The 288,358-nt window shown below is 46.0% G+C and overlaps 1 protein-coding gene across 1 annotated transcript; it reads left to right on the forward strand.

Moving 5' to 3' along the window:
* Positions 1-4,798: 4,798 nt before the first annotated feature.
* Positions 4,799-238,262, forward strand: rspo2 (R-spondin 2). The gene is made up of 5 exons (XM_070874211.1): positions 4,799-4,892; positions 103,777-103,965; positions 158,022-158,165; positions 158,415-158,603; positions 238,144-238,262. Exons 1-5 carry the CDS (start codon positions 4,799-4,801, stop codon positions 238,260-238,262), a joined length of 735 nt encoding a protein of 244 aa, XP_070730312.1.
* Positions 238,263-288,358: the final 50,096 nt, after the last annotated feature.

Raw genomic sequence — 288,358 nt, forward strand, 5'->3', positions numbered from 1 at the left:
TTACAGATTATTACAGCCGTGATCTTTACACACAGTTCTAGATTATTCCAGCCCTGTTCTGTACACAAATTTCTAGTTTATAGTATCCCGATTAATACACACAGTTGAAGATTATTACAGTCCTGATCTGTACACACAGTTCGAGATTATTCCAGTCCAGATCTGTACATACAGTTCTAGTTAATGCTATCCTTATCTGTACACACAGTTCTAGTTTATTCCATGCCTGATTTGTACAAACAGTTCCAGTTTATTCCATTCTTGATCATTACACACAGTTCTAGTTTATTCTAGTCCTGATTAGTACACACAGCTCAATGTATTACAGTCCTGATCCATAAACTCTGTTTTAGTTTATTCTATTGTGATCTGTGCACACAATTCCAGTTTATGCTATCCTGATCTGTACACACAGTTCTAATTTATTCAAGGCCTGATCTATAAACACAGTTCCAGTTTATGATATTCCTGGTCAGTAAAAACTGTTCCTGATTATTTGAGTACTGATATACACACACAGTTCCGGTGGGTTCCAGTCCTGATCTATGCACACAGTTCTAGTTGTTTCCAGTCCTGATAAGTACACACATTTCCAGATTATGCTATCAAGATCTGTACACAAAGTGCCAGCTGATTCTAGTTCTGATCTGTTAACACAATTTTAGTTTATTCTAATCCTGATCTGTACACAGACTTATAGTTTATTCTATCCTGATTTGGGCACCCAGTTCCAGTTTATTCAAGTCCTGATCTGTACACACAGTTCTATTTTGTTCTAGCCCTGATCTAAAAACACTGTTCTAGATTATTCCAGTCCTGATACATACCCCATCATCATCATAGGCAGTCCCTCGAAATCGAGGAAGACTTGTTTCCACTCTAAAAATTAGTTCTTCTTTGACTGAACAGTCCAATACGGGAATTACAGTCTCTGTCACAGGAGAGGATGGGTGGGACTGGTTTGCCGCATACTCTTTCCACTGTATGCGCTTGGTTTCTGCATGCTCTCAGCAATGAGACTCGAGGTGCTCAGCGCCCTCTCGGATGCATTTCCTTCACTTAGGGCGGTCTTTGGCCAGGGAATCCGCGGGGATATTGCATTTTATCAAGGAGGCTTTGAGGTTGTCCTTGAAATGTTTCCTCTGCCCACCTTGGGCTCGCTTGCCATGTAGGAGTTCCGAGTAGAGTGCTTGCTTTGGGAGTCTTGTGTCAGGCATGTGAATAATGTGGTCTGCCGAGCAGAGCTGGTCGAATGTGGTCAGTGCTTTGATGCTGGGGATGTTGGCCTGGTCAAGGACGCTAATGTTGGTGCATCTGTCCTCCCAGGGGATTTGCAGGATCTTGCGGAGACATCATTGGTGGTATTTCTCCAGCGATATGGTCCACGTTTCTGAGCCATACAGGAGGGCAGGTATCACTGTAGTCCTGTAGACCATGAGATTGGTGCCAGATTTGAGGGCCTGATCTTCGAACACTCTTTTCCTCAGGCGGCCGAAGGCTATGCTGGCGCCGGTGTTGAATCTCATCATCGATGTCTGTCCTTGTTGATAATAGGCTCCCGAGGTATGGAAAGTGGTTCATGTTGTCCAGGGCCATCCTGTGGATCTTGATGACTGAGGGGTAATGCTGTGTGGCGGGGTCAGGCTGGTGCAGGACCTTTGCCTTACGGATGTTTAGTGTAAGGCCCATGCTTTCGTATGCCTCAGTGAAAATGTTGATTATGACTTTGAGTTCAGTCTCTGAATGTGCGCAAACACATGTGTGGTCTGCGTATTGTAGTTCGACGTTGGGACGGTCTTGGATCTGGCCTGGAGACGATGGAGGTTGAACAGGTTCCCACTGGTTCTGTAGTTTAGTTCCACTCCAGCGGGGAGCTTGTTGAGTGTGAGGTGGAGCATGGCAGCGAGGAAGATTGAGAAGAGGGTTGGCACGATGATGCAGCCCTGCTTGACCTTGGTCCAAACATGGATTGGGTCTGTGATGGATCCTTTGGTCAGGATCACGGCCTGCATGTCGTCGTGCAGCAGGCAGAGGATGGTGACGAACTTTTGGGTGCAGCCGAAACAGAGGAGGATGCTCTATAGTCCCTCGCGGTTGACAGTGTCAAAGGCCTTTGTAAGGCCAAAGAAGGCCATGTATAAGATCGATGCAGTTCCCTGCATTTTTCTTGCAGCTGTCAGATTCCAGTCCTGATCTGTACACACAATTCTAGTTTATTTTTTCCTGATCTGTGCACACAGCTCCAGTTTTTTCTATCCTGAATTGAACACACAGTCCTAGATTATTCTAGTTCTGCTCTGTACATACCGTTCTAGCTTATTCTTGTCCTGATATGAATCCACAGTTCCAGTTTATTCTATCCTTATCTATACACACAGTTCTAGTTCAATCTAGTCCTGATCTGTACACACAGTTCCAGATTATTATAGTCCTGATCTTTACACACAGTTCTAGTTTATTCTAATAATGAATTGTAGAAACAGTGCCAGCTTATTCCAGTACTGATCTGTACACACAATTCTAGATGATTCTAGCCTTGTTCTGCACACAAATGTCTAGTTAATTCTAATCCTGATCTATACACACAGTTCCAGGTTATTATAGTCCTGATCTGTACGCACAGTTCAATTTATACAAATCTGATCTGTACACATAGTTCCAGTTCATTCTATCCTTATCGGTACACACAGTTCCAATTGATTCCAGTCCTGCTCGATACACACAATTCTAGTTTATTCTAGTTTATTCCCATCCTGATATGTACACACAGTTCCTGATTATTCTCTCCTGATCTGAACACACAGGTCCATTTTATTCCAGTCCAGATCTGTAAAAAAAAGTTCTAGTTTATGCTATCCTGATCAGTACACGCATTTCTAGTTTATGCTTTCCTGATCAGTACACAGAGTTCTAGTTTATCCTCGTCATGATCTCTAAACAATATTCTAGTTTATTCTATCCTGATCTGTACACACAGTTCCAGTTTATTCCTGCCCTGATCTATACACACACAGTTCCAATTTATTCCAGTCATGATCTGTACACACCGATCCAGTTTATTATAGCCCAGATCTGTACATACTGTTCCAGATTATTCCAGTCCTGATATGTACGCACATTTCCAGTGGATTCCAGTTATGATCTGTACACACAGTTTTTATTAATTCTATCCTGATCTGTACATCCAATTCTAATTTATTTTATCCTGATCTGTATACACAGTTCAAGTTTATTCCAGTCCTGATCTGTGCACATAGTTCTAATTGATTCTTGTTCTGATCTGCGCAAACAGCTCCAATTTATTCTATACTGAGCTGTGCACACAGTTCCAGTTGAATCTAGTCCTGATCTGTACAAACAGTTAGTGTTGATTCCAGTTCAGAATTGAACATACAGTTCCAGTTCATTCTGGTCCTGATCTGTACACCCAGTTCCAGTTTATTTTAGTCCTAATCTGTACAGAATTCTAATTGATTCTATTCCTGATCTGTACACAGTTCCAGATTTGCTAATTAATCTGCTGTCAGGCTGTTAAATACAAAGCAATTTATAATAGATTGTAATCCATCTGTTGGAATACATTGCATATGATCGCGGGTGGTGTTCTCTAATAACTGTGACATTTGGTTAGAGAAAAAGAACTAAAAAAGACGTGGGCTGGGTTTGCTGTGTGAAGATTATGTGGCTGTGGAAATGCTGTTCGGGGGATCGAGGTATGGTGCGGGGGCGTCGTGTGTGAGTTTTGCTATTTTCGGCGGTCGGACCCTGTGGAAGGCAGTGGGAATGTCTGATGCGAGTTGGTGGTGAACGGGGGCACAGCACCCCCTGTTAGTCCTCAATCCTGTTTGCACCTTGCAAAAAAAGCAATGCTTTTCTCTCTCCCCCCACCCACCTCCCTGAGCGCCTTATAGTACCACAGCTCTAAGCGTCATCCGTGAAACGGTTACAAGAGGGAGGGACAGAGAGCATCAGTTGTGCACCGAGGTACCAGACTGCAGTCACATCCCATAGCTACTGGAGACGGAGCTGGAGCCTGAGGCGCTGGACTGCGCTCAACACAGAGAGGAGGGGGCAACAATAAGCAAATTAAATTTCCATGGGATCGTGTTCTGGAATCTTGTGTCTGTCACACACGCCCCATGGACTGGCTGATTTGAGCAGCTTACAGGAGTGAGAAGGCGGTGTGTGTGTTGCTCAGATTACTTCCCGAGGTAATTGAGTTGAAACTGATTTATTGACGCAGTTTCAATAGATTTTCTCCTGTGCACTCCTGCATTTCTCTCATTGTTTTTTTTTAAACAAGCCCAAGTCCCTACTTCAGTGGAACAATCTCGGGGGAGTCCAAGACATCGACAGATTAACTGCTGAGGGGTCCCTGGAAATAACTGGTAAATTGACCTGTTCATTGAGTTTATTGGCGATGCAAATGAGACTTTAATTGGATTATCAATAGCTGGTTATCTTGAACATCGTGTCTGCTTCTCTCCAGAGATTGGTGATCGGCTGGGACCGGCCCGCGAGCTTGCCAGAATATGTCGAAGGAGGAAGGTCTGCGATCGTCCCATGTGTGAGGGAGTTCTGGCCCCTGACTCTCTCTCTCTCTCAGCCCAATCTCTGACGAACAGGGTAAAGAGGTGCTGGTGTGGTTTATTTTCATCATCATCATCATCATCATTATTATTGTTTTGGACACTTCTCCAATGACCAGTCGCGTTTCCGTGCGATAGAACCGAGCGCAGCGAGAGGGAGAGATACCCGATTGCACAGTCCGACCCCACTGTACATCCCAGGAGCACAGATGCATTTCCGATTCTTTTCAGTTGCGCTGGTTCTTCTAAACTGTATGGATTATGGGCACAGCCTGAATAACCGAGGGAAGCGGAACAGGAGAGGTCAGTGCTGGCGAGGTGACGGGAGCTCGTTTTAATAAATGTATTAAAATACAAATCAGACCGATTGGCAAACGGAGGGATACTTTGCAAACTTTAAAACAAAGTTACACGGTTGGAATTTATTTTAGTTTGTTCCTAATCTACAATAATCCTAATGCAATAATCTACAAGTGTTTATTAAAAGTTTTATTTTGAAGACGCTGCGCTCTCCAGCCTGCTTGGAGCTGCTGATCCCGGTGTTACACTCCCGGATCAGGATCGGCCCCTTCACTCAATGCGGCCAGACCCCGGCTGCTTCAATCACCAGCCTTCGGCAACAATCCAAACTAAACCGGCTTTGAAATCTCTGCGGATTTGATCCGATCCCGCAGTCAGTCCGGGTTCTTGTTCCCCTGAAGCTGCCTTTCTTCTCATTCACTTCGCTGAGCAAGGTTCTCTCTGTGTGTCTGTGTGTGTGTGTGTCTGTACCAGGGAGGACACTGACTCGGCTTTTAATTGGTGAGCCGGGGTTTGTATTCTGGGCTTTATCTTTAAGTACCGAATGATGCGACTCCAGTACCGTCTCTTATCTGGCACCGAGGGAAGGTACCGGGCTGTGATTATGGGAGGGGGTGGGTTCTTGCTGGGTTTAAATTTGCACTCAATGGGATGAGCATGGGCCAGGGGTGAATTTCCTGCCGTGATGCTCTCTCTTTAAAAAGTGATGTTTTACCAGTGAAATAAGCTGTTTATTAATTATGAGCCCATTTGATGTGAGGAGGTGAGTCGCACCTTGAATCCTCTGCCATATTCGTCAGTCCAGATGTGAAGGGAATTCTACCTGTGCACTCCTCGTAAAACCTAATTTAAAACTAGCTCTTTCAACGAGTAACATGGTATGAACTATTCTGAAATGTTTTGCTCACGAGAGGAATAAGATTGCTCTCCCCATTTTAAACATTAACCTGTGGTGTAGTGGTTATGTTACTGGACTAATGATCCAGGGAACGGAAGTTTGGGCAGTTTGAAGATTTGTTTTCAAAGAAAACACATCTGGAACTAAACAGCTGGGTGTCAGTAAAAGTGACTATGAAGGTGTCGGGATTGTCTAAAATCCCACCTGGTTCATTAATGTCCTTTTAGGGAAGGAAACTTGCCATCCTTACCTTAACAGTCTGGGCCTATGTGTGACTCCAGACCCACACCAACATGGTTGATTCTTAACTGCCCTCAAGTGGCCTAGCGAGACCTTTGGTAGAAACAAACCGCGCCATGGTTTAAGAAGGCAAACGATCACCACCATTTCAGGGCAATTAAAGTTGGGCAATAATAAATGTCATATTTTTAAAAAGTGGCTGAATGTGTGGCTTGCATTTTTCTAAATTTAAAATTCATAAACAAATATGTGAACTGGCTGCAGCTGACATCAGTGTAAACCTGGCTGTATAACCTGCGAGACGGGTTAATGATCTAATGCCACAACAGCAACTATTACTTGTATTTATATAGCGCCTTTTAATGTAGTAAAACATCCCAAGGCACTTCACAGGAGCGTAAGCAAACAAAATTTGACACATAGCTACATAAGGAGATATTAGGGCAGGCAACCAAAAGCTTGGTCAAAGAGGTAGGTTTTCAGAAGCATCTTAAAGGAGGGGAGAGAGGCGGAGACGTTTAGGGAGGAAATTCCAGAGCTTCAGATCTAGGCAGCCTGATGGCACAGCTGCCAATGATAGAGCGATTAAAAATCGGGATGAACAAGAGACCAGAATTGGAGGAGCGCAGAGATCTCGCAGGGTTGTAGGATTGGACGAGGTTATAGAGATTGGGAGGGGCGATGAGAAAACAAAGATGAGAATTTTAAAATCAAGGCATTGCTTAATTGGAAGCCAATGTAGATCAACGAGCACAAGGTTAATGGGTGAACGGGATTTGGTGCATGTTAGGATACGGGCAGCAGAGTTTTGGATGAGCTGAAGTTTATGGAGGATGGAAGCTGGGAGACTGGCCAGGAGTATGTTGGAATAATGGAGTCTAGAGGTAACAAAGGCATGGATGGCGGTTTCAGCAGCAGATGAGCTGGGACGGGCAGAGTCAGGCGATGCTGTGGAGGTGGGAACTAGGCGGTCTTGGTGATGGTGTGTATATGGGGTCGGAAGCTCATCTCGGTAGATAGTTCTGGCTTTGCACCACACACAGTTTTACATATTTAGCTGATTGTGAAGCCCATTGAACTGTGGCAGAAACTGTTATTGAAAGAACATTTTTATAGGAGAAAGTGTAGCAGTCCTGCCTCAACTTCTCATCGAATTAATACAACTCACAACCAATCTCCAGTGCACAGCACTTTGTTGAGCTCTGTGCGAGACACGGGCAGTAAATCTTGTGTGAGCATTGGTCTCTACCGGTACTAATGTAACTGGTAACTTTTTAATATAAGAAAAGTCTAATGTAGTGGACAGGGGTTGTGTAAAATGCCACTAATAGCATCTGACCACAGAGGTGTGTGTATGGCATTTATACAGGCGGCCTGTGTGTGTGTGGCATTGTACAGCCTGCTTGTACACCCTGAAGTGGAATCTGAGACAATGTTGCAGAAACATGGATTGAGGTTTGGTTAATGGACAGAAAACAAAGAGTAGGAATAAACGGGCCATTTTCAGGTTGGCAGGTTATAACTAGTGGAGTGCCGTGAGGATCAGTGCTTGGGCCTCAGCTATTTACAATCTATACTCATAACTTAGATGAGAGCACTGAGTGCACCAGCATAATTTGCTGACGATACAAAACTAGGTGGGAAAGTAAGCTGTAAGGAGGATGCAAAGAGGCTGCAAAGTGCTTTAGACTTATTAATGATCAGATAAGAAGGTGGCAGATGGTGTATTATGTGGGGAAATATGAAATTATCCACTTTGGTAGGAAGAATAGAAAAGCAAAATATTTTTTTAAATATGAGGGACTGGGAAATGTTGGTGTGCAGAGGGATTTGGGTGTCCTTGTATATGAATTACAGAAAGTTAGCATGCAGGTACAGCAAGCAATTAGGAAGGCAAATAGTATGTTGGCCTTTATTGCAAGGGGGTTGGAGTATAAGAGTAAGGAAGTCTTGCTGCAATTATACAAGGCTTTGGTGAGACTAGAGTGGTGAATACAGTTTTATTCTCCTTACCTAAGGAAGGATACACTTGCCTTGGAGGGGGTGTAACGAAGGTTCACTAGATTGATTCCTGGGATGATTGTCCTATGAGGAGAGATTGAGTAGAATCAGCCTTTCGTCCCTGGAGTTTGAAAGAATGAGAGGTGATCGCATTGAAACATATAAGATTTGAGGGTGTCTGACAGAGTAGATGCTGAGAGGTTGTTTCCCCTGGGGTAACTAGGGAGCATCGTCTCAGGATAAGGGGTCGATCAGTTAGGACTGAGATGAGCAGATATTTCTTCACTGAGAGGGTAGTGAACCTTTGGAATTCCCTACTCAAAGAACTGTGAATGCTCAGTCATTGAGTATATTCAAAACTGGTATTTTGGGCTCTAAGTGGATCAAGGGATATGAGGGGATATAGTAGGAAAGTTGAATTGAGTTTGGAGACCAGCCATGATTTTATTGAATGGCAGAGCAGGCTCGGGTGGCAGTATTGCCTACTCCTGCTCCTAATCTTGTGTTCTTATAAACTACAGAGGGAGTGTATTGTACATGGGAAGGGAAAATGGGTGTCACATCCTCCATGAATGGTCCCCGATGGTAGACATGGTGCTCAACACATCTGACCAATACGGAACCAATAGAATGCTGCGTTACAAAATCAACATAGTAGGGCAAAAGTCCCAGAAAGTTGTGATCATCCTGGAATGGGCTCTAGTTAGACTGTACCTTGGGTAATGCAGACAATTCTGGGAGCTGAGACACAAGGGAGACATTCAGGAATGGAGGCCTACTCCTGCTCTTATTTCTTATGTCTTATGGAGGTGTTTAGAAGATTGTAGATTTTCTGGAAAAGTTAAATTTGGGGGAAATTACTTCAAATTGTAAGAGTAGCACAAAGCCCATTAGGATCAAACTCATAAAAAGTAACTTTGGGGATGACTCTAGAACTTTCTTCACAATGAGAGGTCAACAGGGATAGACTCCCAGACAGAGTACTAGAGGTAGAATCTGCTCAATCATTGAAGAAACAATTGGAAGCTACAATGGGGTGACTTGGGGAACCTTCTGGAATGATGAATTAAGTTGGGCTGAATTGCATTGCTCATCTGTCACTATCTGGGGACCTTATTGTGAAGGGAGGGTGTGGCAGAACTCCACACTTGTGTGGAGAGTGCTTTGTAACGTTTCCTGATGGAGAGCTGGTTTACTGGGGCTGACTGATCTCTGTACAAATTTAAAGGTGTCTTGCTGCACCCTACACCTGGCTCACTGCCCCAGTGTGTGTATTAAACCACCCAACTGCCCCCCACCCTGTCCTCTGTGGCACAGTGATTAAATGCACCGCCTACATTGATATTAACTCATTCTGATCAAGGTGGTTCTAGGTTAAGCTGCCCAGTCTGTGGTAATAAGGAGACCTCAATCTTGGGTACTAGTTTGAGTAGGGGGGCAGGTGGAAGAAAACAATTGCTATTCCAATGTAAACATCAGGTGGGGGGGATCGTTACCTTATTGACAGGATCTGTGTGTTGGTGGTTTGCTCGACTTTCACACCCATTCCATCGTCTGCTCAAACGTCCTGAGGTGGCTGACTGAATGGGTTGGTGGCCATCAATCAGTGTGGTTCTTTGCAGCTAGGGGAAACTTGAACTTGGCCCCAAAATCAAGCCTGAGAAATCTGGTAAGTTCTGGCTGAGTCTGCTGGTAATTGGACGAGTCATCATCATCATAGGCAGTCCCTCGGAATCGAGGAAGACTTGCTTCCACTCCTGAAGTGAGTTCTTTGGTGGCTGAACAGTCCAATACGGGAGCCACAGACTCTGTCACAGGTGGGACAGATAGTCGTTGAGGGAAGGGGTGGGTGGGACTGGTTTGCCGCATGCTCTTTCCGCTGTCTGCGCTTGATTTCTACATGCTCTCGGCGTTGAGACTCGAGGTGCTCAGCGCCCTCTCGGATGCACTTCCTCCACTTAGGGCGGTCTTAGGCCAGGGATTCCTAGGTGTCAGTGGGGATATCAGGGAGGCTTTCAGGGTGTCCTTGTAGCGTTTCCGCTGTCCACCTTTGCCTCATTTGCCATGAATGAGCTTCGAGTGGAGCACTTGCTTTGGGAGTCTTGTGTCTGGCATGCGGACTATGTGGCCTGCCCAGCGGAGCTGATCGAGTGTGGTCAGTGCTTCAATGCTGGGGATGTTAGCCTGAATGAGGACGCTGATGTTGGTGCACCTGTCCTCCCAGGGGATTTGTAGGATCTTGCAGAGACATCGTTGGTGATATTTCTCCAGCAACTTGAGATGTGACAGGCAGTTACAGTGCATCCAGTTTGTCTTCTCCAACCCTTCACCTTAATTCACTGCTTATGTTGGTCATCGCTCTTGTGACTTGGTTCATGGAGCAGAGAAATTAACTTGGGTTCCTCCATCTGAAAGCGATTTGCAATGATTCCTGTTGGAAATGTGTGTGTAGATATTGGATGAGGACCTTGAGTGCAGTGCTCTCCACAGTTAACAATCCTGCTGATACTTATGGCCTGGCCTCACAATTGAAGAATGGCTGAGGTATTAAGCCAGTTAGTGGACTCGGCACTCCATCTCGCTGCTTGTGGGGGAGGTAAAGAAAAATGACTTGGGAAGCAAAAGCTACCATGTATGGGAAGGGAAGAGAAAGCAGCTGTTAAGAGTCGTCTTCTACTTTCCCTGAGTTTTATACTGCTATTGCCTTCTAAATTCATTCTCGCGGTATGGGCGTCGCTGGCAAGGCCCATTCCTCGTTCCCCAAAGAAGGTGGTGGGTCTTCATGAACATTTGTGGAGCAATTTTGATACAATTGAGGGGCTTGCTAGGCCACTTAAAGTGTCAACCACATTGATGTGGGATTGGAGTCACTTCTAGGCCCAGACCGGGTAGGGGTGGCATGTTTCCTTCCCTAAAGGACACTAGCGAACCAGTTGGATTTGGGTTTGGATGCTGAAGGTGTTAAAAATGGTATCCATATCGAAGATGGAATGTGCAGATAGTATAAACAGTTTTGCGTGGGCTGAGGCCAGATTGTACCTAAAATATGTAACCCTTTTGCTGCTTTTGTTTTTGTATGGGCATGTGAGCTGAGGTTATGGTGGAGTGAGAAGTGGCCAAACTCTCCACAAACCCTTACTCAGTTGCGTACACAAATGCTGCTTTGCAGCTTGTGACAGCCCCACTTGCTGTGAACAGTTTTTAATGCAGTCTTGCATCATTTGCTTAAGTGCTCTTCAAACTGCAATCTACAGAATGAATTGGTTTTTTTGGAAGCTATTTTGCAAGACTTAGTGCAGTGATTTGTTGAAGTGTTCTGAGAAGAGTACTTTCATTGCTAAAAATGTTATAAATGCATCAACAATATATTGGAAGTGTGAAGGAGATTGTGCAAGACTTTGATTCAAGGCAGTTGCACTCTGTGACTCCCTTGTGGAAGGTTTTCTAACCTATTGCTCTGGTTTATTAAATGCAGTAGTTTTAAATGTATTTCAGTGAAGATATTATACTATTGTGTATCTAGAATGAAAAAATAATGGTGATCGAACAACTAAAACAAACGCTCATTAAACCACTGCATTTCATTCAGTTCCAACTTAAACTTTCCATATTTTGATTTCAAAAGGTTGAAATTGCACTGTTACATTTTAGTTATCATTGCATCATCTGTCCCTTCATCTATTCCCTTCATGAAAGTGTGTAACCCAGACTGAAATAAAATAGCAAGAGGATTTCCTAGTAACCCATTTACCAAGGGATCTGGGGATCGGGTGGGAAAGTGAAGTTGATGTAGAAGATCAGCTATGATCATACTGAATGGCGGAACAGACTCGAGGGGCTATATGGCTTACTCCTGCTCCTATTTCTTATGTTCTTGTGTTCTTAATATCACACAGCATGATTTCCACTTGATTAAACGTAAACCATGTAGTCTGTCTGGTTTCACACAAGATTCTGACTGTACCTTGCAGAAAATATTCTGAAATCCCTAGATAGAGATTCTGTACTGATTTATTTTTTTAAATTGGACCAGCCAGTCCTTTGGGAGATTGCCTTTAGGAGGCAGTGTTTCTTGTGCAATAAGCTTCCTTGTGATTATCGCAATGCTAAACCAGAAAGTCCAATATAGTTAACTGCAACTAGATAAATAATCATATAAAAATGGATTTAAGTAGTAACACGTTTCAGTATCTCTTTGTAACAATTGTGCTTACACTTTTGCTGTTGAAATGTGAAATACCAACATTCTTGTGTGACTGGTTAAACTGAGGTGGTGTCTAAATTTTAAAACAATGTATAGATTATAGGAATTTATAATTGAACCAGTATTGGATCTTAAATACACAAAAGGCTCAAACTGATTTAACAATATCAGCTTCTGAATAATGTTTTTTTTTAAGTGGTTGATTTTTATTGTGCCTCAGTGGGCAGCACTCTCTCCTCTGAGTCAGAAGGTTGTGGGTTCAAGGCCCATTCCAGAGACTTGAGCACAAAAATCTAGGCTGACACTCCCAGTGCAGTGCTGAGGGAGTGCTGCCCTGTTGGAATTTTCCTATATTGGATGAGATGTTAAACTGAGGCCCTGACTGCTATCTCAGGTGGACTTAAAAGATCCCATGGCACTATTTCGAAGAAGAGCCGAGTTCTCCCCGGTGTCCTGCCAATATTTATCCCTCAACCAACAAACAAAAACAAATTATCCGGTCATTAGCACATTGCTGCTGTGGGAACTTGCTGTGCACTAATTAGCTGTCGCGTTTTCTCTATTACAACGGTGACTACACTTCAAAATGTACTTCATTGGCTGTAAAGCGCTTTACAAGTTTAATTTTCGCTCTCTCTCCTTCCCGCTCTCTCTCCTTCCCGCTCTCTCTCCTTCCCGCTCTCTCTCGCTCTCTCGCGCGCGCTCTCTCGCGCTCTCTCTCTCGCTCGCTCTCTTTCACTCTTGCTCTCTTTCACGCTCTCGCTCTCTTGCTTTCGCTCTCTCTCATCCTCATGCTTGTCCTCCCCTCATTCCTCTCTCCCCCTCTTTCTTTCCTCTCTCCCCCCCCTTCCTCTTTCCTCTCCCCCATTCCCCTCTTTCCTGCCCACTCTTTCCTCCCCTCCTAGGTGCTATATAAATGCAAGTTTCTCTTTCTTTCTCTTTCTTTCTCTTTCTTTCTCTTTCTTTCTCTTTCTTTCTCTTTCTTTCTCTTTCTTTCTCTTTCTTTCTCTTTCTTTCTCTTTCTTTCTCTTTCTTTCTCTCTCTTTCTCTCTCTTTCTCTCTCTTTCTCTCTCTTTCTCTCTCTTTCTCTCTCTTTCTCTCTCTTTCTCTCTCTTTCTCTCTCTTTCTCTCTCTTTCTCTCTCTTTCTCGCTTGCGCTTTCGCTCTTTCTCGCGCTCTCTTTTTAAAGTATGCAAATTGAAGGGGAGCTGATAAGTGAAAACAGAGTTTCTTCCCCTCTCTCTCTCCTCTCTCTCTCCTTTCTCTCTCCTTTCTCTCTCTCTCTTTTCTCTCCTTTTTCTCTCTTTTTCTCTTTCTCTCGCTCTCCTTTTTTCTCTTTCTCTTTTCCTATTTTTTCTCACTCTTTCTCTCTCTCTCTCTCTCTCTCTCTTTCTTTTTCTCTCTCTGCTTCTTTCTCTTTTTCTCTCTCTCCCTCTTTGTTTTCTCCTTTCTTTTAAGGTAACTGCAAAGGGAAGGGGAGCTGTTAATTGAAAGCAGAGGTCATTTTCAAGTAATACTTGATACCCCATCAGAATAATCACAGCTGCTGCAAGGATAGATCATGATGCAGCACTCTGTGGGGTCAGAAGGCTTGTTAGATGCAGCAGGATTGGTGGGTTATGTTCAGCTGCAAGAGTGTACAATTACACAAATCTTCAATCACTTTTCAATGACTAACGTTTGTCTTTAATCATGGCCGAAATGGTTGCTCAGGGCTGTTGCGAATGACTGACTAGACTACTGCATTCCCAACAACTGGTGTCTGATATAACTGGCAATAGCAACGACCCATCTGCATAGAGGGTTTAAAAGGTGCTGTAGTGATTGAAGGCCGTGAGGAAACAGTTAGATATGCGGAAATACATTCTGCATTGCATCCCCAGTTGGCTATGGGCTCGCAGATAGTGTTCATGCCAAATCCCTGTTATTAATTTAAAAATAAGTAATTAACTCTCGGGGATGTTGGCCTAGCTAGCAAGGCTGGTATTTATTGCCCATCCTTAGTTGCCTTGAGAAGGTGGTGGGCCACTTCAGAGGGCAGTTATGAGTCAACCATGTTGATGTGGGACTGGAGTCACATATAGGCCCAGACTGGGTAAGGATGGCAGGTTTCCTTCTCTAAAGGACAGTAAAAAAAAAAACAGTTGGGTTTTTATGACAATCTAACAGCTTCATGATCACTTTTATTGATACCAGCTTTTTACTTCCAGATTCAAGTTCTCAAAACATCATGGTGGGATTTGAACTCTCATTCACTGGATTATTAGGAGAGAGAGGAAGGGTGGGAGGAAGCAAGCCCGTGGTCTTGGACAAAGTTGCCAGGAACGAACTGCTGTTCTGAGGTTGTTGAATGGAATTCTGTAGTTCCATGGTGTGGTTGTAGTTTCACGTAACAGCCCAACGAACCTTAAAAAAACCCTTGCATTTATATAGCGCCTTTCATGACCTGGGGACATCCCAAAGCGCTTTATAGCCAATTAAGTACTTTTGAAGTGTAGTCACTGTTGTAATGTAGGCAAAGTGGCAGTCAATTTGTGCACAGCAAGGTCCCACAAACAGCAATGAGTTAATGACCAGATTTTCGGTTTTAGTGATGTTGGTTGAGGGATAAATATTGGCCAGACCACCGGGGAGAACTCCCTTGCTCTTTTTCAAAATACTGTCATAAGATCTTTTACGTGAGAGCAGATCGGGCCTCTGTTTAACAGTTCATTCAAAAGATGGTTGCTCCGATCGTGCAGCACTCCCTCAGTATTGCTCTGGGAGTGTCAGCCTAGAGTGGAACATACCAGTTTATGCTCCACTCAAGCCTCCTCACGTCTTTCCTCATCAAAATCTATCCATATAACCCTCTATTCCCTTCTCCCTCATATGCTTGTCTGGCCTCTCCTTAAATGCATCTATATTATTCGCTTCAACCACTCCCTGTGGTAGCGAGTTCCACATTTTTACCACTCTTTGGGTTAATAATTTTCTTCTGAATTCCTACCATCATCATCACAGGCAGTTCCTCGGAATCGAGGAAGACTTGTTTCCACTATTAAAATGAGTCCTTAGGTGGCTGAACAGTCGAATACGAGAGCCACAGTCCCTGTCACAGGTGGGACAGATAATCGGTGAGGGTAAGGAAGGGTGGGACAGATTTGCCGCAAGCTCTTTCCGCTGCTTGCGCTTGATTTCTGCATGCTCATTGTTCTATATGTGGACTTGTATTTACTCTGTACGGCCACCAGTGGGCACATCCCCTGGAGTCCCAAGGGATCCCATAATCCCTTGGGAGCACAGATATTTAAGGAGGCTTCACAGGTTGGAGAGGCACTCTGGAGACCTGCAATAAAAGACTAAGGTCACACTTTACTTTGAGCTCACAGTGTTCAGTCTGACTCTTTTCCATACACAACAACTGGCGACGAGATACAGATAGCGAACCCAAAGATGCAGAGAACAGTGGGCATCCTGGAGAAATTTTCGGATGGAGATGATTGAGAAACTTTTGTGGAGTGACTCGACCAATACTTCGTGGCCAATGAGCTAGATGGGGAAGAGAATGCTGCCAAACGAAGGGTGATCCTCCTCACCGTCTGTGGGGCACCAACGTATGGCCTCATGAAGAATCTGCTCATTCCAGCGAAACCCACGGAGAAATTGTACGACGATTTGTGCACACTGGTCCGAGAGCATTTGTACCCAAAGGTAAGCATTCTGATGGCGAGGTACTGGTTCTACACCCACAAAAGTTCTGAAGGCCAGGAGGTGGCGAGTTATGTTGCCGAGCTAAGATGCCTTGCAGGACATTGCGAATTTGAAGGACATTTGGAGCACATGCTCAGAGACTTTTCCATACTTGGCATTGGCCACAAAACCATACTTCGCAAACTTTTGACTGTAGAGACCCCAACCTTGAGTAAGGCCATGGCGATAGTCCAGGTGTTCATTGCCACCAGTGACAATATGAAGCAAATCTGTCAGCACACAAGTGCTGCTACAAGTACTGTGAACAAAGTGGTGTTGTTTTCGAATCATAACATACAGGGCAGGTCACACATACCTGCAGCTGCACATCCACCATCAAGGGTAATGAATGCAAGGCCATTAACACCTTGTTGGCATTGCGGGGTGATCATCATTTCCATTCATGCCGATTCAAAGAGTACGTTTGCAAGGGATGTGGAACAATGGAACACCTCCAACAGTTGTGCAGGCGAGCTGCTAAGCCTGTTAAACCTGCAAACCACCATGTTGTAGAGGAGGACCAATCCATGGAGGATCACTATGAACCAGAGCCTCAGATAAAGGAGGCAGAGGTACATGGGGTGCACATATTCCCCCGATAATGCTGAATGTTGAACTAAATGGACTCCCGGTGTCAATGGAGCTGGACACGGGCACGAGGCGGTCCATCATGGGCAAAAAGACTTTTGAAAGGTTGTGGTGCAACAAGGCCTCAAGGCCAGTCTTAACTCCAATTTGCACAAAACTAAGAATTTACACCAAAGAACTGATTCCTGTAATCGGCAGTGCTACCGTAATGGTCTTCTGCGATGGAGCGGTGCACAAGCTACCACTCTGGGTGTACCGTGCGATGGTCCCACGCTGCTCGGCAGGAGCTGGCTGGGAAAGATACGCTGGAACTGGGACGACGTCCGAGCGCTATCGCCCGCTGATGACACTTTGTGTGCCCAGGACTTAAACAAATTTCCTTCGCTTTGAACCAGACATTCCAAGGAGCAAAAGTGAAGATCCACCTAATTTCGGGGGCGCGACCCATCCATCACAAGACGAGAGCGGTACCGTACATGATGAGAGAAAGGGTAGAGATCAAGCTAGGCCGGCTGCAAAGAGAGGGCATAATTTCACCGATCGAGTTCAGTGAGTGGGCCAGCCCTATTGTCCCAGTCCTCAAGGGAGACGGCACCGTCAGAATCTGCGGTGATTACAAAATAACTATCAATTGTTTCTCCCTGCAGGACCAATACCCACTACCAAAGGCCAATGACCTCTTTGCAACACTGGCGGGAGGAAAGACGTTCACGAAGCTGGATCTGACTTCAGCCTACATGACGCAGGAACTGGAGGGATCATCAAAGGCCCTCACCTGCATCAACACGTACAAAGGTCTTTTTGTTTATAACAGATGCCTGTTTGGAATTCGATCAGCGGCGGCGATATTCCAGAGAAACATGGAAAGCTTACTGAAGTCGGTCCCGCACACCATGGTCTTCAAGGACGACATCTTGGTCACAGGTCGGAACACAGTCGAGCACCTGCAGAACCTGGAGGAGGTTCTTAGTCGACTCAACTGCATGGGGCTCAGATACGCTCGAAGTGCATTTTCCTGGTGCCTGAAGTGGAGTTCTTGGGAAGGAGGATTGCAGCGGACGGCATCAGGCCCACCAACACGAAGACGGAGGCAATCGAGAATGCACTGAGGCCACAGAATGTGACGGAGCTGCGGTCGTTTCTAGGGCTCTTGAACTACTTTTGTAACTTCTTACCGGGTCTCAGCACCCTGCTAGAACCATTACATGTCTTACTACGAAAAGTGGGTGAATGAGTTTGGGGCAAAAGCCAAGCAAATGCCTTTGTAAAAGCGAGAAAATTGGTATGCTCAAACAAATTGCTTGTGTTGTATGATACATGTAAGCGTTTGATACCAGCATGTGATGTGTTGTCATATGGCGTCGGGTGTGTATTGCAACAAGCTAATGATTTCAGGAAACTGCAACTGTTACTTATGCATCCAGGAGTCTGTCTAAGGCTGAGAGAGCCTACAGCATGATTGAAAAAGAAGCGTTAGCGTGTGTCTATGGGGTAAAGAAAATTCATCAATACCTGTTTGGGTTAAAATTCGAATTGGAAACTGACCACAAGCAACTTATATCCCTGTTTTCTGAGAGTTAAGAGATAAATACCAATGCATCGGCCCGCATCCAGAGATGGACGCTCACGTTGTCCGCATACAACTACGCCATCCGCCACAGCCGATGCTCTTAGTAGGCTGCCATTGCCCACCACGGGGGTGGAAATGGCGCAGCCCACAGATCTTGCCATGGTTATGGAAGCATTTGAGAGTGAGCAATCACGTGTCATTGCCCGGCAGATCAAAACCTGGACAAGCCAGGACCCCTTATTATCTCGAGTCAAAAGCTGTGTGCTTCACGCGAGCTGGTCCAGTGTCCCAGTGGAAATTCAGGAACAGCACAAAGGTGAAATGTCTATACAGGCAGACTGTCTTCTGTGGGGCAATCGAGTAGTGGTCCCCAAGAAGGGCAGAGACACCTTCATCAATGACCTCCATAGCACCCACTCAGGCATCGTAATGATGAAAACGATAGCCAGATCCCATGTGTGGTGGCCCGGTATTGATGCGGACTTAGAGTCCTGCGTTCACAGATGTAATACATGCTCGCAGTTAAGCAATATACCCAGGGAGACGCCACTAAGTTTATAGTCTTGGCCCTCCAAACTATGGTCTAGGGTACACGTCGACTATGCAGGCCCGTTCTTGGGTCAAATGTTCCTTGTCGTTGTAGACGTGTATTCCAAGTGGATTGAATGTGAGATAATATCGGCTAGCACGTCCGCTGCCACTACTGAAAGTCTGCGCGCCATGTTTGCCACACACGGCTTACCCGATGTCCTGGTGAGCGACAACGGACAATGTTTTACCAGTGCTGAGTTCAAAGAATTCATGACCCGTAACAGGATCAAACATGTCACATCTGCCCCGTTTAAACCAGCGTCCAGTGATCAGGCAGAGAGAGCAGTGCAAACCATCAAGCAAGGCTTGAAGAGGGTAACCGACAGACTCACCTATCCCGAACATGAAAAGAGCACTTCAGACAAGGCTCTCCTTGGTTCACCCTGATCTACATGAACAGGTAGAGAGCAGGCGGCTTCAACAAAGTGCATACCATGATAACGCAAATGTGTCACGCGAGATTGAAATCAATGATCCTGCATTTGTATTAAATTATGGACAAGGTCCCAAGTGGCTTCCCGGCACAGTCGTGGCCAAAGAGGGAAGCAGGGTGTTTCGGGTCAAACTTTCAAATGGACTCATTCACTTGGACCAAATCAAACTCAGATTCACGGACTATCCTGAACAAACTCACCTTGGACCCTACCTTTTTTGATCCCCCAACATACACATCAGTGGCAACCGGTACGAAGCAGAACCCATCATCCACAGCAGCCATGCAGGGCCCAACACACTAGGCAGCCCAGCAAGGCCAGCTGCACAGCAGCCCAGCGAGGGCCCAACAAATGATTCAACAACACCAGCTTTCACACTGAGACAATCAACCAGGGCAAGAAGGGCCCCAGATCGACTCACATTGTAAATAGTTACACTATTGACTTTGCGGGGGGGAGTGTTGTTGTATATGTGGACTTGTATTTACTCTGTACAACCACCAGAGGGCTCATCCCCTGGAGTCCCAAGGGATCCCATAATCGCTTGGAAGCACAGGTGTTTTAGGAGGCTTCACAGGTTGGAGAGGCACTCTGGAGACCTGCAATAAAAGACTAAGGTCACACTTTACTTTGAGCTCTCAGTGTTCAATCTGACTCTTTCTCCATACACAACACTCTCGGTGATGAGACTTGAGGTGCTCAGTGCCCTCCCTGATGCACTTCCTCCACTTGAGGTCTTTGGCCAGGGACTCCCAGGTGTCGGTGGGGATGTTGCACTTTATCAGCGAGGCTTTCAGGGTGCCCTTGTAACGTTTCCTCTGCTCACCTTTGGCTCGTTAGCCATGAAGGAGTTCCAAGTAGAGCGCTTGCTTTGGGAGTCTCGTGTCTGGCATGTGGACAATGTGGCCTGCTTTGGGGGCAAAATTCTCCTGTTGTGCGCCCCCTGTTAGCGCCGCTGGGGCGTGCTAAAGGGGCGTGAACCTATTTTCACCCGGGGGTTGGGGGGAAGCACTACCAGCGGAGGTGCGAACACGGTAGCACGTGCCCCGCTAGTAGTGCTCCGGGCTGCTGTATGGCTAGTTTCCACCATGGCGACCTCTTTCCACCCTACATTAGACTGCCAAATGATACTTAAAGGGTTGATGGTGGATAGGCAATGGCAAACCTTTAAAGATCATATGGACAAACTTCAACAAGTGTACATCCATGTCTGGAGTAAAAATAAAACGGGGAAGGTGGCTCAACCGTGGCTAACAAGGGAAATTAAGGATTCTCTTTATGATTCACAAGGCTGATTCCGGAGATGAGGGGGTTACCTTATGATGATAGATTGAGTAGACTGGGTCTTTACTTGTTGGAGTTCAGAAGGATGAGGGATGATCTTATAGAAACATTTAAAATAATGAAAGGGATAAACAAGATAGAGGCAGAGAGGTTGTTTCCACTGGTCGGGGAGACGAGAACTAGGGGCACAGACTCAAAATACGGGGGAGCCAATTTAAAACCGAGTTGAGAAGGAATTTCTTCTCCCAGAGGGTTGTGAATCTGTGGAATTCTCTGCCCAAGGAAGCAGTTGAGGCTAGCTCATTGAACGTATTCAAGTCACGGATAGATAGATTTTTAACCAATAAGGAAATTAAGGATTACTGGGAGCGGGCGGGTTAGTGGAGCTGAGTCCACGGCCAGATCAGCCATGATCTTTTTGAATGGCGGAGCAGGCTCGAGGGGCTAGATGGCCTACTCCTGTTCCTAATTCTTATGTTCTTAAGGATAGTGTTAAATCCAAGGAAGAGGCATACAAATTAGCCAGAAAAAGCAGCAAACTTGAGGACTGGGAGAAATTTAGAATTCAGCACAGGAGGACAAAGGGTTTAATTAAGAAGGGGAAAATAGAGTACGAGAGGAAGCTTGCCGGAAACATAAAAACTGACTGCAAAAGCTTCTATAGATATGTGAAGAGAAAAAGATTAGTGAAGACAAACATAGGTCCCTTGCAGTCGGATTCGGGTGAATTTATAATGGGGAACAAAGAAATGGAAGACCAATTGAACAAGTACTTTGGTTCTGTCTTCACAAAGGAAGGCACAAATTACCTTTCGAATGTACTAGGCGACCGAGGGTCTATTGAGAAGGAGGAACTGAAGGATATCCTTACGAGGCGGGAAATTGTGTTCGGGAAATTGATGCGATTGAAGGCCGATAAATCCCCAGGGCCTGATAGTCTACATCCCAGAGTACTTAAGGAAGTGGCCCTAGAAATAGTGGATGTATTGGTGATAATGTTTCAGCAGTCTATTGACTCTGGATCAGTTTCTATGGACTGGAGGGTTGCTAATTGTAACACCACTTTTTAAAAAAGGAAGGAGAGAAAAAACGGATAATTATAGACCGGTTAGCATGACATCAGTAGTGGGGAAAATGTTGGAATCAATCATTAAGGATGAAATAGCAGCGCATTTGGAAAGGTGTGACAGGATCGGTCCAGGTCAGCATGGATTTATGAAAGGGAAATCATGCTTGACAAATCTTCTGGAATTCTTTGAGGATGTAACTAGTAGAGTGGACAAGGGAGAACCAGTGAATGTGGTGTATTTGGACTTTCAAAAGGCTTTTGACAAGGTCCCACACAAGAGATTGGTGTGCAAAATCAAAGCACATGGTATTGGGGGTAATGTACTGACGTGGATAGAGAACTGGTTGGCAGACAGGAAGCAGAGAGTTGGGATAAACGGGTCCTTTTCAGAATGGCAGGCAGTGACTAGTGGAATGCCGCAGGGCTCGGTGCTGGAACCCCAGCTATTTACAATATACATTAATGATTTGGATAAAGGAATTGAGTGTAATATCTCCAAGCTTGCAGATGACACTAAACAGGGTGGCGGTGTGAGCTGTGAGAGGGACGCTAAGAGGCTGCAGGGTGACTTAGGCGAATGAGCAAATACATGGCAGATGCAGTATAATGTGGATAAATGTGAGGTTATCCACTTTGGGGGCAAAAACACGAAGGTAGAATATTATCTGAATGACGGCAGATTAGGAAAAGGGGAGGTGCAGCGAGACCTGGGTGTCATCGTTCATCAGTCACTGAAAGTTGGCATGCAGGTACAGCAGGCGGTGAAGAAGGCAAATGGTATGTTGGCCTTCGTAGCTAGGGGATTTGAGTATAGGAGCAGGCAGGTCTTTCTGCAGTTGTACTGCCCCACCTGTAATATTATGTTCAGTTTTGGTCTCCTAATCTGAGGAAGGATGTTCTTGCTATTGAGGGAGTGCAGCGAAGGTTCACCACACTGAACCCAGGGATGGCTGGACTGACATATGAGGAGAGACTGGATCAACTAGGCCTTTATACACTGGAGTTTAGAAGGATGAGAGGGGATCTCATAGAAACATATAAGATTCTGACGGGACTGGACAGGTTAGATGCGGGAAGAATGTTCTCTATGTTGGGGAAGTCCAGAACCAGGGGACACAGTCTTAGGATAAGGAGCAGGCCATTTAGGACTGAGATAAGGAGAAACTTCCTCACTCAGAGAGTTGTTAACCTGTGGAATTCTCTGCCGCAGAGAGTTGTTGATGTCAGTTCATTGGATATATTCAAGAGGGAGTTAGATATAGCCCTTATGGCTAAAGGGATCAAGGGGTATGGAGAGAAAGCAGGAAAGGGGTACTGAAGGAATGATCAGCCATGATCTTATTGAATGGTGGTGCAGGCTCGAAGGGCCGAATGGCCTGCTCCTGCACCTATTTTCTATGTTTCTATGCGGTGGAAATTGGCCAACATCGCACGAGGCTGCCACGAGTGGTGTCAGTGCCAACCTTGTGTGTCGCAAAACTGTCCGCCCTTTGCTCCAGGGCGGAAGTTAAGGGGGATGTGCGCTGCGCCGCACGCTGCCATTTTGTCATTTTGGCCGACTCACCAGTTGGCCCATCTTGGTGCTCCATTCCGTAGTCCGGACCGCCATCATGTAGCCCAGCACTCTGTCTCTGTACACGCACCATGCTGTCCGAGTGGTCCAGTGGAGGCCATCAGAGGCCCTGCAGAGTGCGCAGCAGCCCTCCCCTTCACGTAAGAAGAGGGGCATTGAAATGCATCAGTGCTATGCAAAGAAGCTGCGTTGCGCTGCCAATTCTGCCCAAGGAGTGCCCTGGATACCGCCCCAACAGGAAGTGGAGCGCGCAACCCCAATTTTGTGGCCGGAACGGGACTTCTGCGCCGGGCATAGGAAGTCCCTCCCCGACTGGGTTACTTCTCACCCCTTGTTTCTCCACCTAGGCTCAGAGGTGCTGTCGAGGTTACCAGATCTTTCCACGTTTTAACTGTACAGCCTTAGTGTTTCATTAGAAGGGGGTTGTTTATAAGAAAACTTTCCTTCTCAAATACAATAATTTATTCCTTCCTGCTCCAAAATAAAATGCACTTGGAACCTTAAATTAATGGCCCTGAAATCCCGGTTTCTTCTTCCCGCGGACATTCGACTAAAAATCGGAGAAAAGATGCGCATTTACCTTTTGGTCGAACGCTCGCCAGAGATTCCGGACTCGAGGCCTCCTCTTCTTGTGCAACAGAGTGTGTTCACGTTGGGACAGCAGTAGGAGTCACATGGGCCTGGATACCCAATCACGGTAAAGTATTTTCTCGTTCATAGTAATAGGAGTTTCGTAAGTCCAAAACTCCTATTACTATGAATGAGAAACACCCCCAAACGTTAAAAAAATTTAAAAAACACCTCAATAGAATTATGGAAATCAAATTGATAGAAATGTTTGTGAAAAAAAATTTACACTTTTTAAAAAAATGTTTCAATTATGGTTTAAAATAAAATTACCTGTGGGCAGGGTTTTTAACATAGTATTTTTAAATATTTTTATGTTTTTATGTTTTAAAACTCTTAGCCTACTTTTACCTGCGTGTGTGCCTGCTTTTACCAGGTGCAAGAGTTTTAAGGACATTCGCAGGGCAAGAGATGGGCAAATAATGCAATCTTGCCCATGTGAATGTCCTTCTCCCCAAGACGCGTTGGATCTGCCAAGCCAGAAACTTGACAGTTCGGAAAAGCCGGTTTTTGCCGCATGTGCATTGCGTGCCAAAAAATGGCTTTTGCGATGCCTCCCCGGGTCCGTACGGAATTTCAGGGCCAAAAAAAGACCAATTCTGACAGATTCTGGAAGTATATTTTGATGTACTCTTTTTTAAAAGGAAGGCCGAAACTTTCACTAAGACAGCATTAAGGAAAGAAAAACTTGGATTTCTATAGCAACTTTCACAACCACTGGATGTCTCAAAGTGCTTTACAGCCAATGAAGTACTTTTGGAGTGTAATCACTGTTGTAATGTAGGAAACCTGATGTTACCTATTGGGGGCAGTGGGGGGGGGTCATTTTAAGAAGGAAGAAAAAGGAGGTTTATCAATGTCTCGTGCGCAAAAGACTTGCTCTGTTGATTGTCTGCAAACACTTCCACCTATAAGTTACAGCCCAACGCAGATACAGAATATATCTGCTTTTCTCTAACCCTTCGAGTACCCCTAGTTCAATGTGAAGATTCTACAGTTGCATCATTTTAAGTCGTACATCTGCTAATAATCGAGTCAGCGCAGCAGGGCACCTGCTGTGACCATCACTCTGGTATTCTTTTTTTGTCGTAATACATTATTTTTTCTTCTCATAAATACATTATGGTATCGTGTTCTCAACAAAGCTCCTGGCAGAAGTTGGTAAGCTCGGAAAATAACTCCATTTTTGACTTGCCGAGAAACTCACTGCCATGCATCCTCCACTTATCGTTAATCACATCAATTTGTACGGGGCAGCACTGCTCGCTATGCTATGCTTTCCTCTTTTTTTGGGAAAATATTTTTTTGGCTGAAGTGAGTTTTATTGAGTTTAGCATTTGTGCAAAGCAATTCCTGGCTCAGCACCAATGCTAAACTTGTGGAGTGCATATGGAGTATCAGATCCTGAACTGAGACTGAAGCGGAGTATGGAAGCCTCCATGGATATTAACTCCTCTTCACTGTCCTGTAGGCTTGATTCCAGATTCAGGCTGCGTATCTGCTATAAAATACAGCTTGTGTGTGCAGCCAACACTGATGCTATGGTTTGTGTGGGCGTCGTCTTGGATAACACGCGTGATTGCGACCTGTATGTGTCTTCGGGTATAGCTGATATCTCATTCTGCCGTACTGCAGTGTTAAATGAAGTTACAGACGGATGTAGTTCCTGCTCTTGAAATGGTTCTGTGAATTGGGCCTCGCGGCTCTCTGAGCTGAGCGCTTGAATTCCAATAAGGAGGTCAGATATTTTAAGTTCCAGAGTTCTTCATCACTTATGGTTGGGTGACATTTTTTCAGGACTTCCCAGGCTGGAGAGAACACTGCACAGGAGCCAGGATCTCTCTTTGCTAAGAGGTGTCTTCGTGCAGTATTAACCGTACTTGTGGAACAGATCACAACCCACTATTTTACATTCTTGACCAAAGGAGATTGCCTAGTTAGACTGCTGTAAATATAACTTCAATCTAGCCACCTGACTTGCTGCAAATAAGTGTAAGCAAAATCTAGCATAATTCCAATATACAAACAGATGAGAGAACGCTGGAGGGAGTCCGATGAGGAAATGGAGTACGGAGCTGTTGAGGTTTGGGAAGAACCAATTCAAGAATAAAAAATATTTGGGTTGTTATTATGATCTAGCCTTTGCTGTGTGACGTGGCCAACGTGATTTGTGGATATTTATTTAGTAGGCTATTTTGCTGGAAGGTGAAGTTCCTGACGAGCTGCTTTCACTATATTTAAAGCTTTGATGAATTCGTCATTGTAGATAATTTAAACATTGTTCCTCGTTTCTGGTGTGGCACATTGCAAAGACCAGTGGTGGTGGTGCTGCTCTGCAGTCTAGACCTATTGCACACATTTTCTTTTGTATGTAGATCTAGCAGACACTCTGTGTTGACAAGGCTGCTTCTTAACCTCAACTTGCAACATCCCGAATCATCTGCATGTTTTTGTCATTAACTATGTTGGTCCGTGAGAAACATTTTCAAAGGAGTTAATCAGAAACTGATATGGAATCGAGTTTCACAGCTTTTTATTACAATGGTATGTGTTGGTTCTCATCAATGAGTCCTGCTCCAAAACCTAATTCCTAAATCCTCAAATCCTTCTTGGCTCTGGGTAATCTTTCAAATCACTGTAAGATGTTCAAATTTCCCAAGTATGTGGTAGGAGTTACAGTAAGTAACTGGGAGGAAACTGCACTTAAAATATCAACTTGTAAGTTTTTGTGCTTATTTTGTTGAGTTAGAACTTTATATGGTTGGTTAATTAACAAGCTGTTTTGCTTGTGTCTTTGGTTGAACATGCGTTGATCCTTTGCCACAGTCCAGCAAACTTGGAACGGCATTGTATGTTTAATGGATTTTGAGAGTTTGGTGGTGGGTCAAATATGTCAATGAGCTGTGGGAAGCTGAAGTGCTGAATTTTCTTGGTGCCTGTGTTTCTGAGGGCTGCCCATTACATCACATTGCGAGGATTGCTACATCCTATCTTCAAGATGTGTTATTAGGGTATTGATAGATGGATACCTTTCTTTTGTTTGCCCGCCACAAACAATCTCCTGGGAAACAATTGGTATGGGACAATGAGGTTTGGTGTGGGTGCTGCAGTCAAGGTTGCAGCTTTCCAGTATGGGCTGGTCAGCAGGTCTCTCTGGGAGACTTGAGTTGTCTTCTTTTTTTTTTAATTTGTGGTCTCTTGCCTGCCCTTAAGATCTCAATAAGTGTCTTACCAAATTCTTAACGGGAACTGCACCACAACTCTCAATGGAAATAAGCAGCATCTGAAAGAAGCGAGAGGTGTTGTATGTTCACCTTTATACATTGCAGCAGTAATATGGGCAGATTGTCTTATTCATCCAGGTTCACAAACATGCTATATTCTTTTGTATAGCGGTTGACATTTGAGTGTTACAATGACGACACTTCAAAATAGGCTGACTGTTATGTAATGATGTGTGTATCGTCCTTAAATGTAATGTAAGCACTATGCCACACCACAGAGGGCGCTGTGGTGGGAAACCTGGAAGTACCTAGAACTGGCACTATATAAGGCTGACCACCACACCTGAGAGGCACTCTGGAGCTGAACAATAAAGGACGAGGGTCACAGCAGTTAGACTTATACCAGACCGTGTGGAGTCAGTGATTTGTGTGCTACATACACCACATTGGCAACTAGGAAGCGGACGAACTCCACGCAACCATGGCTACTCTGGGCTCGCTAAAGGATTTTACCGTGGGCAATGATTGGGAGGCCTTTACGGAAAGGCTCGAGTACTACTTCACAGCAAATGACCTGACGGAGGACACATACGCAATGAGAGAGAAGCGTAAGGCGATATTGCTCTCCAGTTCTGGCGATGAGGTTTACTGTCTCGTCAGGGATTTGCTGGCACCTGGGAGCGCCAGGGACAAGTCATACGAGGAGCTGACTGAACTCATTCGTGACCAGCTGAAACCGAAGGAGAGCATCCTCACTGCCAGATACAAATGTTACCATCACTGCAGACCCGAGGGCCAGGATATCACCAAATATGCTGCAGACCTCAGGAGGCTCGCGGCGCCGTGTGATTTTGGCACACACCTTGACGAGGCTTTGCGGGACGTTTTCGTTATGGGGATTGGCCACGAGGGACTCCTTCACAAGCTGTTAGCCACGGAACCCACAGTCACTCTGACAAAGGCCATCGCCATCAGCCGGGCATATATGACCTCGACTTGCAGCACCAAGCAAATAATCCACACAGTCTCGAACCCGGCAGGCACTGTCCACAGGATAGCACCCACCACGGACAAAACTGCAGAATGTGGCTCTGCCCGGGGCAGAGAGCACGGACCTCGGGGTCCTGGAACTCAGAGTCCGCTGAGGGGGGCCAATCAAGCAGCACCATGCTGGTGTTGTGGAGGAAGCCATGGGGCTCACCGGTGCAGGTTTGCGGAGTACACGTGCAATACCTGCCACGTTAAAGGCCACCTTCAGCGTATGTGTAAAAGAAATCTGACTCACCATGTGGCTGAGGAGATGGGGGATGATCCACTGTTCAGCGAGGAGCAGGTAGAAGAAGATGAGGTGTTTGGACTGCACACGTGTACCGACGATTCGCCCCCAGTGATAAGGGAAGTAAAAATCAACGGAGTCCCTGTGAGTATGGAAGTGGACACAGGCTCGGGTCCGTCGTTGATGAGTCGGAGAACCTTTGATAAACTGTGGATTAACCCAGCTGCACGACCCAAGCTGGTCCCGGTCACGGTGAAACTGCGTACCTACACCAGGGAACTAATACCTGTTCTCGGCAGAGCGATGGTGCAGGTATCCCACCGGGACGAGACGCACGGTTTACCTCTGTGGGTCGTTGCAGGCGATGGGCCGACACTCCTCGGCCGGAGGTGGATGGGGACGGTCCGTGGGAGCTGGGAAGACTTCACCACGCCACAGGCTGCTGCTCCCCGGGGTGCTGCCGTGCCCCGGGTCCCCAGAGAGCAGTGCCGACCGAGCTGGAGCTGCAGCCTCAATCCACCCACAGGCAAGCCCTAGGCCCGGGCCTCATGCCATGGAGACCCTGCAGCCTCAGCCCCCACAGGTAAGCCCCAGGCCCGGACCTCAAGCCACAGAGATCCTGCAGCCTCAGCCCTGCAGAGAGGGGCCTAGTGGGGGGGGAGGGGTGAGCCGGCGGGGTGCAAGGGATCCAGGATGGCCGGCGGATCGGAAGAGCCCCGCCGAGGAAGTTGCCGTTGGGCGGGCCCCGCCGAGGAGCTGTTAGTGTCGGGCGGCGGCAGCAGCTGGAGGTCAGTGGCCACGGCGGCCGCATGGGATGCGGCAAGTCAGGTGGCAGCGGAGGGGAGCGGAGGCTGCGACGGCGGAGGGCATCCGGAGCGGCAGAGAGCAAGATGGCGGCGGCATCATGTTCAGAGCAGCAGAGCATCAAAGATGGCGGCGCCCAAGGAGAAGCCTCATGGAATCCTCCTGCATCAAAGATGGCGCCTTAAAAAGGAAATGCACCCGGGAGTCTTAAAAGGGCCTTACCAAGAGGTGGTCCCCACAAAGGACTTCTGTAAGGCAGAGCGAGTCTAAAATGAGCTATGTTAATGTGAGATGGCGAATTTATAAAAATAATTAATTTTTTAATGCTGAATGGCCACTGTATTTGTGTAAAATAATGGATGAAGTACAATTAATGATAAGGGCTAACAAGGAAATCAAAGATCCGTTACCAGTCAATAACTAGTTAATGTACCAGATAATATGTACCACACTAATGCGCTGTCCATGTCTACCTGCCTTCCCTTGGACAAGTGTGATGTTATGTAATGATGTGTGTATCGTTGTCCTGCGTTCTGGTGGGAGGGGGAAGGTGATGTTATGTAATGATGTATGTATCGTCCTGGTACCTTAAATGTAATGTAAGCACTATGCCACACCACAGAGGGCGCTGTGGTGGGAAACCCATAAGTACCTAGAACAGGCACTATATAAGGTTGACCACCACACCTGAGAGGCACTCTGGAGCTGAACAATAAAGGACAAAGGTTACAGCAGTTAGACTTATACCAGACCGTGTGGAGTCAGTGATTTGTGTGCTACATACACCACACTGACAATCCCCGTGCCAGTACTGAAGGAGTGCTGCACTGTCAGAGATGCTAGCTTTCGGATGAGACGTTGAACCCTCTTGGATGGTTGTAAAAGATCTCACGACTCTGTTTGAAGAAGAGTGGGTAATTTTCCCAGGTGTCCTGGCAAATATTTATCTCTCAATCAACAGATGATCTGGTCATTTGTCTTGCTGCTGCTTGTGGGAGCTTGCCATGCACAAATCGATTGCCGCGTTTCCCTACATTACAACAGTAAATACATTTCAAAAGTAGGTTAATTCGATTGATTCCCTGGATGAGAGGGTTGTCCTATGAGGAGAGATGGTGTAGATTGGGCCTATACTCTCTGGAGTACAGAAGAATGAGAGATGATCTCATTCAATGGCATTAAACGGAGTGCATGTAAATAGTGTTTTATTTGGGAACTTGGAAAGAGTGGGAATTTGGAGAAGAGGGGGAAGGAGTTGCTACTTTTTGCCTATATTACTTGTGCTTTGTGTTACAGATAATTATTTAATTTCATTACCCATAACTTAATCTAGATCAAGTAGTCAAGAAACTAAACTGTAAACTACGTTACTTAAATACAAATTTAATTAAAAAGAACAAGGTCATATAGGAATGACAGTGCCAGTGGTGTGCCGCAACTGCAGCATGTGGGATTTGTGGAGAGTACTGTGATCCCTGGCAAGCACGTTTACAGTAAGTGCCTGCATCTTGAGGAACTTCAGCTCAGAGTTGTTGAGCTGGAGTCTGAGGTGCAGACATTGCAGGGCATCAGAGATGGGAACGTTACCTGGACACTGTTATGTATGTAAACCTGTAAATACTATGTCTAACCCTGAGATCTGTAATAAAGGACTATGGTCACACCTTACTTTGAGCTTGCAGTATCTAGTCTGACTCTTTATTCAAGACATAACAGACACTTTGATCCTGGAGGCAGTCACACCCCTCAAGTTAGGTAGTGGTACAGGTCTGGTAAGTGGTCAAGGACAAGAGGGCGTGACTGCAACTCAGGCAGGTAAGAGGACCCCAGGTACAGTGCTGGAGGAGCCTCGGCATTTGTCCTTATCCAACAGGTATGAGGTTCTTGCTGCCTGTGTGGATGAGGGGAAAGCCTGCAGGAAGGATGTTAAGTATCGACTAATTCCACGAGGCTAAATACGGTGAGTTAGTTCAGGCATGACCTTATTCCAGTTTATTTATTCTCAGTGAGGATTCAACATGGCTGCCAACATTTTCTACGTGTCTGCCAGTGACCATTAGGACTCCGACTGTCGCACCCTCCGGTGGCAGGTAAAACCCAGTTAACATACATAACATAATTTCCCCCCAAAGTCCTTGGTACAGGTTGTATTTACAAGTTGAAACAGTCCGAAACATTCCACTCCCTGGTTGATCTTCTCAGTTTGTACCCAAGTTTGACTGAGTTAGTAGGATCATTGCTGCATTGCGGAGCAGTGGGTCTGACAGGACTGTCGGGGATGGTAGGTTCATCTTCGTAAGTGACACAAGGGTGTTGGATGTGTGTTGGTTGGTCAACGATGATGTCATCTTCAATTTGTTCTGGGTTGTCTGTGAATCGCAGTTTGGTTTGGTCGATGTGCCTCTTGCATGTTTGACCATTTAACAGTTTGACTACAAACACTCTGTTCCCTTCCTTGGCCAAAACCGTGCCAGCAATCCACTTTGGACCATGACCATCATTCAGGACAAACACAGGATCATGAACAGCAATGTCATGTGATACAGCAACGCGATCGTGGTACCATTGCTGCTGATGCCGTCTGGTTTCGACATGATCATTGAGATCTGGGTGTACAAGGGGGAGCCTGGTTTTGAGGCCTCTCTTCATTAATAGCTCGGCAGGAGGGACCCGGGTGAACGAGTGGGGTCTCGTTCGGTAACTGAGCAGAATGCGGGACAAGCGGGTCTGTAAGGAGCCGTGAGTCACGCGTTTTAGGCTCTGCTTAATGGTTTAGATAGCCTGCTCCACTTGACCGTTAGATGCTACTTTGAAAGGGGCAGACCTGACATGCTTGATGCCATTACGGGTCATAAACTCGTGGAACTCTGAACTGGCGAAACACGGTCTGTTGTCGCTGACAAGGACGTCTGGCAGGTCATGGGTGGTGAAGATGACCCGGAGGCTTTCAATAATGCCTGTGGACGTATTGGATGACATGATTACGCATTCAATCCATTTGGAGTAAGCGTCCACTACCACTAAAAATATTTTGCCAAGAAAGGGGCCAGCAAAGTCTATGTGGCTCCTTGACCACGGTTTGGATGGCCATGACCACAGACTCAGCAGAGTCTCCACAGGTGCATTACTCAGTTACACGCAAGTGTTGCACTGATGCACGCATGACTCCAAGTCCGAGTCAATGCCAGGCCACCAAACATGAGACCTGGCAATGGCCTTCATCATGACAAAGCCAGGTGGTTACTGTGTAAATCGTGCACAAAAGTTTCCCTGCCTTTTTTTGGCATAACAACCCCATAACAGACAATCAGATTGAACAGACAATTCATCTTTGCGGCGGCTAAAAGGCTTAATTTCATCCTGCATTTCCCTGGGAATGGCAGACTAATTTCCATTTAGGACACACCTTTTTATGCTTGGTAGTACAGGATCCTGGCTGGTCCAGATCCTAATTTGGCGAGCCATGACAGGTGACCCTTCACTCTCGAAGGCATCCATGACCAGCAACAAGTCTGCGGGTTGCGGCATTTCCACCCCAGTTGTGGGCAATGATAGCCGGCTAAGCGCATCAGCACAGTTTTCAGTGCTTGGTCTGTGGCGGCTGACATAATCATAAGCAGATAATGTCAGTGCCCATCTTTGGATGTGGGATGAGGCATTGGTGTTTATACATTTGCTCTCAGAAAACAATGAAATGAGCGACTTGTGGTCTGTTTCAAGCTCAAACCAAAGCCCAAACAGGTATTGGTGCATTTTCCTAACACCATATACGCATGCTAAAGCCTCTTTCTCTACCATACTATATGCTCTTTCAGCCTTAGACAGACTTCTGGACGTGTATGCAACTGGTTGGAGTTTGCCTGATACATTGGCTTGCTGGAGCATACAACCGACCCCATATGATGAGGCGTCGCAGGCCAGCACTAACCGCTTACATGGGTCATAGTGTACCAGTAATTTATTGGGACATAGCGGGTTCCTGGCCTCCTCAAAGGCTCTGTCTTGGGATTTGACCCAAACCCAGTCATTACCCTTTCTCAGCAACATGTGCAAGGACTCTAGCAATGTGCTCAAACTAGGTAGAAAGTTACCGAAATAGTTGAGAAGACTCAGGAACGAACGCAGCTCCGTCACACTCTGGGGTCTGGGTGCATTCTTGATGGCTTCTGTCTTCGAGTCCGTAGACCTGACGCCGTCTGCTACAATCTTTCTCCCCAGGAATTCGAGTTCTGGTGCCATTAAAACGCACTTGGAGCATTTTAGCCTGAGTCCCACTCTGTTCGGACGGCATAGAACCTCTTCCAGGTTGTGCAGGTGTTCGGTGGTGTCGCGACCGGTGATCAGGATGTCATCTTGGAACTCGACGGTTCTCGAGGTGGACTTCAGCAAACTCTCCATGTTTCTCTGAAATATGGCTGCCGCCGAGCGAATTGCGAAAGGGTATCTGTGGTATATAAACAGTCCTTTGTGTGTGTTGATGCACGTCAGTTTTTTCGACGATTCGACCAGCTCCTGTGTCATGTAAGTGGAGGTCAGGTCCAATTTGGTGAATGACTTCCTGCTAGCATTGCAAACAGGTCATCAGCCTTGGGTAATGGGTACTGATCCTGTATCGAGACCCGGTTGATCGTTACCTTGTAGTCACCGCAGATCCTGACTGTGCCATCACTTTTCAACACCGGGACAATTGGACTGGCCCATTCGCTGAACTCGACTGGTGATTCCTTCCCGTTGAAGTCTGTCCAGTTCGATCTCGACCTTCTCCCTCACCATGTATGGAACTGCTCGAGCCTTCTGATGGACGGGTCTTGCATCCAGGCCTAGGTGGATCTGCACCGTGGCTCCCGTGAAGTTGCTGATGCCTGGTTCGAACAACGAGGGAAACTTGCTCAGCACTTGAGCACACGAAACTTCATCCACTGATGATAAGGCTTTAATATCGTTCCAGTTCCATTTAATTTTCTCAAGCCAACTCCTGCCGAACAGCGTTGGCCCATTGCCTGGAATGATTCACAATGATAAATCATGCACAGCTCCATCGTACGATACCTTTACTGCCGCGCTGCCAATGACTGGTATGAGCTCTTTGGTGTAGGTACGCAGCTTTGCATTGATTGGGCTCAGTTTGGGTCTTTTTGCCTTAGTGTCCCACAGCTTTTCGAAAGCCCTCTGGCTCATTATTGACTGACTCGCACCCGTGTCCAGTTCCATGGATACTGGAACCCCATTTAATTTAACTTCCAGCATTATCGGAGGACTTTTGGTAAAAGAATGTACAGCATACACATCTTCGTCCTGTACCTCGGGTTGAGTTGCCTGTGCCACTTGATCCACGATGGATCGATCATCCTCAGCCACGTGGTGTGTCGCAGCACGCTTGCTCGGTTGCGGACACATTCGCTGAAGGTGCCCCATTGCTGCACAGCCTTTGCACACGTATTGCTTGAATCAGCATGATAGCCCCCACAATGCCAACAAGGTGAGATTTGATTCATCCCCGATGGCGGACTTTGAGCAGTTACAGGTCGTACGAAGGCGGACGAGTCGGCCCTGCCATGTGCAGCTCTGCCTGCCGCCGATATTATTTTATCTGTTTCGAGTTTTCATCCGTGGACATACATGCCTGGGCAATTATGATGGCCTTGCTCAGTTCTAGAGATTCAGCAGCCAGCAGCTTTTGAAGAATGACCTTGTGGCCAATGCCAAGCACGAAAAAGTCCCGCAGCATTTCCTCCAACGCAGCTCCGAAGTTGCACGGCCTAGCGAGATGTCTCAGGTCGGCAACAAATTCTGCCATGTCCTGGCCCTCGGAGCGATTGTGCGTATAGAAACGATACCTCGCCATGATGATGCTTTCCTTCAGTTTAAAGTGGTTCCGAACCAGCGTACACAATTCATCGTAAGTCTTATCTGTTGGTTGAGTCGGTGAGAGTAGATTCTTGATAAGGCCATAAATTTTTGACCCACAAACGGTGAGGAGAACCGCCCTGCGCTTAATTGCGTTATTGGTTCCTTCCAATCCGTTGGCTACGAAGTACTGGTCGAGGCAATCAGTGAAATTGTCCCACTCTTCCCCTTCCATGAATCTCTCCAAAATTCCAAAAGACGTGGTTGTGTGAAAGTTCGTATTTTTAACTCGTCGTCAATTGTTAAGTATCAAATAACTCCACAAGGCTTAGTACAGTGAGCTAATTCAGGCATGACCTTACTCCAGTTTATTTATTCTCCAAGTGAGGATTCAACATGGCTGCCAACATTATATACATGGCTTGCACGTGTCTGCCAGTGATCATTAGGACTCTGACAGTCGTGCCCTCCGGTGGCAGGTAAAACCCAGTTAACATACATAACAGATGAGCAAGCTGACCATGGCACCATGCAGGCTATTCAAGTGGGGGGAGTGAAAGGGGGCTTATAAAGTTGTGGTAGGGGACAGTATAGTCAGAAGGATTTCCGACTGTTGCGTTGCCTGCCCTGTGTCAGGTTTAAAGACATCTCTTCGCGACTGGAGAAGAACTTGGAGTGGGAAGGGAAGGATCCCGTTGTCGTGGTCCACATAGGAACCAACGACATAGGTAGAACTAGGAATGAGGTTCTGCTGAGAGAGTTTGAGGAGTTGGGGTCCAAATTAAAAAGCAGAATCTCAAAGGTAATAATCTCTGGATTGTTACCTGAGCCACGCGCCAGTTGGCATAGGGATAAGCAGATTATAAGATTAAGTACATGGCTCAAAGAGTGGTGTGGGAGGCAAGGGTTTTGCTTCATGGGATACTGGCATTAGTACTGGGGAAAGAGGGAGCTGTTCCATTAGGATGGGCTCCACTTAAATGGGCTGGAACCAGTGTCCTAGGGCAATAGACAGGGCTTTAAACAAATGAAGGAGGGTGGGAGGATTCAGGAAAGAATAAATTTAAAAGCAGCAAGAGCAATATCAAGACTCTAGAGCAGAGCAGAGTTTTTGGTAAAAAAATAAGCAGTGTGGGTCAGGAAGAGACAAAGAGGAACAAAGGTTATAGGGCATCAGTGCCCAAGGTGACATCAGGGATAAATAGAAAAAGGTCAAAGCGAAAGCCACTGTATCTGAATGAGCGAAGCATTCGCAACAAAATAGATTAATTAATAGCGCAAATAGAAATTTATAGGTTTGATCTAATAGCCATTATGGGGACATGGTTGCAAAGTGACCAAGGTTGGGAACTAAATATTCCAGGATACTTAACTTTTAGAAGCAATAGTCAAAATGGAAACGGATGGGATGGGATAAAGACAGGAGAGAGAAAAGATCTTAATTCCGAAAATCAAGAACTGGAATCAGTTTGGGTGGAGCTAAGAAACAACAAAGGACAGAAAAATTTGGTGGGAGTTGTTTATAGGCCCCCAAACAACAGGGCAGAGTATAAATCAGTAAATTAGAGGTGCATGTAACACAGATAATACAGTAATCATGGGGGATCTTAACCTACATATAGACTGGGCAAACCAAATTTACAGAAATAGTGTGAAGGACGAATTCATGGAATGTATACAAGATAGTTTTCTAGATTAATATGTTGAGGAACCAACTAGGAAACAGACTATTTTAGATCTAGTATTGTGCAAAGAAAAAGGGTTAATAAATAACCTTGTTATAAAGGGACCTTTAAGGAAGAGTGACCATAATATGATAGAATTTTATATTGAGTTTGAAAGCAAAATCTGAAACTGTCGCGTTTCCTACATTATAACAGTGACTACCCTCCAAAAGTACTTCATTGGCTGTAAAGCACTTTGAGACGTCTAGTGGTCGTGAAAGGCACTATATAAATCCAAGTCTTTTTCAAATATACATTCCTTTAAGGCATAAAAATCCCACCGGAAAAGTGATCCAACCGTGGCTAACAAAATAAGTTAAAGATAGCATTAGATTAAAAAGGAACAGGCTTATAATGTTGCTAAAAAGAGTAGTAAGCCTGCGGATTGGGAGGATTTTAGAACAAAGCAAAGAAGAACCAATAAATTGATAAGGAAAGAGAAAAAAGAATTTGAGGGTAAATTAGTAAGAGACATAAAAACAGATTGTAAAAGTTTCTATAGGCATGTAAATAGGAAGAGATTAGTGAAAGTAAATGCGGGCCCATTAGAGGCAGAGACAGGAGAAATTATAATGGGGAATAAGGAAATGGCATGGACATTAAACAAAAACTTTGTATCTGTCTTTGTAGAAAACACACAAACATTCTGGAAATAATGGAGTACCAGTAGAGAATGAGGAACTTAAAGAAATCAGTATAAGTAAAGACATCGGGCAGGATTTTCGGCTTTGCTCATTGTGGGGCGGTAAAGTTTGCGCCCGGGACAGTTTGCGCCTCAGTCAGCAAAATTGGACAGCTGGGCTCCGAGTGTGGGGCAGAGCGCTAAGGGAGGCATTGCACATCTCTCTTAGGGTGCTAGGCCGGCTGAGCATGTGAAAGTCTTCAGCTAAGCAGTTGACCTTGGAGCGCTTCGAGAGGCCTGGGGAGAAAAAAAAAATGAAAAAAAACCCCACCAAAAACATTTCCAATAAGTAACTCACGTCACCACAACATAAATCACAAAAGATAGAAAATAAAAAATCAATCACAATTACCTGAGGTCAACGTTACTCACCTCACTGCAACTGCTACACCTCGGACCGCCAGCTTTCACAGATGATCCCAGCACGGCGCTCTACAGAGAGGTATGGACCGGGCAGTAGCCAAAAATCGAGCTGGTGTCCCAACCAGGGTCCACTGGCATTGCCGCCTCTCCGGGGTGAAAAAACAGGTGGCAACAATCCGAAGATCCAGCCCATTGTACTGGAGAAATTAAGGGGAATAAGTGGTGACAAATCCCCTGGACCTGACGACCTACATCCTAGGGGTTTAAAAGAGATGGCTGCAGAGATAGTGGATGCACTGCTATTAATCTTGCAGAATTATAAGAACATAAGAACATAAGAATTAGGAACAGGAGTAGGCCATCTAGCCCCTCGAGCCTGCTCCGCCATTCAACAAGATCATGGCTGATCTGGCCGTGGACTCAGCCCCACTTACCCGCCCGCTCCCCGTAACCCTTAATTCCCTTATTGGTTAAAAATCTATCTATCTGTGACTTGAATACATTCAATGAGCTAGCCTCAACTGCTTCCTTGGGCAGAGAATTGCACAGATTTACAACCCTCTGGGAGAAGAAATTCCTTCTCAACTCGGTTTTAAATTGGCTCCCCTGTATTTTGAGGCTGTGCCCCCTAGTTCTAGTCTCCCCGACCAGTGGAAACAACCTCTCTGCCTCTATCTTGTCTATCCCTTTCATTATTTTAAATGTTTCTATAAGATCACCCCTCATCCTTCTGAACTCCAACGAGTAAAGACCCAATCTACTCAATCTATCATCATAAGGTAACCCCCTCATCTCCGGAATCAGCCAAGTGAATCGTCTCTGTACCCCCTCCAAAGCTAGTATATCCTTCCTTAAGTAAGGTGACCAAAACTGCACACAGTACTCCAGGTGCAGCCTCACCAATACCCTGTACAGTTGCAGGAGGACCTCCCTGCTTTTGTACTTCATCCCTCTTGCAATGAAGGCCAACATTCCATTCGCCTTCCTGATTACCTGCTGCACCTGCAAACTAACTTTTTGGGATTCATGCACAAGGACCCCCAGGTCCCTCTGCACCGCAGCATGTTGTAATTTCTCCCCATTCAAATAATATTCCCTTTTACTGTTTTTTTTCCCAAGGTAGATGACCTCACACTTTCCGACATTGTATTCCATCTGCCAAACCTTAGCCCATTCGCTTAACCTATCTAAATCTCTTTGCAGCGCCTCTGTGTCCTCTACACAACCCACTTTCGCACTAACCTTTGTGTCATCTGCAAATTTTGTTACACTACACTCTGTCCCCTCTTCCAGGTCATCTACGTATATTGTAAACAGTTGTGGTCCCAGCACCGATCCCTGTGGCACACCACTAACCACCGATTTCCAACCCGAAAAGGCCCCATTTATCCCGACTCTCTGCTTTCTGTTCGCCAGTCAATTCTCTATCCATGCTAATATATTTCCTCTGACTCCGCATACATTTATCTTCTGCAGTAACCTTTTGTGTGGCACCTGATCGAATGCCTTTTGGAAATCTAAATACACCACATCCATCGGTACACCTCTATCCACCATGCTCGTTATATCCTCAAAGAATTCCAGTAAATTAGTTAAACATGATTTTCCCTTCATGAATCCATGTTGCGTCTGCTTGATTGCACTATTCCTATTTGGATGTCCCGCTATTTCTTCCTTAATGATAGTTTCAAGCATTTTCCCCACTACAGATGTTAAACTAACCGGCCTATAGTTACCTGCCTTTTGTCTGCCCCCTTTTTTAAACAGAGGCGTTACATTAGCTGCTTTCCAATCTGCTGGTACCTCCCCAGAGTCCAGAGAATTTTGGTAGATTATAACGAATGCATCTGCTATAACTTCCGCCATCTCTTTTAATACCCTGGGATGCATTTCATCAGGACCAGGGGACTTGTCTACCTTGAGTCCCATTAGCCTGTCCAGCACTACCCCCCTAGTGATGGTGATTGTCTCAAGGTCCTCCCTTCCCACATGCCTGTGACCAGCAATTTTTGGCATGGTTTTTGTGTCTTCCACTGTGAAGACCGAAGCAAAATAATTATTTAAGGTCTCAGCCATTTCCACATTTCCCATTATTAAATCCCCCTTCTCATCTTCTAAGGGACCAACATTTATTTTAGTCACTCTTTTCCGTTTTATATATCTGTAAAAGCTTTTACTATCTGTTTTTATGTTTTGCGCAAGTTTACCTTCGTAATCTATCTTTCCTTTTTTTATTGCTTTCTTAGTCATTCTTTGCTATTGTTTAAAATTTTCCCAATCTTCTAGTTTCCCACTAACCTTGGCCACCTTATACACATTGGTTTTTAATTTGATACTCTCCTTTATTTCCTTGGTTATCCACAGCTGGTTATCCCTTCTGTTACCGCCCTTCTTTTTCACTGGAATATATTTTTGTTGAGCACTATGAAAGAGCTCCTTAAAAGTCCTCCACTGTTCCTCAATTGTTCCACTGTTTAGTCTGTGTTTCCAGTCTGCAGTCTGTGTTTCCAGTCTACTAGATTCTCTGGATTCTAGAACAGTCCCCAAGGATTGGAAGGTAGTAATCATAAACCCGCTATTTAAGAAAGGAGGGAGAGAAAAAACGGGGAATTATAGGCTAGTTAGCTGACATCAGTAGAAGGCAAAATGCTAGAATCTATTATTAGGGATGTGGTAACAGGGGTCTACATGGTTCTATGAAAGGGAAATAGGGTTAGAGTTTTTTGAAGATGTAACTAGTAGGATGGATAAGGGGGAACCAGTGGATGTAGTGTATTTGGATTTTCAAAAAACATTCGATAAGATGCTACACAAGAGGTTATTACACAAAATTAGGACTTATGGGATTGGGGGTAATATATTGGCATAGATTGAGGATTGCTTAATGGACTGAAAACAGGGCAGGAATAAACGGGACTTTTTCAGGTTGGCAGGCTGTAACGAGCGGGGTACCGCAAGGATCAGTGCTTGGACCCCCAGCTGTTTACAATCTATATTAATGACTTGGATGAAGGGACTGAGTTTAATGCATCCAAGTTTGCTGATGATACAAAGTTAGTATGTCTTACCTGAGAAAGTAAGCTGTGAGGAAGATGCAAAAAGGCTGAAGAGTGATAAAGACAGGTTGACTGGGCAAGAACATGGCAAATGGAATACAATGTGGGGAAGTGTGAAGTTATCCACTTTGGTAGGAAAAACAAAAAAGCAGAATATTTTTGAATGGCAAGAGACTGGGAAATGCTTGCATTCAGAGGGACCTGGGTGTCTTTGTACATGAATCACAGAAAGTACAGCAGGCAATTAGGAAAGCAAATGGTATGTTAGCTTTTGTTACAAAGGGATTACAGTATAAGAGCAAGAAATTCGGTGCATTTGCACCTCCTCTTAGCGCCCAGACACCATGCTGGCAACGACTCCCACCATATTGGACGGGAGTTTAGCAGTGGTGCTACAATGTTGTGCCTCAATCTCCTGCATCCGGAGATTGTGACGTCATCGCCGCATACATCACTGTTAGTGTCCCGAACCCCGAAATTCTCTTTGGTCCCTTGCAGTAGTGCCAGGCGAAAGCACTGATAGCTGCAGGGGACGTGGATCTGGCGGCCTGCTGCTACTGGGGTGAAAATTAAAGGCAAGGTGGCCGGGGGAAAAAAAGTACCATGTGTTTCCCGCTGCTGCTCCATTTTCTTCATGGATCCTGGTCACGATCGCTCAGCACAGCACACTGCTTGAGTGCTGGGCTGAATGCAGAGCACCCCTGCTCCCTGGTGGTCCAGGTAAGTCAGTTTTCCTTCTGCAGAGTCGGCGGTGTGTTGTGAGGGAAGAGTCCCTCGCACGAGGCAGTGTTGCATGGCCCAGTGTGCAGCACTGCTGAGGCGTCCGCCCCGTTAGCACCCCTGAAAGGAAGTGGAGTGATCAATTTAGCGCTCCACTTCCTTCTGGGGCCAGTAACATGAATTTCTCGAGTTGGGCGGGATTTTTTTTCTCCTGGTGCTAAGTCTTGCGCCTCCCGATAATGAATTTCATCCCCCAAGAATAGTCTTAATGCCATTATACAGGGTGTAGGTGAAGCCACACCTGGAGTACTCTGTTCAGTTCTTGCCTCCTTACCTAAGGTAAGACATACTTGCTGTAGAGGGAGTGCAACAAAAGTTCCCTTGACTGGTTTCTGGGATGAGGGGATTGTCCTCTGAGAAGAGATTGAGTAGACTAAACCTATCTTCCCTGGAGTTTAGAAGAATGAAAGGTAATCTAATTGAAACATATAAAATTCTTAAGGGGCTTGACAGGGTTAATGCTGAGAAGATGTTTCCCCTGGTTGGGGAATCTAGAACACGGGGTCACAGTCTCAAAATAAAGGGTTGGCCATTTAAGACTGAGAGGAGAAGAAATTTCTTCATTCAAAGGTTTGAAATTCTCTATCCCAGAGAGCTGCAGATGCTCAGTCGATGAGTATATTCAAGACAGAGGTCGATACATTTTGGGGAATTAAGGGACATGAGGATAGTGCGGGAAGGTGGAGTTGAGATATAGCTCCTATTTCATATGTTCTTATGAAACATATAAGATTCTGAGGGGGACTGAAAAAATATATGCTGAGTGGTTGTTTCCCCTGGCTGGAGAATCTAGAACTAGGGGCATAATCTCAGGATGAGGGGTTGAGACAGATGATGAGAAATTTTTTCACTCAGACGTTTGTGAATCTTTGGAATTCTCTACCCCAAAAGGCTATGGATGCTGAATTGTTTAGTGTATTCAATGCAGATAGATATATTTTTGGACTCCAGGGAATCAAGAGCTATGGGGATCAGGTGGGAAAGCGGAATTGAAGCCAAAGATTAGCCAAGATCTTATTGAATGGAAGAGCAGGCTCAAGGGGCCGTATGGCCTCCTTCTGCTCCTAATTCTTATGTTCTTATATACCTTTTTGGCTGTAAAGTGCTTTGGGATGTACTGAAGTTGTGAAAGGCTCAAGTCTGCTACCTCTCTGGGCCTTTGCCACTTGATCAGAAAGCAGGGATGCCTTCTCCTGAGCTGTCATCTGAACACAGGGGTAGGCTGCTTGATAGAGAGTGTTGCTGCCTCTCTCCTCTCACACGGTAAGAGGTCAGTTTTGGTCAATGACCCCCTTGTGACTTGTGGTCTGTTCAGCAGGGCTGAAGTTGGTTCCTTGAGTTATTAGTTTCTCATGTTAGAAATGAAGATGTACACACTTATCTTGGTTTGATGTCAGTGTGAGATACTGGTAGGGATATAACTTGTGCACGTTGTGCATGTGTGAATCTAAAAGTAAAATCACAACATTCTGACAGAGCTGGGCTTTTCAAGGTTCCTTTTAAACCTTGAGCAGACTTGTTTCAAGAGAGTTTATATAAATCGACCTAAATTGATGTTTTGTTCATGGTAAATAACAAAAATTGACTTTTCTCCTTTCAAAACATATAGTTTTCAAGATGGTCACAGTGCATTCGACTTCTGCTTGGTGTAATCAGAGTCTTATTTAGTGAAATAATATTAGTCTCTGCTACTTAAACATTGGGGCTTAAGGACAAATCAGAAAATATTTAAGGAGATCAACTGAATGTGTTTGAATATAAGCAGTGTCACCTGAGCAGGATTAATGCTGGCTGAGGCTTGACTGGAGCTGGAGTCTACACTTGGGAATTGTTCCTATTCGATCATCTGCTGATTGTCCTGTGCTATTTTTTTTTATGCAACTGTGAAAGGGGTCAGTGATTGAGCCTACTGTTCTGTTATTTGTAACCGTTGGTTACTGACCTTTGCATCTCCCTCCCGCCAGTACATGCCTTGTTCGCTCTTGATGTACAAGATCATCTATTTAAAAACGTTTACATGTTTTTTCATAACTGTATGATTCTAGATTACACAGTTCAATTCTCTGATCATTTTTATACCCTGTATGTGTTGAGATGCAAGCACAGCCAGACAAGATTCTGACTCTTCAGCACTTAAAGCTGAATTCCCTTCCGAACCTCAAAAAATGGGAAATGTGCTTCAGCACTAACATAAATGGCTCAGCAAGCCAGGGAAGGGATACCCAGGGTCTGGTGCACAGCACTCCAGCTTTGTGCAGGGGGTCAACACTGCAAGAGAAGTTCTCTACCCACAGCGGGCAGGACGCCATCCAGAAAGAAGGATGTAGGACCACATCACCGAGGCTGTCACTGCCAGCAGTGTAACCCCCATCCGCTAGCTGCAATGTCCAAAGAAGCTTCATGACCGAAGAGCACTGGTCAAGGTCAATGAATGCATCTTGAAAAGCCATCTCCTGCTAACTGAATCACTAGCCTCACACATTTCTCACTGCATGACTTTCACACACCCACCCCCTCCAAAATCACTCATCTAGTATTCGGCAGTCCCTCATATCGAGGATGACCCGCTTCCACACTAAAAAGGGATGAGTTCACAGGTGTTTCAATGAGGGACCTGACAATCTAGGTCCCGAACTACATACTAAAGGGTGGAAGATGCCTGTGCATGGATTCTTCTACGTGGGGTGGCCGTTGCACACCAGCCACCACATGGACTTGACAGAGCTAGGTCTTGATCCAGTGGCAAGGGTTAACCAAGACGACTGGAGACCAAGCTCTGCTGCACGGACCTAGTGCGTGCACATGCTCCTACTATCCATAGATCGTAGTGTGGGCTGGCCCATGCTGCCCCTGGGCCCTCACCGCTTCTGGGCTCCGAACCCTCGCCACTCCTGGGCCCTGATCTCTCACTGCTCCTCTGCCCCGATCAAATATGGAGCAGTCAGAAACAGGACATCAATTAGTCTCCTCTTATCTTGGAGACAGCAAATATCAACATAGTTATATTCCAGCCTGCTGAGACACCAGCGAGTTCACAAGTGACTGCAGGATTTGGATTCTGCTGTTGTTGCTGCTGTTATTCACATCCTAATGAATCGTGTTCATTCTGTTAGTTAGCGTTTGTTTCTGCTGATGTTAATAACCCTTCAGTTAGGCTGGAGTTTAATATTTTGCTATTTCAAATAACTGCCACTCATCTACCAACAATCTGTACCAATTATGAGGCACATCTCCCATCTTTAGCCTCACCTCACCCTCTTGGAGGAGATGGTGCAGGTCATTGTTGACAGGGGCATGGCTGAGCCCTTGGGCAGCGGCGGGGCAAAAAGGATGCAAGGTGCTGGTATCCCCGTACGTTATCCTCTTTCTGACATGCACCTCTTGCGGTCAACCAAACCGGCCTCCTCCAACACCTCTCGTCCAATGTCCAGCTATATATTCTATTATATGAATGCAATTAACTTTTATTCTCTCTCTTTCTTAAATGGAACATGAAGTTCTCAATGGGTTTGCTTATTGAACTCTCTAATATCCTATAGGGCTTTATATTCCCACTGTTAGCAAAACCATGCAATGAACATATTGTGTTATGGACATGTTTGATACTTTCATGTTATATGTACATATTCTGAAATCAAGTTGCTACTGTGGTTTCTAATCTCCATTTCTCCTAACTTCATGCAGATGAACACTTTCTTTTACATTAGATAGTTAATTACATGAATGTGGATTAAAATAGAAATGGGAATGCAAGGTTTTGATATTTAAAGGATATGGGTCTATCTCTGTATGGCTTTGCACATGAGCAGCCGAGACCTAAGCACAATCTTCAGGTGAAGCAGGGCTAGCTGCCTGTGGAATAACTGGACCAGGGTGTGCAGATATAATGATGGGTATTTTGTCTTTGAATAGATTTGACACTATGTATACAGTCAGTCCAGATAACAATTCTCCATGATCAACTCATGAAATTTTTAGACCAATAAGCTGGGATAGTTGGATTCTTCAAGCATTTTTCTCATTTGCAATGTTGCCTTACTTTTGGTCCAAGTGGGAGAAAATGTATTGAAACATTTCTAGTCTTTGAGACCATCCTTTCACCAAGTATTGTTTCTCTTTGATAATGATAAGTACATGAGGGAAAAAGGAATAGGATATGTTGGTAGCGTGGGAGGTGACTCGTGTGGAGCATAAACACCAGCCCATTTGGCCCAACTGGTTTATGCCGTTTTTGTGCTGTACGCCCGATGTAATTCAACACCCGCTTTATAGTTGTATATTCTGTCTTTTTATATTTCCAGTATACATTCCTATGTCAATACTTCTAATAGTAGTTGCCTATATAAATATGTCACTTTGTAATTACACCCTCCCACCAGCAGTAGCCCGATTCAATCACTTATTTGTGATGTAAGTTTGTCCTTTCCCCTTGGAAGTAAGGGTACATTTTCAATGCAAAAGAAGCTCCAGGGCTTGAATTTCTGGTGAGCACTTTTGTGTCTTAAGTTGGTTGTATCTGGAATAACGCATGTGACGAAGTACTGCCAGTGTCTGGTACCCGTCTGACTTTAAAAATGGAATATATCTAACTCTTCCTGAATTGTCCTGTGCACATCATTTATACTGTATTCTAATTACTTCAGTAACTGTTTTGGAAACTTGTGTAAAATCCACACCCATCTATTTGACTACTGGGGTGGGGGAATTAAATATTAAATTGGACATAACTGCAGAAATGTATGGAATACCAGGGTGAGCTTTTAGAAGGAGCTCCTGGGATGGTAGTAATACTATCTATCTACACAGGATGACTGGTTTGGTAGATGATGAGGAGAAAAGTGATAGCCGAGATCTATTAAGAACGCATGTGAGAAGATGTAAAATGCAGTATCTGTGGTTTGAAATGTTTTTCTCTTGTTCTGAGTGTTGAGAGTACAAAGCCTTGTTGAGTGAAACCCGCTGAGACCAGAGACCATAACTGATGCTTGGACCGCTATATAAATTTCTGAACCCACTGTTGCTGGGATTTGTTAGAACTGAAGTTAATCGGGTCATCTTCCCCACCTCCATTATTAATGATACCTCAACAGAGTATATGTATTAGTGAGCTGTAGTGAAGATAAATAACAGTGTGGGATTTCTGTGCTGACAAAATTTAGCTCTGATCCAAGCATAACAGCGTTTAAAGCTTGTACGCTTTGTAGAAGTCCCAGTATTGCACTCCTTGCCATAGGGCAGGGGATTTGGTCCGTCAAGAGAGGGCTTGATAGGTGCTATAGAAAATTTCATGAGGTCGAAATTGCCCCTTTTTGCGACGCCCGTCCGGGGGACACTAATAGGGCGCAAAACAGTTTTCTCCCAGGTGGTGGGTGCTGCGCAACCGGTGCTGGGGAATTTTTTCACCATATTCCTAGGGTTTTGGGGCAGACAAAAGCTCTACCAAGTTGGGTAGGCTTCACCTTAATAGCACCTGCATTAATATCCTCATGGAGGATGAATAAAAGGGGAAAATAAAGAAAGACTTGCACTTTATATAGCGCCTTTCACGATTACTGGACGTCCCAAAGCACTTTACAGCCAATGAATTACTTTTTGAAGTGTAGTCACTGTTGTAATGTAGGAAACACGGCGGCTACTTTGTGCACAGCAAGATCTCAAAAACAGCAATGTGATAGTGACCAAATAATCTGTTTTAGTGATGTTGATTGATAGATCAATATTGGCCGGGACACCAGGGAGAACTCTCCTGCACTTCTTTGAAATAATGCCATGGAATCTTTTAAATTCACCTGAGAGAGCAGATGGGACCTCGGTTTAACACCTCATCCAAAAAGAGAGCATTGGGGAACACCCAATCCAGCAAGGTTGGGAGGAACGGCAAATTTATATTTTAAAATAGAAACATGGGTGCAAGAGGGAGAAAACTGGAGAGGTGGCAAGTTTTATGGAAAATAAGTAAGATGGTAAATTTAAGCGTCTCAGCAGTAGAGAAGCAAAAGGTTGGAAAACAGTCAACTGGGAGTGTCAGCCTAGTCTCTGGAGTGGGATTTGAACCCACAACCTTCGTTTTGAAAATGTTATTTATGAAAGAGTATTAATGACGGAATCCATGAAATGACTTTAACGCTAATCTGTTAATAATGTGTTGTTTCTTGTCACACAGTGCTTCTAGCTAGGGAGACCTGAGTACACATCACGGCCTTGGCAGTTGAGGCTGACCTGATAGTATTTTTGTCACTGTTTTGGTGAATCTTAGCCAATTGCCACACAACACCTAGTGGTGGGGAATGCCAATTTGGCAAGTTTATTTTGCTGGCTGTATTTTGTACGAACTTGTTGGTTGATATTCCCTTGAGTTTAGAAGGTTGAGGAGTGATCTAATCAAAGTGCTTAAAATAATAAAGTATTAGAGAGCGAGAGAAAGAAAAACTTATTTCCTCTGGTGCTGGAATCCAGAATCTTAAAGTTCAAGTCAGGCTAACTCTGAGGGAAATCGGAAAGCATTTCTTCATACAAAGTCTAGTGGAAATCTGGAATTCTCTTCCCCCAAAAGGACTGTGGATGCTGAGGGTCAATTTAAATTTTTATGACCTAAGGTCACTAGATTTTTGTTGGGTAAGGGTATTGAGGGATATGGAGCAAAAGCGGGAAAATGGAGTTGAGGAATGATCTAATTGAATAGTGGAGTAGGCTCGAGTAGCTGAACAGCCTGCTTCTGTTCTTAACATGGTGAGCTGCACACCTGTTGTCTAATTTGATGGTGGCTGTGGAGACTTAGCCATGTTTCTTATCTAAGCCCAAGGTGGAAATGAGGGACAAGCACAGAGGGGGTGTGTAAATGTTTCCTTTTCCCTTTATATAAAAAAAATCCCGCTCCTAACAGCTTACACTAATTACAATCCAATTGTGCAATGCCACACGTGATGCTATTGGATTCGTGTCCAAATGTTGAGATGTTCGTGTCTAACTGAAGATATACAAAGATAGCTGATATCTCCATATCTCTCTGAAAATGCTGGTTTAATGCATAGTGAAAACATTCCAACTCCTAATGAGATGCATCTTCTGTTGATAATTTGCTGAGTTTAAGATGTTGCTGCAATCAACTCCCTACAGTAATATGTTGACGATACATAAAAGATTGATTACAACACTATGAATAAGGTGTTTTCAAATATGCAAAGGGCCCATTTAGAATGTTTGCCTCATGAATGGGGATCAGTGCAGAGAATGTGAAACATATTGTCAAAAATGAGTCTTGAAATATGAGGTTGTCTTAAGCAAGATTATTCTTGGAATTTTTTTTTAAATAAACAATTTTTTTCCCCAAAAAAATCTAGTAGCATGGAAGCAAATATTAGCTTCCAGAAAATCTGGATTGAGACGAGAAGCTAGTTCAAATAAGGATCTATTTAAAATTGTACCAAGAATAGTTGGAGTGTGATTAGAAACCAATTTGATTTTTTTTGCTGTTGATTTAAAGTTTTGAGAACATTTATTTTAAGCTTTGATTTTGCAGTGTGCTGTTAAGATTATTAGCTTCATTGATCAGCCTGTTCAACTCCAGTGTTGTGAGCAATATGTATCTCTGCTCACTTTTAGTAATAAGGCAATGGCATTAAAACTGTCATACATTACATTAAAACTGTCCAAAAGCTGACTTAATGGATTTAAACTTGACTTTCATTTGGGGAATTTCTCTCCAGTGCTCACTACAATAAAATCTTGATCAGGGCGTTTGGCAGCTATAATGGGGGTGGGGGGGGGCATAGAGGTTATAGTGGAGGGATATGGATGGTGTGTCATCATCATCATCATATTGAATGGTGGTGCAGGCTCAAAGGGCCAAATGGCCTATTCCTGCACCTATTTTCTATGTTTCTATCATCATAGGCAGTCCCTCGAAGCGAGGATGACTTGCTTCCAAACCAAAAATGGATGAGTTCACAGGTGTTTCAATGAAGGACCTAATATTCTAGATCCTGAACTACATCTTGAAGGGTGGAAAATGCCTGTGCGTGGATTTTTTTAACATGTGGTGGCCATTGCACACCGGCCACCACACGAGCTTGACACTGTAGCCTATCCAATTTCCAGTGGCAAGGATTACCCAAGACGACTGCAGACCAGCTCTGTGCACTGGCCCGTGCTGCTCCTGGGCCCCTGGCCCCGAACTCACTCCTCCCCTGGGCCCCGATCACTTAGTTAACTAATTGGCTTTGTTTAACATACTGTAGCTAGCTGATTTTTAAAAATAGCACTGACCAGACTTTTTCTCGCTCCTCATGAGTGGAATAGCATTCAATGGGGAATCTTTACTAAAAAAAAAAGTAGGAACTTGCATTTACCTCACGCCTTTCACCACCTCATGACATCCCAAAGTGCTTTACAGCCAATGAAGTTGTTTTGAAGTGCAGTCACTGTTGTAATGTAGGAAACACAGTCGTCAATTTACACACAGCACGGTCCCACAAACAGCAATGTGTTAATGACCAGATCATCTGTTTTTTTTATTAATGTTGATTGAGGGATAAATATTGGCCAGGACACCGGGGAGAACTCCCCGTGCTCTTCGTCAAAATGCCATGGGATCTTTTACATCCACCTGAGAGGGCAGACGGGGCCTCGGTTTGACATCTCATCCAAAAAACAATCGACACCACTATCATCTAAACATTTATCTCGTTGCTTGTGGGAGATTGTGCGCAAAGTGCGTGTCTTTTCCCTGCGCAACACCAGTGACTGCACTTAATAAGTACTTCATTGGCTGTGAAGCACTTTGGGATGTGGAAGGTGTTGTGCAAGTATGTTTTTTTGTTACCTGGTAAATAATGTAGGCTTATTTGACCCAAATAAATGGAGCTTTAGTCGAGGGATTCAATTCAGATTTTTGTTGCCCTGCACTGTTGTAGATACGGATTTTTAAACTACCCAGCATTCGAGATCAAATAAACACTTTCAATTGTTTTCAACAAGTTACGAACTGCCAAATCTCAAACAGAGTCCTGTTTATGGTCTTGTTCTTCATTGCCCAAGTCTGTTTTATATCTTAAATATTTGACACTTGTATTTTTCCAGCATCTTCCAGTTGGTGCTTGAGATTTTCTCTGCTGCATTGGGAATTACATAATGCAATCATCGAATGGATTGCATTGTGATTTGATACTACTTGCAGCAAGTTCTGGTTTCCATGACGACCAGCTTGTTTCCTCTGCTGATTTAATTTTTTTTAACAACATATTGCAAAGTATGCTCCAGGCAGCAACCTTTTTCAATTTGTTTAGGTATCAAAAATGTACGTTTTTAGTTAAATCCAGATGGATACAGCATTGCAGTTTTTAACGGGCAGTATAGTGTGGATGATGCAGAGTCTAGCATTTGCTTTCCGATTCATTACCTCTCACGCACAGTTTTCTGCAACGGTTTTGGTGGGTTGTCGAATGGGCAATTTGTTGAGGTATTGGTTTTGCTGTCATCTGGCACTATTAGTAGCAATGTTACTTTGGGATTGGGGAAGAGAAGGATTTAACACGAAGCCTTGTATCTGATTTGGTTTTAGTTCTCAAAGCAGATGTATGATTCATTGAACCCCCCCCCCACCCCCCTCACCCTCTCCACCCACCCACCCACCACTAGAACAAACACAAAATATGCCCGTTTACCTACCCGTTAATCATGTGACTTAATTGGGTCAAAAGTAGAGGTCCTGTTTCTTTTCAATGAAACACTTAAAGGTAGATATATTTTACATCTCACTTAGACTGAATGAAGTAATAATGATCTGGTGACTCCATTAAGTCTGGCCTAACTAGTTCTGTGTATTGCAAGATAAATTTACATTTGGGAAAGAATGTGTTACTGTAATTTCTTTTATAAACTATTTAGACATTGTTTTCCTGCTTTATTTAAAGTGCGCATGTAGAATTTATTTGATGTTTACCTGTTAAATACTATAGTTAACTAAATTGCATTTCCAAAGCCTGTACTAGATTTTCCAGCGATGCATCTTGCATTTCAAACTGTTTGTTCCCCTCTCTGAACTTGTTTTCTATAGCTGAATTCTACCCGTTGTCATTTCTTGTACTGTTTGTTTTCACACCTGTCCTATGTCGTTTTAGTATTATTTTGTCTAGGATAATGGCTTGCAGTCTTGGGATTCATTTGCACCAGGAATTCTGGGGGCGAAATTGTCCCTTGCCCCGATTGGGGGCGGTAACCTTCCGAGGCCGGGACTGTTATCGCCCGGCCTCGAAGTCCCGCCCCCAATGCGGAATTGGGCTTTCTTGGAGGGACACACCCAGGGCAGCAGAGCGCCGCTGGGTTCAGTGCAGAGGGGTCGGCAGAAAGGGGTCAGCGTGCATGCCGATGACGCTGTGGCGCTCATCGCGGGGCGCAGCAATATCGGGACAGCAGGCCCCAAACCTCCGGGGCAATTTCCTGGTCCGCATAATCCAGCCCCCTCACCCAGATGATAAATCCATTGTGCCCCGTTAATGCCCCTGCTGGAGGCATTAACGGGGCTATAAAAAGGGACAAATTCAGCCCCTCTTTCTTCTAACCATTTAGGGTCATGCAGATTTCAGCATTTGTTTATCCTGCTCATTAGACAATTTCCTGTCCACTTTCTTTTTTTGGGATGGTTGGAAGTGGTCATCTTTGTGCTCGATTCTGTTCTTGGCAACCCAGTTATCCCCCAGAACCACTGACCACTGGAGCGACATGCAGTGCGAAAGATCAAAGTTACAGAAGCTTCATGCCTGAAGTGCGTGGTGTACACAACATTCCTGTACTTGGATTGGTGTAATGGAAACATAAATACATGGAATTAATTCAAATGAGTGAATTTTTTTAAACACTTTTCTTAAAATCACAATTAAAAGAATTTTAATTTAATTTTAAAATGGTGATACATGATGTCCGACCCCATCATTCACACAAAGGTTAGCTCAACTGTTACTATCCCCCATCAAATGCATGTTCACAAAGACACCCTACCCACTCCAGTCCCAATTCACAGACGCAGTACCCTATCCAACTCACCAGCCTTTAACACACAGGCACATGGCCCCATCCAACTCCCCATGCTTTCACACTGACACAGTACCCCATCGAGCTCCGCACTCCTTCACACACAGGCACAGTACCCTAAGCAACCCCCCACTCTTACACACAGATGCAGAACTCCACCAATACACATACACACTGTAGCCCATCCAACTCAACACCCTTTCCTACACACACACAATGTGCCCTATCCAACTCCCCATCCTATCACATAGACCCTGTACCCCATCCAATTCCCCACACTTTCACACACTTACTGTAACCTATCCAATTCCCCACCCTATCACACAGACACAGTACCCCTTTCAACTCTCCACCCTTTCACACACAGATACAGTACCCCTTTCAACTCCCCATTCATTCAAACACAGACATGGTACCCTAGCCAACTCCCTACTCACAATAAGACGCAGTACCACACCCAAAACTCCACCCATACAAATACACACTGTAGTCTATCCAACTCCCCATCCTTTTATACAGAGTGTATCCCATCCAACTCCCCACCCTTTCACACATACACTGTACCCCATCCAACTCCCCACCATTTCATACAGACACTGTAAACAATCCAACTCCTGACTTTTTCACAGACACAGAACCCCATCCAACTCTCCATGCTTTCATACAGACATAGTATCCCATCAAACTCCCCACTCTTTCACACACAGACACGGAACTGTATGCAACTCCCCACACTTTCAGACACAGATGTAGTACCCCATCCAACACCCCACCTTTATATATGTATATAAATATATACACACAGACACACACACACACACACACACACATCCAACTCACCACTCTTTCACACACACAACCACAGTACACCATCCAACTCCCCACCCTTTCAGACAGATACAGTACCTGTTATGTTTAGAATAACTCCACAAGGCTGAATATTGTAAACTTAAACTGATGTGACCTTTGTCTCTTTAATAAAACTCCAGAGTGCCAAAGCAACATGGCAGACAACCTTTTATACTCGCTTACATGAGATATGCGGGTGACCTTTGGGCCTCCAACAGGTGTGCCCTCTGGTGGCAAGTCTTAAAGTTATAATGTTTACATACATAACAGTACCCATCCAAATTCTGCCACTTTCACACACACAGGCTGTAACCCATCCAACTCTCCAACATTTCACAGAGACATAGTACCCCATCCAGCTCCCCATGCTTTCACACACAAACAGTACCCCATTGAACACCCCCTCTTTCACACTGACCCTGCCCCATCCAACTCTCCACACTTTCTCACACACACACAATGTACCCCTTTCAACTCTTCCTTTCACACACAGACACTGTACATTATGCATCTCCCACCCTTCCACAGAAACACAGTACACCATCCAACTCCACACCCTTTCACACACACTGTACCCCATCCAACTCACCACACTTTCACAGATATCATCATCATAGGCAGTCCCTCAGAATTGAGGAAGACTTGCTTCCACTCATAGCATGAGTTCTTAGATGGCTGTACAGTCCAATATGAGAACCACAGTCTCTGTCACAGGAGGGACAGATAGCGGTTGAACGGAAGGGTGGGCAGGGAGCCTAGTTTGCCGCACGCTCTTTCTGCTGCCTGCCCTTGAGTTCTGCATGCTCTCAGCGACGATACTCGAGGAGCTCAGCGCCCTCCCGGATGTACTTCCTCCACTTAGGGCGGTCTTTAGCCAGAGATTCCAGGTGTCAGTGGGGATGTCGCACTTTATCAGGGAGGCTTTGAGTGTGTCCTTGTAACGTTTCCGCTGCCCACCTTTGGCTCGTTTGCCGTGGACAAGTTCTGAGTAGAGCGCTTGCTTTGGGAGTCTCGTGTCTGGCATGCGAACTATGTGGCCTGACCAGCGGAGCTGATCAAGTGTTGGGGATGTTGGCCTGGTCGAGGACGCTAATGTTGGTGCATCTGTCCTCCCAGGGGATTTGTAGGATCTTGCGGAGACATCGTTGGTGGTATTTCTCCAGCGACTTGAGGTGTCTACTGTACATAGTCCACGTCTCTGAGCCATACAGGAGGGCGGGTATTACTACGGCCCTGTAGACCATGAGCTTGGTGACAGTTTTGAGGGTCTGGTCTTCAAACACTCTTTTCCTCAGGCGGCCGAAGGCTGCATTAGTGGCGGTGTTGGATCTCGTCATCAATGCCTGCTCTTGTTGATAGGAGGCTCCTGAGATAAGGGAAGTGATTCATGTTGTCCAGGGTCGCGCTGTGGATCTTGATGTCCGGGGAGCAGTGCTGTGCAGCGAGGACAGGCTGGTGGAGGACCTTTGTCTTACTGATGTTTAGCGTAAGGCCCATGCTTTTGTACACCTCCGTAAATTCGTCGATTATGTCCTGGAGTTCAGCCCCGGCGTCTGCGTACTGTAGCTCGACGACATAGGGTGTAGTGGTCTTGGACCTGGCCTGGAGACGGCGAAGGTTGAACAGCTTCCCACCGGTTCTGTAGTTTAGCTCCACTCCAGCGGGGAGCTTGTTGACTGTGAGGTGGAGCATGGCAGCGAGGAAGATTGTGAAGAGGTTTGGGGCGATGACGCAGCCCTGCTTGACCCCAGTCCAACGTGGATTGGGTCTGTGATGGATCAGTTGGTAAGGATCACGGCTTGCATGTCGTCGTGGAGCAGGCAGAGGATGGTGACATACTTTTGGGGGCATCCGAAACAGAGGAGGACGCTCCATAGACCCTCGCGGTTGACAGTGTCAAAGGCCTTTGTAAGGTCGAAGAAGGCCGTGTATAAGGGCTGGCGCTGTTCCCTGCATTTTTCCTGCAGCTGTCGCTCTGCAAAAATCATGTCCGTTGTGCCCTGGAGGGGACGAAATTGCATTGCGACTCCGGGAGGAGCTCCTCGGCCATGGGGAGAAGACGATTGAGGAGGATTCTAGCAATGACTTTCCCAGTGGCTGATAGCAAGGAGATTCCTCTGGAGTTGCCACAGTTGTACTTGTCCCCTTTTTTAAAGATCACGTTCACTGCATCTCTAAGATCTCCCGGCATGCTCCCCTCTCTCAAGATGAGAGTGATGAGGTCATGTATTCGTGCCATCAGTGCTCCTCCGCCATACTTCAGTGCCTCAGCAGGGATTCCATCCGCCCACGTAGCCTTGTTGTTTTTTAGCTGTCTTATGGCTGTCTCCACACCCTTTCATACACACAGGACACCATCCAACTCCCCACCCTTTCACACAGAAACAGTACCCCATCGAACATCCCGCCCTTTCTCACAGACCCTGCCCCATCCAACTCTCCACACTTTCACACACAGACAGTGTACCCCTTTCAACTCTCCCTTTCACACACAGACACTGTACATCATGCATCTCCCCACCCTTCCACAGAAACACAGCACACCATCCAACTCCCCACACTTTCACATACACTGTAACCAATCCAACTCTCCAACCTATCACATACAGACACAGTACCCCATCCAACTTCCCATTCTTTCACACACAGAACCACAGTGCACCATCCAACTCTCCAAACATTCAAACAGGCACTGTACCCATCCAAATCCCCACACTTTCACACAGACACTGTACCTATCCAAATCCCCACACTTTCACACACAGACATGGTAACCCATCCAAAGCCCCACCCTTACACACAGACACACACACAGTGTACCCAATTGAACTCCCCACCCTTTCACACACAGACACTGGAGCCTATCCAACGCCCCACCCCTTCACACACAAACACAGTACCCCATCTAACTCCCCACTCTTTCATACACTGATAATCTACCACATCCAACTCCCCTTCCTTTTACACAGAGACACTGGACACCATCCAAAACTGCACCCTTTTACAAAGACGCAGTATCCCATCCAACTCCTCACCCTTTCTCACAGACACTGTACCCCATCTAGCGAGAAGGAGGAACTGAGGGAAATCCTTATTAGTCAGGCAATGGTGTTAGGAAAATTGATGGGATTGAAGGCCGATAAATTCCCAGGACTTGATAGTCTGCATCCCAAGGTACTTAAGGAAGTGGCCCGAGAAATAGTAGATGCATTGGTGGTTATTTTCCAACATTCCATGGACTCTGAATCAGTTCCTATGGATTGGAGGGTAGCTAATGTAACCCCACTTTTTAAGGAGGGAGAGTAAAAACAGGGAATTATAGACCAGTTAGCCTGACACCATTTCACACAAACACTGTATCCCATCCAATGCCACACCCTTTCACATACACTGTACCCCATCCAACTCCCCACCCTTTCACACATACACTGTACCCCATCAAACTGTGCATCCTATCCAATCCCCCACCCTTTCACAGAGACACTGTAGTCCTTCCAATTCCTCATGCTTTCACACAGACAGTATCATATCCAACTACCCACCCTTTCGCACAGAGACACAGTACCCCAAGTAATGCTCCCACCCTTTCACAGAATCACTACTCCATCCAACTCCCCATCCTTTCACATAGAAACACGGTGCCCCATCCAACTTCCCACCCCTTCACAGAGACACTGTATCCATCCAAATCTCCACACTTTCACACACAGACACAGTAACCGATCCACGCCCCGCCCTTACACCGTCACACTCACAGTGTACTCCATCCAACTCCTCACCCTTTCACATTGAGACATGGTGCCCCGTACAACTCCCCACCCTTTCACATACACCATACCCCATCCAACTTCCCACCCTGTCATGCACTCACAATGTGCTCATTTCAACTCTCCACCCTTTCATACACACATATACTGCACCCCACGCAACTCACTACCCTTTCACACACACATTGTACCCTATCCAACTCCCCACACCCCACACTTTCACAGAGACATAGTACCCCATCCAACTCCCCATGCTTTCACATAGACACTGTACTCATCGAAATCCCCACACTTTCACACACATAAAATAACCCATCCAAAGCCCCACCCATACACACAGACACACATTGTACACCATCGAACTCCCCACCCTGTCACAAACTCAGTGTACTCCTTTCGACTCTCCATCCTTTAACACACACTGCAACTTGCTATCCCTTCAAACACACACACTGTACCTCATCAAACTCCCCACCCTTTAACAGAGACACTGTACTCCATCCAACTCCCCACCCTTTCACACAGACAGTACCCCATCCAACTCCCCACTCTTTCAGAGAGAGGCACAGTACTCCATCTATCTCTTCACCCTTTCACACAGAGGCACAGTACCCCATGTAACACCCCCACCCTTTCACAAAGACACTGTATTCCATCCAACTCCCCACCCTTTCACACAGGCATACACTGTACCCCATCCAACTCCCCACCATTTCACTTGGAAACAATATATCCTATCTGTTGTGTATGGAGAAAGAGTCAGACTGAACACTGTGAGCTCAAAGTAAAGTGTGACCGTAGTCTTTTATTGCAGGTCTCCAGAGTGCCTCTCCAACCTGTGAAGCCTCCTTAAATACCTGTGCTCCCAAGGGATTATGGGATCCATTGGGACTCCACGGGATGAGCCCTCTGGTGGCTATACAGAGTAAATACAAGTATACATATATAACAACCCCCCCCCCCGCCCCCCCGAAAGTCAATAGTGTAACTATTTACAATGTGAGTCGATCTGGGGCCCTTGCCCTGGTTGATCATCTTGGTGTGAAAGCTGGTGTTGTTGAATCATTTGTTGGGCCATCGCTGGGCTGCTGTGTAGCTGGCCTTGCTGGGCTGCCTGGTGTGTTGGGTCCTGCAGGGCTGCTGTGGATGATGGGTTCTGCCTCCTGGTCAACGTAGTGCCGGTTGCCACTGGTGTCTAGGGGGATCAAAAAAGGTAGGGTCCAAGGTGGGTTGCTCAGGATAGTCCGTGAATCTGAGTTTGACTTGGTCCAAGTGTTTCCGGTGAATGAGTCCATTTGAAAGTTTGACCCGAAACACCCTGCTCCCCTCTTTGACCATGACAGTGCCGGGAAGTCAATTGGGACCTTGTCCATAATTTAACACAAATACAGGATCATTGATTTCAATCTCACGTGACACATTTGTGCTATCATGGTATGCACTTTGTTGAAGCCGCCTGCTCTCTACCTGTTCACATAGATCAGGGTGAACAAATGAGAGCCTTGTCTTAAGTGCTCTTTTCATGAGCAGTTCAGCAGGTGGGATCCCAGTGAGCGAGTGGGATCTCGTGCGGTAGCTAAGCAGGACTCGGGATAGGCGAGTCTGCAGTGAGCCTTCAGCTACCCTCTTCAAGCCTTGCTTGATGGTTTGCATTGCTCTCTCTGCCTGACCATTGGACGCTGGTTTAAACGGGGCAGATGTGACATGTCTGATCATGAGTTCTTTGAACTCAGCACTGGTAAAACATGACCTGTTCTCGCTCACCAGGACATTGGGTAAGCCGTGAGTGGCAAACATGGCCCGCAGGCTTTCAGTAGTCGCAGCGGACGTGCTAGCCGACATTATCTCACATTCAATCCACTTGGAGTACGCGTCTACAACCACAAGGAACATTTTACCCAAGAACGGGCCTGCATAGTTGACATGTACCCTAGACCACTGTTTGGAGGGCCAAGACCATAAACTTAGAAACTTAGCGGTGCCTCCCTGGGTACATTGCTTAACTGCGAGCATGTGTTACATCTGTGAACGCAGGACACAAAGTCCGCATCGATACCGGGCCACCACACGTGGGATCTGGCTATCGCTTTCATCATTACGATGCCTGGGTGAGTACTGTGGAGGTCATTGATGAAGGTGTCTCTGCCCTTCTTGGGGACCACTACTCGATTGCCCCACAGAAGGCAGTATGCCTGAATAGACATTTCATCTTTGCACCACTGGCACGGCTTTATCTGTTCCTGCATTTCCACAGGGACACTGGACCAGCTCCCATGAAGCACACAGCTTTTGACTAGAGATAATAAGGGATCCTGGCTTGTCCAGGTTTTGATCTGCCGGGCAGTGACGGGTGATTGCTCACTCTCAAATGCTTCCATAACCATGGCTAGATCTGCGGGCTGTGCCATTTCCACCCCCGTAGTGGGCAATGGCAGCCTACTGAGAGCACCGGCAAAGTTTTCTGTGCCTGGCCTGTGGCTGATGGCGTAGTTGTATGTGGACAACGTGAGTGCCCATCTCTGGATGCGGGCCGATGTGTTGGTATTTATCCCTTTACTCTCAGAGAAAAGGGATATAAGTGGCTTATGGTCAGTTTCTAATTCTAATTAAAGCCCAACCAGGTATTGATGTATTTTCTTTACCTCATAGACACACGCTAACGCTTCTTTTTCAATCATGCTGTAGGCTCTCTTGGCCTTAGACAGACTCCTAGATGCATAAACAAGTGGTTGCAGTTTCCCGAAATCATTAGCTTGTTACAATACACACCGGACGCCATATGACGACGCATCACATGCTAGTACCAAATGCTTACGTGGATCTTACAACACAAGCAATTTGTTTGAGCATAACAATTTTCTCGCTTTTACAAAGGCATTTTCTTGGCTTTTGTCCCAAACCCATTCGTCCCCTTTTCGTAGTAAGACATGTAGTGGTTCTAACAGTGTGCTGAGACCCAGTAAGAAGTTACCAAAGTAGTTCAGGAGTCCCAGAAACGACCGCAGCTCCGTCATAAACTGTGGCCTTGCTCGATTGCCTCTATCTTCACGTTGGTGGGCCTGATGCCATCCGCCGCAATCCTCCTTCCCAGGAACTCCACTTCAGGCGCCAGGAAAACGCACTTCAAGCATTTTAACCTGAGCCCCACGCGGTTGAGTCGACTAAGAACCTCCTCCAGGTGCTGCTCAACTGTGTTCCGACCTGTGATCAAGATGTCATCCTGGAAGACCACGGTGTGCGGGACCGACTTCAGTAAGCTTTCCATGCTTCTCTGGAATATCGCCGCCGCTGATCGGATTCCAAACGGGCATCTGTTAGAAACATAGAAACATAGAAAATAGGTGCAGGAGTAGGCCGTTCGGCCCTTCGAGTCTGCACCACCGTTCGATAAGATCATGGCTGATCATTCCCTCAGCACCCCTTTCCTGCTTTCTCTCCATACCCCTTGATTCCTTTAGCCCTAAGGGCCATATCTTACTCCCTCTTGAATATATCCAATGAACTGGCATCAACAACTCTCTGCGGCAGGGAATTCCACAGGTTAACAACTCTCTGAGTGAAGAAGTTTCTCCTCATCTCAGTCCTAAATGGCCTACCCCTTATCCTAAGACTGTGTTCCCTGGTTCTGGACTTCCCCAACATCGAGAACAATCTTCCCGATTCTAACCTGTCCAGTCCCGTCAGAATCTTATACGTTTCTATGAGAAGCCCTCTCATCCTTCTAAACTCCAGTGTATAAAGGTCCAGTTGATCCAGTCTCTCCTCATATGTCAGCCCAGTCAACGCAGGAATCAGTCTAGTGAACCTTCGCTGCACTCCTTCAATAGCAAGAACGTCCTTCCTCAGATTAGGAGACCAAAACTTAACACAATATTCCAGGTGAGGCCTCACCAAGGCCCTGTACAACTGCAGTAAGACCTCCCTGCTCCTATACTCAAATCCCCTAACTACGAAGGCCAACATACTATTTGCCTTCTTCACCGCCTGCTGTACCTGTATGCCAACTTTCAATGACTGATGAACCATGACACCCAGGTCTCGTTGCACCTCCACTTTTACTAGTCTGCTGCTATTCAGATAATAACCTGCCTTCGTGTTTCTGCCCCCAAAGTGGGTAACCTCACATTTATCCACATAATATTGCATCTGCCTGTCCTAACCTGTCCAAGTCACCCTGTAGCCTCCTAACATCCTCCTCACAGCTCACACCGCCACCCAGTTTAGTGTCATCTGCAAACTTTGAGATACTGCATTCAATTCCTTCATCTAAACCATTAATGTATATTGTAAAGAGCTGGGGTCCCAGCACTGAGCCCTGCGGCACTCCACTAGTCACTGCCTGCCATTCTGAAAAGGACCCGTTTATCCCGACTCTTGGCTTTCTGTCTGCAACCAGTTCTCTATCCACATCAGCACATTACCCCTAATACCATGTGCTTTGATTTTGCACACCAATCTCTTGTGTGGGACCTTATCAAAAGCCTTTTGAAAGTCCAAATACACCACATCCACTGGTTTTCCCTTGTCCACTCTACTAGTTACATCCTCAAAAAATTCCAGAAGATTTGTCAAGTATGATTTCCCTTTCATAAATCCATGTTGACTTGGACCGATCCTGTCACTGCTTTCCAAATGTGCTGTTAGTTCATCCTTAATAATTGATTCCAACATTTTCCCCACTATTGATGTCAGGCTAATCAGCCTATAATTACCTGTTTTCTCTCTCCCTCCCATTTTAAAATGTGGTGTTACATTAGCTACCCTCCAGTCCATAGAAATTGATCCAGAGTTGATAGATTGTTGGAAAATGATCACCAATGCATCCACTATTCCTAGGGCCACTTCCTTAAGTGCTCTGGGATACAGACTATCAGGCCCCGGGGATTTATCGGCCTTCAATCCCATCAATTTCCCCAACAGAATTTCCCGCCTAATAAGGATATCCTTCAGTTCCTCCTTCTCACTAGACCCTCGGTCCCCTAGTACCTCTGGAAGGTTATTTGTGTCTTCGTTCGTGAAGACAGGAGCAAAGTATTTGTTCAATTGGTCTGCCATTTCTTTGTTCCCCATTATAATTTCACCTGAGTCCGACTGCAAGGGACCTACGTTTGTCTTCACTAATCTTTTTCTCTTCACATATCTATAGCAGCTTTTGCAGTCGGTTCTTGTGTTCCCGGCAAGCTTCCTCTCGTACTCTATTTTTCCCTTCCAAATTAAACCCTTTGTCCTCCTCTGCTGAATTCTAAATTTCTCCCAGTCCTCAGGTTTGGTGCTTTTTCTGGCCAATTTATATGCCTCTTCCTTGGAAATAACACTATCCTTAATTTCCCTTTTTAGCCATGGTTGAGCCACCTTCCCCATTTTATTTTTTACTCCAGACAGAGATTACAATTATTGAAGTTCATCCATGTGATCTTTAAATATTTGCCATTGCCTATCCACCGTCAACCCTTTAAGTATCATTTGCCAGTCTATTCTAGCCAATTCACACCTCAAACCATCGAAGTTACCTTTCCTTAAGTTCAGGACCTTAGTTTCTCAATTAACTGTGTCACCCTCCATCTTAATAAAGAATTCTACCATATTATGGTCACTCTTCCCCAAGGGGCCTCACACAACAAGATTGTTAATTAGTCCTTTCTCATTACACATCACCCAGTCTAGGTTGGCCAGCTCTCTAGTTGGGTCCTCGACATATTAGTCGAGAAAACCATCCCTAATCCACTCCAGGAAATCCTCCTCCCCCGCATTGCTACCAGTTTGGTTAGCCCAATCAATATATAGATTAAAGTCACCCATGATAATTGCTGTATATTTATTGCACGCATCCCTTATTTCTTCTTTGATGCTGTTCCCAACCTCACTACTACTGTTTGGTAGTCTGTACACAACTCCCACTAGTGTTTTCTGCCCTTTGGTAGTCCCCAGTTCCAACCATACCGATTCCGCATCATCCAAGCTAATGTCCATCCTTACTATTGCATTAAGCTCCTCTTTAACCAGCAACGCCACCCCACCTCCTATTCCTTTCTGTCTATCCTTTCTAAATGTTGAATATCCCTGGATGTTGAATTCCCAGCCTTGGTCACCCTGGAGCCATGTAACCGTGATGCCAATTACATCATATCCGTTAACTGCTATCTGCGCAGTTAATTCGTCCACCTTATTCCGAATACTCCTTGCATTGAGGCACAGAACCTTCAGGCTTGTCTTTTTAACGCACTTTGCCCCTTTAGAATTTTGCTGTAATGTGGCCCTTTTTGTTTTTTGCCTTGGGTTTCTCTGCCCTCCACTTTTACTATTCTCCTTTTCTATTTTTTGCTTCTGCCTCCATTTTATTTCCCTCTGTCTCCCTGCATAGGTTCCCATCCCCCTGCCATATTAGTTTAACTGCACCCCAACAGCACTAACAAACACTCCCCCCAGGACATTGGTTCTGGTCCTGCCCAGGTGCAGAACGTCCGGTTTGTACTGGTCTCACCTCCCCCAGAACCGGTTCCAATATCCCAGGAATTTGAATCCCTCCCTTTTGCACCACTCCTCAAGCCACATATTCATCTGAGCTATCCTGCGATTCCTACTCTGACTAGCACGTGGCATTGGTAGCAATCCTGAGATTACTACTGTTATAAACAACAAGACCTTTGTGCATGTTGATGCAGGTGAGGGCCTTCGATGATTCCTCCAGTTCCTGCGTCATATTGGCTGAAGTCAGATCCAGCTTCGTGAACGTCTTTCCTCCCGCCAGCATTGCAAAGAGGTCGCCGGCCTTTGGTAGTGGGTATTGGTCCTGCAGGGAGAAACGATTGATAGTTACTTTGTAATCACTACAGATTCTGACAGTGCCATCTCCCTTGAGGATTGGGACTGGCCCAAGCATTCAACTCGATCGGTGAAATGATGCCCTCTCTTTGCAGCCGGTCTAGCTTGATCTCTACCCTTTCCCTCATGTACGGTACTGCCCTCGCCTTGTGGTGGATGGGTTGCGCCCCCGGAATTAGGTGGATCTGCACTTTTGTTCCTTGGAATTTCCCGATGCCTGGTTCGATCAGCGAAGGAAATTTGTTTAAGACCTGGGCACATGAAGTGTCGTCAGCGGGCAATAGCACTCAGACATCATCCCAGTTCCAGCATATCTTTCGTAGCCAGCTCCTGCCGAGCAGCATGGGACCATCACCCAGAGTGGTAGCTTGTGCACCGCTCCATCGTAGGAGACCTTTACGGTAGCACTGCCGGTTACAGGAATCAGTTCTTTCGTGTAAGTTCTTAGTTTCATGCAAACTAGTATTAAGACTGGCCTTGAGGCCTTGTTGCACTACAACCTTTTGAAAGTCTTTTTGCCCATGATGGACTGGCTCGCGCCCGTGTCCAACTCCATTGACACTGGGAGTCCATTTAGTTCAACATTCAGCATTATCGGGGGACAATTCGTGGTGAATATGTGCACCCCATGTACCTCTACCTCCTCGATCTGAGGCTCTGGTTTGTCGTGATCCTCCGTGGATCTGTCCTCCTCTGCAACATGGTGGTTTGCAGGTATAACAGGCTTTGCAGCTCGCCTGCACACTTGTTGAGGTGTCCCATTGTTCCACAGCCCTTGCAAACTTACTCTTTGAATTGGCATGGATGGAAACCATGATCACCCCACAGCGCCAACAAGGTGTTAATGGCCTTGCATTCATCACCCTTGACGGTGGACTCTGAGATATCTGCGGTCGTGTAGCTGCAGGTATGTGTGACCTGCCCTGTATGTTATGATTCAAAAACAACATTTCTTTGTCCACAGTACTTGTAGCAGCACTTGTGTGCTGAGAGATTTGCTTTGTATTGTCACTGATGGCAATGAACGCCTGGGCTATCACTATGGCCTTACTCAAGGTTATGGTCTCTACAGTCAAAAGTTTGTGAAGTATGGTTTCCTGGCTAATGACAAGTACGAAAAAGTCTCTGAGCATGTGCTCCAAATATCCTTCAAATTCGCAATGTCCTGCAAGGCGTCTTAGCTCGGCAACGTAACTCGCCACTTCCTGGCCTTCAGACCTTTTTTAGGTGTAGAACCGGTACCTCACCATCAGAAGGCTTTCCTTCGGGTTCACATGCTCTCGGACCAGTGTGCACAAATCGTCGTACGATTTCTCCGTTGGTTTAACTGGAGTGAACAGATTCTTCATGAGGCCATACGTTGGTGCCCCACAGAGGGTGAGGAGGATCGCCCTTTGTTTGGCAGCGTTCTCTTCCTCATCTAGCTCGTTGGCCACGAAGTATTGGTCGAGTCGCTCCACAAAAGTTTCCCAATCATTTCCCTCTGAGAATTTCTCCAGGATGCCCACTGTTCTCTGCATCTTTGGGTTCGCTATCTGTATCTCATCACCAGTTGTTATGTATGGAGAAAGAGTCAGACTGAACACTGTGAGCTCAAAGTAAAGTGTGACCTTAGTCTTTTATTGCCGGTTTCCAGAATGCCTCTCCAACCTGTGAAGCCTTCTTAAATACCTGTGCTCCCATGTGATTTTTGGACTCCAGGGGATGAGCCCTCTGGTGGTTGTACAGTGTAAATACAAGTACACATACATAACACTAACCAATTCCCTACCCTTTCATCCACACAATGCCCCATCTAATTCCCCAATCTTTCACACACTGACACTCTACCCCATCCCACTCCCCTTCCTTTCACCCAGATAGACTGTACCCCATCCAAAACCGCACCCTTTCACTGAGACACTGTACCCCATCCAACTGATCACCCTTTCACAGGGACACTGTACTCCTTCCAATTACTCACACTTTCACACAGACAGTATCTCATCCAACTCCCCTCCCTTTCACACACAGACACAGTACCCCATCCATCCTTCTACCCTTTCGCACAGAGGCACAGTACCCCATGTAACACCCCCACCCTTTCATACACAGACACAGTATGCCTTTCAACTCCCCACCCTTTCACAGAGACACTGTATTCCATCCAACTCCCCACCCTTTCATAGAGACACTGTATTCCATCCAACTCCCCATCCTTTCACAGAGACACTGTACTCCATCCAACTCCCCACCCTTTCATAGAGACACTGTATGCCATCCAACTCCCCACCCTTTCACAGACAGACACTGTATTCCATCCAACTCCCCACCCTTTCACAGAGACACTGTATACCATCCAACTCCCCACCCTTTCACAGAGACACTGTATACCATCCAACTCCCCACCCTTTCACATAGACACTGTATACCATCCAACTCCCCACCCTTTCACATAGACACTGTACACCATCCAACTCCCCACCCTTTCACATAGACACTGTACATCATCCAACTCCCCACCCTTTCACAGACAGACACTGTACTCCATCCAACTCCCCACCCTTTCACAGACAGACACTGTACTCCATCCAACTCCCCACCCTTTCACATACAGACATTGTACTCCATCCAGCTCCCCACCCTTTCACTTATCCACAAAACCCCATTAATCCTTGTGTTTACTGACCTACATCGGCTCTCAGTCTACCAATGACACAACTTTAAATTATTTTCTTTGTTCTGTTCAGAATAACTCCACAAGACTGTATTGTAAGCTCAAACTGTTGTGACCTTGGTCTCCTTATTCAGACTCCAGAATGAGGAAGCAGCATGGTAGAATATCTTTTATACCTGCTTGTCCAGAGTGCACTGGTGACCCTTGAGTCTCCCGCAGGTGTGCCCCCTGGTGGCAAGTCTTACATATTGGTTAGGTTTCCATACATACATAACATCACTTCCCCCCCCCCCAAAGTCTTATGTACAAGTTATTTGCAAGTTGAGGTGATCTGGCACTCTGCGTTCCCGGGTCGATCGCCTGAGTTGAAGTCCTGGCATGGGTGAGTTGGTCGGATCATTGCTGCATGGCAGCGTGGCTGGTCTGATCGGACTGACGGGCATGGTGGGTTCATCCTTGTGGTTGACAGCGAGGTCGATTGTATTAGTGGGTCGCTGGGGGCCAGGTCCTTTCACAATGGTTCCTGGTTATCTGTAGTTCACAGTTTGGTCTGGTCCAAATGCTCTCTGCATTTGCCCATTACATGGTATCACAACAAACACTCCATTTTCATCACAAACACTCCATTCCCCTCTTTGGCTAATACAGTGCCAGCAGCCCATCTGGGGCCCAGAACATGGTCTACATCATTTATTCTGATGTTGTGTGGAGGAGCTGTGCAATCATGGTACATTCTCTGCTGATAGCATACGGAAGGCTCGGTTCTTAGTGATTGTGTCCGGTGACTGCGTAGCACCCGTGATAGCCGGTGATATGTCTTTACTATACAGTATAAATGCACACGAGGCCCATACTTGAGAAATGATCACTCTGTGACCAGTTACCTTTATTACCAAGACCTCAAGAGACAGACGGTGGGTGGAGTTTCCCCGTTTATACCAGAAAGTCCAGGTTAGGAGTGTCTCCCACAAGTTCGCCCCCTGTGGTCAGTGTTCTCAAGGTATACAACTTAGGTCAGCTTATACATGGGTTACAATGATAGTTGAATACATGACATCACCTCCCCCGCAAAAGTCTTATTGTGATCACAGGTTAAGTCTCTCTGGTGGTTTATGCTCCCTTGTAGAGCGCCTGAGTTGGGGCTCCGGTTGTTGGGGGCTGGCTTGAGTGTCTGCTGTTTGCGGTGCCTCAGGCCTGTCTGGACTGCCCACAGTGACTGGGCTCTCCTCCACTTGGTTCCGGTGTTCGGTCACCTGAGGTGGAGTAAACTCTACGTCGTGTTCTTCCTCTGCTTCTTCTATGGGGTTGCTGAACCTCCTTTTAGTTTGATCCACGTGTTTGCGGCAGATTTGTCCATTAGTAAGTTTAACTACTGAAACCCTATTCCCCTCTTTGGCAATCACAGTGCCTGCAAGCCATTGGGGCCCTGCAGCGTAATTAAGGACAAAAACAGGGTCATTGACATCAATACATCGCACCCTCGCATTCCTGTCATGGTAGTCACATTGTGACTGACGCCTGCTCTCAACAATTTCTTTCATAGTAGGGTGTATAAGGGATAACCTGGTTTTGAGCGTCCTTTTCATTAGCAGCTCTGCGGGTGGAACCCCTGTGAGCGAGTGTGGTCGGGATCTATTGGCCAACAGAAGGCTTGATAAGCGGCTTTGTAGGGAACCCCCTTGGATTCTGAACATCCCCTGTTTGATTATCTGCACTGCTCATTTCGCCTGGCCGTTTGAGGCCGGCTTGAACGGTGCCGTTCTGACATGGTTGGTTCCATTGCCTGCCACGAAGTCCTGGAATTCAGTGCCTGTGAAGCACGGGCCATTGTCGCTGACCAAGATATCCGGTAGACCATGGGTGGCGAACATTGCCCGTAGACTTTCTACCGTGGCAGAGGATGTGCTTGAATTTAAAATGGCACACTCAATCCATTTGGAGTAGGCGTCTACTACAACCAAAAACATTTTTCCCATGAAAGGACCTGCGTAGTCCACACGGATGTGTGACCATGGCTTGGCGGGCATAAGGACCAGGGGCTAAGGGGGGCTTCCCTGGGTGCATTGCCCAGCTGAGCACACGTGTTGCACCTGCGAACACAAAGTTCCAGGTCTGCATCTATTCCTGGCCACCAAACGTGTGACCTGGCAATTGCCTTCATCATGACAATGCCCGGGTGCTCATTGTGAAGTTCTCTGATAAACACCTCTCTGCCCATCTGGGGCATGACTACTCGGTTTCCCCACAGTAGGCAATCGGCCTGAATCGAGAGTTCATCCTTGCGCCTATGAAACGGTTAAAACTCCTCAGGGCAAGCCCCGTACGTGGCTGCCTAGCCCCCATTCAGGACACATTTCTTAAGACAGTAGCGGGGCTTTATTTGTCCAGACTTTAATCTGATGGGCTGTCACAGGTGAGCCTTCGCTTTCGAAAGCTCCAACAGCCATGGCCATCTCAGCATCATGCTCAGTTGCCCCCTCAGTGGTGGCTAGTGGGAGCCTGCTGAGTGCATCGGTGCGGTTTTCAGTGCCCGGTCTGTGCAGAATTGTGTAGTCATAGGCGGCTAACGTAAGTGCCCACCTCTGTATGCGGGCCGATGCATTCGCATTTATGGCCTTGTTATCGGCCAAAAGGGACGTTAGGGGTTTGTGATCTTTTCCCGCATCACGTACGGCACCGCTCTGGCTTTGTGGTGTACGGGCCTGGCGTCCGGGTTTATGTGAATCACTACCTTGGCCCCCATGAAAGTGCCGATGCCGGGTTGAAATAATGAGTCAAAATTTGTCCAGGACCTGTGAGAATGATACTCGCTCCACAGAAGAAATTGCATTGACATCGCCCCATTTCCAGTTCATGACAGCAAGCCAACTCCTCCCCAGTAGTGCGGGACCGTCTCCCGGGACAATCCAGAGTGGCAACCTGTTCTCCGAATCTTTGTGGGTCACGACTACCGTGGCACTGCCTAGCACCAGAATGATCTCCTTTGTATATGTCCGTAGCAGTGCGTCAATCGGCAATAATTTTGGGCTCCTGGCCTTGGACACCCACAACCTTTCGAACTGTTTGATACTTATCAGGGACTGGCTGGCCCCCGTGTCCAGCTCCATTAGTACTGGGATGCCATTGAGGAGCACTTTCATCATTATCGGTGGCGTCCTGGTATATGAACTGTATATGTGCTCCACATGAACTCGCTGAACTTCAACTTCCAGCGATTTCCCCCAGTATTCATTTGGTCTCGTAGGGCTTAAATCGGGCCCGTCCTCCTCGTACATCAACCTGGCTGCAGGCTTCCTGCACATATGTGCCAATTGACCGCTGACGTTGCAGTTTTTTGCAGGTATATTGCTGATACCTGCAAACTCTGGCTGGGTGTTTGCCTCCACACCTCCAGCATGAGCTAGAGGCCCCATTGTTGGAAACAAAAGGTCCATTACCAGTCGATCGTCTCTGACTGTCTCTGTAACTGTCCTTAAGCGCACCATTAACAGGTGTTGATGGCCCCATTACTAGCCGCATTGTCCGTTGCGATGGCAAGAATCGCCGTTCAGCTAGCCATTGTCTCTGTTGAATTCCCCCTTTGGGTTTGACTACATGCTGGGGCATGTCTGATTGCCCTTGTCTGCCTAGAGAACTGTGTGCCGCGTTAGCAATGTTGATTCCCTGGTCGTTTGCCGCATTTTAGCCAAGATTTTTGCCATAAGTCATTCTGGTCTCTTTCTCCCCTGAGATAATTGTCTCGGCTATCCAAGCCGCCACTTCCAAGGTCAAGTCTTTGGTCTCAATCAGTTTCCTGAAAACCCCAGCATGCCCGATGCCCTCAATAAAAAAGTCTTGCAGCATCTTCGCTCTGCATGCATCTGGGAACTTACATAGGCTCGCCAGTCACCGGAGATCTGCCACAAAGTCTGGAACGCTTTGCCCTTCTCGCTGTCGGTGCATGTAAAACCGGTGTCTCGCCATATGCATGCTGCTCGCCGGTTTAAGGTGTTCCCCGATCAACTTACTGAGCTCTTCGAATGTCTTGTCCGCCGGCTTCTCTGGCGCTAGAAGATCCTTCATCAGGGAGTACGTCCTGGATCCACAAACTGTCAGGAGATGAGCCCTGCGTTTGTCGGCCGAATCCTGTCCCAACCATTCCTTAGTGACAAAACTTTGCTGTAGTCTCTCAATAAAGTTGTCCCAATCATCACCAACACAGTACCTCTCTTGTGTGCTGCTAGTGGCCATGCTCGCGTGGTTTAAATCCCAGTTTCTCGTCGCCAATGATATGTCCTTACTACACAGTATAAATGCACACGAGGCCCATACTTGAGAGAAGGTCACTCTGTGACCAGTAACCTTTATTACCAAGACCTCAAGAGACAGACGGTGGGTGGAGCTTCCCCTTTTATACCGGAAAGTCCAGGTTAGGAGTGTCTCCCACAAGTTCGTCCCTTGTGGTCAGTGTTCTCAAGGTATACAACTTAGGTCAGCTTATACATAGGTTACAATGAAAGTTGAATACATGACAGCCGGGTCTGTAGGGAGTCTACCGTGACGTGTGTAGTGCTTGGCTTTATGATTTGGGCTGCTCGCTCTAGACTATTATCGCTGACCCTACAGTCTGGCAAGCCAAGGATGGCTGATATGGCCTTGAGACTTTCAGTAGTGCTGGGAAGCCGTGTGGTCCCCCTGGATCCTGGGCCATGGTTTGGAGGTCCCGGACCACCGACTGTGTAGCCTCCCTGACTTTCTTTGCAACGTTGCAGGATTGCCCCATAGGGGGCAATCTGATGGGATGAGCATTTCGTCTTTGCTACGGATAAGCTGCAACATCCCATCTAGCGGTTCGCCGTTAGCAGGCGGTAACATGTAATCTTGGCTGGTCCAGGTCCTAAACTGGGGAGCCGTTACTGTTGACTCCTTGCTTTCTAGCACTTCCATAACAACGAGCAGGTCTGCGGGCTGCGCCGTTTCCATCCCTGTAGTGGGCAACGGTAGCCAACTGAGGACATCAGCGCCGTTCTCAGTGCCTGGCCCGTGGTGGATCATGTTACAGTGCACAGACTGTGTTAGACATATTCGAAACAAAGCATTGATAATAGTGCCTCTGCTCTCCAAAAACTGGGCGATTGGCAGCTTGTCTGACTCGAGCAAATATTGGGACACACTTTGGTACGTCTCTTTTGTCCCGTGAACCCAGGCTACTGCCTTGGTTTACTTATTGGATACATGTACAACCGGTTGGGGCTCGCCCGCTACTTTGGCTTGCTGTGCAACACGCCCAACCCTGTGTGATAATACATCATTGGCTGCGATAGAGCGCTCACATGGGTTACACAGTGCCAACAACTTATTGGAACTTAGTGGGTTCCTGGCCTTTTCAGCGGCCGCCCCTTTACCTTTGCCCCAAGCCCAGTTGTCTTCCTTACTGGGCAACACATGCCTCTGTTTCGTTGCGGCGGCATCTGTGGTCTGGACACTCTCTCGTCCCGTAGTCTAGACACTTTCTCATCTCGTGGTCTGGACGCACTTTCATCCCGTGGTCTGGATGCTCTTTCGTTCCGTAGTCTGGACACATTCTCATCCGTGTCAGTAATGCCGACTGCCGCGATCTTCCTCCCCAGGGATTTTGCCACTGGCATCAGGAAGACGCATTTGGATCGTTTCGGCCGGAGTCCCACTCTGTATGGTCAACCTGGAGCCTCTTTCATCGTTGCGAAGAGGTCGTCGGCTTTGGGTGGTGGGTACCGCGCCCGTACTGCTGATTTGATCTTTACCTCCTCGTGCTCGTGATGAGCAGCCTGTGCCTCGGGGATCTGCAAATGGATCTGCACTTCGATGCCTGGTTCAGCTGAAGGTGGGGGCTTGCTCAGCCTCTGAGCAAGAGAGACGTCGTTCGCCGGAGAAGGTACACAGAGGTCTTCCCAGTTCCATCGAATCTTCCCCATCCACCTTCTACCAAGCAGCGTTGGCCCATCACTTGAAACAATCCACAGTGGTAAATCGTGCACCGCTCCCTCATGGGATACTCTTATGTTCGCACTACCAATAACTGGTATCAGTTCCTTGGTGTAGGTGTGCAGCTTTGCCTGAATCAGGATTAGCTTGGGTCGTTGTGCTCTGTCACCCCACAGCCCCTCAAATGGCTTCTGGCTCATTATTGATTGACTCGCCCCCGTGTCTAATTCCATAGAGAGTGCCGTTGAGTTTAACTTTTAACATTATCGGAGGGCTTTTGGTGGTGAAGGTGTGTGTCCCATATACTTCCTCTTCATCCTCAGGTTGAGATGCCTCTCCTGCTTGTTCAGCGTGTTCCTCGCTGGATCAGTCGTCCTCTCCTGACTCTGCCACGTGGTGAGTCACAGGTCGTTTGCACATTCGCTAGAGGTGCCCCATTGTTCCATAGCCCTTGCACACATAGTGCCTGAATCGACATTGATGGGCTCTATGATTGCCCCTGCAGCACCAACATGGTGCTAATGGATATGCATTCACGCCCCACGGCGGATTCTGAATCATGCTAGGTCTGTATTCTGAGGTCGTGTAGGCCCTGTCGTATACAGTTCTGCCTGCTGAAAGCATTATTTTATGCACAGTGCTTGCCGGTGATCTTCGATCCTGTGAAGATATCGGTTTCATGTGGATATGAAAGCCTGGGCTATCGTGATGGCCTTGCTCAGATGTAGGGATTCGGCAGACTGCAGTTTGCAAAGAATGACCTCGTGGCCGATTCCAAGCACGAGAGAAAGTCCCGCAACATTTCCGCCAAAGAGCTGACAAATTCGCACTGTCCCGCAAGGTGCCTTAGGTCGGCAGCAAAGCTCGCCACATTCTGGCCCTCGGAGCGATGGTGCGTGTAAAAGCGATACCTGGCCATTAAGATGCTCGCCTTCGGCTTGAAGTGTTCCCAAACCAGCGTGCACAGCTCTGTGTAAGTCTTGTCCATTGGTTTGTCCGGTGCCAGCAGATTTTTGAGGAGGCCATATATCGAAGACCCACATACGGTGAGGAGAATCGTCCTGCGCTTGACCACCGTCTCAGCCGTGTCCAGTTCGTTGGCCACGAAGTACTGGTCGAGACGCTCAATGAAGGCTTCCCAATCATCACCCTCAATAAATCTCTCAAGAATACCAACGGATGCCATGAAAGTTATTGAAAGTTTGTGATCCGTTATACGTCGCCAATTGTTATGTTCAGAATAACTCCACAAGACTGTATTGTAAGCTCAAACTGTTGTTACCTTGGTCTCTTTATTCAGGCTCCAGAGTGAGCAAGCAGCATGGTAAATTACCTTTTATACCTGCTTGCACAGGTGACCCTTGGGTCTTCCGCAGGTGTGCCCCCTGGTGCCAAGTCTTACACATTGGTGAGGTTTACATACATGCATAACACTTTACTTGTCCTTTTGCCTCATTTTGCTTAGTACAATCATACCTTTTGTTGTTTAATCTTTCCTGCCCTCCACCCTATCAGTGTCATAAGAATATAAGATATAGGAGCAGGAGTAGGCCTTTTGGCCCTTCGAGCCTGCTCCGCCATTTAATAAGATCATGACTGATCTGATCATGGACTCAGCTCCACTTACCTGCCCACTTCCCATAAACCTTTATTCCCTTATCGCTCAAAAATCTGTCTATCTCTGCTTTAAATATATTCAATGACGCAGCCTCCACAGCTCTCTGGGCAGAGAATTCCACAGATTTGGGAGAATAAATTCCTCTTCATTTCATTTTTAAATTGACAGCTCCTTATTCTGAGACTATGCCCCCTAGTCTTAGTTTTCCTTCTGAGTGGAAATATCCTCTCTGCATCCACCTTGTCTAGCCCCCTCATTATCTTATATGTTTCAATAAGATCACCTCTCATTCATCTGAACTTGAATGAGTATAGGTTGAGTAGGTTGGGCCTATCTTCATAAGTCAAACCCCTCATCTCCAGAATCAACGTAGTGAACCTTCTCTGAACAGCCTCCAATACAAGTATATCCTTCCTTAATACAGAGACCAAAACTGTACACAGCACTCTAGGTGTGGCCTCAGCAATACCCTGTACAGTTGTAGCAGGACTTCTCTGCTTTTCTACTTCATCCCCCTTGCAATAAAGGCCTTCCTGATTACTTGCTGTACCTACATACCTGTACTAACTTTTTGTGTTTCATGTACAAGGACCCCCAGGTCCTTCTGTACTGCAACACTTTGCAATTTTTCTCCATTTAAATTATAATTTGCTTTTCTATTTTTTTCTGCCAAAGTGGATAACCTCACATTTTCCCACATTATACTCCATCTACCAAATTTTTGCCCATTCACTTAGCCTGTCTATATCCCTTTGCAAATTTCTTGTGTCCTCCTCACAATTTGCTCTCCACCCATCTTTGTATCATCAGCAAACTTGGCTACATTACACTTGGTCCCTTCATCCAAGTCATTAATATAGACTGTAAATAGTTGAGGCCCCAGCACCGATCCCTGCGGCACCCCACTAGTCACTGTTTGCCAACCGGAAAATTACCCATTGATCCCGACCCTGTTTTCTGTTAGTTAGCCAATCCTCTGTCCATGCTAATATATTACCTCCAACCCCGTGAACTTTTATCTTGTGCAGTAACCTTTTATGTGGCACCTTATTGAATGCCTTCTGGAAATCCAAATACACCACAACCACTAGTTCCCCCTTATCCACCCTACTCGTTACATCCTCAAAGAACTCCAGCAAATTTGTCAAATATAATTTTCTATTCTTAAAACCATGTTGACTCTGCTTGATTAAGTTATGCTTTTCCAAATGTCCTGCTACTGCTTCCTTAATAATGGACTCCAGCATTTTCCCAACCACAGATGTTAGGCTAACTGGTCTTATAGTTTCCTGCTTTCTATCTGCCTCCTTTTTTAAATAGGGGCGTTACATTTGCAGTTTTCCGATCTGCTGGGACCTAACCAGAATCCAGGGAATTTTGGTAGATTACAACTAATGCATCCACTATCCCTGCAGTCACTTCTTTTAAGACCCTAGGATGTCAGGCATCAGGTCCCGGAGACGTGTCCGCCTTTAGTCCCATTATTTTACCGAATACTACTTCATTAGTGATTGTATTAAGTTCTTCCCTCCCTCTAGTCCCTTGATAATCCACTATTGGGATGTTTTTAGGGTCTTCTATCATGAACACCAATACAAAATATTTGTTAAACGTCTCTGCCATTTTTCTTTTGTTCTTTCCTTCCCTTACACTTGCTTAAAACCTGTTATAGCTCTAACCTTTTCCAGTTCTGACAAAAGTTAATCGACTGGAAACGTTAACTCTGATGCTCTCTCTGCAGATGCTGCCTGACCTGAGTTTTCCAGCATTTTCTGTTTTTATTTCAGATTTCCAACATTTGCAGTATTTTGCTTTTGTGTTAAAATTCTCTTCCTTGTTTTCAAATCCCTCCTTGGCCTCGCCCCTCCCTACCGCTCTAACCTCCTCCAGCATTACAACCCTCCGAGAACTCTGCGTTACTCCAATTCTGGCCTTTTGCACATCTCCGATTTCCTTTGCCTCTCCATTAGTGTCCCGCCTTCAGCTGCCTAGGCACCAAACTCTGCAATTCCCTCCTAAACCTCTCCACTGCGTTCTCAATTTTTAAAGACGCTGCTTAAAACCTACCTCTGACAATGCTTTTAATCATGCCTCCTAATAGCCCCTTGTGTGCCTCCGTGCCAATTTTGTCTGATTACACTTCTGAGAGGCACCTCAGGATGTTTTCTTAATGCAAAGGTGCTATATATATCCAAGTAGTAGTGTGTGATCGCTCTACCCCACTCCCTGTGGAGGATTGCTGTTCTTCTGCCTCCCTCCGCAGGCCCCCCCACCCCACCAAAGGCAGTGAATCTTGCTGGAGCATGATTCCACAAGCACTGCTTCATTCCTTCATTCTTTGGATGTAAGCCTTGGCAGTACCTGTCTGAGCATTGCAGGTGAGCCTGATCTATCCCTTGGCTCAGCGAAGCTAAATGTGGCTCATTTAGACTCCTAGCTAAGAGGAGTTAATGTGCTACTAGGGAAGTTCTGAGCCGTGTATTTCACATTTTGGAGAGGAAACCCTTTCCTCGGACTTGTAAATGTTGTTTCTGTCCTATTCCCAATTTTAAATATGCCCAGGTTTCTTTTTTTTGTGAGGAATTTGACCCCTTTAAATTTGTCACATATCTCCCCGCAGACTATATTAAAATTAAATAGTTGCCGATGATTAAATCTTTTTTAAGACTGGGTAGGAATTTCATATAGCAAGTCTTTATTAAAATGTACAAGGGTGGGATGTTGAGAGAGTTATAGCTCGGTATAAATGAAGAATGTGGAGGGAAATTTTGGCAGCAGTAGAATCTTAACAGTGAGAATTTGGAAACTAGCGGATTCCTCCTGATGGTGTGTGGAAAGTGTGGAGTTTGTTATTTTTGTTTTAAAAAAAATGGTCTCTGGCGTTATTGCAGGTTGGCACTGGTGGTTTCATTTTCAAATACATTCATTTTGCAGCATGTGTTCATTTTATATGCACTATATATATTTTTAATGGTTTGCAGACTAGTTTGATTTTATAATATAATTTCTCTGTCGCTCTTGGTGAGTCGCTGTTGCCAAGTGATCTCATATTTTCACTTCTGTGCTTAGGAAAAATGGCTAAAAAGTTGGATTTCAGTATTAATGTGAATTTTTGCCATTTTGGACTCTGGTTTTTATGTTTGTCTTGCGCCTCTCCCACTCCCTTCGCCCCACCATTGGCAGCTGTTCCTTCAGTTGTCTAGGCCCTAAACTCTGAAATTCCCTGCCTAAACCTCTCTGCTGCTCTACCTCTCTCTCCTCCTTTAAGATGTACCTTAGGACTACCTCTTTGACCAAGCTTTTGGTTACTTGTCCTAATCTCTCCTTATGTGGCTCGGTGTCAAATTTTGTCTGATTTACGCTCCTTTTATCTCATCACTCGTGATCGGGAATGCTTAACTTTATTTTTCAGCTCTACAAATTGCAGAGATAAAGCTACCAGCTTTTGATGTGTTTCCTAAGTAGAAATGAACAATTTTTTTAATAGAAATGTTTTTAATTGCTGGTTTTGAATCGTCACTGATTAACTTGATGCTTAGATCATTCCCGTTGTTCAGTTTTGCTGAAGTGGGGTTACTTTACTTTGTGTTTTGTGGGGATGGGAGGAATGACTTGATAGTTTGTCCAAATGGCCTCTTTCATCTGTTGCAGAAAGGCTTATGATCAGGTACAAAGCAGATGTACAATTTTGGGCAGCTGAGCTGACCAGTAAACCTACTGCTTCACTAAGAAGCTTTCTGTGATTGTGATTCTATGGAGGTGAAATTGGACTCCTTTGCGCCTCCCATTAGAACCTCTAAGGGGCGATAACAGGGCGCATATCAGCGACTCCTGTCATTTTCGGCTGGTGTTTTGCGACGGCAGTATGACGTTACATCTCAATCTCCTTTGACCGGAGATCGGGGCATCACCCCGGTAGCGCCCCTGATCCGAAATTGCGTTCCGCCCCCTGCAGCATCGATGGATGAAAACACTGACAGCTGCAGGAGGCGTGTGTGGGGCGGCCGGCTGCTTCGGGGCGATACTTAAAGGCGAGGTGCCCGAGGTAAGTAAAAAAGAAACTTACCTTCTCTCATACAGGTTTTTTTGTGGGTTCTTGCCTGCTACCGATCATGCGGAATCGCGGCTGCCGTCGTGGAGAAGTTTTTTTTTTTCCTTTGCAGAGCCTGCAGCGATGGCCTTTCCCTTTAAGGGAGGGAAGGAGCCTTTCAACGCGGCAACACTGCACGGCCCAGTGTGCAGCGCTGCTCCACTCACCGCCCCGTCCGCTGCCGATTGCACTCCTAGAATGAGGTGGAGCACCTAATTTAGCGTTCCATTTCCTTCCTGGAGTGCCGCCGCTGAACTTTTAAAAAAATTGAAAACATTGGTACCTAGTGCTAATTTTTCAAACTTTTAAAAGGTTTGGAGTGCCACCAAATTTCTCCCCCTATATTTCTTTTTAAAAGGGAAAAAATATTTCTGCTTTAAATGGGTTAATTTTGTGTAATCCTGATTGGCATGGGTGCTTCAGTTACTTGTGGATGATCAAAACTTCCAAGTTTAGGTCTAAACCAAACTAGCAATACACTTGACTACTATGCAGTCCTATTTCATATACATGGACCTGAATATAAGTGAGGAGGCAACTTTCATTTTTCTTTTATACCAGTTCTGAAGGAGAAACACTGTATAGAAAAGTTAAAATACAAATGCATATTCTGCGAGGAACATTAATCAGAGAACTTTTTTTTTTACAGCTACGAGCCTCAAAACCATCACCAATCAGCAACAGCACAGGCTCCCTCTGCACTTCTTCCTCTTTCAGCCCTGCTCCCAAACAGCATGCCTTTGATTCCAACTTTTGACTAATGCTTCTGCTTCACTAATATGAACTAGTTTCTGCTTTGCCATACGGCCATTCGTTTCTGTGATCTTGAAGTGAGGCTGGTAACTTGATGCTAGACTGTGAGTAATTTTTGTGCTTGGCTCCGACCTACTAGGAGCCGAGTTAAAACTGCCTTAGTTGACTTGCTTTGAAACCTTTCCAGTCAACATAGAGGGGAGCCTTTGCCCTTGGCCAAGGCTGGAATCAAATTCAGATCCCGGAGATGCAGGGGTAACGCTTCTGTAACCAATCTGTTGTCGGAATGCTTGGTTTTCATCTAGTATCCAGTGTAGGTTAAGAAGTACAGATGTGTTTTTCATGGGTTGCATTTATTTGGTGTCTGAAATTGTACAAAGGCCATTGGCTTAGCAGGAAGAGCAGTGCAAGGAAGGTAGTGCAGGGATCCCCTGCGGTCATCCCCCTGCAAAACAGATACACCATTTTGCGTACTATTGAGGGGGATGACTCATCAGGGGAGGGCAGTAGCAGCCAAGTTCATGGCACCGTGGCTGGCTGTGTTGTACAGGAGGGCAGGAAAAAGAGTGGAAGAGCGATAGTGATAGGGGATTCAATTGTAAGGGGAATAGGTAGGCGTTTCTGCGGCCGCAACCGAGACTCCAGGATGGTATGTTGCCTCCCTGGTGCAAGGGTCAAGGATGTCTCGGAGCGGGTGCAGGACATTCTGAAAAGGGAGGGTGAACAGCCAGTTGTTGTGGTGCACATTGGTACCAACGATACAGATTAGAAAAAGGGATGAGGTCCTACGAGACGAATTTAAGGAGCTAGGAGCTAAATTAAAATGTAGGACCTCAAAAGCAGTAATCTCGGGATTGCTACCAGTGCCACGTGCTAGTTAGAGTAGGAATCGCAGGATAGCTCAGATGAATACGTAGCTTGAGCAGTTGTGCAGCATGGAGGGATTCAAATTCCTGGGGCATTGGAACCGGTTCTGGGGGAGGTGGGACCAGTACAAACCGGACGGTCTGCACCTGGGCAGGACCGGAACCAATGTCCTAGGGGGACTGTTTGCCAGTGCTGTTGGGGAGGAGTTAAACTAATATGGCAGGGGGATGGGAACCAATGCAGGGAGACAGAGGGAAACAAAAGGAGACAAAAGCAAAAGACAGAAAGGAGATGAGTAAAAGTGGAGGGCAGAGAAACCCAAGGCAAAAACCAAAAAGGGCCACTGTACATCAAAATTCTAAAGGGTCAAAGTGTAATAAAAAGGCAAGCATGAAAGCTTGGTGCCTCAATGCAAGGAGTATTCGGAACACAGGAGAGGGCTCTGAGCTAGTTAGAGTGGGTGAGAGCTCAGATGAACAGGACCCAAGAAAGAATGCAAAAGGCAGGAGGCAACAGAGTAGAGTAGCACTGGGGTAAGTGTAAACCACAAGGTGATAGGAAGGGACAATATGTATGAATATAAAGGGGCTGCAGGAGGGGTCAAAACTAAAAATCATGGTTTAAAAGCTAGTATTAAAACACTCCACCTAAACGCACGCAGCATTCAAAATAAAGTAAATGAGTTGACGGCACAAATCATTACAAATGGGTATGATTTGGTGGCCATTACAGAAACGTGGTTGCAGGGTGGCCAAGACTGGGAATTAAACATACAGGGGTAGCTGACAATTCGGAAAGATAGACAAGGGAAAGGATAGGGATCAGGGCTGGTCTGAGTGCCTTGTTGCACCACAGTCTCTCAAATATCTTTTTACTCATGATGGATTGGCTCGCGCCAGTGTCCAGTTCCATGGCTATGGGTAAGCCATTCAATTTTACGTTTAGCATTATAGGTGGACATTTCACTGCTCACGGCGATGATATCATCGTCGGTTGTGCGGCAGCCATGGCAACGCCTCCGCAAACTCCCGGGTAATTTCCCGAGGGGCAGTAACGCCCCTCTATCCACGGGCGAAAAGTGTTCCCCAGAGGCATTAACAGGGCTATAAAAAGGGAAGATTTCACCCCCCAAATGTCTGAAACTGGAGACATGGGCCTAGAAATTGAGCTGCATAGCGCACGTTTTTCACGCGCTACGTGGCCTACTAAGGACCCAAAATGTTGGGCAGGAAGTGGATAAAGGAAGATATCAGGGCAGTTGTGAGAGACAATATTGGCTCTAATGAACAAAATGTTGAATCATTGTGGGTAGAGATTAGAGATAGTAAGGGGAAAAGTCACTGGTGGGCGTAGTTTATAGGCCCCCAAATAATAAGTTTACGGTGGGGCGGACAATAATCAGGGGAATAAGGGAGGCATGTGAAAAAGGAACGGCAGTAATCATGGGGGATTTTAACCTACATATCGATTGGTCAAATCAAATTGCATGGGGTAGCCTTGAGGAGGAATTCATAGAATGCATACGTGATTGTTTCTTAGAACAGTATGTTACAGAACCTACAAGGGAGCAAGCGATCTTAGATCTGGTCCTGTGTAATGAGACAGGAATAATAAACGATCTCCTAGTAAAAGATCCTCTCGGAATGAGTGATCACAGTATGGTTGAATTTGTAATACAGATTGAGGCTGAGGAAGTAGTGTCTCAAACAAGCATACTATGCTTAAACAAAGGGGACTACAGTGGGATGAGGGCAGAGTTGGCTAAAATAGACAGGAAACACAGACTAAACTGTGGCATAATTGAGGAACAGTGGAGGACTTTTAAGGAGCTCTTTCATAGTGCTCAACAAAAATATATTCCAGTGAAAAAGAAGGGCGGTAAGAGAAGGGATAACCAGCCGTGGATAACCAAGGAAATAAAGGAGAGTATCAAATTAAAAATCAATGCGGATAAGGTGGCCAAGGTTAGTGGGAAACTAGAAGATTGGGAAAATTTTAAACGACAGCAAAGAATGACTAAGAAAGCAATAAAGAAAGTAAAGATAGATTACGAAGGTAAACTTGCGCAAAACATAAAAACAGATCATAAAAGCTTTTACAGATATATAAAACGGAAGAGAGTGACTAAAGTAAATGTTGGTCCCTTAGAAGATGAGAAGGGGGATTTAATAATGGGAAATGTGGAAATGGCTGAGACCTTAAACAATTATTTTGCTTCGGTCTTCACAGTGGAAGACACAAAAACCATGCCAAAAATTGCTGATCACAGGCATGTAGGAAGGGAGGACCTTGAGACAATCACTATCACTAGGGGGGTAGTGCTGGACAGGCTAATGGGACTCAAGGTAGACAAGTCCCCTGGTCCTGATGAAATGCATCTCAGGGTATTAAAAGAGATGGCGGAAGTTATAGCAGATGCATTCATTATAATCTACCAAAATTCTCTGGACTCTGGGGAGGTACCAGTGGATTGGAAAGCAGCTAATGTAACGCCTCTGTTTAAAAAAAAGGGGGCAGACAAAAGGCAGGTAACTATCGGCCGGTTAGTTTAACATCTGTAGTGGGGAAAATGCTTGAAGCTATCAATAAGGAAGAAATAGCGGGACATCTAGATAGGAATAGTGCAATCAAGCAGACGCAACATGGATTCATGAAGGGGAAATCATGTTTAACTAATTTACTGGAATTCTTTGAGGATATAACGAGCATGGTGAATAGAGGTGTACCGATGGATGTGGTGTATTTAGATTTCCAAAAGGCATTCGATAAGGTGCCACACAAAAGGTTACTGCAGAAGTTAAAGGTACGCGGAGTCAGAAGAAATGTATTAGAATGGATAGAGAATTGGCTGGCTGACAGAAAGCAGAGAGTCTGGATAAATGGGGCCGTTTCAGGTTGGAAATCGGTGGTTAGTGGTGTGCCACAGGGATCGGTGCTGGGACCACAACTGTTTACAATATACATAGATGACCTGGAAGAGGGGACAGAGTGTAGTGTAACAAAATTTGCAGATGACACAAAGATTAGTGGGAAAGCGGATTGTGTGGAGGACACAGAGAGGCTGCAAAGAGATTTAGATAGGTTAAGCGAATGGGCTAAGGTTTGGCAGATGGAATACAATGTCGGAAAGTGTGAGGTCATCCACCTTGGAAAAAAAACAGTAAAAGGGAATATTATTTGAATGGGGAGAAATTACAACATGCTGCGGTGCAGAGGAACCTGGGGGTCCTTGTGCATGAAACTCTTTTGGAGTTTACCTGAAAAAACATAAACATTAAACCGTGCCACCCGCCCTGGATGACACACCAGACATTTACAAGGCCTTTTTTGTGGTTTTTTTTTTGTGTTTTTCTTTTTTTTTGTGTTTTTTTTTTGGGTACTAAAATCACATTTTTTCCTCCAGTGCCCCCTATAAAAGGGGAGGGGGACACTAAAAGCACAGGCAATTAAAACAAATTAAACTTTAAAACATAAAATCAAATTAAAATTTGGTTGCCGGGCGTGACGATGCACTCCAGTCCCTCCGGTGCCCACCTCTCGCGGAAGGCCGCGAGCGTACCGGTGGACACCGCGTGCTCCATCTCCAAGGACACCCTGGTGCAGATGTACGTGCGGAAGAGAGGCAGGCAGTCTGGTTGAACGACCCCCTCGACCGCCCGCTGCCTGGACCGGCTGATGGCACCCTTGGCCGTGCCCAGGAGCAGTCCTACGAGGAGGCCCTCGGACCTACCCGCTCTCCTCCGCACAGGGTGCCCAAAGATCAGGAGAGTGGGACTGAAGTGCAGCCAGAATTTCAGGAGCAGCCCCTTTAAATAATAAAACAGGGGCTGCAACCTCGTGCATTCCATAAAAACATGGAACACGGACTCTTCCAGACCGCGGAAATTGCAGGCGGCCTGGGAGTCCGTGAACCGGCTTAAAAATTTGTTGCACGGCACTGCTCCGTGCACCACCCTCCAGGCCAAGTCCCCGATGAATAATGGGAGGACTCCCGCATAGAGTGCCCTCCATCGGGGACCCCCGCCTCCTCCGGGCGGCAAGATGGTACGCCATGGCGTGTCCGGACGGCCGGCGAGGATGGCAAAGTTGAGAGTGTGCAGGAGCAGCCCGTACAGGAAACCCCTCCGCGCGGAACTGAAAGGCACGGAGGGGATTTACTCGAGGTGGCTCAAGTTGTGAGGCACCGGCTCCCGAGGGAGGTTCCGGGGTTTGGCGCCGATGAGGAATTCCGTCCGGACGGGGGTCAGTTCGGACGGGATCTGCCCACGTGCTTGAGCCTCCTCGATGCACCTAACGGAGTCAGGGCCCAAAGCTGTTTTTAGCGACTCGATGGCTTCGGCCGTGCGGCAGACGTTGGCTGAATTTAGGCGCCGCGCCAGCGTGCCTGGCGCCATCCAGCCCGCTCCTCCGCCATCGAGCAGGTCCCTGACCCTGGTCACCTCACCAGCCACAGCCCTCTCTTCCGACCGCCACATAAAACCTCGGCCGTGGAGGTACGGATTCCCGAGCAGCGGCTCCTGCAGGACGGCCGCCACTCCAGCCGGCGGAGAGCTGCGCTTGGTGGAGACTTTGTTCCAGACCCTGATGAGTTCCCTGTAAAAGACAGGCAGCTCCTGGAGGGCGGTCTTGACACCCCCCAAGTTCACAAACAGGAGCTGCGTGTCGTAATTGAGGTCGCGCTGCTGGCGGAAGAAATACGTCGCCAGAGCACACCACCTAGGAGGGGGCTCGACGTAAAGGTATCTCTGCAGGGTCTGAAGACGGAAAGTCGCGAGCTGGGCGCTGACACACACCAACGACTGACCGCCCTCCTCAAGCGGGAGACTCAAGACCACGGCAGAGACCCAGTGCTTCCTGTTGTTCCAGAAGAAGTCCACCAGCTTCTTCTGTATCTTGGCGACAAACGCAGGGGAGGGGTCAAAGTGACCAGCCGGTACCACAACATTGCGGCCACCAGCTGGTTTATGATTAGCGCTCGACCCCTGTAGGACAGCACTCAGAGCAGTCCTCTCCAGCGCCCGAGGCGAGCGGCGACCTTGGCCTCCAGCTCCTGCCAGTTCGCCGGCCAGGCTTCCTCGTTGGGGCTAAGGTAGACTCCCAGATAGAGGAGATGGGTCGTGCTCCAGGCAAAAGGCCTGAGCTCCTCCGGCAGGGAGTCCACCCGCCACTGACCCACCAGGAATCTGGAACATTTTTTCCAGTTGCTTCTGGCGGAGGATGCGGCCAAGTAAATCTCCTGGCACTCACGCATCCTCCGCAGGTCAGCGGGATCCTCTACCGCGAGGAGCACGTCATCGGCGTAAGCCGAGAGGACGACCTCCACGCCCGGCCCTTGCAGAGCCAGTTCCGTCAACCTCGTCCGCAGGAAGCGCAGGAAAGGCTCCACGCAGATGGCATATAACTGGCCGGACATGGGGCATCCCTGGCGCACCCCTCTCCTAAAGCGAAGGGGCGCCGTCAAGGACCCGTTAACCTTAATCAGACACTCCGCGGCGGCGTACAAAAGTCGGATCCGGGCGACGAAATGCGTCCCGAACCCGAAAGCGCGCAGAGTTCCGAGCAGATAGTCGTGATCCACCCTGTCGAACACCTTCTCTTGGTCGAGTGATAGGAAGGCGACCGACAGACCAGCCTCCTGGGAATGATGGATGAGGTCCCGGACCTGATGGATGTTATCGTGGATTGTCCGGCCCGGGACCGTGTAGGACTGGTCTGGGTGGATCATGTGGTCCAGCACGGTGCCAAGGCGAGCAGACATCGCCCTGGCGAAGATTTTGTAGTCCGTGCTGAGGAGGGAGACCGGGCGCCAGTTCTTAAGGAGGCGGAGATCGCCCTTCTTAGGCAGCAGGACGATGACTGCCCTGCGCCAAGAGAGGGGCATCTCCCCGGTCGCCAGACTTTCCCCCAGGATCCGCGCGTAGTCGCTCCCCAGGACGTTCCAGAACGCCCTGTGGAACTCCACGGTCAGCCCGTCCAGCCCCGGGGATTTTCCCCTCGAGAGCCGGTCGAGGGCACCGGTCAGCTCCGCCAGGCTTAGCGGAGCTTCCAAATTTTCACCGCCCTCCGGGCTGACCTTCGGCAGGTCCTCCCACAAAACTCTACGTGCTTCCTCGCTGGACGGATCTGGAGAGAACAGAGCCCCGTAATATTCACGGGCCCTGTTGTTGACGCCCTCCGGATCCGAGACGAGAGAGCCGTCGTCGGCCAGCAGCGTCAAGAGCTGCTTACGGACACTCTGCCTTTTTTCCAGCGAGTAGAAGAAGGGGGAGCCGCGGTCCAGATCCCGCAGGAACCGGATCCGCGACCTCACGAACGCGCCTCGGGACCTGACGAGCTGCAGGTCCTTCAGCGCGGCCTTCTTAGCTTCGTACACCGTCCGCAGGGCCGGGTCCTCGACGACTTGACCGAGACGGGATTCCAGGTCGAGCACCTCTTTTTCTAGGCGCCCGACTCCGGCCGCCCACCTCTTGGTCGACCCCCTCGCGTACTCTTGACAGAAGACGCGGACATGAGCCTTGCCCACGTCCCACCATAGCCTCAAGGAGGGGAAGCCCCCCTGCTTCCTTCTCCAGTCGGACCAGAATCGACGGAACGAGTCCTGGAACCGCTCGTCCTCCAGCAGCTGGTTGTTAAAGTGCCAGTACGCGGACCCCGTCCTCGCGCGGAGCGAAGCGAGCTCCGCCCACACCAGGTGGTGATCCGAACACGGCACCGGCCGCCTGGAGGCCGCCGGGACGCAGGAAACGTACGCCCGAGACACGTAAAGGCGGTCGACTCTGGACCATCCTACTCCAGGCCTCACCCAAGTAAAGGCGCTGGAGTCGGGGTGGAGATTTCGCCAGGTCCCTCAACTTCTCCATCGCCGTCATGCTCTGCGGGGCACCGGAGCGGTCCCTCGCCTCGAGGGTGCAGTTAATATCCCCCCCGAGGACAATGCAGTCGCCGACGTCGACGGAGCCAAAAAGAGCGGACACTTCTTCGAAGAAGCGCGCCTGCTGCGGGCCAGGCTGAGGGGCGTACACGTTCACGAGATGGAGCGGCACGTCCCCCAGGCGAACCGTTACGTGCAGCAAGCGGCCTGGCACGGGCTCCTCGACCCCCAAGCTCTCCGGCTGAAAATGCGGGCCCAGCAAGATGGCCACCCCACTAGAAGTGGCGGTGAGGTGGCTCATGCGGACCTCTCCTTGCCATTCCAGGAGCCTCGTGGCTTCATCTCCCGGAACGGTGTGGGTTTCTTGCAGGAAGCACACTGCATATTTCCCCTCCCGCAGGAGCGAAAAATTGTCAAATCTACGACGTGCCCCTCTGCCGCTGTTGATGTTGAGGCTGGCTATGGTTATCTTCATGGCAAAAGCATAGTGCAACCTCTACCTTAACCTATTGCGGGGGAGGGAGCGGAGTCTTTTGTTGACCTCCACTCCTTCAGCAGCCCAGCGAGGAACTTTTTGAGCCGGCGCAGCTCAAGGCCTTGCGCCCTTGATAAGGGCCCGCCCGCGGCCATGGTTTTAGCGGCGACGCAGACGGAAGCGATGAGCAGCCCCGGCTCGGACCATCTTTCCCGGGCCAGATGGGCTCGGTTGCGGCGACCCTGGCTCTCGACCAAAAAGTCCCGGAGATCCTCTACGGGAATGAGGGGGGACTCAGCGGCGGGCACGAGGAGATCCACCGCCTCACTGGCGATGGACTCGAGATCTTCACCCGCGTCCTCCACCGAGTCCCCGTCCTCCTCCGGGAGGTCGCCGCTAGCAGCCGGCCCGTCGACCGCACGAGGTACGGCAAACGGCCCGGCCGCTCCATCTGGCCCTGGCTCTGCCCCGATCCCACCCCCAGGATCGTCGGCAGAGGAGTCCCCACTGGGCTCTTTTAGAATTGGTGCTGGGTCGGGAAGCGACAGCGGAAGGGGTTCCCCCTCCGCCCCAGGAACCGGGGAACAAGGAGAGACCCGGCCATAGAAAATCCCCAGGCCCTCCAAGCGCTCCAGCTCCAAAGTAGGGGGCGAGGGTGGGTGTTCCTCCCCCTCCCCGCTACCACCCCCTGGCCCAGCGTGTACAGATTCATTAAAAGTGTTAATACTTTGTATTTCTGCCGAGTCGAGCAAATCCTGGGGGAAGTTGGATATTGGCTGGGCGGGCTCGGGTTCGGCCTTTTCGGCCCCGCCCGCCTCAGTCCCCGGGACGCTCGACCCGGCGGCTACGCATTCTTCCGCTGGCCCCACGCCCCCCACGACAGGCAGATCTTTCAAGCCATCCCCGGGAGGCAGCGGCTGGGCAGCCTTGACTGCCTCACTCTCCCCGGGGACAGATTCCTCCCGCCTACGGCGCAGTTTGGGGGCGCCGGTGGGGGACGCGGGACACGCGGCGGGCACCGACTCCTCCGCGGAGGGATGTTGTTCCCCCCCCCGCCTCATTGGAGCGGCGCCTCCTTTTTTTCCTGGGGGGGCACGGAGACAGGGAGACACCCGTGTCTGCCGAGGCCTCCCGCTCCACTCCCCCCTTTTTCTTATCTTGCCCGCGCCCGAACCTCTCTGCGGTATTAGTCAAGGGCTCGGGCACGGGCTCAGGGCACCCCGCTCTCGCCGGTGACGGGGTTGGGCCGAGCGCGGTGAACAGCTTGTCTGGCGCACTAAGGGGACCCGCCTTTAGGTGTTTCGCCTTCTTCTGCGCCTTCTTTCCGGCCGGACGCTCTCCCTCCCCCCCCGCCGGAGGCCGTGAAAACAAAGGCCCTCGACGATGCCCGCACACCCACAGCTCCCGGCACGCGGACGCTACTAGGGGGAGGGGTGGCGGCGGCGCCAGCCTTGTCCGCCCTCGGTGGTTTGGCGGCTTTGGAGGCGGGGCAGTTCTTGCGAACATGCCCCACCTCCCTGCAGGCATGGCACCGCACGCCGTCCGACGTCCAAAAGACGCGGTAGGCAGTCCCCTCGTGCACCACATTAAAATTGCCCTCTGTCGTCTCTTCCCGCGCCAGCCGGGCAAAGAGCTGGCGGTGGAAGGAGAACACATGGCGCAGGCTGTTCTCCCTGAGGCCAAGCGGTATGGGGTTGATCCACGACCTTGCCTCCCCCAGTTGGTGTAGGTGAGGGAGGAGGAGCTCAGCGGGAACAAAGGGCGGGACGTTTGATAGAATGACCCTCTGCGCGGTGGCCTCGAGAGGGTCCACCGGCAGGAACGCCCCGCCCACCGTGAGCCCCTTTTCAATGGCCAGGGACACCGCCCGCTCCGACCCCAGGAAGAACATGGCCTTCCCAGACATCTTGGAGGCTGCGACAATGGCCGAGGGGCCGACTACCCCAGCCATCGCCCGCAGGCACTCCTCAATGCTCATTGTGGGGTGAGTGTAGCTCTTGACCCCGTGTTTCGTAGTTATAAGTCTGAATGGTGGCAGGGCAGCAGGTGGCGCAGGAGGTGCCGTGGATGTGGATGCCGCCTGCGCATAAGTCCTAGCTGGCCCTGCCACCGGCGTAGATGGGGTCGCCATCACGGGGTCCCTTTAAGGGCTACACCCACCTCAAAGTCACAGGCCTTAATGGTCTTTAAATGGGCTCGTTTAATAGACTGAGCAGAGGAGCTCTTAACGAGGCACACCTCTCCCCTAGTTGACAATTGGGGAGGGGCCTTGCTCCCTCTGCTCAGTTGTCTAAATTGTTTTATATTTTTCCAATCAATTTGGGAGGAAAAGGGCTCTCAGAGAGAGAAGGGAGAGACAGAGAGTAACAGAGAAAGAGAGAGGGGGGTGGGAAGGGGGGAAACTGCGAGGGCAGGTCTCCCCTCGCAGCTGTGGGTGGGTGCAATCCCCAGATGGCAAACAAAAATAGTCTTTGGGGTGGTCTTCGGGTGAGGGGAGAAGATGTCTTCACCTGGTGCAGCTGGAGCCACACAGGCACACACTCCCAACGATGTTTAATTAGGGTGGATTAATTGTTTCTTCAGCCTGGTAGCTTCAGCTATCCCAGGCTAGGCAATGGGGGAGGGGTGCTTCAAAGGTGTGTGGGGCCTAGTTGTAAGCAAGGCCCCCACACACACACACCCCCCGCGATGTTCCGGCCCCTGACTGGTCTTCTTTCGTCCCCCCACCGATACAGCAAAGTCTTTTAGGGACTGCACCAATACACCCACCTGTAGAATGGTAGAGTCTCCCTCCTTCCACACTGGATGTTGTTGTTGGTCTTTCCCCCTCTCTCCAACTCTTTGTAGAAATGGTGAAGTTGTTCAAGTTTTCTGCTTTTTCCTCCTCTCCCTCTGGGTGAAAGTTGGTGGTGAAGCCCCTTCCTTCCTTCCTTCTCTTCCTGGGCTGATTCACAGGCCCAGCCAGGAGCAAAAGCAGCAGCTCCTTCTCTCACTGCTCACAGCTCCAACTGTTTAGGCCACGCCTCCACTGCTCCACAATTGGCCAGTTAGTGTGCAGGTGCAGCAGGTAATCAGGAAGGCGAATGGAATGTTGGCCTTCATTGCGAGAGGGATGGAGTACAAAAGCAGGGAGGTGTTGCTGCAACTGTACAGGGTATTGGTGAGGCCGCACCTGGAGTACTGCGTGCAGTTTTGGTCACCTTACTTAAGGAAGGATATACTGGCTTTGGAGGGGGTACAAAAACGATTCACTAGGCTGATTCCAGAGATGAGGGGGTTATCTTATGATGATAGATTGAGTAGACTGGGTCTTTACTCATTGGAGTTCAGAAGGATGAGGGGTGATCTTATAGAAACATTTAAAATAATGAAAGGGATAGACAAAATAGAGGCAGAGAAGTTGTTTCTACTGGTCAGGGAGACTAGAACTAGGGGGCACAGCCTCAAAATACAGGGGAGCCAATTTAAAACCGAGTTGAGAAGGAATTTCTTCTCCCAGAGAGTTGTGAATCTGTGGAATTCTCTGCCCAAGGAAGCAGTTGAGGCGAGCTCATTGAATGTATTCAAATCACAGATAGATAGATTTTTAACCAATAAGGGAATTAAGGTTATGGGGAGCGGGCGGGTAAGTGGAGCTGAGTCCACGGCCAGATCAGCCATGATCTTGTTGAATGGCGGAGCAGGCTCGAGGGGCTAGATGGCCTACTCCTGTTCCTAATTCTTATGTTTTTATGTTCACTTTTTAATATTTTTATAAGATTGCATAGGACATATGGCACAGAAACCGGTCATTTGGCCCAACCAGTCCATGTCGGCTTTTATGCTCCACTCGAACTTCCTCCTGTCTTTTCTCATCTAAATCTATCAGTATAACCCTCTATTCCTTTCTCCCTCATATGCTTGTCTAGCGCCCCCTTAAATGTATCTACACTATTTGCTTCAACTAGTTTCTGTGGTAGTGACCTCCACATTCTCACCACTCTCTGGATAAAGAAGTTTATTCTCAATTCCCTATTTGATTTCTTGGTGACTATCTTCTATTGATGGCCCATAGTTATGCTCTTCCCCAAAAATGGAAGCATTCTCTCTGTATCTGTTCTATCAAAACCGTTCATAATTTTAAAGACCTCAATTAGGTCACCCCTTAACCTTCTTTTTTCAAGTGAAAAGAAACTCAACCTGTTCATCCTTTCTGGATGGGTATACCCTTGCATTTCTGGTATCATCCTAGTATATTTTCTCTGCACCCTGTCCAGTGCCTCTATATCCTTTTTATAATCTGGTGACCAGAATTGTATACATTACTCCAAGTGTGGTCTGACCAAGATTCGATTCTGATTTAGCATAACTTCTCTATTTTTCAATTCTATCCCTCTAGAAATAAACCTTAGGGCTAGACTTTCCATTTCACATCGCCAATATATCACCCAAAACGGCCGACTATCGCCCATTTTATTGCATAAAGTGGAAATTCAGGTTGGAACATCGCCGGAAAATAAAGCCCCCAAGTTTCGGCTCACATCGCCGAGTTGATCACTCGCCGAGAACATCACTGGAGAATAGTTGCTTTTCCCGGACCTTCCTCACCGAACTGGGCACTACAGACGTCATTTTGAATTTCGGAGGAAGGGAGGAGGCAGCTAAATAACTCGAGCTTATATATTGTGAATTATTTAAGGGTCTTTTACAGATAGATTCACTCACATTTATACTTATATTTAATTATTCTAATATTAGCTTAGTAGATTAGGCATTTTTTAAATAAAAAGTGCATTTATAGCAAGTGAAAATAATTATTGATAGTGATGGGGCCTATGGTTTCTCTGACATTTCTCGTAAGTGCTCACACGCTGGTTTCTGAAAGGATCAATCGAAGAGGCGGCAGAGTAATGCGGAGACAGAGGAGGTAAGTATACAGCCAACGAAATTACAAGGAAAAGCAATCTTACCTCAACTTATCTGAAAACACATGCCTTAGGAGGCTGCGCTTCCGGAAGGAGGTCATCGATGAGATATGCCAGCTCATCAAGGGGGATCTGCCGCCTTCCAGCACCATGAGAACCGCACTGCCCGTTGAGGTAAAGATTACTGCGGCACTATCCTTCTATGCATCTGGATCCTTTCGGGCTTCAGCTGGCGACATCTGTGATATTTCTCAGCATGCCACACACTGCTGCATTCGGCAGGTGATTGAAGCCTTTTACGCTCGCAGGATGGACTTTATAAACTTCCCTATGATAAGGGAGGCACAGACCAGGAGAGCTTTGGGTTTCTTGAGAATAGCAAACTTCCCCAAGGTGCAGGGAGCAATAGACTGCACGCACATCGCTCTGAAAGCCCCTTTACAGAACCCGGAGGTGTTTCATAACAGAAAGGGATTCCAGTCCCTGAATGTGCAGCTCGTTGTCGACCACAACCAAATTATTATGACAGTGAATGCTACATTTCCTGGCAGCATCCATGACGCGCACATCCTGCGTGAGAGTGCTATCCCTGACCTGTTTGTCAATCAGCCAGAAGGTCACGGTTGGATGCTGAGTGATAAAGGGTATGGCCTTGCCAGCTGGCTGATGATCCCACTGCGTAATCCCGTTACTGAAGCCGAGAAACGTTACAATGAAAGCCACATAGCTACACGCAACATCGTCAAAAAGACAATTGGAGTCCTAAAACAGCGTTTCAGATGCCTGGACCACTCTGGTGGTAGCCTACAGTACCACCCTGACCAGGTTGCTGAGTTTATTGTGGTGTGTTGCATGTTGCATAACCTAACTATAAGGAGAGGACAACAAACGCCAGATGGGGCTGCTGGTCCACTTCCAGAAGGGGGGGAGGCAGAAGAGCCAGACGGTGAGGAGCAAGAGGAGGAGGAGGCTGGTGAGGACCTCGGGGAGGACAATCAGCCTGGCGATGAAGCCATGGTCCCACCACCCACCCCCCCCTGTCCACCCCCACACCCCCCAGAAGACCAGCGATACCTCGTGGGAGTTACTCGGCTGCAAAGCTGTTGCGTTAGCAGCTCATAAATGAACGCTTTGCATGAACTTACATTGGGGACAGTCACATTTACAGTTACAGTTATAGTTAAACAAAAGTTGCATTTGCATTGAGTTACGTTTTAGCCTTGCCTGCACTGGCCTGGCCTGTCCATTGTTGTACAACATTTGCATTAATGCTTAACTTAACTAAACATATGTTATTATAAGACAATGCACAATTGTTAAATTCAATAAAAAATTTGATCGTAACAAAGAATTAAAAAAAAATTATCCAAAACCCCCCACCCACAACTATGAATGTACATTAACAGTAAGAATTTAACATTAACACTAAAAAATGTAACAGTAACCGAATAAGATAACATAGCAACAACACCCCCCTCCCCCCACCTGCGGCCATGTTTCCTCCGGATCCTTTTCCCCCCCGCACCTAAGCCCCACCCACCAGTTTTGGTCCCCGGAGACCGAGACAATGCTGGCGTGCAGCGGGCGACGGAAAGACTTCCTGCCGTGGTGGGGGTGTTGGAGTGGAAGACAAAGCTGGCGGTTTGTCCTCCGAGTCAGGAGGAAGTGTACCCTCCGTACTCGCTCGAGTGCTCGGGGTGGTACTCTGACCCAACACGACACCTTGGGGTGCCGCGCCATGTTCAGCCAGCAGTGCATGCCGAAGGGCAATTGTTGCGGCTGTCTATTCACGCATATCTTCCAGGGTCTGCCGTGCTACCTCCAGTAGCTCGACTTGTACAGCAGACTCCTGTGAAACGTCACGCGTGAACTGAGAGAACCCCTGGAGAAGCTCGCGACCTATCGCAACCATCTCCGAGCACAGGGACATCAGGGCCTCCAACTGATCGTCTGAGGGAGGCGATTGCTGACCTCGCTGACCCGGGCTCCGCGGGGTCAGCGTGCGCAATACAATGTGCCTTGGCGTTGCCGGCTGCACGCCGCTTGGTCCCGATGCCTCTTCAGTCTCAGTTGAGATGACCACAGGTTCATCCCCCTCCGTAATTGTCTGCTGCTGCTGGTCCTCCTCCTCCCATTCCTCTTCCTCCTCTTCAGGCTCGGTGGTGGTGATGGTGGTGTTGCGCTCCTCCTCCTCCTCCTGTTCCTCCTCACCAGGTGCAGGTGCTGGTGCCACCTCGCCCATCGTCTCAGGATGACCTTAAAAGAACATTTGAGCTTATTACAGAGCTTATTAGAATATAACAGTGCACATTAATGAGAGACGTTACATAACAATACATTTCACTACCCCAGAAAGCCGTAGCGGCTGCATCCCCTGCTTCTTATTGCTTCTTATGCACAAAGGCTGCATGCATGACATGACATCATTCGTATATTGCATTATAATTACAGGACATGACATTACTTTTTAATATTGTTTGACACATTACTCATGAGATGCATAACTGGGCTCCACCAGACCGTGGGTGGTGACTGAACGGCTTTCATGGCCCACCAGCGTGGCTGCACGCTCCTCCAGGTCTGTCAAAGGTTGAAGCTGAGCTGAGCCCCCCCCCCCCCCCCCCACCACATCAGTGCGCCTCTGCTCAGCACGGTTGTTAGATATCTGCTTCTGCAAATGAGAAAAGAGCATAGCATAAGCTAATTGACTAGGTAGTATCATGGAGGCACAACAGTTTAAAACATTACATGCAAATAGGATCATGCACGGTTGCTTAGGAGCTACAGCTTGACACACATACATCTCTCTCTACTGTAGCAGCCAGAGAGACTTCCATCCCATCAAACACTCCCAGGACAGGTACACCACGGGTTCAATACAGATTAAAGCCCCCCCTACACTGTCCCATCAAACACTCCCAGGACAGCTGCAGCATGGGGTTATTTACAGAGTAAAGCTCCCTCTACATCGTCCCAGGTTCAGAGCCCTGTCCAGAACTTAACATGGAGTTTATGTAATGCATGTATGAATAACGAGCTTAAATTCAATCCAGGTGGTTCATTATAATTATTACTATAATTACAATTTGCATCAGTACATTATAAAATGCAACTTACTCTTGCTGCAGCTACCAAACTGTTCCAGCACTTCCGGCACTGGTTGGACCCCCTCGCCTCATGGGAAGCCGAGGACACCACGTCCGCGATCTCTGTCCAAATCTTCCGATACACACGGAGTGGGGGTTTCCCATTGCACCCCACGTCAATTGGCCCCACCGGGACTGCACCTCATCAACAAGGGCGTCATTGGCTTCGTCACTGAAGGGTTTCGTCCTCTTTCTCTCCCCCTCAACATCATGATTACAATCAGACATTTTTACTAATATCTGAACTTTTAACTGTATATTATAAGTCTGTAAACTGTATCTGTATCTTATAAGTATCTTAAGTCTGTAAGCCTGATCTGTAAACCTCTTTTCTCTCTTTCTCTTCTCTCATCTAATTCACTGCCTTCTAGGTATTCCCCCTTCTTTCTGTTACACTCTCTTTCTCTCTCTCTCTCTCTCTCTCTCTCTTGTGCTCTCTCTCTCTCTGCTCCTCCCTGTGCCTTCTACGCTGTGTGGATGACCCCTGACCTCCCGAAACACGGGAAAACCAGTCACCAAGAAAAAAAAAACGCATGCGCAAAAGGCTGTTACTAGGGAATCTTTTGCATTCCACATTGCTGGCCGTTCGTTGGGTGCACGTCACATCGCTGGCCTGTTGCATTGCCCATTTTACGTCACTGGTTATCGCCGAGTGGATAATCGCGATCCAAAAAACTGGGCGACGTTCCAGCGATCGGTAAGTCTGAGACACCGCCCATTTTTTGGGCGATAGCCAGCAAAGTGGAAAGTCTAGCCCTAGTGCCTGGTTTGCTTTTTTTATGGTCTTGCTAACCTGTGTCGCTACTTTTAGTGATTTGTGGATTTGTACTCCGAGATCTCCTTGCTCCTCTGCCCCACCCAGACTCACACCCTGCAGGTAATAAGTGACCGCCCTATTCTTCCTACCAAACTGTAATAACTTGAATTTATCTGTGTTGAATTTCATTTGACAAGTATATGCTAATTCTGCAAGTTTATTAATGTCTTCCTGTCATTTGTTACAGTCCTCCTCAGTATTAACTAACCCCCCCCCCGCAATGTGGCGTCATCCACAAATTAAAAAATTGTATTTTTGATTCCAAAGTCTAAATTGTTAATATAAATTGTGAACAGTGGTCCCAGCACCGATCTTTGTGGAACACCATTACCCACCTTCAGCCCCTGTGAATAGCTACCCTTTATCCCAACTCTTTGATTTCTGTCTTGAAGCCAGCTAGGTATCCATTCTGCTACTTGTCCCCTGAGTCCACATTCTCTGACTTTATTTATTAGTCTATTATGTGGTACCTTAACGAAGGCCTCTTCATAGTTTCCCTTATCATGCTTTCCCCTGCTGTCCATGTTCTTAATGTATGCCACTTTCCTTACCCTCAATCCATGGAGTCAAATTAGTGTTTACTTTTTCTTGTTTTTTAGTGGAATATATTTTTCCTGGACTCTCTTGAACACTGTTTTAAAGGTTTCCCATTGCTGTTCTACATCATTGTTTGCCAATATTGTTGTCCATTCTATTTTCCCAAGTTCTATTCTCAGCCTCTCAATCAGCTTTTCTCCAATCTATTACCCTGGTCTTTATCATACGTATGTCCTTCTCAATTATTATTATAAGAACAGAAGAAATAGGAGCAGGAGTAGGCCATAAGGCCCCTCGAGCCTGCTCCGCCATTTAATACGATCATGGCTGATTCGATCATGGACTCAGTTCCACTTCCCTGCCCGCTCCCCATAACACCTTATACCCTTATCGGTTAAGAAACTCTCTATTTCTGTCTTAAATGTATTCAATGACCCAGCTTCCATAGCTCTGAGGCAGCGAATTCCACAAATTTAAAACCTTCAAAGAAGAAATTTCTCCTCATCTCAGTTTTAAATGGGCGGCCCCTTATTCTAAGATTATGCCCCATAGTTCTAGTCTCCCCTATCAGTGGAAACACCCTCTCTGCTCCACCTTGTTAAGCTCCCTCATAATCTTATACATTTCAATAAGATCACCTCTTATTCTTCTGAATTCCAATGAGTAGAAGCCCAATCTACTCAACCTTTCCTCATAAGTCAACCCCTTCAGCTCCGGAATCAACCTAGTGAACCTTCTCTGAACTGTCTCCACAGCAAGTATATCCTTTCTTTTATATGGAAGCCAAAACTGTACGCAATATTCTAGATGTGGCCTCATTAGTACCCTGTATAACTGTAGCAAGACTTCCCTGCTTTTATACTCCATCCCCTTTGCAATAAAGGCCAAGATTCCATTGTCCTTCCTGATCACTTGCTGTAGCTGCATACTAACCTTTTGTGTTTCATGCACAAGGATCCCCAGGTCCCACTGTACTGCAGCACGTTGCAATTTTTCTCCATTTAAATAATAACTTGCTCTTTGATTTTTTTCTGCCAAAGTGCATAGCCTCACACTTTCCAACATCATACTCCATCTGCCAAATTTATGCCTATTCACCTTGCCTGTCTATGTCCTTTTGCAGGTTTTTTGTGTCCTCCTCACACATTGCATTTCTTCCCATCTTTGTATCATCAGAAAACTTGGCTACATTACACTCGGTCCTTTCATCCAAGTCGTTAATATAGATTGTAAATAGTTGGGTTCCCAGCACTGATCCCTGCGGGGACCCCACTAGTTATTGATTGCCAACCCGACAATGAACCATTTATCTCGACTCTCTGTTTTCTGTTAGTTAGCCAATCCTCTATCCATGCTAATATATTACCCCCAACCCCGTGAACCTTTATCTTGTGCAGTAACCTTTTATGTGGCACCTTGTCAAATGCCTTCTGGAAGTCAAAATACACCACATCCACTGGTTCCCCTTTATCCACCCTGTTCGTTACAACCTCAAAGAATTCCAGCAAATTTGTCAAACATGACTTCCCTTTCATAAATCCATGCTGACTCTGCCTGACTGAATTATGCTTTTCCAAATGTCCTGCTACCGCTTCTTTAATAATGGACTCCAACATTTTCCAACCACAGATGCTGGTCTATAATTTCCTGCTTTTTGTCTGCCTCCTTTTTTAAATAGGGGCGTTACATTTGCAGTTTTCCAATCTGATGGGATCTCCCCAGAATCCAGGGAATTTTGGTAAATTACAACCAATCCATCCACTATCCCTGCCGCTACTCCTCTTTAAGACCCTAGGATGCAAGCCATCAGGTCCAGGGGATTTATCCGCCTTTAGTTCCATTATCTTCTCAATTATTATTTTAAAGCATAATCATATTATATTACATCCATGTTGAGTCTCCAGGATGAACCCAGTGCAACAAAGATATGTCTTGTGTTTCCTTTTCAAAAAAAAGCTTGAACAAAGAAGTAATGATGAGCTTTATTTTTTTTTAAATGTGAAGACCTCAGTACTGTGTGCAGTGTTGAGCTCCTCTCTGTAGGAAGACTAGGTAGATGAAGGATGAAGGGATATGGGAACAGAGTGGGCAAATATGAGTAGAACTGTCTGCCCGTATGGAGAGTAAATATCGACATGGACTGGCTTGGTCGAATGGCCTGTTTCTGTGCTGTATCATATCCAGAAATCAATCAACCAGGACCAATATGAAGTGGTGTGATGGCCAAGGCTTGGGTTTTACCTTTTGCACTTGTTGTCATGTGTTGAAATTGGTTGAGTAGTTCTACTCATGGGACCTCCTAGATAACTAGCAGTGTTTGTGTGAACACCAGTTACCATGGATCTTTACATGCCTATCGCCAGAAGAAAGGAGCTGTAAGCAGTACAAGATGTCTACTCTTGACTATAACTAATGTATCACTAACACTATTCCTAATCATTTGGTGAGGAATTTGCCAGATCTCCCCCCCCCCCCCCCCCGCAAACTGACCTAGGTTTTTATCTGGTTTTTGCCTCTCTGGGGAGATCACATGGTTTTGCGTGGGGTGGAGAGTGTATTTTGTGATACACAAGGTATCACAATTGTGTGGGACAGGCTGGATGGACCAGAGGGTCTTTACCTGTCGTCATTGATTGTATGTTCATAATGCCACTCTCTCTGTGCCAATGGGCCTCCAGAAAGTGAGTGTCTTTTTTGCTCTGACCCCTGCAGACTAATATGAACCTGATGGATGTCCTGTGGCTCAGTGTGAAACTTTGTCTGATAACGCTTCTGTGAAGTGCCTTGGGACATTTTACTACATTAAAGGCTCTATATAAATGTAGGGTGGTGGTGGTGGTGGTGGTGGTGGTGGTGGTGGTGGTGGTGGAGGAGGAGGAGGAGGAGGCTAACTGGTACAATAAAAAGCTGCAGCAGAACCAAATCCAGTTAGCCAGCAGAACCCGATCCAGTTAGCCTCTTCTGCTGTATTTCCTGTATTGGACTGTTCAGTCGCCTGAGAACTCACTTTTGGAATGGAAGCAAATCTTCCTCGATTTCGAGGGACTGCCCATGAGTTGAAATGAGCAGTCACTTCAGAGCCCTACTAATAGCAGTGCTGTAAGGCTAATCCACGTTGCTCAAACCAGCCCAACCACCTCGAGGTACCAGTTCTTGCAGCACTCTTGCCGACAGTTGGAGCAACAACATCCATACTGCAGCCACCTAATTCATATCATCTGCTTGGGCAGAACTCTCCATTTGTATAAGGCAGCATCATGCACATTCCCTATGGAGGCTGTTTGAGAAATGGGCTCCAGAGGTGACCATACCGTTGGAGGATTTTGGAGGGAGAAGGTGAAGTAAGAGTGAAGGCAATGTTGTGAAGTTGGAAACCACCAATCTTGGTGAGAGGTAGGATAATGGGATTTGATGCTTTACTTTGGGTTAAACAGGAGCACATACTAGGTTGAAACTTCAGTGCCATGCTGAGGGAAAGAAAGAAAGACTTGCATTCATATAGGGCTTTCATGACCACCGGACGTCTCAAAGCGCTTTACAGCCAATGAAGTACTTTTGGAGTGTAGTCACTGTTGTAATGTCGGAGTGCTGCACTGTTGGAGGTGCCATCTTTCAGAATGGACGTTAACTCGAAGCCCAATATGCCCTCTCGGGTAGATGTAAAAGATCCCATGGCACTGCTCAAAGAAGAGCAGGAGAGTTGTCCCAGTGTTCGAGCCAAATTTATCCCACAAACAATATCACTAAAATAGATTACCTAGGCATTCTCATTGCTATATGTTGGATCTTGCTGTGCACAAATTGGCTGCTGCATTTCTTGCATTACAACAGTGACTACACTTTAAAAAGTGCTTCACTCTAAAGCACTTTGGGATGTCCTGAGGTCGTGAAGGGTGCTATATAAATGCAAGGTCTTCCTTTTACTCTTGAGTGAGCTGGAGCTGGAGTCCGTACCAAGCGTGCAGAGCTTTTTGTTGGATTGTCCTTAGTATTTGAGATGCTCCTGGAAGAGTAGAACAGTTTGGCTATGGAAGGGGAGGTGCAGCAGTTCAGTTTGAGCCAGATCTGTACCGGACAACCAGACCAACAAGTCCACAGTCCTTGCACATGAATTGCCACCTTCACACCCTAAAGTCTAATTTGAATGGTAACCTGTGCTGATGAGAGATTCTGGGTTGTCACAGAGACAGTTTAAAGTTCATGGTGCCCCTTGTGCTTTTTACTCACGTTTTTAAGCCTTTACTGTTTATCATAATCTTCTCCTTTGCCCCTCTTCAGTTTATCTATTCCCTTCATCCTGTGGCTTCTGCAGACCAGTGCCATGCTGACCATTCCCTATGCTGCAGTTTTGTTAACCAGTGTTTGTACTTGCTAGAAGGTCAAGCTGATTTCAAGGCATCAGATCATGTGATGTTACCCAGAATTCACAGCGCAGAAACAGGCTATTCGGCCCAACCGATCTATGCTGGTGTTTATGCTATAGAAATGCAAGTCTTTCTTTAAATGAAATTGTCATGCTTTTTCTAGAACAATCTTGAATAGCTAACTTTCTTTTATATGGCTCTGAGTTTGAGTTTTTTTGAGTTTATCACTAGTGTTACAGTCAGGGCAAGTTGCAAAAGAATTGATCTCGAATGTGTTCAATGGATTCCAGTAGCTGCCTGCAGCAGAGTGGAGTCCGGGTGTCTAAATGAGGATGATTTAAGCTGCGAGCCCTCACTGAGGGACTGTTCTGGCTCTGAGTGGTGTAGATGGAGGCTTGTTATCAATCATGTGCAAAGTTAAAGCACATGGGATTGGGGGTAGTGTGTTGACATGGATTGAGAACTGGTTGTCAGACAGGAAGCAAAGAGTAGGAGTAAATGGGTACTTTTCAGAATGGCAGGCAGTGACTAGTGGGGTATCGCAAGGTTCTGTGCTGGGGCCCCAGCTGTTTACATTGTACATTAATGATTTGGACGAGGGAATTAAATGTAGTATCTCCAAATTTGCGGATGACACTAAGTTGGGTGGCAGTGTGAGCTGCGAGGAGAATGCTATGAGGCTGCAGAGTGACTTGGATAGGTTAGGTGAGTGGGCAAATGCATGGCAGATGAAGTGTAATGTGGATAAATGTGAGGTTATCCACTTTGGTGGTAAAAACAGAGAGACAGACTATTATCTGAATGGTGACAGATTAGGAAAAGGGGAGGTGCAATGCGACCTGGGTGTCATGGTACATCAGTCATTGAAGGTAGGCATGCAGGTACAGCAGGCGGTTAAGAAAGCAAATGGCATGTTGGCCTTCATAGCGAGGGGATTTGAGTACAGGGGCAGGGAGGTGTTGCTATAGTTGTACAGGGCCTTGGTGAGGCCACACCTGGAGTATTGTGTACAGTTTTGGTCTCCTAACTTGAGGAAGGACATTCTTGCTATTGCGGGAGTGCAGCGAAGGTTCACCAGACTGATTCCCGGGATGGCGGGACTGACATATCAAGAAAGACTGGATCAACTGGGCTTGTATTCACTGGAGTTCAGAAGAATGAGAGGGGATCTCATAGAAACGTTTAAAATTCTGACGGGTTTAGACAGGTTAGATGCAGGAAGAATATTCCCAATGTTGGGGAAGTCCAGAACCAGGGGTCACAGTCTAAGGATAAGGGGTAAGCCATTTAGGACCAAGATGAGAAGAAACTTCTTCACCCAGAGAGTGGTGAACCTGTGGAATTCTCTACCACAGAAAGTTGTTGAGGCCAATTTACTAAATATATTCAAAAAGGAGTTAGATGAAGTCCTCACTACTAGGGGGATCAAGGGGTATGGCGAGAAATCAGGAATGGGATACTGAAGTTGTATGTTCAGCCATGAACTCATTGAATGGCGGTGCAGGCTAGAAGGGCTGAATGGCCTGCTCCTGCACCTATTTTCTATGTTTCTATGTTATCATTTGATGCGGGGAGGCCTTTCTCTGATGTAAAAGCAATTACTCCTCCCTCAACAGAAAATACTTTGTAAAATCTATACCAGATTTCTGCAGCAGAATTAAAATTCAGAATACCAAGGCAAGTCAGTCTTTGGACTCTTCCTACCCTTCTTTCTTCCTTCTTTGATAAAGATCACAAGTCATTGAACTGACATTAATGATCGCCAGGATTTGCAAATGTGACTTTCATCCTTAGTTGGTGATCTTGTAGTGAGATACTTACTGTATTGTGGCCTCATTGCAAACTGATTTTTACTTGATGATTAGGTTAAGATTGAGAGCAAGATTTACATTGAATCTACAGCAAAGAAATAGGCCATTCGGCCCAACTGGTCTAAGTGGAACTCCTCCCAAACTCATTACCTCTTCCCACTCTCTCCCTTGTATCCCTCTATTCCCTTGTCCCTCATGTATGCATCAAACCTCCGCTTAAACACATCAATGCTCCCTGCTTCAACCACTCCACGTGGCAGCAAGTTCCACATTCTCGCCACTCTCTGGGTAAAGAAATACCTCAAATTCTTCATTTGATCTGTCAGTGGCTGTCTTTTATTTATGCCTCCTGGTTCTGGACTCACCCACGAGTGGAAAAAGTTTCTCCACATGCACCAACTATCAAATCCCTTCATAAATTTTAAAGTCCTGTATCAGCTCTTCTCTTTTCCAGAGAAAAGAGCTCCAGCCTGATAAAGCTATATCCTCTCAATCCTGGCAACGTCCTTATAAATCTCTTCTACACTTTCTCCAGTGCTTCAGTATCCTTTTTTTTTGGTAGTATGGAAACCAGAACTAGGGCTGCGCAGTGGCCATTCATGAATCTGGAACTTTGATACCTGTACTATTTTACTACTGACCTGATGTACTCCTTTTTCTCCCATCACCTCTCCCTTTCCTTCTCACTCCAAGCATCAAGTCTGCCAGACCATATCTGCACATTTACCACGAGGGATTGCACAAGCTAATTCTGACTGCTGAATATTAAAAAATGTATAGTGTGACCTTAGTGAATCCAGTAAATGGATGTGGAAGATGCTGCTCTGCAGTGACTGAAGCAATAAAGAGGTCATCTTGTCTTCTATTGTGTTGTTTAGTTCTGCATTTAAGACTATCTTTTGGAGATATTTGACACTCTTGTCTAGATGCAATTTAAGAGGGAACTTTTGTTCAAACTCTGAATTCTATTGTTGGGCTTATCTCTCTTGTTCTTGTTTCACAGCAAACACTGGACCATACCCAATCTGTAAGGGCTGCTTACTTTGTTCGAAGGATAATGGATGTCTTAGCTGCCAGCAGAAATTGTTCTTTTTTCTTCGGCGACAAGGAATGCGACAATATGGAGAGTGTCTGCATTCTTGCCCATCAGGATATTATGGTCTGCGTGCACCTGAAATGAACAGATGTGCAAGTAAGTCTTTGCTATATTTGACACAAAAAAGCTTTGCTCTTAAGTTTTGACCAAATTTGGTACAGTTTTCACCAACCTGTCTTTTTTTGCATTAAACTTGTACAAAGAAAATGGAATTTTATTTTTAAGAAGCGAAATCTGAAATAAAAGTAGAAAATGCTGGAAACGCTCAGCAGGTCAGGCAGCATCTGTGGCGCAAGAAACCGTGTTAACATTTTCGTTCGATAATCTTTCATTGGAACTCATTTCTATTCAATTTTGAGACGTTTTTCGTAAGGCATGAAAAAGCTTGAGTGATCACTATGTGAGCAAGTAGAGTTTGAAAATTCAGAATTATTTTCTCCCCTGAACTGCTGTAATATTTTGATCTGAAACATTTTGGGAGCCTTGAGCTGGTGAGTCGATCAATATGACGTGCTGCCATTCAAAAGAGCACTGTTCTTGTGAATATTTGCCAATATTTTTTTTGCTGACTTAAGGAATGAATTATCTTGTCCCGATGTGCAGCAGTTGCTGTGTGTGTTTATTTTTACAATGTGATTTATGTTGGTGTTTGATATGTTTTGAAGCTTTCCCTTTTACTTGGCGTAGTTTCATAAAGGTCGCGGTCCTCTTCAAAATTCACCTCGAGCATATTTGCATATTTCGCTGTCAATGTGATCTGTTGGCTTGATTTCAATCACCTGAGGGAATAGAGAGGAATTTTCCAGATTTTTTTTCCAAGGTTTCTTTTTCTGTTTTTTTTTTCTCTCTGTCTCAGGAGGTTACCTGGCTGGTGGGAGGGGGAAGGAAAAAAGTGTTTAGTCATGATGCTCCATGCAGCTGAGAGTGGGGGTAGGCTTGATGGACGAGCTGCTCTATTCCTACATTGTCATTTTTCGTATGTCTTGCTGTTGCATGGACCCATGATCTGTTGGAATGTTGCTGAGGGCAGTGAATACCCAGTGCTTGCAGCCAAGCTCTGCTCGACCTGGATCTTTGTTTGCCCATATCATTGGTGGGTCCAAATGAATAAAGAACGTCTGGGATCCTGGTAATCGTGGGCTGGTTTCGTTCTGCTGGAGGTCAGAGGTCAAAACAATAATAATGGGGGTCTTGGTGCTCCTCGGTTTGCAGTAGGTTTGACAACGCTGGATGTATTCCTGGAGGTTTCATTACATAACCACCTGCCTCCAACCACCCCTCATCGCCCCCCCCCCAAACTCCTGCCATTGGTCACTTGACATGTCCATTCTCGCAGTGACCCGCCTTCCCAACCAATCGGAAAGCGAGCAGACTCTTTATTACCGATTGGATAAAACTTGACTGTCGATCAAATACCGTTTTTTCCCGCATGTCCGATATTCATATACTATATCTTTTTTTTTAAAGTGTGAAAAAAAGTGTTCTTTCAACACTATTTTTAATGCCCCTCTGATTTTTCTCCCTGGGTGTTGTTCGCAGCAGTGTCCAGGAGATCAATCTTTAATTCCTGGACATGCCAGGGCAATCCTGGAGAGTTGCCAGGCATGTTGGCAATTTTGGCTGTGTGACCTACCAATGGTTAACTTAATGGGAGGAGAAATCGTGCAAGGTGCAGACCCTAATTTCCGATGGATGCCCCCCATGGGAGAGCAATCTCGGAGAATTACCTTATAATGTATATTTGTAGACATGGGTGATAGAAACATAGAAAATAGATGAAGGAGTAGGCCATTCGGCCCATCGAGCCTGCACCACCATTCAATATCATGGCTGATCATGCAACTTCTGCTTTCTCTCCATACCCCTTGATCTCTTCAGCCGTAAGGACAACATCTAGCTCCCTTTTGAATATATCTAATGAACTGGCCTGAACAACTTTCTGTGGAAGAGAATTCCACAGGTTCACAATTCTCTGAGTAAAGAAGTTTCTATTCATCTCGGTCCTAAATGGCTTACCCCTTATCCTTAGACTGTGATCCCTGGTTCTGAACTTCCCCAACATTGGGAACATTCTTCCTGCATCTAATCTGTCCAATCCCATCAGAATTTTATATATTTCTATGAGATCCCCTCTCATTCTTCAAAATTCCAGTGAATATAAGCTAGTCGATTCAGTCTTTCTTCATATGTCAGTCCTGCCATCCCGGGAATCAGTCTGGTGAACCTTCACTGCACTCCCTCAATAGCAAGGATGTCCTTCCTCAGATTAGGAGACCAAAACTGTATATCAAGGCCCTGTACAACTGCAGTAAGACCTCCCTGCTCCTATACTCAAATCCTCTCGCTATGAAGACCAACATACCATTTGCTTTCTTCACCGCCTGCTGTACCTGCATGCCAACTTTCAATGGCTGATGTACCATGACGCTCAGATCTCGTTGCACCTCCCCTTTTCCTAATCTGTCACCATTCAGATAATATTCAGCCTTCTTGTTTTTGTCACTAAAGTGAGTAACCTCACTTTATCTATATTATACTGCATCTGCCATGCATTTGCCCACTCACCTAACCTGTCCAAGCCACCCTGCAGCCTCTTAGCATCCTTCTCACAGCTCACACTGCTACCCAGCTTAGTGTCACCTGAAAACTCGGAGATATTACATTCAATTCCTTCGTCGAAATCATTAATGTATATTGTAAATAGCTGGGGTCCCAGCACTGAACCTTGCGGTACTCCACTAGTCACTGCCTGCCATTCTGAAAAGGACCCGTTTATTCCTACTCTTTGCTTCCTGTCTGCCAACCAGTTCTCTATCCATGTCAATACATTACCCCCAATACCATATGCTTTAATTTTGCACACTAATCTCTTGTGTGGGACCTGGTCAAAAATCTTTTGAAAGTCCAAATACACCACATCCACTGGTTCTCCCTTGTACGCTCGATGAGTTACATCCTCAAAAAATTCTATAAGATTTGTCAAGCATGATTTCCTTTTCATAAATCCATGCTGACTTGGACCGATCCTGTCACTGCTTTCCAAATGCATCTTTAATAATTGATTCCAACATTTTCCCCACTACCGATGTCAGGCTAACCGGTCTATAATTCCCTGTTTTCTCTCTCCCTCCTTTTTTAAAAAGTGAGGTTACATTAGCTACCCTCCAATCCATAAGAACTGATTGAGAGTCTGTAGAATGTTGGAAAATGACCACCGATGCATCCACTATTTCTAGGGCCACTTCCTTAAGTACTCTGGGATGCAGACTATCAGGCCCTGGGGATTTATCGGCCTTCAATCCCATCAATTTCCATAACACAATTTCCTGACTAATAAGGATTTCCTTCAGTTCCTCCTTCTCGCTAGACCCTCGGTCCCCTAGTATTTCCGGAAGGCTATTTTTGTCTTCCTCAGTGAAGGCAGATTCAAAGTATTTGTTCAATTGCTCTGCCATTTCTTTGTTCCCCATTATAAATTCACCTGATTCTGACTGCAAGCGACCTACATTTGTATTCATTAATCTTTTTCTCTTCACATATCTATAGAAGCTTTTGCAATCAGTTTTTATGTCCCCTGCAAGCTTACTCTCATACTCTATTTTTCCCCTCCTAATTAAACCCTTTGTCCTCCTCTGCTGAATTCTAAATTTCTCCCAGTCCTCAAGTTTGCTGCTTTTTCTGGCCAATTTATATGCCTCTTCCTTGGATTTAACATTATGCTTAATTTTCCTTGTTAGCCACGGTTGAGCCACCTTCACCATTTTATTTTTACGCCAGATAGGGATGTACAATTATTGAAGTTCATCCATGTGATCTTTAAATGTCTGCCATTGCCTATCCACCGTCAACCCTTTAAGCATCATTCGCCAGTCTATCCTAGCCAATTCACATCTCATACCATCGAAGTTACCTTTCTTTAAGTTCAGGACCCGAGTCTCTGAATTAACTGTGTACTCTCCATGTTAATGACGAATTCTACCATATTATGGTCACTCTTCCCCAAGGGGCCTTGCACAACAAGATTGCTAATTAATCCTCTCTTATTACACAACACCCAGTCAAGGATGGCCAGGTCTCTAGTTGATTCCTCGATATATTGGTCTAGAAAACCATTACTTATACACTCCAGGAATTCCTCATCCACTGTATTGCTCCCAGTTTGGTTAGCCCAATCTATATGTAGATTAAAGTCACCCATGATAACTGCTGTACCATTATTGCACGTCTCCCTAATTTCCTGTTTGATGCCATCCCGAACCTCACTATGAATGTTTGGTGGTCTGTACACAACTCCCACTCGTGTTTTCTGCCCTTTGGTGTTGTGCAGCTCTACCCATATAGATTCCACATCATCCAAACTAATATCCTTCCTTACTATTGCGTTAATCTCCTCTTTAACCAGCAATGCTACCCCACCTCCTTTTCCTTTCTGTCCATCCTTCCTGAATATTGAATATTCCTGGATGTTGAGTTCCCAGCCTTGGCCACCCTGCACCCATATCTCCGTAATCCCAAATACATCATATCCATTAACAGCTATCTGCGCAGTTAATTCATCCACCTTATTATGAATGCTCCTCGCATTGAGACACAGAGCCTTCAGACTTGTTTTTTTGACACTCTTTGCCCTTTTAGAATTATGTTGTAATGTGGCCCTTTTTGATTTTTGCCTTCTCTGCTCTCCACTTTTCCTTATCTCCTTTCTACCTTTTGCTTCTGCTCCTATTTTACTTCTCTCTGTCTCTCTGCATAGATTCCCATCCCCCTGCCATATTAGTTTAAACCCTCCCCATCAGCACGAGTGAACACTCCCCCTAGGACATCAGTACCAGTCCTGCCCAGGTGCAGACCGTCCAGTTTGTACTGGTCCCACCTCCCCCAGAACCAGTTCCAATGTCCCAGGAATTTGAATCCCTCCCTCTTGCACCATTCCTCAAGCCACGTATTCATCTTTACTATCTTGCTATTTCTACTCTGACTAGCACGTGACACTGGTAGCAATCCTGAGATTACTTCCTTTGAGGTCCTACTTTTTACTTTAACTCCTAGCTCCCTAAATTAAGCTTGTAGGACCTCATCCTTTTTTACCTGAATCGTTGGTACCTATATGCACCACGACAACTGGTTGTTCACCCTCCCCCTCCAGAATGCCCTGCAGCTGCTCTGAGACAACCTTGACCCTTGCACCAGGGAGGCAACATACCATCCTGGAGTCTCGATTGCGGCTGCAGAAACGCCTATCTATTCCCCTTATAGTAGAATCCCCTACCACTATAGCTCTCCCACTCTTTTCCTGCCCTCCTATGCAGCAGAACCACCCATGGTGCCATGAACTTGGCTGCTGCTGCCTTCTCCTGATGGGCCATCTCCCCCAACAGTTCCCAAAACAGTATATCTGTTTTGGAGGGAGATGACCACAAGGGACCCCTGCACTACCTTCGTACTCCTGCTCTGCCTGATGGTCACCCATTCCCTATCTGCCTTTGTAACATTTACCTGCGGTGTGACCAACTCACTAAATGTGCTATTCACAACATCCTCAGCATCGCGGATGCTCCAGAGTGAATCCATGCACAGTTCCAGTGCCGTAATGCGGTCTGTCAGGAGCTGCAGCTGGATACACTTCCAGCACACAATAGTCAGTGACACTGGAAGCGTCCTGGATTTCGCACATAGCACAGGAGGAGCATGACATGGGTCTGGGCTCTCTTGCCATGACTGAACCCTTAAATTAACTTAATTTGGCAACAATACCAAAGGTTTCTTACTGATTAGAAAAAAGATCAAGAAAAAAGAAAAACTACTCGCCAATCACTTACCTGCTTGGCTGTGACGTCACACTTCGATTTTTTTTTACTTCTTTGTTTTACCTTCGGTCTCGATCTTCCGCTTCTGAACTGCGCTCCTCCACCCGAGCTCCGTGCCCTTTTATCAGGGTCTCGATCTCCCGAACTGCTGCCAAATGTTTCCAAAATATAGAGCATTTGCAGCACAGAAGCAGACCATTCGGCCCAACTGGTCTATGCTGTTGTTTATGCTCCACATGAGGTGCCTCCCACCCTAATTGTCTCTTATTACCCTACCCCTCGTATCCCTCTGACCCTTCTCCCCCTCATGTATGTATCACACCTCCCCTTAAACACATCAATGTTGTCTGCTTCAACCACTCCATGCGGCAGCGAGTTCAACAGCAAAGCAACTTACTTGCTTGGCTAATAAATGCTTCATTGAAATAATTTTTACCAATTATGCTGACATAAGCTATTAGCAAAATTTTTTTTTAATACCATGTCGATGGCGACATCTGGTCTCGCTTGACTTTTAACACTTGTCTTTTTGCCGCCCTCTCCCCTCCAGCCTTCTGTACCCACATTCCAAGCTGTTTACTGAAATGGTGTTGAGAAGGTTCAATGAAATTCTGATGGGAAATATTAAAATTATTCCCTCCTGAATTTGAGAAGAAAATCTTGAAATTTCTGTTTCTTCACATGCATCAGAACTATGGATGCGTGCATGTGACCTCCCACATGATGCTTCTTGAGCATGTTATAGTGAGCTGAAGTTACAGATCTGAGGTGTGCATATTCCTGCAGCTGTTTTCTAGAAACCAAACAAAGCCTGTGCATAAAGAAAGACTTGCATTTCTATAGCACCTTTCACAGCCTCAAGACTTCCCAAGCACTTTACAGCCAATGAAGTAATTTTGAAGTGTTGTTATGTAGGAATCACAGCAGCCAATTTGCGCAAAGCAAGATCCCGCAAGCATCAATGTGCCAATAACCAAACAATCTGTTTTAGTGATGTTGGTTGAGGGATAAATATTGGCCAGGGAGAATTCCCTTGCTCTTCTTCGAATAGTGCCATGGGATCTTTTACGTCCACCTGAGAGGGCACACAGGTCCTCAGTTTAATGTCTCATCGAAAGATGACACCTCCCACAGTGCTACACTTCTCAGTACTGCATTGAATTGTCAGCCTGGATTATATGCTCAAGTCTCTGGAGTGGGGCTTGAACCCACATCTTTTTTGACTCGGAGGCAAGAGGGCTATCCACTGAGCCACGGCTGACACCCTGCAACAACTATTTTTATTATTGCACCATCATGGTGGCTCGAGCCACAATAATAAACATAGGGCTGGATTTTCGGCTTTGCTGATTTCGGGGCTGTAATGGCAACAGGGCGGTAAGTTTGTGCCCGGGAAAGGTTTGCACCTCAGTCATCAAAATTGGGCAGCTGGGCCCTGAGTGTAGGGTGCAGCTCTAAGGGAGTCATTGTACATGTCTCTTAGGGTGCTAGGCCGGCTGAGCATGGGAAAATCCCAAGCTAAAGAGCCGGCCAGGAAGCGCTCTAACAGAGGTCTGGGGAGAAAAAAAAAATTGAAAAAAACCCACCGAAAACATTCCCAATCCATAGCCCACGCCACCACAACATAAATCGCAAAAAGAACTGAAAGAAGAAACAAACACACCTGAGATGAAAATGACTTGCGTCACTGCAGCCGGTATAGGATAGACCGTTCGTTTTTTCGGGCAGTCCCAGCAGGGTGCACTGCGGGACATACGGGTCGGGCGAGAATACAAACGCGAGCAGGTGTTGCAACCAGGGGCGTGACACACTGGCTCAACTCTTCCGGCCACTACTGCTCCACGCCCCCGCAAACCCGGCCCCGAAAACCCCCGTGGTGTGCTGGAAGCTGACCGCCCACCCAGAACAGCTCACCGCCGCCATTGTGGTGGACAGCACTGGAAAATCCAGCCCTATATAAGTGCTTCATTTTTCTATTATGTTTTTTTAAAGAATAAAGTCCGTATGTGATTGACCATTAGACTCTCCCATGACAGTGGTGTCATTGAGCGGTTGTGTACTTAAGTCCTTTGTTTATATTGAATTACAGCAATGTTCAAAATTTTATTGTTATTTCCCCTCTGTGAATTCACCCAGATTTTTGAATGTAATCTCCCCCTGCTCCCCCCGCCACCCCCATTGATTTGATTTTCTTATGTTTTTACTCTTTAAAATATCCTGAAAAAAATGTAGGTTTTTAAATTGGCAATTAAAAAAACTCCAGGATTAGTGACCCTGGGGGACGAGTTGGTTGGTATTCAACCACCATGCCGAGAGTTGGCACAGATTGCGGTAGAGTTAGTCACTCATGGTCCCATATCACTGACCCTTGCCTCATAATCATAAACCATTTTGACTTTATTTTGTTATATTTTATACAAAGTATTTCCAGCTTGTATCCACACTTAAAAAATCATGCTTCATGTGATTTTACTAGTTTCAGCTGTCGCTAAATCAGATCAAATGTACTGATTTGGTACGACCAAGACTCTTACTACCCTACCCCTTGTATCTCTCTGTCCCTTCTCCCTCTTGTGTATGTATCACACCTCCCCTTAAACACATCAATGTTGTCTGCTTCAACCACTGCATGCGGCAGCGAGTTCCACAGCAAGACAACTTACTTGCTTGGCTAATAAATGCTTCATTGAAATTCTCTTAAAATGTATTTTTCTTTTTACCAATTATGCTGACTTAAGCTATTAGCAAGATTTCTTTTTAATACTATATAGATGGCGACATCTGGTTTCGTTTGGCGCTTGTCTTTTTGCCACACCCTCCCTTCCAGCCTTCTGTAGCCACACTCCAAGCTGTTTACTGAAATAGTGTTGAGAAGATCCAGTGGAATTCTGATGGGAAATATGAAAATTATTCCCTCCTGAATTTGAGAAGAAAACCTTGAAATTTCTGTTTCTTCACATGCATCAGGTTTGTGGATGCGTGCATGTGACCTCCCACAATATGCTTCTTAAGCCTGTTAGAGTGAGCTGAAGTTACAGATCTGAGGTGTGCATATTCCTGCAGGTGTTTTCTAGAAACCAAACAAAGCCTGTGCATAAAGAAAGACTTGCATTTCTATAGCGCCTTTCACAGCCTCACGACTTCCCAAAGCGCTTTACAGCCAATGAAGTAATTTTGAAGTGTTGTCACTGTTGTAATGTAGGAAACACAGCAGCCAATTTGCGCACAGTTAGGTCCCATAAATAACAATGAGATAATAACCAGATAATCTGTTTAATATGTCCTTACTATACAGTATAAATGCACACGAGGCCTATACTTGAGAGAAGGTCACTCTGTGACCAGTAACTTTTATTAGCCAGCACTGAAGTGATGAAGGTGGGTGGAGCTTCCCCTTTTATACCTGAAAGTCCAGGTTAGGAGTGTCTCCCACAAGTTCACCACCTAGTGGTCAATGTTCTTACGGTGTACAACTTAGGTCAGTTTTTACATGGGTTACAATGACAGTTGAATACATGACACTGTTTTAGTGATGTTGGTTGAGGGATAAATATTGGCCAGCACACCAGGGCGAAGCTCTTGCTCTTCTTCGAATAGTATAATGGGATATTTTACGTACACCTGAGAGGGCACACAGGCCCTCAGTTTAACATCTCATCGAAAGACGACACCTCCCACTGTGCTACAATCCAGGCACAGTCAGCCTGGAATACATGCTCAAGTCTCTGGAGTGGAGCTTGAACCCACATCTTTCTGACTCGGAGATAAGAGAGCTATCCAGTGAGCCACAGCTGACACCCTGCAACAACTATCTTTATTATCGCACCATCATGGTGGCTTGAGCCACAATAATAAACATAGGGCTGGATTTTTGGCTTTGCTGATTTCGGGGCGGTAATGGCGATGGGGCGGTAAAGTTTGTGCCCTGGAGTAGCTTGCGCCTCAGTCATCAAAATTGGGCAGCTGGGACCTGAGTGTGGGATGGAGCGCTAAGGGAGGCATTGTACACTTCTCTTAGGGCGCTAGGCCAGCTGAGCATGGGAAAATTCCAAGCTAACGTGCCGGCAATTTAGCCCTCTAACAGAGGCCTGGGGAGAAAGAAAACTTGAAAAGAACCCACCGAAAACATTCCCGATCCATAGCCCACACCACCACTGTTATGTATAGAGCTATTCCTGAGGACTGTGAGATAAACTTAGTGTGACCTTAGTCTTTATTACAACTCCAGAGAGCCTAAACCACATGGCAGCCAACCTTTTATACCGGCCCTGCACGTGTGTGCACGTGACCATTAGGGCTCCAACAGTCACACCGTCTGGTGGCAAGTATTACATAGTTACATACATAACATCACTGCCCCCCCGCACCCGTCCCCCCCACCCCCCCACCCACCTGTTCCCTTTCCCCCGCCAAAGTCTTCAATACAAGTTATTTACAAGTTGAGGCAATCCGGAGCCCTTCGCTCCCTGCTTGATCAGGTCTAAGTTCAAACCCTGGCGTGTGTGAGTTGGTCGGACCATTGCTGCACTGCACTGCGGCTGTTCTGACTAGACTGTCAGGAATGGTGGGATCATCCTCGTGATTGACAGCAAGGTCGATTGCTGGTTGGGTGTGTGTTGTTGGATCATCGATGGTGATATCCTCTTCAAGTCATTCCTGGTTGTCAGTAAATCGCAATTTGGTCTGATCTAAATGCTATCTGCATGTTTGGCCATTTAACAGTTTGATTATAAACACCCTATTCTCTTCCTTGGCCAAAACAGTGCCAGCAACCCACTTGGGACCATGACCGTAATTCAGGGCAAACACAGGGTTGTTAACATCAATGTCACGTGAAACAGCCGCACGACCGTGGTACATGTTCTACCGGTGTCACCGGGTTTCCACATGATCATTGAGATCCAGGTAGACTAGGGAGAACCTGGTTTTGAGGTCTCTCTTCATTAACAATTCTGCAGGGGAACCCTGGTGAGCGAGTGGGGTCGCGTCCAATAACTGAGCAGAATGCGAGACAAGCGGGTCTGCAGGGAGCTCTGCTCTGCTTGATTGTTTGGACTGCCCACTCAACTTGACCGTTAGACACGGGCTTAAACATAGAAACATAGAAACATAGAAAATAGGTGCAGGAGTGGGCCATTCGGCCCTTCGAGCCTGCACCGCCATTCAGTGAGTTCATGGCTGAAGGTTCACCAGACTGATTCCCGGGATGGCGCGACTGACATATCAAGAAAGACTGGATCAACTGAGCTTGTATTCACTGGAGTTCAGAAGAATGAGAGGGGATCTCATAGAAACATTTAAAATTCTGACGGGTTTAGACAGGTTAGATGCCAGCTTTCTCGCCATAACCCTTGATCCCCCGAGTAGTAAGGACTACATCGAATTCCTCTTTGAATATATTTAGTGAATTGGCCTCAACAACTTTCTGTGGTAGAGAATTCCACAGGTTCACCACTCTCTGGGTGAAGATGTTTCTCCTCATCTCAGTCCTAAATGGCTTACCCCTTATCCTTAGACTGTGACCCCTGGTTCTGGACTTCCCCAACATTGGGAACATTCTTCCTGCATCTAACCTGTCTAAACCCGTCAGAATTTAAAATGTTTCTATGAGATCCCCTCTCATTCTTCTGAACTCCAGTGAATACAAGCTCAGTTGATCCAGTCTTTCTTGATATGTCAGTCGCGCCATCCCGGGAATCAGTCTGGTGAACCTTCGCTGCACTCCCTCAATAGCAAGAATGACCTTCCTCAAGTTAGGAGACCAAAACTGTACACAATGCTCCAGATGTGACCTCACCAAGGCCCTGTACAACTGTAGTAAGACCTGCCTGCCCCTGTACTCAAATCCCCTTGCTATGAAGGCCAACATGCAATTTGCTTTCTTAACCGCCTGCTGTACCTGCATGCCAACCTTCAATTACTGACGTACCATGACACCCAGGTCTCATTGCACTTCCCCTTTTCCTAATCTGTCACCATTCAGATAATAGTCTGCCTCTCTGTTTTTACCACCAAAGTGGATAACCTCACATTTATCCACATTATACTTCATCTGCCATGCATTTGCCCACTCACCTAACCTATCCAAGTCACTCTGCAGCCTCATAGCATCCTCCTCGCAGCTCACATCGCCACCCAACTTTGTGTCATCCGCAAATTTGGAGATACTACATTTAATCCCCTCGTCTAAATCATTAATGTATAATGTAAACAGCTGAGGCTCCAGCACAGAACCTTGGGGTACCCCACTAGTCACGACCTGCCATTCTGAAAAGTACCCATTTACTCCTACTCTTTGCTTCCTGTCTGCCAACCAGTTCTCAATCCACGTCAGCACACTACCCCCAATCCCATGTGCTTTAACTTTGCACATTAATCTCTAGTGTGGGACCTTGTCGAAAGCCTTCTGAAAGTCCAAATACACCATATCAACTGGTTCTCCCTTGTCCACTCTACTGGAAACATCCTCAAAAAATTCCAGAAGATTTGTCAAGCATGATTTCCCTTTCGCAAATCCATGCTGACTTGGACCTATCATGTCACCTCTTTCCAAATGCGCTGCTATGACATCCTTAATAATTGATTCCATCATTTTACCCACTACCGATGTCAGGCTGACCGGTCTATAATTCCCTGTTTTCTCTCTCCCTCCTTTTTTTAAAAAGTGGGGTTACATTGGCTACCCTCCACTCGATAGGAACTGATCCAGAGTCAATGGAATGTTGGAAAATGACTGTCAATGCATCCGCTATTTCCAAGGCCACCTCCTGAAGTACTCTGGGATGCAGACCATCAGGCCCTGGGGATTTATCGGCCTTCCATCCCATCAATTTCCCCAACACAATTTCCCGACTAATAAGGATTTCCCTCAGTTTCTCCTTCTTACTAGATCCTCCGACCACTTTTATATCCGGAAGGTTGTTTGTGTCTTCCTTAGTGATTACCGAACCAAAGTACTTGTTCAATTGGTCTGCCATTTCTTCGTTCCCCGTTATGACGTCCCCTGATTCTGACTGCAGGGGACCTACGTTTGTCTTTACTGACCTTTTTCTCTTTACATATCTATAGAAGCTTTTGCAGTCCGTCTCAATGTTCCCTGCAAGCTTCCTCTCGTACTCTATTTTCCCTGCCCTAATCAAACCCTTTGTCCTCCTCTGCTGAGTTCTAAATTTCTCCCAGTCCCCGCGTTCACTGCTATTTCTGGCCAATTTGTATGCCACTTCCTTGGCTTTAATACTATCTCTGATTTCCCTTGATAGCCATGGTTGAGCCACCTTCCCTTTTTTATTTTTACGCCAAACAGGATGTACAATTGTTGTAGTTCATCCATACGGTCTCTAAATGTCTGCCATTGCCCATCCACTGTCAACCCTTAAGTATCATTCGCCGATCTATCCTCGCCAATTCACGCCTCATACCTTCAAAGTTACCCTTCTTTAAGTTCTGGACCATGGTCTCTGAATTAACTGTCTTCCCCAAGTGGCCTCGCACAACGAGATTGCTAATTAATCCTCTCTCATTACACAACACCCAGTGTAAGATGGCCTCCCCCCTAATTGCGCAGACCAGATGTGCTTGATGCCATTGCGGGTCATAAACTCGTTGAATTCCGAGCTGGTGAAGCATGGTCCATTGTCGCTGACAAAGACGAGGGGCAAGCCATGGGTGGCAATCGTGGCCCGCAGGCTTTCAATAGTGGCTGTGGGCGTGCTGGATGACATGATTACACATTCAATCCATTTGGAGTAAGCGTCCACTACCACTAAAAACATCTTTCCTAGAGCGGGGCCGGCAAAATCTATGTGGATCCTGGAACACGGTTTGGAGGGCCATGACCACAGACTCAGTGGAGCCTCCCTTGGTGCATTGCTCAGTTGCGCGCAAGTGTTGCACTGATGCACGCATGAATCCAAGTCCGAGTCACCAAACATGCGACCTGGTAATTGCGTTCATCATGACAATGCCTGGGTGGGTACTGTGTAGGTCGCGTGTCAATGTTTCCCTGCCTCTTTTTGGCAAAACAACGCGATTACCCCATAAGATACAATCCAACTGGATCGGCGTTTCATCTTTGCGTCGGTGAAACGGCTTATTTTTATCTTGCATTTTCCTGGGAATGGCCGACCAGTTCCCATTTAAGATGCAACTCTTTACTAATGATAGCACAGGATCCTGGCTTGTCCAGGTCCTGATCTGGCGAGCCGTGACGGGTGACCCCTCGCTCTCAAAAGCATCCATGACCTGAAGCAAGTCTGCGGGCTGCGCCATTTCAACTCCGGTGGTGGGTAATGGTAGCCGGCTGAGAGCATCGGCACAGTTTTCAGTGCCTGGGCTGAGGCGGATAACATAGTCATAAGCGGATAATGTTAGTGCCCAGCTTTGGATGCGGGACGAAGCAATGGTGTTTATACCTTTGCTCTCTGACAACAGCAAAATGAGCGGCTTGTGGTCAGTTTCAAGTTCAAACCGAAGTCCAAATAGGTTTTGGTGCATTTTCTTAACCCCATATACACATGCTAACACCTCTTTCTCGACCATACTGTAAACTCTCTCAGCCTTAGACAGACTTCTAGAAGTTTATGCAACCGGTTGCAGGTTGCCCGATACATTGGCTTGCTGTAACACACAGCCGACCCCATACGATGAGGCATCACAAGCTAGCACTAAACGTTTACATGGGTCATAATGTAAAAACACAGAAACATAGAAAATAGGTGCAGGAGTAGGCCATTCGGACCTTCGAGCCTGCACCACCATTCAATAAGATCATGGCTGATCATTCACCTCAGTACCCCTTTCCTGCTTTCTCTGCATACCACTTGATCCCTTTAGCTGTAAGGGCCATATCTAACTCCCTCTTGAATATATCCAATCAACTGGCATCAACAACTCTCTGCGGCAGGGAATTCCACAGGTTAACAACTCTCTGCGTGAAGAAGTTTCTCCTCATCTCAGTCCTAAATGGCCTACCCCTTATCCTAAGACTGTGTCCCCTGGTTCTGGACTTCCCCAACTTTGGGATCATTCTTCCCGCATCTAACCTGTCCCGTCCCGTCAGAATCTTATACGTTTCTATGAGATCTCCTCTCATCCTTCTAAACTCCAGTGTATAAAGGCCCAGTTGATCCAATCTCTCCTCATATGTCAGTCCAGACATCCCTGGAATCAGTCTGGTGAACCTTCGCTGCACTCCCTCTATAGCAAGAATGTCCTTCCTCAGATTAGGAGACCAAAACTGAACACAATATTCCAGGTGAGGCCTCATCAAGGCCCTATACAACTGCAATAAGACCTCCCTGCTCCTATACTCAAATCCCCTAGCTGTGCAGACCAACATGCCTTTTTCCGCCTTCACCGCCTGCTGTACTTGCATGCCAACTTTCAATGACTGATGAACCATGACACCCAGGTCTCGTTGCACCTCCCCTTTTCCTAATCTGCCGCCATTCAGAAAATATTCTGCCTTTGTGTTTTTGCCCCCAAAGTGGATAACCTCACATTTATCCACATTATACTGCATCTGGCATGCATTTGCCCACTCACCTAACCTGTCCAAATCACCCGGCAGCCTCTTAGCATCCTCCTCGCAGCTCACACCGCCACCCAGTTTAGTGTCATCTGCAAACTTGGAGATATTACACTCAATTCCTTCATCCAAATCATTAATATATATTGTAAAGAGCTGGGGTCCCAGCACTGATCCCTGCGGCACTCCACTGGTCACTGCCTCCCATTCCGAAAAGGATCCGTTTATCCCGACTCTGCTTCCTGTCTGCCAACCAATTCTCTATCCACGCCAGTACATTACCCCCAATACTGTGTGTTTTGATTTTGCACACCAATCTCTTAAGAGGGGCCTTGTCAAAGGCCTTTTGAAAGTCCAAATACACCACATCCACTGGTTCTCCCTTGTACACTCTACTCGTTACATCCTCAAAAAATTCCAGAAGATTTGTGAAGCATGATTTCCCTTTCATAAATCCTTGCTGAATTGGACGATCCTGTCACTGCTCTGCAAATGCGCTGCTGTTTCATCCTTACTAATTGACTCCAGCATTTTCCCCACTACTGATGTCAGGCTAACCGGTCTATAATTACCTGTTTTCTCTCTACCTCCCATTTTAAAAAGTGGTGTTACATTAGCTACCCTCCAGTCCATAGGAACTGATCCAGATTCGATAGACTGTTGGAAAATGAACATCAATGCATCCACTATTTCTAGGGCCACTTCCCCAAGTATTCTGGGATGCAGATAATCAGACCCCAGGGATTTATCAGCCTTCAATCCCATCAATTTCTCCAACACAATTTCCCGCCTAATAAGGATTTCCTTCAGTTCCTCCTTCTCACTAGACCCTCGGTCCCCTAGTACCTCTGGAAGGTTATTTGTGTCTTCCTTCGTGAAGACAGAACCAAAGTATTTGTTCAATTGGTCTGCCATTTCTTGTTCCCCATTATAATTTCACCTGAGTCCGACTGCAAGGGACCTATGTTTGTCTTCACTAACCTTTTTGTCTTCAGATATCTATAGCAGCTTTTGCAGTCGGTTCTTGTGTTCCTGGCAAGCTTCCTCTCATACTCTATTTTTCCCTTCCTAATTAAACCTGTTGTCCACCTCTGCTGAATTCTAAATTTCTCCCAGTCCTCAGGTTTGCTGCTTTTTCTGGCCAATTTATATGCCTCTTCCTTGGATCTAACACTATCCTTAATTGTCCTTGTTAGCCACGGTTGAGCCACCTTCCCTGTTTTGCTTTTACTCCAGACAGGGATGTCCACTTGTTGAAGTTCATCCATGATCTATAAATGTTTGCCATTGCCTATCCACCATCAGCCCTTTAAGTATCCTTTGCCAGTCTATTTTAGCCAATTCACGCCTCATGCCGTCGAAGTTAGCTTTCCTTAAGATCAGGACCCTAGTCTCTGAATTAACTGTGTCACTCTCCATCCTAATAAAGAATTCTACCATATTATGGTCACTCTTCCCCAAGGAGCCTCGCGCAACAAGATTGCTAATTAGTCCCTTCTCATTACACATCACTAGTCTAGGATGGCCAGCTCTCTGGTTGGTTCCTCGACATGTTGGTCAAGAAAACCATCCCTAATACACTCCAGGAAATCCTCCTTCACTGCATTGCTACCAGTTTGGTTAGCCCAATCTATATGTAAATTAAAGTCGCCCATGATAACTGCTGTACCTTTATTGCACACATCCCTTATTTCTTGTTTGATGCTGTCCCCAACCTCACTACTACTGTTTGGTGGTCTGTACACAACTCCTACCAGCGTTTTCTGCCCTTTGGTATTCCGTAGCTCCACCCATACCGATTCCACATCATCCAAGCCAATGTCCTTCCTTACTAATGCATTAATTTTCTCTTTAACCAGCAACACCACCCCAAGTAACTTACTTGAACGTAGCAGGTTCCTGGCTTTAAAGGCTGTGTCTTGAGATTTGCCCCAAACCCAGTTGTCACCCTTAGGTAGCAACATGTGCAAAGGCTCTAACAATGTGCTCAACCCGGGTAGAAAGTTACCGAAATAGTTGAGAAGTCCCAGGAATGAACGCAGCTCTGTCACATTCTGTGGTCTGGGTGCATTCTTGATGGCCTCTGTCTTTGAGTCCATGGGCCTGATGCCATCTGCTGCAATCTTTCTCCCCAGAAATTCGACTTCTAGCGCCAGGAAAACACACTTGGAGCATTTCAGCCTGATCCCACTCTGTCTAGGTGACTTAGAACCTCTTCAAGATTGTGTAGGTGTTCGATGGTGTCACAACCGTTGATCAGGATGTCGCCTTGAAACACAACGGTGCGCGGAACAGATTTCAGCAAACTCTCCATGTTCCTCTGGAAAATGGCTGTAGCCGAGCGAATCACGAAAGGGCAGCTGTGGTAGAAAACAGTCCTTTGTGTGTATTGATGCATGTCAGTCTTTTCGAAGATTCAGCCAGCTCCTGTGTCATGTAGGTGGAGGTTAGGTCCATCTTGGTGAACGACTCCACCCCCCCCCGCTAACGTTGCGAATAGGTCATCTGCCTTGGGCAGCGGGTACTGGTCCTGTAGTAAGACTCGGTTAATCACTACCTTGTAGTCTCCGCAGATTCTGACCGTGCCATCGCTTTTCAACGCCGGAACAATTGGACTGGCCCACTCATTGAACTCAACTGGCGATATGATTCCTTTGCATTGGAGTCTCTCCAGTTCGATTTCGACTTTCTCCCTCATCATGTACAGAACCGCCCGAGCCTTGTGATGGATGGGCCGTGCATCGAGGCCTAGATGGATCTGTACCTTGGTGCCTGTGAAGTTGCCGATGCCTGGTTCGAATAGCGAGAGAAACCCGCTCAGCACTTGAGCACACAAGGCGTCATCCACTGAAGATAGTGCTTTGATGTCATTCCAATTCCATCTAATCTTTTCTAGCCAGCTTCTGCCAAACAGCGTTGGGCAATTGCCTGCAACAATCCACAATGATAGGTCATGCACAGCTCCATCATACAATACCTTCACTGCCACACTTCCAGTGACTGGTATGAGCTCTTTGGTGTAAGTACGCAGCTTTGCATTAATCGGGCTCAGTTTGGGCCTTTGTGCCTTATTGCCCCACAGTTTCTCGAAAGCCTTCTGGCTCATTATTGACTGACTCGCACCCATGTCCAACTCCATGGATACTGGAACTCCATTTAATTTGACTTTCAGCATTATATGAGGGCTCTTGGTGGTGAAGGTATGTACCCCATACACTTCTCCCTTGAGTTGAGTTGCCTGTGCTGCGTGTTCCGCGCCGGATCGATCATCCTCTGCCATGTGGTGAGTCACAGCACGTTTGCACATTCGCTGGAGGTGCCCCATTGTTGCGCAGCCTCTGCACATGTGCTTGAACGGACATTGATGGGCCCGATGATTATCCCGGAGCTAATGGATTCACATTCTTCCCTGATGGCGGACTCTGAGTCATTACAGGTATTGCAGCCGCAGACGTATAGGCTCTGCCATATGCAGTTCGGCCTGTTAGCAATGTCATTTTATGCACAGTACTTGCCGGTGAGCTTCGATGTTGAGAAAATATTTGTTTGGTGTTATCGTCCGTGGCCACGCAGCCTGGCCGATCGCGATGGCCCTGCTCAGGTCGAGGGTTTCGGCAGCCAGCAGCTTTCGAAGAATGACCTCGTGGCTGATGCCCAGCACGAAAAAGTCCCGCAGTATTTGCCCCAATGCAGCTCCAAAATTGCAAGGTCCCGCGAGGTGCCTCAGGTCGGTGACATAATCCGTCACGTCCTGGCCCCCGGAGCAATGGTGCGAGTAAAAACGATACCTGGCTATGAGGATACTCTCCTTCGGCTTGAGTTGGTTCCGAACCAGCGTGCACAACTCTGTATATTCCTTCTCCATTGGTTTTGTCGGTGCGAGCAGATTCTTGATGAGGCCGTATATTTTAGGCCCGCAGACGGTGAGTAGAACCGCCCTGCGCTTGACTATGTTAGTGACTCCTTCCAGCTCGTTGGCCACGAAGTACTGGTCGAGACGCTCGATGAAGGCTTCCCAATCATCACCCTCTATGAATCTCTCTCATATTCCAGTGGCAGACATGGTTGCGTGAAGGTTCGTATTCTGTTACTTGTCGCCAATTGTTATGTGTAGAAGAACTCCACGAGGCTGAGTACTGTGAGCTAAACTTAGTGTGATCTTAGTCTTCTTTATTACAACTCCAGAGTGCCTAAGCAACATGGCAGCCAACCTTTTATACTGGCCCTGCACGTGTGTGCAGGTAACCATTAGGACTCCAACAGTTGCGCCCTCAGCTGGCAAGTATTACATAGTTACATACATAACAACCACAATATAAATCGCAAAAAGAAATTAAAGAAAAAAACAAACAAACTTACCTGAGATGAAAATGACTTGCGTTACTGCAGCCGGTATAGGATAGACTGCCTGTTTTTTCGGGCGGTCCCAGCAAGGTGCACTGTGGGACATACGGTTCGGGCAGGAGTCCAAAAGCGAGCTGGTGTCGCAACCAGGGGCGTTACACACTGGCTCAACTCTTCCGGCCGCTACTGCTCCACGCCCCCGCAAAACCGGCCCCGAAAACCCCCGTGGTGTGCTGGAAGCTGACCGCCCACCCAGAACAGCTCACCACCGCCATTGTGGTGGAGAGCACTGGAAAATCCAGCCCTATATAAGTGCTTCATTTTTTTTTTAAAGAATAAAGTCCGTATGTGATTGACCATTAGACTCTCCCATGACAGTGGTGTCATTGAGCGGTTGTGTACTTAAGTCCTTTGTTTATATTGAATTACAGCAATGTTCAAAATGTTATTATTTCCCCTCCTGTGAATTCACCCAGATTTTTGAGTGTAATCTCCCCCTGCTCCCCCCGCCACCCCCATTGATTTGATTTTCTTATGTTTTTACTCTTTAAAATACCCTGAAAAAAATGTCGGTTTTTAAATTGGCAATTAAAAAAACTCCAGGATTAGTGACCCTGGGGGACGAGTTGGTTGGTATTCAACCACCATGCCGAGAGTTGGCACAGGTTGCGGTAGAGTTAGTCACTCATGGTCCCATATCACTGACCCTTGCCTCATAATCATAAACCATTTTGACTTTATTTTGTTATATTTTATACAAAGTATTTCCAGCTTGTATCCACACTTAAAAAATCATGCTTCGTGTGATTTTACTAGTTTCAGCTGTCGCTAAATCAGATCAAATGTACTGATTTGCTACGACCAAGACTCTTCCTACCCTACCCCTTGTATCTCACTGTCCCTTCTTCCTCTCGTGTATGTATCACACCTCCCCTTAAACACATCAATGTTGTCTGCTTCAACCACTGCATGCGGCAGCGAGATCCACAGCAAGACAACTTACTTGCTTGGCTAATAAATGCTTCATTGAAATTCTCTTAAAATGTATTTTTCTTTTTACCAATTATGCTGACTTAAGCTATTAGCAAGATTTCTTTTTAATACTATATAGATGGCGACATCTGGTTTCGTTTGGCGCTTGTCTTTTTGCCACACCCTCCCTTCCAGCCTTCTGTAGCCACACTCCAAGCTGTTTACTGAAATGGTGTTGAGAAGGTCCAGTGGAATTCTGATGGGAAATATGAAAATTATTCCCTCCTGAATTTGAGAAGAAAACCTTGAAATTTCTGTTTCTTCACATGCATCAGGTTTGTGGATGCGTGCATGTGACCTCCCACAATATGCTTCTTAAGCCTGTTAGAGTGAGCTGAAGTTACAGATCTGAGGTGTGCATATTCCTGCAGGTGTTTTCTAGAAACCAAACAAAGCCTGTGCATAAAGAAAGACTTGCATTTCTATAGCGCCTTTCACAGCCTCACGACTTCCCAAAGCGCTTTACAGCCAATGAAGTAATTTTGAAGTGTTGTCACTGTTGTAATGTAGGAAACACAGCAGCCAATTTGCGCACAGTTAGGTCCCATAAATAACAATGAGATAATAACCAGATAATCTGTTTAATATGTCCTTACTATACAGTATAAATGCACACGAGGCCTATACTTGAGAGAAGGTCACTCTGTGACCAGTAACCTTTATTTGTCAGCACTGAAATGATGAAGGTGGGTGGAGCTTCCCCTTTTATACCTGAAAGTCCAGGTTAGGAGTGTCTCCCACAAGTTCACCACCTAGTGGTCAATGTTCTTACGGTGTACAACTTAGGTCAGTTTTTACATGGGTTACAATGAGAGTTGAATACATGACACTGTTTTAGTGATGTTGGTTGAGGGATAAATATTGGCCAGCACACCAGGGCGAAGCTCTTGCTCTTCTTCGAATAGTATAATGGGATATTTTACGTACACCTGAGAGGGCACACAGGCCCTCAGTTTAACATCGAAAGACGACACCTCCCACTGTGCTACAATCCAGGCACAGTCAGCCTGGATTACATGCTCAAGTCTCTGGAGTGGAGCTTGAACCCACATCTTTCTGACTCGGAGATAAGAGAGCTATCCAGTGAGCCACAGCTGACACCCTGCAACAACTATCTTTATTATCGCACCATCATGGTGGCTTGAGCCACAATAATAAACATAGGGCTGGATTTTTGGCTTTGCTGATTTCGGGGCGGTAATGGCGATGGGGCGGTAAAGTTTGTGCCCTGGAGCAGCTTCCGCCTCAGTCATCAAAATTGGGCAGCTGGGACCTGAGTGTGGGATGGAGCGCGAAGGGAGGCATTGTACACTTCTCTTAGGGCGCTAGGCCAGCTGAGCATGGGAAAATTCCAAGTTAACGTGCCGGCAATTTAGCCCTCTAACAGAGGCCTGGGGAGAAAGAAAACTTGAAAAGAACCCACCGAAAACATTCCCGATCCATAGCCCACACCACCACTGTTATGTATAGAACTACTCCTGAGGACTGTGAGATAAACTTAGTGTGACCTTAGTCTTTATTACAACTCCAGAGAGCCTAAACCACATGGCAGCCAACCTTTTATACCGGCCCTGCACGTGTGTGCACGTGACCATTAGGGCTCCAACAGTCACACCGTCTGGTGGCAAGTATTACATAGTTTACATACATAACATCACTGCCCCCCCGCACCCGTCCCCCCCACCCCCCCACCCATCTGTTCTCTTTCCCCCGCCAAAGTCTTCAATACAAGTTATTTACAAGTTGAGGCAATCCGGAGCCCTTCGCTCCCTGCTTGATCAGGTCTAAGTTCAAACCCTGGCGTGAGTGAGCTGGTCGGACCATTGCTGCACTGCACCGCGGCTGTTCTGACTAGACTGTCAGGAATGGTGGGATCATCCTCGTGATTGACAGCAAGGTCGATTGCTGGTTGGGTGTGTGTTGTTGGATCATCGATGGTGATATCCTCTTCAAGTCATTCCTGGTTGTCAGTAAATCGCAATTTGGTCTGATCTAAATGCTATCTGCATGTTTGGCCATTTAACAGTTTGATTATAAACACCCTATTCTCTTCCTTGGCCAAAACAGTGCCAGCAACCCACTTGGGACCATGACCGTAATTCAGGGCAAACACAGGGTTGTTAACATCAATGTCACGTGAAACAGCCGCACGATCGTGGTGCATGTTCTACCGGTGTCACCGGGTTTCCACATGATCATTGAGATCCAGGTAGACTAGGGAGAACCTGGTTTTGAGGTCTCTCTTCATTAACAATTCTGCAGGGGAACCCTGGTGAGCGAGTGGGGTCGCGTCCAATAACTGAGCAGAATGCGAGACAAGCGGGTCTGCAGGGAGCTCTGCTCTGCTTGATTGTTTGGACTGCCCACTCAACTTGACCGTTAGACACGGGCTTAAACATAGAAACATAGAAACATAGAAAATAGGTGCAGGAGTGGGCCATTCGGCCCTTCGAGCCTGCACCGCCATTCAGTGAGTTCATGGCTGAAGGTTCACCAGACTGATTCCCGGGATGGCGCGACTGACATATCAAGAAAGACTGGATCAACTGAGCTTGTATTCACTGGAGTTCAGAAGAATGAGAGGGGATCTCATAGAAACATTTAAAATTCTGACGGGTTTAGACAGGTTAGATGCCAGCTTTCTCGCCATAACCCTTGATCCCCCGAGTAGTAAGGACTACATCGAACTCCTCTTTGAATATATTTAGTGAATTGGCCTCAACAACTTTCTGTGGTAGAGAATTCCACAGGTTCACCACTCTCTGGGTGAAGAAGTTCCTCCTCATCTCAGTCCTAAATGGCTTACCCCTTATCCTTAGACTGTGACCCCTGGTTCTGGACTTCCCCAACATTGGGAACATTCTTCCTGCATCTAACCTGTCTAAACCCGTCAGAATTTTAAACGTTTCTATGAGATCCCCTCTCATTCTTCTGAACTCCAGTGAATACAAGCTCAGTTGATCCAGTCTTTCTTGATATGTCAGTCGCGCCATCCCGGGAATCAGTCTGGTGAATCTTCGCTGCGCTCCCTCAGTAGCAAGAATGTCCTTCCTCAAGTTAGGAGACCAAAACTGTACACAATACTCCAGGTGTGACCTCACCAAGGCCCTGTACAACTGTAGTAAGACCTGCCTGCCCCTGTACTCAAATCCCTTTGCTATGAAGGCCAACATGCCATTTGCTTTCTTAACCGCCTGCTGTACCTGCATGCCAACCTTCAATGACTGACGCACCATGACACCCAGGTCTCATTGCACCTCCCCTTTTCCTAATCTGTCACCATTCAGATAATAGTCTGCCTCTCTGTTTTTACCACCAAAGTGGATAACCTCACATTTATCCACATTATACTTCATCTGCCATGCATTTGCCCACTCACCTAACCTATCCAAGTCACTCTGCAGCCTCATAGCATCCTCCTCGCAGCTCACACCGCCACCCAACTTTGTGTCATCCGCAAATTTGGAGATACTACATTTAATCCCCTCGTCTAAATCATTAATGTATAATGTAAACAGCTGGGGCTCCAGCACAGAACCTTGCGGTACCCCACTAGTCACGAGCTGCCATTCTGAAAAGTACCCATTTACTCCTACTCTTTGCTTCCTGTCTGCCAACCAGTTCTCAATCCACGTCAGCACACTACCCCCAATCCCATGTGCTTTAACTTTGCACATTAATCTCTAGTGTGGGACCTTGTCGAAAGCCTTCTGAAAGTCCAAATACACCACATCAACTGGTTTTCCCTTGTCCACTCTACTGGAAACATCCTCAAAAAATTCCAGAAGATTTGTCAAGCATGATTTCCCTTTCGCAAATCCATGCTGACTTGGACCTATCATGTCACCTCTTTCCAAATGCGCTGCTATGACATCCTTAATAATTGATTCCATCATTTTACCCACTACCGATGTCAGGCTGACCGGTCTATAATTCCCTGTTTTCTCTCTCCCTCCTTTTTTAAAAAGTGGGGTTACATTGGCTACCCTCCACTCGATAGGAACTGATGCAGAGTCTATGGAATGTTGGAAAATGACTGTCAATGCATCCGCTATTTCCAAGGCCACCTCCTGAAGTACTCTGGGATGCAGACCATCAGGCCCTGGGGATTTATCGGCCTTCCATCCCATCAATTTCCCCAACACAATTTCCCGACTAATAAGGATTTCCCTCAGTTTCTCCTTCTTACTAGATCCTCTGACCCCTTTTATATCCGGAAGGTTGTTTGTGTCCTCCTTAGTGAATACCAAACCAAAGTACCTGTTCAATTGGTCTGCCATTTCTTTGTTCCCCGTTATAACTTCCCCTGATTCTGACTGCAGGGGACCTACGTTTGTCTTTACTGACCTTTTTCTCTTTACATATCTATAGAAGCTTTTGCAGTCCGTCTCAATGTTCCCTGCAAGCTTCCTCTCGTACTCTATTTTCCCTGCCCTAATCAAACCCTTTGTCCTCCTCTGCTGAGTTCTAAATTTCTCCCAGTCCCCGCGTTCACTGCTATTTCTGGCTAATTTGTATGCCACTTCCTTGGCTTTAATACTATCCCTGATTTCCTTTGATAGCCATGGTTGAGCCACCTTCCCTTTTTTATTTTTACGCCAGACAGGATGTACAATTGTTGTAGTTCATCCATGCGGTCTCTAAATGTCTGCCATTGCCCATCCACTGTCAACCCTTAAGTATCATTCGCCAATCTATCCTCGCCAATTCACGCCTCATACCTTCAAAGTTACCCTTCTTTAAGTTCTGGACCATGGTCTCTGAAGTAACTGTTTCATTCTCCATCCTAATGTAGAATTCCACCATATTATGGTCACTCTTCCTCAAGGGGCCTCGCACAGCTAGATTGCTAATTAATCCTCTCTCATTACACAACACCCAGTCTAAGATGGCCTCCCCCCTAATTGCGCAGACCAGATGTGCTTGATGCCATTGCGGGTCATAAACTCGTTGAATTCCGAGCTGGTGAAGCATGGTCCATTGTCGCTGACAAAGACGAGGGGCAAGCCATGGGTGGCAATCGTGGCCCGCAGGCTTTCAATAGTGGCTGTGGGCGTGCTGGATGACATGATTACACATTCAATCCATTTGGAGTAAGCGTCCACTACCACTAAAAACATCTTTCCTAGAGCGGGGCCGGCAAAATCTATGTGGATCCTGGAACACGGTTTGGAGGGCCATGACCACAGACTCAGTGGAGCCTCCCTTGGTGCATTGCTCAGTTGCGCGCAAGTGTTGCACTGATGCACGCATGAATCCAAGTCCGAGTCACCAAACATGCGACCTGGTAATTGCGTTCATCATGACAATGCCTGGGTGGGTACTGTGTAGGTCGCGTGTCAATGTTTCCCTGCCTCTTTTTGGCAAAACAACGCGATTACCCCATAAGATACAATCCAACTGGATCGGCGTTTCATCTTTGCGTCGGTGAAATGGCTTATTTTTATCTTGTATTTTCCTGGGAATGGCCGACCAGTTCCCATTTAAGATGCAACTCTTTACTAATGATAGCACAGGATCCTGGCTTGTCCAGGTCCTGATCTGGCGAGCCGTGACGAGTGACCCCTCGCTCTCAAAAGCATCCATGACCTGAAGCAAGTCTGCGGGCTGCGCCATTTCAACTCCGGTGGTGGGTAATGGTAGCCGGCTGAGAGCATCGGCACAGTTTTCAGTGCCTGGGCTGAGGCGGATAACATAGTCATAAGCGGATAATGTTAGTGCCCAGCTTTGGATGCGGGACGAAGCAATGGTGTTTATACCTTTGTTCTCTGACAACAGCAAAATGAGCGGCTTGTGGTCAGTTTCAAGTTCAAACCGAAGTCCAAATAGGTTTTGGTGCATTTTCTTAACCCCATATACACATGCTAACACCTCTTTCTCGACCATACTGTAAGCTCTCTCAGCCTTAGACAGACTTCTAGAAGTTTATGCAACCGGTTGCAGGTTGCCCGATACATTGGCTTGCTGTAACACACAGCCGACCCCATACGATGAGGCATCACAAGCTAGCACTAAACGTTTACATGGGTCATAATGTAGAAACACAGAAACATAGAAAATAGGTGCAGGAGTAGGCCATTCGGACCTTCGAGCCTGCACCACCATTCAATAAGATCATGGCTGATCATTCACCTCAGTACCCCTTTCCTGCTTTCTCTCCATACCCCTTGATCCCTTCAGCTGTAAGGGCCATATCTAACTCCCTCTTGAATATATCCAATCAACTGGCATCAACAACTCACTGCGGCAGGGAATTCCACAGGTTAACAACTCTATGCGTGAAGAAGTTTCTCCTCATCTCAGTCCTAAATGGCCTACCCCTTATCCTAAGACTGTGTCCCCTGGTTCTGGACTTCCCCAACTTTGGGATCATTCTTCCCGCATCTAACCTGTCCAGTCCCGTCAGAATCTTATACATTTCTATGAGATCTCCTCTCATCCTTCTAAACTCCAGTGTATAAAGGCCCAGTTGATCCAATCTCTCCTCATATGTCAGTCCAGCCATCCCTGGAATCAGTCTGGTGAACCTTCGCTGCACTCCCTCTATAGCAAGAACGTCCTTCCTCAGATTAGGAGACCAAAACTGAACACAATATTCCAGGTGAGGCCTCACCAAGGCCCTGTACAACTGCAGTAAGACCTCCCTGCTCCTATACTCAAATCCCCTAGCTGTGCAGGCCAACATGCCTTTTGCCGCCTTCACCGCCTGCTGTACTTGCATGCCAACTTTCAATGACTGATGAACCATGACACCCAGGTCTCGTTGCACCTCCCCTTTTCCTAATCTGCCGCCATTCAGAAAATATTCTGCCTTCGTGTTTTTACCACCAAAGTGGATAACTTCACATTTATCCACATTATACTGCATCTGGCATGCATTTGCCCACTCACCTAACCTGTCCAAATCACCCGGCAGCCTCTTAGCATCCTCCTCGCAGCTCACACCGCCACCCAGTTTAGTGTCATCTGCAAACTTGGAGATATTACACTCAATTCCTTCATCCAAATCATTAATATATATTGTAAAGAGCTGGGGTCCCAGCACTGATCCCTGCGGCACTCCACTGGTCACTGCCTCCCATTCCGAAAAGGATCCGTTTATCCCGACTCTGCTTCCTGTCTGCCAACCAATTCTCTATCCACGCCAGTACATTACCCCCAATACTATGTGTTTTGATTTTGCACACCAATCTCTTCAGAGGGGCCTTGTCAAAGGCCTTTTGAAAGTCCAAATACACCACATCCACTGGTTTTCCCTTGTACACTCTACTAGTTACATCCTCAAAAAATTCCAGAAGATTTGTGAAGCATGATTTCCCTTTCATAAATCCTTGCTGACTTGGACGATCCTGTCACTGCTTTCCAAATGCGCTGCTATTTCATCTTTAATAATTGATTCCAGCATTTTCCCGATTACTGATGTCAGGCTAACCGGTCTATAATTACCTATTTTCTCTCTCCCTCCTTTTTTAAACAGTGGTGTTACATTAGCTACCCTCCAGTCCATAGGAACTGATCCAGAGTCGATAGACTGTTGGAAAATGATCACCAATGCATCCACTATTTCTAGGGCCACATCCCTAAGTACTCTGGGATGCAGACAATCAGGGCCCAGGGATTTATCAGCCTTCAATCCCATCAATTTCCCCAACACAATTTCCCGCCTAATAAGGATATCCTTCAGTTCCTCCTTCTCACTAGACCCTCGGTCTCCTAGTACCTCTGGAAGGTTATTTGTGTCTTCCTTCATGAAGACAGAACCAAAGTATTTGTTCAATTGGTCTGCCATTTCTTTGTTCCCCATTATAATTTCACCTGAGTCCGACTGCAAGGGACCTATGTTTGTCTTCACTAACCTTTTTGTCTTCAGATATCTATAGCAGCTTTTGCAGTCGGTTCTTGTGTTCCCGGCAAGCTTCCGCTCGTACTCTATTTTTCCCTTCCTAATTAAACCCGTTGTCCTCCTCTGCTGAATTCTAAATTTCTCCCAGTCCTCAGGTTTGCTGCTTTTTCTGGCCAATTTATATGCCTCTTCCTTGGATCTAACACTATCCTTAATTTCCCTTGTTAGCCACGGTTGAGCCACCTTCCCTGTTTTGTTTTTACTCCAGACAGGGATGTCCACTTGTTGAAGTTCATCCATGATCTATAAATGTTTGCCATTGCCTATCCACCATCAACCCTTTAAGTATCCTTTGCCAATCTATTTTAGCCAATTCACGCCTCATGCCGTCGAAGTTAGCTTTCCTTAAGTTCCGGACCCTAGTCTCTGAATTAACTGTGTCACTCTCCATCCTAATAAAGAATTCTACCATATTATGGTCACTCTTCCCCAAGTGGTCTTGCACAACAAGATTGCTAATTAGTCCCTTCTCATTACACATCACCCAGTTCAGGACGGCCAGCTCTCTGGTTGGTTCCTCGACATGTTGGTCAAGAAAACCATCCCTAATACACTCCAGGAAATCCTCCTTCACTGCATTGCTACCAGTTTGGTTAGCCCAATCTATATGTAAATTAAAGTCGCCCATGATAACTGCTGTACCTTTATTGCACACATCCCTTATTTCTTGTTTGATGCTGTTCCCAAACTCACTACTACTGTTTGGTGATCTGTACACCACTCCCACCAGCGTTTTCTGCCCTTTGATATTCCGTAGCTCCACCCATACCGGTTCCACATCATCCAGGCTAATGTCCTTCCTTACTAATGCGTTAATTTCCTCTTTAACCAGCAACACCACCCCAAGTAACTTATTTGAACGTAGCAGGCTCCTGGCCTTAAAGGCTGTGTCTTGAGATTTGCCCCAAACCCAGTTGTCACCCTTACGTAGCAACATGTGCAAAGGCTCTAACAATGTGCTCAACCCGGGGAGAAAGTTACCGAAATAGTTGAGAAGTACCAGGAATGACCGCAGCTCCGTCACATTCTGTGGTCAGGAAAACACACTTGGAGCATTTCAGCCTGGGTCCCACTCTGTCTCGGTGACTTAGAACCTCTTCCAGATTGTGTAGGTGTTCGATGGTGTCACAACCGGTGATCAGGATGTCGACTTGAAACACAACGGTGCGCGGAACAGATTTCAGCAAACTCTCCATGTTCCTCTGGAAAATGGCTGTAGCCGAGCGAATCCCGAAAGGGCACCCGTGTTATATAAACAGTCCTTTGTGTGTGTTGATGCATGTCAGTCTTTTCGAAGATTCAGCCAGCTCCTATGTCATGTAGGTGGAGGTTAGGTCCAACTTGGTGAACGACTTTCCCCCCCCGCTAACGTTGCGAATAGGTCATCTGCCTTGGGCAGCGGGTACTGGTCCTGTAGTGAGACTCGGTTAATCACTATCTTGTAGTCTCTGCAGATTCTGACCGTGCCATTGCTTTTCAACATCGGAACAATTGGACTGGCCCACTCATTGAACTCAACTGGCGATATGATTCCTTTGCATTGGAGTCTCTCCAGTTCGATTTCGACTTTCTCCCTCATCATGTACGGAACCGCCCGAGCCTTGCGATGGATTGGCCGTGCATCGAGGCCGAGATGGATCTGTACCTTGGCGCCTGTGAAGTTGCCGATGCCTGGTTCGAATAGCGAGAGAAACCCGCTCAGCACTTGAGCACACAAGGCGTCATCCACTGAAGATAGTGCTTTGATATCATTCCAATTCCATCTAATCTTTTCTAGCCAGCTTCTGCCGAACAGCGTTGGGCAATTGCCTGCAACAATCCACAATGATAGTTCATGCACAGCTCCATCATACAATACCTTCACTGCCACACTTCCAGTGACTGGTATGTGCTCTTTGGTGTAGGTATGCAGCTTTGCATTAATCGGGCTCAGTTTGGGCCTTTGTGCCTTATTGCCCCACAGTTTCTCGAAAGCCTTCTGGCTCATTATTGACTGACTCGCATCCATGTCCAACTCCATGGATACTGGAACTCCATTTAATTTGACTTTCAGCAATGTAGGAGGGCTCTTGGTGGTGAAGGTATGTACCCCATACAATTCTCCTTTGAGTTGAGTTGCCTGTGCTGCGTGTTCCGCGCCGGATCGATCATCCTCTGCCATGTGGTGAGTCACAGCACGTTTGCACATTCACTGGAGGTGCTCCATCGTTGCGCAGCCTCTGCACATGTGCTTGAATCGACATTGATGGGCCCGATGATTATCCCCGCAGCGCTAACACGGAGCTAATGGATTCACATTCTCTCCCGATGGCGGACTCTGAGTCATTACAAGTCTTGCAGCCGCAGGCATAAAGGCCCTGCCATATGCAGTTCGGCCTGTTAGCAACGTCATTTTATGCACAGTACTTGCCGGTGAGCTTCGATGTTGAGAAGATATTTGTTTGGTGTTATCATCCGTGGCCATGCAGCCTGGCCGATCGCGATGGCACTGCTCAGGTCTAGGATTTCGGCAGCCAGCAGCTTTCGAAGAATGACCTCGTGGCTGATGCCCAGCACGAGAAAGTCCTGCAGCATTTCCCCCAACGCAGCTCCAAAATTGCAAGGTCCCGCGAGGTGCCTCAGGTCGGCGACATAATCCGTCACGTCCTGGCCCCCGGAGCAATGGTGCGTGTAAAAACGATACCTGGCTATGAAGATACTCTCCTTCGGCTTGAGTTGGTCCCGAACCAGCGTGCACAACTCTGCATATTCCTTCTCCGTTGGTTTTGTCGGTGCGAGCAGATTCTTGATGAGGCCGTATATTTTAGGCCCGCAGACGGTGAGTAGAACCGCCCTGCGCTTGACTATGTTAGTGATTCCTTCCAGCTCGTTGGCCACGAAGTACTGGTCGAGACGCTCGATGAAGGCTTCCCAATCATCACCCTCTATGAATCTCTCTCATATTCCAGTGGCAGACATGGTTGCGTGAAGGTTCGTATTCTGTTACTTGTCGCCAATTGTTATGTGTAGAAGAACTCCACGAGGCTGAGTACTGTGAGCTAAACTTAGTGTGACCTTAGTCTTCTTTATTACAACTCCAGAGTGCCTAAACAACATGGCAGCCAACCTTTTATACTGGCCCTGCACGTGTGTGCAGGTGACCATTAGGACTCCAACAGTTGCGCCCTCTGCTGGCAAGTATTACATAGTTACATACATAACAACCACAATATAAATCGCAAAAAGAAATTAAAGAAAAAAACAAACAAACTTACCTGAGATGAAAATGACTTGCGTCACTGCAGCCGGTATAGGATAGACTGCCTGTTTTCTCGGGCGGTCCCAGCAGGGTGCACTGTGGGACATATGGGTCGGGCAGGAGTCCAAACGCGAGCAGGTGTTGCAACCAGGGGCGTTACACACTGGCTCAACTCTTCCGGCCGTTACTGCTCCACGCCCCCGCAAAACCGGCCCCGAAAACCCCCGCGGTGTGCTGGAAGCTGACCGCCCACCCAGAACAGCTCACCGCCGCCATTGTGGTGGACAGCACTGGAAAATCCAGCCCTATATAAGCTCCTCATTTTTTTATTATGTTTTTTTAATGAATAAAGTCCGTATGTGATTGACCATTAGACTCTCCCATGACAGTGGTGTCAGTGAGCGGTTGTGTACTTAAGTCCTTTGTTTATCTTGAATTACAGCAATGTTCAAAATTTTATTGTTATTTCCCCTCCTGTGAATTCACCCAGATTTTTGAGTGTAATCTCCCCCTGTTTCGCCCCCCCCCCCCCCCCCCCGCACCACCCCCTGCCACCCCCATTGATTTGATTTTCTTGTGTTGTTACACTTTCAAAGACCCTGGAAAAAATGTAGGTTTTTAAATTGGCAATTAAAAAACACCAGGATTAATGCCCCTGCAGTACGTGTTGGTATTCAACCACCATGCCGAGAGTTGGCACAGGTTGCTGTCGGGTTAGTCACTCATGGTCCCAAATCACTGACCCTTGCCTCATAATCATAAACCATTTTTGTCATGTATCTTACATTATTATATATAACTGTATCCTAACATGCTACACATGACTGTAATAAGATATGACCTGTAACCACCAGCATATCTTACCACCAGGGATGCACTTGCAAGAGACAGGTATTTAAGGACAGGTCTCAGGCAAGTGCAGCATTCCAGAGCTGTGAAATAAAGATGCAGGTGCAGAGTGACCTTGACTTCACTGCATGCCTCGTGTGAATCTGTACTGAGGGGACAGGACTTTACAGTGGCGACGAGTTACGGGATTACAGAATCCACAGAATGGCGATCAACGGATCAGATGAAAAGTACAATGCTGGAGACAATTGGGAGGACTTTATAGAAAGGCTCTAGCAAAGCTTTGTAACCAAAGATTGGTTAGGAGATGACAAAGCAGACAAGAGAAGAGCCATCTCTTGACCAGCTGTGGCTCGAAAACATACGCTTTAATGAAGGATCTGCTGGCACCCGAGAAACCAGCAAGCAAGTCGTTTGAAGAATTGAGCACACTGGTAAGAGACCACCTGAAGCCAGCGAGCAGCCTACACATGGCCAGACACAGGTTCTACAACTACAGACGCTGTGTGGGCCAGAGCATACCCGACTTCATGGCGGAACTTCGGAGGTTGGCTAGTTTATGTGAGTTCTCCAATGAACTGAGGAGAGAAATGCTGAGAGACTTTTTCATTGAAGGAATAGGCCACGCAGGCATATTCCGAAAGCTCATAGAGACTAAGAACCTGACCTTGGAGGCAGCAGCACTGGTTGCACAGACATTCTTGGCAGGGGAAGAAGAAACGAGGTTGATTTACAATGCTGGTACGACAACTAACGAAATATCGGAACAAGGAGTTCACAGCATGAAACAAGCTGCTACCCCTACACACAGACAAAACCGGGAGAGCAGGCCCTCGACAGCAGGCAGTGGCGCCAGAAGCCATCAAGGGCCACAGGAATGGCCGTTCACACCTCATCAACCCACAATGCGAGCAATCAACTACAAGCTGAGGGAAGCTTAAGAGAGATCTGTCAGACGCAGCTCCTTCTTTGGAAACAATGGAAGCGGTCTGTGCTGGAGGTGTGGGGGTGGGCACTCGTCAAGGGGATATCGATTTCAGCAGGCTGTTTGCAGGAACTGTAAATATACAGGGCATTTGGCCCACATGTGCAAAAAAACGGCAGCTCGGCTGGTATACGAATCGGATGGGTCGGAAAGCGGACCAGAAGACGGTGGGGACAGTACCCGGGACACCGATGTACAGCGGGTCAACACGATCAATGGCCGCTGCTCCTACAACAGGACGCCTCCTATAATGATGAGGGTCCTACTCAATGGGATACCTGTCAACATGGAGCTGGATACGGGAGCGAGTCAATCTCTCATGGGCGCTCAACAATTTGAACAACTGTGGCCGCATAAAAGAGACAGACCAAAACTCACAAGGGTCGACACCAAACTAAGGACCTATACCAAAGAAATCGTACCAGTCCTCGGCAGCGCCATGCTCTCTGTCACACACAAAGGGACAGTGAATCGACTTCCCCTGTGGATTGTCCCTGGAGACCCTCCAGCACCACTGGGGAGAAGCTGGCTGGCAAAACTAAACTAGAAATGGGATGATGTCCATGCTATGTCGTTAGAGGAACAGACCTCCTGCTCAACAGTTATAAAGCGATTTGAACATCTCTTTCAGCCAGGTGTGGGCACTTTCAAAGGGGCCAAAGCCAAAATCTACATCACACAGGATGGTAGACCGGTCCATCACCAGGCCAGAGCTGTACCCTATATGATGAGGGAAAAGATTGAACATGAACTAGACAGGCTTCTGCGGGAAGGCATTATATCACCTGTGTAATTTAGCGACTGGGCTAGTCCCATCGTCCCAGACATGAAGACTGATGGATCAGTACGAATCTGTGGGAACTATAAATCTACCATAAACAGAGTCTTCCTACAGGACCAGTACCCGCTGCCCAGAGTGGAGGACTTATTTGCCACATTGGCTGGAGGTAAACTTTTCTCAAAACTAGACCTCACATCTGCGTATATGACTCAAGAATTGACCGAGGAATCCAAGCTACTCACCACCATCAACACACATCGAGGCCTTTTCATGTACAATCGATGCCCATTCGGCATCAGGTCAGCAGCTGCCATATTCCAGCGCAACATGGAGAGTCTGCTCAAGTCCATCCCGGGGACGGTTGTATTTCAAGACGACATACTTATCATGTCTTCCACCTCCGTAATTTGGAGGAAGTACTAAAGCGGTTGGATCGGGTAGGCCTACGAGTTAAGAAATCCAAGTGCCTGTTTCTCGCATCCGAGGTTGAATTTTTGGGCAGAAGGATTGCCGCTGATGGAATCCGCCCAACAGGGTCCAAAACAGAAGCAATTCGCCTGGCACCCAGGTCCCGGAATGTCTCAGAACTGCTCACCTTTCTCGGGCTACTCAATTACTTTGGGAACTTTATGCAGAACTTAAGCATGCTGCTGGAGCCTCTCCATGTGCTACTCAGGAAAGGGTGCGATTGGTTTTGGGGGGACGCCCAGGAACGCGCCTTCAATAAGGCATGCAACCTTCTGTGTTCCAACAGTGTTTTGACTTTCTTTGATCCAGGTAAAAAGCTAGTTCTCACATGCGATGCGTCAGCTTATGGGGTCGGGTGCGTTTTACAACATGTCAATAGTACGGGCAAATTACAAGCCATAGCTTATGCCTCCAGGTCACTTTCGTGGGCGGAGCGCGGGTACGGAATGGTAGAGAACGAGACGCTCGTGTGCGTGTACGGTGTCAAAAAGATGTACCAATATCTTTTCAGGGCCAAGTTCGCATTAGAAACCGACCACAAGCCCCTCACGTCCCTCCTATCTGAGAGCAAGGCAATAAACGCCAACGCCTCGGTGCGAATTCAACGGTGGGCACTCATGCTGGCGTCCCACAACTATACCATAAGGCACAGACCAGGCACAGACAACTGTGCCGACACGCTCAGCAGACTACCCCTGGCGGCCACGGAAGGGTCTGACGAACAGGACTGTGAGATAATCATGGCAATCACTGCCTTTGATTCCACAGGTTCGCCCATGACGGCTCGCCAAATCAGAGCCTGGATGGCCAGCGACCCCACGTTGTCCTTAGTAAAAAGATGTGTCCTAACCGGTGACTGGGCAGAGGCTCGCGATGCCTGCCCCGAGGAATTCAAACCTTTTCACAGGCACATGCATGAGCTATCACTACAAGCGGTCTGCCTGATGTGGGGCAGCCGAGTAGTCATGCCTCTGCGAGGCAGAGAGGCATTTGTCCGGGAGCTCCACCGCGAGCACCCGGGGATCGTTCTCATGAAGGCCATACCCAGATCCCACGTCTGGTGGCCTGGTATTGATGCGGACGTGGAACTCTGCGTCCGACAGTGCACCATTTGTGCCCAACTCAGCAATGCCCCCAGGGAGGCTCCCCTGAGCCCCTGGCCCTGGCCTACCAAACCGTGGTCGCGGGTGCACGTAGACTATGCGGGCCCATTCATGGGAAAAATTTTCCTCATAGTTGTAGATGCATTTTCAAAGTGGATCGAATGCACCATTTTAAACTCGAGCACATCCTCCACCACTGTTTGCAACGCACGGAATCCCTGACATATTGGTCAGTGACAATGGTCCGTGGTTCATCAGCGCAGAATTCCAAGATTTTATAATTGACCACGGCATAAATCACGTCAAGACGGCACCGTTCAAGCCGGCCTCCAACGGCCAGGCGGAGAGAGCAGTGCAAATCATTAAACAAGGCATGCTTAAAATCCAAGGTCCCATGCTGCAGAGCTGCCTGTCGCAATGGCTGCTGGCATACAGATCTCGTCCGCACTCATTGACTTGGATTCCCCCCGTGCAACTGTTGATGAAAAGGACTTTAAAAACAAGGCTCTCATTAATCCTCCCAGACATGCACGAAATCGTTGAGGCAAAGCGCCGTAAGCTGACTGAGTACCATGACAGAAATTCGACGGGGAGATGGAATGAGATAGGGGACAAAGTGTTTGTACTAAACTATGGCAGCGGTCCCAAATGGCTTGCAGGGACAGTAACGGGCAAGAAAGGAAACAGGCTACTGGTAGTACAAATGGACAATGGCAAAACCTGCCGGAGGCATGTAGACCAAGTCAAAAGCAGATTTACCAACAACACTGTGGAACCAGAGGCAGACTACAATGTGGAACTCGCACCACACCTGCTGGACAGACAGAGGGAACAACCTGAGGAAAGGGCAATCCCAACAGACAGCCCAGGCGAGTCAACAACAATCACACCAATCGAAACAGACAGCCCAGGCGAGATACCAGTAACCACACCCAAAGAAAAACAGACACCAAGGCAAACAACTGAACTACAACTCACACGCTCCACGCGAGAGCGTAGACCACCTGAGAGACTGAACCTATAAAGACAAGACGTTGGGGGAGGGTGATGTCATGTATCTTACATTATTATATATAACTGTATCCTAACATGTTATACATGACTGTAATAAGGTATGACCTGTAACCACCAGCATACCTTACCATCAGGGGTGCACTTGCAAGAGACAGGTATATAAGGACAGGTCTCAGGCAAGTGCAGCATTCCAGAGCTGTGAAATAAAGGTGCAAGTCCAGAGTGACCTTGACTTCACTACATGCCTCGTGTGAATCTGTACTGAGGGGACAGGACTTTACAATTTTGACTTTATTTTGTTATATTTTATACAAAGTATTTCCAGCTTGTATCCACACTTAAAAAATCATGTTTCGTATGATTTTACTAGTTTCAGCTGTCGCTAAATCAGATCAAAATGTACTGATTTGCTACGACCAAGACTTTTTTTTACTGCTGATTGCTGTACAGCAACTTTTTATTGTTGCTCTTGGTGACCTAGAGAGCAATATAAATTTTGAAATGCATGAATTGCTGGATTCATGCCATATTTGGTAATTAAATATGTTCCTGTGCAGTTAGAGCAAAATGCTGCTGCAGTAGAATGATCAGGCAGGATCCCACAGAATCCAACAATAGAGCACCCGAGGGAGGTGGGGTGGGGGGTCATGTATCGGGGCCAACTTTATGTCCTGTGTAAAACTGAGGGGGGTGGAGGGGGGGTCGCGAAAGGAACAAAGCAGTGGCTGGGGTTGGCAGTGGTGGAACCAGGTTGGAGTAGGGAAAGAGTCATCCTCGACTCCGAGGGGCTGCCTATGATGAGGGAGGAGGGGTATGGGTGAGCGTTGGGGACGTGGGAGGGTGGATGAGGAGAAAGGGACAAGGTAGTGGGAATTGGGGGATGGAATGGTTGGAACCAGGCTGGAGTAGGGGAGAGGAGCTGGGTGAAGGTGGCGGTGGGGGGCGGCGGTGTTGATGGTGGCAGTGTGATGTGGGGAGGGATGAGGACCAGGGTTGTGAGCTGGGGGAGGGGGTGCACGGGAGGGTGGGTGGTGATTTGGGGTCATGGAGGTTGTGGAGAGATAAAATGTGGTGGCTGGTGAAGGGGGAAGTGGAACCAGGTTGGGGTAGGGAGGAGAGGATGGATGAGCAGTTGGTGGGGGGTGGTTAATTGGAGGGATAAGGGTTGCGAGCAGCGATTAAATGTGCTGAAGAGGATATGAGGAGAGGGAGCTATCTGGAGACTGGCTTCTTGTAGAAAAGGTTCAGATTTGGCGTTTCAGCTGGTGCGTTTTGGAGAGGATCTTTATAACTACAACATAAGAAATAAGAACATAAGAAATAGGAGCAGGAGTAGGCCATACGGCCCCTCGAGCCTGCTCCGCCATTTAATAAGATCATGGCTGATCTGATCATGGACTCAGCTCCACTTCCTTGCCCACTCCCCATAACCCCTTATCCCCTTATCGTTTAAGAAACTGTCTATTTCGGTCTTAAATGTATTCAATGTCCCATCTTCCACAGCTCTCTGAGGCAGCGAATTCCATAGATTTACAACCCTCAGAGAAGAAATTTCTCCTCATCTCAGTTTTAAATGGGCAGCCCCTTAATCTAAGATCATGCCCTCTAGCTCTAGTCTCCGCTATCAGTGGAAACATCCTCTCTGCATCCACCTTGTCAAGCCCCCTCATAATCTTATACGTTTCGATAAGATCAGCTCTCAACGGCGGAGGTTGTTATATTCCAACCAAACATATTGATTCTCTCTAAAACTGCATAAGCAGCTGCTTCAAATGCCAGGAGGGGATGAGGGGGGGGGGGGGAGGGCGGGGTGGGAGTGGTGCGGTGTGGAATCATCCATAAATTGAAAGAGCAGCGCGTTAGAAATGTTGCAGCAATTTGCATTTTTGTATTTAGGGGAGCAGGGGAGTGAAAGAAAAAAGAGGAAGCATTGAGCAGATACTGCGAGCTCTACTTCATGTGGCTTTGGATATTGTCCACCTTCCCCACGCTGTACATGTGTTGCAGGCTTCCTAGTGGCCAATTTGTGCAAGGTTGCCAGAGGCCTAGGATCAGGTGACCTACTACAGAATAGCACAAGGCTTGAGGAGGTGGATGGGAACTCGAATAGAGAAACTCTGCTATTTAGCTGACTTTGCACAAAGCTTACAATATTGGAATTGTCTCGCACATGGAAGAATATACTGCTAACCTTAAAGCTAAAATGACAACTCTTTATTGGGATATGGTAGTGTAACGGTTACATTACTGCACGAGCAATCCAGAGGCCAGGACTGATAATCCACAAAATGTGAGTTCAAATCTCATCGTGGAAGTTTGAGAATTTAGAATTCAGTTTAAAACCAATCTGGAAATATAAAGCTTTCAGATTTCAGGTGTCCTCACCGGTCTGGCCTACAAGTGACTCCAGTCTGAAGTAGCCGAGCTAGCCACTCCGTGCAACAAAGAATTACAAGACCTTCACCACAAGGACTGCAATAGTTCAAGAAGGCAGCCCTCCGCCACTTTCTCAAGGGGATGGGCAATAAATGCAAGCTTTGCCAGTGACACCCACATCCCGAGAATGAATAATATCATGACTTTTCCCTGCCTTCCTTAAAACTCATAACTTATAGGATCGATGATGGTACTGCGTACGATGTAGTATATATGGACTTTACCAAAGCTTTTGGTAAGGTCCCACATGGTAGACTGATCATGAAGGTTAAAGCCCATGGGCTCCAGGGCAAAGTGTCAAGTTGGATCCAAAATTGGCTTAGAGGTAGGAAGCAAAGGGTAATGATTGATGGATGTTTTTGTGACTGGAAGGATGTTTCCAGTGGGGTCCCTTGCTTTTTGTGGTATATATCAATGATTTAGATTTGAATATAGGGAGTATGATTAAGAAGTTTGCAGGTGACACTAAAATTGACTGTGTGGTTGATAATGAAGAGGAAAGTCATGGGCTGCAGGAGGATATCAATCTACTGATCAGGTGGGCAGAGCATTGGCAAATGGAATTTAATTAGAGAAGTGTGAGATGATGCACTTTGGGAGGGCTAATAAGGGAAGGATATACACATTAAGCGATAGGCTACTTAATAGTGTAGATGAACAAAGGGACCTTGGAGTGCTTGTCCACAGATCCCTGAAAGTAGCAGGCCAGGTGGATAAGGTGGTTAAGAATGCATACAGAATTTTGCCTTTATTGGCCGAGGCATAGAATATAAGAGCAGGGAGGTTATGCTTAAATTGTATAATACTTTTGTTAGGCCACAGCTGGAGTATTACGTGCAGTTCTGGTCACCATATTATAGGAAGGACATGATTGCACTAGAGAGGGTGCAGAGGAGATTTACTAGGATGCTGCCTAGAATGGAGAATCTTAGTTATGAGGACAGATTGGATAGGCTGGGTTTGTTCTCATTGGAATGGAGGAGGTTGAGAGGAGACCTCATTGAGGTGTACAAAATATTGAGGGGCCTGGACATAATGGATAGTAGGTGTCTATTTCCATTGGTGGAGGGGTCTATTATGAGGGGGCATAGTTTTAAGGTGGTTGATGGAAGGTTTAGAGGGGATTTGAGGGGGGGCTTCTTTACGCAGAGGGTTGTGGGGATCTGGAACTCGCTGCCTGGAAGAATGGTGGATGCAGAACCCCTCACCACTTTTAAGAGCTGGTTGGATGGGCACTTAAAAATGCAGCAACCTGCAGGGTTACGGACCTAGAGCTGGTAATCGGGATTAGACTGGATGACATTTTGTTGGATGGAGCAGATATAATGGTAAGTACTGCAGGGAATAGAATATGGCCAGGGTGATCTCCTGGACTAGTTTCGATCGCGTGGATGGGTCAGAGAGGAATTTTCCCAGAATTTTTTTTCCCTAAATTGACTTGGCTTTTTATCTGGTTTTGCCTCTCCCAGGAGATCACATGGCTCCGGTTGGGGTGGAGTGTAGAATGTTTTAGTATAAGGGGTGTCGCAGTTGTGGTGAGGTGGGCTGGGTACTCTTTGCCTTTCCGTCATTGTTCATAGGTTTATATGTAACCTTTAGGGCTGCTGACCAAGGGCCGTGTGGCTCTTTGTCGGCCGGCGTGGACACGATGGGCCGGAATGGCCTCCTTCTGCGCTGTAAATTTCTATGTTTCTTCTACTATCCATTTTGGGGCAAAGAATTGGCCATTGCTCTTTTTGACAATATCACTAAGCTGCTTGACCAGTGAAAATTGATATATGGTGACACCCAGTTAATAATTGAATGTGGCAGAACAGCCCCGGTCTGATCCAATTTAGCAAGTAAGCTACCGTGTGACCTGCCTGATGTTTAATTAAACAGAAATTGTTTTGGATTAAGTGAATAATTGTAGAAGGACTTAAAGCAAGGTTGATATCAGAACTGAAAGGATATCAGGAAAGACTGAACAGGAAAGGATATCAGGAAAGACTGAACAGGCTTGGAGCTCTTTTCGCTAGAAAAGAGAAGGCTGAGCTGTGACCTGATGGAGGTCTTTAAGATTATGAAGGTTTTTTTTAATTCATTCACAGGATGTGGGTGTTGCTGGTAAGGCCAGCATTTATTGCCCATCCCTAATTGCCCTTGAGAAGGTGGTGGTGAGCCGCCGCCTTGAACCGATGCATATGGTGAAGGTACTCCTACAGTGATATTAGAGAGGGAGTTCCAGGATTTTGATCCAGCGACGATGAAGGAATGGCAATATATTTCCAAGTCAGGATGGTGTGTGACTTGGAGGGGAACTTGGAGGTAGAGGTGTTCCCATGCGCCTGCTGCCCTTGTCTTTCTAGGTAGTAGAGACCGATGGTTTGATAGGATAGGCACAGAAGATGTTTCCACTTGTGGGGGAGACCAGAACTAGGGCCATAAATATAAGATAGTCATGAATAAATTAAATCGGGAATTCAGGAGAAACTTCTTTAGCCAGAGAATGGTGAGAAAGTGGAACTCGCTCCTGTTATATATGTACACTATAGATATACTCTCTGTGTAGTCACGGTATAGTTGCATAAGATGAAGACTTGTTTACCGGAGGTACCATCAACAAGGTTCACACTGTATACACTATGCTGGCACCACCAGAGAGTGCAACTGGTGGAGGCCCAGGGGTCACCTGTACACCACAGGTACCCAGGTATAAAAGGGAGTCCACCATGTGGTATCCTCACTCTGGAGTTATATTAAATGGACTAAGGTCACTACAGTTCAAGTGCAATACTTTGCCTCGTGGAGTCATTATCAGAGCATCTAAAGCCATAACAGTTGGCGACGAGATTATGGACTTTCACGCGAAAATGGTTAACTTTGGTACGTTGCAGCAGTTCGCCGATGGGGATGATTGGGACGCCTTTGGAGAGGCTCAACCATTTCTTCACAGCAAACGACCTGGCAGGAGATGATCCAGCCACACTGGCTGATAAGTACAGAGCTATCCTACTCATCAGTTGTGGGCCCACCATCTATGGCCTCGTCAAGGACTTGCTGGCACCAGCGAAGACAACGACCAAGATGTACTAGGAGCTTGTAATGCTGATCCAAGAACAACTCGAGCCTAAAGAGAGCATCCTCACAGCCAGACACCAGTTTTACACCCAACGACGGCCCGAAGGCCAGGAAATCGCGAAATATGCTGCAGACCTCAGGAGGCTGGCGGCACCGCTTGATTTTGGTGAACACCTCACCGAAGCACTGTGGGATATCTTTGTCATCGGAATCGGTCATGAGGGCCTTCTTCACAGGCTACTATCTGCGGATACCACAGTCACACTGCAGAAGGCAATCACCATGAGCCAGGCATTCATGACCTTGACCTGTAGCTCTAGGCAGATGACTCATCCTCAGGACTCAAACCCGGCAAGTACTGTACAGAGTGGCGCTTTTTAGAGGCTGGACTGTAGACCATGAATCTCCTTAGGGGAGAGAGAACAGGTCCCCGGGTCCCTTAACTCTGAGTCCGCCGAGGGGGTCTAATATGCGTTGCAGAGGAAATCACCGGGCTCACCAGTGCCGTTTTAAGGACTATATGTGCAAAGGGTGCAGCACAAAGGGCCACCTCCAGCGAATGTGTAAAAGAAATAGGACTCACTGTGTTGATGAAGAGACTGCAGAGGGCCATGAATCCAGCACGGATTATGAAGAGGTGGTCAGAGAGGAAGCTCAGCCCCATGATGAGGTGTACGGTATGTTTACCTGCACCACAGAATGTTCCCCGTTGAGACTGGAAGTCGAGATAAACGGTGTTCCAGTCTTCTTGGAGATGGACATGCGGGCGAGCCAGTCAGTAATGAATCAAAAAGCCTTTGAGAGGCTATGGGACAATCAAACTGAATGACCCAAGTTGGTCCCAGTTCAAGCAAAGCTGCTCACCTACACCGATGAACTTATCCCAGGCTTTGGTAGTGCGGATGTTAAGGTACTCCATGATGGCGCGGTGCACAAGTTACCACTGTGGATTGTTGCAGGTGATGGACCAGTGCTACTCGGAAGAAGGTGGATGGAGAAGATCTATTGGAGCTGGGAAGACTTCACCCCTCCAGCGATCGACATCCCCCGTGCTTAGAGGCAAAGCAAGCCCCCACCTGAGGTTGGATGCGGCACTAGAGACCAGACCAGCACAGCACCCGAGGCACAGGTCGCTCAGCACGACTCCGCGGAGATGATCCAGCTGAGACGACCCAAACGCATTTTCCAGGTTCCAGTGGCAGAACTCCGGAGGAATAAAATCGGATCCAAAGGCGACTTCCCAGCTTCGGTGGCAGAATCTGGAGAGAAGAGGATCACAGCAGCCGACATCATGGATGGAAGAAAGATGGCGCCCAAACCACGAGGTGAAGCGCTGAAGGAAAAGATGGCGGCGGCCAGGCCACGAGGTGCAGCGCTGATGGAGCAACACATGGTACCAAGCGAAGAAAAGGATTGGGATTCCCTGTGCACTGCTAGACGACTGCTCCTCTGGGAACAGCAGCGACCTGGGGCGCAAGGAGAGGACAGGGAGATCACAGGCATCTATGAACCTGTCCGACGCTAGGAGCAACGGCAAAGGCCCCAAGAGCGGACAACTCGAGCCAACCAGGTTCCCACAGCCAGCACCGGGCAACGTGCCGCGACCAGGCTGCCTGGACACCATCCTGCAGCTCTGGAACTAGCTTGTCCTCACGCACCAGTGCTCACCCCAGCACTGATCCCAAAGATGTACCATCAATGTATCTCACCAGTCAAATGTACTTGCCTCACAACTGTACCACAAATGCAATGATGCAAATGTAAATTTCCTTTTCTGGACTTGAATGTATATGAATGTGATGAGCCACCGGCATGATCTACATGTGGGGGGGAAATGGATGTATGTAGCCATGGACACACACATGGATCACACCCAGAACCCACTGAAGTCCCGTTGCATCATTGAACCATCCCAACTGGTAACCACTACCCAATGTTGTGGCAACAAGGACTTGGGGGTTAACAGGGAGAGAGCCAAGCCAAAGCACAGCCAAGGTGCAAGGGCTATTGGTACTCAAGTCTGGGGAGAGCCAAGCCAGAGCACATAGTGCAAAGGTATTGGCACAAAAGACTTCGCGGAGAGTGATGTTATATATGTACACTATATATATACTCTCTGTGTAGTCACGGTATAGTTGCATAAGATGGAGACTTGTTTTCCGGAGGTACCATCAACAAGGTTCATACTGTCTACACTATGCTGGCACCACCAGAGGGTGCAACTGGTGGAGGCCCAGAGGTCACCTGTACACCACAGGTACCCAGGTATAAATGAGAGTCCACCATGTGGTACCCTCACTCTGGAGTTATATTAAATGGACTAAGGTCACTACAGTTTAAGTGCAATACGTTGCCTCGTGGAGTCATTATCAAAGCATCTAAAGACATAACAGCTCCCGCATGGAATAGTTGAGGTGAATAGCATAGATGCATTTAAAGGGAAGCTAGATAAACACATGAAGCAGAAAAGAATAGGAGGATATGCTGATTGAGCGAGATGAAGATGGGTTAGAGGAGGCTCAAGTGGAGTATAAACACCGGCATGGAACAGTTGGGCCAAATGGCCTGTTTCTGTGCTGTAAATTCTATGATGAAACCAAGCTGAAGAGTTGTGTGAACCAACATGTAATGGGAGAGCTGGTTGCTGAGTGTAATCAGGCAGGAAGCCACTGTAGAGTTGGATGCGGAGCCATGGTAATAGTGCACTGACAGGTCTTCACAATAATAAGTCTAGAAGGTCCACTCCCCCTGTAATCTTGCTGAAAACTACGTTTGTGCCATCAACAAGGCTTCCATTGCACTTCCGGTGGAGCAGGAGTGGCTCCGAGGAAACTTGTGTCCATAATTGTGTGTAAAATCCTAGGAGAAAGTGAGGAAACTTGTATTTTGCAAATCCATTTATATTATTTTTTGCCTTCGGATAAAGCCACTGAAACTTATCCTGTTTTTTCTCCTTAGAGCAGAGAAGGCCAAGAGGAGATTTGATCGAGGTGTTGAAAATCATTAAGAGTTTAGATTGAGTAAATAAGGAGAAACTGTTTCTAATGGCTGATGGGTCAATAACATATGGGCACAGATTTAAGGTGGTTGCCGAAAGAACCAGAGGCGACATGAGGAAAAACGTTTTTACGCAGTGGTTACGATTTAGAATGCACTGCGTGATAGGGTGATGGATACACATTGAATAGTAGCCTTCAGAAGGGAATTGGATAAATACTTGAAGGAGAAAAATTACAGGGATATGGGGAAAGAGCAGGGAATGGGACTAACTGGATTGCTCTTCGAAAGAATCGGCGTGGACTTGATGGGCCGAATGGCCTCCTTCAGTGCTATACTATTCTACGATTCTATAAAAGAACACTTATTCTGTGAAAGTACTGTAAAATGAGCAATGCTTTTAGACATTCTGTATTTAGCAGTCTAGTGTCAATTAATAAAAACACTACTCTGCATGAGGAACTCGACTAAATGATTTGTATTTGCAACAATTACAAATCCAATTATATCCAGTAAATATTAATTTAACACTCTTGAGTTGCTCTCATTGTGACTGTAGGGGCCATTAACACAGAACAGTCATTGTTTGGCATGCATCTCAAATTATTACTTCTTATTAAAAACTACATTGAAGAAAATGAGTGTAGCTACAAATGGTAGAACAGTTCTCACTCCAAGATGCACAGACCAGGTCTGAGTTAGCTGGGATGGCTTAAGGGTGCAACAGTTGGATTCATGAGGATAGGATTGAGCCCTGTTGTGTTGCATCCTCCATGTTCATAGTCTGTTGCCAATGTTTAGTACCGCCTCTCACTCTCTCTCTCTCTCTCTCTCTCTCCCTCCTCTCTTTTTCTCTCTCTTTTTTGTTTTTCTTCTCTTTCTTTTCCCCTCCTTCTCCCACCCCCTGCCCTCCTCCTAGGAGTTAAGGCGAAAAGGGAGCAAGAAGGAATAGAAGAATTTCTTCAGGATAAGCAAGTTATTGTAAAAGAAAAGGCTTTATTCTAGTTCTTTCTTGTACATATGATTCCTCTCGCATTATCGGATATCTAGCCTTCTCATTGGAGCTGCTGGCTTTTGTAATCCTAAATGATGTGGCTCAATGGATAACACTCTCCTCTGAGTCCGAAGGTCATGGATTCAAGTCAGACTGACAATTCAGTGCAGTACTGGTCAAACAGATAGGTTTTAAGGAGAATCTTAAATGAGGAGAGGTTTAGGGTGGGACTTCCAGAGCTTGGGACCTAGACAGTGTTGATCTTTGAACCATGTAGTGGCTGAGAGGTCAGAGTGTGAATGGGAGGGAAGGAAGTATGAATCATCATCATCATCGGCAGATCCTCAAACGAGGATGACTTGCTTCTGTCATATATGTAGACCATGTATACTAACTGTATAGCCACATAAGGTGTGCCACCAGAGGGCACTGCGGTGGGAGACCTGAAGGTCATCTGCATAGGTGTGTTGGGCCCAGTATAAAAGGCTGCCCACCATGCTTATGCCTCACTCTGGAGTTACAATAAATGGGACTAAGGTCACAACAGCTCAATTACAATACTAGACCTCGTGGAGTCATTCATAAGAGTATTAAAGACATAACAACTGGCGACGAGATTACGAACTTTCACACAAAAATGACTAACGTTGGTGTATTAGAAAAGTTCTCAGAGGGTGAAGATTGGGAAGCCTTTATGGAGCGGCTCGACCAATATTTTGTAGCAAACAACCTGGTAGGCAATGATCCGGTCACGCTGGCAGATAAGCGCAGAGCTATCCTGTTGACCAGTTGTGGGCCCGCGGTCTATGGCCTCGTCAGGGACTTGCTTGCACCAGAGAAAACAAAGACCAAGTCATACGAAGAGCTGAAAGTGCTAATTCGGGACCAACTCAAACCGAAGGAGAGCATCCTCACGGCCAGGCATCGATTCTATACACACCGCAGCCCCGAGGGCCAGGAAATCGCGAAGTACGCTGCCGACCTCAGGAGGCTGGCAGGACTGTGTGAATCCGGCGCATCTCTCGCCGATGCGTTGCGGGACGTCTTTGTAATTGGCATCAGTCAAGAGGCCCTTCTTCACAGGCTACTGTCTGCCGAAACCACCGTCACTCTGCAGAAGGCCATCAGCATCAGCCAGGTGTTCATGATCTCAAGCTGCAGCTCCAAGCAAATGATGACTCACTCTCAGGACTCAAACCCGGCAAGTACTGTAAATAGAATGGCACATTTCACAGGCAGATCTGTTGAATATGAATCTGCCCAGGGCAGAACGTACAGGCCCCCGAGTCCTTCAACTCAGAATCCACCGAGGGGTGCAAACGTAAGTCGAGTAGCACCATGCTGGGGTTGCGGAGGTAATCACAGGACGCATCAGTGTTGGTTTAGAGACTATGTGTGCAAAGGCTGCAGCACAAACCTCCAGCGAATGTACAAAAGAGCTGTGACTCACCACGTGGAAGAGGAGTCAGCTGTGAATCCAGCGCGGATTACGAGGAGATGGCTAGAGAGGCAGCTCAGTCCCAGGACAAAGTGTATGGAGTATATACCTGCACCACAGATTGTCCTCCAGTGATAATGGAAGTCGAGATAAATGGTATTCCAGTCTTCATGGAAGTGGACATGGGGGCGAGTCAGTCAGTAATGAGCCAGGAAGCCTTTGAGAGGCTATGGAAGGATCAAACTGAATGACCCAAGCTGGTCCTGGTTTAGGCAAAGCTGCGCACCTACACCAAGGAACTGATATCAGTTGTTGGTAGTGTGGATGTAAGTGTATCCCATGATGGCACGTTGCACAATTTACCATTGTGGATTGTTTCAGGTGATAGACCAACGCTACTTGGAAGAAGATGGATGGGGAAGATTCATTGGAACCAGGAAGATTTCATCCCTCCAGCGATCGATGTCCCCCGTGCTCGGAGGCAGAGCAAGCCCCCACCTTCGGTTGGACCAGTCACTGGAGAGCAGTTCTGCGCAGCCCCCGAGGCACAGACCGCTCATCACGACTGCATGGCGATGATCCAGCCGAGATGACCCGAACGCACCTTCCAGGTTTCAGTGGCAGGACTCTTGGGGAGGAAGATTGGATCCGAGGGTGCCTTCCCAGCTTCAGTGGCAGAATCCCTGGGAAAGAAGATCGCGGCAGTCGACATCGTGGACAGGGAAAAGATGGCGTCCAAATCATGAGGTGCAGCGCTAATGGAGCAACGACACGTGGTTCCACGCAAGGAAGACAATTAGGGTAAAAGTAGTAAGGCCATTTTAAAGGAGGCCAGCAACCCGCCATTTTTGAATGAACTGCTTGAAATTGATAACCAATGTAAAAGTCCAGCTGTAACGAACAAAATGTTGTTGAGCGATGTTGGGTGCAAATTGCAATCAGCCAATGTAGCAGGCGAACACCAAATGGTCGTATACAGGTCCAGCGGGCTACCCAATGCTGTAGCCTGCGTCCCCGGAACCAGAACGATGTATCATAAAGTGTCCCCACAGCTGACAGAATTAGACAAGCCCCGGAGAGCAGAGGCACCGATAGCGATACCCTGCCTGAGATTGGTTTAACATTGCAGGCACCCGATGGCATGAACCGCCACGGGCCAGAAACAGTAAACTGTGCCTATGCTCACAGTCGGCTACCGTCGCCCACCATCCGGGTGGAAAAGGCGCAGCCCACAAACCCACTCACCACCACGGCAATGCCCAAGAGCGAAGGGTCACCCACAGCGGCTCCTCCGAACGGGACCTGGACCAGCCAGGATCCCAGACGAGAGAGTGCTCACAATGGTGCCCTCAAGGAAAGTGAGTCAGCAGTCCCCTGCGAACTGCTAGACAAGATGACGCAGCCCCACCGTCGCTTAGATGAAACGCTCACTCGCTCAGACCGCTTCCCAGGGAGCAGCAGTGACACTGTGCAAAGGAAAAGACAGGGAGATCACAGACACATCAGCTGTCTTTGGGCCTACCCAACACTAGGAGTAATGGCAAGAGCCCTGAGCTCCGGCAACTCGAGCAAAATGAGCTCACCTCGCCCACAGACCCACTAGCATCGGGCGCTGCACTGCCACCAGACGACCCGGATCTCATCCGGCCGTGCTGGAACTAGACTGTCCTTGTGTACCTGTACTGATATACCTATACTGATCATGTAAATGTACCACACAAAAAGAAACACAACTGTTATCCACCCAACAAATGCGCCAAGATGTAAATGCAAAACCCATGTGATGAACTTGAATGCAACTTGCATGTAACAGGTCATTCGCATGATCTCTGTGTGGGGGGGAGAATGGAGCAGTCATGGACTCACAACGAGAAACCACGAGGACCTCCACTGGCAACAAATCTCACTACCAACCCACCCAAGCTAGAAGCGACCCTCCATTGGTCAACCAGGAAGAGCAAAGATCAGGTCACCATCAATGCACGAGTCAATTTACATTAAAGACTTGGGGGGGGAAGTGATGTCATGTATGTAGACCGTGTATACTAACTGTATAGTCACATAAGGTGTGCCACCAGAGGGCACTGCGGTGGGAGACCTGAGGGTCACCTGCATAGGTGTGCAGGGCCCAGTATAAAAGGCTGTCCACCCTGCTGGTGCCTCACTCGAGTTACAATGGGACTACGGTCACAACAGCTCAAGTACAATACTAGACCTCGTGGATCATTCATAAGAGTATTAAAGACATAACAACTTCCACGAATTCACAGGTGTTTCGATGAAGGACCTGATGTTCCAGTCCTGAACTCCAATTGAGGGGGTGGAAGATGCCTGTGCGTGAATTTTTTTAACATGTGGTGATCGTTGCACACCAGCCACCGCACGGGCTTGACAGAGCTAGATCTTGGTCCAGTGGCGAGGGTTAACCAGGTCAACTGGAGACCTGCTCTGCTGCACGGACCAAGCGCACACACACATCGCAGTGTGCGCTGGCCCATGCTGCCCCTGGGCCCTCGGCTCTTCTGGGCCCCGTACCCTCATTTGCCACACCTCCACCATAATCTCTCGCCGCTCCTCCGCCACAAACATTCATTGCATCTTGCCACAAACTCTCGCTGCTCATCCGCCCTACTCCTCTGTACCTGGGCCCTGCCGATATTCCTGCCCACGCTCCAAAATGGAGACCAGGGTCTTGATGACGTCACCCAGTCGCCCATCTAAAAATCATCGCATACTTGCAGCAGCTCGCGCTGGAGGTTGAAGTGGCCCCCCGACCTGCAAGAGAACAGCTCCGCAGGTCAGGCTATAAAAGAGCTGGAGCGGTGGGCCTGGAACATCGTGGATAGAGTCCCAGTTGATAGGCAGACACAGTTAGTAGACCTCAGAACTGGTCATGGTAGATGCTGCCACCTTCTCCATCGATGGAAGATTAAAGCATCCTCATCATGCGACTGTGGAGTTCCTAATCAGACCCTGGAGCGCATCATTGAGCAGTGCACCCAGAGGAAATTTGCAGGCAGTCTACAAGATATTCACACAGTTACACCCAAAGCTTTGGCCTGGATATCTGACTTAGATATTGACATTTGATTTGCTTTGCTGCTGCCATACGAAAGAAGAAGAAGATAGTCCTAGTGACAGCTGGAGGGAGGGGAAACCTTGGCTGAAAAGAAAGGAGGACATTTCGGAAGCATGATGTGGAAAGTGGAGGTGTGAGAGCAAATGTGTTGGCTCCATTATAGGAAGTATGGTAGGAAGAAGTTCTTGGTAGTTTTGGAGTTCAGTGGATTTGTACTCTATGTCCATTGAAATCCTATTGTCAGGGAGGAGGGAAGAATTGGAAATGTGAGGGATGGATGTAAATAGGAAGCACAGTTGATGAAATTCTCCAGAATGAAAAGTTGAAGCAGAGGAAGATGTCAGGAAGGGAGCTGCAATACGACTGAACATAATGATCCACGTATCCTACAAAAAAGACATGTCATCACTGGGACCCATGCAGGTTCCCAGAATGACCCCTTTTATTTGGGGGACCTTAATGGAATCAAGAGTTGTTGAAGATGACTAATTCAGCCAGGTGGAGGAGAGAGAGAGAGACTGATTGGGCTATTGTTTGAAGGATGAAGTAGAGGGTTCAAAGAATGGCCTGATCAGTTGTGTTGGGGCTGTAAGGGGGGGCCAGGACCAGTACGTGGAGGGGGATGGGGCGGATTGAGGAGCAGGGAGAGGGGGGTTCGGTGAGGGCCAGGGGCCGGAGGAGCAGGGACATGATTAGAGAATGATCGGCAGCTGGAGGAGCAAAGCCGGGGGTTGAGGATCGGGAGCCAGAGTAGCTGGGGGTGGGGGGGTGGGGGGGGGGGGGTGGTGGGCTGGCGGCAGGGGGTGGTTAGAGAATGATCAGCAACTGGAGGAGCAGGGGAGGGTTGTCGCCAGAGGGGGGTGGGAGGTGGGGTGGGGTGGAAGGGGACATTGGTGTGGACCGGGAGCAGGAGGAGTGGGGTCGGTGTTGGCGAAGACCGGAGGAGTAAGAGCAGGCCGGAAGAGCAAAGGTTGGGGTGAGGATCCGGGGACAGAGGAGCGATTTGGGGGAAACTGGAGACCTCATGGGGTGACTCTGATCCTGGGGGCTGGGTCACGTAGATATGCTGCATTCATGAGGTAAGTATAAAGGCACTTACCTCCTGGATCCAGCAGTCCTCGTCTTGCATTAGCTGGCAGGTTTCACGAGGCCTGCAAAACCCGACCAGCTAAAGTTAAAATCAAAATAGAGTTTAAAGCAGAGGCTTCCAGCCTCATTATAATATTTAAATAGGCGACTCACCTCCTGGGAACGGGTTGGCTGCCCGCCCCCTGTCCCGCCTTCATTAAAACTGGAAGTGGGCGGGTTCTGGTTGGGATTCAGACTTTTAACCCACCCGTTTTTTAGATTAAAGTTCCGCCATTGTGTCCAAGTTGGCTCTCCTAACTGTAGTTCAGAAAGTCCTAACTCGCACCAACTCCCATTCACATGTCACCTCTACTCGCTGACCTATATTAGCTCCTTGTCCAGCAGCTCCTCAGTTTAAAAAAAAATTCTCATCCATGTTTTCAAATCCCTCCATGTCCTCACCCCTTCCTATCTTTGTAATCTCCTTCAGCCCTACAACCATCCAAGATCTCTGGCCTCTTGCGCATCCCTGATAGAGAATTCAAACAGGCTGCATTTAGACAGGCTGTGAAAATTCACAGACAACAAGTCAGAGATGCTACGTGAGTGGTAGCATGTTGCATTAAGGCATCAATCAACTTGACATTTTAGGACCCTTGGGTAGCGAGCCAATTAAAAGGTTAAAAGACTATTAATTGAGCCAATAAGTTCAAAGAAGGCGAGTTCTTTTCTGTAAATTGATCCAGGTATAAGTACAGCCATTTTGACCATGTGGTGCCAGAAGGACAAAGCCCTGGCTTAAAGCCAAGAACTTGTTATTGCTCTCTGCCAAGATTAAAAAGTTAAAACTATAATCGGAGTTCGTATTTCATTGGAAATTAAGAGATCTAACAATCCCCAATTTTTATTGCTCTACTATTGGCGGCTGTGCCTTCAGCTGCCGAGACCTTAAGCTCTGGAATTCCCTCCCTAACCCTCTCTTCACCTCTCTTCCTTAAGACCCTCTTTAAAATACACCATTATGACCAAGCTTTTGGTCACCTGTCCCAATATCTCCTTTGTTAACATTACTGTGAAGCAACTTTGGATGTTTTATTACATTAATGGTGTTTATATAAATGCAAGTTGTTGAGTAGGGAAACTGTGTATTGTAGTAATTGATCTTTTACTTGAGTTGCCTTTTTTTGGTTTTAAATTGCCATTGTAATAAAAGTTCCAGGGGCCGAAATTGCCCCTCGCCCTGAGTGGGGACGGTAACCTTCCGGGGCTGAGACTTCCTGCGCCCGTACGGAACTCCCCTCATCCGACGCGGAATTGAGCCGTGCGCCCCTCAAAGCAAGCAGAGTGCCGAGGGCTGCAATTGTTCGGCCGACGCAAGAGTCGGCTGACAAATAGAAATGGCGGCCCGGGGCACTAAAGGCCTCCCTTTTAAGGGGCACTCCAGTGGCGGATGTCTGCCAGCTTCACTGGAAATTGGCCCATGGGTGCAAAGGGGCCGGTGTGGGATGATGAGTGGTCGGCGTACACGGCATTGATGTCATTGCCGGTTGTGCGCTGGCCCGAGCACTAATCACGGGGCGTGGCACTGCTGGAACAGCGTCCCCCCCCAAACCTCCAGGGCAATTTCCCCGGGGGCACTAGCGCGGCCCCACCCCCCGCACCCCCGCTCCCCTGGGTGCAAATGCCTAATGAGACACTAACGGAGCTATAAAAAGAGGCAATTTCCCGCCCCCCCCCCCGCACTCCCCACTCGCAGTCTTGCCTTTGGAGTATGTTTAATATGATATAGCAGCAAGCACACAACTCCTTTATAGAATGAATCACTTTTAATTAAAGATGTGTAGGAGATGACAGCTGACTGCAGCTGCTTTCCATTTCAGTACCTGGTGACACTTTGACTTTTTGTTTCTTTGCAAGAAAACCTATATGTTTGAAAAGGCTTGCAATGTTCCAGTGAAATGTATACTATTGTACTAATATGCTTTCTAACAAATGTTTTTATTTTTGTTTGTTTTTAATTTCCTTTTTAGGATGTAAAATAGATAATTGTGACACGTGTTTCAGCAAAGACTTTTGCACAAAATGCAAAGCTGGTTTTTACTTACACAAAGGTCGATGCTTTGAAGAATGCCCTGAAGGGTTTGTACCATTGCAAGAGCACATGGAATGTGTGGGTAAGTGATTTTATGGAACACCCCTTACAGAGGGGATGGCGTATGTTTCGAGCAGTTGGTTCTGTTTAAGATTTATTGGTACCTTGTGTTCAGTTTAATAAATTGAGTGCATTAACATTTGTGTTCGGAGGGTTATCAGTTAGCGAGCCAAGCTAAGTTGCTGTTCAATTGATTGTTTGAAATTTGTGCACGGGTATGTTTTCTTCCACAACTGCATTCAAATCTTAATAGTCTGTTGTGTGTGTTCAGAGGGTTGTGAGGTAGGACCATGGAGCAACTGGGGAACGTGCATAAAGAACAACAAAACGTGCGGCTACAAATGGGGACTCGAAACCAGGACACGACAAATCGTGAAAAAGCCAGCAAAGGACACGATACCTTGTCCAACTATTGCAGAATCCAGAAGATGTAAAATGGCAAAAAGGCACTGTCCAGGAGGTAAGATACCATCTGAAAATCTAGAAAATGTGAAATCTTCTTTACATTGTGGCATTTGAAAATTTGGCAGGAAATAATTGTGAAGAGTGATGAGCACCATGCATCGGACAGGACTGCAGCGGTTCAAGAAGGCGGCTCACCACCATCACCTTTGCAAGGGGCAACTGGGGGATGGGCAATAAATGCCAGTGTTGCCAGTGCCGTCCACATCCCATGAATGAATTAATCCGCGATGTGTCCTTATTTATCTATCCCACAACTTCACCGTGGCTCAGTGCAAAGGTGCACAACCTTAGTGTGCCGTATTAATTTTTTGTAATTGGCAGCAATGTTCCCGTGCAGCTGCTCAGTGGTCTGAAGGTCCGGCGCAGATGCAAAAATTTGAATGGGCTGCGCACCCAAAAGAAATGAGAGGAACCTTGATTGGCAGTGTGATTTCTTAATATACAATCATCCTTGCGTGTTTAGAATATGGTGAATGGGAGCCAGGTAAGGTGCATGGCTGGTGAGAATTGTTGGTTACTTCAATACTGGACTTCCTTCACCTGGAATCTCTGTTGATTTTGTCCTTGCCCATACCATTGAACCATGCCTGGCCAGATTGGGGCCAGTGTGGGGATGAATTAACGGGAACTTCAGCCTGCTCAAGTATGTGAAATTCGTATTTTGCATTCTTGCTCCAAGAACAATTGTGGTGGGGAAGGCAGTCTACCACTGGTCAGTAGATATAAACCGTGTAGATCCCGTGACATGTGGAGGTGCTCTCTGCTGCCAGCTATTAACTCCCGAGAGAGAGGGTTCCCAACCAATCTGCAAATCTACCAACTTTGTGGAACTAAATGGAAGCTGACTGGTGCACTGCGACTACCTGCCACCAGCTTCTAAGTGAATGTTTAATTTAATGTTGGCTTGTAGGGCTTTCATAGAGTAGCTTCCAAACATCTGATTATCCTGCACAGGTATGGGGAGTAGGTGGAGAACAATATCGACTATAAAAGCAGAGTATACGTACTCTGCATGCTTGTCGAAGTGTTTTGCAAATGCAGAGTGGGGTGTAAATTACATAAAGATGCACATGTTGAAAGTCATCATTGCTTCTCATTCCCAGTTTGGCAAACAGACTTCACAAAGCATCTTGGACTGTTTTCCTATGTTAAATTGGCTGTATCAATGCAAGTTATTGCAAGTAATAGGACTCCTGCCCCCTCCCCGCCCCCACCTCCCCCCATTGGCTGACTCCGAGGCAAGAATGCTACCATTGAACCACGGATGATGCAAAGATAAGTCAATAAGGGGTTAAAAAAAATCATTCTCCTCTAATCTAACAAAGCACCTTCGATGAATTAACTTTATTGTCTGAGATAGACGGTAACAAATTTGCAAAGAGCATGTGGAATTTGTTTCATATCCCAAAACTTTATGTAGTTGGGCTATTGGGTCAAGTTCGCCATGCAGTAGGTTTCTGTTGTAAACTTTGGGGTAGCGAAATTGCCCCGCCCCTCGTTTTCGCCCAGCCTGGAAGTTCCGCCCCCACTGCGGAATTCGGCCCTACTGCTCCTCAACAGAGGCGGAGCGCTATTGGAGGCGCTCCGCGTCCATGCAGGACTGCTGCCGGAGCGGTAGGGCAAGGTTGAGTCCAGCACCGTGCTCCGGAGCCCAGCACCCGCCGGCAAAGTCAGCACTACGTGGATCTCCGGGGCGCAAATCGCGGGGCGCGCCGCTAACGAGACACCGCCCTCCAAACCTCCGGAGCACTTTCCGCAGAGGCACTATCGACCCCTTCCCCCAGGCGGTAACCTCATTGCGCCACGTAAGGGGGGTTTTAAAAAGGGGCAATTTCGTCTTCTGGGTGTCCTTAATGCTGCCTCATTCTTGGGCAAAGGATTTCAGCAGTTGTATTGTAAGTCTTAAAATAAACATTTCTAAAACCATGACCTTACCAAATGAGGATTGGAGTAGTGATCAGTAAGCCTGGGGAAGCAAGTTGGACTAGTAAGCTAGCTTGTATAGGTACATCTGCTTGGAGACCATGTTGGGTTAAATGGGGAAAGAAGAAAGATGAGATCTATCACTTCCTCAAATCTATAGCCCGCAACCGCCTCAGGAAAGTAGACGATTGAAACAAAACGCTTGCCTATTTATGTATAATTTGGTGTTCTGTTGACATCGAAATGGGACAGTTTAAACCACTTCAGGTACTTTCACACACAACTTCCAAAATCATCAGCAACAACTTGCATTTAGATAGCACCTTTTTAAATGTAGTAAAATATCCCAAGGTACTTCACAGGAGCGTTGTCAGTTGAAACTCGACAGCGAGCCAGATAAGGAGATATTAGGACAGGAAGTAGCGTCTTCTACGATTAGGGAGGGAATTCCAGAGCTTGGGGCCCAGGCAGCTGAAGGCATAACTACCAATGGTGGAGCAAAGACTATCAGAAATGTGCAAGAGGCCAGAAGTGGAAGAGTGCAGATATCTTGGAGGGTTGTAGGGCTGGAGGAGGTTACAAAGATAGGGAGAGGGTGAGGTCATGGAGGGATTTCAACATAAGGATGAGAATTGAAAAACAAATCCATGTAGTATAAACTGGGTAACTTGTTATCTGGAAATGGTCATTGTTTAACTAAAACTACTTGGTAGAATTTAAAGATTTGTACGAATAAAAGTTAATTTAACGTGCGAACATTGTCCAAGATCGACATTAAAGTCTTAATTAACATCACAAAATCCTCTCCGGTGCCATCTCTCCACAGATACAGGATGAATAAGATTTACATTTTTAATTAGAAACTGTATCAAATGGTATTTATTTATGTAGAAAATATGTCTGTATAATAGCGCAGCTCCTTTTGAGCATGAAGCAGATTAACACGCCAGTGTATGTTTTGAATTACATGACTCACTGGCCACTTGGAGGTGTGATCCGTTTGAAAAGGAAACTTGTTTGTGTGTTCGTGTTTTGGTGCAGGACTGAACAATAATTTTTGTTTTGAAAAATATTGACCGGCCAAAGTTTCATTGAAGCACATTGAACTTTTTTCCTGTGTTTTATAGCTGTGTGTGTCAAGAGGAGGAGGGATGGGTGGGTGGGGGTTGAAATATAATGACTTAAGGATACTGTCAGCAGGCAAATTTTTATTTTTGATTTTTAGATTCTGCCTAATCAACAATGTTGCAGAAATGAGGCTGGAATGCTCGGCGGACAATCATGCTGCAGTATTTCCTTAATCTGATGACCCAACTTAATTTGATAATTCTCCATAGGAATGATTACATGTGGCCTAGACAATGGCTCGATGTGACCAGATTGCAGCATAGTTCAGCTACATTGAATTAAGAGTGCCGTAAGTTTGACGTAATGGCTTCGGTAACTACGTTGTAACCAAAAATCTAGCCAGCTGTGTATCTTGATTGTCATGCCAGGCACATTTATAAAACTTATTTTTGTCTGTTTTACGCAGTGTTTGAGAGTAACTGTTGAACTAAAATTGGATTATATAAGCACATCTCAGAAGGCTATAACTGTGGGATGAGTTTGTTAATAATATGTATTGTGGGGGACAGCCTAACCTCATAACCATCACTGTACTTGTAAGATCTTCACCTTCTCTTTAGTAACACTGATTCCAATGCCTGTAAATAGGGTATTATCTGTTGAGAATGTCTTCAGTGTGCTGAGTGTACAAATATATCACATCATTGATAAAAGTAAACATCTGCATATATTTATCAAATAAAAAACTGGCTCAATTTAATCATAGTGGATGCTAGCGAAACTCAGTAAATATCTAGTTCTTTGAGACTAACATCTGTACGATTTCTTGTGTCAGGCATGGCTCAGTGGGTAGCACTCTCTCACCTCCCCTGAGTCAGAAGGTTTGTGGGCTCAAGTCCCACTTTAGAGACTTTGAGCACAAAATCTAGGCTGACAGCCTGGTGTAGTACGTACTGAGGGAGTGCTGCACTGACAGTGGTGCTGTCAAGATGTTAAACCAAAGTTCCCTCTGCGCTTTCAAGTGGACATAAAAGATCCTATGGCTGTGATATATTCACAGAGCACAGCACACACAGCTTTCTAATATGGCAGGCAGCTCTGTCGGAAGTCTCCGGAACAGCCTGGTCTGTTTAATTATTAACTCTGTAGTTGCAGTACACAATACGTCCACATCCACAGTGTGGAGCTACAAACATTACAAGCTCACAGACAATACACTTCTCCCTCCTTAATGAAGAAGTCATTATAACAAACATCATACATTTCTTGCATGTTTATACATAACACAGGATATAGACTTATTTTCTTTTCATATTTACAAATTTAACTTAACCACTTGTTTTCTGTTTCGAAGAGGATACCTTCGCTCTCGAACAGAACCTTCCAGTAGTTGCAATACACAATACGTCCACATCCACAGCATGGAGCTACAAACATTACAAGCTCATAGACATTACAATGGAACTTTTGAAGGAGAGTTCTACCCGGTGTCCTGTGCAATATATATCCCTCAATCAACATGTAAAACTGACTAGCTGGTCATTGTCTCATTGCTGTTTGTGGGAGCTTGCTGTGCACAAATTGGCTGAAACATTTCCTACATGATAACAGTGACTTCACTTCAAAAAGTACTTAATTGGTTGCAAATTACTTTGGGACGACCTGAGTTTGTGAAAAATGCTATGGAAATTAAATTTATTTCCTTTCTATTATTTTTTTCTCTTTCTAGAATATACTTGTGAAATGTTTGTCATTCTTCAAGGGAAAAGTCTTTGAATTTAATTTACTGACAGTGACCTTTAATCCTTTCAGTAAAAGCATCAGTTGCTGCTTCAAACTGTGTTGTGATACTGGATGTACCGCTTTGAATCTGATATAAAATCTCCTGCATGACGATGGGAAACATAGGACTAAAATCTTTCTGCCAGGACTCCACCTTTCCTGCTCGCCAATTAGCAAGTTAGATCTGCTCCCAACAAATAGTAACTTTTTAACTAATATTCTTTAATGCAAATCTTGTACTTGTTTCCTCATATTTTTGCTTAAGTCAGATTCTCCCCTTAACCAGGAGTTAAGGAAAATGGAACAATCCTTTGTTTCTGTATTTTTTGCAATTTGAGTCTTTGTTGTGACAGGATTTTCTTCAGTTGCAGTTACAGTAACTGCTTTGTTATATGACATAACCCCTCCTTGCCTACTGAGAAACCTGCATGAGTATTGAACCCAAATTACATTTACCATTTTTTTTCCTGCACAACTAAATTGACTTTGTAACAGTTATGTGTACAGTAACATGGAAATTGGATATGTTTTGCTTGCACAATGAAATAACTTGCATTTCTATAGCGCCTTTCATGACCTCAGGATGACCCAAAGCACTTCACAGCCAATGAAGTACATTTTGAAGTGCAATCACTGTTGTAATGTAGGAAAAGTGGCAGCCAATTTATGTGCTGGAAGCTCCCACAAACAGCAATGTGATAAATGACCAGATCATCATTTTTTTTATTGATGTTGGTTGAGGGATAAGTATTGGCCAGGACACTGGGAGAACTCCCTTGCTCTTCTTCAAAATAGTGTCATGGGATCTTTTACATCCACCTGAGAGGATAGACAGGGCCTCGGTTTAACGTCTCATCTGAAAGGCGGCAGCTCCGACAGTGCAGCACTCCCTCCAGTACGGCACTGGAGTGTCAGCCTGGAATCATAGGAGTGGGACTTTGAACTCATGACCTTCTGACTCGAAAGGCGAGAATGCTACCCACTGAGCCACGTCTGACGTTAAACTCACTGTCCTACTGTTGTGACTAGATCCTGGAACAAATGTCTTGGAGCCAGGTTGGATTGTGACAGGCGGCTCCATTGCTTTGTAAATGTTGCAGCTAATTGACTTTCTACAGATTGCTGCGTTACTTCAACCATTGCCACTGATCACATGCTAACTGTTCAGAGAAAGGACTCAAACTTTCTTTGATACAGGGCACAGAATAAAATGCATATCTTTGGAGAATGAAACTGGTTGTCAAATAGATTCCTGTTCGATAGCTTCTGAGTTGGTTATTGTGCTGGACAATGAACGTGTGTTAAAGGATTTGTTGTTTTTAGTAATGTTGAGCAATTGCAAGATTATTTAAGTACTCTGTTAAAGCCTCATTATTTTTATTTTTGCAGAAGGTGCAATTGTCTCTTAGATCTTTGGCTCTGATCTGGTCAGATTGGTTCATGTCCCAGATTTATAATGCTTAGCCTTAGCTCAAATAATGATCTTTTTTGTCTTGTTTTATAGTTCAAACTAACATGCATATATCTAAAAGTTTTGTTTTAAATCCTAGACTTGGGACAGAGAGGGATTAGTGCAATATCTCGCCTGCAACACATATCTTGTGCCACAGAGAGGGGCAAATGAAACTTGAAAAATGTAAGAAATCTAAAAACGAAAATGTTAGAACAAGCAAGAAGAAGAACTCTTTCTTAACTGCTTTGATAACACGGCCCGTATGCTATGGCTTTACAAAGATTTGGTTGTGAGTCTTCCATATGTTGACTACTTAAAATGAAGAGATCAAGGAGAAGGCTGGCATAATGAAAGCCTAACGAGGGTAAAACACGAGCCATTTACATTCCTAACTTGCAGTTAAACCTTTTCCTCAATTGCTACATTCCTTCAACTTGCCTTTTAAGCAGGAGACTTACCATGTACTTTATTTGCATATGCATGTAATTTAGACTGTACTTAAGTTCTATCGCTCTGTAACTGTTATTCCACACGTCTGTGGTCTCCCTGCAGCCAGTAACGATAATTAATGCTGTCGGAGTATAGGGTGGGCTGCTTTGTGCAGACCCACTGATTTCACACAGTTGATTCTGGCCAAAGCCCTCCAGCCCTTGGACAGCCTACTGTTTGTTAAAACTTTTCAGCTTTCTGCGTTCCAGGCAGCCATTTTATGAACGGAGACGGCTTCAAAATAACATCGTGCAATGCTTGCGGTTCAAAAGTATTTTGTACCTTTTCCTAATTATTGGTGGGGGAATTCCAGCCTATTGAGGTCACACAACCAGTTCTGTCATAAAACTGGTGGTGGAATTACTTTTAAAATATCGTGGAGTTGTCGTGCGGTGTTCTGAGTTTTGATCTCTGGGATCAAAGATTTACTTTTAACTCTACTAACACTGACCTATTTTTGGTTACCAGAGTGTTTTGTGAGCTGAATTTGGGCCATTTTGACCCAGTTTCCACTTTCCCAGCAACAGCATTGAAGAGTAGATATATGCGGGGAAATGGAGATTGTCCCTCCTGTGAGCTTTGGTTGGGGATGGTTTGGGACACTGATGGGCCATTTCAGGCCCCTTTCTCTTCACTTAATTAAATCTAAATGCATAACTATTCAATCTTGCTATGAACATTTTATTAAAGCTGAGATCTACTAAAGGTGCTGGTTTTACAGGTTTGATGTAACTTCAGGTCCCTATATTTGTAACACCAGTAAGTGAGAGTGCAAGCAGGGAGATCGCGCATACTGCAGATGTGCACAATGTGCCAAGACATCCAATTAATGGTAGCATGTCAAGAGAAAATATCTGTATGTAACACAGGTCTTATTACATGCTTATGAACGAGTGGAAAATGACAGCATAATTCTATAACTGCAAGAATGTTCAGGCATGACTTAAGCTGAAATTCAATTTGAATTTTTAAATGTGGATACGGTTTCCACAGAACACCAGCATGCAAGGCCACTGTTTTATAGTGATTGAATTGTGTTTTTATTGCAGGGGATTAAGATTTTTGCCAGAGTTTTGCAGACCTTATTTCAACTTTTCTAAAGTAGCAAGTCATTGGGATAGGAAAAAATATTGAGTTGATATAAGCAGTAATGTAAGTGTGAATGGTATTGAAGAACCTTTTATATTGTAATATATAATCAGGCAATGCATCGCCCCAATAACTTTAAAAAAACAAAATATCTGGACAAAAACTTTTTGCCTCTGTTCAGTTTCCACTAATTTACTCCTATCACTTCTGTGATGTGTCACAATTATATCATATTCTTCGACTCGAACATTTTTTTTGTTTTATCCCTAAGATCCTACGTAGTCTGCTTTATCCCGTACATTCATCGAGATGACATTTCCCATGACAGTACATCTTTTCACCTTTCACTACTTGCATGCAGCTTTTTTTGAGGGAGGGGGAAACTGCAGTACGATTCTGCCATCCAAAATCTGATTATGATTCACTTTTAAATTATCTATAAAGCGCGCTCTCTGTTGATCTGAGAATTGTGCTTTTTCTTTAAGAGCTGTAAACATGGTAATGGCGGGAGGGTGAGAATGGGATAGCAATTTTTACAGGAAGTTCATGGAAAGTAACTTCTAAAGTACAGTCTCAAGGCAAGTAAAATGGCTTCCAAAGATCTGAGCTGGTCTGCGTACAATGGCCGACAATTCCAACAGGAGGAACTTTTGTGAGGATTGCAAGCTCGGCCAATTCATCTCCTCTGAAGCCAGCATTTGAGCACGGCCCAGACTTTCTGCATGAGAGGCCATCTCCGACTACATGGAATTCATTGTCGGTCACAGACCAGGTCCTTGCAGGTATTGACTCTTTCACCATAAAATTGCCCTTAAATTGTCACTATGTCATAGAATCGTAGAATGTTTAGTGCCAAAACGGGCCAGTCAGCTGTGTTTTTCTGATCCCACTCTCCTGCTTACTCCCCATACTCTTGAATTTATGGACTCTGCTTTAACAATGGTTTGTGGTGGAACATCCCAAATTCCAAGCACCTTCTGCAAAGATTTAGTTTCTTCTCTCTTACCTCCCAGTTCATGATATTGGGATCCTCTAACTGTAGCCTGGTTAAGGTCTTGTATGTGTGAAACATTACCCCCTTAACTTTTTTTTAATATAAGATCAAGGATTCCATTTGCCTTATGCCAGCCCAGTTTTACTCTGCACTATGCCTGGCAATGGATTTAAATGGTCTTCTTTTTATCCACATCTTGCAATTTTGATTCACTGCCACCTCTTGACGACTGTCTCCCAATCAAGCATCACCACTCCATTTGAAATGTTGCTTTGTTGGATCTAAATTCCTTTTGCTCCAAAAATGCTTTGCTTCACATTTTTCTCCATTTTAAATTGCACCTGTCAAACACGCAACCCTACATCCTGTTTCAGTTTTTCACCCTCCTCACTAGCAATTTATTGGGGAGGGCTTATGGCAATCTTGCTCATGCTCAAGATATCAGGTATAGTACACAATGCTCTTTCAAGGCTGAGGCATTAAATCAGGGAGGACCAGAGAGAAAGTTTTACTCTGCACTAGGCCTGGCTATGGATGTAAGTGGTCTTTTTATCCACATCTTGCAATTTTGATTCATTTACTTTTTATGCCAGACAGCTATAATTAAAAATTGTATTTTTGTATGTCTGTGGGCATCGATATCTAGACAAACAATTTCAGTGCACAAACCATTCTATGTCAACTGTCATGATGTAGTTGCTGACTTTGCTCACAAGGTGACATAGTCGACGTATTTACTGAGGCCTACAAAAGCATGGGCCTTATGCCAAAGATCGGTAAGACAAAGGTCCTCCATCAGCCTGTCCTCGCCACACAGCACTGCCCCCCCAGTCATCAAGATCCACGGCGCATCCCTGGACAATGTGGACCATTTCCCATACCACAGGAGCCTCTTATCAACAAGAGCAGATATTGACGACGAGATTCAACACTGCCTCCAGTGCGCCAGTGCAGCCTTCGGCCGCCTGAGGAAAAGAGTGTTTGGTGAACCGGCCCTCAAAACTGCCACCATGGTCTACAAGTCTGTAGATACCCGCCCTTCTGTATGGCTCAGAAACATGGACCATGTACAGTAGACACCTCAAGTCGCTGGAGAAATACCATCAATGATGTCTTCGCAAGATCCTACAAATCTCCTGGGAGGACAGATGCACCAACATTACCATCCTCGACCAGGCCAACATCCCCAGCATTGAAGCACTGACCACACTCGATCAGCTCCACTGGGCAGGCCACATCGTTCGCATGCCAGACACGAGACTCCCAAAGCAAGAGTTGTACTCGGAACTGCTTCACGGCAAACGAGCCAAAGGTGGGCAGCGGAAATATTACAGGGACACCCTCAAAGCCTCCCTAAAAAAGTGCAATATCCCCACTGACACCTGGGAGTCCCTGGCCAAAGATCACCCTAAGTGGAGGAAGTGCATCCGGGAGGGCACTGAGCACCTCGAGTCTCATCGCCGAGTGCATGCAGAAAACAAGCGCAGGCAGCGGAAAGAGCGTGCGGCAAACCAGTCCCACCGTCCCTTACCCTCAACGACTATCTGTCCCACCTGTGACAGGGATTGTGGCTCTTGTATTGGACTGTTCAGCCACCTAAGGACTCATTTTAAGAGTGAAAGCAAGTCCGAGGGACTACCTATGATGATGATGATGATCGCTAGGTGACTGTGCAGTGTCAGTGTCTGAAGTTTCTCGAATAAAAATAGAAAATGCTGGTAATTCGCAGCAGTTCAGGTAGCATCTGTGGCTAGAGAAACAGTTAACGTTTCAGGTCAATGACCATTCTCTCTCCCAACTTTCAGAGAAAAATTGTTAGCTGTGATGTGGGCATTGCTGGCAAGAATGGCATTTATTGCCCTGAAAAGGCGTGGGGAGCCGCCGACTTGAACCGCCGACGGTAGTGGTTTGATGCAACTGAGTGGCTTGCTAGGTCACCTCAGAGGACAATTAAGAGTCAACGATGTTGGTGTGGGACTGGAGTCACATAGGCCCAGACCCGGTTTCATTCCCTAAAGGACTGTAGTTGTGTTTTTAAAGAAAATCTGCTGGTTTCATGATAAGTTTTATTGATACCAGCTTTTTATTTCCAGATTATATATTTGCACACATATATAATGTTCTAGATTAGGGGCTGCATTTATAATTAATCCTTTCATTGGTGCAACCAGCTTGAACCAACAATTTATGGAATTGTGGGGGTAGTCGGCAATGTTCCCTTCAATTTTTGTGGGGTGTAGGGTCCATTCAAGTTTCGGTGCAAGTGCAGTTTCTACCATGTAAAGGCTGGTGAGCAGCCTGCACGGGACCTCTAGACCGCTGCGCAGTTTAACGGGAATGTTGGTAGTGAGGTTTATTTGCTAACTTTACATCCAAGTAAAGTTTTGCTATTTCCTCCGCCCTTATCTCCCTCATTCCAATTCCCCCACCCCCCCTTCCCTTGGTCACCTCTCTCATTGCAATTCACCCCACCCCTCTTCCCTTAGTATAGAGTCCACAACCCTCAATTTTGGCATGGCTGAGATTGTGATTTCTCGACCTAGGACTTGTAGACAGGAATCTGTATCCTGTTGCTTTGGGGAATGTTGGATGAATCATAGAATCATAGAAATTTACAGCACAGAAGGAGGCCATTTGACTCATCGTTTCTGTGTCAGCTGAAAAGTAGGATATAGTTGCAATTAAGGAAACATGGTTGCAGGGTGACCAGGTTTGGGAACTGAATATCCAAGGATATTCGATATTTAGGAAGGCCAGGCAAAAAGAAAGAGGGGGTGGTGTGGCGTTGTTAGTAAAGGATGAAATCAGAGCAATAGTGAGAAAGGATATTGGTTCAGAAAATCAACATGTAGATCAGTCTGGGTGGAGCTAAGGAGCATCAAGGGGCAGAAAACATTGGTGGAAGTTGTCTATATCCCTCCAAACAGTAGTGGTAGTGTAGGGGACGTCATCAAACAGGAAATTAGAGATGCATGTAGCAAGGGTACTACAGTAATCATAGGTGACTTTAATCTAAATATAGACTGGCCAAATCAAATTCATAATAATACTGTGGAAGATGAATTCCTGGAGTGTGTACGAGATGGTTTTTTAGACCAGTATATTGAGGAGCTTACTAGGGAACAGGCTATCCTAGATTGGGTATTGTGTAATGAGAAGGGGTTAATTAACAGTCTTGTTGTGCGGGGTCCTTTAGGGAAGAGTGACCATAACATGATTGAATTCTTTATTAAGATGGAAAGTGAAGTAGTCCAATCTGAAACTAGGGTCCTAAATCTAAACAAAGGAAACTATGACGGTATGAGGAATGAATTGGCTATGATAGATTGGGAGGATTCATTAAAAGGCATGACGGTGGATAGGCAATGGCTAACATTTAAGGAACGAATGCATGAATTGCAACAGTTATGCATTCCTTTCTGGCGTAAAAACACAGAAGGAAAAGTGGCCCAACCATGGCTAACAAAAGAAATTAAGGACAGTATTAGATCCAAAGATGGGTTATACAAAGTTGCCAGTTAAAGTAGCAAGTCTGAGGATTGGGAGCAGTTTAGAATTCAGCAAAAAAGGACCAAGAGATTGATTAAGAGGGGAAAAATAGGGTATGAGAGTAAACTTGCAAGGAACATAAAAACCGACTGCAAAAGTTTCTACAAGTACGTAAAAAGAAAACAATTAGTGAAGACAAATGTAGGTCCTTTACAGACAGAAACGGGAGAATTTGTAATGGAGAATAAGGAAATGGCAGAACAATTAAATAAATACTTCGGTTCTGTCTTCATGGAAGAGGACACAAATAACATCCCAGAAATGCTAGGGAACCAAGGGTCTAGTGAGCAAGAGTAATTAAAGGAAATTATTATTCGTAAGAAAATAGTGTTGGAGAAACTAATGGGACTGAAGGCAATTTAGATAGGTTGAGTGAGTGGGCAAACACATGGCAGATGCAGTATAACATGGATAAATGTGAAGTTATCCACTTTGGTAGGAAAAACATAAGGACAAAATATTATTTAAATGGTGATGGCTTGGGAAGTGTTGATGTACAGAAGGACCTGAGTGTCCTTGTACACCCGTCATTGAAAGCAAACATGCAGGTGCAGCAAGCAGTTAGGAAGGCAAATGCTATGTTGGCCTTCATTGCAAGAGGATTTGAGTACAGGAGCAAAGATGTCTTACTACAGTTATACAGGGCCTTGGTGAGACCGCACCTGGAGTATTGTGTGCAGTTTTGGTTCCCTTACCTAAGAAAGGATATACTTGCCATTGAGGGAGTGCAGCGAAGGTTCATCAGACTGATTTCTGGGATGGCAGGACTGTCGTATGAGGAGAGCTTGGGTCGACTAGGCCTGTATTCACTAGAGTTTAGAAGAATGAGAGGGGATCTCATTGAAACGTATAAAATTCTGACTGGGTTGGATAGACTGGATGCTGGGAGGATGTTTCCCCTGGCTGGGAAGTTTAGAACAAGGGGTCACAGTCTTAGGATACGAGGTAGGAAATTTAGGACCGAGATGAGGAGAAATGTTTTCACTCAGAGGGTGATGAACCTGTGGAATTCTCTACCACAGAAGGCTGTGGAGGCCAAGTCACTGAATATATTTAAGAGGGAGATAGATAGATTTCTAGAAACAAAAGGCATCAAGGGGTATGGGGAAAAAGCGGGAATATGGTGGTGAGATAGAGGATCAGCCATGGTCATATTGAATGGCGGTGCAGACTTGAAGGGATGAATGGCCTACTACTGCTCCTATTTTCTATGTTTCTATGTTTTCTAAGAGCTATCCAGCCTAATCCTACTTTCCAGCTTTTGATCCAAAGGCTACAGCACTTCAAGTGCATGTTTTAAATGCACTGAGGGTTTCTGCCTCTACCACCTTTTCAGGCAATTGATTCCAGACCCCCAACACCCTCTGGGTGACAAAAGTTCTCCTCAAATCCCCTCTAATCCTTTTACCAATACTTTAAATCTATGCCCCTTGGTTATTGACCCCTCTGCTGAGGACGATATGTCCATCCTATCCACTCTATTTAGGCCCCTCATCATTTTATGCACCACAATTAAATCTCCCCTTAGCCGCCTCTGTTCCAAAGAAAACAACCCCAGCCTATCCAATCTTTCCTCATAGCTAAAGTTGTCCTGGCAACATCCTCTTAATCTGCTCTGTAACCTCTCTCGTATATTCACATCATTTCTGTAATGCGGTGACCAGAACTGCACGCAGCACTCAAGCTGTGGCCTAACTAGTGTTTTATACAGTTCAAGCATAACCTCCCTGCTCTTGTATTCTGTGCCTCGGCTAATAAAGGCAAGTATCCCGTGTGCCTTCTTAACCACCTTATCTGCATGTCCTGCTACCTTCAGGGATCTGTGGACATACACTCCAATGACCAGCTTGCTGGAAGGTTTGCAGCAATGGCGTTAATGGAAAAAGGTTAGTCCAAGGGCTCTAGACTCTGTTTTTGTACCAATGTATTTGGACCATAAGATGGATGTATAAACAAAACTTCAGGACTAATAATAGCCAATCCAGACCAATGTAGAGTTCGACATGGTTAATACACTGATAATTAGTCATCCTCTCATTTCTAATTAAGAGTCCACTAATCAACATCTGCTTTTAAGCACATCAAGCACACATTTCTAATCTTTAATGATTCTTTGATGTTTTAATTGTCTTCACAAACCGTTTCGTTTCATGCAGCATGATTTTTTTTTTAATCCATGGCCAACTGGGCAAAGACTTCTGACTTGGAAGCTGCTTGGCAACACACTTGACTGTTTTCCAACCTTGTTGGATTAAAATGAGAGGTTCGACATGGGGGAGAAATAGCCATTTTATTCATTAGTTAAGAAAACTATAAATATAAATTTAATGGATCTCTTTAAGCAGAAACAAAAACAGCATAGTAAGCAATTACTGTTGCTTGGGTCTAATTGGGGAAGATGCAACTTCGAGAAGCCGTAAAACTATAGGTAGTTGGCTCAATTGGAAAATTGTTAAATTTCTGTTGTAATTGGAGCTGCTCCTCGTATCTGTATGGTGTTATGGTCGCAGTTAGGGCACTTCCAGTTGAGACACATCTGGTGGAGTTTCGGAGTGATATTGATGATTTGAGGGAAGGCGGGGAAGATTATGCTGTGCCCACGATTGGGGTGAGACTGTATAAACTCATTTCACACAAGGTTTTCAGCCAGACGATAAAGCCAGCATTTTGTTTGCATTCACGCCCTGAGACTCGCGTAATCTGGGCGCAGACCAATTACATGGCTTAAAAGATTGCGGATACTTGGGCGTAAATGAGTTCCGGGCGTAACCACAATATGCCCAAGTCTCATCCATCCTTTACGGCCATCCATCAAAATCTCCGCCCAAACTAATCTCCGCCCACAAAATAGGGCATGCTCCAAGTCTCAAATGCAAGTTCTCCAATTACACTTGTTTAGGGATCTCAATGTTGCTAAACCTTTTATAAATCATTGGTTAGGCCTCAGCTGGAGTATTCTGCTCAATTCTGGGCTCCACACTTTAGGAATGATATCAAGGCCTTCGAGAGGTGGAAGGGAGATTTACTAGAATGGTACCAAGGATGAGGGACTTTGTGGAGAGACTGGAGAAGCTCCCCATGCTACCATTACCCCAGCTGCAGGCTCACTACTGCCTGACAGAGCCAAGTCTTTCAATCAGGCTGGCTTCTGGTTGGGGAACCTAGACTCCTGAGTTTCCCGGCCAAAACTAGCTCCCCCCGCCGCCCCGCTCCATGCTCATAAAACCCACCCCAGTAAATATTGGTGCTTTTAATTCTGTTTATGTCATCATCATAGGCAGTCCCTCGGAATCGAGGAAGACTTGCTTCCACTCTAAAAATGAGTCCTTAGGTGGCTGAACAGTCCAATGAGAACCACAGTTCCTGTCACAGGTGTGACAGATAGTCGTTGAGAATAAGGTAGGGTGGGACAGGTTTGCCGCATGCTCTTTCCGCTGCCTGCGCTTGATTTCTGCATGCTCTCGGCAATGAGACTCGAGGTGCTCAGCGTCCTCCTGGATGCACTTCCATTTAAGGCGGTCTTTGGCCAGGGACTCCCAGGTGTCAGTGGGAATGTTGCACTTTATCAGGGTGTCCTTGTAACGTTTCCTCTGCCCACCTTTGGCTTGTTTGCCGTGAAGGAGTTCCAAGTAGAGTGCTTGTTTTGGGAGTGTCGTGTCTGGCATGCGAACAGTGTGGCCTGCCCAGCGGAGCTGATCAAGTGTGGTCAGTGCTTCAATGCTGGGGATGTTGGCCTGGTCGAGGACGCCAATGTTGGTGCGTCTGCCCTCCCAGGGGATTTGTAGGATCTTGCGGAGACATCGATGGTGCTATTTCTCCAGCGACTTGAGGTGTCTACTGTACATGGTCCACGTCTCTGAGCCATACAGGAGGGCGGGTATTACTACAGCCCTGTAGACCATGAGCTTGGTGGTAGATTTGAGGGCCCGGTCTTCAAACACTCTTTTCCTCAGGTAGCCGAAGACTGCACTGGCACACTGGAGGTGGTGTTGAATCTCGTCATCAATGTCTGCTCTTGTTGATTAGAGGCTCCCAAAGTATGGGAAATGATCCACGTTGCCGGGGCCGCACCATGGATCTTGATGACTGTACCTGATTTGACTCTAATTCACCTGATTTCCTTCTCCGTTGTTCTTCTGTTTCTTTCTCAATCCTTATCTCTCATTGGCTAAGGCGATAGACTGTTGGTCCTGTCAGTCGTTAAGGTCCCAGATGTCTCATTACCATTATCAGCTCGCTTTCCCCGCAAGTTACTGTGCAAAAGATCTACGGGCTGAAGGGTGAGGGGAAAAAGGTCTAACTAACTGAAATTGTTACACTGTAAATATTATTAAACACTGAAATTGGATAAGACTTCATTTCATTTATTGAGACTGGAGAAGCTGGAGCTGGTCTCTTTGGAGTAGAGAAGGTTAAAAAGAGATTTAGTAGAGGTGTTCAAAATCCTGAGTAAATAATGAGGAACTGTTTCCAGTTGCGGAAGGGTTGGTTACCAGAGGACACAGGTTTACGATGATTATCAAAAGAACCAGAGGCAACATGAGGAAACATTTTTTTACACAATGATTGGTTGAGATCTGGAATGCATTGCCTGAAAGGGTGGTGGAAGCAGATTCAATAATAACTTTCAAAAGAGAATTAAATAAATACTTGAAGGGGAAAAATTACCGGGTTATAGTGAAAGGGACAAATTACACAGCTCTGCCAAAGAGCCAGCACAGGCCCGATGGGCCGAATGGCGTCCTTATGTGTTATATCATTTTGTGATTGCAACCAGATTTCCAGGCGCAGCGTGAAAGAAAGTAATTTTTGTGTTTTATTGTAATTTATTCAGCGTTTTAATTTTTTAAATTCTGGCTAAGACCTGCTGGGTATTTCCTGTTTCTTGGAATGCATTTTCATGGAAAATTACAAGTCATATTAAAACGCTTCCCCGATTGCAGGTTCTTAAATAAGCTACGCCTGATGTGCAGGAACCAAGGTTCAATGAGTTGAAACTTAAATTTTCATACTTAAAGAACTACACAGTGTGGGTCGGATGCTTTCCTTGGGCCCTGATGTTTTAAGCTGATTTACGCCCATTTTAAGTCTGGGCATATTCTAATGAGATTGGGTGTATACTCTGGTGAGACGTTGGGTGTATTTTCAGGTCTAACCCCGGGTTGCGCCCAAGAAGGAATCTCCAGGCCAGGTAACGTTCACCTCTGCAACCTGATGGAATGAAAGACAACACTGAATGACCATGCCTGCTCAACTCCGCTGGTGCAGAGTACATGTGGATATTTATTTTGTAATTTGAAGTGTTCTAAAACCTCTAAGTCACAGCTGAATCTGACACTCTCTTGTTAAAACAAATTAACTGTTTGTTGGATCTGTGTAGGAATGGACTTTTGTGCACTTTGGTAATACTTGCCCTCCAAGGTGCATGAATAACAGAGTCTTAACGATGCACACTGTTATTACTGCACAAATCGGCCATCTCAAGTTCAGGGGATTAAGAGATACATCATGAGTTGCGAATCTCCAGAACTTGCTGGTCGATTTATGTTGCTTCCAGTTTGCTTCGCACAAATGCTATCTCGCCCCTTGACCCCTCTCTTTTATTTATAAGAACTTGCTGGATTTGCTAATTAATTGCCCATTAAACACACCACAGAATGTTAGGGCTGGTAATTAACAGCTTAAGTACCTTTTTAATAATGTGATCATTGTTAATACAATGCCAATCAACCTCTCTAGCCCAGAAAGGGAACAATTTAAACTGTGGAGTCTCATTCCTTCAGATAGTGAATTGTTCTTGCAGATTTTCAATAATTTAAATTTTTAATGTTTTTCCTACTTTTCCTTTCTGATTCTATCTCTCAATCCAATGTATCTTTTTCTCTCTATTTGGGGGTAATTTTAACCCCCAAAAACGGGTGGGTTAGGGTTGAGTGAGATGTTAAAATGTTTTAAATCTCAAACCCGTCTCCAACCTGCCTCTTTCCAGTTTTAACAAAGGGCAGGGTGTGGGGGATGGGTAACTACTCACAGGAGCCGGATTGGCTATTTGAATATTATAATGAGGCTGCATACCTCATATTACACAAAAGCAAAATACTGAGGATACTCGAAGTCTGAAATAAAAACAGAAAATGCTGGAAATACTCAGCAGGTCGATGATACTGATCTGAAAAGTTAACTCTGTTTCTCTTCACAGAAGCTGCCTAACCTGCCAAGTATTGCCAGCATTTTCTGTTTTTATTACCTCATACTTAACCTGCTTTTCAGGTTTGACCCTGGCCGGCTGAGAAACCCGGCAACTAAAGGGAGGCAAGGACGGCTTTATGGCAAAGGGAAGTGCCTTTATAGCACTGCTTGTGAGCCAGGAGGAGCTGGAGTGCTTCCTCCCAGACCCCAAGCTAACCTTCCTTCCCACCATCGGACACCCACCCCTCTACACTACCTCTACACCAGCTGCAGGCTTCCTACTGCCCAACAGGAAGCCAAGCCTGTCAATCAGGCTGGCCTCCGGGTGGGGAACCTGGACTTCTCGGTTTCCCGGCCAAAACTCCTCCACCCACCCTCCTGCCCAATGCTCACAAAACCCACCCAGTAAATATCGGGGCTTTTATTTCTCTTTCTGTATCTGATTTGACTCTAATTCACCCGATTTCCTTCTCCGACATTCTTCTGTTTCTTTCTCAATCCTTAACTCTCATTGGTTAAAGCAATAGACTGTTGGTCCTGTCAGTTGCTGAGGTCCCAGATACCCGTTGCCCTCGCCGCACTGTAATCGGCTTGGTTTCCCAGCAAGTTACAGGGCAAAAACATGTTCGAGTTGAAGGGTGAAGAGGAAGGTCTAACTAATGGCATATATTGCGAGATTCCCCACTCCAGTCAATTGCTTTACAATTGTATTCTGGCTGTGAAATTGTTACACTGTAAATATTGAGAAACACGTAATCTTTTATTTATAAACCACTGAAATTGGATCAGACTTAATTTATTGAGTCTAAGCAGGCCAAAGTTTGCATTTTTTGTAACAGATTTGTCAGGGTTTTATCATTCATTGATTGACTTCCTTGTTGGTGTTGTGAAAAGACTCCCCCCCCCCCCCCCCCCCCCAAACTGAAAAAGAGGGTGGAGTAAAGATCTGACTGCAAAATTTTGCCTTTACGATGTAATAAATTTATGTGCATGCTCCTTAATGGAAGATAATCCAATTATTCTAGCACAAAAATCAAATCTTGATGGCGCCAGCAGTCTCCTTTATCTTAGCAGAAATAATGGTCTACCAGCCCCATGAAGTAAGAACAAAGCATTCTTTGTAATGTCCTTGTGAATGGGCACGTTGGCAGTTCTGTGCCTTGTTGACACAAGAACCATGGTTCCAGCAACTAGGCAGTTTGAGTAAATTGGTGAACTTGGTCAAAACCAAAAGGGTGGCTCAGAGTATTCACTTCTAATTGATGCATTCTATAGTCTTAGATGGGTGGCTGGTTATGATTTCCTTCCCCGCCTTTTGTGGTGCCAGCCGTGGCTTAGTGGGTAGCACTCTCTTGCCTCTGAGTCAGAAGATCGTGGGTTCAAGCCCATTCCAGAGACTTGAGCCCATACTGCAGGCTGACACTTCAATGCAGAGAGTGCTGCACTGTTGGAGGTGCTTTTTTTTGGATGAGTTGTTAAACCGAGGTCCTATCTGCCCTCTCAAATGGACATAACAAATCTCATTATTTGGAAGAAGAGCAGGGGAGTTCTCCCTTGTGCGCTGGCCAATATTTATCTTTCAACCTAAAACAATATCTCGATAATCTCATTGCTGTTTGTGGGAGCTTGCTGTGTGCAAATATCTAATGCGTTTCCCCGACATTACAACAGTGACTACACTTGCCTGTAAACCCGATCATTCTTGGATAGGGCTCTTTTGTATCCTCTTGACTTTTGAATCCCCCCAACATTGGATTGTAAGATTATATCAGTCCATTGATATTTATCTGATTAAAGTCAGCTGCTGACTATTTGGGTTGGGGAATTTTCTAGGACCAGTGACCACTCCATTCCTTTATCTGTCGTGATGGCACAAAGTTCCTTGAATGAAGGGTTGGTCTCTGAAATTGAAACATTCCAAAAGAAACTGCATTCCTGTATAAACATGGGAGTCTCGATAACTTTTCCTGTAGGCTATTTTTAGTGAGTGAGAGCGGAAAAGTTGTTTGTTTTTTTGCTGGTTCTGGCTGGGATATTGGTATTGAGCAATGTGTCTTATTTATATTGCAAACTAAGTCAATCTGTAGTTGCAATGGATCTTAGTCCTTCATCATAACAGAAGGGACCTCCCTGATGGATAACAGAAATTGGCCAGTAATTGACATTGCATTAACACTTCAATTTTAATGTTGATGAAAATCCAAAACTGCTTCACACCAACACTAAACTGACTGAAGCAGAGCGAGATTTGCTACTGCAGTCAGTCTTGTTCCATGTCCTTCCAGCATCTAGTGGGACCCCAACACTGGATTCTGGTTGCAACAAAGCTGTGTTTACACTAACTGTCGCTTGTCTTTTTAACACTCCCTCTCACTCCCATTCTGACCTCACTGTCCACGGCCTCCTACACTGTTCCAATGAAGCTCAACGGAAGCTCGTTGAACAGCAACCCATCTTGCAATTAGCCACTTTTTTTCCTTCCGGTCTTAACACTAAGTTCCAACAATTTCAGATCATAACCACTGCTCCCATTTTTTTGGCCAACGGGTGCTGGTAATGATTCTATTGTTGTCATTTACACCTCCTCTAGACCCATCTTTTTGCTACTTTACTTGTCCCATTACTACCCCCATTTGCTTTGACCCATCATCTCTTTTGTTATTGAAATCACTCCTGCCTTCCACCCTACCACGGACCTTTGTTCTTGCCTCCTCCTCTTTCCCTGCACCTGTACTTGCTTAAAACCTGTTACATCTCTAACATATTCCAGTTCTGATGGAAGGTAATCGACCTGAAACGTTAACTCTGTTTCTCTCTCCATAGATGCTGCCTGACCTGCTGAGTAATTTTAGCATTTTCTGTTTTTATTTTAGATTTCCAACATATGTAGGATTTTGCTTAGTTTTACACATAACTGCTTTGCTCTGATGTGACGGTTACACATTACATGTACAGAGCCCCCAAGCTTTAGTGCATCACAGCAATAGCCCCAAAATCAAGAAAAGTGGAATAAAAGTTTCATCATTTCTTGATCTGTGAGGACAATTTTGCATCAGATGGCAGAACATTGAAATAAGGTGAAGTCAAAGAAGGTAAAGTGTGATCACCTCTTGAACTAGCCTTTGATAGATAATTGGGTAGGTGGATAATGGCAGTTCCATTGTAGTATAAGGCGTTTTGAAGATGGTCACGTTTTTATGAGGGCTAAAACTTTGCAAGGTATTTTTTCCCTCCTCCACATCCTGCGTTCCTGAAGCTCCTGACTTGCATTTTGATTTCATAGATGCTGAAGGGTCTTTAGTACCTTTGCCCAAGTGACTGCTCATCACGCACCCAACAGTTGCTGTGGGTTGGCAGGATATTTAGGGAAGCAAGGTTAGAGATGGGAGATCGCTGTGAATCCTGACTCTCTTTAATTTTGAACTCTCACTTGTATTTTCTCTCACATATTTTTCACTTTTGTTTCTTGCTCTCGTAATTTCGCTCTCTCTTGTATTTTCTCCTCTCTCACTCACTTACACTCTCTCTCTCTCTCTCTCTCTCTCTCTCTCTCTCTCTCTCTCTCTCACTTTTGTTCTCTTTCTTTCTCTCCTTTTTCTCTCTCCCTCTCTCTATCTCTTTTTCTCACATACTCTCCACCCTCTTCTGTCTTTCTCTTGGTTTCTCTCTTCCTCCCTCACCAAGCCTGGACCATGGAAGTGAATTCAAGAGCCTTTCAAGTTGCCTGCGATCACTTACTTCCTCCGCCGGAGCCGTAGTCCTCTTCAGTTATTCTTTCCACTGCTGAATACAGAGGATGATCCATGCCCATGGGACTAAAATCCCAGCAAGACATCAATGAATTTGGGAATGGACGAAGATAATAGCGAGGAAGATGTAAAATCAGAATTCTTTAAACGTTTGGGTTAGAAAGTAGAAATCTTCTTTGATCCATGAATATACCAAACATTGAGAAGCCCAGGATTTGAGAGTTATTTAAGGGCCTTACTGACTGACCTGCTCACATTTATATTTATTGAGGACCATAAAGGGCACTTATAGCATTAGTGATGGGGTCTGTAACTTCTCTACTGTAAATGCTATTTGTAAATGCTCACATGCTGGAGACTGAAGTTGGGTTTAGTGAAGAGTCCAATCAAAGAGGTGGCAGATTGATGCGGAGAAGGAGACCTTACACCCGACGAACTTACAGGGAAAAGCAATCATACCTGAACTTGTCTGATAACACGTGCCTTAGGAGGCTGCACTTCTGAAAGGAGGTCATAATTGAGATATGCCAGCTCATCAAGGGGAATCTGCAACCTACCAGCACCATCAGGACCGCACTGCCTGTTGAGGTAAAAGTTACTGTGGCACATTCCTTCTATGCATCGGGCTCCTTTCAGGCTTCAACTGGCAACATCTGTGGTATCTTTCAACACGCCACACATTGCTCCATTCGACATGTGACTAAAGCCCTTTACGCTCGCAGGATGGACTTTATAAGCTTCCCTATGACCAGGGAGGCACAGACCGGGAGGACTTTAGGTTTCTCGAGAATAGCAAACTTCTCCAAGGTGCAGGGAGCAATAGACTGTATGCACATCACCCTGAGAGCATCTTTATAGGATGCGAAGATGTTTCGTAACCGAAAGGGATTCCACTCCCTGAATGTGCAGCTCGTTGTCGACCACAACCAAATCATCATGGCAGTAAATGCTAATTTTCCAGGCAGCATCCCTGATGTGCACATCTTGCATGAGAGCACTATCTCTGACCTGTTTAACAGTCAGCCACAAGGTCACGGTTGGATGCTGGGGGATAAAGGATATGGCCTTGCCAGCTGGCTCATGACCCCATGCGTAATCCCCAGATGGAAGCCGAGAAGCGTGACAAGGAAAGCCATATAGCTAAAAGCAATATCGTCGAAAAAATAATTGGAGTGCTGAAGTAGCGCTTCAGATGCTTGGACCACTCTGGAGGCAGCCTGCAATACCACCCTGACCAGGTTGCTGTGTTTATTGTGGTGTGCTGCATGTTGCATAACCTAGCTATAAGGAGAGGACAACAATTGCCAGATGGGGCTGCAAGTCCACCTCAGGAGAGAGCGGAGGTGGAAGAGGCAGATGAGAGGAGGGGGATGATGATCAGGGCTTCAGGGAGGACAATCAGCCTGGCGATGAACTCATGCCCCCACGCGCCCACCCCCCGCAAGGCTGGAAAAACCCCGTGGGAGTTACGCAGCTGCAAAACTCTTGTCAGCAGCTCATAAATTAACGCTTTGCATGAATTTACATTGGGGACAGTTACAGTTGCAGTTGGATAACGTTTCATCCTTGCCTGGCCTGGCCATTGTTTTCCAACAATTATATTCATGTTTTACCTTACCTTACGTTATTCTAAGTTATTATAAGACACTGCACAACAATTGTAAAACTCAATTAAAAAATTTAATAATTGAACACTTTTAACTTTTGATTTTTAAAATGTAACACCCCCCCCCCACCTCCACAAATGGTCACACAACAATAAATTAAAAAAAAAACAACAACAACAATAACAAAAACAGATTAAAACACAATAATAACATCCCCCTCCCTATCTGCAGTCACGCTTCCCTCCAGGTCCTCTACCCCCACCCCCCGTGACTTAGCCCCCCCCGTTTGAATTCCCAAGTAGCGGGACGAGGCGGATGTGCAGCGGGCGACGTCAAGACTTCCTGTTGTGGGGGGGGTGGGGGAGGTGATGGTGGCAGGATCGCTCAGGGGATGGTGGAGGGGAAGACGTTCCTGAGGAAATGACTTCCGAGCTAGAAGGAAGTTCTTCCTCCTGACTCGCATCTGTGCTGGTGGTTGTTGGGACGGCACCTTGGGGTGCAGTGCCATCTCCCACCAGTCTCGCATGATGCAAGGCATGGATGGCAGCGGTCTGCTCACGCATCTCCCGGATCATCTGCTGCATATCCTCCGACATGCGAGTGGACATCCGGGACATGTTCCCGGGACATGTTCCCATGTACACACCAAACGCCTGGAGAAGGTCGCGACTTATCGCGCCACTCTCCTTGCACAGTATGGTCAAGCCATTAATCCGATCTGCCGGTGGAGGCGTGTGCTGACCTCGCTGACTCGACCTCAGTGAGCACTAAACACCTTGATGTCGCTGGCTGCAAGCCACTTGGTCCCACTACTTCTTTGAAGATGATGACAAAGAAGTGGATGCAGGTACAACTTCCAGTTGGATGGAAGGGGCATCCTCCACCCTTTCCATAACATTTTCCTCCTCCTCTGGTTCTGCTGTCGGTCTCCTCGGCACCCATGGTGATTATTACCTGTAGGAGGGCAGGTGCAGCCTCCCTCTGCGTCATCGGAGTTGTTGGACCTGCAAAACACTATTGAGCTTATTAGGACAGAAGGGATTCATGTGTTGCGCTGGCATACGTAGGAGGAGCAGCACTACTACAATAAATGTGACCAAGAGACGTTACTGCATCATATGGTAGTACATATGATAGTACATCGATGTGGAATTCACTGCCCCAGAGAGCTGTGGAGGCTGGATCAATCGGAGATAGACAGAATGATAAGTGAGTGAAGGGTTATGGGGAGCAGGCAGGGAAGTGGAGCTGAGCCCTACATCAGATCAGCAATGATCTTATCAAATGGCGGAGCAGACTTGAGGGGCCAGTTGGCCTGCTCCTGCTCCTGTTAATGTTCTTATGTTGTTAACCTGAGAGTAGCACAGAAGCTGCATGCATAACATGACATAGTTCGTATATGAATTGCCGTTACATTACTTTGAATTAACACAGCTTTACACAGTATTCACGTGACGCAAGAGAGGGCTCTTACCTCATGATGGGTGGTGGGCGAGCAACTGTGGCTGCCGACCAGGCCCGCAGCGCATTCCTCCACGTCGGTGAGCATTACCAGCTGTGCGGGCTGTCCTCCCGTGCACCTACGCTCCACACGATTCTTATATATCTTCCTCTGCAAATGTAACAAGAGCATGGCATAAGCTAATTGACTAGGTACTATCATGGAAAGACAACAGTTTCCAATATTCTAATAGGGTTTGTATCCACAATTGATGCATGATTATAACAAAGATCTTGTTTAGGATCTAATGCTTAACACAAACATCTCGACTACAATCTCCATCGAAGGGTCCCCAGGTGTGGTGGAAATCAGGATAGTTGGTGAACTCGGCAATGTTGGTCCCTTAGAGGACGAGGCCGGGGAATTCGTAATGGGGAACATGGAGATGGTAGAAACTCCGAACAAATATTTTGTATCGGTCTTTACGGTAGAGGACACTAACAATATTTCAACAGTGGATAGTCAGGGGGCTATAGGGGGGGAGAAACTTAACACAATCACTGTGGTGTCCCTGTACCTTGCTACTGAATCACACGAGGCATGTACTGCAGACACGGTCACTGCGTGACCTTCCTTTATTCCCAGGACCAAGAAATGATCTCCCTGCGTGGGACCTCCCTTTAAATACCTGAGTGCCCAGCTGAGGAGTGTCGCCCACAAGTTCATCCCCTGTGGTCAAGGAGTGCATTTCCAGGACATATATACAGTGTACAGTGTGGTTGCATGAAGGTTACAGTTACATGAAGGTTACAGTTGTATGAAGGTTGCATACATGACATCACCTCCCCCTCACGTCTTTTTGTGTCAAAGGTTAAGTCTTTCAGGTGATTGACGCTTTCTCGTGGAGCGCCGTAGTTGGGGCACTGGTGGCTGAGCCTTGGCATGCGTCTCTGTCACCTGAGGTGATTCCGGCCTGTCTGGGCTGGCTACAGGGACTGTGCATGTTGGTGAATGTCCTTGTTGCTCGTCTACTGGCAGTGGTGTAGATAACATCTCACGCTCTTCCTCAGGTTCCTCAGTGTCTATGCTGAACCTTTTCTTTACTTGGTCCCAGTGTTTTCGGCATATCTGCCCATTGGTGAGTCTGACCACATGACCCTATTCCCCTCTTTGCCAATTACAGTGCCCTCAAGCCACTTGGGTCCCAAAGCATGGTTTAGAACAAATACCGGGTCATCAATTTCTATACACCTCCCCCTTGCATTTCGATCATGGAACTCGGTTTGGGACTGGCGCTTGCCCTCAACGATATCTACCAGGGCTGGATGAATGAGGGACAGCCGCGTTTTAAGCGTGCATTTCACGAGTAGTTCCACTGGCGGGACTCCCGTGAGCGAATGCGGGCGGGACCTGTAGGCCAGCAGGAGGCGCGATAGGCGGTGCTGAAGGGAGGGTCCTTGGATACGGAGCATGCCCTGTTTTATGACTTGGACCGCACGTTCTGCCTGGCCATTGGAAGCCGGCTTGAACGGCGCTGTCCGGACATGTTTGATGCCATTACCCGACATAAACTCCTGGAATTCATGGCTCGTGAAGCACGGGCCATTGTCGCTGACCAGAATGTCTGGCAAGCCATGGGTCGCGAAAACCATGCGCAGACTCTCCACTGTGATGGATGTTGTGCATGAGTTTAATATGATGCACTCAATCCATTTCGAGTATGCATCGACAACGATCAGGAACATTTTTCCCATGAACGGGCCCGCATAGTATACATGAACGCGTGACCATGGCCTGGTGGGCCAGGGCCACGGACTGAGTGGGGCCTCCCTGGGGGCATTGCCCAGCTGGGCACACGTCGTGCACCTGCGAACCCAGTGTTCCAGGTCTGAGTCAATTCCCGGCCACCATACATGTGACCGGGCAATGGCCTTCATTAACACGATGCCAGGGTGCTCGCTGTGGAGTTCCCTGATGAATGCTTCCCTTCCTTTCTGGGGCATGACTACCCGGCTGCCCCATAGCAGGCAGTCGGCTTGGATGGAGAGCTCATCCATCCGCCTGTGAAACGGTCTGACCTCCTCAGGGCATGTCCCGTGTGCGGGCGCCCAATCCCCAGTCAGAACACATTTCTTTATCATGGACAGGAGGGGATCTCTGTTGGTCCAGAGTTTGATCTGACGGGCTGTGATGGAGGAGCTTGCAGTGTCAAAAGCCTCAACGGCCATGACCATCTCAGCGCTTTGCTCCGACGCCCCCTCAGTGGTGGCCAGTGGGAGCCTGCTGAGCGCGTCAACACAATTCTCGGTGCCTGGCCGGTGCTGTATGGTGTAGTCACACGCGGCCAGCATGAGAGCCCATCGCCGTATGTGAGCTGACGCATTGGCATTGACAGCCTTGCTGTCGGACAACAGGGATGTTAACGGGTTGTGGTCCGTTACTAGCTTGAACCGCCTACCGAAAAGGTACTGGTGCATCTTTTTCACACCGTAAACACAAGCGAGTGCTTCCTTTTCGACCATGCCGTATCCACGCTCTGCCTGGGAGAGTGACCTGGAGGCATAAGCCACCGATTGGAGTAGGCCATCATCATTACTCTGCTGCAAAACACACCCAACCCCGTAGGATGATGCATCACACGTTAAAACCAGTTTTTTACAGGGGTCGTACAAGGTCAACAGCTTGTTCGAACAATGGAGGTTCCGCGCTCTATTGAAAGCCCGTTCTTGACCGTCCCCCCAAAACCATTCACAACCTTTAAGCAAGAGCACGTGTAACGGCTCCAACAATGTGCTTCGGCAGAAAGTTCCCAAAATAGTTCAAAAGTCCCAGGAATGATCGCAACTCCGATGTGTTGCCGGGCCTGGACGCCCGGCGGATTGCCTCCGTTTTAGCTTCGGTGGGCCGAATCCCATCTGCGGCAACTCTCCTGCCCAAATACTTGACCACAGGGGCCAAAAACATACACTTGGGCTTTTTCAACTGCAAGCCTACCTGGTCCAGTCGGCGTAGGATCTCCCCCATGTTTTGGAGGTGTTCCTCAGTGTCTCAACCCGTTATTAGGATGTCGTCTTGGAATACGATCGTTCCAGGAATGGATTTGAGCAAGCTTTCCATGTTCCTATGAAAGATAGCTGCTGCCGAACGAATGCCAAACGGACACCTGTTGTAGATAAATAGGCACTTGTGCGTCGTGATGGTGGTCAGAATCTTGAGGTTGCATACATGACAATCACTAAGGAGCTGGTACTCAGTAAGATAATGGGACTAAAGACAGATAAATCTCCTGGACCTGATGGCTTGCATCCTAGGGTCTTAAGAGAAGGAAGGCAGGGATTGTGGATGCATTGGTTGTAATTTACCAAAATTCCCTGGATTCTGGGGAGGTCCCAGCAGATTGGAAAACTGCAAATGTAACGCCCCTATTTAAAAAAGGAGGCAGACAAAAAACAGGAAACTATAGACCAGTTAGCCTAACATCTGTGATTGGGAAAGTGTTGGAGTCCATTACTAAAGAAGCAGTGGCAGGACATTTGGAAAAGTAAAATTTAGTCAGGCAGAGTCAGCATGGATTTATGAAGGGGAACTCATATTTGACAAATTTGCTGGAATTCTTTGAGGATGTAACAAACAGAGTGGATAAAAGGGAACCAGTGGATGTGTATTTGGACTTCCAGAAGGCATTTGACAAGGTGCCACATAAAAGGTCACTGCACACGATAAAAGTTCATGGGGGTTGGGGGTAATATATTAGCATGGATAGAGGATTGGCTAACTAACAGAAAACAGAGAGTCGGGATAAATGGTTCATTCTCTGGTTGGCAACCAGTAACTAGTGGGGTGTCGCAGGGACCAGGGCTGGGATCCCAACTATTTACAATCCATATTAGTGACTTGGAAGAAGGGACTGAGTGTAACGTGGCCAAGTTTACTGATGATACAAAGATGGGAGGAAAAGCAATATGTGAGGAGGACACAAAAAATCTGCAAAAGGACAGAGACAGGCTAAGTGAGTGGGCAAAAATTTGGCAGATGGAGTATAATGTTGGAAACTGCGAGGTCATGCACTTTGGCAGAAAAAATCAAAGAGCAAGTTATTATTTAAATGGAGAAAGATTTCAAAGTGCTGCAGTACAGCAGGACCTGGGAGTACTTGTGCATGAAACACAAAAAGTTAGTGTGCAGGTACAGCAAGTGATCAGGAAGGCCAATGGAATCTTGGCATTTATTGCAAAGGGGATGGAATATAAAAGCAGGGAAGTCTTGCTACAGTTATACAGGGTATTGGTGAGGCCACACCTGGAATACTGCATGCAGTTTTGGTTTTCATATTAACGAAAGGATATATTTGCTTTGAAAAATCCCTATTACCCAATCATTCAAATTAAGTCATTTTTAATGAAAGTGGTTAGAATGTAGAGTTGCTACCATATGGAGTAGTTGAGTCAAATAGAAACATAGAAACATAGAAAATAGGTGCAGGAGCAGGCCATTCAGCCCTTCTAGCCTGCACCGCCATTCAATGAGTTCATGGCTGAACATGAAACTTCAGTACCCCCTTCCTGCTTTCTCGCCATAACCCTTGATCCCCCGAGTAGTAAGGACTTCATCTAACTCCCTTTTGAATATATTTAGTGAATTGGCCTCAACTACTTTCTGTGGTAGAGAATTCCACAGGTTCACCACTCTCTGGGTGAAGAAGTTTCTCCTCATCTTGGTCCTAAATGGCTTACCCCTTATCCTCAGACTGTGACCCCTGGTTCTGGACTTCCCCAACATTGGGAACATTCTTCCTGCATCTAACCTGTCTAAACCCGTCAGAATTTTAAACGTTTCTATGAGGTCCCCTCTCATTCTTCTGAACTCCAGTGAATACAAGCCCAGTTGATCCAATCTTTCTTGATAGGTCAGTCCCGCCATCCCGGGAATCAGTCTGGTGAATCTTCGCTGCACTCCCTCAATAGTAAGAATGTCCTTCCTCAAGTTAGGAGACCAAAACTGTACACAATACTCCAGGTGTGGCCTCACCAAGGCCCTGTACAACTGTAGCAACACCTCCCTGCCCCTGTATTCAAATCCCCTCGCTATGAAGGCCAACATGCCATTTGCTTTCTTAACCGCCTGCTGTACCTGCATGCTAACCTTCAATGACTGATGTACCATGACACCCAGGTCTCGTTGCACCTTCCCTTTTCCTAATCTGTCACCATTCAGATAATAGTCTGTCTCTCTGTTTTTACCACCAAAGTGGATAACCTCACATTTATCCACATTATACTTCATCTGCCATGCATTTGCCCACTCACCTAACCTATCCAAGTCACTCTGCAGCCTAATAGCATCCTCCTCGCAGCTCACATTGCCACCCAACTTAGTGTCATCCGCAAATTTGGAGATACTGCATTTAATCCCCTCGTCTAAATCATTAATGTATAATGTAAACAGCTGGGGCCCCAGCACAGAACCTTGCGGTACCCCACTAGTCACTGCCTGCCATTCTGAAAAGTACCCGTTTACTCCTACTCTTTGCTTCCTGTCTGACAACCAGTTCTCAATCCACGTCAGCACACTACCCCTAATCGCATGTGCTTTAACTTTGCACATTAATCTCTTGTGTGGGACCTTGTCGAAAGCCTTCTGAAAGTCCAAATATACCACATCAACTGGTTCTCCTTTGTCCACTTTACTGGAAACATCCTCAAAAAATTCCAGAAGATTTGTCAAGCATGATTTCCCTTTCACAAATCCATGCTGACTTGGACCTATCATGTCACCATTTTCCAGATGCACTGCTATGACATCCTTAATAATTGATTCCATCATTTTACCCACTACTGAGGTCAGACTGACCGGTCTATAATTCCCTGTTTTCTCTCTCCCTCCTTTTTTAAAAAGTGGGGTTACATTGGCTACCCTCCACTCCATAGGAACTGATCCAGAGTCAATAGAATGTTGGAAAATGACTGTCAATGCATCCGCTATTTCCAAGCCCACCTCCTTAAGTACTCTGGGATGCAGTCCATCAGGCCCTGGGGATTTATCGGCCTTCAATCCCATCAATTTCCCCAACACAATTTCCCGACTAATAAAGATTGCCCTCAGTTCCTCCTCCTTACTAGACCTTCTGACCCCTTTTATATCCGGAAGGTTGTTTGTATCCTCCTTAGTGAATACCGAACCAAAGTACTTGTTCAATTGGTCTGCCATTTCTTTGTTCCCCGTTATGACTTCCCCTGATTCTGACTGCAGGGGACCTACGTTTGTCTTTACTAACCTTTTTCTCTTTACATACCTATAGAAACTTTTGCAATCCACCTTAATGTTCCCTGCAAGCTTCTTCTCGTACTCCATTTTCCCTGCCCTAATCAAACCCTTTGTCCTCCTCTGCTGAGTTCCAAATTTCTCCCAGTCCCCAGGTTCGCTGCTATTTCTGGCCAATTTGTATGCCACTTCCTTGGCTTTAATACTATCCCTGATTTCCCTAGATAGCCACGGTTGAGCCACCTTCCCTTTTTTATTTTTACGCCAGACAGGAATGTACAATTGTTGTAATTCATCCATGCGGTCTCTAAATGTCTGCCATTGCCCATCCACAGTCAACCCCCTAAGTATCATTCGGCAATCTATCCTAGCCAATTCACGCCTCATACCTTCAAAGTTACCCTTCTTTAAGTTCTGGACCATGGTCTCTGAATTTACTGTTTCATTCTCCATCCTAATGCAGAAATCCACCATATTATGGTCACTCTTCCCCAAGGGGCCTCGCACAATGAGATTGCTAATTAATCCTCTCTCATTACACAACACCCAGTCTAAGATGGCCTCCCCCCTAGTTGGTTCCTCGACATATTGGTCTAAAAAACCATCCCTTATGCACGCCAGGAAATCCTCCTCCACCGTATTGCTTCCAGTTTGGTTAACCCAATCTATGTGCATATTAAAGTCACCCATTATAACTGCAACACCTTTATTGCATGCACCCCTAATTTCCTGTTTGATGCCCTCCCCAACATCCCTATTACTGTTTGGAGGTCTGTACACAACTCCTACTAACGTTTTTTGCCCTTTGGTGTTCTGCAGCTCTACCCATATAGATTCCACATCATCCAAGCTAATGTCTTTCCTAACTATTGCATTAATCTCCTCTTTAACCAACAATGCTACCCCACCTCCTTTTCCTTTTATTCTATCCTTCCTGAATGTTGAATACCCCTGAATGTTGAGTTCCCAGCCCTGATCATCCTGGAGCCACGTCTCCGTAATCCCAATCACATCATATTTATTAACATCTATTTGCACAATTAATTCATCCACCTTATTGCGGATACTCCTTGCATTAAGACACAAAGCCTTCAGGCTTGTTTTTTTAACACCCTTTGTCCTTTTAGAATTTTGCTGTACAGTGGCCCTTTTTGTTCTTTGCCTTGGGTTTCTCCGCCCTCCACTTTTCCTCCTCTCCTTTCTGTCTTTTGCTTTTGCCTCCTTTTTGTTTCCCTCTGTCTCCCTGCATTGGTTCCCATCCCCCTGCCATATTAGTTTAAATCCTCCCAAACAGCACTAGCAAACACTCCCCCTAGGACATTGGTTCCGGTCCTGCCCAGGTGCAGACCGTCCGGTTTGTACTGGTCCCACCTCCCCCAGAACCGATCCCAATGCCCCAGGAATTTGAATCCCTCCCTGCTGCACCACTGCTCAAGCCACGTATTCATCTACGCTATCCTGCGATTCCTACTCTGACTATCACGTGGCACTGGTAGCAATCCCGAGATTACTACTTTTGAGGTCCTACTTTTTAATTTAGCTCCTAGCTCCTTAAATTCGTTTCGTAGGACCTCATCCCTTTTTTTACCTATGTCGTTGGTACCAATGTGCACCACGACAACTGGCTGTTCTCCCTCCCATTTCAGAATGTCCTGCACCCGCTCCGAGACATCCTTGACCTTTGCACCAGGGAGGCAACATACCATCCTGGAGTCTCGGTCGCGGCCGCAGAAACGCCTATCTATTCCCCTCACCATTGAATCCCCTATCACTATTGCTGTCCCACTCTTTTTCTTGCCCTCCTGTGCAGCAGAGACAGCCACGGTGCCATGAACTTGGCTGCTGCTGCCCTCCCCTGATGAGTCATCTCCCTGAACAGTACTCAAAACAGTGTATCTGTTTTGCAGGGGGATGACCACAGGGGACCCTTGCACTACCTTCCTTGCACTACTCTTCCTGCTGGTCTTCCATTCCCTATCTGGCTGTGGACCCTTTCCCTGCGGTAAGACCAACTCACTACACGTGCTACTCACGTCATTCTCAGCATCGTGGATGCTCCAGAGCGAATCCACCCTCAGCTCCAACTCCGCAACGCGGACAGTCAGGAGCTTGAGGTGGATACACTTCCCGCACACGTAATCGTCAGGGACACCGGAAGTGTCCCTGAGTTCCCACATGGTACAGGAGGAGCATAACACCCGACCGAGCTCTCCTGTCATGACTTAACCCTTAGATACACTTAAATTGGCAACAACACTGTTAAAAGTTACTGACTAATATAAGAAGAAAAAGAAAAACTACTCACCAATCACCAGCCAATCACTTACCCCTTAGGCTGTGACGTCACCTTTGTTTCTTTCTTTGCCTTCTCCCTGTAGCTGCACCGGTACGCCTCTCGCCGACCCCGGACTCGCGCTGCTCCGAGCTCCCGCCTCCTCGACTGACTGCTCGACTCCCGCTGGCCTTTATAGGCCTCTCTCCGACCCCGGACTCGCGCTGCTCCGAGCTCCCGCCTCCTCGACTGACTGCTCGAACTGCTCGACTCCCGCATAGATGTACTTAAGGGGAAGTTAGATATAACATGAGGGAGAAAGAAATAGAAGGATATGTTAGAGTGAGATGAAATATGGTGGGAGGAGGCTCGTGTGGAGCATAACAACAACAACTTTTATTTATATAGCGCCTTTAACGTAGTAAAACGTCCCAAAGCACTTCACAGCAGTGTTATAATACAAAACATAAATTTGCCACAAAAGAAGAAATTACGGTAGATGACCAAAAGCTTGGTTAAAGATGTAGGTTTTAAGGAGCGTCTTAAAGGAGGAAAGAGAGGTGGAGAGGTATAGGGAGGGACTTCCAGAGCTTAGGGCCCTAGCAGCTTAAGGCAATGTAGGTCATATCCTATCATAAACACCGGCATGGACCAATTGGGCTGAATGGCTTATTTTTGTGCTGAAAATACTATAATACTCCATCCCAATTTATTAATGGGAGGCATAAGAGAACATGGTTTGGGTAAATGCCATACTCACCAGAGAAACATCCTCTCTGATGTTGAAGAAAAATGTCAAGTATTAAATGGATCGGAAAGCAAAATCTGTTCAGCCTTGTTTCAAGTGGAAAATGAAAAGATTGAACAATGATCTTTTCACTCTTCCCTGACTGAAGGTAATTGTCATCTCCATCACCAAAAGGGTGCAAAGACTCTGCATTTAACATTTAAATCATGCAGACGGACTTGTCACACATTTGGCCGTCCAGATTCAGTATTCTGCCAAGTCAATGCAATACACATTTTGTTGATGAACTGTTAACCACAGATCGACATAACTTCTTGCTGAGTAATCTGCAGAGCCATGCACATGCTGGAGCTGGAATGTGACTAACTTATTTTCCTATTCTTGACGTGCCTCTGGGAAGCACCCCCTACGTAAAGTGCTGTCACCATCATAGCTTTAGTTTCACCATCTTCACAAACATTGATTGGATCGCCTGGACATAAGAATTAAGAAATAGGAGCAAGATTAGCCATTCAGCACTTCGAGCCTGCTAAACCTCTCAATAAGGTCATGGCTGATCTTCTATCTCAACTCTACCTTCCCGCACTATCTCCATATCCCTGGTTAACCTTCGTTTTCAGATCAGATGTTAAACCGAGGCCCAATTTGCGCTCTCAGGTGGACGTTAAAGATCCCATCGCACTATTTCTAAGAAGAGCAGGAGAGTTCTCCCGGTGTCCTGGTGAATATTTATCCCTCAATCAACATCACTAAAGCAGATTATCTGTTTTTTTATCACATTGCTGTTTGTGGGACTTGTGCAGAAATTGGCTGCTGCATTTCCTACATTACAACAGTGACTACACTTTAAAAATACTTTATTGGCTGTAAACTGCTTTGGGACATCCAGAGGTCGTGAAAGAAAGAAAAGAAAGACTTGGATTGATATAGCGCCTTTCATGACCACCGCATGTCTTATGTTGATTGAGGGATTAATATTGACCAGGACACCAGGGATAACTCCTCTGCTCTTCAAAATAGTGCCGTGGAATCTTCTGCATCCACTTGAGAGAGTAGATGGGACCTCGGTTTAACGTCTCATCTGAAAGACGGCACCTCCGAAAGGTGCTATATAAATGCAAATTTTTTTTCCCCCCTGTAAGGCAAGTATATCCTTCCTTGGTTAAGGAGACCAAAACTGTACACTGTATTTGCAATAGGCCCTATATAATTGTACGGAAATGTCAATGGTACATTGGTGTTAATGAGCTGAGTAGAAGAACATAGATACTTTGCGACCTCTAGACTTGACTATTCCAGTGCACTCCTGGCTGGCCTCCCATGTTCTACCCTACATAAACTTGAGGTCATCCAAAACGCTGCTGCTGGTGTTTTCAAATCCCTCCATGGCTTTACCCCTTGCTATCTCTAACCTTCTCCAGCCCCACAACCCTCTGAAATACCTGTGCTCCTCCAATTCTGGCCTCTTGAGCATCCCTGATTTTAATCGCTCCACCATTGGTGGCCATGCCTTCAGCTGCCTGGGCCCTAAGCTCTGAAATTCCCTCCCTAAATCTCTCCACCTCTACCTCTCTTTACTCCTTTTAAGATGCTCCTTAAAACCTACCCCTTCAACTGCCCTAATTTCTCCTTGTCTCGCTCTGTGTCAAATTTTGTCTGATAATGCTCTTGTGAAGCGCCTTGGCACGTTTCACTACATTAAAGGTGCTATATGATTAAAAGTTGTTTTTGCTGTTTGTTTCAGATCAGGTTCCAAGCCAAGCAAATAGGCATCTTAGGACATTTACTAGGGGAGATGTGTACAGGACTCTCGAGTGAGTTTAGTGCAGGTTATTGTGCTTGTAGCTGGTGCACCATTCATTGTCACTGGTAGTGTAAAATATTGTTAATGGAGAAGGTGACAGTAGATTGACACATTATTGGTGTTTAAGGATTCCATGGAACAGCAACTTGCATTTATATATAGCCTTTAATGTAGGAAAACATCTCAAGGCACATAACAAGAGCGTTATCAAACAAAAATTGATATTGTACCAAAGAAGACAACATTGGGAGGGGTGACTCAAAGCTTGGTCAAAGAGGTTAAGGAGGTGGAGAGGTTCAGGGAGGGAAGTCTAGAGCTTGGGGTCTAGACGGCTGAAGGCATGGCTGCCAATGCTGGAGCAATTCTTGCAGTGTGTGTGTGCAAGTTTCATGGAGACATCAATAATCTATAGAGGCTGAGGGGCCGATGTTGCCCCCCGAGTAAGAGTAGGCGCACTTACCGATATTTAAGATTTTTCTCAGCCCCAATCCAGGGTGCGAATCCTGTGCCGATATTCGCCTCTTTGCCTTGTATTTCCAGTCAGGGAGGTGCTGAGGGGCGGAAGTGCCATTCAGTTAAAGGGGAGGGCCTCTGCGAACTCTGCATGGGGTTTAGTTAGGCCCACTGAGCCACCAGTGAGGGTTTCGGCCGAGCCAGCGGCCTGGCACCCAAGAAGGGATGCCGGGCTGCCTATTGTCGGCACGGCCAAACCCAAAGCCACCATTTTCGGGCCAATCTCTGAGTCAGCCCGACAATTAAAATAAAATGGAGGTGCTGGCAGTACGCCTCTCCCCCGCCCCCCCCCCGCCCCTTTAAGGGCGGACGCACCGCCCAGGCAGACACAGCTTCCTGCAGGGGGAAGCTGTCAGTGGCACCGACCGGCGGCGCCGCAGCTCCCACGGGGCAATTTCCTACTGGGGTCGGTAAGGGGGTTGGCGCCGGTCAGTGTGGAGTTGCCTCGTGCTTGACGGGGCGGCAACATGGGCGGCGTGGAAACCTGTTCCTGCCGCTCCCGTCCCGGGGGCAATTTCAGATGGGTTGGCCCATCCGTCTGCCCCCCGGTCAGTGTGGCCTATCCACACCATTACCACCTCTTGGAGATGGTAATGGAGCTTAAGGAGCAGGACAACTTCGACCCCTGAACCTTTTAGTTCAATCTTTTCTCCCGCAGTCCCTTTGCACCTGCCTTTATCCTATTCTCTCATTGCATACTTCATAAGGAAGGTAGTGCAGGGATCCCCTGCGGTCATCCCCCTGCAAAACAGATACACCGCTTTGAGTACTGTTGAGGGGGATGACTCATCAGGGGAGGGCAGCAGCAGCCAAGTTCATGGCACCATGGCTGGCTCTGTTGCACAGGAGGGCAGGAAAAAGAGTGGGAGAGCGATAGTGATCGGGGATTCAATTGTAAGGGGAATAGATAGGCGTTTCTGTGGCCGCAACAGAGACTCCAGGATGGTATGTTGCCTCCCTGGTGCAAGGGTCAAGGATGTCTCGGAGCGGGTGCAGGACATTCTGAAAAGGGAGGGAGAACAGCCAGTTGTGGTGGTGCACATTGTTACCAACGACATAGGTAAAAAACGGGATGAGGTCCTACGAGACGAATTTAAGGAGCGAGGAACTAAATTAAAAAGTAGGACTTCAAAAGTAGTAATCTCGGGATTGCTACCAGTGCCACGTGCTAGTCAGATTAGGAATCGCAGGATAACACAGATGAATACGTGGCTTGAGCAGTGGTGCAGCAGGGAGGGATTCAAATTTCTGGGGCATTGGAACCGGTTCTGGGGGAGGTGGGACCAGTACAAACCGGACGGTCTGCACCTGGGCAGGACCGGAACCAATGTCCGAGGGGGAGTGTTTGCCAGTGCTGTTGGGGAGGAGTTAAACTAATATGGCAGGGGGATGGGAACCAATGCAGGGAGACAGAGGGAAACAAAATGGAGACAGAAGCAAAAGACAGAAAGGAGATGAGTAAAAGTGGAGGACAAAGAAACCCAAGGCAAAAAACAAAAAGGGCCAATGTACAGCAAAATTCTAAAGGGTCAAAGTGTAATAAAAAGGCAAGCCTGAAAGCTCGGTGCCTCAATGCGAGGAGTATTCGGAACCCAGGAGAGGACTCTGAGCTAGTTAGAGTGGGTGAGAGCGCAGATGAACAGGACCCCAAGGAAGAATGCAAAAGGCAACAGGCAACAGAGCAGAATAGCACTGGGGTAAGTGTAAACCACAAGGTGATAGGAAGGGACAATATGTATGAATATAAAGGGGCTGCAGGAGGGGTCAAAACTAAAAATCATGGTTTAAAAACTGGTATTAAAACACTCCATGTAAACGCACGCAGCATTCGAAATAAAGTAAATGAGTTGACGGCATAAATCATTACAAATGGGTATGATTTGGTGGCCATTACAGAAATGTGGTTGCAGGTGGCCAAGACTGGGAATTAAACATACAGGGGTATCTGACAATTCGGAAAGATAGACAAGAAGGGAAAGGAGGTGGGATAGCTCTGTTAATAAAGGATGATATCAGGGCAGTTGTGAGAGATGATATTGGCTCGAATGAACAAAATATTGAATCATTGTGGGTGGAGATTAGAGATAGTAAGGGGAAAAAGTCACTGGTGGGCGTAGTTTATAGGCCCCCAAATAATAACTTCACAGTGGGGCGGAGAATCATTCAGGGAATAATAGAGGCATGTGAAAAAGGAACGGCAGTAATCATGGGGGATTTTAACCTACATATCGATTGGTCAAATCAAATCACACGGGGTAGCCTTGAGGAGGAATTCATAGAATGCATACGGGATTGTTTCTTAGAACAGTATGTTACAGAACCTACAAGGGAGCAAGCTATCTTAGATCTGGTCCTGTGTAATGAGACAGGAATAATAAACGATCTCCGAGTAAAAGATCCTCTCGGAATGAGTGATCACAGTATGGTTGAATTTGTAATAAAGATTGAGGGAGAGGAAGTAGTGTCTCAAACGAGCGTACTATGCTTAAACATAGGGGTCTACAGTGGGATGAGGGCAGAGTTGGCTAAAGTAGACTGGGAACACAGACTAAACGGTGGCACAATTGAGGAACAGTGGCAGACTTTTAAGGAGCTCTTTCATAATGCTCAACAAAAATATATTCCAGTGAAAAAGAAGGGCGGTAAGAGAAGGGATAACCAGCCGTGGATAACCAAGGAAATAAAGGAGAGCATCAAATTGAAAACCAATGCGTATAAGGTGGCCAAGGTTAGTGGGAAACTAGAAGATTGGGAAAATTTTAAACGACAGCAAAGAATGACTAAGAAAGCAATAAAGAAAGGAAAGATAGATTACGAAAGTAAACTTGCGCAAAACATAAAAACAGATAGTAAAAGCTTTTACCGATATTTAAACGGAAGAGAGTGACTAAAGTCAATGTTGGTCCCTTAGAAGATGAGAAAGGGGATTTAATAATGGGAAATGTGGAAATGGCTGAGACCTTAAACAATTATTTTGCTTCGGTCTTCACAGTGGAAGACACAAAATCCAAGCCAAAAATTGCTGGTCACAGGAATGTGGGAAGGGAGGACCTTGAGACAATCACTTTCACTAGAGAGGTAGTGCTGGACAGGCTAATGGGACTCAAGGTAGACAAGTCCCCTGGTCCTGATGAAATGCATCCCAGGCTATTAAAAGAGATGGCGGAAGTTATAGCAGATGCATTCGTTATAATCTACCAAAATTCTCTGGACTCTGGGGAGGTACCAATGGATTGGAAAGCAGCTAATGTAATGCCACTGTTTAAAAAAAGGGGGCAGACAAAAAGCAGGTTACTATAGGCCGGTTAGTTTAACTTCTGTAGTGGGGAAAATGCTTGAAGCTATCATTAAGGAAGAAATAGCGGGACAACCAGTTGGGAATAGTGCAATCAAGCAGACGCAGCATGGATTCATGAAGGGGAAATCATGTTTCACTAATTTACTGGAATTCTTTGAGGATATAACGAGCATGGTGGATAGAGGTGTACCGATGGATGTGGTGTATTTAGATTTCCAAAAGGCATTCGATAAGGTGCCACACAAAAGGTTACTGCAGAAGATAAAGGTATGCGGAGTCAAAGGAAATGTATTAGCATGGATAGAGAATTGGCTGGCTAACAGAAAGCAGAGAGTTGGGATAAATGGGTCCTTTTCGGGTTGGAAATCGGTGGTTAGTGGTGTGCCACAGGGATCACAACTGTTTACAATATACATAGATGACCTAGAAGAGGGGACAGAGTGTAGTGTAACAAAATTTGCAGATGACACAAAAATTAGTGGGAAAGCGGGTTGTGTAGAGGACACAGAGAGGCTGCAAAGAGATTTTGATAGATTAAGCGAATGGGCTAAGGTTTGGCAGATGGAATACAATGTCGGAAAATATGAGGTCATCCACCTTGGAAAAAAAAACAGTAAAAGGGAATATTATTTGAATGGGGAGAAATTACAACATGCTGAGGTGCAGAGGGACCTGGGGGTCCTTGTGCATGAATCCCAAAAAGTTATTTTGCATGTGCAGCAGGTAATCAGGAAGGCGAATGGAATGTTGGCCTTCATTGTGAGAGGGATGGAGTACAAAAGCAGGGAGGTCCTGCTGCAACTGCATAGGGTATTGGTGAGGCCGCACCTGGAGTACTGCGTGCAGTTTTGGTCACCTTACTTAAGGAAGGATATACTAGCCTTGGAGGGGGTACAGAGACAATTCACTAGGCTGATTCTGGAAATGAGGGGATTACCTTATGATGATAGATTGAGTAGACTGGGTCTTTACTCGTTGGAGTTCAGAAGGATGAGGGGTGATCTTATAGAAACATTTAAAATAATGATAGAGGCAGAGAGGTTTTTCCACTGTCGGGGAGACTAGAACTAGGGGGCACAGCCTCAAAATACGGGGGAGCCAATTTAAAACTGAGTTAAGAAGGAATTTCTTCTCCCAGAGGATTGTGAATCTGTGGAATTCTCTGCCCAAGGAAGCAGTTGAGGTTAGTTCATTGAATGTATTCAAATCACATATAGATAGTTTTTTAACCAATAAGGGAATTAAGGGTTATGGGGAGCGGGTGGGTAATTGGAGCTGAGTCCACGGCCAGATCAGCCATGATCTTTTTGAATGGCGGAGCAGGCTCGAGGGGCTAGATGGCCTACTCCTGTTCCTAATTCTTATGTTCTTAAGTTCTTATAAAGTCTTCATGTTCCTGATGTAAGAATCCTGCAGAATTGCTAAAGCAAGATTTCCTATATGTTGATCATTACAACTATGCTGCATTGGGGGAAACCATGTAGATGGTCTTGGGATATCACAGGTAGGGTGATGGCATCAAAGCTGCCGATTTTGCCTTTGGTGTCTAGGTTCAGCCTCCCCAATTGGTATTGAAGCACTGGAGTTTGCATCAGGACAGCAATCTTGCAATCTGAGGAACTTGATGAGTGTGTCATTCTAAAGTTTTTCATAAGGGGGAATGCACCAGAGTACAAACATTGGAGCAAGCATGCCATCACTTTGCAAATAACTTGGCACTTTTTTTCTCAGTGTATTTGATTGAGGAAAAGTCCCACTGTTGATGGAGCTAAAGTGGCATTTTGTACAAATGATCTTGTGTACCTGTAGGAAGAAGTTAATTGCAGGTTTGCTTTGTTGCATTTTGTGGAGCTCGTGGTTTGGAAAGCACCATATTCTTCATTTTATGGATGAATCCTAAAGCCAGGCACCAAGATCTGTTATCAGCGTCTTGAGATAAATGCAGGTTAATGAAATGTGTAGGTAAACTTTCCATAGTGCTCATCCCTATGATCCATGAAGATAAAAAGTTCAAACACTGCTGTGCCGAGTTAATTAAAATGTGGGCTACATGTGAAGTGCAGTATATTCTCCCTAATCTCAGAAAAGAATCTTCTGATATTGCTGTAGTCCTTTATAATAGTTTGCCCTTAATGTCCTTACTCCTGCATCCCAAAAATGAAATGACACATGCCATGAAGATTTTGCTTTTTTTTAATCCTCTCTCATCACTGCATTCTGTCTTTTTGTTAAGAACTATTTCACCTCACAGCAAAACACACACTGTCCACTGCTATACATGTGTTTTTCTTGCATAAATTAGGTGCCAGCCATGGCTCAGTGGGTAACGCTCTCGCCTGAGGGGGCTTTTGTGGGTTGGAATCCGACTCCATAGACTTGAACACATTATCCAGGCTGACACTCCCAGTGCAGTACTGAGAGAGTACTGCACCGTTAGAGATGCCAACAATGACCAGATAATCTTGTTTTTAAATGATGTTGGTCAATGCATAAATATTGGTCAGGTCAGGACACCAGGAAGAACTCCACTGCTCTTCTTCCAATAATGCGATGCGATGTTTTTCATCCACCTGAAGGGGCAGACAGTTTAACGTCTCATCCGACAGTGCTGCACTCCCTTGGTACTGCACTGGAGTGGAGGTTGACATTTGCATTCAGGGAAGGGAAGCGAGAGTGGGGGGTCGGGGGGGCGGGGGGGCGGGCAGGCGGAAGGGAGGGGATGGGGAACAAAATGGAGCTCGGTGTAGCCTGATTGCAGGTGGGATCATTGAGGCAAAATCCAGCAACAATAAGTCTGTCTTGATCGTGTGAGCGAAGGAGCGATTAAATTTGTGTTGCGCCTTAAATTAGAGTTTAGTTACCTGATTATTTGAAATAGTGCAGTCTTGGGCAAAGAATACCAAATGGGCCCAATATCTGTAGGAAATTCCTTTGTGCACTAAAATATCAGACTACGCATATTGCTGATAAAAGTCTTTACACAGCGTAATTTCAAAGCCTGGGACTTTCTGAGCAAGAGGAAACATTACATTGTCAAGTAAATGAATTCATTTATTGGGCTTTGATCCACATGTGGGAGAGAAAGAGAGAGAGATGCACACTAAATTTGCTAAATTGTTTCACACTCCTAAACTCCATGGAAATGGAGCAAAGTGACTCTTCAAAGAGAATTCTGATTTTCAGGTTATTTTATGAGGAGAGGAAGAGTCTTTTTCTAGCTCTCGATGCCATGATTTAATTTGGTCGTGGAGCAGTAGATTTCCACGTGGAAAAACAAATTTGTAAGAGCTAAACTTGGGCGATGTGTAATTCCTAAATGTCATGTGGAGCCTGTTGTGTCATTCCTTTTATATTGTGCGAAGGATATTAGAAAACTGCTTTCAATTTGGGATCAGTTCCCCCACTGAGTATTTCTTGACTAGAAAGTAAGTAGACATAAGAACATAAGAAATAGGAGCAGGAGTAGGCCATTTGAGCCCTCGAGCCTGCTCCGCCATTTAATAAGATATCATGGCTGATCTGATCATGGACTCTGCTCCACTTCCCTGCCCACGCCCCCTAACCCTTTATTCCCTTATCGTTCAAAAATCTGTCTATCTCCGCCTTAAATATATTCAATGATCCAGCCTCCACAGCTCTCTGGGGCAGAGAATTCCATAGATTTACAACCATCTGAGAGAAGAAATTCCTCTTTATCTCATTTTTAAACCACTTATTCTGAAACTGTCCCCTAGTTTTAGTTTCCCCTATGAGTTGAAATATCCTCTCTGCATCCACCTTGTCTAGCCCCCTCATTATTTTATACGTTTCAATAAGATCACCTCTCATTCTTCTGAACTCCAATGTCTTTCGGCCAAACCTACTCAACCTATCCTCATAAGCCAATCTCCGGAATCAACCTAGTGAACTTTCTCTGAACAGCCTCCAATGCAAGTATATCCTTCCTTAAAAACGGAGACTAAAACTGTATGCAGTACTCGAGGTATGGTCTCACCACTATCCTATACAGTTGCAGCAGGACTTCTCTGCTTTTATACTCTAACCCCCTTGCAATAAAGGCCAACATTCCATTTGCCTTTCTGATTAATTGCTGTACCTGCATACTAACTTTTTGTGTTTCATGCACAAAGGCACCCAGGTCCTTCTGTACTGAAGCACTTTGCAGTTTTTCTCCATTTAAATTATAATTTGCTTTTCTATTTTTTCAGCCAAAATAGATAACCTCACATTTTCCCACATTATACTCCATCTGCCAAATTTTTGCCCACTCACTTAACATGTCTATATCCCTTTGCAGATTTTTTTGTGTCCTCCTCACAATTTGCTTTCCCATCCATCTATGTATCATCAGCAAACTTGGCTACATTACACTCGGTCCCTTCATCCAAGTCATTAATATAGATTGTAAATAGTTGAGGACCCAGCACCGATCCCGGCAGCACCATACAAGTTACTGTTTACCAATCAAAAAATGACCCAATTATCCAGATTCTCTCTTTTTTGTTAGTTAATCAATCCTCTATTCATGCGAATATATTACCCCTAATCCCGTGAACTTTTATCTTGTGCAGTAATCTTTTACATGGCACCTTTTCGAATGCCTTCTGGAAAACCAAATATACCACAGTGCGTGGTGTCGGAGCGGCCTATAAAGGCCCAGGTGCGTGGAGAGGCGGCGGCAGTCCAAGAGGCGGGAGTGCGTGGTGTCGGAGCGGCCTATAAAGGGCCAGATGCATGGAGAGGCGGCGGCAGTCCGAGAGGCGGGAGTGCATGGTGTCGGAGCGGCCTATAAAGGCCCAGGTGTGTGGAGAGGCGGCGGCAGTCCGAGAGGCGGGAGTGCGTGGTGTCGGAGCGGCCTATAAAGGCCCAGGTGCGTGGAGAGGCGGCGGCAGTCCAAGAGGCGGGAGTGCATGGTGTCGGAGTGGCCTATAAAGGCCCAGGTGCGTGGAGAGGCGGCGGCAGTCCAAGAGACGGCAGTGCGTGGTGTCGGAGCGGCCTATAAAGGCCCAGGTGCATGGAGAGGCGGCGGCAGTCCGAGAGATGGGAGTGCGTGGTGTCAGAGCGGCCTGTAAAGGCCCAGGTGCGTGGAGAGGCGGCGGCAGTCCAAGAGGTGGGAGTGCGTGGTGTCGGAGCGGCCTGTAAAGGCCCAGGTGCGTGGAGAGGCGGCGGCAGTCCGAGAGGCGGCAGTGCGTGGTGTCGGAGCGGCCTGTAAAGGCCCAGGTGCGTGGAGAGGCGGCGGCAGTCCAAGAGGCGGCAGTGCGTGGTGTCGGAGCGGCCTGTAAAGGCCCAGGTGCGAGGCTGGTGCAGCTGCAGCAGGGAGAGAAGGCAAAAAAGAAGTAGAAAGAAATCAAAAGGTGACGTCACAGCCAAGCGGGTAAGTGATTGGTGAGTAGCTTTTCTTTTTCTTTTTTATATCAGTAAGTAACCTGTAACAGTGTTGTCACCAATTTAAGTGTATCTAAGGGTTAAGTCATGGCAGGAGAGCTCGGTCACGTGATATGCTCCTCCTGTACCATGTGGGAACCCAGGGACACTTCCGGTGTCCCTGACGACTACATCTGCGGGGAGTGTATTCACCTCCAGCTCCTGAGGGACAGTGTTGCGGATTTGGAGCTGAGGGCTCTGGAGCATCCACGATGCTGAGAATGACGTGAGTAGCATGTGTAGCGAGCTGGTCTTACCGCAGGTGAAGGGTCCACAGCCAGCTAGGGAATGGAAGACCAGCAGGAAGAGTAGTGCAAGGAAGGTAGTGCAGGGGTCCCCTTCGGTCATCCCCCTGCAAAACAGATACACTGCTTTGAGTACTGTTGAGGGGGATGACTCATCAGGGGAGGGCAGCAGCAGCCAAGTTCATGGCACCGTGGCTGGCTCTGTTGCACAGGAGGGCAGGAAAAAGAGTGGGAGAGCGATAGTGATAGGGGATTCAATTGTAAGGGGAATAGATAGGCGTTTCTGCGGCCACAACCGAGACTCCAGGATGGTATGTTGCCTCCCTGGTGCAAGGGTCAAGGATGTCTCGGAGCGGGTGCAGGACATTCTAAAAAGAGAGGGAGAAAGCCAGTTGTCGTGGTGCACATTGGTACCAACGACATAGGTAAAAAAAGGGATGAGGTCCTACGAGACGAATTTAAGGAACTAGGAGCTAAATTAAAAAGTAGGACCTCAAAAGTAGTAATCTCGGGATTGCCACCAGTGCCACATGCTAGTCAGAGTAGGAATCGCAAGATAACACAGATGAATACATGGCTTGAGCAGTGGTGCAGCAGGGAGGGATTCAAATTCCTGGGGCATTGGAACCGGTTCTGGGGGAGGTGGGACCAGTACAAACCGGACGGTCTGCACCTGGGCAGGACCGGAACCAATGTCCTGGGGGGACTGTTTGCTAGTGCTGTTGGGGAGGTGTTAAACTAATATGGCAGGGGGATGGGAACCAATGCAGGGAGACAGAGGGAAACAAAAAGGAGACAAAATTCAAAAGACAGAAAGGAGATGAGTAAAAGTGGAGGGCAGAGAAACCCAAGGCAAAAAACAAAAAGGGTCACTGAATAAAAGGGGCTGCAGGAGGGGTCAAAACTAGAAATCATGGTTTTAAAAACTAGGATTAAAACATTCTACCTAAACGCACGCAGCATTCGAAATAAAAGTAAATGAGTTGACGGCACAAATCATGACAAAAATGGGTATGATTTGGTGGCCATTGCAGAAACATGGTTGCAGGGTGGCCAAGACTGGGAATTAAACATACAGGGGTATCTGACGATTCGGAAAGATAGACAAGAAGGGAAAGGAGGTGGGGTAGCTCTGTTAATAAAGGATGATATCAGGGCAGTTGTGAGAGACGATATTAGCTCTAATGAACAAAATGTTGAATCACTGTGGGTGGAGATTAGAGATAGTAAGGGGAAAAAGTCACTAGTGGGCGTAGTTTATAGGCCCCCAAATAATAACTTCATGGTGGGGCGGGCAATAATCAAGGGAATAATGGAGGCATGTGAAAAAGGAACGGCAGTAGTCATGGGGGATTTTAACCTACATATCGATTGATCAACTCAAATCGCACGGGGTAGCCTGGAGGAGGAATTCATAGAATGCATACGGGATTGTTTCTTAGAACAGTATGTTACAGAACCTACAAGGGAGCAAGCTATCTTAGATCTGGTCCTGTGTAATGAGACAGGAAAAATAAACGATCTCCTAGTAAAAGATCCTCTCGGAATGAGTGATCACAGTATGGTTGAATTTGTAATACAGATTGAGGGTGAGGAAGTTGTGTCAGAAACGAGCGTACTATGTTTAAACAAAGGCGACTACAGTGGGATGAGGGCAGAGTTGGCTAAAGTAGACTGGAAACACAGACTAAATGGTGGCACAATTGAGGAACAGTGGCAGACTTTTAAGAAGCTCTTTCATAGTGCTCAACAAAAATATATTCCAATGAAAAAGAAGGGCGGTAAGAGAAGGGATAACCAGTGGTGGATAACCAAGGAAATAAAGGAGAGTATCAAATAAAAGACCAATACGTATAAGGTGGCCAAGGTTAGTGGGAAACTAGAAGATTGGGAAAATTTTAAACAACAGCAAAGAACGACTAAAAAAGCAATAAAGAAAGGAAAGATAGATTACGAAGGCAAACTTGCGCAAAACATAAAAACAGATAGTAAAAGCTTTTACAGATATATAAAATGGAAAAGAGTGACTAAAGTAAATGTTGGTCCCTTAGAAGATGAGAAGGGCGATTTATTAATGGGAAATGTGGAAATGGCTGAGACCTTAAACAATTATTTTGCTTCGGTCTTCACAGTGGAAGACACAAAAACCATGCCAAAGATTGCTGGTCACAGGAATGTGGGAAGGGAGGACCTTGAGACAATCACTATCACATGGGGGGTAGTGCTGGACAGGCTAATGGGACTCAAGGTAGACAAGTCCCCTGGTCCTGATGAAATGCATCCCAGGGTATTAAAAGAGATGGCGGAAGTTATAGCAGATGCATTTGTTACAATCTACCAACATTTTCTGGACTCTGGGGAGGCACCAGCGGATTGGAAAGCAGCTAATGTAACGCCTCTGTTTAAAAAAGGGGACAGACAAAAGGCAGGTAACTATAGGCCGATTAGTTTAACATCTGTAGTGGGGAAAATGCTTGAAACTATCATTAAGGAAGAAATAGCGGGACATCTAGATAGGAATAGTGCAATCAAGCAGACGCAGCATGATTCATGAAGGGGAAATCATGTTTAACTAATTTACTGGAATTCTTTGAGGATATAACGAGCATGGTGGATAGAGGTGTACCGATGGATGTGGTGTATTTAGATTTCCAAAAGGCATTCAATAAGGTGCCACACAAAAGGTTACTGCAGAAGATAGAGGTACGCGGAGTCAGAGGAAATGTATTAGCATGGATAGAGAATTGGCTGGCGAACAGAAAGCAGAGAGTCTGGATAAATGGGTCCTTTTCGGGTTGGAAATCGGTGGTTAGTGGTGTGTCACAGGGATCGGTGCTGGGACCACAACTGTTTACAATATACATAGGTGACCTGGAAGAGGGGACAGAGTGTAGTGTAACAAAATTTGCAGATGACACAAAGATTAGTGGGAAAGCGGGTTGTGGAGAGGACACAGAGAGGTTGCAAAGAGATTTGGATAGGTTAAGCGAATGGGCTAAGGTTTGGCAGATGGAATACAATGTCGGAAAGTGTGAGGTCATCCACCTTGGGGGGAAAAAAACAGTAAACGGGAATATTATTTGAACGGGGAGAAATTACAACAGAGGGACCTGGGGGTCCTTGTGCATAATCCCAAAAAGTTATTTTGCAGGTGCAGCAGGTAATCAGGAAGGCGAATGGAATGTTGGCCTTCATTGGGAGAGGGATGGAGTACAAAAGCAGGGAGGTCCTGCTGCAACTGTATAGGGTATTGGTGAGGCCGCACCTGGAGTACTGCGTGCAGTTTTGGTCACCTTACTTAAGGAAGGATATACTGGCTTTGGAGGGGGTACAGAGACGCTTCACTGGGCTGATTCTGGAGGTGAGGGGTTTACCTTATGATGATAGATTGAGTGGACTAGGTCTTTACTCATTGGAGTTCAGAAGGATGAGGGGTGATCTTATAGAAACATTTAATATAATGAAAGGGATAGACAAGATAGAGGCGGAGTGGTTGTTTCCACTGGTCGGGGAGACTAGAACTAGGAGGCACAGCCTCAAAATACGGGGGAGCCAATTTAAAATCGAGTTGAGAAGGAATTTCTTCTCCCAGAGGGTTGTGAATCTGTGGAATTCTCTGCCCAAGGAAGCAGTTGAGGCTAAAGTCACAGATAGATAGATTTTTAACCATTAAGGGTTATGGGGAGCGGGCGGGTAAATGGAGCTGAGTCCACGGCCAGATCAGCCATGATATTGAATGGCGGAGCAGACTCGAGGAGCTAGATGGCCTACTCCTTTTCCTAATTCTTATGTTCTTATGTTCTTATACTACTTCCTTCGTATTGGATTCCAGCATTTTCCCAATGATAGATGTTAGGCTAACTGGAGTATAGTTTCCTATTTTCTGTCTGCCTCCTTTTTTAAATAGGCGCACTACATCTGCGGTTTTCCAATCCACTGGGACATCCCCAGAATCCAGGGAATTTTGATAGACTACAATCAATGCATCCACTATCTCTGCAGCCACTTCTTTTAAGACCCTAGGATGTAAGCCATCAGGTCCAGGGGACTTGCCCGCCTTTAGTCCCATTATTTTACCGAGCACTGTTTCTTTAGTGACAGTGATTGTATTAAGTTCCTCTCTCCCTATAGTCCCTTGATTATCCACGATTGGGATGTTTTTAGTGTCTTCTACCGTGAAGACCGATACAAAATATTTGTTCAACGTCTCTGCCATTTCTCTGTTCCCCATTATTAATTCCCCAGTCTCATCCTATAGGGGATCTACATTTACTTTAGCCACTCTTTTCCTTTTATGTACCTGAAGAAACTCTTACTATCTGTTTTTATATTTTGTGCTAGTTTACTTTCATAATCTGTCTTCCCTCTCTTTATCATTTTTTTAGTTGTTCTTTGCTGACTTTTAAAAGTTTCTCAATCCTCTGGCCTCCCACCAGTCTTGGCCACATTGTATGCCTTTATTTTCAATTTGATACCATCCCTTATTTCCTTAACTAGCCACGGATGGTTATTCCTTCTCTTACAGTCTTTCCTTCTCATTGGGATATATTTTTGTTGCGAGTTATGAAATATTTCCTTAAGTGTCTGCCACTGCTCATCAACCGTCCCATATTTTAATTTATTTTCTCAGTCCACTTTAGCCAACTCTGCCTTTATACCTTTGTAGTCTCCATTATTTAAGCTTAGGACACTGGTTTGAGATCCAATTTTCTCACCCTCCAACTGAATTTGAAATTCAACCATGTTATGTTCACTCATTCCTAAAGGATCCTTTACTACGAGATCATTTATTAATCCTGCCTCATTACACAGTACCAGATCTAAGATAGCCTGCTCTCTGGTTTTGCAATGTACTGTTCAAGGAAAGTATCCTGGATACACTTGATGAACTCTTCCTCAAGGCTACCCTGGCCAATTTGCTTTGTCCAATCAATATGAAGATTAAAATCGCCTATGATTATTGTTCCTTTTTTACAAGCCTGCATTATTTCTTGATTAATACTCCATCCAACAGTGTAGCTACAGTTAGGGGGCCGATAGACTATGCCCACCAGCGACTTTTTCCCCTTATTATTCCTTATCTCCACCCAAACAGATTCAATATCTTGATCTTCTGAGCCACTATTGTTTCTCACTAATGCACTGATCTCATCCTTTATTAACACTGCTATCTCACTTCCTTTTGCTTTCTGTCTGTCCTTCTGAGTTGTCAAATATTTCTGAATATTTAGTTCCCAGCCTTGGTCACCTTGCAACCACTTCTCTGTAATGACCATCAGATCGTACCCATTTGTATCTCTTTGTGCCATCAGCTCATCTATTTTGTCATGAATGCTGTGTGCATTCAGATAAAGAGTTTCATTTTTTTAACCATTTTTTCCTGCTTTGACCCCACTTTCTGATACACCTTTATGTTTATACATTCTGTCCCTTCTTGGCATGCTCTGGATTGGATTGGAGTTTTAAAGTTTCAGACACGCATTTAACAGAGGTTCTTACAATTATTCAATCCAATTGTTTTTCTATTGGTCAATTTTATTCATATTTTAATTGTAGCCCTAAATGCCCACTTTATTCTATCATTCACAGACTTACTTGTGTTCAAGTGACTTACTTGTGGCCTCGCTCCTCCCTATCTCTGTAACCTCCTCCAGCCCTATAACTCTCCAAGATATTGGCGCTCCTCCAGTTCTGGCCTCTTGCACACCCCAGATTTTATTTGCCTCACCATTGGTGGCCGTGCCTTCAGCTGCCTATGTCCTAAGCTCTGGAATTCCCTCCCTAAAACTCTCTGCCTCTCTCTCTTCCTTTAAGACACTCCTTAAAACCTACCTCTTTGACCAAGCTTCTGGTCATCTGTCCTAATATCTCCTTACATGACTTAGGCTCAAAGTTTGCTTTATAACATTCCTGTCAAGTGCCTTGGGATGTTTTATGACATTAAAATTGCTATATAAATGCAAGCTGTTACTGATCTAATGCTCAAAAATTCATTTTCCCTCACAGCCCCACCCCCAATTCAGAAGGTGTACTGAGCTACATCTTACGTGACTGTGCATATATAGGTTATAATGCTTTACTATGACTTGATACAAGTCCTGTAGCTTGTTCTATCTCTGCATTCTAATTAAAGCCATCCATTATCACACTGCTGAAGCATTGACTCCAGCTAAAGGAATAACCTCAAGACTTGCATTTCTATAGCGCCTTTCATGGCCTCAGGATGTCCCAAAACACTTTACAGCCAATTAAGTACTTTTGAGGTGTAATCACTGGTATAATGTAGGAAACGTGGCAGCCAATCTGTGCACAGTAAGATCCCACAAACAGCAATATAATAATGAGCACATAATCTGTTTTAGTGATGTTAGTTGAGAGATAAAGATTGGCTCCAGGACACTGGGGATAACTCCCCTGCTCTTCTAAGTGCTGTCCTGGGATCATAGTTTAAGTCCATGTGAGAGGGCAAATGGGGCCTCTGTTTAACATCTGAAAAACGGCACCTCCAACTTGGGTTACAGTTTTCCGCCTTTCGTGGTATATTGGGGTAAAAATAAAAATGTATAAATGAGCTGGTGTTTGAGGCTGTTTGACGGCCCTAGACTGCTGTGTTAGAAGCTGACAATATCACTTAGTGCATGTAGGAATTGTAGATTTTTAAAGAAGTGAAGAGGTGGATATGGCGATATTGACCTGGAACTACTTTGTGGAGGGGAAGGAATTGCAATCTTTTTACTCCTGGTAGTGTAAGTTTACCTGACTATTCTTGGAACTGTGCCTAATTAAGGCAATTAGCAACTGTTGACAATTTCTCAATGACAGAGTTAAGAAGATTACACCTTGCTCTTGGCCTGAAAAAGTTGGTGCATTTCCCTGTCCGGTAAGGGGCTTAAAGAACGGGCTTAATTTAATTTACTCCAGGTATACCGTTCAATGGGCAAGAGTGTTATAAGAACATAAGAACATAAGAAATAGGAGCAGGAGTAGGCCATACGGCCCCTCAAACCTGCTCCGCCATTCAATACGATCATGGCTGATCCGATCATGGACTCGGGTCCACTTCCCTGCCCGCTTCCCATAACCCCTTATCCCCTTATCGTTTAAGAAACAGTTTATTTCTGTCTTAAATTTATTCAATGTCCCAGCTTCCACAGCTCTCTGAGGCAGCAAATTCTACAGATTTACAACCCACTGAGAGAAGATGATTGGTGTATGAGGTGCAAAGGCAGGTGAACATCAGCCATGATTTAATTGGCTGGCGGAATAGGTGCGAGAGGCTGAATGGTCTCCTCCTGTTCCTATGAATGTGGACGCATTGCTCCAGCACCTGCAGTCACCAAGGCAGCAGAGGAAGGTGTGTTTGGTTACCTGCTGTGGAAGGCTTGTTTGTTTTTCCACTTGGGAAGAGGGACAAAGGACAAACTGGGGAAGGATGATTATCTTGCAACTGATGACAAAGGTGAAGAAGGTCCATTTCGACAGAGCTAGTTATTTTTTTCATCAATGTGTCTTGGTAGCTATGGATCTTGCGTGTTTCTGCTGCAACAATTTTTTTTCTAAAGCTGCCATGCATTGCATTCCCCTCACTCTCCCCTGCTGTCTGTTGGCGTCCTGCTTGCTTTCCTCTCAACTGCCGTGTGTTCTCTCTCTCTCTCTCTCTTTCTCTCCCCCCCCCCCCCCCTTTCTCAGTTATTCTCTTTCCTGACACTATTTCCTCTCGACAGGCCCCTACTCTGCTTTTGTTTTATGAATCCTGCTGTGATGTCAGTTTCTGAGGAACCTACAGCATTAGTGTCGACTGTCTACCCCTCTCTCTCTAATATAGGACACCCTACACACTTTAAAATAAAAAAAACATTACACTGCCGAATATGGGTCTGATTTTCAAAAGAAAAATCACATGACATGGCCGACCAAACTTGTGGAGTGTAATTATTACTCCATGCTAAATAACCGTTAAATATTCTATGAAGCACTTTGACATAATGTCTTTGCAACAGTAGAAAGTGCAAACATTTCCAAAGCTATAGGGGTCTGTTCACAGTTCAAAAAGATGCAACATTTTTTTTCTTTTTTGCTTGACTACGTGAGCTATAATTCAAAACTAAAACCAGGGATAGTACTACCCTTAAAAACTTCCATTTGGCACACATCCTTCTTGCAGTGCGTGCCACAAGACGAACATCCGGGAGGGGGAAGTGGGGCATTGGAATCGCAGTTCTATTCCTTTATAAGGCCATGGCAGCACTGAACTTTTTTTTGACAATCGAAATGTGTGTGTGCGTGTTTGAATCTCGGAGGAGCAAGTATTTCTGTTTCTGGACTGCTGCGCACGCCCTTCTCTGACTGCGGAGTCAATCCCTTTTGTTTCGACTTTTTAAAATTTGTCTGCCCACAGCTGAACAATTAACCCTTCAAACGCAAATTTTTGGCCTTTGTCCATGCACTGCCAGTTTATTCGACACGGTGACCGTTTGTGTTTATATTTAAGAACTTAATTCCAAATTTTGACAAATTTAATGGACACTCCTGATAATTTAAAGTTGCTTCTTGTAATTACAAAATATTGGAAAATATTTTTGTTTATTAAGTAATATAAATACCACGGCAAAGTGGAAATGCAGTGCTTTGAAAGAAAAATAACTTTGATTTAAGTGAACTAGGTTGCTGTAATAGGATTCCTCTTTTAATAGGACTGTAATTTTTTTTAAAGATCCTGAATTTTAAAATGTTTTAAGTATAAAATGTTATATTTCAATTGGATTTTATTTAGATTGGAAAACTCGCCTTTTTTTATTTGAAGTAACCTGAAGCTTACCGTCTCCACAGTAAGATGCACTGTAGTGAAGCTGAGTTCCTTCATTCCTACTTAGATTTAGACCACACTGAGAGACCCTATTCATAGCGTGCTTGAAATTTGTCTTCAATATAATGGCAGGTCTTGGCAACCATTCAAATAAGAGACAGAATTGACTTTAATTATCGATTCTGAAATGTTCTAACTATTGTAATTTTGTGCTAGGATTGTAAAAATCCTGTTCCCAAATGCCTATTGAGCTTTTAAGGTGCATCTACACCCATTTTAATATCCAGACAATGAAAGTTATCTTTTCTATTCATTTTCTCAATGTGGGCATCGCTGGTAAGGCTGACATTTATTGCCCATCCCTAATTGCCCTTGAGAAGGTGGTGATGAGCCGCCTACTTGAACAGCTGCAATCCGTGTGGGGAAGGTGCTTCCACAGTGCCGTTTAGTAGGGAGTTCCAGGATCTTGACCCAGCGACGATGAAGGAACGGCTGATATTTGTCCAAGTCGGGTTATTGTGTGACTTGGAGAGGGAATGGAGATGATGGTGTTCCCTGCGCCTACTGCCCTTGTACTGGAACAGCTTGACTGAAGGCGCGGCTAGTTTTGGAGCATGACAACCAGGATGTTGTCGGGGCTCATAGCCTTTGCTGTATCCAGTGCACACAGCCGTTTCTTGATATCAGGTGGAGTGAATCGAATTAGTTAAAGAATGGCTTCTGTGATGGTGGGAACCTCAGGAGGAGGCTGATATGGATCATCCACTTGGCACTTTTGGCCAAAGATAGTTGCAAATGCTTCAGCCTTGTCTTTTGCACTCATGTACTGGGCTCCACCATCATTGAGATGGTGATATTCAAGGAGCCTCCTTCTCCCAGTTAGTTGTTTAATGGTCCACCACCATTCATGACTGGATGTGGCAGGACTGCAGAGCTTTGATCTGATCAATTGATGGGGATTGTTTAGCCCTGTCTATGGAATGCTAGTCCAGCTTTTTAGCATGCATGTAGTCCTGTGTTGCAACTTCCCCAGGTTGGCATCTCATTTTTAGGTACGCCTGGTGTTGCTCCTGGCATGCTCTTCTACACTCCTCATTGAACCAGGGTTGGTCCCGTGGCTTGATGGTAATGCTAGAGTGAGGGATATGCCAGGCCATGAGATTACAGATTGTGGTGGAATATGATTCTGCTGTTGTTAATGGCCCACAATGCTTCATGGATGCCCAGTTTTGAGCTGCTAGATCTGTTCTGAATCTATCCCATTTAGCGCGGTGGTAAAAAAGAAAGACTTGCATTTATATAGTGTCTTTCACGACCTTCGGATGTTTCAAAGCGCTTTACAGTCAATGAAGTACTTTTGGAGTGTAACCACTGTTGTAATGTGGGAAACATGGCAGATAATTTGCACACAGCAAACTCCTACAAACAACAATGTGATAATGACCAGATAATCTGTTTTTGTTATGTTGATTGAGAGATAAATATTCAGCCAGGACACTGGGGATAAAGCCCCTGCTCTTCTTCAAAATAGTGGGATCTTTTACATCCGCCTGAGAGAGCAGATGGGCTCGGTTTAACGTCTCATCCAAAAGACAGCATCCCCGACAGTGCAGCGCCCCCTCAGCACTGCACTGGAGTATCAGCTTAGATTTTTTTTATGTGCTCAAGCCTCCGGTATGGGACTTGAACCTACAACTTTCTGACTCAGAGGCAAGTGTGCTACCCACTGAGCCACAGGTAGTGTCACACAACATGGTGGATGGTGTCCTCAGTGTGAAGGCACTTTGTCTCCACAATCACTGGTCACTGCTACCAATGCTGTGGACAGATGCATCTGCGACAGATAGACTTTGGTGAGGACGGGGTCAAATAGGTTTTCCCCTTGTATTGGTTCTCTCATCACCTACTGCAGGCCCAATCTGTCAGCTACGTCCTTCAGGATTCAGCCAGCTTGATCAGTAGTGGTGCTACCGTCATTCTAGGTGATGGACATTGAAGTCCCCCATCCAGAGTACATTCTGTGCCCTTGCTACTCTGTGCTTCTTCCAAGTGATGTTTAACATGGAGGAGTACTGATTCATCAGCTGAGGGAGGGCAGTAGGTGGTAATCAGTAGGAGGATTCCTTGTCCATGCTTGACCTGAAGCCATGAGATTCACGGGGTCCGGAGTCAATGCTCAGGACTCCCAGGACACCTCCCTCCCTCCCATATATCACTGTGCTGACACCTTGGGTGGGTCTGTCTGCCGGTGGGACAGGACATACGCAGGGATGGTGATGGAGGAGTCTGGGACATTAGCTGAAAGGTATGATTCTGTGAGTATGACTGTCAGGCTGTTGCTTGACTCGTCTGTGGGACAGCTCTCCCATTGCTGGTCATTCAAGGTTTTTGCTTATTTTGCGCTAATAAATTTGTATTATCCAACTGTAGCCATCTACAAGTAATGGGATCTTTTATAACCAACTGTGCAGGCAGACTGGACCTCTGGTCTTGTGCAAAGAAATGTTACCACATGCAAAAGGTTTAGGCGTGGAGTTCCAGAGCTTGGGGCGTAGGCAACAGAAGGCACGGCCAACAATGGTTGAGCGATTATAATCAGGGATGTTCAAGAGGGCAGAATTAGAGGAGTGCAGACATCTTGGGGACACGGTGGGTGGGGGGGCAGCGTTGTAGGGCTGGAGGAGATTACAGAGATGGGGAGAGGAGAGGCCATGGAGGGATTTGAAAATAAGGATGAGCATTTTGACATCGAGGCAATGCTTAACCGGAAGTCAATGTAGGTCATCGAGCACAGGGCTGATGGGTAAGTGGGACTTGGTGCGAGTTACAACACGGGCAGCCGAGTTTTGGATCACCTCTAGTTTACGCTTCTGTGAAGTGCCTTGGGACATTTTACTCTGTTTAGGGTATTATATCAATGCAAGTTGTTGTCGAGTGGGACTGGAAGCTACAATCATCTGACTGGGGAAGAATACCAGGCCCGGATGAAATGTATTCCAGGCTGTTCAGAGAAGCAAGGGGTAAATAGCAGAGGCTCTGATCATTATTTTCCAATCCTGTCTGGCTACAGGTGTGGTGCCAGAGGACTGGAGGACTGCTAACGTTGCAACTTTGTTTAAAAAGTGAGAAAGGGATAGATCGAGTAATTACAGGCCAGTCAGCCTAACCTTGGTGGTAACCAAATTATTGAAAAAATTCTGAGGGACAGTATTAATCATTATTTGGAAAGGCACTGATTAATCAAGTACAGTAAGCATGAATTTGCTAAGGGAAGGTCATGCCTGACTAACTTGATTACATTTTCTGAGACAGTACCAAGGAGGGTCGATGAGGGGAGAACATTTGATGTAGTCTACATGGATGTTAGCAAGGCTTTTGACAAGGTCCCGCATGTCAGACTGGCGTGGCAAGTAAAAGCCCATGGGACCCAAGAGAAAGTGACAAGTTGGATCCAAAGTTGGCTCAGTGGCAGGAACCAAATGGTAATAGTCGACGGGTGCTTTTGTGACTTGAAGGCTGTTTCCAGTGGGGTTCCGCAGGGCTCAGTACTAGGTCCCTTGCTTTTTGTGGTATATATCAATGATTTAGACTTCAATGTAAGGGGCATGATTAAGAAGTTTGCAGATGAAACAAAAATTGGCTGTGTGGTTGATAGTGAGGAAGAAAGCTGTAGCCTGCAGGAAGATATCAATGGACTGGTCAGGTGGGCAGAAAAGTGGCAAATGGAATTCAATCTGAAGAAATGTGAGGTAATGCATTTGGGGAGGGCTAACAAGGCAAGGGAATACACATTAAATGGTCGGATACTGAGAAGTGCAGAGGAACAAAGGAGCCTTGGAGTGCATGTCCACAGATTCCTGAACGTAGCAGGACAGGTAGATAAGGTGGTTAAGAATGCCTACAGGATACTTTCCTTTATTAGCCGAGGCATAGAATATAAGAGCAGGGAAGTTATGCTTGAAGTGTATAAAGCCACAGCTTGATTACTGCGTGCAGTTCTGGTCACCACATTACAGGAAAAATGTGATAGCACTAGAAAGGGTACAGAGTTGATTTACAAGGATGTTACCAAGGCTGGAAAATTTTAGCTATGGGGAAAGATTGGATAGGCTGAGGTTGTTTTCTTTGGAACAGAGGAGGCTGAGGGTAGACTTAATTGAGGTGTATAAAATTATGAGGAGCCTAGATAGAGTGGATAGGAAGGACCTATTTCCCTAGCAGAGGGATCAATAACCAGGGGGCATAGATTTAAAGTAATTGGTAGAAGGATGAGAGGGCATTTGAGGAGAATTCTTTTCATCCAGAGGGTGGTGGGGGTCTGGAACTCACTGCCAGGAAGGGTGGTAGAGGCAGAAACTCTCATCACATTTAAGAAGCAGTTGGATATGCACTTGAAGTGAAGTAGCCTACAGGGCTAGGAACAAGAGCTGAAAAGTAGGATTAGGCTGGATACCTTCATTCTGGCCGGCACAAACATGATGGGCCGGATGGCCTCCTTCTGTGCCATAAATTTCCATGATTCTAAACTGAGCAACACTCACATATATCTCAAGCAGCGCTGCACTGAGCTGATGTTCTCTCAATTGCCATTTAATTTTGGTTAGTGACGTCCTCTAGGCTGAGCCCTGTTCTGCAAAAATGGATAACGTTTATTTTCTCCCCTTTTTCTACACCTCTTCCCCTCAATTTGAAATGCACTTTTTCATTTTGCAATTTATTCGTTCCTGTTCAAAACAGCAGACCTGTTATCTAGTCCCAGAGCTCTGGGATGACATACCCACTGGTTAGTGTTTGACTGACCCATGTCATGGTTTCGTTCGAGTCTTTACTGAGTAACTTTACCTGATTTTAATACTACTTTTGGAGACTAAAATAGGACAAGGGAAAGGATCCCTTGCGATTTAATCAGTGCTTCAAGCACTGGTGTTGAGAGTTATTGGTATCCGCTATGGTTCAGTGGTAGCATTCACAAGTTAAAGGGGGGATGTTCTGCGGCCTACTCATCGGTTGGCCCCTGCTCCAGCGATGTTGTGTGGTCTGGCTGCAATCGTGCAGCCCGGCACTCCATTTGTGTGGTCCGGGCTGCAGCCACAGCACCATGTGGCCCTGGTGGCCTAGTAGATGCCATCAAAGGGCCTGCAGAGTTCGCAGCAGCTCTCCCCTTTAACAGAAGGGGAGGTGCGTTGAAATGGGTCAGTGCTACGCAGCTTCTCCATGTAGCGCTGCTGACACTGCCCCAACAGGAAGTGGAGGGTGTGGCATTGCGCTGCACTTCCTGTTGGGGGGCCGGTAACCCGAATCTTGGAGCCAAACAGGACTTCCGCGCCGGGCGAAGAAAGTCCCGCCTCGACTCGGTAACCACCCCCAATGGGGCGTTACCCAATTTCCTTAATCTTAATTTGTTTACAAAGTCTTCATATTTTGAGGTTTCTTTATAATCTGATGCTTTGAAGTGTTTTAAAAACAGCAATTTGTGCTTTTTGTGCACAGATTTAAATCACTTACACTCGGGGTATACACGATTGGCACTAACAGATCAAATAAAGAATTTTGGAGGAACTTCGTTCGAGTGTGGTGAGGATGTGAAACTCGCTGCCACGTGGAGTGTTTGAAGCAGAGAGCATTGATGTGTTTAAAGGGAGGTTTGTTGCATACACGAGGGAGAAGGGAATATGGGGGCAGGGTAAGAAGAGGCTTGTGTGGCGCATGAACACTGTCCTAGACCAGTTGGGTCGAATGGACTGTTTCTGTGCTGTGGATTCGATGCAATGTAATTGAGTGCCACAGAGGGTGCTCAGATATAGGAATCTAGCGCCATCCAGTGGCTCAATCTTGACACATGGCTCATCGAATTGTGTGATATCAACCTAGGAGTGTAGGATATATGGTCTTATGAAACACAGATTCCTTCTGATGTGGATAACAAAGCATAGCCATTGAGCTCGGGGATGTTCACCCACTTAGACCCTCGCTGACTTTCGGAGGATTCATCAGATCTGCCAGCTTGTAGGTAAATGTCAGTTCCATGTGGAATAACTCGTATTAATGCTAAAGCAAATCAGCAGTTCTGGTCAAATTCAATTCCATTCCAGAGAAACTCTTGCGCTTTGCTTTTCACGTGTGTCGGCAGTTGCCCAGTGCTCCGTCCGGGGTTTGTTGTTTACTGGAAGGTGAGGAGCGACTGCACGTTCCGGGAACTAACCAGATTTGACCATTTGAATTTCTAGTAAGATGTGCATTTAGGTTACGTTGCTCAAGAAAAATCCAGTGAACAATGCCTGTTATAGACCATGTCAGTAGGTGAAATGTAGGCTGGTTAATGGGTTGTGGGCTTTCTTTTTAATTTTGGTGTTAATTAATTCAAAATTAATTAGTGAACCAGTTGGGTTTAATGTCCTTTTTTGGGGAAGGAAACCTACCGTCTTTACTCGGTCTGACTCCAGTCCCGCATCAACGTGGTTGACTTGTAACTGCTCTCTGAAGTGGCCTTGCTAGCCCCTCCATTGTATTAGTCCAAGGCGAAGGCCCACTACTACCTTCTCGAGACCAACTATGGGATGGGCAATGTGCCGGTGACACCCACATTCCAAGAATGAATTTTTAAAATTTGTTCTCTTGCCAGCCTTGGGAAACGTCCTGTATGCAAAATGTATGGTGTTGTAAACCTCATGGAGTATTGAAGACCTCGCATTCTGGTATGAACCCTTGCTGCACTTCCTGTGCTTGGTAATGCTTCCATTCATGTCAAATCAACCCTACTTAGTGAAAGCTGGTCTTTCCTGTAGCTGACACAGACTACATAGCTCCCCGTTCCACCCCACCGTTCTTTCATTTTTTAAAAATTCATTCCAGGAATGTGGGCGTCGCTGGCAAGGCCAGCATTTGTTGCCCATCCCGAATTGCCCTCGAGAATGTGGTGGTGAGTTGTCTTCTTGAATGCAACTGAGTGACTCACGAGGCCATTTCAGATGGCTGTTAAGAATCAACCTCATCCTGGTGATCTGAACATAAGAACATAAGAATTAGGAACAGGAGTAGGCCATCTAGCCCCTCGAGCCTGCTCCGCCATTCAACAAGATCATGGCTGATCTGGCTGTGGACTCAGCTCCATTTACCCGCCCGCTCCCCGTAACCCTTAATTCCCTTATTGGTTAAAAATCTATCTATCTGTGATTTGAATACATTCAATGAGCTAGCCTCAACTGCTTCCTTGGGCAGAGAATTCCACAGATTCACAAACTCTCTGGGAGAAGAAATTCCTTCTCAACTCGGTTTTAAATTGGCTCCCCCGTATTTTGAGGCTGTGCCCCCTAGTTCTAGTCTCCCCGACCAGTGGAAACAACCTCTCTGCCTCTATCTTGTCTATCCCTTTCATTATTTTAAATGTTTCTATAAGATCACCCCTCATCCTTCTGAACTCCAACAAGTAAAGACCCAGTCTACTCAATCTATCATCATAAGGTAACCCCCTGATCTCCGGAATCAGCCTAGTGAATCGTCTCAATACCCCTCCAAAGCTAGTATATCCTTCCTTAAGTAAGGTGACCAAAACTGCACGCAGTACTCCAGGTGCGGCCTCACCAATACCCTATACAGTTGCAGAAGGACCTCCCTGCTTTTGTACTCCATCCCTCTCGCAATGAAGGCCAACATTCCATTCACCTTCCTGATTACCTGCTGCACCTGCAAACTAACTTTTTGGGATTCATGCACAAGGACCCCCAGGTCCCTCTGCACCGCAGCATGTTGTAATTTCTCCCCATTCAAATAATAATCCATTTTACTGTTTTTTTTTCCAAGGTGGATGACCTCACATTTTCCAACATTGTATTCCATCTGCCAAACCTTAGCCCATTCGCTTAACCTATCTAAATCTCTTTGCAGCCTCTCTGTGTACTCTACACAACCCGCTTTCCCACTAATCTTTGTGTCATCTGCAAAGTTTGTTACACTACACTCTGTCCCTTCTTCCAGGTCACCTATGTATATTGTAAACAGTTGTGGTCCCAGCACCGATCCCTGTGGCACACCACTAACCACCGATTTCCAACCCGAAAAGGACCCATTTATCCCGATTGTCTGCTTTCTGTTAGCTAGCCAATTCTCTATCCATGCTAATACATTTCCTCTGACTCCACGTACCTTTATCTTCTGCAGTAACCTTTTGTGTGGCACCTTATTGAATGCCTTTTGGAAATCTAAATACACCACATCCATCGGTACACCTCTATCCACCATGCTCGTTATATCCTCAAAGAATTCCAGTAAATTAGTTAAACATGAATTCCCCTTCATGAATCCATGTTGCGTCTGCTTGATTGCACTATTCCTATCTAGATGTCCCGCTATTTCTTCCTTAATATAGCTTCAAGCATTTTCCCCACTACAGATGTTAAACTAATCGGCCTATAGTTACCTGCCTTTTATCTGCCCCATTTTTTAAACAGAGGCGTTGCATTAGCTGCTTTGCAATCCGCTGGTACCTCCCCAGAGTCCAGAGAATTTTGGTAGATTATAACGAATGCATCTGCTATAACTTCCGCCATCTCTTTTAATACCCTGGGATGCATTTCATCAGGACCAGTGGACTTGTCTACCTTGAGTCCCATTAGCCTGTCCAGCACTACCCCCCGAGTGATAGTGATTATCTCAAGGTCCTCCCTTCCCACATTCCCGTGACCAGCAATTTCTGGCATGGTTTTTGTGTCTTCCACTGTGAAGACCGAAGCAAAATAATTGTTTAAGGGCTCAGCCATTTCCACATTTCCCATTATTAAATTCCCCTTCTTATCTTCAAAGGGACCAACATTTACTTTAGTCACTGTTTTCCGTTTTATATATCGGTAAAACCTTTACTATCTGTTTTTATGCTTTGCGCAAGTTTACTTTCGTAATCTATCTTTCCTTTCATTATTGCTTTCTTCGTCATTCTTTGCTGTCGTTTAAAATTTTCCCAATCTGCTAGTTTCCCACGAGGACCTTGGCCACCTTATACGCATTGGTTTTTAATTTGATACTCTCCTTTATTTCCTTGGTTATCCACGGCTGGTTATCCCTCCTCTGACCGCCCTTCTTTTTCACTGGAATTTATTTTTGTTGAGCACTATGAAAGAGCTCCTTAAAAGTCCTCCACTGTTCCTCAATTGTGCTACCATTTAGTCTGTGTTTCCAGTCTACTTTAGCCAACTCTGCCCTCATCCATTGTACTCCCTTTTGTTTAAGACACAACTTCCTCACCCTCAATCTGTATTACAAATTCAACCATACTGTGATCACTCATTCCGAGAGGATCTTTTACGAGGAGATCGTTTATTATTCCTGTCTCATTACACAGGACCAGATCTAAGATAGCTTGCTCTCTTGTTGGTTCTGTAACATATTGTTCTAAGAAACAATCCCGTATGCATTCTATGAATTCATCCTCAAGGCTACCCCGTGCGATTTGGTTTGACCAATCGATATGTAGGTTAAAATCCCCCATGATTACTGCCATTCCTTTTTCACATGCCTCCATTATTCCCTTGATTATTGCCCGCCCCACCGTGAAGTTATTATTTGGGGGCCTATATACTATGCCCACCAGTGACTTTTTCCCCTTACTATCTCTAACCTCTACCCACAATGATTCAACATTTTGTTCATTAGAGCCAATATCGTCTCTCACAACTGCCCTGATATCATCCTTTATGAACAGAGCTACCCCACCTCCTTTCCCTTCTTGTCTATCTTTCCGAATTGTCAGATACCCCTGTATGTTTAATTCCCAGTCTTGGCCACCCTGCAACCACGTTTCTGTAATGGCCACCAAATCATACCCATTTGTAATGATTTGTGCCGTCAACTCATTTACTTTATTTTGAATGCTGCGTGCATTTAGGTAGAGTGTTTTTAAACCATGATTTTTAGTTTTGACCCCTCCTGCAGCCCCTTTATATTCATACATATTGTCCCTTCCTATCACCTTGTGGTTTACACTTACCCCAGTGCTACTCTGCTCTGTTAACCTTCTGCCTTTTGCATTCTTTCTTGGGATCCTGTTCATCTGAGCTCTCACCCACTCTAACTAGTTCAGAGCCCTCTCCTGTGTTCCGAATACTCCTTGCATTGAGGCACCGAGCTTTCATGCTTGCCTTTTTATTACACTTTGACCCTTTAGAATTTTGCTGTACAGTGGCCCTTTTTGTTTTTTGCCTTGGGTTTCTCTGCCCTCCACTTTAACTTATCTCCTTTCTGTCTTTTGCTTTTGTCTCCAATTTGTTTCCCTCTGTCTCCCTGCATTGGTTTCCATCCCCCTGCCATATTAGTTTAACTCCTCCCCAACAGCACTAGCAAACACTCCCCCTAGGATATTGGTTCCGGTCCTGCCCAGGTGCAGACCGTCCGATTTGTACTGGTCCCACCTCCCCCAGAACCAGTTCCAATGCCCCAGGAATTTGAATCCCTCCCTGCTGCACCACTGCTCAAGCCACGTATTCATCTGAGCTATCCTGCGATTCCTACTCTGACTAGCATGTTACTACTTTTGAGGTCCTATGTTTTAATTTCACTCCTTGCTCCTTAAATTCGTCTCGTAGGACCTCATCCCTTTTTTTACCTATATCGTTGGTACCAATGTGCACCACGACAACTGGCTATTCACCCTCCCTTTTCAGAATGTCCTGCACCCGCTCCGAGACATCCTTGACCCTTGCAGCAGGGAGGCAACATACCATCCTAGAGTCTCGGTCGCGGCCGCAGAAACGCCTATCTATTCCCCTTACAATTGAATCCCCTATCACTATCGCTCTCCCACTCTTTTTCCTGCCCTCCTGTGCAGCAGAGCCAGCCACGGTGCCATGAACTTGGCTGCTGCTGCTCTCCCCTGATGAGTCATCCCCCTCAACAGTACTCAAAGCGGTGTATCTGTTTTGCAGGGGGATGACCGCAGGGGACCCCTGCACTACCTTCCTTGCACTGCTCTTCCTGCTGGTGTTCCATTCCCTAACTGGCTGTGGACCCTTCACCTGCGGTAAGACCAACTCGCTACATGTGCTACTCACGTCATTCTCAGCATCGTGGATGCTCCAGAGTAAATCCACCCTCAGCTCCAATTACGCAACGCGGACCGTCAGGAGCTGGAGGTGGATACACTTCCCGCACACGTAGTCGTCAGGGACACCGGAGGCATCCCTGATTTCCCACATAGTACAGGAGGAGCATAGCACTTGTCCGAGCTCGCCTGCCATGACTTAACCCTTAGATGAACTCAAATTGGCAACAGCAGTGCTAAAAGTTACTCACTGATATAGAAGAGAAAAAAGAAAATCTACTTACCAGTCACCAGCCAATCACTTACCCCCTTGGCTGTGACGTCTCCTTTCTATTTCTTTCTACTTCTCTTTGCCTTCTCCCTGAAGCTGCACAAGCTGGGCCTTTATAGGCCTCTCTGACTCACGGATTCCCGACTCAGCGACGTACCTCGCGGCCTTTTGTAGGCCTCTCTGACTCACGGACTCCCGACTCAGCGACGCACCTCCCGACCTCGCGGCCTTTTGTAGGCCTCTCTGACTCACGGACTCCCGACTCAGCGATGAACGTCCTAACCTCGCGGCCTTTTGTAGGCCTCTCTGACTCATGGACTCCCGACTCAGTCACATATAGGCCAGACCGGGCTCTAAAGGACATTCGTGAACTAAATGGATTTTTACGACAATCCGGTAGTTAGTTACATGACCACCGTTACTGATACTAGCTTTTATTCCAAATTTATTCAATTGAAATTAAATTCCCAGCTGTCATGGTGGGATTTGAACTCACATCTCCAGATCATTTGTCCAGGCCTCGGCATTACTAGTCTAGTAACATAGGAGGACGCTGAGCACCTCGAGTCTCCTCCCCAAGAGCATGCAGAAAGGAAGCGCAGACAGCAGAAGGAGCGTGCAGCAAACCAGACTCCCCACCCAGCCTTTCCTTCAACGACAGTCTGTCCCACCTGTGACAGAGACTGTAATTCCCGTATTGGACTGTACAGTCACCTAAGAACTCACTTTTGGAGTGGAAGCAAGTCTTCCTCAATTTCGAGGGACTGCCTATGATGATGATGCTACCGTTCCCATTCAACTTGTAAACTTCGAACATATAAGTGCTTGAAGAAAGCAGTCATTCACTCACATTTCCACTGAAAGGTGTGAGGGCAAGATCCCCTTAGATAGGCTTTAACCTCAAAGGGACAAAGGCTCGCTGGTAAATTTATTTATACTAATCTGGTGTCAGCTGTTGCTCAGTGGGTAGCAACTCACTTCTGAGTCCGAAGTCATGGGTTCAAGTCCCACTCCAGAGTCTTGAGTACAAAATCTAGGCATGATGCTCCAGTGCAATACTGAGGGAGTGCTGTCATCGTTCAGATGAGATGTTAAACCGAGGCCCCGTTTGCTCGCTCAGGTGGGCATAAAAGATACCACGGTACTATTTCAAAGAAGAGCAGGGGCATGTCCTTTCCAATATTTTTCCCTCAACCAAATCCTAAAACAGATTATTTGGTCATTATCACATCGCTGTTTGTTGGACCTTGCTGTGCACATATTGGCTGCCGTATTTCCTACATTACAACAGTGACTACACTTCAAAAAGTAGTTAATTGGCAATAAAGCACTTTGAAGCGTCCTGAGGTCAGGGAAAGGTGCTCTAGAAATGCAAGTCTTTTTTTTTCAGTGAGACTAATAAAGGAGATGCTGATAATCACAACAGCTGTAATCCAGGCAAGTTGTCTTCTCCGACAGTAATTAATTTCACATTTACCTCATCTAAAGAAGTGCGAAAACAGACTTAGAACTAAACTGTCCTCTGAAGAGGGATCTATAAAATTCAATGATAAGCCAACATTTAGTGGAAAAGCATTTTAAATGCAGGAGTGATGGACTAACCATTTTTTTCATAGGCAGAAGCTCTTATTGTTGTCTCAAAGACACACATTTATTGCAACTCCCTGACTACCAGGTAGAGTTTGGGTAACTGAACCCAACTTGTTCACACTGATGAGAGTATGACGAAAAACCTAGTTTATACACGTGTGTTCGGATTATGAGCACCCAGATAGAGCTCATTCATCCCTGTGTTGATAAGTCAAACGTTGATTGTGGAAGCTGGATTTTCCCTGGCAATGGATTTGTCTTTGTTTTGTGTGCGGATTGAACCCAAAAATGACTACCCACTTGTGGCAGTCATTTTTAAAATATGGAATACGATTTATTGATGTGTGTTGCACAGAATCGACATTAAAAATGCTACAGACAGGAGTACACCGGGAGAAGGAGCAGTGGAAGTCCCATTCTCTTTACCTGAAAACTCGGCCAAATATCTCACCTCATTAGTTTATTTTGTTCATCTAGAACATTCTTCAAAGCATGGATCGCAAGCTGTCAATTGTGAAAATCTTCATCAATTTGGTCAAGTTTTTGTTTTCTCCTTTTCAATTAATATTCACCAATCAAATTGCACAAAACTTTGCTATATATAAAAAGTATTCTACTCTAATCACATTGCAACAAGAAATTAAATCCCTTGCGGTGTAGGGGCAGCACATCCCATATACAGTCCCTAAAAATAAATATAATTATAATATGGATCTGAAAATTAACAACACACCAAACTTGCCTATAAGATCGGTCTCTCCTGGCATCTCTTCCTATCCTCGCATAGAATTGAGTCTTGCTGGCAGTCCTGCCCATGCTGTAGGGCCTCTACCAATTCTGTTAATGCCCTAAGCACTAATGAAGTTTGCAATTTACTCACTCTGCCACTCCCAAGCATCCAGTTGTCCTGCACTCTTACTGCAATGCAATGCTCAGGGAATGCTGCACTGTCAGAGGTGCCATCTTTCGGATGAGCCGTTAAACCAAGTCTGCCCTCTCGGGTGGATGTAAAAGAACAGGAGAGTTATCCTCAGTGGCCTGGTCAATATTTATCCTCACTTAACATCACTAAAACAGATTACCTGCTTATTTTTTCATTGCTGTTTGTGGGACCTTTCTGTGTGCAAATTAGCTGCCACATTTCTTTCTTTCCTACTACAACAACAACTTGCATTTATATAGCAACTTTAATGAATAAAATGTCCCAAGGTGCTTTACAGGAGTATTATCAAACCGAGCCACTTAAGGAGACATTAGGACAGTAAGAGATAGGATTTAAGGAGCATCTTAAAGGGATATAAGAAACTTAAGAAATAGGAGCAGTAGTAGGCCATACGGCTCCTCGAGCCTGCTCTGTATAGAGAGGCGGAGAGTTTTAGGGAGGCAATTCGAGTTTAGGGCCTAGGCAGCTGAAGATACGGCCGCCAATGGTGGAATGATTTAAAATAGGGGCTACACAAGAAGCCAGAATTGGAGAAGCACAGAGATCTGAGGGTTGTAGGGATGGAGGAGGTTACAGAGATGGGATGGGGTGAGGGCATGGAGGGATTTGAAAACAAGGATGAGAATTTTAAAATCTAGGCGTTGTCGGACTAGGAGCCAGTGTAGGTCAACAAACACATGGGTGTTGGGTGCATGGGACTTGTGCGAGATGGGACACGGGCAGCAGAGTATGGATGAGCACACATATCTGATCCGATCCGATGTAATTTATGGAGGATTGGAGGTCAGATGCTGGCCAGGAGAGTATTGGAATAGGAGAGTCTGGAGGTAATAAATGCAAGGATGAGAGTTTAGCAACTGATGAGCTGAGGCAGGTGCAAAGACGTGCGATGTTCTAGGTGGTGTTTGGTTAATAACTTCATTATCATTGTATCATGCCACTACCAGGATGGTAGAAGGTGAACTGGTCTTTTTCATCCAGCAATTCCTATGTTCCTAAAAATGGAGGAAATCTCCTCTTGCATCGGAACAGTGTATAAAAAAAATAAATACATTTCAATTGAGTACTTAAGGTCTTCTCTACCCTCTCCCCCCATCCCATAAAGTAATACACCCCCCTTCAATTACAAATATAGTTCTGTTTAAAAATGGACACGACTGCTGCCACCGAAATGAAGTCATTGTGCAGTTCATGTTTTTTTGGTTGTTCGCTAACTGGAGAAAAGAGACCGTTGTTGCCAAACTGAGCCGCCTCAGGAAAATTAAATAAAAATTTAAAGTTGAATTCATGTTTCTATCGTCTATTGAAAGTTAACATTTAAAAAATAATCTGAGTTAATTAAAAGTGACATTTTAAATTTTTTTTAAAAAGCCACAACTTTACCGATTTTTCCGCACTTCACTGCATTTCTGAGTTGAGAGAGAGAGAGAGAGAGTGCTCTTCATCTTCTCTGGGAATGAGAGAGTCAATGTCCGAGGCGGGATTATATGCCAGCAAAACTCACTATTTTTATTATTTTTCTTCTCCTTTCCCTTCACATGGAGCTTATTATTACTCTTCTCCTTGACTTATATGTAGAACGCTTCTGCGCAGCTTCCAATTCATTGGCAGCAGTCACTCTGTTTAAAAAATTATGTTGTTCGTCAAACCCTGAAGAATTCTTTACAATATCTACAGATCACTCAGCGAATCAGCCCAGGGAGTATTTAATTGTTGGAAAAGCAAAATGGTTCGCGAGTCTAGACTTTTATTAAAAAAAACCTTAAACTAAACTTCAAATTAGAAGAACATTGAAATTAATTCCAGTAGACCGTTTTTTTTTTTAAAAGAAGAAAATTGGAATTGGGTCCAGTAGAGAAAGCTGTACTGCTCTGAAAGTATCTCGGTTGCCTTTGCATCCCCAGTCTCAGGCAGGCTAATGGATGGACCTATGGCGACTGTTAATGTTGGAGTAGAGTTTAGGATGTGAGAGGAGATTTCTTTAATTGTTAATGGCCCTTAAAATACTGAATCATTATGGGAAGTTTACCTTATTGTTTTAAATCTTAATGCAATGATGACTTGTACAAACAAAGGGATTGAAGCAATAATCCTTTGGCTCGGATATTGTCAGCTATCTGCAGTCGTTAACAAGTTCTTGATCCTCAATCAAATTACTCTACGTTACTTGATTTAACCTTGAGTGTTGGAAGTATTCTTGTGCTACGGTGAACGTTTTCATATTTTGTGAGGCCCCATCGTCTGAATTTGTAGCCCTTGCTCTAAGATGGGGGCCATGTTTTGGTGTCTAGAAAAGTCCCGTGGAATCAAGATGACAGTCCACTAATTGGGACTGTACAGCAGGATCTTCATCCTTGAGCTACGAGTCTGTTTGATGTCTATTTAAAGGTCATTTTAATGGACTGTCTGTCTTTCAATTCCTCTCAAATATTAAGTTAAATGCAACATATTAAGAAGTGAGAATCGCTACTGTTGTGTATGCAATAACTCAATAGACTGAATACTGTAAACTCCGAACAGGTACAAACCTTGCTCTACTTTATTAGGGCCCAAAATGATTACATTACAAGATGGCTGGCCTTTTATACCTGGGCCGCGGACACGTGTGCACAGCCCAATGACCTCCCACAGTGGTGCCACCTGGTGGCTAGTGAACCCAAGCATACATACATGACAATATCCCCCTTTAAGATATTAGTAACGATCTTTTTACAAATTGTGATGGTTCGGGGCTTTCCGCTCCTGAGTTGAATGTCTCAGTTCAACTCCAGCCTTGGGCAAGCGTTCTGAGTCTGTTATGACTGGGGGCTGGATAGCCGATCTGATGGGAGTGGCAATGACCACGTCAGGGATTGAAAGTCCAGATTCATTGACCATGTCAGGGATTGAAAGTCCAGATTCATTGATGACAGCGGAGTCCTCTGATGACTGAGGGTAGGTTGGTTGGTCACTGATTGTGTCTTCCTCAGACTGTTCCGGTTCATCCGTGTGCCGCAGCTTTATCTGATCGACATGTTTCCTGCATGTCTGCCCATTCTTGAGCTTAACGATAAACACTCTGTTACCCTCCTTGGCCGTAACAGTACCGGCGATCCATTTGGGACCTTGACCATAATTCAGTACATACACAGGATTATTGATAGAAATGTCGTGTGCCACAGTAGCGCAATCATGATACCCTTGCTGACTTTGACTTCTGTATTCAACACGATTATTCAAGTCAGGGTGGACAAGAAAGAGCCTGGTCTTGAGACCTCTCCAATAGTTCAGCAGGGGAGACCCCGGTAAGCGTATGGGGTCTTGTCCTGTAACTAAGCATTATGCGTGACAAGCGAGTTTGCAGTGAACCTTGAGTTGCACTTTTCATACTCTGCTTGATGGTTTGGACCGCACGCTCTGCTTGTCCATTGGATATGGGTTTGAATGGTGCTGACCTCACATGTTTGATGCCATTGAGTTTCATGAACTCTTGAAACTGGAGAAGCAAGATCCGTTGTCGCTTACAACGATGTCAGGCAGATCATGTGTTGCAAACATGATACGAAGGCTCTCAATAGTAGCCGTGGATGTGCTGGATGACATGATTGTACACTCTATCCACTTGGAATAAGCATCCACCACAACTAAGAACATCTTTCCCAGGAAGGAACCTGCAAAGTCGATGTGGATCCTGGACCATGGTTTAGATGGCCACGCTGGTGCTTTACTAAGCTGCATGCAAGTGTTGCACTGATGCACACATGATTCCAGATCAGAGTCAATTCCAGGCCACCTGGCAGTGGCTTTCATCATGACAATACTGGGATGGGTGCTATGTAGATTATGCACAAATTTCTCTCTGCCTTTCTTGGGCATAACAACACGATTATACCACAGTATACAATCTGATTGAATGGATAGTTTGTCTTTGCGACGGATGTAAGGTTCGGTCTCCTCACACATTTGCTTGAGTATGGCAGACCAATCACCACTAAGGATACAAAGTTTCACAACCAATAATATCGGGTCCTGGCTGATCCAGGTCTTAACTTGTTGGGCCGTGACAGGGGTTCCTTCACTTTCAAAAGCATCCATGATTAGCAGTAGGTCTGCCGGTTGTGGCGTTTCCACCTTCGGTGTAGGCAACGGCAGACGGCTCAATGCATCGGCACAATTCTCAGTGCCAGGTCTATGGCGAATGACATAATCCTAGGCAGATAATGTCAGTGCTCACCTCTGGATGTGGGATGATGCATTGGTATTGATACCTTTGTTTTCCGAAAACAAAGAAATGAGTGGCTTGTGATCTGTTTCCAGTTCAAACCGAAGACCAAACAGGTACTGATGCATCTTTTTAACACCATACACACAGACTAGTGCTTCTTTCTCTACCATGCTGTAGGCTCTTTCCATCTTTGACAAACTTTTTGAAACATATGCAACAGGTTGTAATTTGCCCGACTCATTAGCTTGTTGGAGCACGTAACCAACTCCATAAGACGAAGCATCACAGGCCAATACTAGATGCTTACATGGATCATAATGTACCAGCAGCTTGTCAGAGCAAAGCAGATTAGTAGCTTTCTCAAAAGCTCAATCTTGAGATGTACCCCAAACCCAGTTGTGGCCTTTTCTTAGCAGCATGTGCAGTGGCTCTAATAAGGTGCTCAATCTAGGTAAGAAATTACCGAAGTAGTTGAGTAGACCAAGGACGCAGCTCCATCACATTCTGAGGCTTGGATGCATTTTTGATGGCCTTGGTTTTCAAGTCCATAGGCCTGATACCGTCAGCAGCAATTTTCCTCCCCAGGAATTCGACTTCCGGTGCCATGAAGACGCACTTCGAACATTTCAGTCTGAGCCCCACTTTGTCTAGACGATGTAGAACCTCTTCCAGGTTGTTCAGATGTTCGGCGGAGTCACGACCTGTGACCAGTATGTCATCTTGGAACATGACGGTTCTGGGAACGGACTTCAGTAGATTCTCTATGTTCCTCTGAAATATGGCTGCAGCCGAGCGAATTCCAAAAGGGCACCGTTGTAGATAAACAGTCCTTTGAGTGTTGATGCACGTAAGTTTCTTTGACGTGTCCACCAGCTCCTGTGTCATGTAGGCCGACGTCAGATCCAGTTTTGTGAATGACTTTCCCCGGCTACCGTTGCAAACAGGTCATCAGCCTTCGGTAATAGGTATTGATCCTGTTTTGAAACTCAGTTGATCGTAACCTTGTAGTCTCCACAAGTCCTGACTGTGCCATCACTTTCAACATGGGAACAATGGGGTTGGCCCATTTGTTAAATTCGACCAGTGATATGATCCCTTCACGCTGGAGTCTGTCCAGTTCGATTTCAACCTTCTCATTATGTACGGAACTGCCCGAGCTTTATGACGTACAGGTCTTGTATTCGAGTCCACGTGGATCTGCACCTTGGCTCCCATGAAATTGCCGATGCCTGGCTCAAACAGCGAGAGGAATTTGCTCAGCACTTGAGCACATGAAGTATCCTCCTCCGACGACAACGCTTTGATCTCATTCCAGTTCCATTTGATTTTTTCTAACCAGTTCCTGCTGAACAGCATTGGACCATTGCCTGGAACAATCCATAAAGGTAAATCGTGACCCGCACCATCATACGACACTTTGATTATTGCACTGCCAATCACCGTTATGAGTTCTTTCGTATACGTACGCAACTTGGCATTGACTGGACTCGGCTTAGGCCTCACAGCCTTAGTATCCCACAGTCTGTCGAATGTCCTCTTGCTCATTATTGATTGACTCGCACCCGTGCCCAATTCCATCGATACCAGCACACCATTAAATTTTACATTAATCAATATTGGTTGGCTCTTTGTTAGGAACGAATACAATCCATACACTTCCTCCTCTGGTATCTCGGATTGCATATCCGGATCTGTGCTAGGCTCGTCATCATCCTCCACGTGGTGTGTCGCAGCACGCTTGCTCAGTTGCAGACACATGCGCTGGAGATGCCCCACTCTCGAACAGCCTTTACAAATATACTGTTTAAACCGACACTGATGATACCGATGATATCCCCCTCAACGCCAACATGGTGATATCCGACTTTGAGCAGCCACAAGTTTTGCGTATGCAGTCGGGTAGGCCCTGCCATATGCAGCTCTGCCAAACGACGATACTATCTTGTTTACAGTACTTGCCGAGTTTTGATTTTTCAATGATATCTGCTTTAAGCTTTTGTTCGTTGTCATGCATGATTGGGCAATCGTGATGGCCTTGCTCAAATCCAGCATCTCTGTCACCAATAGCTTATGCAGGATCACCTCGTGGTTGATGCCGATTACAAAGAAGTCCCGCAGCGTGTTTGCCAACACAGTTTCAAACTTACACGGTCCAGCTAGACGTCTTAGTTCGGCAACGCATTCTGATACATCCTGGCCCTCAGAACGAACGTGTATATAGAATCGATATCTTGAGATGATGATGCCTTCATCTGGTTTGAGATGGTCATGTACCAGAGCACACGATGTTTCATAGTTCTTGTCCATTGGACTTAAGGGTGAGAGGAGATTCTTTGAGTCCATAGATTTTCAGACCGCAAACCATGAGAAGGACCGCCCGGCGCCGAACTGTGTCTGCCTCTTCCTCCATTTTGTTGGCCACGAAGTACTGGTTCAAGTGGGCTATAAAGTCTGCCCAATCTTCTCCCTCCACGAATCGCTCCAGAATTCCAATTGTGCTCATTTTTGCATGCGCAGGTTCTTGTTACCTCATCGCCAAATGTTGTGTATGCAATAACTCAGTAGACTGAATACTGTAAACTCCGAACAGGTACAAACCTGGCTCTGCTTTATTAGGGCCCAAAGTGATTACATTACAAGATGGCTGGCCTTTTATACCTGGGCCGCACACACTTGCGCACAGCCCAATGACCTCCGACAGTGGCGCCACCTGGTGGCTAGTAAACCCAAGCTTACATACATGACAGCTATCAAGTTCATTGATGTAACCTTGTTAATCCTGGAGATTTGTTCAATCTGATTTAAAAGCGTCATCGCCATGTATATGTTGGGGTAATTAACAGATGTCAGTCACTGAGCTGACAGATTTTGTATCGGCTCTTTGCAGACAAACTCCATTCTGGCAAATTGCAGATCCTGTTTCCAATAGGCAATCTCAACGATGATCACCTCTTGGCTCAGTGAGGAACATGCTATGTCGCCAATGTCCAACTACCTGGTGACCCAATCTCATCAGGCTCATAGAGCTCCAGCTTTGGTCTGTCTCACTGGTGGGAATTAAAAGAAAAAACACAATGAAATCACTGGCAATGCCGGCTCCCAGCAGGACTATTGCTTCTCCTTTCATTGGGACCTGCCTCAAGAACCCAAAAAACTAAAGGTTCAGATTGAAAGCAAACAGCACTGCAGGAACCTTGTACTTCTGTCAATCCAGTGCACTCCTGCTGGGAGTGGGAGACTCCTGTAAATCCAGTAACCTCCTGCTGGGAGTGGGAAACTCCAGTCAATACAGTACCCTCCTGCTGGAAATGGGAGCCTCCTATCAATCCAGTATCCTCCTGCTAGGAATAGGAGCCTCCATCAATCCAGTACCCTCCTGCTGGGAGTGGTAGACTCCAGTCAATACAGTACCCTCCTGCTGGGAATAGGAGCCTTCATCAATCCAGTGCCCCCCTACTGGGAGTGGGAGCTGATGGCTAATCCAGTGCCCCCCTGCTGGGAGTGGGAGCTGATGGTTAATCCAGTGCCTTCCTGCTGGGAGTGGAAGCCTCCCATCACTTCAGTGCCCTCCTGAATCCTGATGAAGCTGGTTCTAGCCAATAGAAACATAGACATAGAGACATAGAAAATAGGTGCAGGAGTAGGCCATTCGGCCCTTCTAGCCTGCACCGCCATTCAATGAGTTCATGGCTGAACATGCAACTTCAGTACCCCATTCCTGCTTTCTCACCATACCCCTTGATTCCCCTAGTAGTAAGGACTTCATCTAACTCCTTTTTGAATATATTTAGTGAATTGGCCTCAACAAATTTCTGTGGTAGAGAATTCCACAGGTTCACCACTCTCTGGGTGAAGAAATTCCTCCTCATCTCGGTCCTAAATGGCTTCCCCCTTATCCTCAGACTGTGACCCCTGGTTCTGGACTTCCCCAACATTGGGAACATTCTTCCTGCATCTAACCTGTCTAAACCCGTCAGAATTTTAAACGTTTCTATGAGGTCCCCTCTCATTCTTCTGAACTCCAGTGAATACAAGCCCAGTTGATCCAGTCTTTCTTGATAGGTCAGTCCCGCCATCCCGGGAATCAGTCTGGTGAACCTTCGCTGCACTCCCTCAATAGCAAGAATGTCCTTCCTCAGGTTAGGAGACCAAAACTGTACACAATACTCCAGGTGTGGCCTCACCAAGGCCCTGTACAATTGTAGCAACACCTCCCTGCCCCTGTACTCAAATCCCCTCGCTATGAAGGCCAACATGCCATTTGCTTTCTTAACCGCCTGCTGTACCTGCATGCCAACCTTCAATGACTGATGTACCATGACACCCAGGTCTCGTTGCACCTCCCCTTTTCCTAATCTGTCACCATTCAGATAATAGTCTGTCTCTCTGTTTTTACCACCAAAGTGGATAACCTCACATTTATCCACATTATACTTCATCTGCCATGTATTTGCCCACTCACCCAACCTATCCAAGTCGCTCTGCAGCCTCATAGCATCCTCCTTGCAGCTCACACTGCCACCCAACTTAGTGTCATCCGCAAATTTGGAGATACTACATTTAATCCCCTCGTCTAAATCATTAATGTACAGTGTAAACAGCTGGGGCCCCAGCACAGAACCTTGCGGCACCCCACTAGTCACTGCCTGCCATTCTGAAAAGTACCCATTTACTCCTACTCTTTGCTTCCTGTCTGACAACCAGTTCTCAATCCATGTCAGCACACTACCCCCAATCCCATGTGCTTTAACTTTGCACATTAATCTCTTGTGTGGGACCTTGTCGAAAGCCTTCTGAAAGTCCAAATATACCACATCAACTGGTTCTCCCTTGTCCACTCTACTGGAAACATCCTCAAAAAATTCCAGAAGATTTGTCAAGCATGATCTCCCTTTCACAAATCCATGCTGACTTGGACCTATCATATTACCTCTTTCCAAATGCACTGCTATGACATCCTTAATAATTGATTCCATCATTTTACCCACTACCGATGTCAGGCTGACTGGTCTATAATTCCCTGTTTTCTCTCTCCCTCCTTTTTTTAAAAAGTGGGGTTACATTGGCTACCCTCCACTCCATAGGAACTGATCCAGAGTCAATGGAATATTGGAAAATGACTGTCAATGCATCCACTATTTCCAAGGCCACCTCCTTAAGTACTCTGGGATGCAGTCCATCAGGCCCTGGGGATTTATCGGCCTTCAATCCCATCAATTTCCCCAACACAATTTCCTGACTAATAAGGATTTCCCTCAGTTCCTCCTCCTTACTAGACCCTCCGACCCCTTTTATATCCGGAAGGTTGTTTGTGTCCTCCTCAGTGAATACCGAATCAAAGTACTTGTTCAATTGGTCTGCCATTTCTTTGTTCCCCGTTATGACTTCCCCTGATTCTGACTGCAGGGGACCTACATTTGTCTTTACTAACCTTTTTCTCTTTACATATCTATAGAAACGTTTGCAATCCGTCTTAATGTTCCCTGCAAGCTTCTTCTCGTACTCCATTTTCCCTGCCCTAATCAAACCCTTTGTCCTCCTCTGCTGAGTTCTAAATTTCTCCCAGTCCCCGGGTTCGCTGCTATTTCTGGCCAATTTGTATGCCACTTCCTTGGCTTTAATGCTATCCCTGATTTCCCTTGATAGCCACGGTTGAGCCACCTTCCCTTTTTTATTTTTACGCCAGACAGGAATGTACAATTGTTGTAGTTCATCCATGCGGTCTCTAAATGTCTGCCATTGCCCATCCACAGTCAACCCCTTCAGTATCATTCGCCAATCTATCCTAGCCAATTCACGCCTCATACCTTCAAAGTTACCCTTCTTTAAGTTCTGGACCATGGTCTCTGAATAGGTGGAGAGAGGTGAGAAAGGAGAGAGAGACAGTAATGGAGGGAGATATAGAAGTGAATGTAGAGAGAGAAAGAGATGGCAAAAGGAGGGAGAGCATCTTGCAATGTAGTTACAGTACAGCTTTAGTGTGTGTGCTAAAGTTACATTGTAACCACTCCTTTAAATTAGATGTAGCCTATTCATTGGTTGCATTGTGAAGGTTACGCCCTCTGCTCCAATTGGATTGGACACCCCTGTATCACACAGTGTGTGTCTGAGCCACCCGGAGCAGAGGAGTCACAGGTCGATTCTTGGTAATTGGGCTGAGTGCAAGAGTAGTGATGAGGCGTTATGGTTGGCCACGTTGCAAGTGGTCTAAGAAGGTGAAAAGTCAGCCTTGTTTGCCAACCCAAAACACCCAATGCCTCCTTGTATGGGTGCGATCTTCATCTGCCTTCTCTAACAGTTGAGTGCCCTCCTGACATTTATCATGGCTCTTTTTTTTCTTTATTAATTCCTGAAAAATGGGCAAAATTGGCTTTTATTGCCCATCCCCAGTTGCCCTTGAGAAGGTGGTGGTGGTGAGCCGCTGCAGTCTATGTGGTGAAGGTACTCCCACAATGCTGTTAAGTAGGGAGTTCCAGGATTTTGACCCAGTGAAGATGAAGGAGCAGACAATTATATTTCCAAGTCAGGATCGTTTGTATCTCAGAGGGGAACTTGGAGGTTCTGGTGTTCCCATTCACCTGCTGCCCTTGTCCTTCAAGGTGGTAGAGGTTGGAAGAAGCACCGTAGCCAGATAGAGCTTGATTTATTCCCTTGGGGAGAAAGGAAGTGGGAATTTAAAATTCCATCTTCACTCTAGCTTGCTTTTTGCATAAATGTCTAGAGCTCAAAGTTTTGCCTGCAAGAAACAGTAACCCATCTAATAGCTTTTGTTTCTTTTTCCCCTTTTTTTGCAGAGAAAAAACAGAAGAAAACAAAAGGCAAGGGTGTCAACAAGAAGAAGAGAAAGAGAACCAGACCGAAGGATCACAAACAGTACATTGTCCTCCAAGCTACAGAGAGCACTGACCAGTAAAAGGACAAACCATTTATTACGCAAAGTGCATCAAGCTGCTCCACCCTCCTACACACCACACACTTGGCAGTTGTGCTGCTTTTGACAATATTGGTGGCAAGTAACAAGAGAGAGAGAGAGAAAGTCCACAAGCTTTGTTTTATTTATACTTCATTTGTTTTGTTGTCCCCCATTTGACCTGAATGGAACGAGCTCGGTGTGTCGATGACTTTGACTTTTACAAAGGCCGTTGAGGATAGTTTGGCCCGACAAGCTGGCGTTAAAATAATAATAAAAAAAACAACACGGAAAAAAAATAACATAAATCCCTGCTTGAATAGCGGCAGAAATGTGTGGAGAATGGGACATGTTCCGTCTATTTATATGAAAGAAGACATTCTAATACAGAAAGAGGACTGTTCATTTAAGGTGTTTTTTTGTGTTTTCTTTTACCGTACATTCCAGAAAGACCGTCCCCATGATGTATGACTACATCCAGAGCTACAATATATGTAATCCTCAGCACAGGTTCTATTGACAGTCGCTGAAATAAAATGCTTTAAAGGCTGTAACTGTATAACTACAGGCAATGAATATCTCCTCGTTGCTTGACCGGCATGTACACTGTGCTGAGTCTACCCATAATAAACATATTTACTGTACATGTAAGCATCTTAATGTGTCTGCTTCATCATAGCTTATGCAAGTTTTGCTCTCCTGCCCCGCCCCCCGCCCCTTCCCCATGATACTTGCATTTTAGGGAGCTATAGTGGCACACATCAAGAAATACAGTAGTGACACACTTAATTGTTTAATTCCTGCTTTAAATCCCAATGTGGTAATTGGATCTTTAATAACCAAATCTGAGGTCGACTGAAACCGGATCATGGTTTCAAGAGAAAACACAGCATCTGGTGCCACCAACTTGTCTCGTTCTCTTTTTATAATCACAAGCTGTTTGGATATTTTTAGTAGGATGATACCAGGGATGAGGGACTTCAGTTATGTGGAGAGACTGGAGAAGCTGGGTGCAAGGGGGAAGAATGCATTGGCAAACAGATTAAAATCAAACTTAATGCATTGCTTGATGGGTAAGCAAATGCTTTAACAGAAGCCAACATGAAGTGGGATTAGGTTTGGATTGCTCTAGCAAAGAGCTAGCACAGACACAATGGCCAAATTTCAATGGATCAATTGTCTTTAGGGACTTCATTCAAAGTCTGCACACCACCAACCAAGTGAAATTGAAATGTATATATGATGTTTGCCTATATCATACAGAAATACATATTCACAGTTCTGGTTGGCATATTATAAAAAAGATATAGAGGCATTGGAGAAGGTGCATAAAAGATATACAAAGGTGATACCTGAACTAAGGTTATAACAGATGATACCAGAACTGAGAGGTTTGTTTTTGTCTTATAATACTCCTCTGAAACACCTTGGGACATTTTACTATGTTAAAGGCGCTATATAAATACAAGTTGTTGTTTTTGTTATACCAATCAGGAAAGTTTAAACAGGCCAGGGTTCTTCTTTCTAGAAAAGAGAAAGCTGAGGGGTGACCAGATAGAGATTTTTCAAATTATGAAAGGGTTTGATAGTGTAAACGTGGAGACACTGTTTCCACTTGTGGGATGTCCAAAACTAGGGGCTATAAATATGAGGTCGCCACTAATAAACCCAATAGGGAATTCAGGAGACACTTCTTTACTCAGAGTTGTTAGAATGTGGAACTCGTTACCACAGGGAATGGTTGAGGGGTGAATAGCATCGATACATTTAAGGGAAGCTAGTAAGTACATGAGGGAGAAAGGAATAGAAGGTTATGCTGATAGGGTGAGATGAAGAGGTGCGGGAGGAGACTCATGTGGAGCATAAACACTGGCATTGACCAGTTGGGCCAACTAGCCTGTTTCTTGCTGTACATTCTATGTAAAAATACATATGCGATGATCTATAGCTGCATTCTGATGTACAACATGTATTGAAATGTTTAGTCCACAGGCTGAAATGTTGAATGGCACAGGGCTTGCACAGATAATGCAACCAGTAGAAGTCTTTCCAATTTGTTGGTCTGCTCAAGACCAAGTCTCTAACTGTTTCATAGAGTGACCCAATCGCCGGATTAATTGGGTGGCAGGTGGTGTAGCTGGATTATATTTGATCCTGCTAATAGAAATCTGCAAATCTCTTCCCCCTACTTGAAAGGCTGTGAATGCTGGGGGACAACTGGAGCTTTCAAAACTGAGATGTAGATTTTTGTTGGGTCAGGGTATTGAAGGATATGGAGCAAATGCAGGTAAATGGAGTTGCAATGCAGATCAGCCACAATCTAATTGAATTGCGGAGTAGGCACGAGGGGTTGAATGGCCGACTCCTGTTCCTAACAAAGCTTGAAGACTAAGTTCATCAAAACCATGCAAGTGTAACACAGTCGACTTTCCTCACTGACAGACCACGATAAGTCACTTGTTGCTGGACATAAGCGTCTTCTGTTTGTTGTGCTTTTACTTTATCTCTGCTGCCGATGTCCTAACTTGCACCAAGTCCCGTTCACCCATGACTCCTCTGCTCGCTGACCTACCTTGGCTCCCAACACCTTGAATTTTAAATGCTCATCCTTGTGTTCAAATCTCTCCACGGCCTCATCCTTCCCTATCTCTGTAATCTCCTCCAGCCCTACAAACCTCTGAGATCTCTGCATTCCTCCAATTCTGGCCTCTTGCGCAGCCTCAATTTCCTTCGCCCCACCATTGGCAGCCATGCCTTTAGCTGCCTAGGCCCTAAGTTCTGGAATTATCTTCCCAAATCTCTCTGCCTCCCTACCTCTGTCTCCTCCTTAAAGACACTCCTTAAAACCTACCTCTTTGACCAAGCTTTTGGTCATCTGTCTTAATACTGTATTTTGGCTCATTGTTAATTTTTGTCTAATTGTGCTCCTGTGAAGTACCTGGGGATGTTTTACCATGTTAAGTCATAGAATCATAGAAATTTACAGCACAGAAGGAGGCCATTTGGCCCATCGTGTCCGTGCCGGCTGGCAAACAGCTATCCAGCCTAATCCCACTTTCCAGTTCTTGGTCTGTAGCCCTGTAGGTTATGGCATTTCAAGTGCATATCCAAGCATTTTTTAAATGCTATGAGGGTTTCTGCCTCTACCATCCTTTGAGGCAGTGAGTTCCAGACCACTACCACCCTCTGGGTGAAAACAATTCTCCTTAAGTCCCCTCTAAACCTCCTATCAATTACTTTAAATCTATGCCCCCTGGTTATTGACCCCTCTGCTAAGGGAAATAGGTCTTTCCTATCCACTCTATCTCAGCCCCTCATAATTATATACACCTGTATAAAGGAGCTATATAAATGCAAGTTGTTGTTTTATAATAGTGTAGCCCATGGTCTACGTCGTTCTGCTGTTAGTCACACTATGCAATATAAAAGGGGCAAACTTGCCCCAATTTTGTTACCACTCTTGTGTGGATCTTTGTGAACTGCTAGCTTCACCCGCTCCTCCACAGCCCAGTGTGCTGGTTGGGAATGTAAAGGGGTGGGAGAGGGAACAAGGAGCACCGACAAAGTAAATGCTATTATTGGAACACTTCCCACCTGAGGGGGAAGGCCATTTTACAGTTTTGTTATGAAAATATGAATTTGGCTCCCTGATAGATGATATCCTGTCAAATTTGATTTGCTTGTAATGAAATACACTTATATCATGAGATTAATCGTGAAAGCACTGTGCTAGGAGGGAGATAATTGTCGAGGATTTCATTGCAGTCGGAAGGTACCTGAATTTGCAAATAAGTCCTTGGCTATTTGTTTAATGGCTGCCATGCACCTAATCCAGATCAGAAATCCTGGTTTTCCAATGTGCCCAGGATAAGGATGAAAATACTCCCCATGTTCCAACCACCAGGATGTATATTAATAGTGGAGCTCAATTCATGGTGCAGATTCTGGCTACCCTCTCACTGTTGGTTTCACAAAATGGAGGCCTATTAACGTATAACAAATTTATCATCAAATTATTATTTGCTGATTTAAAAAAAATAAAAACTGCTAGCAGCAATTAAAGAAACTAAGACTGATGCATATCAGAAGTAATGTCAGATCAACACAGATCTGGTGACATCTGAAAAAGACAATGCAGCTCACCATTCTAGGCGGAGATGTTGGAAAAAGGAATAAAAAATCTTGAGAACTCCTTTTTATAGGAATGAGCAAAACTTAAAAGGGGAGGATAGAGAACAGGAAAAGGCAAAGACAGAGGAGGCACTGAGCTTTCTGAGTGTAAATTCCTCATCCGACCACTTTCTCCAATGACAAGCCTGACCAGGCCTCTGGCTTCTCCTTGGCCTAGTCCTGGTCAAGATTCTCACCACAGTTCATACCATTGGCTTGATCTTCCCTCGGATCATTTAAGAACATAAGAAATAGGAGCAGTAGTAAGCTATTCAGCCTTTCATGGCTGATCTTCCACTTCAACTATCTTCCCGCACTATCCTCATATGCCTTGGTTACCTTAGTATCTGAGAATCTATCGATATCTGTTTTGAATATACTCAACGACTGAGCATCCACAGCCCTCGAGAGAGAATTCCAAAGATTCACAACCCTTTCAGTGAAGAAATTTCTCCTCATCTCAGTCCTAAATAGCCGAACCCTGATTCTGAGACTGTGATTCCTAGTTGTAGGCGCCCCAGCCAGGGGAAACATCCTCCCAGCATCTACCCTGTCAAGCCCCTTAAGAATTTTATATGTTTCATAGAATCATAAAATGGTTACAGCAAAGGAGGCCATTCAGCCCATTAAGCCCCCGTGCCTGCTCTCTGCAAAAGCACTTCAGCTAGTTCCACTCCCCCGCCCTTTCCCCGTAGCACTGCAACATTTTTTTCTCCAGGTACTTGTCCAATTCCCTTTTGAAAGCTACAATTAATTCTGCTTCCACCACCCTTTCAGGCAGTGAATTCCAGATCCTAATCACTCGCTGCGTAAAAAGGTTTTTCCTCATGTCGCCTTTGGTTCTTCTGCCAAATCTGTGTTCTCTGGCTCTCGACCCTTCTGCCCATGTAAACAGTTTCTCTCTATCGACTCTGTCCAGACCCCTCATGATTTTGAACACCTCGATCAAATCTTCTCTCAATCTTCTCTGCTCTAAGGAGAACAATCCCAGCTTCTCCAGTCTATCTACATAGCTGAAGTCCCTCAGCCCTGGAACCATTCTTGTAAATCTTTTCTGCACCATCTCTAAAGCCTTCACATCATTCCTAAAATGCGGTGTCCAGATTAAGCCAAAATACTCCAGTTGAGGCCGAACCAATGTTTTATAAAGGTTCATCATAACTTCCTTACTTTTGTACTCTATGCCTCTATTTATGAAGCCCAGGATCCCGTATGCTTTTTTAACTGCTTTCTCAACCTGCCCTGCCATCTTCAACGATTTATGCACATATACCCCTAGGTCTCTTTGTTCATGCACCCCCTTTAGAATTGTATCCTTTAGTTTATATTGTCTCTCCTTGTTCTTCCAACCAAAATGTATCACTTTGCACTTTTTTGTGTTAAATTTCATCTGCCATGTGACCACCCTATTCACCAGCCTGTCTATGTGTTCTTGAAGTCGATCACTCTCCTCCTCACTGTTCACTATACTTCCAAGTTTTGTGTCATCTATAAATTTTGAAATTGTGCCTGGTACACCCACATCCAAGTCATTAATATATATCAAGAAAATGAATCAATGAGATTACCTCGCATTCTTCTAATCTCTAGGGAATATAGGCTTAGTCTACTCAACCTCTCCTCAGGACAATCCTCCATCCCAGGAATCAATCTAGTGAAGCTTCGTTGCATTCCCTCTAAGGCAAATATATCCTTCCTTCGGTAAGGAGACCAAAACTTTGACTGTTATGGACATTGCTCTTTTACGCTATGTATGGTGACAATTATATTTATTTTTAATATTTAATTTTTGCTTGGTGAGTTTTATTTCCCTTTTTGGATTGTGCTACAAGCCTATAAAATTTTTGTTTAGTCAAAAAAAAAGACAGCTGATGGGTTTAATAACGTCAAACCCGTTTTTTTGAGAGATAATGTGTTGGGTGATATATAGAGGTCATCTCAGATAAACAATGAAAACAAGCTAGAAGGACATTGGGTAGTTGAAAGCTGTTTGTAGAACTGTACAGTGAAACCGTTTGGTGTCCTGGAGAGACATTTTCTCCTGGGACTCGCCCGATTTTAACTCCAGGTGGATTCCTGCTCAGGCCTGAGTTAAAATTACAGTTGGGTATCAATGATGCCATCGGGCATGCATATGTAAAGAAGGACCCTGTTGATGCCTGTTCAAGAGAGCAGGTTAAAATTGTACATGCTGCAGATCATGGTGGTTTTTGGACAGGTAAGAGCCAGGGTAATTTTAACTGTCCAACTGTATATTTCTGCTGAGCGAGTAGGATGAAAATCATCCTTTTACACTGTATGGTTGCCAATGGTGACTTAACATAAGAACATAAGAACACAGGAAATAGGAGTAGGCCATTTGGCCCCTCGAGCCTGCTCCGCCATTCAATAAGATCATGGCTGATCTGATCATGGACTCAGCTACACTTCCCTGCCCGCTCCCCAAAACCCTTTACTCAAAAATCTGTCTTTCTCCACCTTAAGTATATTCAATGACCCAGCCTCCACAGCTCTCTGGAGCAGAGAATTCCATAGAATTACCACCCTCTGAGAGAAGAAATTTCTCCTCATCTCAGTTTTAAATGGGCGGTCCCTTATTCTAAGACTATGTCCCCTAGTTTTAGTATCCCCTATAAGTGGAAATATCCTCTCTGCATCCATCTTGTCGAACCCCCTCATTATCTTATATGTCTCAATAAGATCACCTCTTATTCTTCTGAACTCCAATGTGTATAGGCCCAACCTACTCAATCTATCCTCATAAGTCAACCCCCTCATCTCCGGAATCAACCTAGTGAACCTTCTCTAAACAGCTTCCAATGCAAGTATATCCTTCCTTAAATAGGGAGACCAAAACTGTACACAGCACTCTAGGTGTGGCCTCACCAATACCCTGTACAGGTGTAGCAGGACTTCTCTGCTTTTATACTCTATCCCCCTTGCAATAAAGGCCAACATTCCATTTGCCTTCCTGATTACTTGCTGTACCTGCATATTAACGTTTTGTGTTTCATACACAAGGACCCCCAGGTCTCTCTGTACTGCAGCACTTTGCAATTTTTCTCCATTTAAATTATAATTTGCTTTTCTATTATTTCTGCCGAAGTGGATAACCTCACATTTTCCCACATTATACTCCATCTGCCAAATTTTTGCCCACTCACTCAGCCTGTCTATATCCCTTTGCAGATTTGTTGTGTTCTCCTCACAATTTGCTTTCCCACTCATCTTTGTATCATCAGCAAATTTGGCTACATTACACTCGGTCCCTTCATCCACGTCATTAATATAGATTGTAAATAGCACCGATCCCTGCGACACCCCACTAGTCACTGTTTGCCAACCGGAAAATGACCTATTTATCCCGACTCTCTGTTTTCTGTTAACCAATCCTCTATCCATGCTAATATATTATCCCCAATCCCATTAGCATTTATCTTGTGCAGTAACCTTTTATGTGGCACCTTATCGAATGCCTTCTGGAAATCCAAATACACCACCTCCACCAGGTTTCCCTTATCTACCCTGCTCGTTACATCCTCAAAGAACTCCCGCAAATTTGTCAAACAAGATTTCCATTTCATAAAACCATGCTGACTCTGTTTGATTGAATCATGCTTTTCCAAATGTCCCGCTACTGCTTCCTTAATAATGGACTCCAGCATTTTCCCAACGACAGATGTTAGGCTAATCGGTCTATAGTTTCCTGCTTTTTGTTTGCCTCCTTTTTAAATAGGGACGTTACATTTGCAGTTGTTGCTCATATACTCAATTTCAAAAAGGTGAGTATACAAGTTCACAAACACACCATTTGAATTGTTTCCCGTTACTGAACAATGTGATCTGTGCACTAATGAGTTAGTATTGTAGGAAAGTGCTGCATGTATCTTGTGGTAATTTATGGGCCGATTAAACTACAATGTGTCGATGAATAATTTTGTCTTTGTGCAGTAGAATTCAAGTGAAGTTGGCCAGATCGAGATTTGTTATGCAGTGCAAGTAATTTTTGCACCAATTCTGCCTTCATACTGGCTACAGTATCGCTGTAACTGAGGTGAAGAGAACTTTGTTACGAGGGAATCTTAATCTTCGTAATGTGAGCAAAGAATTGACTTTCCTGTTGCCTCTTTGCTGACATTAAATTTAACTTCACAAGATTGATGTGGGATTGGCAGTTTAACTGGTATCTGCTAGCTCTGGGTTACTTTGGGCAGGTCCCAGTCTCAAACAGGTAGTATAACATCATTGTTTAGTCTTTGTACAAAATCGTTGAACTCAAATACAAAATTTTATTCAATTTAAGCATGTCCTGAATGAATTATCAAGCTGTTTCTCAATTAGTATATTGTATTCCACTCCCATGTCAAATATTTAATTAGAACTGTGTGTATGTAGAATTATTTCTTATAGTGAGGATTTTTATACGGTGTGTAAATTGCTCATTTGCCTCTTCATTAATAAATAAAGTGGAATCTTGATTATTTGTGATAGTGAAAATTGGCAGATATTGGAGTCATTTTATATTTTAATCTGGCAGAGAAGCTTATAGTTTCATTGATTTTATTTATGTTATTTTATAATTCTTTAGAACCACAGAATGTTATAGCACAGAAGGAGGCCATCGTGTTTGTGACTGCTCTTTGCTAGACCCTTCCAAAATGAATCTCACTGCCCCACTCTCTCCCCTTAGCCCTGTATCAATCCAAAACGAATCCCACTGCCCTGCTCTTTTCCTATCGCCCTGTATCAATCCCAAACTATTCCCACTGCCTGGTCTTTCCCAATAGCTCTGTATCAATCCAAAACTAATCCCACTGCCCCACACTCTCCCCATAGCACTGTATCAATCCAAAAGTAATCCCACTGCCTCACTTCCCATAGCCCTGTATATTTTCTTCCTTAAACTTCTTTCTTAAAAGTTGCAATCGTCTCTGTCTCCACGCTATGTGGTGAAGCATTACATGCTACAACCGCCCTCTGTGTGAAGAGATTTCTCCTAGCCTTTCTCTTCATTCCCAGAGATGATTTTAAATTGATGACTCCCCCACCAGAGCCAATAATCTATTCCTATCCACTCTGTCAAAATCTTTCACAATATTAAAAACAAACTCTCATTAAATCTCCTCATCGCCACCTTTGCTTCAGTGGAAATAGTCCCAGTATAGAAACATAGACAATAGGTGCAGGAGTAGGCCATTCGGCCCTTCGAGCCTGCACCGCCATTCAATAAGATCATGGCTGATCATTCGCCTCAGTACCCCTTGATCCCTTTAGCCGTAAGGGCCATATCTAACTCTCTCTTGAATATATCCAATGAACTGGCATCAACAACTCTCTGCGGTAGAGAATTCCACAGGTTGACAACTCTCTGAGTGAAGAAGTTTCTCCTCATCTCAGTCCTAAATGGCTTACCCCTTATCCTTAGACTATGTCCCCTGGTTCTGGACTTCCCAACATCGGGAACATTCTTCCTGCATCTAACCTGGCCAGTCCCGTCAGAATTTTATATGGTTCTATGAGATCCCCTCTCATCCTTCTAAACTCCAGTGAATACAGGCCCAGTCGATCCAGTCTCTCCTCATATGTCAGTCCTGCCATTCCGGGAATCAGTCTGGTGAACCTTCGCTGCACTCCCTCAATAGCAAGAATGTCCTTCCTCAAGTTATGAGACCAAAACTGAACACAATATTCCAGGTGAGGCTTAATTAAGGCTCTGTACAACTGCAGTAAGACTTCCCTGCTCCTATACTCAAATCCCCTAGCTATGAAGGCCAACATACCATTTGCCGCCTTCACCACATGCTATACCTGCATGCCAACTTTCAATGACTGATGTACCATGACACCCAGGTCTCGTTGCACCTCCCCTTTTCCTAATCTGCCGCCATTCAGATAATATTCTGCCTTCGTGTTTTTGCCACCAAAGTGGATAACCTCACATTTATCCACATTATACTGCATTTGCCATGCAGTTGCTCACTCACCCAACCTGTCCAAGTCAACCTGCAGCCTCTTAGCTCCTCACAGCTCACACTGCCACGCAGCTTAGTGTCATCTGCAAACTTGGAGATATTACACTCAATTCCTTCATCTAAATCATTAATGTATATTGTAAATAGCTGGGGTCCCAGCACTGAGCCCTGCAGCACCCCACTGGTCACTGCCTGCCATTCTAAAAAGGACCCATTTATGCCGACTCTCTGCTTCCAGTCTGCCAACCAGTTCTCTATCCATGTCAGTACATTACCCCCAATACCATGTGCTTTAATTTTGCAATCTCTTGTGTGGGACCGAGTCAAAAGCCTTTTGAAAGTCCAAATACACCACATCCACTGGTTCTTCCTTGTCCACTCTACCAGTTACATCCTCAAAAAATTCTAGAAGATTTGTCAAGCAGGATTTCTCTTTCATAAATCCATGCTGACTTGGACCGATCCTGTCTCTGCTTTCCAAATGTGCTGCTATTTCATCTTGAACAATTGATTCCAACATTTTCCCCACTACCGATATCAGGCTAACTGGTCTATAATTACCCACTTTCTCTCCTCACTCCTTTCTTAAAAAGTGGTGTTACATTAGCTACCCTCCAGTCCATAGGAGCTGATCCAGAGTCAATAGCCTGTTGGAAAATGATCACCAATGCATCCACTATTTCTAGGGCTACTTCCTTATGTACTCTGGGATGCAAACTATCAAGCCCCGGGGATTTATCGGCCTTCAATCCCATCAATTTCCTTAACACAGTTTCCCACCTAATAAGGATTTCCTTCAGTTCCTCCTTCTCACTAGACCCTCGGTCCCCTAATATTTCCGGAAGGTTATTTGTGTCTTCCTTCGTGAAGACAGAACCAAAATATTTGTTTAACTGGTCCGCCATTTCTTTGTTCCCCATTTAAAATTCACCTGATTCTGACTGCAAGAGACCTACGTTTGTCTTCACTAATCTTTTTCTCTTCACATATCTATAGAAGCTTTTGCCATCAGTTTTTATGTTCCCGGCAAGCTTCCTCTCATACTCTATTTTTCCCCTCCTAAGTAAACACATTGTCCTCCTCTGCTGTATTACAACATTTTCCCACTCCTCAGGTTTGCTGCTTTTTCTGGCCAATTTATATGCTTCTTCCTTGGATTTACACTCTCCTTAATTTCCCTTGTTAGCCACGGTTGAGCCACCTTCCCCGTTTTATTTTTACTCCAGACAGGGATGTACAATTGTTGAAGTTCATCCATGTGATCTTTGAATGTATCTCGAGTCTCTCCTCATAACTATAGTTTCTCATCCCTGGAATCATCCTGGTGAATTTACACTGTACGCTTTCTATGGCTTTACTGTCCTTTCGATAATGGGGCTCCCAAAGCCACACATAGTCCTCTAACTGTGGCCCAATGAATGTTTTATAAATGTTATCCTTACCATTTAATTATTGTACCCTCTGTCCCTATTTATAAAACCCAGAATGCTATTAGTCTCTTCTACCTCAACTTTCAGGGAATTTAAACCCTTGGATCCTTCGGTTCATCCATATCCTTCAGCAACTTTCCATTAAGTGTATACTCCACTAACCTGTTTATCTTCGCAACGTCCTCAACATCTTCCTCCTAATTTTCTACATTTATGTTGTCAGCAAATTCTGAGATTGTGTTTCCTATACCCAAGTCCAAATCATTTACGTTTCCTTGGGTAAGCCATTTCCAATCCTTCACCAAGCCAAGCAATGCCTATTTATCCTAATTTTTTGTTTTCTGCCTATCAACCAACTTTCTATTCAAGCTGCTACATTTCCTCATGCCTGAATTTTTCTAACAATCTTCCTATGAGAAACTAGACTGATTGGTTGATAGTTACCTGGTTTATCCTCCCCACCCTTCTTGAACAAGGGTGTTCCATCAGCTAATCTCCAGTCCCACAGCACAATTTGCATATTTAAAGGAGGATTATAAAATTGTGGCCAGGGCATTTGCTCTCTCCTCTTCAATCTTGTTCAATATCCTGAGGGGCCTGGTATCAGGGCCCAATGACATGCATTTTGAGCGCTGCTCATTTTTTTTTCAAAAAAATTCCTTTTTATAAGTGGCTTTGCCCTTGGTGGTTTCGAATCACCCCTCTTACGACAGTTCTAGACACCGGAATTACAGTGATGAACAGTAATATACAATCATAGACAGATCTTTTGGTCTCAACCATCACAATGCTTTTATTCAAGTTAAAGTACACACCTGCACCCAGTAAAACACACTCTGGTGGGGTGCCGCAGGGATCAGTGCTGGGACCCCAACTATTTACAATCTATATTAACGACGTGGAAGAAGGGACTGAGTGTAACGTAGCCAAGTTTGCTGACGATACAAAGATGGGGGGAAAAGCAATATGTGAGGAGGACACAAAAAATCTGCAAAAGGACATAGACAGGCTAAGTGAGTGGGCAAAAATTTGGCAGATGGAGAATAATGTTGGAAAGTGTGAGGTCATGCACTTTGGCAGAAAAAGTCAAAGAGCAAGTTATTATTTAAATGGAAAAAGATTGCAAAGTGCTGCAGTACAGCGGGACCTGAGGGTACTTCTGCATGAAACACAAAAGGTTAGTATGTAGGTACAGCAAGTGATCAGGAAGGCCAATGGAATCTTGGCCTTTATTGCAAAGGGGATGGAGCATAAAAGCAGGGAAGTCTTGCTACAGCTATACAGCGTATTGGTGAGGCCACACCTGGAATACTGCGTACAGTTTTGGTTTCCATATTTACGAAAGGATATACTTGCTTTGGAGGCAGTTCAGAGAAGGTTCACTAGGTTGATTCCTGAGATGAGGGGATTGACTTATGAGGAAAGGTTGAGTAGGTTGGGCCTCTACTCATTGGAATTCAGAAGAATGAGGAGTGATCTTATCGAAACATATAAGATTATGAGGGGGCTTGACAAGGTGGATGCAGAGACGATGTTTCCACTGATGGGGGGGACCAGAACTAGAGGTCATGATCTTAGAATAAAGGGCCGCCCATTTAAAACTGAGATGAGGAGAAATTTCTTCTCTCAGAGGGTTGTAAATCTGTGGAATTCGCTGCCTCAGAGAGCTGTGGAAGCTGGGACATTGAATAAATTTAAGACAGAAATAGACAGTTTCTTAAACGATAAGGGGATAAGGAGTTATGGGGAGCGGGCAGGGAAGTGGAGCTGAGTCCATGATCAGATCAGCCATGATCTTATTGAATGGCGCAGCAGGCTCGAGGGCCCGTATGGCCTACTCCTGTTCCTATTTCTTATGTTCTTATGTTCCTATGGTGGTGTAAAACAAACAAACACAGTACAACACACAACTCTGGCCTATCTAAACAGGCCCCTAACGCAAAGTACCCACAATTAAAACACTCCTGTTTGGATTCAAAATTGCACCACCGAATCTGTCCAACAGAATTATGCATACGCTTACGATCAGTGCTAAAACCTCCCCACTAAAACCCCTAAGGCTTTCACACTGTGCAGTGGTCTTAAAGATGTGTGGGCTGGGATAAATGCTCACCAATTACCCCTCTGGCTTACTCGCTGCTTCTCCCAATGAGGCGTATCTTCTGATTCTGTACCAATCTGTGGTATTCAAGTCCAGTCTCAAAGTCAGCTTCCCACTTGAAATAGCGAGGCTCTCTTTGCTCGTAGGTGGTGTTTCTTCTCTCCGTCTCAGACTGAGTGCTCAGTCCTTGTGCGTTGAATGAAGCAAGCAGGTGTAGAAGAGGGGAGAGAGAGAGAGATGGCTGCAAACTGCTGTCTCTTATACCTGCAAAAAGCTTCTTCTCACGCCAAAAGTTCAACTGTCCGTTCCCCTGAGACTGTGCAACTGAAAAGCAAAATCAAGTCTTTAGCCTGTTCCTTTGTCAACTGGGCTGTACCTCGATGTGTAGCTCCGAAAAGTCTTGGTGGCCACATTGTTTCCTTTGTCTTTCGATGGCCTGAAAACCGGCCACTTTACTTAATGTCTCACTGATGGGTTCCCATTATATGACAAAATGCACCCATCAACCATGATGTTCCTGCTTTTAGCCATTGATTCATTCCCACCCAGCTGATGTGTATTCAAGGTAAACATGTTTGGGCCTGCCCCAAGTCAGTGCTGTCGGCTTCTCTGCAGTAACAGAAAATGTGTCCAAGCGAAGTCCAAAACTTGTGTTTTCACCGAATTCTTACAAGTTCCAGTTATATCTGCCAATTGTTCCATATCCTCCTATAGTATTTATTAAATATCTTCACCATACCTTCATTCTCCACATTAAGACTGTCTGCTTCATCCCTAAGTGGTGCTACCCTCTGCTTAATTATTCTATAACTTTTATATGCTTATTGAAGCCCTTACTATTTTCTTTTCCTGGTCAATATTTATCCCTCAACCAATAGTACTAAAACAAAAAATCTGGCCATTATCTCATTGCTGTTCGTGGAAGCTTGGCTTATGTACAAATTGGCTGCTGTGCTACATTACGACAGTGACTACACTTCGTCAATCTTGTGATCATTAAAATTTCCCAATATTATTCCGCAGTTGATCTGACCTATCTCTGAACTACTTATAGATTTCTATTCCATTCTCATGTCCATTGTTTGGCCAAAGAAATATTTAATCTTATTGTGAATCTGGATTACAAAAAAAAAATTCAAGAAAAGAGCAATTTAAGGAGAACACAGAATGATAAGTGGCATGGATATTCTTGGTTAATTCCTAAACCCTGTAATCTTGTGCACTATTTCCTGTTTGAATAATAGAAATCATACTTTAATTCTGTTTTGATAATGCCAGATGTGCAGTGATGGCTTCTGCCATTCAATTGAGCAGACAGATTCTTTTCTTTACAGTTAAAATCTTATGAAATTAGGATTTGGATTTGACTTTATTTACTTTTATTGGCATTTTTCAACAGCACATTCAAAATAAAAGGTGACAGCAGGAAAGTTTCAAAAATACTGCCCAGTGGGACACTTGAAATAAAATCTTTTTGAGATCTTGCACTGTTTTTAATAAACAATTTGTAAGTATAATAGCCAGAGGAGTTTCCGTGGGATTATTTCTGCTCCAACACAGGGAGGGCGGTAGAAATCCCGATCTCTGACTTTCCCCGGTGCTTTTGATGAAGTTACGATGAGGAAGTGCTCCCAGCTTCGAGGAAACACTTGGCCAATGTGAAGGCAGGGTTCAATTTGTTTTCTTTAAACAAAACCAAGGTAAAGAAACCCAATGCCCAAATTGCAGGATGAAACCAAGATTGATTAAAGTAGAAAATGTTGTAAATAGAGCTTAGGAATTAGGCGACACAAAGGTTTGGTTTTAAAAGAGACACAGATCATAGGACTGAGGGAAGTCTGTGGGGCCTATGGATCCTGGCAACGAATGAGTTTGATAAATATAAGAGGCAAAACGGGTCAGCCATTTAGGACTAAAATGAGGAAAAATGTCTTCACTCAGAGGGTTGTGCATCCGTGGAATTCTCCACCCCAGAGGGCTGTGGATGCTCAGTCATAGAATATATTCAAGACTGAGATTGATAGAATTTTGGACACTAAGGGAATCGAGGGATTATGGGGATCGGACAGGAAGGTGGAGTTGATGTAAAGGTTCAGCCATGATCTTATTGAATGTCAGAGCAGGCTAAAAGGGCCAAATAGTCTACTCCTGTTCATATTTTTTATGTTCTTTGAAGAGATTTACTAGAATGGCTCCAGAGATGAGGGATTAGATTACATGGATAGACTGGAGAAGCTGGGGTTGCTTACTTTAGAGCAGAAAAGGCTAAGAGGAGATTTCATAGAGGTATTTAAAATCATGAAGGGTTTAGATATAGTAAATAAAAAAAAACGTAAGGACATTAGGAGCAGGAGTAAGCCATAAGACTCCTCAAACCTGCTCTGTCATTCACTAAGATCATGGCTGATCTTCGACCTCAACTCCAACTTCCCACCTGATCTCCGTATCCCTTGATTCTCCAAGAGTCTGAAAATCTATCTACCCCAGTCTTGAATATACTCAACGATTCAGCATCCACAGCCCTTTGGGGTAGATTATGCAAAAGATTCACAACCTTCTGAGTGAAGAAATTCCTCCATCACTCACAGAATCATACCTTTTCGCCAATGTCCTACAGTCCTCCATCACCATCCCTGGGTACGTCCTGTTCCACCGGCAGGATAGATCCACTACATGTGGCGTCACAGTGGTATAGAATCAGGAGGGAGTGGCTTTGGGAGTCCTCAACGTTGACTTCAGACCCCATGAAGTCTCATGGCTTCAGGTCAAGCATAGGCAAGGAAACCTCCTGCTGATTACCACCTACCACCTCCTTCAGCTGATGAATCAGTACTCCTCCATCTTGAATATCACTTATAAGAAGCACAGAGGCTGGCACAGAATGTACTTTGGGTGGGGGGGGATTTCAATGTCCATCACCAAGAGTAGCTCGGTCACACCACTGTTGACCGAGTTGGCTGAGTCCTGAAGGACATAACTGCCAGACTGGGCCTGTGGCAGGTGGTGAGAGAACCAACACAAGGGGAAGACCTACTTGACCTTGTCCTCACCAATCTACCTGTTGCAGATGGATCTGTCCATGACAGCACTGGTAGCAGTGATCACCACACATTCATTGTGCAGACAAAGTCCCGTCTTCACACTGAGGGCATCCTCCATCGTGTTGTGTGGCACTACCACTGTGCTAAATGGGATAGATTCAAAACAGATCGAGCAGCTCATAACTAGGCATCCATGAGGTGCTGTGGGCCATCAGCAGCAGCAGGATTGTATTCCACCACACTCTAACCTCATGGCCTGGCATATCCCTCACTCTAGCATTAACGTCAAGCCAGGGGACCAACCTTGGTTCAATGAGGAGTGCAGAAGAGGATTCCAGGAAAAGCACCAGGGGTACCTAAAAATGAGGTACCAACCTGGGGACGCTGCAATACAGGACGACAGGCATTCTAAACAGCAGATGCAGCATGTTATAGATAGCGATCCCATAATCAACAGATTAGATCAAAGCTCTGCAGTCCTGCCACATCCAGTCATGAATGATGGTGGGCAATTAAACAACTAACAGGAGGAGGATGCTCCATGAATATCCCCATCCTCAATGATGGTGGAGCCCAGCACGTGAGTGCAAAAGACAAGGCTGAAGGGTTTGCAACCATCTTCAGCCAGAAGTGCTGAGTGGCTGATCCATATCGGCCTCCTCCTGAGGTCCCCACTATCACAGAAGCCAGTCTTCAGCCAATTCAATTCACTCCACGTGATATCAGAAAACGGCTGAGCAGATTGGATACTGCAAAGGCTATGGGCCCCGACAACATCTCGTGCTGAACACTTGTGCTCTAGAACTAGCCACGCCTCTAGCCAAGCTGTTCCAGTACAGCTACAATACTGGGATCTATCCGGCAATGTGGAAAACTATCCTGTCCACAAAAAGCAGGACAAATCCAATTCAGCCAATTACCACCCATCAGTCTACTCTCAATCATCACCAAAGGTGATGTAGACAGTGCTATCAAGCGGCACTTACTCACCAATAACCTGCTCACTGATACCCAGTTTGGGTTCCGCCAGGACCACTCAGTTCCAGACCTCATTACAACCTTGGTCCAAACATGGACAAAAGAGCTAAATGCCAGAGGTGAGGTGAAAGTAACTGCCCTTGACATCAAGACAGCATTTGACTGAGTGTGGCATCAAGGAACCCTAGTAAAATTGAAGTCAATGAGAATCAGGGGGAAAAGATTCTCCACTGGTTGGAGTCATACCTAGCACAGAGGAAGATGTTTCTGGTTGTTGGAAGCCAATCATCTCAGCCCCAAGACATCACTGCAGGAGTTCCTCAGGGCAGTGTTCTAGGCCCAACCATCTTCAGCTGCTTCATCAATGACCATCCTTCCATTGTAAGGTCAGAAGTGGGGATGTTTGCTGATGACTGCACAGTGTTCAGTGCTATTTGCAATTCCTCAGATAATGAAGCTGTCTGTGCCCGCATGCAGCAAGATATGGATGACATTCAGGATTTGGCTGATAAGTGGCAAATAACATTTGCGACACACTAATGATAGGCAATGATTGGCTCCAACAAAAGAGCATCTAACCACCATGCCTTGACATTCAACGGCATTACCATCGCCGAATCCCCCAACATCAACATCCTGGAGGTCATCATTGACCAGAAACCTAACTGGACCAGCCACATAAATACTGTGGCAACAAGAGCCGTTCAAAGGAGAGGTATTCTATGGTGAGTGTCTCACCTCCTGACTCCCCAAAGCCGTTCCACCATCCACAAGGCACAAGCCAGGAGCGTGATGGAATACTCTCCACTTGCGTAGATGAGTGCGGCTCCAACAACACTCAAGAAGCTCAACACCATCCAGAACAAAGCAGCCCGCTTGATTGGCACCCCATCCGCCACCTTAAACATTCACTCCCTCCACCACCGGCGTACCGTGGCTGCAGTGTGTACCATCTACAAGATGTATTGTAGCAACTTGCCACGGATTCTTCGGCAGCACCTCCCAAACCCACGACCACCTAGAAGGACAAGGGCAGCAGGTGCATGGGAACACCACCACAATCAAGTTCTCCTCCAAGTCACACATCATCCTACCTTGGAAGTATATCGCCGTTCCTTCATCGTCACTCAGTCAAAATCCTGGCGCTCTCTCCTTAACAGCACTGTGAGATTACCTTCACCACGCGGACTGCAGCAGTTCCAGAAAGTGGCTCACCACCACCTTCTCAAGGGCAATTTGGGATAGGAAATAAATGCTGGCCTTTCCCGAGACGTCCACATCCCAGAAAGAATACTTTAAAAAAATGTCTTCAATATAAATTGTAAATAGCTGAAATCCAAGCACTGATCCTTGCGGCACTCTACTAGTTACAGCCTGCCAACCTGAAAATGATTCCTTTATCCCTACTCTCTGTTTCTGTCTGTTAACCAATCCTCTATCCATGCTAATATATTACCTTCAACCCTATGAGCTGTTGCGTAACAAAGTTTTACGTGGCACCTCATTGAATGCCTTTTGGAAATACAAATTAAACAAATACTTTGTGTCTTTCTTCAAAGAAGAAAACTTATATAAGGCGGAAATAGACAGATTTTTGAGCGATAAGGGAATAAAGTTTATAGGGAGCGGGCAGGGAAGTGGAGCTGAGTCCATGATCAGATCAGCCATGATCAGATCAGCCATGATCTTATTAAATGGCGGAGCAGGCTTGAGGGGCCAGGTGGCCTACTCCTGCTCCTATTTCTTATGTTCTTATACTAATCTACAGGTTTCCCTTTATTACCCTGCGAGTTACATCCTCAAAAAACTCTAATAAATTTTCTAAACGCGATTTCCCTTTCACAAAACCACAATGACTCTGCCTAATCATATTATGATTTTCTAAGTGCCCTGTTACCATTTACTTAATAATGGATTCCAGAAATTTCACAACAAATGATGTCAGGCTAACTGATCTGTATTTTCTCCTGCCCTCCTTTCTTAAATCGCGGGGTTACATTTTACTATCTTCCAATTCACTGCAATCCAGAATCTAGGGAATTTTGCGAAATCACAAGCAATGCATCCACTATCTCTGCTGTCATCAGGTTCAGGGGTTTTATTGTCTTTTAGTCCCATTAGGTTCTCAAGTACTTTTTCTCTACTGATCTTAATTACTTTAAGCTCCCCATTCTCATTAGCCCCTTGGTGCTCCTTATTTTAGGTATGCTTATTATGTCTTCTACTGTGAACGCAGATACATTATTTGTTTAAAGTCTCTGCCATTTCCTTGTTCCCCATTATTCCCCATTCCCTGCTAAACAAAGGAAACTATGTAGGTAGGAGGGGAGAGTTGGCTAAGGTAGATTGGGAAACTACATTAAAAGGTATGACCGGTAGACAAGCAATGGCTAGCATTTAAAGAATTAATACATAATTTACAACAAACATACATTCTTTTAACGCACAAAAATTTCACAGGAAAAGTGGTCCAAGTGTGGCTAACAAGAGAAGATAAAAATAGTATTAGATCAAAGGAAGAGGCTTACAATGTTGCCAAAAAGAGCAGTAAGCCTGAGGATTGGGAAGATTTTAGAATTCAGCAAAGGATGACCAATAAATTGATAAAGAAAGGGAAAATAGTATATGAAAGTAAACTAGCGAGAGACATAAAACCAGACTGTAAAAGCTTCTATAGGTATGTAAAATGGAAAATATTAGCAAAAATAAATGTCGGTCCCCTACAGGCTGAGACAGGAGAAATTATAATGGGGAATAAGGAAATGGCAGAGAAATTGAACAAATACTTTATGTCTCTCTTCAGGCAGAGATAGACAGATTTTTGAGCGATAAGGGAATAAAGGGTTATGGGGAGCGGGCAGTAAAGTGGAGCTGAGTCCATGATCAGATCAGCCATGGTCTCATTAAATGGTGGAGCAGGCTCGAGGGACCAAATGGCCGACTCCTGTTCCTATTTCTTATGTTATTTTGTAAGGCACAAAAAAAACACCAGAAATAGTGGAGCACCAAGGGGAATGAGGAACTGAAAGAAATTAGTACAGTATTAGTAAAAAAAAAATAGTACTGGAGAAATTAATGGGATTGAAAGCCAATAAATCCCCTGGACCTGATGGCCTACATCCTATGGTTTTGAAAGAGGTAGCTATTGAGATAGTGAATGCATTGGTTGTCATCTTCCAAAATTTCATAGATTCTAGAATGGTTCCTGCAAATTGAAATGTAACCCCACTTTGTAAAAAAGGAGGGAGAGAGAAAATGGGGAACTACAGACCAGTTAGCCTGACATCAGTAGTAGGGAAAATACTAGAATCTATTATTAAGGACGTGGTAACAGGGCACTTAGAAAATAATAATAGGATTGGGCAGAGTCAACATGGATTTATGAAAGGGAAATCATGTTTGTCAAATCTGTTAGAGTTTTTTGAGGTTGTAACTAGCAAAATAGTTAAGGGGGGACCAGTGGATGTGGTGTATTTGGATTTTCAGAAAGCATTTGATAAGGTGCCACTCAAGAGGTTATTGAATCAAATTAGGGCTCATAGAATTGGGGGCAATATACTAGCATGGATTGAGGATTGTTTCACGGACAGAAAACAGAGAGTAGAAATAAATGGGTCATTTTCGGGTTGGCAAGCTATAACTAGTGGGGTGCTGCAAGGATCAGCGCTTGGGCCCCAGCTATTCACAATCTATATCAATGATTTGGATGAGGGGACAAAATGTAATGACCCAGAAATCTCAATCGGCTACTTCCCGTGGGCGATCGAGGGAAAAAGTTAAAAAAGATGCGCAGCTACCTGTTCCTGCTGCGCCCACATGAGTTCTCGGTCCTGAGGCCTCCACTGACTGCGCACCACAGCCCGTGCACATCAGGACGTGCGAAGGGCTGGAGCTGCAGTCACATGGCTCTGGGCAGCCAATCCAGGTAAAGTATGTTCTCATAATAATGGGAACTTCGTAAGTTGAAGTTTACATTATTATGAATGAGAATCCTCCCTCCCCCCAAACACACAAAACGCTAATAAAAAATGGAAAAAATACACCACATATTTTTATTAATTTAAATTAAAGTTATTTATGTATTATAAAAAATATATCTTTTTCCGATTTTTAAAAAAGTTTATTTAATTATTGTTTAAAATAAACTTACCATAGTGGGGAGGGTTTTTTAACAATAACATTTGTTTTTTAAATTTTATTTTTGAATGTTTTTGTGTATTGTAAAATTCTTACACCTGTAAAAGTAGGTCTTTTATCAAGCGCAAGAGTTTTCAGGACATCCGCTATGCAAGATATGGGTAAACACCGCAATCTTGCCCTTGCGAATGTCCTGGATGTGGAGATGCAGAGAATCTGTCAAGCTCTAGCTTGACAGATTGGAAAAGCCAGTTTTCAGTGCTTGTGCATTGTGCGCTGAAAACCGGCTTTTGCGATGCCTTCCTGGGTCCGTACACACTCCATACAGACCTGGGAGGCAGGAATTTCTGGGACAATATAATCCAAGTTTGCTGATGATACAAAGCTAGGTGGGAATGTAAGTTGTGAGGAGGATGCAAAGAGACTTCAAGAGGATATAGACAGGATAAGTGAGTGGGCAAGAACATGGCTAAATAGAATATAGGGCCCAAGTTTTGGCCTCAGTTGCTCCTGATTTTTTGGAGCAACTGGTGTAGAACGGAGTATCTTAGAAATTCAAATTCTCGGCATTTAGTTTGCTCCAGTTCTAGTCAGTTAGAACAGTTTCACTTTGGAACAAAAATTTTTTTTCAAAAGGGGGCGTATCCGGCCACTTACGCCTGTTTTCAAAGTTTCGGCAGTGAAAATTTACTCCAAACTAACTTAGAATGGAGTAAGTGAAGATTTTTGTACACTCAAAAAAACCTTGTCTACACTTTAGAAAATCAGGCGTAGGTTACAAATCAGGCGTAGGGAATGGTGGGGGGGGGTTTAAAGGGAAGTTTACAAACATTAAACACTTCAGTTTTACAAATAAAGAGCCATCATCAATAATAAATGATAAAAACATCAATAAATCAACCAATAAATCAATCAAAAAAAATTAATAAGAAATAATTTTTTTTTAAATCAATAAATAAAACATTTTCTGCTTACCGACTGCAGCACCGGGAGCCCTCCAACAGCGTGCTGGGATGCCCCCCCACCCACCCAGTGTGTCTCTGTCAGTGTCTCTATCTCACTGTCTGTCTGTCTGTGTGTGTCTCTCATTCTCTGTCTGTCAGTGTCTGTGTTTCTGACAGCGAGGGGAGGGGGGGCAGGGGGAGGGATGGGGAAGAAGGGGGAGGGAAGGGGGAGAAGGGGGGAGTGGGTGGAAGGGGAAGGAGGGGGAGAAGGGGAGAGGAAGGGGGAAGGAGGAGAAGGTGAAGGGGGAGGGGGGAGGAGGAGAAGGGGAAGGGGGGAGGAGGAGAAGGGGAAGGGGGCGAGGAGAAGGGGAAGAGGGAAGGAGTAGAAGGGGAAGGGGGGAGGAGGAGAAGGGGAAGGGGGGAGGAGGAGAAGGGGAAGGGGGGAGGAGGAGAAGGGGAAGGGGCAGAGAAGGGGAAGGGGGGAGGAAGAGAAGGGGAAGGGGGTGAGGAGGAGAAGGGGAAGGGGGGAGGAGGAGAAGGAGAAGGGGGGGAGAAGGAGAAGGGGAAGGGGGGGAGAAGGAGAAGGGGAAGGGGGGGAGGAGGAGAAGGGGAAGGGGGAGAAGGAGAAGGGGAAAGGGGGGGAGAGAAGGGGAAAGGGGGGGAGAGAAGAGGAAGGGGGGAGGAGGAGAAGGGGAAGGGGGGGAGGAGGAGAAGGGGAAAGGGGGGAGAGTAGGGGAAAGGGGGAGAAGGGAAAGGAAAAGGGGGAAAAGAGAAGTGGGGGAAGGAGAGGGGGGAAGGAGAAGTGGGGGGAGGAGAAGGGGGGGGTGAAGGAGAAGGGGGAGGGAGACTGAACGGGCCCAAGACTTCGGGCAGGGCTCGTCCCCAGCACCACATTTACAGGTAGGTGGCGTTGGGTCGGGTCAGGTCCGGGGTCCGGGGTCCGGAGCGCGGGTCAGGGTCGGGAGCGCGGAGGGAGGTCGGGTTGGTTCAGGTCGGGTCGGGTCCGGGGGGGTGGGCGGTCGGGAGCACGGGTCGGGGGGGTGTGGGAGGAGGGAGGTCGGGTTGGTTCGGTTCATGTCGGGGGCGGGGGGAGGGAGGTCAGGTCGGGTCCGGGTGGGGGGGGGGGGGGGGGTCAGGAGCGCGGGTCGGGTCGGGTTGGGGGGGGGAGGAGGGAGGGAGGGAGAGGGAGGTCAGGTGGGGGGGGGGGGAGGGGGGCGGGAGTCGGGTCGGTGTCAGGAGGAAGCAGGAGCTGGGCGTGGGAGGCAGCCTTATTCACACAGCCCCAGTGAAGCCATTCGGCCAGGGCTAGGGGCTGCGCGCTTCGGGCCCCTCCCACACAGTTTTGGGCGCCTGGAGCTACTGCACATGCGCGCCCACTGTAGCGCGCATGTGCAGAGGTCCCGGCACTGTTTTCAGCGCAGGGACCTAACTCCGCCCCCTACAGCTAGTGCTGCGCCGCGCCCGACTCCAGAGGACCTGCAGGGAGCCGAAGAATCTGTACGTTTTTTTTAGGCGCACTTTGTGGCGTGAAAAACGGGCGTCCAGGTCGGGGCTGCGCTGTTCTAGGCGCGGCCCGAAACTTGGGCCCAATTATGTGGAGAAATTTGAAGTTATCCACTTTGGTAGAAAAAATAGAAAAGCAGAGTATTTTTTAAATGATGAGAGATTGTGAAATGTTGGACTTCAGAGGGACCTGGATGTCCTTGTACATGAATCAATGAAAGTTAACATGCAGGTACAGCAAGCAATTAAGAAAGCAAATGGAATGTTGGATTTGAGTAGAAGAGTAAAGATGTCTTACTGCAATTAAATTGGGCCCTGGTGAGACTGCACCTGGTGTATTGTGTACAGTTTTGGAAGGATATACCTGCCATTGAGGTAGTGCAATGAAGGTTCACCTGACTGATTCCTGGGATGGGGGAATTTCCCTACAATTAGAGATTGAGTAGACTAGGCCTATATTCTCTAGAGTTTAGACGAATGAGAGGTGATCTTATTGAAACATACAAAATCCTTACAGGGCTTGACAGGGAAGATGCAGGGAGGATGTTTCCTCTGGCTGGGGAGTCTAGAACCAGGGGTCACAGTCTCAGAATAAGGGGTCGGCCATTTAGGACTGAGATGAGGAGAACCTTCTTCACTCAGAGGATGGTGAACCTTTGGAATTCTCTACCACAGAGGGCTGTGAAGACTCAGTCTTTGAGTACATTCAAGACAGAGATAGATAGATTTTTGTATATCAAGGGAATCAAGGGCTATGGGGATAGTGCAGGAAAGTGGAGTTGAGATAGAAGATCAGCCATAATCTCATTGAATGGCGGAGCAGGCTTGAGGGGCCAAACGGCTTACTCCTGCTCCTAGTTCTTATGTTCTTATGTTCTTATTATAATTTCTCCAGTCTCAGCCTCTACTAAGGGACCAACACTTACTTTTGCTACTCTCTTCCATTTTGCAAACTTGTAGAAGCCCTTACAATCTGTTTTAATATTTCTTGTCAGTTTACTCTCATTCTATTTTTTCCCTTTTTATCAATGTTTTGGTCATCCTTTACTGGGTTCCAAAACTCTCCCAATCCTTGGGCTTACTATTATTCTTTGCAACATTATAAGTCTCTTCTTTTAAACTATCACCATCCTTAACGTCTTTAATTAGCCATGGATGGATCACTTTTCCCGTGGAGTTTTTATTTCTCAATGGAATATTAATTGAGAATTTTGGACTATTTCTTTAAATGTTTTCCACTGCTTATCTACTGTCATACTTTTTAATCTAATTTCCCAATCTAATTTACCCAACTCGCCCCTCATACCTATGTAATTTGCTTTATTTAAGTTTAAGACTCGAGTTTCGGACTTGAGTATTGTACTCTCAAACCCAATGTGAATTTCTATCATATTATGATCACTCTTCCCCAAAGCATCCTATACTATGAGAGTACTAATTAATCCTGTCATATTACACAATACAAGATCTAAAATAACCTGTTCTCTGGTTGGTTTCATGATGTATTGCTCCAGGAAACTCGCCCTCCAGACTACCTTTGCTAATTTGATTTGCCCAGTCTCTATGAAGATTAAACCACAGTTATTACATTACCTTTGTTACAAGCTTTTATTATTTGTTGAGTAATATTCTGTCCAATGGTATAGCTATTGTTAAGGGGGCTGTAAACTACTCCCATTAGTGTTTTATGCCCCTTCTTATTCCTTATCTCCACCCATACCGATTGTACTTCTTGATCTTTTAAGCCAAGATCCTTTTTCATGACTGTCCTTATGTCATCCTTTATTATCAGGGCTATCCCCTTCCTTTTCCATTCTGCTTGGCTTCTCAAACTATCAAGTACCCTGGAATATTTAGTTCCCAACTTTGGTCACCTTGCAACCACGTCTCTGTTATGGCTATTAGATCAAACACATTTATCTCTATTTGTGCCACTAATTTGTCGATCTTGCATTCAGATAAATAGCCTTTAATTTTAACTTTTAACATTATTTCCTGCTTTCACCTTATTCACTGATGCACTATTACTGTTAAACTCTCTGGGGCATATTTTTGGGTTTTCTGCGCTCCATTTTTCATCCCGGAGTGATGGCAATGGTGGCGGTGAGGTCTTCTGGGTGGGCGGTCAGCCACCAGCAGGGATCCTCGGGCCCAGTTTTGCGGTGGCGCCGAACAGCACCACCTGGAAGAGCTGCGCCAGTGTGCAATGCCTCTGGTTGCGACAGCGGTGCGAGTTTTGACTTCAGCACGACCCTTACGCCCCAAGGCGCGCCACTCAGCGAACGCCTGGGAAATCAGGTGGTCCAACGATACCAATAGCTGAGAGGTAAATAATGGACTCCTAAGGTAAGTGTGTTTGTTTTTTCTTTACATTATTTTTGCGATTTATGTTGTGGTGGCGTGGGTAATGTTTTGGGAATGTATTTGTGGGTTTTTTGGGGGGTTTTTATATTCCCCGGGGCACTCTCGGAGTGCTCCTGGGCCAGCTCTTTAGCTCGGGATTTTACCATGTTAGCGCCCAAGAGAAGTGTACAATGCCTCCCTTCGCACTGTGCCCCAGACTCAGGGCCCAGCTGCCCAATCTTATTTACTGAGGCGCAAACTGTTCCCAGGCACAAACTTTACTAACCCATCGCCATTACCGTCCCGAAATCATCAAAGCCGAAAATCCAGTTTTCCATCCCTTCTTGCTTACCTTTATCCAAATCGCTACACTGCTCCATTGCCATGTCTTTTCTCTTTAGATTTCTAAATTTCCCCTCACCTTCCTCCTCCCCCCTTTTTTAGCATAAAGTCCTATCTACAGCCCGAGTTATTTGGTTTGCCAGGATGCTGGTCCCAGCCCAGTATAAGTGGAGTCCGTATCGACGGAACAGCTCCCTTGTTCCCCAGTACTGGTTCTAGTGCCCTATGAATCAAAACCCCCTTCCTTCCACACCACTCTTTGAGCCACGCATTTAACTCTCTGATCAGCTTATCCCTGTGCCAGTTTGCACTTGGCTCACGAACAATCCAGAGATTATTAGCCTTGAGGTTTTACATTTTAATTTGGAACTTAGCTCCTCAAACTCACTCAGCAAAACCTCATTCCTAGTTTTACCTATGTTGTTGTTTCCTATGTGGACCTCGGCAACAGGATTCTGCCCCTCCCAGTTCAAATTCTTCTCCGGCTGTGCAGAGATATCCTTAACCCTGGCATCGGGCAGGCAACAGAACCTTCCAAACTCCTGGTTGCGGCTGCTGAGGACAGTATCTGTCCCCCGACTATACTGTCGCCTACCACTACAATATTCTTTTTCACTCTTCTCCCACTTGAATGGCCTCCTGCACCACAGTGCCGTGTTCAGTTTGCTCATCCACCCTGCAGACTCTGCCCTCATCCAAACAGACAGCAAGAACCTCATGCCTGTTGGATGAGGTCAAAGGCCGAGGCTCTTCCAGCACTGCACCTGGGGTCCCCTTACCTGCCCGAGTCGCAGTCACACCCTCCTGTCCCTGATCACTAACCAGACCTGCTCAACTACCTAACCTAACAGATTACTGTCTCCTGGATCAAAGTCTCCAGATAACTCTCTCCCTCCCTGATGCTCTGCAATGTCTGCACCTCAGACTCCAGCCCAACAACTCTCTCTATCTTGTTCTCACTCACACTCTTTCTCTCTCCATCTTTCTTGCTCTCACCCTCTCTCTCTCTCTCTCTCTCTCTTGCTCTCACTTTCACGCTCTCTCTTGCTCTCTCCCTCTTGCTTTTGCTTTCGCTCTCACTCTCGCTCTCACTCACTCATTCCAGAATCCTCTGGGTGCTGTCCTCCAGGGATGGAGGAATCTGGACTCCTCTTTACCATAGCCCTACCCTTCAGAACTATTACAATGGACACTGATCCTAAGCCACAGTGTGAAATGGGTCTAGGTGCAGTCTGATCTTACCCAGGCTCTTTCTATTTACCAGTCGTGACCATGAGCCGGAACAATGTTGATTAGCTGAATAATGTATCTTTAAACCTTGGATATGTTTTACGTCGATTCAACTGTATGTAAGTATGCCCGGGAGTGGTATTTATTTATAAACTCAGCCATGCAGTGGTATTATTTGTTCTACAGTTAACATTGATGAAACAATACTGTAGGACCTTTCCTCTGGAGAGTTCCAAAGTCGGAACACAATGGTACATTTCTATTAGGAACACAGTAACAGGAGGAGGCCACTCAGGCCCTCAAGTCTGCTCCGCCATTCAATTAGATCCTAGCTAATCTGTACCTAAACTCCATTTCCCTGTATTTGCTCCATATTCTTTGATCCTCTTACCCAACAAAATATTTTGATCTCAGTCTTGAAAGCTCCAACTGACCCCAGCATCCACAGCCTTTTGAGGGGGAAGAGAGTTCCAGATTTCCACTGCCCTTTGTGTGAAAAAGTGCTTCCTGATATCATCCCTTAACGGCCTAACTCTAATTTTAAGGTTATGTCCCCGTGTTCTTGATTTCCCCCACCAGAGGAAATAGTTTCTCTTTATCTACCTTATCAAATCCTTTAAACACCTCGATCAACCTTCTGAACTGAAAGGAATGCAAGCCTGTCCTCATAAGCAAACCCTTTCATCATTCTCACCGCCCCCACCCCCCCCTTGGCTTTGTAAACAGTGAGGTCAAAGTTTGAGTGATCTAAAAATGTTTTCTCAACTCAAATATCCTGTTTCAGCTTGTTGCTGCTTCCCTGGTAGAATTTAGTTTCATATATTTACAAATTCTCTTTTTATTTCTAGTTTAGAAGTTGTACTCTCTTACTGAATCAATCGTACTGCCAGAGTCTGCTTGCTGTGGTGTGGGAGTTCTGAATAAAGCGGTTGGTGGTGGATGGGGTGGGAGAAGCGACAGTTGTGGCGAATTTACAGGGGTTTAGACAGATGTGCAATGATTACAAAATGACCTTTTCTAGTTATTGAACTTCAACAAAGGGAAGCTTGTATTCGGGATGAATTGTTTTCAATGAACGGCAATCTTGCCTAATATATTGAAGAGGAATTGTAAGAACCCTATTATTTGATTTAATGTGATTGCAATTAGTGGTACATACATTTGATTGCCTTGTAATCAATCTATGTTTGAGCATGGATATGTTTAATACCTTTATTGTATGTCACAGTGGGTGGGGGAAGCGACTTGTTTGGCTATACCTTTAACTAAAAGTCTGCTACAGATGTCTTGCTGCTCTGTGCTGTGATCTGATGGAAGATTATGGGATCAGGGCATAATTGACATCAGATCAGGTAAATTTGCCCTGGGATTGTCCAGAGCGATAGACTGTCTGTTCCCTGGTAGTTATTATTTGTGTGAGGTCTCAGGCAATGTCTGTTGGGACCCGGAGTTCAACCTCCGCCCTTACTTTGATCCATAGGGAGTCTGAGAGACCTGTAGCCAGAAGGCAACAGAGAAAACCAAAAGCAGTTGGCAACTCCATTGCAGCCCTGACATTTGATTTCTCCCCTTACCCCCTCTCTCTCCTTTGCTTTCAACTGCCTCTTTCTCTGTCTCTCTCTTTCCCTTTCTCCTCTTTTCCCACACTGAGTGAGTAGCACTCTCATCTCTGAGTCAGAAAGTTATGAGTTCGAGCCCCACTCCAGAGACTTGAGCACAAAATCTAAACTGATACTCCAGTGCAGTACTGAGAGAGTCTTGCACTGTCGGAGGTACCGTCCTTTGGACGAGATGTTAAACTGAGGCCCTGTCTGCCCTCTTGGGTGGATGCAAACGATCCCATGGCACTATTCAAAGAAAAACAGAAAAGTTCTTCCAGTGATAGCAGGTCACGTTAATTAATGAAACATTATTTCTGATTCTCTCTCCACAGATGCTGCCTAACCTGTTGAGTATTTCCAGCATTTTTTGATTTTATTTGAGTTTGCCTGGTATCCTGGCCAATATTTATCCTTCAACCAACATCACTAAAACAGATTATATCATCATTTCCCGGGATGGCGGGACTGACCTATCAAGAAAGACTGGATCAACTGGGCTTGTATTCACTGGAGTTCAGAAGAACGAGAGGGGACCTCATAGAAACATTTAAAATTCTGACGGGTTTAGACAGGTTAGATGCAGGAAGAATGTTCCCAATGTTGGGGAAGTCCAGAACCAGGGGTCACAGTCTAAGGATAAGGGGTAAACCATTTAGGACTGAGATGAGGAGAAACTTCTTCACCCAGAGAGTGGTGAACCTGTGGAATTCTCTACCACAGAAAGTTGTTGAGACCAATTCACTAAATATATTCAAAAAGGAGTTAGATGTAGTCCTTACTACTCGGGGGATCAAGGGGTATGACGAGAAAGCAGGAATGGGGTACTGAAGTTGCATGTTCAGCCATGAACTCATTGAATGGCGGTGCAGGCTCGAAGGACCGAATGGCCTACTCCTGCACCTATTTTCTATGTTTATATGTTTATCTAATTTCTGTTTGTGGGATCGTGCTGTACACATATTGCTTGCCGCTATTCCGACATTACAATAGTGAGTAAACATCAAATGTTATTCATTGCCTGTAAAGCGCTTTAGGATGTCCTGAGGTTGTGAAAGGCACTATAGAAATGTCCCTTCTCCCTTTCGTCATCCCTTCTACCTTCCCAGCTCCCATCCCCTTTCTCTCTATGGGTTAGAACCTACACTTTTTTTGCATGCTTAATGTCCACTTAATGCCCATTTTACCGCTGAAATGATGTATAATGCCCATATATCGCCCATTTTGGCACAAAATGGAAACTGACGGCATTTTTAGGAAACTTATCGTCGAGCGTTATTTTCCCCATGGGCTTAACGCCGGGAATAAATATTACTGCCCGCCCACTTTTTTGGGGAGGAATCAGCAGAATGGGCGAAATCAACACCCATAATATTGCCCAGCGTTACTTTCCACGCGGAATTAACGCCGAGATTCAATATCAACACCTGCCCACTGTTTTTTGTTGTAAAGAGCATAGTTACCCAAACTAGCAGCCATGAGATCGCCCAGCGTCAATTTCACCACCTCACACACATATCGGCCACAATATCGCTCGCCCAAAAACCGCCCACAAAAAGTGGAACTAACCGGAACGAACGCCAGCGGTGTGGTTGGCATTTGTTAAATCCCACTCTTACGTGAGGAGCTGATATCTGAACGATTTACCTGAAAGAGTGCTGATGTGAGTGACAACGCTGACACACTGCTGTGTGTGTGCAGCTCAGACATCATTGGTGCCCATCACCTTGGTGCCAGTTAAAGTTTACGTTGATTGATGTTGTTGTATTTAGCCCTTTCATGGTGAGGAATCACCAGTGTGTAACGGTCCAGCTATCTGAGGCAATGCGCAACATGGTTATGTTCAATAACAAAAATTTAATACCAACATTGGTCTGAAATCATAAGTATCACAGCCAATAACACCCAACCCCCGCGCACACACCACTTTTTCCACCATTGATAGAAATCACATGTTCAACATGTTCAGCAACACAGAATACAAAGGCAAAGCAAGAATGTGGTCCCCAGCCCCCATACATTGCAATAAATTGCATACACCCAGATGGAGATATAACACAGCTGTCACCTGCGCACATGCACCTCACTTTCCTTCCCCCCTCCCCTTCTTCTCTCCACCTCTACCCCTTCCCCTCCTCGCTCCTCAGGCGGTGCCTCATTGGGGGGGATGAAGGCAGATGCAGTTGTTGCACTGGTACAGGAGCGGGGGATGCCGAGGGGGCAACATTCCCTGATGCAGAAGCATGATCTTGGTCCTTGCTCTCATCTGTCATTCGCAGTGGTGGTGCGGAACCTAGGGGTGGAGGGCTGCGCTTGGGGACCACTGGGAGGCCTGTGGCAGCAGTGTTCCTGGCTATCAGATCCAGGGCCTCTGCCATCCGCGGTATGTACTCGGTCATGGTGGATAGCTGTCAGGATATGCCCCCCAGTGCTTCGATGAGTTGTCACCAATGTCTACAGACTTCCTGAACAACTGTCCCATCTCTCTGCTCTCATGTCGCGCTCGTGGACAGACCTGCTGTGTCCACGAGGCCTCCGCGGGGTCAGCGCTGTCCTGGGGACAAATGGGGTACCCTGTGGTGAGTGCTTGGGCCGGAGGACCACTAGATGGCCTTGGGGTGGAATGGCTTCTGGAGCGTGGCAATGCAGGCTTTTCGAAGTCCGCGCTCTCATCCGTGGAGAACAGACCCAGTGGATTGATGGGTGAGAATCGGAGCTCCTCAACACCAGATGTAGTAGGATCGTCCTGCCCCGCGCCCCCACCTTCTGGTCTCTGTGGTCTTGCCTGGGGCCGCTGTTATGTATGTTAATTGGATTTTACCTGCCACCAGAGGGCGCGATTGTCGGAGTCCTAATGGTCACTGGCAGACACATGCAAGCCATGTATATATGTTGGCAGCCATGTTGAATCCTCACTTTGAGAATAAATAAACTGGAGCAAGGTCTTGCATGAACTAACTCACCGTACTTAGCCTCATGGAGTTATTCGATACTTAATAATTGGCGACGAGTTAAAAATACAAACTTTCACGCAACCATGTCTATTGGAATTTTGGAGAGATTCATGGAAGGGAAAGATTGGGAGGATTTCACTGATCGCCTCGACCAGTACTTCATAGCCAACGGATTGGAAGGAACCGATAACGCAATTAAGTGCAGGGCAGTTTTCCTCACCGTTTGTGGGTCAAAAATTGATGGCCTTATCAAGAATCTACTCTCACCGACTTGACCAATGGATAAGACTTACAATGTTCAGAACCACTTTAAACTGAAGGCGAGGTATTGTTTCTATACGCACAATCGCTCCGAGGGCCAGGATGTGGCGGAATTTGTCACCGACCTGAGACGTCTCGCTGGGCCATGCAACTTCGGAGCTGCATTGGAGGAAATGCTGTGGGACTTTTTCTTGATTGGCATTGACCACGAGGTCATCCTTCGAAAGCTGCTGGCTGCTGAATCTCTAGACCTGAGCAGGGCCATCACGATCGCCCAGGCATGCATGTCCACGGACGAAAACCGAAACTGATATCTTCCCAGCATTGAAACTCACCGGCAAGTACTCTGGAATAAAATAATATCGTCGGCAGGCAGAGCTGCACATGGCAGGGCCTACTCGTCCACATTCGTATGACCTGTAACTGCTCCAAGTTCGCCATCGGGCGTGAATCAAATCTCGCCTTGTTGCCGTTGCAGGGGGCTATCATCAGGCCCATCAATGCCGATTCAGGCACTACGTGTGCAAAGGCTGTGCAGCAATGGGGCACTTTCAGCGAATGTGTCTGCAACCGAGCAAGCGTGCTGCGACACACCATGTGGCTGAGGATGATCGATCCAGCGTGGATCAAGTGGCACAGGCAACTCAACCCGGGGTACAGGACAAAGAAGTGTATGGGGTACATTCTTTTCCCAAAAGTCCTCCGATAATCCTGGAAGTTAAATTAAATGGGGTTTCAGTATCCATGGAATAGGTCACGGGTGCGAGTCAGTCAATAATGAGCCAGAGGGCTTTCAAAAAGCTGTGGGACACTAAGGCAAAAAGACCCAAACTGAGCCCAATCAATGCAAAGCTGCGTACCTATACCAAAGAGCTCATACCAGTCATTGGCAGCGCGGCAGTAAAGTTATCGTATGATGGAGCATTGCATGATTTATTGTTGTGAATCATTCCAGGCAATGACCCAACGCAGTTCGGCAGGAGTTGGCTTGAGAAAATTAAATGGAACTGGAATGATGTTAAAGTCTTATCATCAGTCGATAGCGCTTCCTCTGTTCAAGTGCTGAGCAAGTTTCTCTCGTTGTTCAAACCAGGCATCAGCAACCTCACGGGAGCCAAGGTGCAGATCCACCTAGGCCTGATGGAAGACCCGTCCATCACAAGGCTCGGGTGGTTCCATACATGGTGAGGGATGGGGTCGGGATCGAACTGGACAGACTTCAATGAGAAGGAATCATATCACCAGTCGAGTTCAGCGAATGGGCCAGTCCAATTGTCCCGGTGTTGAAAAGTGATGGCACGGTCAGGATCTGCGGCGACTACAAGATAACAATCAACCGGGTCTCGATACAGGATCAGTACCTGTTACCCAAGGCTGACGACCTGTTTGCACCGCTAGCAGTGGGGAAGTCGTTTACCAAATTGGACCTGACCTCCGCTTACATGACACAGGAAATGGTCGAATCTTCGAAAAACTGACGTGCATCAACACACACAAAGGTCTGTTTATATACCACAGATGTCCTTTCGGAATTTGCTCGGCAACAGCCATACTTCAGAGAAAATTGGAGAGTTTGCTGAAGTCTGTCCCGAGAACCACCGTGTTCCAAGATGACATCCTGATCACCGGTCGCGACACCACCGAACACCTGCACAACCTGGAAGAGGTTTTATGTCGTCTGGACAGAGTGGGACTCAGGCTAAAATGCTCCGTGCGTTTTCATGGCACCAGAAGTCAAATTCCTGGGGAGAAAGATTGCAGAAAACGGCATCAGGCCTATGGACTCGAAGACAGAAGCCATCAAGAATGCACCCAGGCCCCAGAGTGTGACGGAGCTGTTTTCGTTCTTGGGTCTTCTCAACTATTTTGATAACTTTCTACCTCGGTTGAATACATTGCTAGAACCCTTACACATGTTGCTGAGAAAGGGTAACGACTGGGTTTGGGGAAAGACTGAACCTTTGAGGACGCTGGGAACCTGCTATGTTCCAATAAATTACTGGTACACTATGACCCATGTAAGCGGTTAGTGTTTGCCTGCGACGCCTCATCATATGGGGTCAGTTGTGTGCTCCAGCAAGCCAATGTATCAGGCAAACTCCAACCAATTGCATACACGTCCAGAAGTCTGTCTAAGGCTGAAAGAGCCTATAGTATGGTAGAGAAAGAGGCTTTAGCATGCGTATATGGGGTTAGGAAAATGCACCAATACCTGTTTGGCTTTGGTTTGAGCTTGAAACAGATCACAAGCGGCTCATTTCATTGTTTTGTGAGAACAAAGGTATAAACACCAATGCCTCATCCCACAACCAAACATGGGCACTGACATTATTCGCTTAGGATTATGTCATCCGCCACAGACCAGGTACTGAAAACTGTGCTGATGCGCTTAGCCGGCTACCATTGCCCACAACCAGGGTGGAAATGCCGCAGCCCGCAGACTTGCTGCTGGTTCTGGATGCCTTCGAGAGCGAGGGGTCACCCGTCACAGCTCGCCAAATTAGGACCTGGACCAGCCAGGATCCTGTACTACCAAGCATAAAAAGGTGTGTCCTAAATGGAAATTAGTCTGCCATTCCCAGGGAAATGCAGGATAAGCCTTATAGCCGCCGCAAAGATGTCTATTCAGTCTGATTGTCTGTTATGGGGTAATTGTGTTGTTATGCCAAAAAAAGGCAGGGAAACTTTTGTGCGAGATTTACACAGTACCCACCCAGGCACTGTCATGATGAAGGCCATTGTCAGGTCTCACGTTTGGTGGCCCGGCATTGACTCGGACTTGGAGTCATGCGTGCATCAGTGCAACACTTGCACGCAACTGAGCAATGCACCTGTGGAGGCTCCGCTAAGTCTGTGATCATGGCCATCCAAACCGTGATCAAGGATCCACATAGACTTTGCCAGCCCCTTTTTCAGCAAGATGTTTTTAATGGTAGTGGATGCTTACTTAAAATGGATTGAATGCATAATCATGTCATCCAGCACGTCCACAGCCACTATTGAAAACCTCCGGGCCATGTTCGCCACTTATGGCCTGCCCGATGTCCTTGTCAGCGACAACGGACTATATTTCACCAGTTCGGAGTTCCACGAGTTTATGACCCGTGACGGCATCAAGTATGTCAGGTCGGCCCCTTTCAAATCTGCATCTAACAGTCAAGCGGAACGGGCTGTCCAAACCATTAAGCAGAGCCTAAAATGCATGACTCACGTCTCCCTACAGACCTGCTTGTCCCGCATTCTGCTCAGTTACCGGATGAGACCCCACTCGCTCACCGGGATCCCTCCTGCCGAGCTGTTAATGAAGAGAGGCCTCAAAACCAGGCTCTCCCTTGTACACCCGGATCTCAATGATCATGTCAAAACCAGAAGGCAACGGCAGCAATGGTACCAGGATCGTGCGGCCCTATCACGTGACATTGCTGTTCATGATCCTGTGTTTGTCCTGAATTATGATCATGGTCCAAAATGGGTTGCTGGCACGGTTTTAGCAAAGGAGTGGAACAGGGTGTTTGTAGTCAAACTGTTAAATGGCCAAATGTGCAAGAGGCACATCGATCAAACTAAACTGCGATTCACAGACAACCCAGAACAAATTGAAGAGGACATCATCATTGACCAATCAACACACATCCAACCATTAGTTGACCCTTGTGTCACTCACGAAGACGGACCTACCATCCCCGACAGTCCTGTCAGACCCACTGCTCCGCAATGCAGCAATGGTCCCACTAACACACCCAAGCTTGGGTTCGAACTGAGAAGATCAACGGAGCGGAAGGCACCGGACCGTCTCAACTTGTAAATACAACCTCTACCAAGGACTTTGGGGGAAAGATGTTATGTATGTTAACTGGGTTTTACTTGCCATTGGAGGGCGCGACTGTCAGAGTCCTAATGGTCACTGGCAGACATGTGCAAGCCGTGTATATAATGTTGGCAGCCATGTTGAATCCTCACTTTGAGAATAAATAAACTGGAGTAAGGTCATGCCTGAACTAGCTCATCGTACTTAGCCTCATGGAGTTATTCAATACTTAATAACAGCCCTGTTGGCTGAGCTGCAAAACACAAATGAGGTTATTAGAGGAAGAAATGGGTGCTAGGGTGACAAGGTGAGTCTAGCGCTACACACAGCATATGCACGACAAAAGCACCACTGCTATCAAAATCATCACAGACATCACATTTCATGACCATCAACAGATTGTGCATTGCAATGATTTTCATTAGGCCAGCATTATTTCTATGACAATTTTAGAAATCATCTATCATATATGATTGTCCGGATATGAGTGGGCTGTGGCATCTATAGACTTTACATGATGCAATGGTGTAAGTTTTACTCACGTGGCATCACTTCAGGGTCTGCAGGTGCTTCCCCATGAGTGTGAGCACCCGCTCCTCCATGTCAGTGATGTCGCTGGGGACTGGTGGCCCCCCACCCATTCGCCTCTGCACGGACCTCATTGTCGATAGCTTCTTCTGTAAAAGGACAGGACGACATGGCATGAGATCATTGCGTGATATTATTGCTTGGTACTGTCACAGACACTGATACAACACATTACCGACAGATGTAATCATGATTATTATGATAATTATCATTCTTTACCTAAAGACGTACACAATGACCGCAGGCTTTGAGTAAAACATTCCTGGTAAAAGTGCAAGACCTCACATATGCTGATAGTCACGCATGACTGTTACAAATCAAATTATATAAATACATAAGTACATGTAAATCAATGTAATACTTACTCTTGCCATCGTTTGTGGCATTGGTTGCCCTCACGCACCTCGTTGGTCGCCGAGGAGACCACCTTGGCTGTCTCAGTCCATAACTTCTGGTAGGCCTTTGGGGTGGGTTTCCCACTCCCTCCCTGTTTAAAATCACCCCAGCGTAACTCAACCTCCTGCAGGAGGGAGGCATTTGCCTTGTCCAAGAACCTCCTGGCTCTTTTGCGCCCTCCAATGTGCTTCTCTCCCAGCTTACTGCTCTCTCCAGCGTCAGTCTCCACAGCGTGCTGTGATGCCTCCTCCTCTCTCTCCATTATAGGTCAAATTCGGTCAAATATGTGGCTGGTAACACCTACTTTTTGTTTGCCTACTTGTTGTGAAGCTCTAAAGTCTCCCTCCTTCCTCCCAAAGCAGCCACACCACACCCAGCCACGCCTTCAGTCCCTCTGAGTTCCCTCTCTCTCTGTCTCCTCTTCTGCACATGTCATGGTGACCCTTGACCTCCAGAATCACAGGAATTGAGCGTTGCCATGCCGTTGCTAAGGATGGCCACACTTTACGGCAGAAGGTCAAAAAATGTTAATACTATCGCCCATTTTATATCGCTCGCGGTAATGCCCATTTTCAAAAGTGGAGGCTAGGTGGTTTGAGAATGGGCGAGAAGCCGACGATCTGAAAACCCTTTTTTACCACCCACGCCGGAAATAACGCCCATTTTTGGGCGATAAGCAAAAAAGTGGAGGTTCTAGCCCATAGTCTCCTTCACCTCTTTCTCATGCTCTCTCTTTCAGCCTTTGCCCTTTCTGCCTCTCACTCTCCCTCTTCCCCAATCTCTGTCGCCCACTCTCTCCCTTCTTTTGCTCTCACCCTCCCCACCTGTCATCGGGCTCCCTCTGTTCCGCTCTCTCCCTCTCCTCTCACTTCTCTCCCTCTCTCCTCAGCTCTCTCCCTCTCCTATCACCTCTCTCTCTCCTCTCACATCTCTCCCTCTCCTCTCAACCTTCTCCCTCATCCTATACGGAACTGCCCAAGCTTTATGATGGATGGATCTTGAATCCGAGTCCACGTGGATCTGCACCTTGGCTCCCGTGAAGTTGTCGATGCCTGGTTCGAACAGCGACGGGAACTTAATCAGTACTTGGGTACATGCATCTTTCGCCAACGACAACGCCTTGATGCCGTTCCAATCGCATCTGATTTTTTTCAAGCCAGTTCCTGCTGAATAGCGTTGAGCCATTGCCTGGGACAATCCATAGCGGTAACTCATGAACCGCACCGTCATACGACACTTTAATTGTGACGCTGCCAATCACCGTTATGAGTTCTTTGGTGTACGTGCGCAACTTGGCATTGACTCGACTCAGCCTGAGTCTCACAGCGTTAGTATCCCACAGCTTGTCGAATGCCCTCTGGCTCATTATCGATTGACTCGCCCCATGTCCAGTTCCATTGATACCGGCACCCCATTAAATTTCACGTTGATCATTATCGGTTTGCTCATAGTTAGGAATGAGTACAATCCATACACTTCCTCCTCTGGTATCTCAGATTGCGTATCCGGATCCGCGCTAGACTGACCATCATCCCCCACGTGGTGTGTCGCAGCACGCTTGCTCATCTGCGGACACTTGTGCTGGAGATGCCCTACTCTCAGACAGCCTTTGCAACTATAGTGCTTAAATCGGCACTGCTGGTGCCGGTGATTTCCCCCACAATGCCAACACGGAGAAATCGGATACATTCCTGCTGGCGGACTTTGGGCAGCCACAGGTTTCGCGTACGCAATCGGGTAAGCCCTGCCATGTGCCGCACTGCCGAATGCCAGAATCAATCATATTTACAGTATTTGCTGAGTTTCGATTTTTCACTGATATCTACTTTAGACTTCTATCCGTCGTCATGAATGACTGAGCGATCGTGATGGTCCTGTTCAAGTCCAACATCTCCACCGCCATTAGTTTACGCAGGATCACCTCGTGGTTGATGCCGATTACAAAGTCCCACAACATGTCTGCCAACACAGACCTGAACTTACACTGTCCCGCTAGACGTCTCAGGTTGGCAATGAATTCCGCCACATTCTGGCCCTCTGAGCGAACGTGCATGTAATATCTGTATCTTGAGATGATGATGCCTTCGTCTGGCTTAAGGTGGTCCTGTACCAATGTACACAATTCTTCATACGTCTTCTCTGTTGGACTCACAGGCAAGAGTAGATTCTTTATCAGACCATAAATCTTTGGACCACAAATCGTGAGGGAGACCGTCGGGCGCCGATCTGCGTCGCTGACCTCCTCCATTTTGTTGGCCACAAAGAACTGCTCAAATGGCACACAAAGTCTGCCCAATCTTCTCCTTCCACAAATCGCTCCAACAATCCAATTGTGCTCATTTTTGCATGCAAAGGTTCTTGTTGCCTCATCGCTAAATGTTGTGTATGCAATAACTGTTAGACTGAGTACTGTTTAACTCCAAGAGCTATGACCTTGGCTCTCCTTTATTAAGGCCCAAAGTGCCTAATATACAAAATGGCTGGCCTTTTATACTTGGGCTGCACACACGTGCATGCAGCCCAATGGCCTCCAACAGTTTTACCATCTAATGGCTAGTGATCCCAAAAGTACATACATGACACACTTATTAAAGAGGAAAAACAAAGACTTGCATTTATATAGGGCCCTTCACAACCTCAGGACATCTCAACATGCTTTACAGCCAATGAAATGATGTAACTAGCAGATTAGATAAAGGGGAATCAGTGGATGTAGTATATTTGGATTTCCAAAAGTCGTTCGATAAGGTGCCACATAAAAGATTGAAACACAAGATAAGGGCTCATGGGGTTGGGGGTAATGTATTAGCATGGATAGAGGATTGGTTAATGGACAAAAAACAGAGAGTAGGGATAAATGGTCTTTTCCGGTTGGCAGGCTGTAGCTAGTAGGGTGCCACGAGGATCAGTACTTATCCTCAGCTATTTACAATCTATATTAATGACTTAGATGAAGGGACTGAGTGCAATGTATCCAAGTTTGTTGATATTACAAAGCTAGGTGGGAAAGTAAGCTGTTTGGAGGACACAAAGAGCCTGCAAAGGGATATAGACGGCAAAGTGAGTAGATAATTCAATGGCAGATGGAGTAAAATGTGGGGAAATGTGAGGTTATTCACATTGGTAGAAGAGATTTAGGTGTTCTCATCCAGGAAACACAGAAAGTTAGCATTCAGGTACAGGAAGCAATTAGAAGGCAAATGGCATGTTGACCTTTGTTGCAAGGGGGTTGGAGTACAAGAGTAAGGAAGTCTTATTACAATTGTACAGGGCTTTGATGAGATCACACCTGGAGTACTGTGCACAGTTTTGTCTCCTCATTTGAGGAAGGACATACATGCCTTAAAGGCAGTGCAATGAAGGTTCACTAGATTGATTCCTGGGATGAGAGGGTTGTCCTATGAGGAGCGATTCAGTAGATTGGGCCTATACTCTGCAGAGTTTAGAAGAATGAGAGGTGATCTCATTGAAACATACAAGATTCTGAGAGGATTGATAGAGTAGGTGGTGAGAGGTTGTTTCCACTAGTTGGAGAGTTTAGAACTAAAGGGCATAGTCTCAGGATAAGGGGTCAGTCATTTAGGACTCAGATGAGGAGGAATTTCTTCACTCAGAGAGTTGTAAATCTTTGGAATTCTTTATCCAAAAAGGGCTGTGGATGTCAAATCATTGAGTATATTCAAGGCTGAGATAGATAGAGATCAGGTAGGAACTTGGTGTTGAGGTTGATGATTAGTTATGATCTTATTGAATGGTGGAGCAGGCTCAAGGGACATTAAGACCTACTCCTGCTCCTAATGGAATGTAGGCCTTTATCTCAAGGAGGTTGTAATACAATCGGGATGAAATGATGCTTCAGTTGTACAGAGCCTTGGTCAGATCCCATCTGGAGGACTGCATTCAATTCTGGGCATCGCAGCACAGGAAATATATATTGGCATTGGAGAGGGTGCAGTGCAGATTCACCAGAATGATACATAAACTTGGATTTTATTCCCTTGAGTTTAGAAGATTAGGGGGTGATCTAAGTGGATTTGATATGGTAGTTAGAGAAAAACGATTTCCTCTGGTGGGCAATCTAGAACAAGGGGCCATAATTTTAAAACTAGAGCTAGGGCCATTGAGGGGTGATGTCAGGAAGTACTGCTTCACACAAAGAGTAGTGGAAATCCGGAACTCTCTCCCCAAAAGGCTGTGAAACTGTGGGTCAATTGAAAATTTCAAAATTGATTTCGCTAGATTTTTGGCGGGTAAGGATATTAAGAGCTATGGAGCTAAGGCAGGTAAATTAAGTTAAGATATCCGCCATGATCTAATTGAATGATAAAACAGACTAGAGGGGCCAAATGGCCTCCTCCTGGTTCTATGTTCCTTCGTGGGAGCTTGTTGTGAGTACCAATTGCATAATGTGGGAACAGTGATGTGCCATTCTGGGGGAGCAAGGCCCTCTGTGGCAGAGGGGAATGCAGGACAGGGTAGGGCAAACAGTAAATCCACCACTTTAAATCTAACCCAAAGCTGACTGTTCCATTGGCTGTTTGCTAAATTGAAAAATATCACCGGCATTTGGACATAGCTGAGTGGATCTTTATGCAGATGCAGAGTACAAGTGTGGTTCTTCCTCAATTAGTGAGCAATACAGTACGGACGGTACAATTCAGTGCTACTACCTTGCACAACCTGGATATCACTCCCTTCAGCATTTACCCTCTGTTTATACAAGATGTGCACTTCCAAAATTATGAATAGTCCTGGGAAAGCTTTGCAACGCAATCAAATCCTGATCTCAGTGCACTTGTTGCGAGGTCAGTGGCTCGTGCCAGAAAGCAATCAGAACACTCTGTGATAACATCATTGGTAAAACAAAGTCTGCCAACAATCTCCTCAAACCATTTAATCACTGATAGCAGATAAGCAGAAAACATTCACTTTGAAACTTGTTTCCATTTTGTGCATGAAACTATAAATGTGGATCATTGCTAGGAATCAGGCACTGGGGAACGTGTTCAGGGCATTGCAGTGAAATTCCTGGGAATCTGGACTTTCCCTTTCATGCTGCAGTTACACCCTTGATCTTATGTCAGATTTACTCCAGGTTTGGCATCAAGCCAGTGTTGAACCGGTATAACACAAAACTATACATACTCCTGATATAACTCCAGAATACACATGCTCATGCTCCTGATATAACTCCATGGTACTCTGAGAAGGTTGCCCCTTGAGAAGTTGGTGGTGGGCCACCTTCTTAAACCGCTGCAGTCTGTGCGGTGACGGTGCTCCCACAGAGCTGTTAGGCAGAGAGTGCCAGGATTTTGACGCAGCGATGATGATTTACTCAAAACTTCAGGAAGTTATTCAAATATATGCGAAAATATTGTGCAATATGTGCCACTTTTTTAATGTTTTGTTGTTCAGAAATTAAATTTCTCCCGCTCCTCTAACATACTTCACTTTTGTCCAAGAACTCATAGGGCTAAAAATTCAATGGATAAGCGCCATCTTTTACCGCGCGATTCAATGTCTGTGTTCATGAAAATTATGTACATTATGCATAAAGGGATCATCAGCAAAGACTTGCAGCTGACATGTTTGTTCAGTTTGACTGGTTCTGTGGAACTTTTTGCAACTTTATAAACTACTTTCAAGGTCCTCAGGTAACAGGGAGTGTTGGGGTAAGTGGAAGACGCCTTCATTCTTATTTGAAGGGTTCTGCTCACAACACTTGCTCACAGTCATGGGAACTCTACTGGCAGTCCCCCTCGTGCTTGAGTAACTTAAGGAATGGGAGCAGAGGCAGTGAGGAAGAGGAGAAGATGCAAGCAGATGGAGTAGGAGGGCCAAGAGGGCTCTCAGCATGAGGCTTTACCTGTTGTGTATCTGTAAAGCATGCACTCCCATGTTCTGTCACCAGGGAGCTCATCCCCTGAAGTCCCAAGTGATCCCAGCATCCCTTGGGAGCACTGTATATAAGCCGGCCCCTAAGGACTGTTCCTCATTCCGGAGTGTCTTAATAAAGACTGAGGTCACTGTTACTTTAACCTCCCTGTGTGCAGTCTCATCTGTGTTAGGAACACAATACTGGGGACAAGTATACGAATCCAATGCAAAGATGCAGCATCCTGGAGAAGTCCTCGGAGGGTGAGGACTGAGAAGGCTATGTGGAATGGCTAGACCAGTACTTTGTAGCCAACGGGCTGGACGGAGAAGGGAGCACTGCAAAAAGGAGAGCGGTCCTCCTCACGGTCTGCGGGGCACCGACCTAAAGCCTCATGAAGAATCTTCTGGCTCTGGTGAAACCCACAGATAAGTCTTATGAGGAGCTGTGAACACTGGTTCGAGCATCTTAACCCGAGGGAGAGCGTGCTGATGGCGAGGTATCGGTTCTACACGTGCCAGCGATCTGAAGGTCAGGAAGTGGCGAGCTACGTCGCCGAGCTAAGGCGACTTGCAGGACAATGTGAGTTTGATGGCTACCTGGAACAAATGCTCAGAGACTTTTTTGTACTGGGCATTGGCCACGAGACCATCCTACGAAAACTTTTGACTGTAGCGACACCGACCCTCAGCAAGGCCATTGCGATAGCACAGGCGTTTATGTCCACCAGTGATAACACCAAACAAATCTCTCAGCACACAAGTGCTAGCAATGTTCATAAATTAACTGGAACTGTGTTTGCGAGCAGAAATGTACAGGGCAGAAACCACAAATTTGCAACTGCCAGCAGGCCTCAGGTGACCCAGGTGACTCAGAGTCCACAAAAAAGGATGAATGCAAGGCAATTCACACCGTGTTGGCGTTGTGGAGGCTTCCATTCAGCCTATTCATGCCGCTTCAAAGGGTATGTTTGCAAGAGCTGTGGAACAATGGGGCACCTCCAACGAGCTTGCAAGCGAGCTGCAACCTCTGCAAAACCTGCTAACCACCACGTGGCAGAGGAAGATCGGTCCATGGTGGACCAAAGCAATTTCGAGCCTCAGAGAGAGAAGGCAGATGATGAAGTACACGGGGTGCACACATTTTCGACGAAATGTCTACCTATAATGCTAAATGTAAAATTGAATGTCTTACCCATAGCCATGGGAACGGGACACTGGCGCTAGCCAATCCATCATGAGTAAAAAGATGTTTGAGAGACTGTGTTGCAACAAGGCACTCAGACCAGCCCTGAGCCCCATCCATACGAAACTGAGAACGTACACCAAAGAGCTTATCACTGTTCTGGGCAGTGCCATGGGCAAGGTCATCTACGAGGACACGGTGCATGAACTGCCACTCTGGCGATGGCCCCACACTGCTTGGAAGGAACTGGCTGGGTAAAATCCGCTGCAACTGGGATGATATCCGAGCGCTGTCACATGTCGATGAGGCCTCATGTACCCAGATTCTGAACAAATTTCCTTCCCTCTTTGAGCCAGGCATTGGAAACTTTTCTGGGGCGAAGGTACGGATCCATTTGGTCCCAGAGGCACGACCCATCCACCACAAGGCGCGAGCGGTACCTCACAAGATGAGGGAGAGAGTGGAAATCGAGCTGGACAGGCTGCAACGCAAGGGCATCATCTCCCCAGTGGAATTCAGCAAGTGGGCTAGCCTGATTGTTCCAGTACTCAAAAGTGATGGCACAATCAGGATTTGTGGCGATTATAAAGTAAGTATTAATCGTTTCTCACTACAGGACCAATACCCGCTACCTAAGGCAGACGACCTAATTGTGACGCTGGCAGGAGGCAAGACATTCACCAAGCTCGACCTGACTTCGGCCTATATGACGCAGGAGCTGGAGGAGTCTTCGAAGGGTCTCACCTGCATCAACACGCACAAGGGACTGTTCATCTACAACAGATGCCCGCTGCAACGATCTTCCAGGGAAACATGGAGGGCCTACTCAAGTCGGTACCATGCACGGTGGTTTTTCAGGACGACATATTGGTCATGGGTCGGGACACCGTCGAGTACCTACAAAACTGGAGGAGGTCCTCCAGCGACTGGATCACGTAGGGTTGCGGCTGAAGAGGTCGAAATGCGTCTTCATGACAACAGCAATGGCATTTTTGGGGAGAATGATTGTGGTGGACGGCATTTGGCCCATAGACGCCAAGAGAGAGGCTATCAGGAATGCGCCCAGGCTACAGAATGTCATGGAGCCGCGGTCGTTCCTGGGACTCCGCAACTATTTTGGTAACTTCCTACCGGGGTTAAGCACCCTTTTAGAGCCCCTACATGTGTTACTGCGTAAAGGTGAGAACTGGGTATGGGGAAAAAACCAAGTAATTGCTTTTGAGAAAGCCAGAAACAAATTATGCTCCAACAAGCTGCTTGTATTGTATAACCTGCGTAAAAGACTTGTGCTAGCATATGATGCGTCGTCGTATGGAGTCGGGTGTGTATTACAACAAGCTAACGTTGTGGGGAAGTTGCAACCTGTCGCCTATGCCTCCAGGAGCTTGTCTAAGGCCGAGAGAAACTACAGCATGATTGAGAAAGAGGTATTAGCGTGTGTGTGTGTTCGGGGTAAGAAAATGCATCAGTACCTGTTTGGCCTCAAATTTGAGCTGGAAACCGATCACAAGCCCCTCATATCCCTGTTCGCTGAAAACAAGGGGATAAATACTAATGCCTCAGCCCGCATACAAAGGTGGGCACTCGCGCTATCAGCATATAACTATATCATCTGCCACAAGCCAGGCACCGAGAACTGTGCGGATGCTCTCAGTTGGTTACCATTGCTCACCACGGGGGTGGAAATGGCGCAGCCTGCAAACTTGTTGATGGTGGTGCAGCCCGCAGACTTGTTGATGGTCATGGAAGCGTTTGAAAATGATAAATCACCTGTCACGACCCGCCAGATTAGGACTTGGACCAGCCAAGATCCTCTGCTGTCCCTAGTAAAAAACTGTGTACTGCATGGGAGCTGGGCCAGCATCCCCGTTAAAATGCAAGAGCTAATCAAGCCATTCCAGCGGCGAAAGGACGAACTGTCCATTCAGGCAGATTGCCTGTTGTGGGGTAACCACGTAGTGCTACCCAAAAAGGACAGGGAGACGTTCATCTCGGATCTCCACAGCACACACCCGGGTATAGTAATGATGAAAGCGATAGCCAGATCCCACATGTGGTGGCCCGGTATCGACTCTGACTTAGAGTTCTGTGTACGGCAATGCAGCATGTGTGCTCAGTTGAGCAATGCGCCCAGAGAGGCACCACTAAGTTTGTGGTCCTGGCCCTCCAGACCATGGTCGAGGATCCATGTCGACTATGCGGGCCCGTTTCTCGGTAAAATGTTCCTGGTGGTGGTGGATGCTTTTTCAAAATGGATTGAATGTGAAATAATGTCGGGAAGCAGCACCACCGCCACCATTGAAAGCCTGAGGGCCATGTTTGCCACCCACGGCCTGCCTGACATACTGGTCAGTGACAACAGGCCATGTTTCACCAGTGCTGAATTTAAAGAATTCTTTGAAAATTTTTTTGCGGATGTTTCCAGTAGAGTGGACAAGGAAGAACCAGTTAATGTGGTATATATTGACTTTCAGAAGGCTTTCGACAAGGTCCCACACAAGAGATTAATGTGCAAAGTTAAAGCACATGGGATTGGGGGTAGTGTGCTGACGTGGATTGAGAACTGGTTGTCAGACAGGAAGCAAAGAGTAGGAGTAAATGGGGACTTTTCAGAATGGCAGGCAGTGACTAGTGAGGTACCGCAAGGTTCTGTGCTGGGGCCCCAGCTGTTTACACTGTACATTAATGATTTGGATGAGGGGATTAAATGTAGTATCTCCAAATTTGCGGATAACACTAAGTTGGGTGGCAGTGTGAGCTGCGAGGAGGATGCTATGACGTTGCAGAGCGACTTGGATAGGTTAGGTGAGTGGGCAAATGCATGGCAGATGAAGTATAATGTGGATAAATGTGAGGTTATCCACTTTGGTGGTAAAAACAGAGAGACAGACTATTATCTGAATGGTGACAGATTAGGAAAAGGGGAGGTGCAACGAGACCTGGGTGTCATGGTACATCAGTCATTGAAGGTTGGCATGCAGGTACAGCAGGCGGTTAAGAAAGCAAATGGCATGTTGGCCTTCATAGTGAGGGGATTTGAGTACAGGGGCAGGGAGGTGTTGCTGCAGTTGTATAGGGCCTTGGTGAGGCCACACCTGGAGTATTGTGTACAGTTTTGGTCTCCTAACCTGAGGAAGGACATTTTTGCTATTGAGGGAGAGCAGCAAAGGTTCACCAGACTGATTCCCGGGATGGCGGGACTGACCTATCAAGAAAGACTGGATCAACTGGGCTTGTATTCACTGGAGTTCAGAAGAATGAGAGGGGACCTCATAGAAACGTTTAAAATTCTGACAGGGTTAGACAGGTTAGATGCAGGAAGAATGTTCCCAATGTTGGGGAAGTCCAGAACCAGGGGACACAGTCTAAGGATAAGGGGTAAGCCATTTAGGACCGAGATGAGGAGAAACTTCTTCACCCAGAGAGTGGTGAACCTGTGGAATTCTCTACCACAGAAAGTTGTTGAGGCCAATTCACTAAATATATTCAAAAAGGAGTTAGATGAAGTCCTTACTACTAGGGGAATCAAGGGGTATGGTGAGAAAGCAGGAATGGGGTCCTGAAGTTGCATGTTCAGCCATGAACTCATTGAATGGCGGTGCAGGCTAGAAGGGCCGAATGGCCTACTCCTGCACCTATTTTCTATGTTTCTATGTTTCTATGACCCGCAATGGGATCAAACATGTCACCTCGGCCCTGTTTAAACCAGCCTCCAATGGGCAGGCAGAGCGGGCAGTACAAACAATCAAACAGAGCCTTAAACGAGTCACAGAAGGCTCACTCCAAACCCGCCTGTCCCGAGTACTGCTCAGTTACCGCACGAGACCCCACTCGCTCACAAGGGTGCCCCCGGCTGAGCTACTCATGAAAAGGACACTTAAAACCAGACTCTCGCTGGTTCACCCCAACCTGCATGATCAGGTAGAGAACAGGTGGCAGCAACAAAATGTAAACAATGGTCGCGCCACTGTGTCACGGGAAATTGATCTGAATGGCCCTGTGTATGTGCTAAACTATGGACATGTTCTCAAGTAGATCGCGGGCATGGTGATAGCTAAAGAAGGGTGTAGGGTGTTTGTAGTCAAACTAGACAATGGACAAATTTGCAGAAAGCACCTGGACCAAACGAGGCTGCGGTTCACAGACCACCCTGAACAGCCCACAGCAGACACCACCTTTTTCGAGCCCACAACACACACCCAAATGATCAATGACACCACCCTGGACAAGGAAATCGTACCCATCACCCCCAACAGCCCAGCAAGGCCAGGCTCACCCAGCAGCCCTGCAGGGCCAACATTACGCCAGCCCAGCGAGGGCACAGCCAACACACCAGATCAGACATTTGTACTGAGGCAGTCCACCAGGGAAAGAAAGGCTCCTGACTGCTTCACTTTGTAAATAGTTTTCACCTTGACTTTGGAGGGGAGTGATGTTGTGTATCTGTAAAGCATGCACTCCCATGTTCCACCACCAGCGAGCGCATCCCCTGAAGTCCCAAGGAATCCCAGCATTCCTCACTCTGGAGTGTTTTAATAAAGACTGAGGTCACTGTTACTTTAACCTCACTGTGTGCAGTCTCATTAGGAACACAATATTACCTACCTTGGGTCTTCCGAGAGCACTTCTCTTATCTCCATTTAAGCTCAGAGCAGTGTATTAGGAGGCTCCACTTCACCAAGGAGGTGGTCACAGAACTCTGCCACCTCCTGCAACCAGACCTGCAGCCTGAGAGCAGGCTCTCACAGTAGCCCTCAAGTTCGATGTGGCCCTCAATTTCTTCCGCAGCAGATCCTTCCAGTCTGCAGCAGGGGACAATAATTAACATCTCCCAATTCGCCATCCATCATTGCATCGGGGAGTCCACAGCGACTCTCTACACCAGGAAAAGAACATAAGAACATAAGAAATAGGAGCAGGAGAAGGCCATACAGCCCCTCGAGCTTGCCTCATCATTCAATAAATCATGGCTGATCTAATCCCATGGACTCAGGTCCACTTCCCTGCCCGCTCCCCATAACCCCTTATCCCCTTATCGTTTAAGAAACATAGAAACATAGAAAATAGGTGCAGGATTAGACCATTCAGCCCTTCGAGCCTGCACCACCGTTGAATATGATCATGGCTGATCATTCCCTCAGCACCCCTTTCCTGCTTTCTCTCCATACCCCTTGATCCCTTTAGTCATAAGGGCCATATCTAACTCCCTCTTGGATGTATCCAATGAACTGGCATCAACAACT

Source organism: Pristiophorus japonicus, chromosome 1 (genome assembly GCF_044704955.1).
Source record: "Pristiophorus japonicus isolate sPriJap1 chromosome 1, sPriJap1.hap1, whole genome shotgun sequence".
NCBI classification, from domain to species: Eukaryota; Metazoa; Chordata; class Chondrichthyes; family Pristiophoridae; genus Pristiophorus; species Pristiophorus japonicus.

Coding starts and splice junctions, on each gene's coding strand:
- rspo2 (XM_070874211.1), top strand. CDS start 4,799: ATGCATTTCCGATTCTTTTCAGTTGCGCTGGTTCTTCTAAACTGTATG. Junction 4,893..103,776: donor AGGGAAGCGGAACAGGAGAG/GTCAGTGCTGGC, acceptor CTTGTTTCACAG/CAAACACTGGACCATACCCA. Junction 158,604..238,143: donor AAAAAGGCACTGTCCAGGAG/GTAAGATACCAT, acceptor CTTTTTTTGCAG/AGAAAAAACAGAAGAAAACA.